The sequence below is a fragment of the Pongo pygmaeus genome, chromosome 16 (assembly GCF_028885625.2).
Source record: "Pongo pygmaeus isolate AG05252 chromosome 16, NHGRI_mPonPyg2-v2.0_pri, whole genome shotgun sequence".
In the NCBI taxonomy this organism is placed as follows: Eukaryota; Metazoa; Chordata; class Mammalia; order Primates; family Hominidae; genus Pongo; species Pongo pygmaeus.
In genome coordinates, this window is record NC_072389.2 from 25,005,659 (window position 1) to 25,263,112 (window position 257,454).

At 41.9% G+C, this 257,454-nt stretch overlaps 3 protein-coding genes, 4 non-coding genes and 7 pseudogenes across 18 annotated transcripts; 11 read left to right on the top strand and 3 right to left on the bottom strand.

Annotated features, from left to right (window-relative positions):
• Positions 1-1,250, top strand: part of LOC129028682 (serine/threonine-protein kinase 25-like) — a 1,494-nt pseudogene extending 244 nt beyond the window's left edge.
• A 9,824-nt stretch (positions 1,251-11,074) lies between these two features.
• Positions 11,075-11,155, top strand: LOC129028725 (small nucleolar RNA SNORD115). Its single transcript, XR_008499449.1, has one exon. It is a non-coding gene; the product is annotated as a small nucleolar RNA SNORD115 (small nucleolar RNA).
• A 2,012-nt stretch (positions 11,156-13,167) lies between these two features.
• Positions 13,168-13,235, top strand: LOC129028726 (small nucleolar RNA SNORD115; annotated as a pseudogene).
• A 1,764-nt stretch (positions 13,236-14,999) lies between these two features.
• Positions 15,000-15,077, top strand: LOC129028720 (small nucleolar RNA SNORD115). Its single transcript, XR_008499446.1, has one exon. It is a non-coding gene; the product is annotated as a small nucleolar RNA SNORD115 (small nucleolar RNA).
• A 1,221-nt stretch (positions 15,078-16,298) lies between these two features.
• Positions 16,299-16,374, top strand: LOC129028724 (small nucleolar RNA SNORD115; annotated as a pseudogene).
• Positions 16,375-17,716: 1,342 nt separating this feature from the next.
• Positions 17,717-19,324, bottom strand: LOC129028683 (uncharacterized; annotated as a pseudogene).
• On the top strand, positions 18,903-85,470 carry LOC129028685 (zinc finger protein 705A-like). 11 transcript variants are annotated; one of them, XM_063653251.1, is made up of 10 exons: positions 19,259-19,354; positions 28,155-28,271; positions 33,849-33,891; positions 35,340-35,374; positions 40,850-41,033; positions 77,977-78,059; positions 79,753-79,879; positions 80,657-80,752; positions 81,284-81,366; positions 82,424-85,342. In XM_063653251.1, exons 6-10 carry the CDS (start codon positions 78,048-78,050, stop codon positions 82,931-82,933), a joined length of 828 nt encoding a protein of 275 aa, XP_063509321.1. In that variant the 5' UTR covers positions 19,259-19,354; positions 28,155-28,271; positions 33,849-33,891; positions 35,340-35,374; positions 40,850-41,033; positions 77,977-78,047; the 3' UTR covers positions 82,934-85,342. The 11 variants fall into 11 exon arrangements, with proteins under 11 accessions (XP_054330305.1, XP_054330310.1, XP_054330307.1 ...); XM_054474333.1 differs by lacking the exon at positions 40,850-41,033 and adding an exon at positions 67,453-67,763; XM_054474335.2 differs by lacking the exon at positions 40,850-41,033 and having other exon boundaries at positions 18,948-19,354.
• Positions 34,832-34,898, top strand: LOC129028721 (small nucleolar RNA SNORD109A). Its single transcript, XR_008499447.1, has one exon. It is a non-coding gene; the product is annotated as a small nucleolar RNA SNORD109A (small nucleolar RNA).
• Positions 39,331-39,393, top strand: LOC129028722 (small nucleolar RNA SNORD109A). The gene has a single exon (XR_010124112.1). It is a non-coding gene; the product is annotated as a small nucleolar RNA SNORD109A (small nucleolar RNA).
• Positions 63,158-67,533, bottom strand: LOC129028712 (beta-defensin 108B-like). The gene is made up of 2 exons (XM_054474353.1): positions 67,446-67,533; positions 63,158-63,321 (listed from the first exon to the last, which is right to left on the bottom strand). The coding sequence occupies exons 1-2, from the start codon at positions 67,531-67,533 to the stop codon at positions 63,158-63,160; spliced, it is 252 nt and encodes an 83-aa protein (XP_054330328.1).
• Positions 85,471-85,632: 162 nt separating the features above from the next.
• Positions 85,633-86,294, top strand: LOC129028713 (uncharacterized; annotated as a pseudogene).
• A 6,097-nt stretch (positions 86,295-92,391) lies between these two features.
• Positions 92,392-193,384, top strand: LOC129028714 (programmed cell death 6-interacting protein-like; annotated as a pseudogene).
• A 36,953-nt stretch (positions 193,385-230,337) lies between these two features.
• Positions 230,338-239,178, top strand: LOC129028676 (golgin subfamily A member 6-like protein 1). Of its 2 annotated transcripts, XM_054474302.2 has the most exons (10): positions 230,468-230,961; positions 232,589-232,717; positions 233,515-233,544; positions 233,809-233,859; positions 233,948-234,041; positions 234,137-234,243; positions 235,607-235,665; positions 235,996-236,137; positions 236,809-237,969; positions 238,627-239,178. In XM_054474302.2, the coding sequence occupies exons 1-10, from the start codon at positions 230,548-230,550 to the stop codon at positions 238,687-238,689; spliced, it is 2,250 nt and encodes a 749-aa protein (XP_054330277.1). In that variant the 5' UTR covers positions 230,468-230,547; the 3' UTR covers positions 238,690-239,178. The 2 variants fall into 2 exon arrangements, with proteins under 2 accessions (XP_054330276.1, XP_054330277.1); XM_054474301.2 differs by lacking the exon at positions 233,515-233,544 and having other exon boundaries at positions 230,338-230,961.
• Positions 239,179-242,567: 3,389 nt separating this feature from the next.
• Positions 242,568-243,719, bottom strand: LOC129028715 (uncharacterized; annotated as a pseudogene).
• Between the last annotated feature and the right edge of the window lie 13,735 nt (positions 243,720-257,454).

The following is a 257,454-nucleotide window of genomic DNA, read 5'->3' on the forward strand; positions in this document are numbered from 1 at the left end:
AGGAGGAGACCGAGGACATCCAGCAGGAGATCACCGTCCTCAGCCAGTGCGACAGCCCCTACGTCACCCGCTACTTTGGCTCCTACCTAAAGAGCACCAAGCTATGGATCATCATGGAGTACCTGGGCGGCGGCTCAGCACTAGACTTGCTTAAACCAGGTCCCCTGGAGGAGACGTACATTGCCACGATCCTGTGGGAGATTCTGAAGGGCCTGGATTATCTGCACTCCGAACGCAAGATCCACCCAGACATCAAAGCTGCCAACGTGCCACTCTCGGAGCAGGGGGACGTGAAGCTGGCGGACTTTGGGGTAGCAGGGCAGCTCACAGACACGCAGATTAAGAGGAACACATTCGTGGGCACCCCCTTCTGGATGGCGCCTGAGGTCATCAAGCAGTCGGCCTACGACTTTAAGGCTGACATCTGGTCCCTGGGGATCACGGCCATCGAGCTGGCCAAGGGGGAGCCTCCATCTCTGACCTCCACCCCATGCGCGTCCTGTTCCTGATTCCCAAGAACAGCCCACCCACGCTGGAGGGCCAGCACAGCAAGCCCTTCAAGGAGTTCATGGGGGCCTCCCTCAACAAGGACGCCCGATTCCGGCCCACCGCCAAGGAGCTCCTGAAGCAAATTCATCACACGCTACATCACGAAGACCTCCTTCCTCACCGAGCTCATTGAGCGCTATAAGCGCTGGAAGTCAGAGGGGCATGGTGAGGAGTCCAGCTCTGAGGACTCTGACATTGATGGCGAGGGGGAGGACCGGGAGCAGGGCCCCATCTGGACGTTCCCCCCCACCATCCGGCGGAGTCCACACAGCAAGCTTCACAAGTGGACAGCCCTGCACGGCTCACAGAAGCCTGTGGAGCCCGTCAAGAGGCAGCCAAGGTCCCAGTGCCTGTCCACGCTGGTCCGGCCCGTCTTCGGAGAGCTCAAAGAGAAGCACAAGCAGAGCGGCGGGAGCGTGGGTGCGCTGGAGGAGCTGGAGAACGCCTTCAGACAGGCGGAGGAGTCCTGCCCCGGCATCTCAGACAAGCTGATGGTGCACCTGGTGGAGCCAGTGCAGAGGTTTTCACACAACAGAAACCACCTGACATCCACCCGCTGAAGCGCGCTGCTGTTCAGATAGGAGACAGAAGGTCCTTTGTTTTTGTTCTGAGCTCCATAAGAACTGTGCTGACTTGGAAGGTGCCCTGTGCTGTGTCGTGACTGCAGGGACACGTCAGATCCTGTGGGCCTCACATGTCAGGTCACCGTCTCCTTCCACCCCTGCAGTGTGCTGTTCTGCAGGTCAGGGACATTCCCTATGCCCACTGCCCTCCTCCCTCTCCTGGCCCAGCAGTAGAGATCACGGAGGCTCCAGGAGCCGGTGTGGCCCTCATGAGCTACGCCTGGGTCTTCTGCAGACTCATGCAGCCCAATGGCCGCTCAGACCAAGGCGTAGAGCAACTATCAGGGCAGCTCTGTCTTATCCTCCATGAGGTGGGGAGAGGCAACAGGGCAGCCCCCAGAGGAGTGCCCTGGCCGCTGTCCTCCCGAGGCCCATGATGGCCATAGATTTGCCTTGTGGTGTTGGATCAGGTACTGTGTCTGCTCATAAGTACTTGTGTATTCCAGAATGTTTTGTTTTTTAAGAAAATTGAATTTACTTGTTTCCTTAAATATTCTGAGGTTAATATGTTAGTTTTCATAGGACATTGAGAGGCCCCTGCCACTTTCAATAAAGACCTGACTTGGAAAAAAAAAAAAAAAGAGTGTCTGGTTAATAAGACTTAAGGGGGGATAGATTGGCCTACTTGGCAAATGACACAAAAATAATTTTATTCATCACATGGGGTGGCCTATAAAAAAAGTCAAACAATAAGTCCAAAATCTCCAAGAGTGAATATTTAAGTCAGATATAATTTCCAGAATCAAGAACTAAAAGGCCTATCTCTGTTAACCCTAAATACATATATAGTAGTACATGGACACAACTTTAATCTTTAGATCTTTGGACAAAATATAGAGAAAATTAAAATCAGTAAATGAATTGCCTTTGCCCCATCCCAAAAATGGAATAAAATTCTTGATGCAGGATTTTTCTCAGCCACTTTGCCAGCCAGGGACCTCCCCAGCTGTTGACAACCCTGCCCAGGCCTTGCTTGTCCCTGGATTCACCACAGGAAGTGCACCTCCCACTCAGCCCACCAGACCATGCTTGGCTTGTGCTCTGCATGGGTACCATGACCACCGTGATGGTGCACTCAGCCCCTGGTGGAGGGTGTGTCTGGATGAGTGAGTGCCAGGTCCGGCTGACCACTCCAAGTGCTGGCACAGGTGCACACTCCATGCAGGGCTTGTGACTGAACCAGATGTGCCACAAGTGACTCCTCCAGGGGACTGCAACATCCATACGAGGGTAAGATGATGGCACCCAAACGGGGAAGCTTGTGACCTCGAAGCCCCAGAGGAGGTGTTACAGCATACTAACAGCTCTTTTAGTGCCACCACAGCCTGCAGAACGGGGACGTGTTAACAGCCCTTTCAGTCCTGTTGCCACACTGTGCCCCACAGCTCCAGAGCTGGCCCAACCTCATCACTGCTTCCTATTGCATGGGGTGGCCACCAGGTGCCAACATGGGTCAGAGGGCTAAATAAAGTGTTATTGCCTTTTTTGTACCTGCATTTGGCAGCATCCCAAGTTCTTGTCCCACATCCAAGAAGAATGAGCTTATGCTGACAACTGAAGGTTGAAAGGCACAGAAGAGTTTTATTAAGCAATGGAACAGCTCTCAGGAGAGAGATGTGAGGGTGGTCTCTCTCTCAGCATGGCTGGGTCTGGGAGTTTTATGGCCTCAGAATGGGGGAGTGCATGCTGATTACTTTGTGAGTATGCAAAAAAAAAAAGGCTAAATCAAAGTCACCACTCAAAGGTGTGCATGGCAGTTTAAAAAAAAACAACAATTAGGGAAGGGTAGGTATATATAAAATAGGTGAAGTGTGGGGACCAATCAGAGGAAAGCATGTCAAACAGGAAGACAGGTTCTCAATCCTGTTTATAGATTTTTTTGAGACTTGTAGCTTGGGTTTTAAACTGTCTTTGACTTGAAAGTGGGGTTTTACTGGGGACCCTCCCCTGTTTGCCTAGGAATGTTTTTGCCTCCTGCGGCTATCATTCTAACAGTGTTATACATTCTGTTGAAAGAATGTTAACAGGTTATATAATAGAATTGTTTTCACTGGGAACAATACACTCATATTATTAATGTTTGTTCTGTATATACTAAACATGCTTCTGAACCACAAACATGTTTGATTACTCAGTATGATTTTAAGAAGAAGTAACTACAGTGTCCTTTATTATCAGCAGAAAGTATTGGAAAATCTATATACTTCAATATAGACAAATGCCATTATCTCAAGAGTACAAAATTAGAAATTAACTTGTGACAAGTATAAACATATTTCCAAAGAGTTCCAGTGCAAAATACATTGGCACTATTTAAGTTTACCTTGGAGCTACTTCAAGGAGATTAAATATTTTATATTTAGATTCTAACTATTTAGTGAAAAGCTCCTAAATATTGTATATAAATCAGCCTATACACAAATATTAGTGTTTACTGAAGCATACCTGTTGCTTTATCTTCATAACAGTTAAAAATATCTTATGAATTTATGCCAAGACTTCCTTTAAAATACCTATTGCTTATTAAACTCTGGGGTCATTTATTTCAAGAACCAAAGTATGACACACATTTTAAATTTAGACAGACAAACTTCTAACAGACTGTATTTCATAAGAACAACTTCTGTCTCTCTCTGGATCTCTAGTCTACCCATCAGTGGTAAACTGAATAAAGAAAATGTGGTACATATATACCTGGAATACTATGCAGCTATGTAAAAAAATGAGATCATGTCCTTTGCAGGGTTATGGATGGAGCTGGAGGCCATTATTCTCAGCAAATTTTGTTTATAAGTGAGAACAAAATGCAGTATTTTGGGAGCTAAATGATGAGAACACATGGTCACAGCGAGGGGAACAACACACACTGGGGCCTATTGGAGGATGAAGGGTTGGGGGAGAGAGAGCATCAGAGAAAAGAGTTAATGAGTACTAGGCTTAATACCTGGGTGATGAAATAATCCGTACAACAAACTGCCATGACACACATTTACCTACGTAACAAACCTGCACATGTACCCCTAAACCTAAAATAAAAGAATTAAAAAACTATTTAAAAAGTCTTAATGTTTTTCTACAGATGGATTAAAAAATAAATGCTGTTATAGATAGTGAGTCCTGTTTTTGGCTCTTTGATTAGAATACTTAACTAAAAATTTTCAAAAAAAATACATTTATTACAGTAGTATTTCCATGTAAATTTAAGTGTCAAGGAAACTTTCTCAGTTTCAAAAAGATACATTTTTTAAAAAGTAAGTCTTATTTAAAAAGACAAATAAGTCAGAAATGAAAGTGGAAACATAAAAGAGATACCTCAAAATAAAAAAGGATTATAGGGAATAATAATGAGCAAATATCTGCCAATAAATTAGATAACTTAGAAAAAATAAATTCCTAGAAAACCTTAAACCCACAAAGATTGAATCAGGAAGAAAGATGAAGCCTGAAAAGACCAATAACAAATAAAGAGATTGAAGTAGTAATTAAAAGCCTCTAAGCAAAGAAAACTTCTGATAACTTCATTGCTGAAGTCTACCAAACGTTCAAGGAAGAATTAACATCAATCCTTCTTTTTTTTTCTTTTTTTTTTTCTGAGGCCGAGTTTTGCTCTTGTTACCCAGGCTGCAGTGCAATGGAGTGATCTCACCTCACTGCAACCTCCGCCTCCTGGGTTTAAGCTATTCTCCTGCCTCAGCCTCCCAAGTAGCCTGGATTACAGGTGCCCATCACCATGCCCAGCTAATTTTTGTATTTTTAGTAGAGACGAGGTTTCACCATGTTGGCTGGGCTGGTCTTAAACTCCTGACCTCAGATGATCCACCCACCTCAGCCTCTCAAAGTAGCAGGACAACACACGTAAGCCACTGAGCCAGGCCAACACCAATCCTTCTTAAGCTCTTTCAAAAATAGAGGTAGAGGGAATACTTCCAAACCCATTTTATGAGGCCAATGTCACCCTGATAGCAAAGCCAGACAAAGACACCACAAGAAAGGAAAATTACAGGCTGATATCTCTGATGAACATAGATGCAGAAATGTTTAATAAATTATTAACAATACAAATTGAACAGCACATAAATAAGATTACATATCATGACCCAGTGGGATTTATCCCTGACATGCAAGGCTGAACTAACATACAAAAATAAATCAAAGCAATCCATCCTATTAACAGAATGAAAAATAAACCACAAATGATTATGGCAATTGATGCAGAAAAGTCATTTGACAAAATTTAACATTCTTTCATGATAATACTCAACAAATTAGATAAAGAAGGACATTTTCTCAGTGTAATAAAGGTCATTTATGAAAATCCCACAGCTAACACCATAATCAATGGAGAAGAACTAAAAACTTTTCCTCTAAATTCCAATACTAGGCAAGGATATTCACCCTGCCTACATTTAGTCAATATAGTATTGGAAGTACTAGCAACAACAATCAGACAAGAAAAAGAAATAAAAGGCACACAAAAGGAAAAAGAACAAGTAAAATTATCCTTTGCAGACAATTACACAATCCTATATGTAGAAAAAACTAAAGAATAGACAAAATAATCTGTTAGTATTAATAAATGAATTCAACAAAGTTGCAGATATAAAATCAATATACAAAAATTAATTTTATTTCTGTACAACAATAACTGTCTATATGACACAGCAGTCCCTTTTCTGAGTATATACCTAAAGGAAATGAAATTACCACATTGTAGAGATATCTGCACTTTCCTTTTCTTTTCTTTTTTTTTAATTATACTTTAAGTTCTAGGGTACATGTGCACATTTTATGGCTGTATAATATCCATTTTTTTTCATCCATTCATCCACTGATAGTCACTTAGGTTGTTTCCATATCTTGGCTATTGTGAATAACTTATTTGTGGTGTCTATAAAGTTTACACTCTAGAAGCAGAGAGTGGAAAGGTGGTTGCCAGGGGCTGGAAAGGGATAAGGAAAATGGAAAGACTGGTCAAAGGATACACATTTTCTGTTATAAAATTAATAAGTTCTGGAGATCTACTATAAATTGTGAATACAGTTAATAATACTGTATTGTGTACTTGAAGTTTGCTCTTTGATGATTTTATATACATATGTAATGTAATGTTACCAAAATCAAATTAATAGACCCTTCACTACACAGTTACTCTCTGTGTGTGGGGGTGTGTGTGTTTGTGTGTGTGTGTGTGTGGTGAGGACATTTAAGAGCTGCCCATTGTACTCCTTATATATGTACACTTTTGTATAAAAGACAGGGTCTCACTCTGTTGCCCAGGTTGGAGTGCAGTGACATGAGCATAGCTCACTTCAGCCTTGAACTCCTGGGCTCAAATGATCCCTGCACCTCAGGGTCCAGAGTAGCTGGGATTACAGGAATGAACTACTATGCTCAGCTAATTTTAAAAAAATAGAGATGGGGATCTCACTATGTTGCCCAGGCTGTTCTCAATCTCCTGGCCTCATGTGATCCTCTCGCTTCAACCTCTCAAGTGGTTATGATTACAGGTGTGAACTACCAATTACAACTCTATACAATTTTTATTTGTCAATTATACTTCAATAAAGCTGGGAAAAAAAAAGGTAAAAAAAGTAAATGGGAATGTATAATATGTACATAATATGTAAACCACAGCTAGAGAAACAGACCACAAAATGCAGTAGTAGAAATGGCAACTATTCTTTCTTTGGCACACTAAAAGTTTCCACACTCAGTCTTGGCAGTTTCAGAGATGGGGTAGCAAATGAGAGATACCAAGTTGATTATTAAAAGGAATTTTTATAGCTTTTGAAATTAGTGCCCTACTTTTATGTGACAAGTAAAATTTTAGCCCAATGAAAGCAAAGATGAAATTCAAGTGTCCCCAAGAGGAGCATGAGAAACTATTTAAAAGAAAACCAGGTTGGCATCAGACTGCTCATTACTACCACTTGATTTTAGGACAAAAAAAATTGATAAAAACTTCAAACTATTGTGGGAAAATATCATTAATCTAGAATTATTATTTCCAATAAAACTCTGTTAGGAGTGAGAGGAAGACTACAGATTTTTTTTTAATTCAGATTCCAAAATTCTTTGAATTCTTTGATTGAATATATTATCCTCCACTCCCTATAAAAACAGAAAATGTGTATATGTATATACATACACACACATACACATGGGTCTATTAATTTGATTTTGGTAACGTTACATTACATATGTATACACATACGTGTGTGTATGTATATATATGGTTTAGGAAAAAAATGAAGTTACAATGCACTGAGAGAAACATACTTAATAAGGTAATTAATTCCCTAAAATAAACTGTGTGATTATGAAGTTGGTTTATTAATGCAAATGATAATATTTATTATATTTTATTTTTTCCTGGCCTAAACAGTATTATTCACTAAAATAAATTTTAGAACATGGTAATTCTAATGACAGGGCCCAGTAACAGTTGTCTTATGGCCTTTATTTGCTATCAAATATAATACCCAAACAATGTTTAAACACCATCTTCACTGTCTTAGATTTTCTGCTTGAGTCTAGACCCATTAGTAATGTGAATTGTTTGAGTCCTGATGAACATGATCTGTTCTTGAGAGCTAAGCCAGGCTCTGCTGACTCAACCAAATATTACCTATTCACAAAGAAAGATACATCTTGACTCTTAAAATTTGTTTAAGGAGTCTGAAAATGTGTCAAATGGGATATCCACTTAAACAACTTGTCCACCTATAATTCAAAGGGATCTGTTTATCTTCCATTCATTCATGGAGACCTAGACATGGAGACATATAAAGAACACAAGATTCCCAAAAAATGCAAGTGTCATTTCAAATTAAGAGATGTTTGCCAATTTCCCTCGGTTTATTTATTTTTTTACCTTTAAAATAATTTTTGATACCTTATATTTGCACATATTTATGGGGTAAGTGTGAAATTTTGTTACATGCATAGAATGTGCAATGATCCAGTCAGGATATTTAGGATTTCCATCATCTGAGTATGTATCACTTGTATGTGTTGGGTACATTTCAAGTCCTTTTTTCTGACTATTTTAAAAAATACATATGTTTATTGCAGCACTATTCACAATAGCAAAGACTTGGAACCAACCCAAATGTCCATCAATGATAGACTGGATTAAGAAAATGTGGCACATATACACCATGGAATACTATGCAGCCATAAAAAAGGAAAAGTTCATGTCCTTTGTAGGGACATGGATCAAGCCGGAAACCATCACTCTAAGCAAACTATCACAAGGACAAAAAACCAAACACTGCATGTTCTCACTCATAGGTGGGAATTGAACAATGAGAACACTTGGACACAGGGTGGGGAACATCACACACCAGGGGCTGCCGTGGGGTGGGGGGAGGGCGGAGGGATAGCATTAGGAGATATACCTAATGTAAATGACAAGTTAATGGGCGCAGCACACCAACATGGCACATGTATACATATGTAACTAACCTGCACGTTGTGCACATGTACCCTAGAACTTAAAGTATTAAATATGTGTGTGTATATATATATATATATATATATATATATATATAAAATAAGTCATGAGGGAGAGAAAATACTCTTAAGTTACTTGGACTAACCCATGAAGTAGGATAGTATAATTTGAAAAAGGACTTGGATTAGTTGTAAATGTATAATGTAAGATCCAGCACAGCCACTAAAAATGATTTTGAAAAAAGCAGTATAATCAATATACTAACAGAAGAAAAAGCAGAATCAGGCCAGACATGGTGACTCATGTCTGTAATCCCAGCACTTTGGGAGGCTGAGACAGGAAGATCACTTGAGCCCTGGAGTTCAAGTCTAGCCTGGCAACAAATAAGAGCCCATCTCTACCCCCAAAAAAAAGAAAAAGAAAAAGAAAGAAGAAAAAGCACAATCTTTTTTTTTTTTTAGACGGAGTTTTCATCTTGTTGCCTGGGCTGGAGTGCAATGGCACGATTTCAGCTCACCACAACCTCCACCTCCCAGGTTCAAACAATTCTCCTGCCTCAGCCTCCCGAGTAGCTGGGATTACAGGTGTGCGCCACCACACCCGGCTAATTTTTTGTATGAAAAAGCAGAATCTTATACAATGCTCAATTAAAATCAGGGAGAGGAGAAAAAGAGTAGAAGACCAAAAAACTAACAAATTACAAGGTTGACAATTACTGAATATATTAATCTAAGTATATCAATAATCACTTTAGACATCGCTTAAAAGACAGAGATTGTCAATGGATTAAGAACAAGACCCAAATATACGTTGTCTATGAGAAATGTACTTTAAATAGCTGGGCATGGTGGTGTGCACCTGTAGTCCTTAGGAGGCCAAGGCGGAGTGTCACCTGAGCAGAGGATTTTGGGACTACAGTGAGCTATGATCATGCCACTGCACTCTAGCCTGGTTGACAGAATGAGACCTCATCCCTATAGAAAAAAGTAAGTAAATCTACTTTATAAAGGCACAAATATATTCACAGTAAAGGAATGGAGAAAGATATCGCATGCTAACATTAATCAAAATAAAGTGAAATAGCCGTATTAATTTCAGACACAACCGACTTTAGAACAAGAAATATTATCAGAGATCAAAAGGGGCATTCCTTAATGATAAAGGGATCAGTTTTCTAAGAAGACATAACAATCCTTAATGTGTACGCACTGAACAACAGAGCATCAAAGTACATGAAGCTAAATCTGATGGAACTGCAAAGAGAAATAGATAAATTCACTCCTACAGTTGGAGGCATTGGCATCCCTCTATCAGAAATGCACAGGTTCAACAAGCAGAAAATCAGTAAGGGCATAACATGATCAATCATGATCAAAAACTTGATTCAACCAACTATATGTAACTGACATCTATGGACCACTTTACCCAACAACAGCAGATGACACATTTTCTCACACACACATGAAACATTCAGCAGAATAGACCACATTCTGGGCTAGAAAATGCACCTCAACAAATTTAAAAGAATAGAAATCATACGAAGTATGTTCTCAGACTACAATGGAATGAAAGTAAAAAAAATCACTAAAAAAAAAGATAGCTGAAAAACATGAAAATACTTGGAGGTTAAACAACAGACTCCGAAGTAACTGAAGGTGACAGAAATCTCAAGATAAATTTTTAAAATATTTCAAACTAAATGGAATTGAAAGCACAACTTATCAAAAATTTAGGAACACAACAAAGGCAGTGCCTACTGGGAAATTTATACCACTGAATGTACATTAAAAAGAACAAAGATCTAAATAAATAATTCTTCCCATTCGGAAGCTGGGGGAAAATTCAAATTAAATTCAAAGTAAGCAAGTAAAAGAAATAATAAAATACGAATACAATTCTGAGTGGCCTGATATCTGATTTCCGGAAGCTGAGTTTTATGCGGCTTTAGAAGTTTCATGTTATGAGTGTGAATTGGCAAGTGACCATGGCGATTGTTTCTGATATGGCCACCTCAATTACATAGAGAACGGATGATCAGTGGCATCATCCCAGTTCTGCATGACACCACACCAGTGATTCTCTAAAGTCAAGAGACCTGTATATGTTGTCCTTCTTGTGTTTGGTGAATCTGTGGTCTATAGACTACATAATGGGCTATTTCTGGGGTACTGACCATTTTGCTCCATTATGCATGAGCCATATAACTATGGGAAATAATGTTTTCCTTTTTGACACCTGGCCTAGTCCTCTCTTCTTAGATAAGAGCAAAGGAAGAGCACCATTTGGCCTGCTGCACCCAGGGCAATTTATACCATCCAGGTGTCCAGCACTGAATATGTAGCAACTGCGATCCACCATAGAACATTAGTCTATCTCTGATAAGCATGCTAATATCTACGATTCTGCCTTTGTGGGGAGATGACTCCACAGATTAACCCCCTGGCTTGGGTCAATATTGAGATGTTATATTGTCTTCGACAGGGAAGATGACATAAAAATTATGTCGAATAGGATTATGTGGAGACTTAACATAAGTGACTAACCTGAGACAAGAAGTTAGAAATACTTGTTTCTTTTAGATGAATAATTTTGGAGCTTGAGGAAATGACACCGTTGTGGCGAACTTGCTTTGCCAAACCCTGTGTATGCATTTCTGGGTAAACAACACATTTTCATCCTTTAAGCATTGTTTACATTATTTATAATTCCTAATAGTATGAGACGTTTGGGACTCATTCCTTGGTTCTTCTTCTCTCATTGTATCTTTCATTGGATCTTTCGGTGCTGCAATTTCAGAATTGCAAATTCATCAATGAATTAATGAACAGAGTGACTGCCTTCGTCACACATACATTCGAAATAGACCACTGGGCTAGTGATGATTCACTCTTAAGGCTATTATGTTTACTCATTTAAAAAATCTGAATCTCAGTATGAATTTTCTTCTCAGTGAGTGACTGACCTATCTGATATGATGCTATGACAAAATCTTTACTTTTTACCTGAATTTGATGGGATTGAAAGTTGAGAACACTTTAATTTATTTTCTGTTTCACTTGATTAATAGTGCCCAATCTAACATGCAATGTTCACTTGGGTACATATATACGACTACATCAAATTTTTTCTTATATTACCTTAAAAATTTTAAGATATTGTAATGGTATGGCCAGTTTACTCACTGGTAAACTTTTCATAACAGAAATATCATGCCAGTGGATACAAATACGTAACATCGGTAATTTGCTTTGCCCATGAAACAGAGAACTGAATAAGTTGATGGGTAAACTAGTATCTGAATTATAAACTCCAAATATCAAGTGACTTCATCATTTTCAGTATAATGAAAATACAGGCTGTGAATGCTTCCAATTGGTCCTGAAGGGCCTTTGAGGTGAGTAGGTTCACCAAAGCGGCGACATGTGTGTCCCAGTGTGCATTCTACTCCTCAGTAAGTGACTTGACATTCTTTATGGCTTCCTCATGATTAAAACAAGTCTTTTTATTGAAATTTTACTGAAATAATGATGAGACAATGTAATATTCTTTTCATTTACATATAAGAGTAGACACAGATTCACCTCCACATTTTTTTTTTTTTTTGAGACGTAGTCTCGCTCTGTTGCCCAGGCTGGAGGGCAGTGGCACGATCTCAGCTCGTTGCAGCCTCTGCCTCCCAGGTTCAAGAGATTCTCCTGCCTCAGCCTCCTGAGTAGCTGGGATTACAGGCACGTGCTACCATGCCTGGCTAATTTTTTTGTATTTTTAGTAGAGACGTGGTTTCACCATGTTGGTCAGGCTGTTCTTGAACTCCTGACCTTGTGATCTGCCCACCTCCACCTCCCAAAGTGCTGGGATTACAGGCTTGAGCCCTCGCGCCTGGCCTTCACCTCTACCTATTATAATATTTTCATGTTATTCCATTTTGTGATGTTTGTGGGTCATTTGTTGAGGGTTCACAATATGAAAACTGGGCATTTTGGCCAAGATGCATGTAAATGAATACAACTCCATGTGCCCTGATAACTGATTTCTAGATCCTGAGATTCAAGTGGCTTCCAGCGTGTCTGTATTTTATGAAAGCTCATATACAGTAAACCATGCCAATTGTTACTGATACAGCTTCCTTGAATATATAAAGCGATGATCAATGGGATGCTTTGTTTCTGCATAAAACCACTGAAGTGCTTCTCCAAAGCCAAGTGACCTGTATGATTTGTCCTTGTTATATTTTGTGAACCAGTGGACTAAAACCTTTATAATGGGTCTTTTTTCAGTATTGTCAATATTGCTCAATTAACAAAAACCATGCATGACTCATATACACAGGTGAGGTGTAGTTCTCCCTTTGACATTTGCTCTACATCTGCCCCTTAGATGATGATATGGAAGAAGAGCACTCTTTGGCCTGCTGCGACTGGGACAGTTGACAGCACCCAGGTGTCCTGTAATGAAAATGCTCTTGACACCAATGCATCCTAGCGTCAGAGCTTCAGGAAGCCTTCTCAAGTGTGCATAGGGAGTACCATGTCTTTCATCAATAATGAAACCTTCTAATGTCTTGGTGAGAAATAATGCCTTAAAATTAGACTCAATAGGATTATGCTAGGCTCAGCCTGCCTAGATGAAAATGCTGGAACAGATAACAGTGACTTCTTATTTGCCTTCAAGGGGAATTTTATTTTGAAGTTGAAATAACAAAATCTTTATGGGTAACTTGTTTGCCCAACTGTATCAGTGCGCCTATAATGAACAGAAAATTCTCAGCCTATAAGCTTGCAATTTCTAATAGTATCGTATATTCAGGTCTCATTCTTTGGCTTTTTCTCTTATTGTGTGTTTCAGTAAGACGTGCTGCCAAGAGATGTGCCATTCTATTATAAAAGATTAGTAGCTTCCTTTACCGACGTGTATATTCTATCTAGAATATTGAGCTACAGAAGACTCCCACCTAAGGGAATTAGCTTTACACCTTCAGGTAATCTGAATTTCAATATGAGTTTTCCTTTATGATACAATCCTCATGACAAAATCTTTACTTTTTCTCTGAACTTCATACAATTCAATATTGAAGATTTTTTAAATTCACTGTTACCTAGTCCAATATTTAATATACATTTGGCTGTAGATACATGTTGAGTAGACAAAATTTTTTTATATTATTATTGTGGGGCTCTAACAGTGTTTCACTGTAACTGTGAGACCATGGTAATGGAAGAGACCCTGGTAACGGAGAGGAGAATGTGAGAATCAGTATGTACTTTGCCTATGAAACTTAAATATTTAGTAATTTGATCACCAAATTGATACCCAAATTTCAGTTCCTATCATGTGTAAATCAAAAAGTATCTGAGATTTAGAAGTTTGTTTAGAAGTTGATTTTGCCAAGGTTAAGGACATGCTCAGAAGAAATAAACCCAAAATCACAGAAACTGTCTGGGATCTATGTCTTTCTCCAAAGACGATTTTGAGGGCTTCATTGTTGAAAGGGGAAAAGTGGGCTGGAGGGGAAAAAGGGAGGGTATGATAATCCATATGTTCCAAGACAAAAGGAGCAGGTAGGGGAATGGTCAATAATGCATTCATCTCACGCTCAGTAAATCAGCACTTTACATAAGATAAGGTGAACACAGAGTAGCTACCTGTGGAGATCTTTAACCTTTAATCTGTAGCTATCTGCTTAAGAACAAAAGGAAATTCTTGCATGACTCAGCTTTCAGCTTATTTTTTTTTCTTTTGGCATAGTAAATTGGGGTCCCCAGTTTTTATTTTCCTTTCACACATGTGACCCCACTATTTTCAGAATAATGAAAGCACATGTTAGAAATGGTGACACTTATTCCTAATATGGACTTTGAAATGACTGGGTTCACAAATTTAGAATCATGGCTCTCACTGTGGGTTTTTATTTTCAATGAGTGACTGGCTTACTTGATGGAATTCTTTCAAAAAATGTTCACTTTTTACTGAAATTGTATTAAAATAATGTTGGAATATGTTCAGTCATGTTTACCATCTCTATAGTATGATATATGATAATATGGCAGATTACTCAGTGTCAAAAGCCTGGCATACCTTGTCCTTATGATGTTGATGAGTCAGTGGTCTAGAGCCTTAGTAATATGTCTTTTTGTGGTAGTATGGACCATATCTCTCCACCAAGAAATAGCCTGTGTAAGCCATATACACAGGAACAATTTATGTCTGATTTTGAACTATGGTCCCGTTCCTATGCCTGTAGATAAAGACTGCTGAGAAGAGCACCCTCTGGTGTTGCCACAGAGGCAAGTGCTACCACACAGGCATGGTGCAGTGAATTTAACTGATCCGTTGTTTAAGGATGCTATTCTGGTAAGGGTTTATAAGACAACGTAACTATATACATAAAGAGTATCTTCAGGAGACATAATAATGTAAAAATCATGTTCAATAGGATTAAGCTGAGGCTCAAAATAGTGCCAATCCTTGCAAGAAGGTGTGAGAAGTCATTAGATTTGGGGGATATGGGGTATTCCATTTTCAGCTTGGTAGGAAGAAACCCTTTGGGGAATCCTGCATCATTTGCCTCTATCTACTTCTAAAGGAACTTTTAAAATTCTTTTATCTTGTCTTTATTCTTAATACTCATACATTATTAGAGAGAATATCTTGGTTTATTTTTTCCTCATGGTGTGCTTCAGAATGTTCATCCAGCAAGAAGTGTGTCATTACATGGATTATATATATGAGTTCTGTCTTTTGTAATTAAAAAATTCCAAGTGGACCATTTGAATATTAAACATCGGCCTTCAAAATGATTACATTTACCTGTTCATACAAAATTAGTGAGCAATGGTCCATTCTTTCCAATGAGTGACTGGTCTAATGGGGTCCTCATTAAAACTCCTTTTTTTTTTTACCTGAGCGTACTTTGATTTAAAGATGAGACATTTGGTAATTCATTGCAAACAACTCTTTAGTGATTGCACAAATAGACAATCCATTTCTATTATTTTATTTTTTGAGTTGCTGTATATGGTGTTATGATGTTTGTGGATCATTGAGGCACTACTCACAACTAAAAGACTTTGGCAATTTTAGGGAATGGCTTGAGATTCAGCTATAGGTTAACCTTGATTGAAATTGAATACAATACAGGTAGTCTGAAATCTCATTTCCTTATCCTGAGTCTCACTCAGGTGTCATTAGATTTGTTATAAAGAAATGCATACACTATGTATGATGCCAGTTGTTACTGATATGAAGAGGATAAGAAGCTTTTATTTCTGCAGGGAAATCATCCCTTACCAGGTCGTCAAAAGACATGATACCTATGTGCTCGGCCCTTACTATACACGGGGAATCAGTGGTCTACCACAGCTTAAGTAATGGGTCGTATTTGGAGTACCACACATCTCAGTCTTGTAGAAATTAGGAACAGCAATTAGGAGTCATGCACATATAAGAGATGTAATCCTACCCTTTGACTATAGCCTACTCTTGTCTTTTACAGAGAAGACTGTGGAGGAAGAAAACCTTTTACCCTGTTGTTCAGGGAGAAACTGACACCACTCAACTGCCTGGCACTGAAAATGTGGCATCCAGTCCACTTTACCACCAGTGTTTAAGGAAACCATCTCTGGTAAGCATATTTGATCTAAGTGTGCATAGGCATATGAGTGCCATGGGCTGGGTCAATGATGAGATGTTACCTTGAAGAGAAGTGATGACATAAAAATTAAGCTCAGTTGGATTACGCTGAGGCCCAGCCTAGGTAACAATTGTGAGACAAGAAGTTTGGATTTCTTAGTTTCCTTCCATTGGGGATTTTATTTTGGGATTCTGGCAATGGAATCTTTCTGTGAAACTTGTTTTGCACACTTCTATCTCTGTGCTTCTAAGTAAACTATAAATTCTGATTCTTTAAGTGCTATTTAAGTTTCCTACAATTCCTAATTTTCTTGAATATTTGGCACTAAGACCCTTGCTCTTTTTCTCTCACTGGATGATTTAGTAAGTCCTACTGGCACTATTCTATTGAGTGGAGGTGAGAGGCTGCCTTTGCTGACTGAAAAATTCCAAATAGATAATTGAACTAGTGAAGACTGAGCTCTATAATAATTAGATTATTCATTCAGACAACATGAATATCATGATAGGGTTTTCTTCTCAATGGTTGACTGACACATGTGATGCAATCCTCATGAGAAAATCCTTACTTTTTTCCTATGATTGATTGTTTTCAGGGTTGAGAAATATGATACATTGGAATTTTGCTCAATGCGCTACAGTTATCATGGTCTAAATATACAGAGAAAATTTCCTGTAATGTTAGTATAATATTTTAACAGTGCTAGGATATGTTTTGATCATTGATGAATCTTTATGACTGAAGGGTCCTTGCAATTGGGGTAAAAATGTGAGTTTCAATAATATGTGTTTGCCCATGAAACTTGAAATTAGATAAACTGATGAGCAATCTGGTGCCTGACTTTTCTTTCCCAAGAACATTTGGCTTCGTTTTCATTGTGATGAAAGTGTGTGCTGTGAATAATGCCAATGGTAAATAAGAACTTTATGGACACTTATGTGAATGACAGTCAGGGCCATTCCTTCAGGCAACATGATTATTATTATGCATTTTTCTTCTCAATGAGTGACTAGCATACTTGACAGGATCTACAATAGGGAAGCTTTATTTTTTACTAAAATTGCACTGATATAATGTTGACAAGTTTTGTGATTATTGGTATCATCTGTAAGATGTGATACTCATTTGGTCTAAATATAGAAGTTAACATATTAACCTGGGCAGCTCCCCAGGACCAAACCCTCTCGCCTGGGGCTCCCCAGGGAATTAGGCCAAACCCCGCTGTGCCCTTCACTCTGCACCCCTCGTGGGGATCATCACAGAGGCAGGAGCTGGCAACCGAGGTGACTGCCTTCGGGTGGAGGGAAACCGGGGCGGGACGTCGCCCAGCGGCTCCCACACGATGAGCAGAAAAGGCACTCCAGTCTGGGTGGCAGAGCGAGACTCCGTCTGAAAAAAAAAACAAAAAAAGGCAATGTAGAAACGCAGCCCACCCAGGTTTTCCACGGCTGTTCATGGTTACGCTTCTGGAAGGACCCGTGTCCTCCCAGACGTAGCAGGATTCCGATGGGAGCCACCCCGGGTCCCACTCGCCCCCGGGACCTGCCGTGGGAGCTTTCTTTCCTGGTGGGGTGCCTGACTCTGCCTGCATGCTCCCCCCGCTGTCTGTGGCACCACTTGAGGCCGGGGACCCCTGCCCCCCTGGCAAGACCAGGTCACCTCTGCCACCGGGCCAGGGTGCAGGAACCAGAGCTGAGGCTGCTGAGGTGGAGCAGGGTTGCTGTGGGGGCCTGTGCGCCGTGGGGGCCTGGGTGGGGGTGTTCTCACTTCCCCCAGAGTCTCGAAGGCCGTCTTTGTGATGGATTTGATGCACATGTGTCCACTTTGCTTTTGTTGATGGCATCTGAGGCTCTGGAGTCCATGGCAGCCTTGCTTCCGTTTGCATAATCTGAATTTTGGGAAAATTGCCCTTATGTGAACTAGTTGCAGGGACAGTGCCCTCCGCCAAGGCTGCCGGTGGCGTTTGCCATGTGTGTCCGGTGCTGGGTGAGTGCCAGCTTTTCCCTGGTCAGTTCTGCCCGTGGCCCTCACCTGTGGTCTGTGCCATCACCAGGGCGAGGCTGACCTGTAGGACGGGGTCCCTGAGCAGCCTCGCCATCCCCCCAACCCCCCAACAGGGTCTGGTCCCAGCTACCATTGTGCAGCCTTGCCGTCTCCCCCCCAGTCAGGGTCCGGTCCTGGCCGCTGTGCCGCGTTCGCTCGTGGCCCTCCTGTGTTCTTTACCTGGATCCTTGCCTTTGCTGATGGCGACCTGTGACGGCTCAGCTGCGTTCTCGGAGGCCGGCTCTCCTTGTGGGCGTCTCTGGTGCAGTCGGCGTGGTGAGGTTGGCTTCTGCCGTGGACGGGGCCTTCTCGTGGTGATGACAGTCGCCCTTGGTCTGATGTCTGCAGTGCTCTGAGGACCGGCCCCGCCCGTCCCTGGCGTTCACTCCTCAGCTTCCTCCCATGGGGTGGGCGGCTTCCCTCCTCTCCCTGATTTGTGGGGTGTTTCTCTTTTGCACCTGATGCGTTAAACCCATTACCGGCCTGTGTCAGCCTGAGGTTGGTTTGTCCTGGCCGCGGCAGCTCCTGCGCCCCTCCATTGTGGAGGGCGCCCTTCCGTCTGCCCTGCGTCACTGGGCTGGGCCTGGCCCCGCTCTGCTGTGGCCCTGGGACTGGAAGTATGTGCTGCCCTGGTGTCCGGGGGCTCGTGGGTCCTGGGGCACTGCAACCCCTCATTCTCTTTCCTTGGGGTGCAGATGAATTGCGGTGGCAGGGAACCGAGCCCACAGTGGCCAGCCCCTGCGGCCCCAGGTCGGAGGGCAGGGCCGGCCTGGACAGAGCTGCCCAGAAGGGTCTGCGGCTGGGTCCACATGAGTCTAGGTGCCTCTGAGGGCACTGGGACGGGAGTGGCCTGCACCTGCCCAGCCCAGTGAGGTCCCTGGCCTCCCTTCAGCTTTGCCCTGGGCTCTGGGCTGAAGGCTGTGTGGTGATGTCAGCCCAGGGACTGTGACATCACTCAGTGGAGACAGTCAGAGAAGGGGGCTCGCGGGGCCCTCCCCAGGGAACTGGCCCTGGGCCCAGACCAGATGGAGCACCCCGAGAAGAACAGGGCAGGTAGCGACCTGAGGCCAGGGCTGGGGAAGGGGATGGGAGCTGACGGGGAGAGAGCAGCCCCTTGTGGGGATGGCTGCAATCCCCTCGTTGGCTCCCGGGAGCCTCCTTGGCGTGTGACCCGGAGCCGGCACTCGCCCCTTGGGACGGAATCGTGGCTGCGTGGGTTGGGTGGAGGCTGGGTGGGGATCAGCATCCCTTCGTCCCTCCCTGGGATCGTTGCTTTTCGCTGTGGCCCTCAGGCGTGGCAGGGCAGGCCCCCAACCCCCAGGCCTGCGTGGGCATGGTGGGTGCCCAGCCTTCATGTCCCCTCTTCCTTCCAGGCCCCGGCCTTGTCTGGCTTCCGTTGGGCACCCCCTGGGGTTCGGAGAGCCCCAGAAGAGGCCGGGCTCTTCCTCCTTGGTGATGGATGGGTGCTGGGCCCTGACCGAGTGGTGACCGCCTCCAGGGAGTGGTCTGCGCCCTCAGAAGCTGCTGAGTCTTGGGGTGGCGGCCCTTGTTTGTGGGGGCAGGGGGAGCTGGGCACCCGCCCTGTGCCCACGGAACACAGCCCAGGGTGGTGGCCCTGCCTGTCCTCTGACTGCACTCCTGCTGCTGCTGCTGCTGTGAGGGCCTCAGGCGCAGGCGGTGACCGTCAGGGCCACTCCTGAGGTGGGGGACGTGGGCTGGCGGCCACCGTGGGCAGCAGGTGTGCAAGCAGCACTCCCGTTTTCCACTGGGCTGCCCTCCACCGGCTGCGGGTCAGCGTCCCCCACTGAGGCTCAGGCTGAGGCGAGGCTCCGCAGGGCGGGGGCAGCGCCCAGGGCAGGGGCTTCTCCATCCATGTCAGGCTTAGGGTGGGTGTGGCTGGGCCCTCCCTCTGCTGTCCGCCCACGACCCCCTCAGAGGGGCTGTCATGAGATGCTTGGAGGCGCGATCCAGCCCTGAGTGTGCAGGGAGTGCTCAGTGGACCCCCGTGCCACTGCTGTCACCAGAGGAGGCTGCTGCCCAGTCCCGGGCTCCATCTGCAAAGCCGGGTGTGCATCTGTGTGGCTCAGCTCTGCAGGGCACAGTGGGGTTTGCTCCCGGCCCTGAGGCCGGGCACAGGGAGGCCAGTGCTCATCCCGGGGGCCAGAGAGAAAGTAGCAGCCCCAGCCTGCCTGGGCCACAACACCCAAGACCACTGTATCAGAACAGACGCCAGTGGGGCAGCCTGCTCGGTGGCCAGGTGGAGCGGAGTCGGCACACAGCCCGGGCCGGCCTTCACCCCAGCTCCCAATGGCGTTGGGTCCCTGAGTGCAGGGCCTACCCCGTTCACATCCTCCTGCCTCCAGGTCATGGGGCAAGGGTGCCGAGAGCCCCTGTGGGAGCCAGGACCTGAGAGGTGATGGTCACCACCCAGACGAGGGGCTGGGGGTTGCACAGGGAGGCTTCCAGGGGGATGCCAGGAGCAGTGGGGCCCTAGACCCAGCAGTGGGTAGACCCAGCAGGGCAGCGCTCACATCACAGGTTCTAGGGGATGGGGCTTGTCATCTGTGCAGGTGCAGCCGGGATGGGGATTTGGTGCTTTTTGCTCTGCAAAAGCCGGAATGCACGTAGCTGAGCCAAGATCAGAAAGCATGGTGGCTCATGCCTGTGGTCCCAGCTACCTGGGAGGATGAGGCGGGAAAATTGCTTGAACTCGGGAGGCAGAGGTTGTAATGAGCCGAGATCGCGCCACTGCACTCCAGCCTGGGTGATGGAGCTAGATCCTGTTTCAAAAAACAGAAAGAAGACCACACGTCCTAGCCGGCGAGGCCACTCTGTACTCAGGCCCGGCAGCTGTGGCTGCAGCACAGGCGCTCACCCTGCGGCATTGGCCCCTTCAGTGGTTGGTGTTGACCCTCCACGGGGGGGCTGGGTGGGGTGTGTTCAGTCCCATCTGGGTGGACTGAGTATTGGGGATGGGAGAGTGTTTAAGGAGGTGGCTGTTACAGACTCCAGCATCGGGACACGGGGCCGTGGGTCATGCCCGCATCCGTGGGGGCTGTGAGACAGCCGTCCAGAAGCTTCTGCCTCCGGGCCAGGAGGACACCCCGGAGAGCCCCAGGAGGCTCGTTCTGGAATTTAGGGATCAGCCTCGATGAACCTGACCAGGCGGCGGTTGATGGGTTAATTCATTTCATCAATCACACATCACTCATGGTTTCTTAGCAGAAGGAAGTGACCAAGCCAATCAATGGCTCACCTGGAAGAGAGAAGGAGGGAGAAGGTGGGGATTCTGCAGAGGGAAGGCTGGTGGTGGCGCCCACCTTCGACGGTCGCGCCCTGATGCTGCATGGCTTAAACGGTGCCACCCGGAGATTGGTGGGTGGGATTGGGCCTCTGGGGGCCCCCGGCTGTGGAGAGGGCAAGGCAGGGACGCCTAGAAAGAAAAGCAACCTGGACGCAGGCCCCACCTCCCTCCAGGCAGCCCCACAGGCTAGAGGGCCACCGTGTCAGGAGGGATAGCCTAGATGGAGAGCAGGCGAGTGGCCCTGTGCCCAGGAGTGTGCCTTGCCCAGCCTGGAGGCCCGCAAGGATGAGAAGCAGTGTGTGCCCAGGATGTCACGTGGGCACCACAGACAGAAGTGGAGCCGGGGGAGAGAAGTCCCGGGATGCACCAGGCACTCGTGCAAACCAAGTGCTGAGCAGACAGCAGCCTGGGAGAGAAGGGGGCTGCCCCGAGCGGCTTGGGTGGCCGGGCCTGTGGGAGACCTTGGGTTTGCTGTTAGGAGGAACAGTGAGCGCAGGCCTCTGTCTCCACTTCATGTTTGTCCTCACTGAGGGAGCCGAGCAGATGCCTTTGCCCCTGCAGGTCCCCCACGTCCCCTCGCCCAGGGCGCGCCCCACAGGCCAGGCCACTTTCATAGCTCACCACACAGGCAGAGACTGGAGGGTGCGCAGGACCCTGGGTGACTGCAGACATGGGCACAGAGGGGGCTCTGAGGGTGTCTGGCCGCATCTGAGCAGCTGCCAGATCTCCCCTGGAAACACCGGGGTGTGTGCTCGGTGGGCGCTGTGTGTGTGGGGTGGGCGCTTGGTGAGCGCTGTGTGTGTGGAGTGTGTGCTCAGCAGGCGCCGTGTTTGTGGGGTGGGCGCTCGGCGGGCGCCGTGTGTGTGGGGTGGGCGCTTCGTGGGCGCTGTGTGTGGCACGACCACTGCTTAGGGCCCCCTGGAGCTACGGGGCACACGGCAGAGCCAGCCTCATGTCACCACGTGCTTCCCCCATGTGCAGGGAGGGGTTGGAGGTGTGCGCTTGTCTTGTCCGGAAGCCAGGTGTTGGGACGCGTCCTGACGACGGCGCTGCCCACATCCTAATGGGACACCTGAGGGACATCGGTGGCTGAGCAAGGGGTTCCTCCCGAGCGAGTGTTGGACCGCCATGCCCACATCCTAATGGGGCACCTGAGGGACGTCGGTGGCTGAGTAAGGGGCTTCTCCCGAGCGAGTGTTGGACAGCCATGCCCACATCCTAATGGGGCACCTGAGGGACGTCGGTGGCTGAGTAAGGGGCTTCTCCCGAGCGGGTCTGGAGGCCGTGGAAGCGCAGCGCAGCCTCATAGGGCACCTGCCTATCCTGCCTGGAATTGAGGGGCAATTGGGACTCCCACTGCCCCCACCAAAGCCTGTGCCCCTGATGTCTGTTCAGAGCACGGCTTCCTCCTCGGTGGTCCGCAGAGGCCGCTGGGCCTCGCATGGTCCTTTTTGGGCACCGAGTGTGTATGTTGCGGGAACAGGAGCCCGGCAGAGCCGTCTTGCAGGGCTCAGCAGTGGGGGCCGTGGGGTTGGTGCACCAGGGCAGGAGAGCTGCCCGGCTCCTGCCAGGTGTCGAGAGGGCCTCAGCTCTCCCAGGCACTGTCCCCCATCCCCCTGTCCCCCCATCCAGGGCCGCAGCTGCTCAGCTCTCCCAGGCACCATCCCCTGTCCCCCCATCTCCCCCGTCCCCTCCGTCCCCCCATCTCCCCATCCCCCCGTCCAGGGCCGCAGCAGCTCAGCTCTCCCAGGCACTGTCCCCCGTCCCCCCGTCCAGGGCCGCAGCAGCTCAGCTCTCCCAGGCACTGTCCCCCGTCCCCCCGTCCAGGGCCGCAGCAGCTCAGCTCTCCCAGGCACTGTCCCCCGTCCCCCGTCCCCCCATCCAGGGCCGCAGCAGCCCAGCTCTCCCAGGCACTGTCCTCCGTTCCCCCGTCCAGGCACTGTCCCCCCATCCCCCTGTCCCCCGTCCAGGCACTGTCCCCCGTCCCCCCCGCCCCTGTCCAGGGCCACAGCAGCTGGTATTGAGTGTGACTATGAGCTTTGGCTCTGGGTCCTGAGCGTCCCCTCCCCAAGTTCCCCACGTGGCTTCCCGGTCTGCATCTCCCAGGGTGCGAGTTGGTTTTTGTATTAATAACTGAGGTGTGACACTCGGGCTGTACCCGCTAGCTGTGTAACTCATGCAGCTCAGTGCCTTTAGCTCATCGTGAGGCCGTGTCTCTGTCCGTGCCGTCTAATAGAGGATATTTTCACCCTCACGGCGAGAAGGGATGGATTTGTTTTCCTCGTGAAGTCGGTGACATTTGCTTTTCAGGTTCTGCTTGGTGGCCTCCAGCCTCTTGTCCTCAACGAGGGTTTTGGCAGCTCCCTCTCCGTGGCCTGTGAGTGTCCCCACTCCCTTGTGTGGAAAAGGGCCGGAGCTCTGGGGCTCACAGAGAGGGTGGGCGTGATGTCTTTTTCCTGACGTGGCATCGGGGTGTCTTAACTGCCTGGACACCTGGCTGCGCGGGGTAGCACGGACCCTACAGGCTGCGGCTCAGCCCCCAGCACCCGCCCCACCTTTAATGCTCGGCCCCCAGCACCGGCCCCACCTTTAGCGCCACCCTGGGTCCCCCAGCACCCGCCCCACCTTTAGCGCCACCCTGGGTCCCCACATCCCTGGCTACACACTGTGGCTCCCACAACCCCCTGTTTGGGTTCACGGTCCTCCCGCAGGACTCTCGGAACTGGGGAGTGAGAGTTTGTTCCCTGCTGTTGTAAAGGGCATAACCTGGGGGAAGCCAGGCGGGCAGAAGCCCCCACCCATGTCCAGGGCCCCATGTAGGGTCCGGAGCTTCCCTGCCCTCCCTGGTGCCAGTCCTGACCCTACCATAGCCGAGTGTCTGCGTCGGCACAGGGGCGCGTAGGAAGAAAAGGCGTCCTACTGCTTAGGAGATAGGTACGTCCGGGACCCGGGGCCTTCTCCCCCTCAGTCCACAGGGAAGGTCCCCCGGATGGCGCCTGCCCCTTCCCCCTCCCTACCCAGCTTCTGCATGCACTCCCCGGAGATGGTCCACACGTCCTGCCGCTTTCTGGCAGGGGAGAGCTGAGGCCTGTGTCTCCAGGACGCTGCCTCTCGGGCAGTCTCCAGCCCTCGTGGAGAAAGGCAGGCAGTGTGGCGCGAGCAGGCTGGCCTCAGGCGGGGCCTCTGGGCAGTGTCCCCTCGGGATGTTTGCCGTGCTGGATCTCACACCTGGCTCTGACACGCTGCTGTGTCCCCCGTGTGCCTGTGCCTGGGGTCTCCGTGTGTGTGTCTGTGTACACGCATGTGGTTTTGCTTTCTTGTGGGATGGAAAATCTAACAGTAGTCAGGGCGTGGTCGCTCACACCTGTAATCCCAGCACTTTGGGAGGCTAAGGTAGGTGGATCACTTGAGGTCGGGAGTTTGAGACCAGCCTGGCCAACGTGGCGAAACCTTGTCCCTACCAGAAATATCAAAAATTAGCCGGGCATGGTGGCACATGCCTCTAATCACAGCTACCTGGGAGGCTGAGGTAGGAGAATCACTTGAACCCGGGAGGCGGAGGCTGCAGTAAGCCGAGATCGCGCCACTACACTCCAGCCTGGGTGACAGAGCGAGACTGTCTCAAAACAAAACAAAACAAAATGCAGGCACGGACATTTCAGCGCCCCCTTCCTGTGGATGCTGAGAGGGTTTCCAGAAGAAGGAGAATGTCCCCGTGCTGGTGGCTCATCCAGGTGTGCGGCGGGGCGTGGGCAGAGGAGAGGCGCCGGGCTCCAGTTTTCTCTCCTGTGGATGCGTCGCCCCCCCCCACGGTGGTCCTCTGCGGAAGTCCCCCTGTCCATCCCGTTGGCAGCCGCAGTGGAAGGACAGATGGATGGACGGGCTGTGACCGGGACAGCCCAGTGTGACTCCAGCCCCGGCCGTCGCGGTTGTGGCATTCTCGCTGTCGGGAGGCTGTTCCCGTGGCTCTCGTGGCTGTGGAGGGGTGTGCATGGGGCGGTCCCTGTGGCCAGAACCTGGCGGTGGCGGGTGGAGGACTTGAGCCCCGCTCAGCGGTCAGAGCTGCTGCTTGTTCCCCCACACAGAGGCGTTGGGTGGAGCTGCCTCAGGTATCCCTCCTGGCTGGGGTGCGTGCATCACCCCGAGTCCAGCCCATGCTGAGGAGCCTCGCAGGCAGGGCCCAGCAGCCTATGCTCCAGGCCATTGCTGTCCGTTTCTCCAGAAGGCCCTGCTGGTGGGTGGTCCCAGGAGCGGGGCCTCAGTGGGGGATCCCAGGACAGTGGAGCCTGGGAGGGGCCCCAGTGTTGAGGCGTGGAGGTGCTGTCTGGAACTAGGGGGTGCCCGCGAAGCGGCACGGCGCCCAGTCCCTGTGCTGGAAGAGAGATGAGCTGCGGTGGGGGGTGGGGGACTACGTCTCACAGATCCCTCACCCAGGGCACATGAGGAGATTCCTCCCCAAAACGCCCAGGAAGGAAGTTAAATTTTAATATGGGTCTGGTTTAGAGAAACTAGGTTAGCCATGCGTGGGTGTTTCTGGATGCTTGGGCAGTAAGGAGGGTCGGTAGCTCCAGAAATCCGCTGGCCGCTAAGCAGGGGTGAGGGGCACCGACTGCCGTCCCTTCTTCAGCCACGGCCACTCGGCCACATCAGTGTCTCCGGCCACCTCCCTCGTGTCCAGCATCAACACAGCACTGCACCCCTGACCCAGTCCAGTGGAGAAAACTCGCATCCAAAAATAAACCAGGAGTCAGCCAAAAAATGCGAATTAAAAGCACACCCTGGCCAGGCGCGGTGGCTCACGCCTGTAATCCCAACACTTTGGGAGGCCGAGGCAGGCGGATCACCTGGGGTCAGGAGTTCAAGACCATCCTGGCCAAGATGGTGAAACCCCGTGTCTGCTAAAAATACAAAAATTAGCCAGATGTGGTGGCGGGTGCCTGTAGTCCCAGCTACTCAGGAGGCTGAAGCAGAGAATTGCATGAACCTGGGAGGCAGAGGTTGCAGTGAGCCAAGATCATGCCACTGCACTCCAGCCTGGGCAAAAAAGTGAGACTCTGTCAACAACAACAACAACAAAAAAAGCACACCCCCAGCATGGCTGTGCCCAGAAACACAGAAGTGGGGTCACCACAGCTCACACCTATAATCCCAGCACTTTGGGAGGCCGAGGAGGGAGGACTGTTTGAGCCCAGGAGTTTGAGACCAGCCTAGGCAACATAGCAAGATCCCATCTCTACCAAAAAAAAAAAAATTAGCCAGACATGGGGGTCTCCTGTGGTCCCAGCTACTCAGGAGGCTGAGGCAAGAGGATTGCTTGAGCCTGGGAGATAAGTTACAGTGAGCTGAGATCGTACCACTGTGCTCCAGCCTGGGCGACAGAGCCAGACTCTGTCTCAAAACAAAAACAAAAGCTCACAGAAGCGCTGGGGTGGGTGTGTAGGACTCAGATCCCTGGGAGCGGCAGGTGGAGGATGACTCGGTGCAGCCACTGTGGAGACGGCCTGGAGGCTCCTCAAAGACACACACAGAGCTCCCATCCGACCCAGCAAGACCACTCCCAGCTACGTACCCAGGTGGAGTGGAAACCCACGGCCGCGCAGAAGCCCGTGTGCAAACACAGCCGCAGACTCCAGCAGCCAGACGGTGGCTACAGCCCAGATGGCCGTCAGCAGAGGAGACGTAGCGCGGCCCTCCTTGCACTGGAACACAACCCAGCCACGAAAAGGAAGAAGCTCTGACTCAGGCCACGGCGTGGACGCACCTTGAGGACGCCAGGCTCAATGAGACACGCCAGACACAGAGGACATGCCGTGTGTGATCCCATTTCTATGAAATGTCCAGGGCATGCCCGGCCACAGAGACAGGGAGTTACATGGTGGTTTATTATATATTTTTCATGAAAATAAAATATACAATACTCAAAAAAAAAAGTTAACATATTAACTTCTAATTTATGTATGTCAGGTTGCTATGTTTTTACAATGTTTGTGGTTTATTGATGATGACTCACAACATAAAGACTATGGCATTATGGCTACATGTTCTAATTCTGATATATACATATCCCATCATTCATTAAATTAAATACAAGTATGAGTAGTATGATGTCTGTTTTCTAAAATCTGAGTTTCACCTGGCTCCAGTATGATCATTATATGATGGAGTGCAAGCAACATGTTCATGCCAATTGTTATTGATATGGCTTCCTTGAATATGTAAACAAGACTGATCAATTGAAGGTCTTATTTCTGCATTAAACTACCTGAGATATTATCCAAATTCAAGATGGCTTCCTTGAATATGTAAACAAGAGTGAGCAATTGAAGGTCTTATTTCTGCATTAAACTACCTGAGATATTATCCAAATTCAAGAGAACTGTATAGTTAGTGTTTATTCTGTTTGATGAATAAATGGCCTATAGCCTATCTAATGGATCACTTTTTCCAGTACTAATCATATCTCTTCGTTAAGAAATAGCATGCATAAGCCATATATGCAGGAAGTAATATCTGTCATCTTGATCTACGGTCTTATCCTCCTCCGCTTAGATAGGGATGATTGAGGAAGAGTACTCTTTGGCTTGTTGGCACCAGCACAGCTGACACACCCAGATATCTGTTTGGTCTCCTGTGAACTTTCAACCAAGATTTAAGGATGCCACTCTGGTAGGTGTTTTCAGACAAAGTGAATATATGATTGTGGAGTTCCATGGCTTGTTTCAACAATGAGACCTTATGTTGTCTTGAGGACATGAGACGACATGAAAACTAGACTTGCTGGCCCATATCTTTTCTGGGGTATTCTAGTTTGAGCTTAAGATAAAGAAATATATTTGGGATATAGTGTCTCTCACCTGTTTCTATTAGCTTCTAGAAGACCACTTGTCAATTCTTTCCTCATGATTTAGTGGAAAATATTTTGGCAGTTCCTCAAAAAGTTAAAGATAAAATGACCATATAACCCAACAATTCTGCCCCAAAGTACACACTCGAAGGAATTGAATACAAATGTTCAAATGAATACATGTACGTGAATGTTCATAGCAGCACTATTCACTGGCTGGAGTTCCAGACCAGCCTGGCCAACGTGGCGAGACCCTGTCTCTACTAAAAATAGAAAAATTAGCTGGGCATGGTTTCTCACACTTGTAGTCCCAGCTACTCAGGAGGCTGAGGCACAAGAATCACTTGAACCCAGGAAGCAGAGGCTGCAGTGAGCTGAGGTCACACCACTGCACTCCAGCAAGGGTGACAAAGTGAGATTCTGTCTCAAAAAAAAAAAAAAAGTAAAGGAAGGTATGATGACAATGTCACACAAAACAGTGAATACCAATAAAAAGATAGAAATTATTAAAAAGAACCAAATGAAAATTCTGGAGTTCAAAAGTACAATAACTAAAATTTTAAAATTTATTAGAAGGGCTCAATAGTAGATTTGAACTGGCAGAAGAAACAAGAAGTAAACTTGAAGATAGAACAATAGAGATTATGTTCAAAAGAACAGAAAACATAAAGAATAAAGAAAAACAAAGAGAGTCTCAGAGAATGTGGAACATCATTAAGCATATAAGCATACACATATGGGAGTACCAGACAGGCAGGGGAGATACAAACGATCAGAAAAAATATTCAAAGAAATAATGGCTGAAAACTTCCCATATTTGTGGAAAAACAATAACCTACATATCCAGGAAGCTCAATGAATTCCAATGAGTAAATGCAGAGATTGACGAATGGAAACATCACAGTAAGATTTCTGAAAGTCAAAAACAAGAAGAAAGTCTTGAAAGCAGTGTGAGAAAAATGATTTGTTATTTACAAGGGAACCCCAGGAAGACTAACAGCTGACTTCAGCAGAAGCAATGGAGGCCAGAAGCAAAAGGATAACATATTAAAAATGCTCAAAGAAAAAAGAACCTGTCATCTAAGAATTCTGTACCTGGCAAAGCTGTGTTTCAAAAATGAAGGCAAAATAAAGACTTCCTCAATTAAAAAAAAAAAAGTTGGAGAATCTACTGCTCTCAAAACCCCCTGAAAAGAGTTCTCTAAATACTTAAAGAAGTTATTCAAGCTGAAAGCAAGTGAGCCTAGGCAGTTATTCAAATCAATATAAAGAAGTAAAATGCTTGTAAAGGTAATTATATAAATATAAAAGACAGTAGAAATGTAATTTTCTCTTAAGTGATTTTAAAATAAATTCTATAAAATAATATGTATATAATGTATTTTGGGGTCTATAACATATAAAAGTATAATATATTTGCCAAAGAAGATAGGTGGATGCAAAGCAATACAGGACTAAGGAAATGACTACAGATGGTAGATTAATATTTATTATAATGTCTTTCTTGGCTTATAGCATCAATAAAGGTAATATGTATAATAATACCACAATAGATGGCAAAAAGGGAATAGAGCTATATAGGTGTAACATTTCTGTATAAGACTGAAATTAAGCTAGTGTAAATTAGAAACTTATTTGGGTGAGTTAAGATATATGCAGTAAACCCTAGAGCAACCACTGAAAAAAATTCAAAAAACATAGTGAAAAAAATTATTAAGGAAGTTTAAATGCTACATTATAAAATAATTAGTTAATGAAAAAGAAAGAAGTAAAGAGGAATAGAGGAACAAAAACACATGAGACATACAGGAGAAGAAGAAGAATGACATAATAAACTCAACTATATCAATAATAAAATTACATGTGAATAGAGTAAATATGTAAATTAAAAGGCAGAGATTCCCAGGCTGGATAAAGTCTCCAGGTTTAATATCTCTTTCCCCAAATAAAATGCAGCTTTTTTTTTTCTATGATGTATTTGATCACTGTGCTGGTTTACAAAAGATTTCTAACCTTTCTGAAGTCTTTAAAATCAGTGGCGAAGTGTTCTATCTCATTTCACCCATATCAGAGACTCAAATCCTGAAAAATACCAAGTTGACCTGCCCATTCTTGAGTTCTACTGAATGGTGTATTCCCAGATCACTATGGATATTGCTGTTTACTTAACCAATTACTTTTAGTCAACAAGATTTGAACAATGCTTTTGATTCACACAGCGTGAGACCTAGACTTCCCTCATATTGAAATAGGGGCATTAGCATCCTGGATTCCTGCACCGGCTTTCAAACCTTATGATTCCTGCACTCCGAGAAGGCATGTTATCTGGGCATTGTCCTCTCTGTGATGGGAAAGAACAGTTTTTTCAACAAATGTTGCTAGGACAACTGGATATCTAGATACAAAAGATACTGCATTTATGTTACCAGTTTTCTGTGTCAGTCCATTTTGCTCTGATGTAACAGAATACTGCAGACTGGGTATTTGTAATGGTGGAAATTTATTGGCTCACATTTCTGGAGGCTGGAAAGATCAAGGGGCTGGCATATGATGAGGGCCTTCTCACTGTGTCATCCTATGGTAGAAGGGCAAAGAGAGGATATGGATGGGACAAATATCTTCTTTTATAGGAACCCACCCCTGAAATAACAGCATTAATCCATTGATGAGGGCAGAGCTCTCACAGCCTAATCACCTTTTAAATGTTGCTTTATTAAACACTGTTGCATTGAGGGTTACGTTTCCAACATAGGCTTTTGAAATGAAATGAAAAATTTGACCATTCCCAACTATAGCTTGAAATCTCAATGCTCCTTTCTTAGTATGTGATTGAACATGGATAAGATAATCAGTAACGGTGGATGTAAGAACACTATTAACCAACTTGACTCCACTGGCATATGTAGAACGCAACACCCAACAATAGCAGAATGCACATTATGTTCAAGTGCTTATGAAGCATTATTTTGTATATATGTGTTTTCTCCTTTTTTTGATAAAGTTCGCTAGTAGAGTGCCTGTGTAGTTAATATTTTTTAAAAACCACAGGCTTCTCAATTATTAATTACATCTATGGTTTTTAAAATATTATCTTCATTGATTTCTGCTTTGATCCTTATTCCTTTCTTTCTTTCTTTCTTTCTTTCTTGTACTTAAAACACTTGTATTCCTTTCTTTCTTGTACTTAAAACACTTTTTTAGTGTTTTAAGATGAAAATTGAATTCTTTCATTCATCTACTTTTTCATTTTTAAAAATAACAAAAACATTTAGTGCAATGAATTTTCCTCTAGAACTGCCTTTAAGTGCATATTACAGATTCTCATATGTTGTATATTTTAAAATATATGTAAATATATATTTGCATACAAAAACATTTACATACAAAATATGTATTTACGTATTTAAACATATGTATTTTCTGTTTATATTTTTCCTTTTACTCAGGAGTTAATAGGATATTTTTAAAATTTCTTGGTGAAAGAGCCTTTATGTTATTGTTAGTAAAGTCTATTTTTTTGCATTGTGATCAGATAGTGCAGTTTTTAATATTTCTTGAGTTACTAATTTTTCTTTCCAACCTAATATATAATCAGTTTTTCTGACTATGCCATGGGCACTTAAGAACAATACATATCTTCCATTATCTGTCAAGTTTAATATATAGCCATAAAATCTACACTATTTTTATGTTGCCATTTTTGCCCACTTGATCTGTCTTTTTCTGATAATGGTGTATTATAGTTTTCTATTATGGGATCATCTATGTCTGGTCTCCTTACATCTCATACATCTCATGTAGTTTTTTATTCATAAAGGTGGTTATTATGTTATTTGGTATATAAGTCTCCATAAGGGTCAAATCTTCATGTGTATTATATCTTTTAGCATAAAAAACGTGGCCTTCTTTGTCTTGGTTAACACTGTGGGACTTGAATACATTGTGTAATATAAGAATCACTACTCTTGCATGTGATTGGCATAAAAAAAGATTACTCCTATCTCTTTTTGTTTTCATATGCCTGATATACTTTCGCCCATCCCTTTATTTTCAGTCTTTTAGAATCCATTTGTTTAGATGCATCTCTCATAGAAAACATATTATGTTTAATTTTGTGAGCCTGCTGAAAATATTTTTCTTCTAGTGGGTGTGTGGAGTCCACTCACGTGTGTGTGTGTGTGTGTGTGTGTGTGTGTAGCCATGACTGATATTTATTTTGTTTGTATTTTCTTTATATTTGATACGCTGTTTTGTCACGTTGTAGTCTTTGCTTGCCTATTTATTTATTCATACTTAGGAGAGTTTTTATTTTTGTCGGAGTGTTTACTTTTGTACCTCTCTTAATTCTGTTAGTTCTGTGTTTTCCTAGTTAATCTTTAACTTATGATTTATCGGTTTAGGCGACGTTCTTCAACACTCCCCTATTGCTCATGCAACGTGCTTTCGGTTTTCCTGTTTTTCTTTCCTCCTCCTGTGTTTAGTTGTCTTATTTCTACTTTGTCACAATATAGTGACATTTGTATGCTAGTCTTCTACCCTGGATAAGGAATATACATCTGTCAGGTGGAAGGAATATCATGTTGTATGCTGCTGTCAAATAGATCCTAACATACTTTCATAATCTTTTAAATGATATAATCCAAGTTCACAGTTAACTCCTGACTTTTTATTTCTATCATATTCAGTAGATATATCAGCATTGGCAGCCATCCCACTGAAATATCACTTCACATTTTGCTTAGACCAAAGGGTTCTGAGAAGCTTCTGGAGCTGTCGTGAAAGCCAGTTTCACTAAAGTCAAGTCAGACATCTGCCTGTGCTGCTTTCTGCTATAAAGCTGAATGCAGGAGATACACTGTTAGGAGCATCAGTGTGGTGTGAGGAATGTTTACTCATTGGTAGTAGACTTGTCTGGATCAAGGATAAGCACAAGTATCTGAGATGCTGAGGTGTGGCTGAATGAATGGCCATCTGTTCTATTGCAACGGGATAAATAACACATTCAGAGCAGGCCCAACTGGTGGACTCCTCAATTATCTCACAGTACCACTATCATGTGTCTTTCATTTTTCACATCACAGTGTATTTTCATAAAATCTTTATTGATAGACCACAACTTTAGCATTTCCCATTCAAGATACAACTACTGTGTCACTTGGATGGCTTGGTAGAGAGGAAATTGGCTATTTTCAGAGTAAAGAATTCAAGGAGGAAACAAATTTATAAATGAAATGACGAAGGTGATGAGATCAAGCAATGCTGATGTTTGTAGCAAGGAGTAGAGGGCTGAGATGCCTGTATGATAAGAAATTATAGTGGAACCAATCCTGTGCTGTATTTTTTATTAATTTAGAGCATTCTCTGATCTGATTTATTTTCTATGTGATATTTTGCTGCAGGTTAAAAGCTGAAACAACTTCAAGGAAACTTCAGGGAAAAGAGGTGAGCAGCCGCTTCGGTACTTTTGAAATTCTTTGTGTGTTCTGTGGGCAGTGATGTCAGAACATCAGGGACTGTGAGTTCATTATTTCAGAGGTTTAAAGGAGAATATTCTTTCGGTAGATAAATTTCCCCATGGGTGTCCCTACCTTGTTCAAGGATTCCTTATTATTGTTTCTTCTCTTTGTTTAAATCTCTTTTTGAAATGACCTAAACAACTGTGGAGAATCATTGACATATTTCCTTTTTTCACTGTTCATGATGGGTGAAAATAATCTTGTAGTGAAATTCAGATGTTCTAATATTTTTTTAAAATCTTTACCTGGCACATTCATAACATAGATGTTTCTATACATATTAGTACTGTAATCATACCATATATTATTCTGTTACCTCACTTACTCCTTAAACTTTTAGTTGATTAAAGAGTTTTTATGAAGTTCCCCAATAGATTTTTTTCTTTTTTGAGACATAGTCTCACTCTGTTGCCCAGGCTGGAGTGCAGTGGTGTGATTGTGGCTCACTGCAACCTCCCCCTCCTGGGTTCAAGCAATTTTCCTGCCTCAGCCTCGGATTACAGTAGCTCGGATTACAGGTGCGTGCCACCACGCCCAGCTAATTTTTGTATTTTCAGTAGTGACGGGGTTTCACCATCTTGGCCAGGCTGGTCTTGAACTCCTGACCTCGTGATCCACCCGTTTTGGCCTCTCAAAGTGCTGGGATTACAGGCTTGAGCCACCGTGCCTGGCCAGATTTTAATCTAATTTTATTAGAGCAATTCAGTCATATGTTTTTTCATGCTGTGTATATGAGAGTTCCATTATTCAGATACTAAACAAATGTCTACTGTACATTTACCGTGCTCACTGATGATGCATTAGATAACCATGCACAAAAGAAGCCTGGCTGGGGAAATGCTTATTTGTTGGGAGGGTGCATGTTTGGATCGATGACGAGAATAATTGTCTGAGGATGCTGAGGGACTCATTCCAGATGTCAATCTGAGGTCCAGATGTGCGGCCCTCCAGTAGGACAAATAAGACTCTCAGAGCCTGGCTCTATTTGGGAATCCCTCGGTGACAACATGGTACCCCTGTGAGCATGCCTTTTCCATCTCTCTGAAGAGGGCAGTAGCATCCTGTCTTATGAGTCAGTATGCCCTTTAGTATGCTTAGTGACCCAAGACTTGCTTTAATTGTAGATAGATACTTACATATAGGATATATTTCTTAAGTAACAAATGAAACACTTTAGAAGATTGAATTAAGGGTCAAGCAACTGTGATATGTCTGAAAATCTCATTAATGTTGTGCTGAAAGAAGGAAATATGGCATGCCTCTATTAAATAATGACAGTGGAACCAAGTTTAGTGCTTTTGTTATTTTTACTGCGGAGTATTTTCTAAGATTATGTTTGCTTTTTTTTTCTTTCATGTTTTGCTGTGATACAAGGCCTGGAATCTGATCCTCTGCTTCAGAGAATAGGGGTGAGTAGCTAAACCATTATCTTTTGAAATTCATATGTCATGTGCTGTTTGCTAGGTCTTTAGGTCGTTTTGTACATCTTTTCAGAAGCTTATTGGAGGACATTTTCATGATATGTCCTTTTCCTCATTGAGACCCTCACCATGTCACCTACACTATTGAATCCTTATCATTTCTCTTTTAATTTTAACTCTCTTTTGCTTTTATGGAAAAATGTAGAATTTAAGAGATTTCATATTGGAGCAATATGAAAGGCAATTTGAGAGGCAATATGAAAGGCAATTTCATATTGGAGCAGAATGTATTGTAGTGAAATCCAGGTGTGCCAAAATATTAACAGATTTTCCTCATCTGTTTCATTATTGGGGTTTCAGAATAGAGACTCCATGGTTCATAATATCTTTGTGGTCATACTACATTATATTTCTGCTTCTCATTTAATTATTAAATATTGACTTGAATTAGTCTTTTTCTCATTGTTGCAACAAGGTAAGTTATATAGGAAATTTTCTTCTCTTGATGGCATGTCTGAGATAATCATAGATATAAGACAACTGCCTGGTTTCTAGAATGCATATAATTTTTATTTCTTGATCTGTGTGTGAGTGCTTGCTGTGTTTGCATCATGCAAATACATGAGCTTTACAATTTTAGTGTATGCATTTTTCTACATGTATATTATTCTTCAATAGAAAGTAAAAAAACTTATCAAACTAGTCAAAATATTGGTTAATACATAAAAAAAGTCTCAAGTAGATTGTGTATTACATGGTGCTTATTGATTGACGCCCTCATAATAGATCAAGTGGGTTCTCTCTTTAGAACAGGGCTTTTTAGCAATTCATGTCATGAGTAGTTACTCAAGTATTTTTATTTTCACACATTTATATTTTTTCTATGCATATTCTTAAATTCTCTTATACTTTTTTCTCTGTTATTAAAACATGCTGAACAATCTCAAGTCTTAAAGACTGTAGTATTGTCTCTACATATTCATGTATTTTGGTACTCAATTCTTTATACTTTCTTTGATAGATCACTTGAACTGGCACATGTCTCTTGTTTTGCAGAGAGGGAATTAATGTGATACCTTCATGCTTTTCTATTCTATGTGCTACATAATTGAATATACAAGCAAATATAGTTGTTAAGATTTAGTGTGATTATTTCTACACCACATGCAAAGAAGTTTCTCATAGATCTTAATAGAGGCCCACATGCATTGTACAGTTTAGAATTTGGGGAAATATTGATGAAGTTGGGTAAAGTTTAAAGCCAAAAGTCAGAACAGTGAACTCCTTGCTTAAGGATTTCCTTGGAGATTACTTAGTCAATACACAACTGATAAATTTAAGTGCTTTTCACCTTTTGAGTTCTTGACTACTAAAGCTAAAATGTGTTTCAACTTTTAATCCTGCTTCCCTAATTTTCCCTTTTTTAGTTTAAGATCAAATAGCTCCAGCCATAAATTACTGCCAAGAGTAACCACTTCATTTTAAGAAAGCTTCACAATATAGAAGAAAATAAAATTATTTATGACAGATGTATTTTTAACCTTTTCCCCATGCTTTCCAGAGGAAATATGTTTAACCATCTGCCCTATATTAGAGAAAACTTTCTATGCTAATACAGGTATCTATCAATCCATTTATCTTTCTATATAAGATGTATTGATCATAACCAATTAATTTTATTGTAAATGAGCTTTAGATTTGACATTTTGGTAGTAATATATGTTGTACAATCTCCTGAGGTCCTATAGGTCTTGAAGTCTCTATGTCAAAAACTATAGATGTGCCAGTGTCCTCAGTGAACGTGAAGGACACCACATTTTCCTTAGCCATTTCTTGTTTTCATAATGATGGTTATCAACATTTTGCTACTGCAAGATACCATACACTTATAATCAGAATATGCCAGTTTGTATGCACTCATGCCTCTGTTTCTGTAGAGCATTCCTAGAATGAGTAATGCTGGAAAATTAGGTCCATGTAATTTCTTTAATGAGTTATAGTCAAATCATGAAATATTCAGGTTACCATTATTTCAGTAATGTATTAGAATGTCAAGGTAAAGTTATCTATATTGTATATATACACACAGCGTAGATATAATTTATACAACATCTATATTTATACAACAGATATATATTTATTTATATATTTATACAACATAAAATATATTTTATTAAACGAAATATATTTTATTGTTTAATATAGATTCTTAAGTGATAAATATGTTTAACATTATTAAAATAGGTTAAAATAAGTTATAGTTAATACAATGAAAATTGGCAGTCCTTTTACAAAACATATGCCATAACTATAACATTTATCACTGACAGTCATACCAGGATAGTCTTTTATTTCCAATCACTTAAATATTCCTAATTGCAAAAAAAATTTGAAGACTAAAATTCAGAAGTTTTGAAAGAGCCATTGCCTGGGTAAATTATACAGGTTTCAGTTTTATTTATAATAATTTTGTATATATTTATAAATTAATGCATGATAAATTAATAACTTGTGATACGCAATGCAAAGATGACAGTGAAAGGACAAAATTGATTAGATTGATAAAGTCCTGTTAACATGAAGAAATTGACCAGGATACCATCCACACTATAAAGTTAGAGAAATTTATCAGGACAATTCTCTAAAATACTCTTCTCAATTTTAACATTGTAACAGGAATTTTTAAAATTTTGGTGTTATGTGTGTTTCCTTCCAGATAATTTGAACAGATTCATATTTGCTATTTTTAAAGCCATATCTTTGTCCTTAGTGCTGGCAATGTATTCTTCAGAATGAACAAATAAGAAATATGTAAAAGCCATAAGTGAAGGTGTCAGGTTGAAGTAGTCAATCAGTTATGCAGAACACAAAGAATTTTATCTCGTATAATGTTTACATAGCTTTATAGAAGGGTGCTGAAAGGGCTATAAAACATGGACATTATTGTCTCATTGAAAGGTCCAATAGGTACTGAAATTCATGCTGTTATTTTTAACCAACCACCCTATAAACGTTGTATGGCTTATTTAGATGAGAGCCCAGGTTGTGTGTGTGTGTGTATGTGTGTGTGTGTGTGTGTGTTGTGTTTGAACTTGACAGGGAAGCAAGAACATCAAGTTGCCAATACACTCTGTCTATGGTTAGAATCATGCTGAAAACATGGCTCCCCCAGTTCTGGAGTGAGCCCATAGATCAAGCATTCCCAGAAGACATAGCAGGCTCAAATCCCTGTGTACACAATATTTCATGATTATCTTATGTCAGTACTTTCAAAGTATAGAGTTTGTGTGAAGACAAATCCAATATCATTTTTCTTGGCTAGCCTATATGTGTGGTAAATCCATTATTTATTTACTTGCTTCCTGAAAATTACAATCAGATTAAGAAACTGCAGCAAAGTGGGTATGATGAGATAGAGATTGAAGTGTAAGCTTATGTTAATGTTGCCCTTGGTTTGGATAAACACATCTAAGAGAAAAACGGAAAAACACACATGGCAGGGAAGCCTTGATGGAGCCAAAATATAGGATTGTATGTAGTAACGCAATCAATAGATGGGCATTTGGCAGTAATATTATTTTTCAAATATGGATAAAAATTGCTTAGGAGAGTAAAGAGAGACAAAGTGGAAAGCAGGTTTATAGTAGGTATTGTTTTAGTATTGATCCCTTTTTGCTCCAATAATCAAAGTGATAAATATTGAAAATTGATTCATGCAGCATTACTTACTCCATTCTAATTTTTATATATGTCAACAGTGCCATCTTCCAAACTGTGCTATCTCCTTCAGGAGAAGTGACTCTGCTGAAGTTTATAAGGTTGACATATTGCCAGCTTCAATAACGTAAAGCTGAAGTGTATACTGAATTCTTAATGCAAATAACAACTCTATTGGAAAGTAACCCAGTTATAGAAGTGCTAATTTGTCAGGAGCTGCCTTACCAAGATCATGATGAGTACAGTTATCTCAGGATTCTGAAAGATTATTTTCAGATTTCAACTAGTCTAGCTGAATGTTCCTTAATAGAAAGAGAGGACTTTTAGAATTGATTCAATATGATGACCTCCTGAATTATCTCACATAGCCCATATGTACATGCCTTTATTTTCTCTCAGAAAATGGCACTGTCATAATAGCTTTCTTACGCAGACTTCACCTTAGGGTTTTACATTAAGGGAGGGGTCTGGTGTTTCATTTATTTTGAACTATTTGTTGATTGTGTATAGTGCTTGAGTAAAAAATTGAATATAGAAACATCTAGAATAAATTTTTTTAATGATCAGGTGTTTATAAAGTGAATTATTAGTGTCAATAATGTTGGAAAGTTTTAAGAGAATATAGGAAACTTGAACATTACACAATTACATTGGGACCAAATTGTGGGGTCTCATTACAGTTAATATTTATGTATTTTTTCCAGTTGATTTGTGTGCTTTTTTTCTGCATGTTTTTGGCAGATAGAATGGCTATAACAAGTAACAGCATGTCAGGAAATAAAAATAAGCAGAGCCCTATTCCTTTAAAAATCTTCATTGGTAGGAGGGCCATAAAATAAGTCTTAATATGTTTAAAGAATTAAATTCATGTAAACCATGTTATTTTAATTCCACAATGATATTGAATTAGAAATAAGAGGAATATCTCTTGAAAATCTCCTAAATGTTTGGAAATTTAAATTAGCATTTCTGACCTATTTATTGGTTTAAAAAGATACAATGAAGGTAAAATTGAAAAGTCTTTTGAACTGAATAAAAATAAAAATATAGAATCTAAAACTTTATGGGATACTGATAAAACAGGATATAGGGAGTAATTTACAGCACTGAAATGCCTATATTAGAAAAGAAAAAAGGTTTTAAATCAGTAAATTTGTATTTCACCTTAAGAAACTTAGAAAAGAACAAATTAACCCAGAGTTAAGTAAAATAAAGGCACTAATAAAGATAAGAGCAGAAATCAATGAACTATAAAACAACAAAACACAGAGAAAAATTGAGATTATCCAGTCTGAGCAACAGAGGTGGGAAAAAATGAAAACTGAGCAACAAACAACTGTAGGACAGCGTCTCTCATACCAATGGATGCATACACTGGAGCCCTAGAAGGATGAAAACAGAAGGAAAGAAAACTTCCCAAATTTTATGAAAAACATTAATTTATATAGCCGACATGACCAATAAAATCCAAGTAAGATAATCTCAAAGAGATCAACACCTATACACATCATGGTCAACGTGTCAAAAGACACTGAGGTGATCAGCAAGGTGGAGTGGTTGGGAGAGGGTAAAAGCAGGAAGGAGAGATGGGGACTCACAGCAACCCACAGTTGAAACTGCCATAGATCCTACCAGTTGCTTCATGGACTCCATCAGGAGCCCACCTATAAGCCACTTGGGATGCATCACTCCCATCTTGCCAACAAAACCCCAAGTGCTCCAAATGCCTCACTCACTCTTTGGCAGGCTTCCCAAGTGCACTCCTGTGAAAAGCAAGTGAGAATCTCTGCAAATGGCTTGCAAGCACATATTGACAGCCGGCTCCACTCTGTAGAACTGGAAGAAAGCTCACAAACATGAGAATTTGAGGACACTACCCTAAAAAAATGAGACTTCAGCACCTGGCCTGGCTTTATGCAACCTAGAGAAGGTAATATGGTTTGGCTCTGTGTCCCCACCCAAATCTCATGTCAAATTGTAATCCCCAAGTGTTGGAGGAGGGACCTGGTGGGAGGTGATTGAATCATGGGGGTGGACTTCCCTTTTGCTGTTCTTGTGATAGAGTTCTCATGAGATCCAGTTGTTTTAAAGTGAGTAGCATGTCCCCCTTCACTCTCTTTCACTCCTGCTCCACCTTGGTAAGACGTGCTTGCTACCCCTTTGCCTTCTTTCATGATTGTAAGTTTCCTGAGGCCTCCCACCCATACTTCCTGTACAGCCTGCAGAACTGAACTGTGAGCCAATTAAACCTATTTTCTTCATAAATTATCCAGTCTTAGGTAGTTCTTTATAGCAGTGTGAGAATGGACTAATACAGAAGGCATACAACCTTAAGAATTTGCCCCCTTGAGGGAACAAGATGTGTGGAGCAGGTTCATCCATAGAAAATGTCTGAGAGAACTTCAAAATCCCTAGCCTGACTAACTGATGAAAGTGTTTCTTTCCAAGGCCAGTCAATAAAGACCACAGTGGGTGACAGTTTCTTTAAATGCAAAGGCAGCAGCACAATAATTCAAGAAACATGAAAAATCCAGAAAACATGACGCCACCAGAAGAACACAATCATTTTCCAATAACCAACTCCCCAAAAATGGAGATGTACAAATTGGTTTATAACGAATTCAAAACAAGTATGTTAAGGAAGCTCAGCAAACTAAAAGGAACACCAATAGACTACTCTGTGAAATCAGGAAAACAATTCATGAACAAAACTAGAAATTCAAAAAAGAGAAAAATTATCTTAAAAGAAAACCCAGACATTATGGAGCTAAAGAATACAATGCATGAAATGAAGGAGCGTATCAACAGCAAAGTTGATCAAGCAGAAGAAAAAAAATCTGTAAACCTGAAGACTGGCTATTTGAAATTATTCATCAGAGGATTATAAAAAAAGAATGAAAAGAAATAAAGAAACCTACAGGATGTATAAAACACCATCAAGAGAACCAATATAAGGATTATTGGAGTCATAAAGGATTATTGGAGTCATAAAAGAAAGGGCAGAAAACTTGTTTAAGAAATAATGGCTGAAAACTCTCCAAATATAAGAAAAGATATGAGCATCCAGGTATATGAAGCTCAAAGATCCCCATACAGGATACATTCCAAAAAGACTTCACCAAAACACATTATAATCAAACTGTCAAAAGCAAAATCAAGACAATGGATAAACCAGTGCAACCACCAATCACTAAGAGGGAGACAGGATTCTTATGTTATGATTATTATTTACATATAATTTCAGTAAATGTTATTGGAAAATTTATAATGTTTTAAAAAAAGAAATTTGAAAGCACTGAAAGAAAAGAGACTCATCACATACAGGGAACCCTTTTAAGGCTACTAACAGATTTCTCAGTAGAAACCTTACAAAATGGGAGAGAGTGGGATGAACTATACAAGTGCTGCAAGGAAAAAAATGCCAACCAATGCTTTACCTGGCAAATCTGTTCCTCAGAAATGAAGGAGAGATAAGAACTTTCCTAGACAAACAAAAGCTGAGGCAGTTCATCACCACTAGACCTGCCTTACAAGACATACTAAGGGGAGTTCTTCAAGCTGAAATGATATGGCACTAGTTAGTAATATGAAATGATAAACCTCCCTGGTAAAGGAAAGTATATAGTCAAATTTAGAACACTTTGATACTATAATGATGGTGTATAAATAATTTTACTGTACTATGAAGGTTAAAAGACAAACATATTAAAAATAAACCATAGCTGCAATAGCTTGTCAATGCATACTACGGTATAAAAAGATGTAGATTAGAGCATTAAAAACATAGCATGCAAGGGTAGGGAAGTAAAAGTGTAGTTTTCATGTGTAATCAAATTTGATTTGTTATCAGCTTAAAATAAATTGTCACACCTATAAGATGTTTTATGTAAGTGTCATGGTAACTATATAGTAGATACACAAAAGAAAAAGAGAAAGAAATCAAAACATAACACTACAGAAAATCATCAAATTACAAAGGAAGACAGCAAGGGAGGAACAAAGCAAGTAAAAAGAGCAAGAAAAAATTTAACATAATGAAAGTAGTAAGTCCTTACCTGTCAATAATTACTTTAAATGTAAACGGATTAAATTATCCAAACAAAAAAACAGAGTGGACAAATGGATTTTAGAGACAACAACAACAACAACAAACACCACACACACACGCACACAAAAACACCCAGACCCAACTATGTGCTGCCTACAAGAGATTTACTTCCACTTTAAGGATGCATACAGGCTGAAATTAAAAGAATAGAAAAAGATATTGCATGCAGATAGAAACCAAAAGAGGGCAGAGGCATCTATACCTATAGCATACAGAAAAGATTTTAAGTTAAGAACTGTATCAAGAGGCTAAGAAGGTCAAAATGGTGAAGTAGTTAATTGTTCAAGAAGACATAACAATTGTAAATATTTATACACCCAACATTGAAGCACCTAAATATATAAGGCAAATATTAATACGTATAAAAGAAATATACAGCAATACAGTAATAGTAGTGAACTTCAGTACCTCCCTTTCAGAAATGAACAGATAATCCAGACATAAAATCAACAAGGAAACATTTAACTGAAACTTCACTTTAGACCAAATGGATCTAACAGACATTATACTGAACGTTTCATCCAACAGTGGCAGAATTCACATTCTTCTCAAGCACACATGGAACATTCTCCAGGATAGATTATATATTAGATCACAAAATAATATTACAAAATTTAATAAAACTGAAATAATATCAATTATTTTTCACCACAATACTATAACACTAGAAATCAATAACAAGATGAAAACTGCAAATTTACAAATATATAGAATTAACATACTCCTGAACAACCAATGGGTCAAAGAAAAAAATCAAAATAATTTTGTGACAGCAAAGTAGAAACACAACATACCAAATCAAACAGGACACCGCAAAAGCAGTTCTATGAGGTAAGCTTATATTGATAAACACATTTTAAAAAATATTTTAAATAAACAACATTACATCTCAAGGAACTACAAGGAAGAAAAAAAAAACAAGCCCCATGTTATCAAAGGGAAGGAACTAACAAAGATCAGACAGAAATAAATGAAACATAGACTAGAAAAACAATACAGAATATTAATAAAACTTAGTTTTTTTTAAATAAAATCAACAAAATTTTAGCTAGACTAAAAAAAGAGAAGACTCAAATAAAATAAAAAATGAAAGAGGAGACATTACAACTGATACCACAGACATACAAATTAAGAGAAAACTATATGCCAACAAATTAGTTAACTTGCAATGGGTAAATCCCTAGAAACATACAACCTACAAAAACTGAATCATGAAGAAATGGAAGATCTGAACAGATCAATAATGAGTAAGGGAATTGAATCAACATTCAAAAATCTCACAAAAAGAAAAGCTCAGGATCAGATGGCTTCACTGGTGAAGACTACCAACCATTTAAAAAAGAATTAATACCACTCTTTCTTAAACTCTTCCAAAAAATTGAAGAGGAGAAAACACTTTTAAATTCATTATAAGAGGCCAGTTTTCCCTTGATATCAAAGATTTAAAAAGAACACTTTGAGAAAGGAAAATTACAGGCCAAAAACCCTGATAAATATAGATGCAAAAATACTCAGCAAAATACTAGCAAACCTAATTCAGCAACACATTATAATGGCATACATCATAATCAAGTGAGATTCATGCCTGGGATGCAGGATGGTTCAATATAATCAAATCAACAAATGTTACACTACTTTAACAGAATGAAGAATAAAAATCATATGATCACCTCGATGGTTGAACTAGTTTACAGTCCCACCAACAGTGTAAAAGTGTTCCTATTTCTCCACATCCTCTCCAGCACCTGTTGTTTCCTGACTTTTTAATGATCACCATTGTAACTGGTGTGAGTTGGTATCTCATTGTGGTTTTGATTTGCATTTTTCTGATGGCCAGTGATGATGAGCATTTTTTCATGTGTCTGTTGGCTGCATAAATGTCTTCTTTAGAGAAGTGTCTGTTCATATGCTTTGCCCACTTTTTGATGGGGTTGTTTGTTTTTTTCTTGTAAATTTGTTTGAGTTCTTTGTAGATTCTGGATATTAGCCCTTTGTCAGATAAGTAGATTGCAAAATTTTTCTCCCACTCTATAGGTTGCCTGTTCACTCTAATGGTAGTTTCTTTTGCTATGCAAAAGCTCTTTAGTTTAATTAGATACCATTTGTCAATTTTGGCTTTGGTGCCATTGCTTTTGGTGTTTTAGAGATGAAGACAGTGTGGCAATTCCTCAAGGATCTAGAACTAGAAATACCATTTGACCCAGCCATCCCATTACTGGGTATATAAATCATGCTGCTATAAAGACACACACACACGTATGTTCATTGTGGCACTATTCACAATAGCAAAGACTTGGAACCAACCCAAATGTCCAACAATGATAGACTGGATTAAGAAAATATGGCACATATATACCATGGAACACTATGCAGCCATAAAAAATGATGAGTTCATGTCCTTTGTAGGGACATGGATGAAGCTGGAAACCATCATTCTCAGCAAACTATCGCAAGGACAAAAAACCAAACAGCATATGTTCTCACTCATAGGTGGGAATTGAACAATGAGAACACTTGGACACAGGAAGGGGATCATCACACACTGGGACGTGTTGTGGGGTGGGGGTAGGGGGGAGGGATAGCATTAGGAGAGATACCTAATTTAAATGACAAGTTAATGGGTGCAGCACACCAACATGGCACATGTATACTTATATAACAAACCTGCACATTGTGCACATGTACCCTAGAACTTAAAGTATAATAAAAAAAATCATATGATCATCTCAATAGATTTAGAAAAGCATTTGACAATATTCAACATCCTTTCAGGACTAAAAACTCTCACTAAATCTGGTATAGAAAGAATGTGCCTCAACACAATAAAAGCCACATATGACAAACCTGGAGGTAATATACTCAATGGTGAAAAGTAAAAAGCTTTGACTCTAAGATCAGAACCAAAACAAGGATGCCCATTCACACCACTTATATTTAGCATAGTAGTTGAAATTCTAGCTACAGCAGTTAGGCAAGAAAAAAGGCACCCAAGTTGGAAAGAATGAAGTTAAATTGTCTCTGTAGATGACATGATCTTATATATAGAAAACACTAAAGACTCCGCCAAAATGCTGTTTTAGTTAGAGCTTAAAAATAGGATTCACTAAAGTTGCAGGAAACAAAATCAACATACAAAAATCAGTTGCATTTCTAAACACCAAAAACAAGTTATCCAAAAAATTAAGAAAACAATTCTATTTGTGATATCATCAAAAAATAAAATACTAAAGAATACCACAGAAACTGAAAATAAATGGAAATAAATGGAAAGATAGCCTATGTTCATGGATTAGATGAATTAATACTGTTAAAATGTTCATACTATCCAAAGCAACCTACAAATTAAGTGCAATTCCTACTAAAATTCCAATGATATTTTTCACAGAAATAGAAAACACAGTCCTAAAGTTTGCATGGAACTGCAAAAGACTCAAATAGATGAAGCAATTTTGAGCAAGAACAGCAAAGCTGGAGACATCACACTACCTAACTTCAAATTTTATTAATCAAAACAACATGGCATAAAAACAGAAAGACCAATGGTACAGAATAGAGAGCCTAGAAATAAACTCACATTTATAGAGTCAACTAATATTCAACAAAGGAGCCAAGAGTACACAATGGGGAAAGTACACTCTCTACAATAAATGGCACTGGGAAGACTGAATATCCAAATGCAAAAGAATGAAATTACACCCTTATCTTACACCATACACCCAAATCAAATCAAAATTGATAAACAGTTAAACATAAGACCTGAAACCATAAAATCTTTAGGTGAAAACTCATTGACATTGGTCTTGGCAATGATTTTTTTGATATGACACCAGAAGGACAGGCAACAAAAGCAAACGTACACAACTGGGACCCTAACAAACTAAAAAGCTTCTGCACAGCAAAGGAAACAATCAATCATCAGAATTAAAAGGCAATTTGTGAAATGGGAGAAAATGTTTGCAAACCACATAACTGATAAAGGGTTAATATCCAAAAATATATAAGGAATGTATAAAATTCAATAGAAATAAACAAACAAATAATCCAATTTTAAAATGGGTGAAGAACCTGAATAGACATTTTTTCAAAGAAGACTTACAAATAGGCAACAAATTTGAAAAAATGCTTGACATCACTACTTATTAGGGGAATGCAAATCAAAGCTCCAATAAATACCACCTCCAACTATTAGGATGGCTGTTATCAAAAAGTCAAAAGAAAACAAGATGGGGGAATGTAGAGAAAAGGGAAAAGAAGATCCTTATACACTGTTGGTGTGAATTTAAACTGGAGTAGCCATTATGGAAAACAGCATGGAGGTTCCTCAAAAAATTAAAAATAGAACTACTATATGATCCAGCAATTTCACTATTGAGTATATATCCAAATGAATTAAAATCACTGTCTTGAAGAGGTATTTGCACACTTATATTTATTTCAGCATTATTCACAATAGCCAAGACATGGGATCAACCTAAGGGTTCATCAGTAGATGATTAGATAAAGAGAACGTGGTATATAGACACAGTGGAATCTAGTGTTCAAAAAGAAGGAGCTCCAAATTTTAAAATCCTTTAAAAAGTTAAACTCATAAAAACAGAGAGGAGAATGGTGGTTTCCAGGAACTGGAGGGTGGGGGAATGGGGAGATGTTGGTCAAAAGGTACAAACTTTCAGTTATAAAATGAGTAGGTTCTAGAGATCTAGTGTACAACGGTGGTACTATAGTTAATAATAATATTTTGTATACTTGAAATTTACTAGGAGAGTAAATATCAATATTCTTAATACACACACAAAAATAGAACTATCTGAAGGGACTGATATGTTAATTATCCTGATTACAGTAATCATTTCATGATGTATAATGAATATCAAAACAATAGTGTACATCTTAAATATATACAATTTTGATTTGTTAATCATACTTCAATGAAGCTAGAAAAAAGATGTAATTTTTAAAACAATAATAATATACATTGGGGTGAAGGAATTGACCTATGTTGGAGAAAAGTTTTTGTAAACTATTTAAATTAATTGTTATCCATTCAAGCTAGATTAAATTGTTAATTTAACTGTAATACTAAGGCAACCACTAAAAACGGCTTTAAAAAATATAGCACTTGAGGCTGGGCACGGTGGCTCATGCCTGTAATCTCAGCACTTTGGGAGGCCTAGGTGGGTGGATCACAAGGTCAGGAGTTTGAGACAAGCCTGACCAACATGCTGAAACCCTGTCTGTACTAAGAATACAAAAATTAGCCGGGTGTGGTGGCACGCACCTGTGATCCCAGCTACTCAGGAGACTGAGGCAAGAGAATCACTTGAACCCGGGAGGTGGAGGTTGTAGTGATCACACCATTGCACTCCAGCCTGGGTGACAGAGGGAGACTCCATCTCAAAAAAAAATATATATATATATATATATGTGTATATATATATATGTATATATATATACGTATATATGTGTATATATATATATATGTATATATACACAGCACTTGAGCCCAGAAGTTCAAGACCAGACTGAGCAACATAGCTACACCTAATTTCTCCAAAAATGTGTATATATATAAAAATATATATAACATATATAAAAAAGATATAATATATATATAGTAGATGAACAACAATGGTATTTAAATGGTACACTAGAAAATATCTGTTTAACAAAAAGAAAGCAATAGTGGAGAAATATAAGAACAAAACCACGTAAGATTTATAGAAAATGAATAGCAAATTGGTTGGCCTAAATCCTACTTTATAATAATTATATTAAACATAAATGAAGTAAATACTACAATCAAATGGCAGAGATTATCAGAATAGAGAAGAAAAATCCAAACTGTAATTCAACCTTATGTTATCTGTATTTAGAATATTTAGAGTCAAGACACAAATAGATAGAGGTCCATGTGGGTGTGAAAATATTTACCATGCAAAATGTAATTAAAATAGAGCTGGAGCAGCTATACTAATATCTGACAAAATATACTTTAACAAAAATTGTTGCTAAAGACAAAAAAGAACATTTTATAATGATAAGACACAACAATTATGAACATATACACCAAACAATAGAGCCCAAAATATACAAAGCAAAAACTGCTAGAATTAAAGAAAGATAGAAAAATCAATGATTACAGTTGGAGGTGTCAATACCAAACTTTCAGTAATACATAGAACAACAAGTCAAGAGCAAAAACGCAATAAAAAACTACACATTATCATACAACACCTTAATATGACACCCAACACTAGCAGAATACACATTATTCTGAAGTGCACATGGAATATTCTCCAGGATGACATATATTAGGCTGCAAAACATATCTTAATAATTTAAAAGAACTGAAATAATACAGCACATGTTCTCTGACTGCAAAATATTATATTAAACCAATTACAGAAGAAAATGTGGGAAATTCACAATGATATGGAGATTTAAAAATATTTCAAAGTAACCAATGAATCAAAGAACAAATCACAAGATAAATTAGAAAATATTTTAGATGAATAAAACTGAAGAAACAACATAGCAAAATTCTGTGGTTGTAGCTAAAGGGGTGCTTCAAGGGAAATGTATAACACCATATCCCTAAATTTTTAAAAAATCTCAAACCAATAACCTAATTTTTCACCTTAAGAAATGAGAGTGAAAGAGCAGACTTAACCCAAAGTAAATAGAAGGAAGAAATAATGAAGATTAGCATGGAGATAAGTAGTGAAAATAAAAACAATAGAGAAAATTAATAAACTTGAACGTTGGTTCTTCTGATATATCAGTAAAATTGACGTATTATTAGTTAGACCGAGAAAGAACAAAAGAGAGAAGATTCAAGTTACTAAACGTAAATGAAAGTATAGATATCACCTTGCAGAAATTAAAAGAATTCTAACAGTATATTGTGAAAAAGTGAATGTCAAAAAATTAAATTATATGAGATACACAAATTCCTCTAAAGGCACAAATTACCAAAGCGGGTATAAAAACATGAATACACCATTTACAGTTAAAAAGACTGAATAAGTAAAATTTGTAAGAAGAAATTGAATAAGTAATTTAATTTTCAAACTCTAATCCCAAGACCAGATGTCTTCATTGGTGAATTTTACCAAACTTTAAAAGAATTAATATCTATCTTTCACACACTCTTTCCAGAAAATAGAAAAGGAGGGAACAATTTATAACTCATTGTATGAGGTCCGTATTACCCTTATAGGAAGACCAAAGACATCATAAGAAAAGAAGACTAAAGACTTACGGTTTCTGCTCTGATATGTTTGGAAGTCATCACTACTATTGTCACAAGAAAAAATCTGAACAAACTAAACTCAACGATTTCTTAAAATAACCATAGAATTGAGGTAACGGGCGAAAACTGGAGATGTAGGCAAACACACAAAAAATCAGTTTATCTGGGGCAGAAACTGCTGAAACCAGCAACTCATATGAACACGTAAGTGGTAATTGACGAATTTCTGGAGACTGAATGTGGACTAGATTGAGAGTTAAAAACTCCTAAGGGCCCAGTTTTTGAAGACCCCGCACACTTTTGTAAACTAGACATCCAAGAGCCCCAGCAAGTTTCTCACAGTGAAGACTGCAGAAAAATCCCCTGATGCTTCAGATAGGAGGAAGGGAAAAGCAACCATTATGAAATAAGCCCAGGGGACAAGTAGTTATTTTTAAACACTCTCAGAGCATTTTCTTTCACATGGCAGGGGGCTCCCTGCAAGGGAAGCTACTTTGCCTGAGCCTTGTCTGATCTAGGAGAAAAGCAATTGCATGGCTCAAGCTCCATCTAGCCTTTCTGATTCATAAAAGGGAAGCAAAAAATAGGTTAAGAAACTCTTCTGAAAGTCACGACTCAGATTTATTTTATTTTATATTTATTTATTTATATTTTTTGAGACGGACTCTCGCTCTGTTGCCCAGGCTGGAGTGCAGTGGCGCGATCTCGGCTCACTGTAAGCTCCACCTCCCGGGTTCACGCCATTCTTCTGCCTCAGCCTCCCGAGTAGCTGGGACTACAGGCGCCCGGCTAATTTTTTTGTATTTTTAGTAGAGACGGGATTTCACCGTGTTAGCCAGGATGGTCTCGATCTCCTGACCTCGTGATCCGCCCGCCTCGGCCTCCCAGAATGCTGGGATTACAGGCGTCTAAGAAGTCAAAATGAAATGCTAGGAATAAAAACCTGCAAGAAATGAAGAATGCCTGTGATGGGTTCCTCAGTAGACTGTACAAGGTCAAAGAATCAGTGGATTTGAAAATATGTCAACAAAAACTGTCCCACTGAAATACAAAAGAAAAATAGAATTTTAAAAACATAACAGAATCTCCAAAACAGTAGGACAATTACAAAAGATGTAATGTGCATAATGCAAATGACAGCAGGAGTATAAAGGGACAAAGGAATAGAAGATCTGAAGTAATAATGGCAGAGAGTTTTCCAAAATTAATGCTAAACCACAGATACAGCAAGCCCAGAGAACACCAAGGAGGAAATTTAGTAAAGCGACTGCATCCAAGCATGTCATATTCAGACTGACAAAACCAAAGGTGAAGAGAAAATATTGGAAGAAGACAAAGAGGAAAATAAATATCAAGAAAATACATACAAAATACATCATACATACATAAGAAATACATCAGACCATACAAGCAAGAAGAGAATGGAGTGAAATGTTTAAAGTGTTAAAAAAAAACTATCAATTTGCAATTCTGTATCCAGTGAGATTATCTTTCAAAAGTGAAGAGGGAAATGGCAGAGTAGTCATCTCCAAGACCTATGGTTTCCCTTCACAGAAACACTGAAAAATATGAACAAAAGTGGTCAGAATCAACTTTCTAAGAATTCTATAAAATGGTAAATGTTTACACCGGTAAAGCACATGCTGAATTGAGAAGGCAACTTAAAAAGGTGAAGAAAACTTCATATTATTTTTATGTGTCCTTGCCCCACGTCCTTCCCTACCTTAGTCTTGAAGATGGCGGCCCACATTTCCAGTGTGGGACTCTGGTTCCTGTTTCCTGGTTCAAGAGGGAGAATAGCAGACCTTACTTTTACTCATTATTATTTCCTTCTTTCTGAATTCCTTGGGTTTATTTTGCTCTTCTTTCTACTTAATGAAATGAGAACTAAGATTATGATTTGAGACATATTTCTAATGTAAGCATTTAGTGCTATAAATTTCCATCTCAACACTGCTTTAGTCACATCCCACTAATTTTTATGTTGTAATTTCACTTTCATTTAGTTCTATTTTTAAATTTTTTCTTTTTATACTTCCTCTGACTCACAGATTACTTAGAATTGTGTTGTTCAGTTTTCAAGGATATTGTAGATTTTCCTGTTTCTCTGTTGTCTAATAGTTCTGTTCCATTTTGTACAGATAGCCCATGCTGTATGATTTCAATTTTTTAAAAAATTGTTGTGCTTTGTTTTATGGCCCAGATATGGTCTGTGCTGTGAATATTCCATGTTATTATAAAGTATGCCTGTTATATTATATATATATTATATATATATAATTATAAAGTATGCCTGTTTTGTATTGTTAGCAGAGTATTCTAGAAATGTCAACGAGATCTTGTTGGTTGATGGTGCTCTTCAGTTCTATATCTTTGCTAATTTTTTTTTGCTTAGTAGCTATATGAGATTCTGAGAGAGGAAACTGAACTCTCTAACCATAATTGTAGATTTGTCTATTTCTCCTATCAATTCTATCAGTTTGTGCATCACATATTTGAGGCTCTGTTTGGTGCATACGCAAGTGGAATCATTGTGCCTTTCTGGTGGCTTGATTATTTTATGATGATATAGTGCCTGTCTTTGTGGTATTTTTATTTGCTCTTAAATCTACTTCGTATTATATTCATATACCCCTTCTTTTCTTAAAAACAATTGTTTGCGTGATACATCTTTTCCATTCTTTTAATCTCAGCCTACCTGTGCCATTGAATTTGAAGTGAGTTTCCATATAGAGAACATACTATTGAATCATCATTTAAAAAATTCCTTTTGCCAATCTTTTTTATACTGAGGTAAAATTCACATAAAATTTATCATTTTAAGGTGTACAATACAGTGACATTTAGTAATACACATGTTATGCAACGTTAACTCTACCTGGCTCCTAAATGTTTTCATCATCCCCAAAAGGAAACTTCATACTCATTGAGCAGTTAATTCCCATTCCTTCTCCCGGCCACTGGCAACCACAAACCTACTTTTCTGTCTCTATGAATTTACCTATTATGGATATTTTGTATAAATTGAATTATACGATAAGTGACCTTTATGTTTGGCTTCGTTCACTTAGCATACTATTTTTCGATATTCAACCATGTTGTAGTATGTATCAGTTTTATTTGAATAACTCGGTTCTTTTTGTTGTATAGTTAAAAGTTGATTCCTAGGTCATAATGATAATTCTATGTTTAGTTTATTGAATAGCTGCCAAAGTTTTTCCACAGTGGCTCTGTCATTTTAAAATCCCACTAGCAATGGATGAGAGTTCCAATATCTCCACATCCTTACCAATACTTATTATTTTATGTTTTTATGATTATGGTTTTCCTAGTGGATACGCAGTGGTATCTCATTGTGTTTTTGGTTTGCCTTTCCCTAATGACTAACGATGTTGAGCATCTTATAATGTACTTGTTAGCTATTTGTGTTCTTTAGAGAAATGTCTATTCAAGTGCCTTGCCCATTTTAAAAATTGAGTTGTCTTGTTGACTTACGAGTTCTTTAATACAGTAAACTCTTATCAGATATGATTTATAAGTATTTTATCCCATTCTGTAGGTTACCTTTTCACTTATACCTTTTCACATAGACCATTATGCACAAAGGTTTTCATTTTGATAAATCCAATTTATCTGCTTTCGTTGTTGTTTTTGTTGTTTGTGCTTTTGCAAAACCCAGTGTCATGAGGTTTTTCTCATTATCTTTGGAGAATTTTATAGTTTGGGTCTATACATGTAGATTATTGATCTAATTTCCATTAATTTGTGTGTATGCTATGAGGTAGGGGTCCAAATTCAATTTTTGCATCGAATTGAAAATTCATATTTTCAATTTCATATTTCAACTGCATATTCAGTTGTTGCAGCACAATTTGTTGAAGAGATTATTCTTTTCCACAGGGAATGATCTGGGACCCTTGTCAGAAATCAATTAATCATAGATGTATAGGATTCTTTCAGACTTTAGATCTTCTTCCATGAATATACCTATTTTTATGCCGGCACTGCAATATTTTTATTACTGTAGCTTTATCATAAATTTTGAAATCAGGAAGTATGTATCCTCCAAGTGTGACTTTCATTTGTTAGACTGTTTTGAGTATTTGGGGTCTTCGCCATTCCATATGAATTTCAGAATTGGCTTTTCATTTAAAAAAATGGTAGTTGAGATTTTCATAGGAATTATATTGAATCTACAGATCACTTTGGGTAGTATTGCCATTTTAACAATATTGTATTCCAATCCATGAACATGGATGTTTTGCCATTCATATCTTTTTCTTTTCTTTCAGCAACATTTAGTATATGACACTTGTAACTCCTTGGTTAAATTTATTCCTAGGCATTTTATCCTTTCTGATGCTGTTTAAATGGAATTATTTTATTAATTTCTCTTTTAGATGGCTTGTTGTATGTGTATAGAAATAGAACTGTTTTTTGTGCTTTTATTGAATTATCTGAAACTTTGCTGCATTTATTTATTAACTCTAGTAGGTTTTTTCTTTTTCTTTAGAGTTGTCTATATATCTTGCTCTGTGAATAGACAATTTTACTTCTTGATCTCCAATATGGATACCTTTATTTCTTTTTCTTACCTAATTGCTATAGCTAGAATTTTCAGTATAATGTATGATAGAAGTTGTTCACAACTATTCTTGTCTTCTTTCTGATCCTAGGGGTATAGCTTTCAGTCTTTCACCATTAAGCACAATGTTAGTTGTGGGGTTTTCTTAGATGCTATTTAATATATTAAGGAAGTGCTCTGCTATTTCTAATTGGTTGAGTATTTTTATTATAAAATGGTGTTAGATTTTGACTTTATGTTCTGCATAATTGAGATTATCATGTGGTCTTCTTTTCATTTGATTAATGTGGTATATTACATGATTTTCATATGTTGATCCACCTTTACATTCTTGGGGCAAATCCCACTGTGTACACAGGGTTTTTTAGGGTCTAATTTTCTTCACTCTTTTCCTTTTCTCTCCCTGAGACTGAATAACATTAGCTGACCTATCTTCAAGTTTACTATTTTTTCTTCTGCTGCTCAAATCTGCTTGAACCTCCTTGTAGGTTGCTCAATTTTTGTTTTATAAATTTGATGCTATGTTATTTAAGTGCACATATTTTGATGTATATATTTTCCTGGTACCACACTGCTTTCGTGACTATGATCTTACAGTATAGTTTGAAATCAGGTAGTGTGATGCCTCCAGATTTGTTTTTTTGCTTAGTCTTGCTTTGGATATGTGGGCTCTTTTTTGGTTCCATATGAATTTTAGAATTGTTTTTTCTAACTCTGAAGAATGATGGTGGTGTTTTGATGACTCCATGGGGGTCATCCAAGTTGTAGGATATATAGCTATTTCATTCCTTCTATCAATAAATAATACTGTGTTATATAAATATACCACATTGTGTTTATATATTTATCAGCTGATGGGCATCTGGATTATTTTAGCTTTTTTACTATTATGAATAATGCTGCTATAAGAATTCATTGAGAATGTTTCAACTCTTAGGTACAAACTATTTTCTTAAGTATATACCTAAGAGTGGAATTGCTGGGTTATATGGTAACTCTATTTTTTATTCTTTAAGAACTGCCAACCTGTTTTTCAAACTGCCTCCACCATTTTGGTGGTTTAAGGCTCTATTTTTTGTGCTGATGGGCCTCCTGCTGGGAGGTGGCGCTTTCCAGAAAGCATCCGCTGTAGTAGTGTTGAGAGATGACAACATGCTAGCAGCCCTCCCTTGCTCTCAGCACCTCCTTGGCCTCGGCGTCCACTCTGGTTGCACTCAAGGAGCCCTTCAGCCCGCTGCTGCACTGTGGGGGACACTCTCTGGGGCTGGTCAAGGCCAGAGCCCGCTCCCTCTGCTCACGGGGTGCGGAGGGAGAGCCGATGGTGGGAGCCGGGACTGTATGTGGCGCTTGTGGGCTGGCACGGTTCCTGGGTGGGCACGGGCTCAGTGTGCCCCACACTTGGGGTGGCTGGCTGGTGCCTGCTGGGCTTGACCGGGGGATGAGCTCTGTCTAGGCTGTTGGAGTGCCCAGGCTGGGTGCTGCAAAGTCCTGTCTAGCGAGTGCCATCAAGAGGTGAAGCTGGCTGGGCTTCTGGGCCGGTGGGGACTTGGAGAACTTTTCTGTCTAGCTAAAGGATTGTAAACGCACCAATCAGCACTGTGTCTAGCTAAAAGTTTGTAAATGCACCAGTCATCACTCTGTGTCTAGCTAATCTGGTGGGGACTTGAAGAACTTTTGTGTCCAGCTAAAGGATTGTAAATGCACCAATCAGCACTCTGTGTCTAGCTAAAGGTTTGTAAATGCACCAGTCAGCGCTCTGTCAAAATGGGCCAATCAGCTCTCTGTAAAATGGACCAATCAGCAGGATGTGGGTGGGGCCAGACAAGGGAATAAAAGCAGACCACCGGAGCCCACCGCTCAACAGGCTTGGGTCCCCTTCCATGCTGTGGAAGGTTTGTTCTTTCGCTTGTTGCAATATAGCTTGCTGCTGCTCACTCTTTGGGTCTGCGCTGCCTTTAAGAGCTGTAACACGGCTGGGCCCCATGGCTCATGCCTATAATCCCAGAACTTTGGGAGGCCGAGGAGGCGGATCAGGAGGTCAGGAGATCAAGACCATCCTGGCTAACATGGTGAAACCCCGTTTCTACTAAAATTACAAAAAATTAGCCGGGTGAGGTGGCGGGCGCCTGTAGTCCCAGCTACTCCGGAGGCTCAGGTGGGAGAATGGCCTGAACCGCAGGGGGCGGAGCCTGCAGTGAGCCGAGATTGCGCCACTGCATCCAACCTGGGCGACAGCGAGACTCTGTCTCAAAAAAAAAAAAAAAAAAAAGCTGTACCACTCACTGCAAAGGTCTGCAACTTCACTTCTGAGGCCAGCGAGACCTTGAACCCACTGGGAGGAATGAGCAACTCTGGACACACCATCTTTAAGAACTGTTAACACTCACCAGGAGGGTCTGCGGCTTCATTCTTAAACTCAGCGAGACCAAGAACCCACCAATTCCGGACACTGTGGAGAGGGACCAGTGGTGGGCAGAGCTCTAGAACTCCAAAGATCATATGTTCTTTGTCTTCTGCTACCAGGGTGGATATGAAACGACCATCAGGTGGGGGCAGAGCTAGGCGTGCCTGAGCTCAGACTCTCCTTGGGTGGGTCTTGCTTTGGCTGCTGTGGGGGATGGAGGTGAGATTCCCAGGTCACTGGAGTTGTGTACCTAGAAGGATTATTGCTGCCTCTGCTGAGTCATGCAGGTTGTCAGGGAAGTGGGGGAAAGCTAGTTTCCACGCACACTGAAAGGCTGGTCTCACTCCCACAATGCCCCTTGCAATAGCCCGGAGTCTGTTCGCAGGCCGAAGGCGAATCTGGCTTGAAAACTTACCTGAGGCTTTCTGCCTCCCAACTGACAAAGAAATGGGCTTCAGTTCTTACCCCGCCTGTGAAGTCTGCAAGCCGGATTCACGCCCTCCCCTGAGTTCTGGCCAGGAGGCTTCTCACCCCATTCAATTTTTTACAAAGTTCAGGTAGAGAAGTCCTTCTCCCTGTGAAGTTTTACCCCCTGCTCCTCTGGCCACCCTCCTGATGGATGCCTGTGGTGCCAGGCAGGAATGGGCTACCTGGGGATCCAGTGGCCTTCCAGTGCCTTTCTGCTACTTCCTCTACTCCTGTATGTCGCTCAGCTCGGCTTTCTAACTTGACTCAGCTCCAGGTAAAGTCAGGAACTTCTCCCACAAACAGACTTTCAGCTTCTCCAGTGGGGGTGTGTGTTCAGGAGACGAGGGTCTCCCTTTCCCATTTGCGTGGTTAGGGGACTTAAAGTATTTGGGATGTCTCCCAGGTCCTGTAAGAGCAGTCTGCTTCCTTCGGAGGGTCTGTGGGTCCTGTCAGGATTGCTGGTCTGTTCTTGCAGTCCATCTGGAGCTAAAATTCACAATGCAAGCCTTAGCATGCTGCTCTGTCCAGAGCTGCAATCTAGTTCTGCCTCCTGTCTGTCATAATCCCTCATGACGCTTGAGATTTTTTTTTTCATATGATTGTTGGCAGCATGTATGTCTTCTTTTGAGAAGTGTCTGTTCATGTCTTTGCCTACTTTTTAAAGGTTTTATTTTTTTGTAAATTTGTTTAAGTTCCTTGTAGATGCTGTATATTGGATCTTTGTCGAATGCATAGCTTGCAAAAATTTTCTCCCATTCTGCAGGTTGTCTTTTTACTCTATTAATAATTTCTTTTGCTGCCCAGAAGCTCTTTAGTTTAATTACATCCAATTCATCGATTTTTGCTTTTGTCACAATTGCTTTTGGTGTCATTGTTATAAAATCTTTGCCCGTGCCTATGTTCTGAATGGTATTGCCTGGGTTGTCTTCCAGGGTTTTTATAGTTTTGTGTTTCACATTTAAGTCTTTAATCCATTTAATCCTGTATATGAAGTCCGATCTTTATGTTTAGAAATTCTTTCATCTTCCTAATCTAGTCAGTGTTGAGGTTCTCAAATTGTATTATTTATTTTATTTATTGAATTATTCAATTTCAGCTGTTAAATTCCTTTTCACTCATTTTATGGATTTGTTTGATTGAAATTTGTTGCTGGAGAATTATTGTTTTTCCTTCAGAGATGCTATGTTTCCTTGCTCTTTAATGTTTCTTATGTCCTTACATTGATATTTGAATATCTGGTAAAACAGTTGCTTCTTCTAATTTTATAGGTTGGCTTTGGTAGTATAAGACTGACTTCTGTAGCTGTATCTATACTGTTGAATCAGTAAGACACTTTGCCTTTAGTTCTGGGTTGCTTCAGTAGTTTAGACTTCTATGATTTCTTCAGCTATAATCAGCATCACTGATGTCTGTGAGCTCCTCAGTGTCTTAGCCTTCATTGTTAATGGAGGCTGTGGTGAGATTTTGCTGGGGAAAGACAGGCCAGGCAGTTTGGTCCTTGGGCACCAGTTGCGTTGGTCTTTGAACTTGTGGGTGATTTACGTGGGCACTAGTGGTTGAAATTTCAGGCAGGCCATCCTTGGGCTTTCAGGTGGCTTTTTTTTTTTTTTTTTGAGATGGAGTTTTGCTCTTGTTGCCCAGGCTGGAGTGCAATGGTGTGATCTCAGCTCACTGCAACCTCTGCCTCCCGGGTTCAAGCAATTCTCCTGCCTCAGCCTCCTGAGTAGCTTGGATTACAGGCATGTGCCTCCATGCCCAGCTAATTTTGTATTTTTTTTTTTTTTTTTTTTTTTTTTTTAGTAGAGATGGAGTTTCTCCATGTTGGTCAGGCTGGTCTCAAACTCCTGACCTCGGGTGATCTGCCCCCCTCAGCTTTCCAAAGTGCTAGGATTACAGGCATGAGTCTGGTGGCTTTCTCAAGTGCCAGTAGTGACAGTGGTGAGCTAGGTAGATAGGCATGCCCTAAAGCCCCTGGGAGGCATGTGTAGCATCAGCAATTGCAGTAGTCATAGCAGGTCAACTCTTGTGACCCCCGATGGCATGTGCAGATACCAACAGTCATGGCAACATGATGGACAGAGTAGTCCTCAGGCTTTCACCTGGTGCAAATATGTGGGCAGTGGTGGCAGCGGTGATGGCAAGCTGGCAAGTCCTATCCTTAGGCTCTCAGGAGACACACAGGTACTTGATGGTGATAGGCATGGTGGATTAATCCGCAGGCTCCCAGACAATGTGCACAGGCACCGCCAGGCTGGGTGGGCTCATACTCAGGTCACAAGAAGGCATGTACAGGTGCCAATGACAGAGAGCAGTGTGGGTTGATCCCCAGCCTCCTGGACAACGAGCTTGGGTAGTGGTAGTGACAGCAATGGGTGGGATGGCCCTGTGCTCTGGCCCTGGAATAGTGCCCAGGCAGGCGAGTCCCCAGGTCCCCTGAGGATGCCTGCAGGTGTGCAGTGACCCTGCTCCTGGGGGTCAGGATTGCTGTCAGTGTCAGTGGCCCTGGGAAGGTGAGTCTCCACTTGTGAAGAGTGCCTGCTTCAGCTCCCTTTGTTCTGGGGGCAGCCTCCCTAGTGAATGGCACTGCCAGTTCCCTGGAGTGTAGGACACTGTGTAGGCTAGAGTGATGGGGACCAGGCTACACTGGTGAGTTCAGCTGGTATTGTGACTCTGCAGCCCTCTGGATGGACATGAAGGAATGTCACTGGGGGTCCAGAGATGTGGAGATGCAGGGGCTGTTGGGCCCCAGGGCAGGATGTACTCTGTTCGGGGCTGGGCTCTCAAAATGGCACTGTGCCACAGCTGCGTGTATCTGGGGATGGGTGCAAACGATCCAGTGCCAACTCCTTCTCTGGGACAATGACCATCCCATAGACTCCAGGCAGCTCCCTATAGTAGTCTCAGGGCCTGCGAGGGCCGAGAGACTGTCCTTTGGCTAGGATTGCAGTGTCCATGGTGGGAATATGGACCACTGGGGCTCTCTTTTTTACCTTTTCACCACACTGGAGAGCCTGTCCTGGGTTTAAGCTGATTCTGGCTGGGCTGCTGCTTCATTTTCCTTTCCTTCCATACCTCAGAGATTCCTTGTCACTTTGCTGCTGAATTCTAGTGCCCTCTTTCATGCCCTCTTCAAGGTATGATTATCTACTTGCTGTTTTGGTCTTTCTTTGGGAGGACACAGTGCCTGGTGCCTCTAGTGAGCCATCTTGAAGGCCACCTCCTAGCAATGAGAGGATAATATTCTGTGTGACGGCTTTAATATACGTGTCCAAACTGCTTCTTTTCTAGGGAAGCACTTACTCCAAGAAATAAATGTTATATAGTGCAAAAATATATTAAAGGGTCAGTTGGTGATGTAATTTCAAGAGTGGCACTGAGGAAAACTTGGCACTTCCACAGGGTTGAGTTGGTTGGAATATATCTCGGTCTCTGAGATTTTGAACCCAGTGTTTTGAACTTTTTGAGATTTCAAGTAGCCCATGTGACATAACTTAACATTCTTTCTTGGCCAAATCGGGCATGGTGAAAAATAAAATCCAGCTGATATACTTTTAAATATCTTAATTCTATACTCTTTCAATGACCATGGAGAGGCTCCCCACTACTTTACACAAAAAAGAAAACTCTATGAACGAGAATCTCTTCACACAAAGCAACTAAAGTTGTGTCTAAATGGAGCAAAATGGTGACAGGTGGTAAAAGCACTCAGTGGCTGTGGTAGGCAGATTAATGTCCCCTCTGTCTCCCACCAAAGCTATCCGCATCCTAACTCCTGGGTCCTGTGAATGCGCCACGTTGTGAGGCAAAGGGGAATTGAGGTTTCATGTGAAATTAAGGCTGTTAATCAGCTGACCTTAAAATAGGAAGATTATCTTAGATTATCCAGGTGGGCCCGATGTAATCATGAGTCCTAAAAAATGGAAGAGTGGGGAGAAGATGAATTCAGAATGATAGAATGTAAGGACTCGACACTCCGTTGCTGGCCTTGAAAATGGATGAAGGAAGCTATGGTGCATGGGAGTAACCTGCCATTGCTAGGATAAAGGTGCAGGAAGAAAACTGCAGAGCTTCCAGAAGAAAGCTCAGCCCTGCTGACACCTTGATGTTGGCCCACTGAGATCCAACTGGAACCTGCAGCCTATAGAACTGTCAGATAATGCATTTGTGTTGCTTTAAGCCACAAGTTTGTTGTAATTTGTGATAGCAGCCATAGGAAGCCAATGCAGTGTTTTAAAAGATGGAAGAAAATGCTGAATGATTATGCCCAGTGAAAGTTGGGAACTAAAGGAATTCCCTGGATCTTGGCCAGGCATACATGTACAGACCCAGGGAATTGCCTTTGAAAAGGGTGCTGAAGAAATTGCCTTTAATCTGAGTGCACCTCTTCTTATAATTTAGATTTCTGGTGAAGTCTGGTTGATGTGATTCTGCAATTTTCCCATGTGCTGCACCTTTATCAGGGAGAGACAGACCCCTGCAAGGCTGCATGGAATAGGATGGTGCATTTTCCCGGGAAAAAAGGGGAGTGGTCTTCCCATATGCAGGGTGAAGGGTTACAGTGCTAGACAAAAGCAACAGGTATGGTGAAAGTTCCCCCACCCTGCTGTAGGTCATTTTCAACTAAGAGCTCATCTAGATGGGATAGAAGGATACTGGAAACCAAACAGTAATCAAGTCATAACATGTAATATAGACTCCCTTCCTTCCTTCCTTCTTTCCTTTCTTTCTTTCTTTCTTTCTTTCTTTTTCTTTCTTTCTTTCTTTCTTCCCTTCTTTCTCTTTTTTGAGACAGAGTCTTGCTCTGTCACCCAGGCTGGAGTGCAGTGTTGGGATCTCGGCTCACTGCAGCCTCCACCTCATGGGTTCAAGCAATTCTCCTGCTTCAGCCTCTTGAGTAGCTGGGATTACAGGTGCCCACCACCATGCCTGGCTACATTTTTGTATTTTTAAAAGACACAGGGTTTCACCATGTTGGCCAGAATGGTCTTGATCTCCTAACCTCATGATCCACCCACCGTGGCCTCCCAAAGTGCTGGGATTACAGGCATGAGTCACCACACCCAGCCAGTAATATAAACTTTTAAAAGAGGTTTTGTGCTGGTTGGTTTTGCTTTATTCTTTTTTGACGATTCAATAAAAATCCCTGTGAGAAAAATGGAGAGAGGGAAAGGGAGACAGGGAGACAGGGAGAGGGAGAGAGAAAAAGAGAACCTAAAACCTCCAGAAAACAACAGGCTTCAGTCCTTTTTGGGTGTAGTGCTCTCAATTCTTGGTTGATGCCCCAGAGGCAGGCAGCAGGGTCGGCTATTTAAACATCTCCCAACATGGATTTCTATTTCAAGGCAAAAGTCCCGACAGGAGCCATTTGGATGTTCACAGATCTCCTTGAATTTGCCCCTGGCTACATGCAGAAGAGGGTTATTGTAACCATTCATCAGTCTTTCTTTACTTTGTATTGAATTACATGGACATAGGGGGCAGTGCCTGAAAATAATCTTGTGTGGATTTTTGTGTGTGCATGTGTTATTTGATTTCTTTAACACTTAAAAATCTGCTGTCACACAAAAATTTGGATTTTTTGGTGTTCTTGAAAAATATGAAAATATTGGGTGCACCTACATGACAAAAGGCTGGAGGTGAGTAGCCCGCTCCCCTTTACAAGTTCTAGAGCATGCACGTTTCAGTTTATTTCTTCCTTATTATCTTCTAACACTGATGGGAGATTTCAGCCTTTTAAAAAAATATAATGTCTTGTACTATGGATTTTCCTGGAGTGAAAGAGAAGAAAATCTCTTTTGGCTCATCTCTTTTTATTTCTACACACACACACACACACACACACTCTATATGATAGGTTATAATAGATGTGTTTTTCAAAACTAGAACTGAAATATTGACCTAAAATATAATATACTTTAATTGTTAGGATATTTTTCCTGTGGAAGGGAACAATATTCCTATGTGTTTAATACACAAATATATCTGTGCCAGTACTTGTTACACCCTGAGACTTCACTCACTACTTATATCTCTGGCACTGGTCTTTGAGGTTGCAATTTTTCTCTAGAAACCATTGCATATTTTAAGAGTGAAACGTTCAAGGTCTTCTTAAAGTCTCAAAAACTATACTTGTTGAAAACATTGCATAGTATTTCATTTATGTCCTAAGATATCACTGCTCTGGGGATAGGCCACACACATTGAGGTGTTTAGTTTGAAAAGTGTTTTAATTCTGAGCAGTCTTTGTATGTAACACAGAGCACCTTTTGCATGACAACTTCTTGGCAATAAGAGAGGTATAAAAACCAGCACTATTTTTTTCTATTCTGGAACACAAAAGCCAATTCTAGAATAGCTTTCAATCAGTACAGCGATTTTAATAAGCATTCAATAAATGCCTATTTAATTGAACTGAAATCCAAATGCATTAAATTCAATTTAACTTTTCAATGGTCACAAAGCAATTAGTGGATTGATGTGAAGACCAAATATATGCAACATCATATTTATATCTATAACGCAAATTGGGAAATAAAGGTCATGCTTTTTTGAAGACAATGATAATTCTAAATGTTGACCACTTGGTAGAAACAAGATGAAATCTGAGATTTTGATCCCTGAGCTTTCCATCTCTTCCTTTTATCTGTAAGTAGTCAGCTACTATGTATAGTAGTACCCGAGCCCACTGTCCTTGGGCTAAAATTGGCCCTTTGCAGCTGGAAGAGTCATAAGAGATTAGTATTGTGTAGAGGATGAACCACTGACCTGTCCTGTGATATGTGATAAATCACTCTTGAACATCCCTCTGTGGTAGTACTTCTTGCATTCTACTACGGGTGGTGTTTTCCCATCTGACCTCAATTCTTAATAATGAATTTCTTGAGGGCAGGATTTGTATCTTATTCTCCTCTGTATGTATATTCCAGAATCTGATTAAAGTCTTGGCTTATAATAGCTGTTCAGTAAATGATTGTGGAATAATTGATTAAAATACAGCTATTTTCTAACTTGCAATATGTTTGTGTGGAAATTTGTTATTACTCGCGGTTCACAAGTCTTTGAATCATGTGTACTATTTTACTATACCTGATTCTATTGAGCATTTTATTTTCCAACCACTTTTCAAGAAATTTAATACAGAACTACCATTTGACCCAGTAATCTCGTTACTGGGTGTGTATCCATAGGAAAATAAATCAGTCTTGTAAAAAGACCTAAATTTGTATGTTCATCACAGTGGTACTCACAGTAGCAAAGGTATGGAATCAAACTAGGTGTTCATCCTCAGTGGATTGAATAAAGAAAATGTAGTACATATATGTCATGGAATACTATGCAGCCATAAGAAGAACAAAATTGTGCCCTTTTCAGCAACATGGATGCAGCTGGAGGACTTTATTCTAAGCAAATTAGCTCAGGAACAGGAAGCCAAATACCACATATTCTCAGTTATAAGTGGGAGCCGAGCAATGAGTGCACATGGACATAAAAATGGGAACAAGAGAGATTGGGTCTTACCAGGAGGGGAGGGAGAGGGAGTAAAGTCTGAAAAGCTACGCTTTGGGTACAACCTACCTGCGTGACAGAGTTATTCATACCCCAAACCTCAATATCACACAATATACCCATGTAACAAATCTGCACGTGCACTCCCTGAATCTAAAATAAAGGTTGAAATTATTTTAAAAAATTGAAATTACAAAGGGCTTTTTAAAATTATGATGTACCATTGTTCATTTGCAAGAATTCAAGTAACATTAGGGATTTTAAAAATCTTTTGTTTTCATTTGTTCTTTGCTTGTAAACCTTGTGTATTGCATATTGTGGACACTATGTCTTTTCCAGCCATTTGCTTTAGGAACAAAAGCTAGAGTTATAATGAACATCATAGGCTGTCTTGTCTAGTCACTTACCTTAAAGATGAGGAAATAAGCTGACGGAAAGGAAGGAACTTGCCCAAGATTACCCAGTGATCGAGTGAGGCAGATGATAGGGATGGCACTAAGGCTTGATATTCTGAGCCTCATTCTATTTTCCACTCTTGCCCTCTCTCTGTGTCCTCCTCTCCTCTCTAGCCTTCTGCAAAAAGTTTGCAGTTCTGCTTCAATGTCTACCTAAGGACATCCAGAGGAGATGCCACCTTTCATTAGGCTGCATTCTTTAGCGCCATCCTGTGTTTTCTTCTCCAGTCTTGTTGCGTCCCATTTTTCACTGTCAGTAATGCTTCTGCCTGTGCTGTTCTATCCAATTAGTTTCTTCTATTTTGATTGAGTGACAGTGAAAACAACAAAAAAAATTTATTTATCCAAATTTGGAATTTTTAAACCTTGATTAAAAGCATTGATTTTATGGGGTTATAGATGTAAGACACATATTTTAAAATATTTTTTAACTGATTAAAAAAAATGAAACCCATGTATTTAGCCAGGGTGACTATTTAACAAGTACTAGTGAGACAGGACTTCAGTAATGCCACAAGGATAATAATCTTATGAGTCAGTCCCCGATGTTGTGTGCTACCGAGTTAATATAATTGGATATGGTATCACCTTTTTTTCAGGCCTTAGAAAGTCACACAAAGGAACAGCACAACAGAACTCTAGGGTGGGATGTATAGGGAAAGCCAGGATATTAAAACAATACATTGACTCTGACATTTACCCCACTGTTGGGAAAAACGGTTCAGTTTCCAGGGCCTTAATTTTTTCCTCTATAAAACAGCAAAAATAGAGGCAATAAGTTGCTTATTCATCCTTGAATACACATGTTCAGGAGTTCCAGAAAATTTTTGGATCTACTTTGGGTGTCTGGTAACCACCTTGGGCAAATCCGAGAAGTCCTATACACACTTCTCCAAAGCATGTCTGTGCAAGGGGCCTTATACCTGTGATTAATGTTCACATGCTGAATGCAGTAGTCTATGCTCTGGTGTGGGGTCATCCCTGGTCCCTGTGTTTAAATTCTACATTACAAGACTAGATGCTGAGAAGGAAGAGGGATAGCCAGGGATGGAGATGGAGCCTTAAGGGGAAAAGTCAAGCCCCAGGGACCAACAGTACTGGGGAGCAATAGGTTAAAGATTTCTTAGATTATAGTAATATTTTCAAAGAGACTTCTTCCACCAATCCCTTCTGTCTGAGCCTACCACAGCTTTGGCATAGCTCTTATGCCAGCATCTTAGGATAACTAACTTTTGCTGAAAGAAACTAGAGGAGCTTTGGAGACCAAGATTTAGTAGAACAATGCCTGATTTTTAATTTTTGAGGTCTACTAACTGCTAGTAAACTTGCTTAATTTAGAGATGGAATAAGAGGGTTTCAAAGACTTGAAACACCATTGACTTCATTTAAGTGAGTTGCTATGGAGAATTAACGAATTAGATGGCTGCAGGCCTCTCAGCCAATGTGTCTTCCAGATTTCCTATGAGACCCCCTTTTCTGGTCATATGTGATGGTGATTTCTCTTTGAGTATTGAATCCCTGTAAGGTGTTAGGCACTCCACTCTTACCAAGTTTATTTTGTTACCTGGTAGAACTTGGCTCATAAAGAAGAAAATGGTGAAGAGGAGGACAGCAATCCTCACAGTTGAAGAAAGAAGAAAGTTTGGCTTCATTTCCAGGAGGCAGAGAAAACTTCCGTCTGTGGCTCTCTAGCACCAGTGGAATGTCTCTGGATAATAAGAGCCTTTCTGTACCTCATTAGGGATATTCCTAGATAGAGGTGTTCTATGCATACAAAATTGCTTTTATGGGAAGACTGAGAGTCCTTTTTTTATTGGACAGCCAGTTCATTAGAATGATGTGGGTGCACAGTTTTGGCCAGAAAACCTTGTTAAATGGGAAGGTAAGCTACAAACATTTTGGCAAAAGATGAAAGTTTATGAACAAACAACCATTTATATTGTTACAATAAATTAGACTGTGTTGAGAAACCAGTAGGTTTCGTTAATGACCAGACATTTTGTTAGTGAACACTTCCCAGACTTTACTAGCCCTGCTAAGAATTAATCACCCCACTTGCTCCTGGTCTGAAACTCCAAAGTGCTTTGTTTATGTTACAGTGCTTACTGCCTTGTATGTTAGATTAGTGAATGTATATTTGCCTCATCCACTACTGTATGAGCTTCTTGCTTGCTGGGACAAGGCTATATTCCTCAGAGCTGAGGAGGGAGTTGAATCACGTGGCTATTTATTCTCAAATCCTCTTCACCAAGTGGAACAAAACAACAGCGAAAGACCACCACGCATGGAAGCAGGAGGTCTGGATTTGGGTTGTAGATCTCTAGATCTATTACTAACTGGAGATATGGATATACTCAGGAAAATTGTCTTCCTTAGGTGCTTCCTTGATAGCGCCTGTAGAGGTCGAGATCTGTTGGATCTAGATCAGGGGATTCTCAATCATGACTATGCAGGAAATCAACTGTGAGAGTTACTTTGCAATACAGATGCTTAGTTCCATCTCATGATATTTTTATTTTTTTAAAAAAATTGGTCAAGTATTTTTCATTAAATAATGTAAACTTTCTTAGTCTACATCTAATAAAACTCCCACCGGCATACAAATACATTGAATGATATTAGCGGCAGAATCTTTAGATAAAGTAACCATACACGACTATGAGGCCACTTTTTTCATTGCTTATTATTTCATGCTGTTTTTCACCATTGTGGTCATAATCAGCCTCATCCTACATTGTTGAACACCCATCATGGACCATATGGCATAAACATTTTTCCTACTCATAAAGGAGCATATGTTCCCTATATGTATATAAAATTAATGTCTGAGCAAAGTGGCTTAAACAAGGCAGAAGTTTATTTCTCCCTCACTTAAATCTATAGTTATACCTACCATGGCTAGTACAGATACTTGCCAAATTCATTAGGGACGCAGGCCCCTTCCAGCTCTCTGTTCTGCTATACTTTAGAAGAGGCTCTAGTTTGGCTGCTAAATCCCCACCTATCATTTTTGAATTCCAGGCAGCAGGAAAGAAAAAAGCCAAGAGAGAAAAACAAGGGAACATCTACCCCTCCTTTTAAATTTTTTAACCAACCCCCTCTTGTTTTTTTTTTTTAACTGACTTTGTTGAGCTATGATTACATTTAAAAAGCTGTACATATTTAAGGTGTACATCTCAGTGAGTTTGGGGATAAGTATACGCCATGAACACATCACTACCATCAAGATTATAAACATATCCCTCGCCTCCCAAAGTCCCCCCCCTTTATTATTATTATTTTTTTTTTGGTAAGAAATTTTGGTAAGAATACAAAATCTACCCTTTTAGCAAATTTTAAGTATGCAATACAGTATTCTTAGCTATAAGCACTACACTGTAAACGAGACCTCCAGAACTTACTTATGTGGTATATCTGAGACTTTGTGCTCTAACCACATCTACCCATTTCCCCAGCACCACGGCCCCTGGCAACCACCATTCTACTCTGCTTTTGTGAGTTTGTCTATTTTAGATTTCAAATACAAGTGAAATCATATAGTAATTGTCATTCTGTGTTTGGCCTATTTCATATAACTAATGCCCTCCAAGTCCATCCGTGTTGTCACAAATGACAGGGTTTCATTATTATGTAACACTGAATAATATTCCATTGCATATATGTATTAGCCATTTATCCTGATACTCTCCCTCCACCTGCCTCCCAACAGGCCCCAGTGTGTGTTGTTCCCCTCCTAGTATCCATGTGTCCTCACTGTTCTGCTCCCACTTGTAAGTGAGAACATGCAGTGTTTGGTTTTCTGTTCCTGGGTTAGTTTGCTGAGGATAATGGCTTCCAGCTCCATGCATGTTCCTGCAAAGAACATGATCTCATTCCTTTTTATGGCTGCATTGTATTCCATGGTGTATATGTACCACATTTTCTTTATCCAGTCTGTCACTGATGGACATTTGGGTTGATTCCATGTCTTTGCTATTGTGAATAGTGCCTCAGTGAACATATGTGTGCATGTATCTTTATAATAGAATGATTTATATTCCTTTGGGTATATACCCAGTTATGGGATTGCTGGGTCAAGTGGTATTTCTCATTGTAGGTCTTTGAGGAATCACCATACTGTCTTCCACAATGGTTGAACTAATTTACATTCCCACCAACAGTGTAAGAGTGTTCCTATATCTCAACAGCCTCATCAGCAGGTAGTTTTATTTTAAAAATGTTTGAGAAACCTTCATACTATTATCTGAAATGGACATAGTAACGTGTATTTCCACCACAAGTATACAAGGGTTATCTTTTCTCCACATCCTCACTAATACTTGTTATACATCTTTTTGATAATAGGTATTCTAAGAGGTATCAGGTGATATTTCATGGTGGTTTTTATTTGCATCCCCCTGATGATTAGAGATGGTAAGAATTTTTTCACATATTTGTTGGCCATTTGTATCTGTTCTTCTGGGAAATGTCTATTCAGATCTTTGCTCTTTTTTTTTTTTTTTTTTTTTTTTGAGATGGAGTCTCGCTCTGTCACCCAGGCTGGAGTGCCGTGGTGTGATCTTGGCTCACTGCAAGCTCCACTTCCCAGGTTCATGCCATTCTCCTGCCTCAGCCTCCTGAGTAGCTGGGACTACAGGCATCTGCCACCACGCCCAGCTAACTTTTTGTAATTTTTTTTTTTTTTAGTGGAGACAGGGTTTCACCGTGTTAGCCAGATCTTTGCCCATTTAAAAAAAAATTCAACTTTTATTTTAGGTTCAGGGGATGCATGTGCAGGTTTTTACATTGACACATTGTGTGATGCTGAGGCTTGGAGTATGAATGATCTTGTAACCCAGATAGAAACCATAATACCCAATAGACAGTTTTTCAGGCCTTTGTCCCCACCTTCCCTTCCCCCCTAGTAGTCCCCAGTATCTGTTGTTCCGATCTTTACATCCACGTGTAACCAATGCTTTGTTCTCACTTATAACTAAGAACATATGGTATTTGGTTTTCTCTTCCTGCGTTATTTTAGAATAATGGCCTCCAGCTGCATCCATGTTGGTGCAAAGGACATAATTTTTTTATGGTTGTGTAGTATTCCATGGTGTACATATACTGTATTTTCTCTATCCAGTCTAATATTGATGGGCATCTAGGTTGATTCCGTGTCTTTGCTATTGCAAATAATGCTATAATAAATATATGAGTGCACAAGTCTTTATGGTAGAACAATTTATTTTCTTTTGGATACAAAGGTCAGTCCCCGTGGCTGCTGTCAAGGGCCAGTGTTGAGTGCCTGCAGCTCTTCCAGGCTCAGGGTGCAAGCTGTCAGTGGATCTACCATTCTAGGGTCTGGAGGATGGTGGCTGTCTTCTCAGACCTCCACTAGGCAGTGCCCCAGTGTGGACTGTGTGGGGGCTCCAACCCCACATTTTCCCTCTGCACTGCTGTAGTAGACATTCGCAATGAAGTCTCCACCCCAGCAGACTTCTACTGGACATATAGGCTTTTCCATACATCTTTAGAAATCCAGGCGAAGGCTTCTGATATGGTTTGGCTCTGTGTCCCCACCCCAATCTCACCTCAAATTGTACTCCCATAATTCCCACATGTTGTGGGGGGACCCAGTGGTGATAACTGAATCATGGGGCCAATTTCTCCCATACTGTTCTCATGGTAGTGAATAAGTCTCACGAGTTCTGATGGTTTGATAAGGGGAAACCAGTTTTGCTTGGCTGTCATTCTCTCACTTGCCTGCTGTGATGTAAGACATGCCTTTTGCCTTCTGCCTCCCCCCAGCCATGTGGAACTGTAAGTCCAATTAAACCTCTTTCTTTTGTAAATTGCTCAGTCTCAGGTATATCTTTATCAGCAGTGTACTCCTGTACTTTGTGCATCTGCAGGTTTAATACCCCTCGGAAATTGCCAAGGCTTATGGCTTGCACCCTCTAAAGCAGTGGCCCAAACTGTGTCTGGGGCCCTTTTAGCCATGGCTGGAGCTGGAGTGGCTGAGACCTAGAATGCTGTGAGCACTGTCCTGCACTTGCGCTGGGTGGTGTAGCCCTAGGCCAAGCCCACAAAACCATTCTTCCCTCCTAGGCCTCAGGCCTTTGAGGGGAGGGGCTGTCACCAGCCAAGTTCTCTGAAATGTCTTTGAGGCCCTTTCTTCATTGTCTTCTATTAGCATCTGCTTTCCTTTTAGTTACCCAAATTTCTGCAGCCTGCTTGAATTTCAGACAAGTCTTACAAGTACTACGTGACCCCTAACACTTCCTGATTTCATTTCTGCAATATATTTTATTTTTTTACATCATCGCGAACATTGAAACTTTTTATATCTATTCACCTTCCATTTGTTTTCAAGTCCAGTTTACCTCCAAAGAATTTTGGAATATGGAGTCTCCATAAGACTCTAGTTTGTCTGGTTTCTTGCTGTATCCCTTGACTGCAAATGCTTTCTAGTACACATAATACACTCAAAAGCACTTATGAATAAAAAAAAGGAATAAATCTTCATATTTTTCCTTCAAAATAGCCTTAACTCTTTGGTTTCCAACTTTATGTGAGGGTTTTTAGTAGTTGTCTCAAAAATCCAATCAAATTGAACAGGGTGTGTCTCCAGAATGAAGTTTTTGATTAGGTTCAGTGTCTGTGCAATCAGGGCATGTCTCTTGGAATGTAGTGGTGATTAGGTTTATGAATTATTTTTTTCACATATAAGGGGAAGCCAATCAGAGGATGCATTTTCCCAGAGAAGGAGCATCTGAAGAGTTTAAGACCTTGGGGAAAGAGAGTCTTGCTGCTTGCTTGTGGGACTTGCCTTGGAAGGTAGATAAGTTCACTGCATCCTCCAACTTTTTATTTCTGGTGAGCTCTCCAAGCACTGAGATGTGAACTGGCCTCATTCCCTTACAATGATACTGTTACCAGTAGAAGAGATTGCAGTTACTGGCAGCATATCTGCATGGGTCCATAAGCAACTTCAGTCCTTGCCTCCTCAGAAGAAAGAATTCGACTGAGGGGCATACAGTGGAAAAACAGACTGAGGTAAGTTTCAGAGCAGTTTATTTAAAAAGGAAGTTTATTTAAAAAGGCTTTAGAACAGGAAGGAAAGGAAAATTCTCTTGGAAGAGACCTGAGCAAACGCCTGAAGGTCCAAGAGAGAAAAGAGAAGGGCCTTTAACCTTGATCCTGCCATGGGTTTGCCTCTTTCCCATGATTCTTCCTTTAGGGAGAGTTTCCAGCATGCACAGTGCTTTCCTTACCCTTTGAAATTGAGCATGCACGATGTGTTTAGGGAGTTATATGCATGTCCATCTGAGGCTTTCTTTCCTTTTCCAGTGGAGTGTGCCCCCCGGAAGATTATACTTTGCCATTTTTGTCTCTTAACATGCATGCCCAAGAAGTTGCTTCTTCCTGGGGTCTGCATTTAATTAACATTTTTGATGTTAACAGGTGTAGACCATCAGGAAATGGCCTCTCTCTGGTGCTGCCTAATTATCATTTTCAGAGAGGCAATGTGATAATTGACAGGCCATCACCTGACATTTCTAGTGGGTAGGGGAAGAGCCCTCTCTTGCCCTGCTCATGCTCTTCTACCTGTAACAAGACAAGCCTTGTATATCATTAGACATTTGTCCCATTAAGGCAGCATCTCATTATTAAATTTTATTGTGCGAATTGTTACTTCACATTCTCATGTTCTGTGTTCACTATTTGTGTGCTTTTTCCATTTTTGTTTTGACCATATCTCATTATTTTAACTGCCTCCTCTAAGATTCTAGATCTGCATTGGCCAATATAGTAACTACTAGTCACATGTGACTGTAAAGTGTAAATTAATTATAATTAAATAACTAAATGGCATATCCTTAGTAGTAATGGCCAAATTCGTGGCCAAACTAGAAATTCTCTAACTACATATGTGTGGTAGTTACTGCATTGGACAATGCAGATATAGAGAATTTCTTTCATCACAGAAAATCCTGTTGGGCATGTTGGCTACCACTTATTTTTAAACTCTATTTGTGTGGTTTATAGTTAAATTATATTCTGCTTCTCTATATTCATTTCCTTTCATAGATTTTCTCAAGCAATTTTTAAATTTCATTCATTTACTTTCTTGAGGTAAGTACTTAGATTATTTTTTTAAATAATGTACAGCAAATAATTTTTTCCATGGATATTGTTTTAGCTTTGTTGTATTGGTACTTTTACATACTATATTCAGGTATTATTATTTTTCATAACTTACTTTAAAAATTGTGCCAAGTTTATTTAAAATAGATTTCTCCCTTGATTTTCAGATGTTAGATTCTGTCTTCCATTGCTGTATTTTAATTTAATTTTATTTTATTGTATGTAAATATGTTGCATATTCCTTTTTTTAAAATGTGAGATTTTTCCTCTATCCTGTTACACAAACTTTGTATGCAGTGTTCATTATGCACTTTAAAAATAAATATTTTGTTTCAGGGCATGGTGCTTTCACACATAAAACCTTAGAATAATTTTAAGTTCCATTCCACTTTCACCATTCCTGAACTGCTTTGAATATATTGGATGTTGGAAGCCACAAGAGCCTTGCAATCCTGTCAAGATAATAGGATTTTCCATTTACACTGTAATCTGATATATATTCGTTTTGGTTTCATACTTTAAAAAAACCTATTCTCTTTTACTCTTTGGTGATCTTTGCTTTTCTATTTGTGCATTGCTAGAATGTCAGCTGCTGTTTCCCTAGCACCTGAGATGTCACTCGACATTGTATAGCACTGGTGTTGAGAATTGAGAGAATCTACTAAATAATAGCACTTTTTGAGACTGCAGTTCTGAATTAAAAGGAAGGGAAAGGACAGGCAAAAGAATATAGACATCAGCTATTTTTACGGAAGATCTGTTGGAGAACATGGTTTTGTTGTCCAGGAACTTGAGACCTAATACTGCATTCCTAATACTTCACTAAGGTGTGTCTAAATAGCCGTGAAAGGGCTAGGAAGTCACAAGTCAGCCTCTTAATTGTTACGGGTGCCCTTAAAATATTAGGGTAATATTGAGGATGCAGAATGGCTCCTTCCTCATGACTTTTTAAGAGATATGGGCCGGGCACGGTGGCTCATGCCTGTAATCCCAACACTTTGAGAGGCGGAGGCTGGCGGATCACCTGAGGTCAGGAGTTCCAGACCAGCCCGACCAAAATGGAGAAACCCCGTCTCGACTAAAAATACAAAATTAGCCAAGCACGATGGCGCATGCCTGTCATCCCAGCTACTCAGGAGGCTGAGGCTAGAGAATTGCTTGAACCCGGGAGGTGGAGGTCGCGGTGAGCCGAGATCATGCCACTGCACTCCAGCCTGGGCAACAAGAGCGAAACTCCGCTAAAAAAAAAATAATAATAATAATAAAAAGAGAGAGAGAGAGAGACATCTGGAGGGAGATACTAAGCTGTGCAGGCTCTCATCTTGAAGTCACCAAATACATAAGTTGTTATTCCTGCTCTGGTGAAAAGTTTGTCAATACATTTTTTTCCATGAATTAATGAAAATTTGAGACCCATAACATAAGTTTTTAAAAGTTTCTCCTAAAGATTGCTTGTGTATGTATGTGTTTTAAAATATATTTAATCTCTACATCTTGAAATAGTTTTTATAGATTCCACACAAGAGTCCTTTATGAAATAAGTATGCTTTAACTTTCTTATAATATTTGTCCTTTTTTGTCCCTGGCACAGTCTGTATATGACCAGTTAAATTACTTTTAGTTCATGTTTGGGTTATAATTACACACAAATATTCTCTAAAGGCCAAATCTTATTTTGATATTTGAGGAAGGGTTTACATGGTAATAATATTAAGGGTTACAGCTGGTTTCACTGAAGCTTTGTAGGCATTCTCTAATATCTTATTTTTTGAAGGAATTATAGACTTCAAAATTCTGCTTGAATTATAGTTCTGCTTTAATTTTAGACTACATAATACATGTACTGTCAGGTACATTCATGGAAGGGACAGGCAGATGGAGTCATATGTTACTGGAGTCTTGACGAACAGATGTAGAAAATAGTCCAAGGAATAAGAAAAAAGTTGATATTGAAAAGTGCTTGTTGAAGTCTGTAAATGTGCATTAAATGTGGCAGTAAAAATAGACACAATGATGTTTGGGAACTGGGGTCTAAATGCTGGAGTCCCCAGAATCATAGAGAACCTTGGTTAGGCGAGTAATTTTGTCAAAAAGCAAGAAGAGGCAGCGACAGGCAGAATATAATTAAAAGTACTGCTGGGTCATTTTCTAATTTTGTAATTTTGTCATATTTTTCAAACTCTGTTGATCATTTATTAAATTGGTAAATAAACTATAATCAGCAGGGTTACGATGAGGGTTAAATAAGGAAATATATGTACATCTGTAAGCACAACGTCACAATTAATACAAAGTTACCCTTTTTATTTTTCCTGGACTTCATGTACAAATGGGTCAGTAAATTTTTTGTTTATGACACATAATTATCATTTGTACATAAAATATATTTAATTATTTTTATATTTTTAGCAGGGAAATAATACACGCATGTTTCCCCCTGTCTCAAACACATACATTCATATAAACATATGCACCTATATACCTACATATCTATGTATGAATATATACATGGACATCGGTATTTCTCAGCAAATATGTATCATGATAATCAGAGATATTGCAGCTAACAAAGACTAATATAAACCATGATTGCAAGAATTTTAGATACCACGTTAGTAAAATATCAGATTGAGCTGCTAAATTTCTCCCACCCCTAAGTTATTTTGTATTTTCTGAGCATCCTAGAGGATTGTGACTGTATACACAGGACAGAAACACCATGACTCGGTACTCCTGCTAATTTCTGATGCAGGAGATTTTAAGGGCTAGATTAGCAGGATGGGAGTGTTGACCCTCTAAGTGAAATAAATCCCTGAATTGATTATCCCCATCCTAAAACAGATTTTTTTTTTTTTTTTGAGACAGAGTCTCGCTCTGTCGCCCTCGCTGGAGTGCAGTGGTGGGATCTCGGCTCACTGTAATCTCTGTCTCCCGGGTTCAAGCGATTCTCCTGCTTCAGCCTCCTGAGTAGCTGGGATTACAGGCAAGCACCACCGTACCCAGCTAATTTTTGTATTTTTAGTAGAGACGGGGTTTCACCATGTTGGCCAGGCTACTCTCGAACCCTTGACCTCAGGTGATCCACCTGCCTTGGCCTCCCAAAGTGCTGGGATTACAGGCATGAGCCACCGCACTCGACCCTCAAACAGATTCTTACTTGATTATTTCCAAGTTCCAAGGGGAAATACAAAAGTCAGAGTTGAGTGAAAGTAAAAGTGGAGTAAGGCTTCAGAAGGCTGTGGTGGGTGTTGGAGAAACATTGCTAGGGCATAAAGCTAGGATAATAAAATCTGAGAAATCCCAGTGTTTATCTGTAGGTGGAAATCATATTCCACATGTGGATGGAGTCAGGGATCCCTGTGTTTTAAAATCAGTGAGGGAATTGAATATCTGGACTTGCGCCAATTAACATACAAAACTCAGTGCTTTTGACGTTCTCATTCACAAGATATCTGTGTTCCTTCTTTATTAGCAACCATAGTCATAGGCTTCCTAATTTTTTTTTTTTTTTTTTCGAGACGGAGTCTCGCTCTGTCGCCCAGGCTGGAGTGCAGTGGCGCGATCTCGGCTCACTGCAAGCCCCGCCTCCCGGGTTCAGGCCATTCTCCTGCCTCAGCCTCCCGAGTAGCTGGGACTACAGGCGCCCGCCACCACGCCCGGCTAATTTTTTGTATTTTTAGTAGAGACGGGGTTTCACCGTGTTAGCCAGGATGGTCTCGATCTCCTGACCTCGTGATCCACCCGCCTCTGCCTCCCAAAGTGCTGGGATTCCAGGCGTGAGCCACCGCGCCCGGCCGGCTTCCTAATTTTGACCGCGGGAAAAGAGGAGAGGCCTCTGCGTGTTTGTGTCTGTTGGTTAGGCTGTGGTGCAGGTGATGTCACACTTCAGTGAAAGTCTGGCTTTTCATCACAGGTTGATCTGAAAATTGTGCACAAGACTGGTGTCTCACATGTTCTTTCTCCAACCTCAGCTTTTCTTAGTGCCTAAAGTGCCTGCAAGTGGAAATCCAGAGGAAGACAGAGAGAAACTGAGTTCCTGACAATGCATTCACTAGTGAGTAGGGGATGCCTCTTTCTACGGAAATTATACCCATATTGCTGGCAAATGGGCAGTTTTCTCCAATTTGCATGGGTGTTTCATTTTTATTCTTCTTTTTGTTTGTTTTTACGATGTAAAATCCACCCAGCCTGGGTGTTCCAAATGCAATCAGGAGGCTTTCAGGTATCTGGCCTCCAATTAGGTTTTCTCAGGAGTGTAGGTTGGGTATCGTGTGTCAAAGACTCCTAAATTATCAATATAATTTCTAATATTATACTACTTTATTCCAGCCCCTATTAAGGCTGTTTACAAAAAAAGATATGAGAGGTTTCATTTATATATTTCTTTTTCTTCTATCCATCCTATAATCTCATGGGAAATAATTGACCCATTAACTGTACTGTTGGCTGAAATAGACTTAGGATTGTGATGAATGCAGGCAATAGAGATGAGTGAAGAGCAGAACATCACAGCCCAACGGTGAGTCTGATGTTCTAGCAGCTGAGTTCAATAAATCCAATGTGATAGGACTTGGGCAAGAGCTGTGCAGTGTTGAGGGAAAAGAAAAGTTTGATAAAATATAATTGAGCTTTTAAAAACTTTGCGAAAGGATAACTAAAGAAGTCATTATTATTCTTATCCCCATTCATTTTACCTTTTGGTAATTAACCTTTTTACCTTCTGGTAACTGAAAGTAACGTATAAGAAATATAATTATTTAATTATGGTTGCACACTCAGAAGAAGGAATATAGTAGCTAGAGCACAATTTAGGGTTCTGTGGAAATGCTTTATAAGGGCTGGTTAGAAAAAAATCAATAAAGAGCTTTTTAAATCCTTGAACAAGTGAAGTGACAAGGTAAATTTAAAAGAGAAACAATGATAACTGATGTTTGGATTGCCGAGAGAAAGTTGAGAACAGGAGGCTTCATATCACAGGAATCATCAGACTAAGATTTCCTCAGTATAGCAGCCTCAGCGGTCTTGTCTTGTGCTGCTAGACTGTCTTTAAGCCTTGTCATGAACACCTGAATTATATAACATTAGAGAGACTATATGTATGAATTGAATCCTATATTCTGCATAAAGCTTGTTCAGTTCTGAAGAATGCTGGAGTCTGGTTCATTACTTTCTAACTTTTTAATGAATAAGGGACCAATGACTTATATTTAATAAATATTTGCTAGATAGGAAACACATTTTCTATTAGTTCATTAGATTATTCAAAACACATAATAGGTCTTTTAACCATTTGATTGGTGAGAAACCTATGGTTCATCTAGAGAAATAAATTATTTCATCACAATCGTGTTTAAAAAGTAGTAAATCATGGTTATTTGCCTTGTGACAAATCTGTAATTTACTTGAAATTCATGGTAAATTTCATTTTATTTATGAATGTTGAAGTGAAAAGTTTATAATCAGTTATGTAGAGGTGATTAATACATTACTGAAAAATATCTGGGTTATATTATGCCACACCTCATGCGATATTTCTTTATAGTAAAGTTTAATGGATTCAGAGTGGGTATATCTCTGTGAGTGAATCTGAAAGTCAGATACCAGCTTAGTACTGAGAATGAACTGGCTGGAACCCAAAACACTGAGTATTCTGCATACCCAGCTCCTAGCTATGTCATCGCAGCCTTCCTCTTCTGGACATTGAAAGGGATTTCTCTGTCTAAACTAAAATGTCTGTGATGTTTTAGAAGAAAGTGACTTTTGAAGATGTAGCTATTGACTTCACCCAGGAAGAGTGGGCCATGATGGACACATCCAAGAGAAAGCTGTACAGAGATGTGATGCTGGAAAATATCAGTCACCTGGTGTCCCTCGGTGAGTCCCTCAACATTCACATACATATGTAGACACACATTCGCTCATTCATTCAATAAGTGTTAGAACAGCTTCCCCATATCTCACTCTAATCTCTTCTCTGATTCTCTCACAGATCTCATCTGAAAAAAGTTTGAACTCTCTAAATCTATCTGAAATAAGTATCTTTCTTTTTATTTTATTTTATTTAGTTTGTCACTCAATTAGAATGTAATCTTGACAAGGATTTCATGGTTTCTTTGGTACTCAGTCTCTAATACTCATAACAGACCTGGGAACTTAATGAATATTTTCAATGTATTAAATTAAATATTTTCTAAATAACTCTTCCGCTTTAGTGTATGCTTAGGCTGAGACCAATTAGTGAAAACAATAGCAATATCTTTTCCATATAGAACACCAATTATTTTTGTAAATCGAATGTTTTTTTTTGTTCTGCGTGAGAATAATAATAAACACACTGTGCAGAGATTTAATTACTCTCTTTCTGAAAAGATTGTGTATTATGCATTGTGTCTTGGATCTTAGGCGTGGACTCAGCATTCGTAGGTCCTGACTGTTTTGAATTTCCTTTTCCTGATGGACCTTTGGTTTGGATTTGTTTTCTAGTCTCAGGTTGGGTCAGAAAAATCCTGGGGAGTTTTCTGTGTTCTAGGTCTTGTGGCCTGAGCTGACTTTCACTGTTTTTATTCTTCCTTGATAGCCTGCCTTACACTCGGTGATAATGCACATTTATTGACAGCGAACTCAAAACACATGTATTCTTTCCACTAACAGGGTACCAGATAAGCAAATCCTGTATAACTTTGCAGCTGGAGCAAGGAAAAGAGCTGTGGCAGGAAGGAAGAGAATTTCTTCCAGACCAGAATCCAGGTAAGCAACAGGGTCCTGTGCTCTAATAGGAGGAGGTGCTTTGTCAATGAATAATATCAGTTGAATATTAATGAGTGGTTTTATTAAATGAGTGATAATTTCTAAAATGTAGGTTAGGCTACTGGAGCAGAATTCCTTAGATGTGATTATCATTTTGTTCATGTGTCAGATGCTACTCTTGTGTCCTCTTGCCTTTTCTTTTACTTTTGGGAAAAGGATAATTCATGTACTTGTTGGGGTTAAACTTTCACATGCTGACTCTTTTCCTGATACCCCTGTGAAGATTATCCCTCTATTTACCTGCCTCATATCTCATCTCCATTTTAACTCTTTTCACATTTTAATTTTAAAAATCTTTTCTAATTGCTGACACTGTACAATCTATTTCTCCTATTCAAGTAGTTTCTTCATTTGACACACTTGCCACATCTAAGTGTCAATTTTTGAAAAAAAGTAAATGGGCCTTGGGGCTTTTCAAACAATTTTATTACCATAATACCAATGTAACAATTTCTTTTTCAATTATTTCAGACAGGGAAAGTGCCCTTAAGAAAAAACACATGATATCCATGCATCCTATCATCAGAAAAGACGCATCCACCAGTATGACAATGGTAAGTTTTATAGCTGTGTACACCAGTCATCTAAGTTAAAGACATGGTAATGGGTTAAGTTAGTAATGAAGCACAATCATCTGAGTGTAATTAGGCTGGCATTAAATGCTTTCTAAGCAAAAAAAAATTGGATACTTTGAATTTAGTGAATAAATTGAGCTGTGTTCCAAACCATAACATGAGATCTCTAAAACAGAACAAGTGCGTATACATTGCTCATGCCCAGACATTGAAAGATATTGATATCATCACAATTAATGCAATAAGTCTGCAGTTGGGATCTTACAGAACAGAACATATCTGTGTCTGTAGGAGATAATGTGTATGCAAATGTCAATCGAGAAAAATGACAAGACAAGTCTCAATCATTTTAGGAGATTTATTTGCCAAAGTTAAGGACATGCACCCAGGAGACAGGTGTATGCCTTTCTCCAAAGATGATTTTGAAGGCTCCAAATTTAAAGGGGAAAGGGTGGGATATTGAGAAGTACACAATTTTCATGTAAAAGGTGGGTAGAAAAAATAGTCATTCATGCATTCTTCTGGCTCAGTGAATCTGGATTTTTGAACATAAGATGACATAAACAAATGGGGCAGAGGAATAATGCAGGAAAGCTGCATTTTACATAAGACAACATAGGCAAAATTGGGCAGGGAAACAATCAGATATGTATTCGTGTCTGGTGAACTGGGGATGACTGCACCTGTAAAGACAAGCTATCAGTTTGCATTGCCATGGTGTAATTTTAACAGCTCATGAGGAATTTCCTTGTGGGCAAAATATGGGGGAGGCGTGTAGCTTTTCATCTTGTAGCCATGTTATTTAGGAACCAGAAGAGGGAGGCAGGTTTGTGTGACCCAGTTCCCAGCTTGATTTTTCCCTTTGGTTAAATGAGTTTGGGTCCCAAAATTTCATTTCCTTTCACACAAGTAACATTGGAAAGATTTCAACTGGGGTCTACCACTGAATGGTTGGTCTAGGATTCAAAGGTAGTGAAATGAATGTATAGATATATGTGGGTAAACCATTAAGAGCTTTTAATCTTTGTCCCCAAAGGAGAACTCTCTCATTCTGGAGGATCCTTTTGAATGTAATGATTCGGGAGAAGATTGCACTCACAGTTCCACAATAACTCAGTGTTTGTTAACTCATAGTGGAAAGAAACCCTATGTCAGCAAACAGTATGGAAAATCCCTTAGTAATCAGTTGTCCCCTAAACCACATAAACAAATTCATACTAAAGGTAAATCATATCAATGTAAACTATGTGAAAAGGCCTATACTAATAGCTTTCACCTTAGATGGCACAAGATGACTCACACTGGAGAGAGGCCATATGCATGTGATCTATGTGGAAAAGCCTTCACTCAGTGTTCTCACCTTAGAAGACATGAGAAAACTCACACGGGAGAGAGACCGTATAAGTGTCATCAATGTGGGAAAGCCTTTATTCAATCCTTTAACCTTCGAAGACATGAGAGAACTCACCTTGGAAAAAAGTGTTATGAATGTGATAAAAGTGGGAAAGCCTTTAGTCAAACCTCTGGTTTAGAGGAAACAAAATAATTCACACTGGAGAGAAACCACATGCTTGTCTTCTATGCGGGAAGGCCTTCAGTCTGTCTTCCAACCTTAGATGACATGAGAGAACATGCACTGGAGAAAAGCCATATGAATGCCATTTATGTGGGAAAGCCTTCAGTCAATGTACTAATCTTAAATAGCATCAGGAAATTCACCCTGGAGAGAAAATTATAAACTTCTTCAGAACATATTCTGACTTTAGATGACATGGGGTTAGGAATGATGAATGTAAGGAATGTGCAAGAGACTTCAGCTGTAGTTGTAGCATCTAAACATACCAAAGGACTCACATTTTGAAGAAATGCTGTAATCAACATGGAAGATACTTCAGTTACCTTTATTCTTCAGTCCACATGAATAAATTCATATGGAAGAGAAATTGTATGACATGTGTGTACCAAAGACTTGTTAATGATCTGATCATAAATGACATGAGAGAGCTGAAACTGTCAACATAATAAACTAAAAGTTTTCAGCAACAGCTTTAACTTAAAACATGTGGGACTTTCAGGTGGAGAATCTCTAACTCTGCATTCAGTGTGAAAATGTTTTTATTTGCAATTTATTGTCAAATAACATAAGAAAACTTTACTTGGATGAACGCTTTATTTGTATTTTCTGTGAATAAACATTCAGCCAAGCACCAGGCTTGAGGTTCACAAGAAAACACAGTGATAAAATGCTGCTAAAATGGAAAACAAGAGAGGAAAGCCTTTATAAGCTAAATAAGAAGGGAAAGTCTTTCCAAGGGCAATGAATTCTCTTGGAATACCAAATACGTCTTACTGGAGAAGTTATGCAATGAAAAATCATGAGAAATCCTTTCTTCATAGAGCAACACTTGTGGCACATGTGAGATTTCACACTGGACAAAACATGGTTGGCATCTTGAAAGGAGAAAATTTTTTAGTGGTAATTCATTTCTTAGTTGACATTAAGTTTCTCACATTGAGGAGCTATCAAACTTGCAAATCACTGTGGAGAAACCTGATAGATTTCTCATCAGAAAAGTGAGTCAAGAAGGTGGACCTCTAGAAAAAACTCTTAACACATACTTTAGCAAAATAATTCAGAAATTTGAGAAAATGTCTGTTCATAAAAATGTGGCATGTAAATGTATAATAGCAAAGTGATCAGGGAATAAATTGAATGCAGAATTATATAAGAAATTTCATTAAACTTTTCCAAAAGATCAATACTTACAAATATTGAAAGAATACAATCGGTTGTTGAAAAAACTTAGTATGTTGGTGAAGTCCTTGTTTCATTTATGCAGCCCTAACAAATCGATTTGCATCTGCACTCCTTGGCTGAGATTTTTGGTCGAGATTCTACCCCAACTTCTGAGTCTCCCCAGTCTTCAACAGCTCTTTCCTCACAGCTCACCTCCCTTTACTTCAATGTCCACTAAAACCACTTGTTTCCATCCAACCCTCGAGCTGACACACCAGGGATCTTCAGCCCCACTTGCCAGATTTCTCAGTGGGTCATTGCATAGATTTAGCAGGGAAATGGAGGCTGTATCAAAGACACCTAGTATATGCATTTGGGTGTCCCCAGCCCTTGCCTCTGTCTCTGAGCAGTTACCTGGGATCAGAGAATAAGGCAGCTCTTCTCTTCTATCCCTCAGAAGGCTCTTGAAATTTTGTCCCTGGAGCCTCTCTAACTGGAGGTAGCAGTTCATCTCATGACACCCCACATTTTATTCAGGTAAGTCCTGAGTTATTACACAGAGACAGACACAGCTGTGCTCCTTTTACTGCAGTCCAGAAGATAAAACACCAGCATGATAAAACAGCCGAACCTGTCAGCCACATTGCAAAAGCCTTTCCTATATTTGATTCAATGTACTTTTCCTGAAGCAAAATGAAAGTTCTCACAGAGGGGCCGCCTCTGCCTTGTCCTCAGAATTGGAAAATGTATTGTCCATCGAGGAGCCTCAGTACTGAACCTAAAACTCAAGAGAAAGTGTTTCCTGAATATGAAGTGGGATGACTTGAAATTTGGCAAACAGGCACAATCTTAATACGATAGGCCTTACTAAGGCTAAATGGCCTTATCCATGGTTGAAATTGACACATCATTATATTAAAAAATCTCCACAAGTGATAGATTTTACTCCGCAGCCAGGGTTTATGTCAAGTGTGAGGATAATGAGCAAGAAATTCAAGCCCTTGGCAAACTGGTTGGAGAGGCAAGGAATATGTCCAGGCAGAGCTCATATCATTATTTATTGTTTAATCTATTTAATTAAATATGTAATTTACCCACAAACTGTGGCTGACATTATATGTACTCCTGAGCCACATTAAGATATACTATTTGTGCTGTGAAATTCTACAGGATTTGACAAATGCATGGTGGCAGATCTCCAGCCATTATTAAAGCATAACACAGAATGCTTCTCTTATTCAAGCTCTTCTTCCCTCCACATAGAGGGAATCAATCGACTTTTGTATACTGATTTTTGAATTTGCTTCTTTATTTCCATCTTCTTTAATTAAAGCACAGGATATCGTACTCAATTTCCATTTGATCTTCCAAAAGAAAAGTACTGAATAATCTACACCTGAATTTCAGTGAGTCAGGCTCAGGTCCACCACTAAGGCCAAACGTCCTGTGCTGCCAACTCATGGCCGGCAGAGGGCAATGAAACCCATCTTTCCAGCCATGCAGGGCGCATGCGCGAGCTGCCTCCCGCGGCGGGCCGAGTCTCCAGGAAGGACCTGAGTTTTCTTTACCCATGGTCAGGGAGGCGCCATCGCCCTGGCTTTGGGGCTGGGGCCTCCGGGCAGGTTCCGGTAGGGGCGTTGGAGAGGCCGCTCTTTTTGCAAGGCCCGAGATGGCGGGCCCTGCGCAGGCCACCCTATTCCGCGCCCTCAGGGCATCAGTATCCGCCTGAGGCCGGATGCCCCTGCTGGGCCCGGATGCCCCCGCTGGGCCCGGAGCATCCTTGGCACTGCCCTCCCAGAGCCCCGCAGAGGCTGAGGTGGCGCGGGGTGGGGCCCCGGCTCCGCGAGAAGCGGCAGCAGCGAGGGCTGGAGGACCCGGGCTCTGGGGCTCCGGCCTGGGTGGGACTGAGTCCATCCAGGAACTTGGACTCCGGGGTTCTGGTGTGGGTGGATCCGGGGCAGGCTCAGGACCAAGTCCCTCTCCTTCCACCAAGAAGCGCCCAGAGGCCGGCGGGAGCTCCAGGTTCACCTCCTCCTCCTCCAGGTGTTTACTTTTCCTTTATTTCTGTGAGACCAGAAATTGGCGCCATCCTTCACATCAGTGAATCGGGACCCTAACACTCATTACCTCAGGTTTATTGTTATTGCCATTAACAGTGTTGGTGGCATTATCACTAAGATCATCATTGTTGTTATTATTGTCATTCATGATTATTAGCAGGTGTGTTCATCATTTTGTCTCACTATGCATTGTGTGTGTGTGTGTGTGTGGTTGGTTGGTTTTGTATGACGTTGAATTGAGCTTCTTTAATCTTGACCAGTGTTGTCAGATTTCTGAAGAGCATTCCGGAGGACGACTCCTGCCTTTCAGCGCAACCACAGAATTTCGTGGGCACAGGAGAGCGCCTAGAATATTCCCCTTTCATTGCACAGCAGCTTTGGGAAATAGTGGCTGCCTGGCTCTGAGATGAGGTAGAAAAGACTGGATACTGGGGCAAGTGATAGCCCCTCCACTGGTGTTTTTATGAAGCTAAGTGCACTGTCTCCCACGTAGACTTAGAATAAAATCTAAAGGGCCATGGCTGCCCTTCCTGGGACTTCCTGGGAACGTTTAAACCTTCTGTGGTTCCTGGAGTAAGTAGGTTGCCAAGTCTGTGCCTCATATGGTAGCACCAGTCTTTTCTGGGCCAACAAGGGCACTTAGAATGTTTCCAGAAGCTCAGGCATACTGTCTCTGTTCCTCCCTTCTGTTCAATGGCAATTCACAGGGTCCCTGGCTGACACAGAACACCCTGCAGAAGGTTGGGCTTGGGTGACTTTCTGGCCAGCCTTCCCAGGCAGTCATCTTTGAAAAATTTCCAGAGACTCACAGAGGCGGTTCACTGGTATTTCATGACTGCAAGTGGGGTTTCTGGATCCTTGAGTTTACTTAGAATATTTGAATGGCTCTGAATGGCCAAGAAACTCTCTCTGGTCTTAGAAGCTGCCAAAAGCTGTCACTGGGCCTCTGAAGAGACTTTTAAATTTTTCCAAGTAAATTTGGGCATAGGAAACTTTTCCAGGTCTAGCTGAGCCAGCTCAGGTGGAGTCCCAAAAAACTGGTGGGTATTGGGGGATCTCATCTTACGAAAGAGCAATTGGTGGCAAAGCTGGGTCTCCAGGACAGCTGTGTGTGTATATGTCTGTAGAACATGACTTGTAGTCATCTTTGGTAAGGGCGCTTTCTGAAAGGAGAATAGTCAATGAAGTATAGTAATTAGCAGAGCGTATTTGTTTCCTTAATAAAAAAGGAGAGATCTGTGGAATCAAACAGACCTTCCAGCGATAACCTTTCCATGCTCAGCCTACTGATTGTGTATGCGAGTGAAATTACCTGCCAGTGGGGAACAAGACAAGTCTTTGCATGAAATGCTCTTGTGGAAGGTAGATTCCCAAATAATAAAGCATCAAGTGGTAGAAACATGCCCTGAAGTTTGAAGAGATACTCAGTGCACAAAGTAGACTGTGAAAGACTTTCGAGAAATCATGCAATCACCGAGAGACTAACTGATGACATTCCCCAAATTTATGTTTAGCAGAAAAGAGAAATAGTCATGACATAGTATAGTCAATGGTTTCTGACGTACGACGGCAGTTTAAGAAAACATGAAACAAAAAACTTGAGAAAACAGAAGGTATCCCAAGTAAAACCTTTGGTTTATTAAAGAAATGATGAAAATAAAAGCAACGTATCTCACAGCATGGGTGATAATATTTTCATACGTATGTGATAATGGATCAACATTTGATAGAGATGAAATAAAAAGTTCTAAATGTGACAAAAGCAAACAAGGAAAATTGTACCATAGAAAAGCCCGGGTGACGGGAGTGAGGCCCTGTCTCAAGAAGAAACCATCGGAGAGATTTAAAAGCAGACAGTGAATCAGAGGATTGTATAACTTTGTTAATACTGGCCCTTGTTTCAGTGGCAAAAGGCCAAAATAAGCCATGTATCTCATGGATTCTCGCATCATTTGTTCAGGATCTGAGATGTTGCCTCCATTTCCAGTTAGGCATTGTGTGGTGGAATTGCAGTTAGCACATCTGGTGCAAAAATTTTAATGCTGCCGAAGGTGGACATGTTCCCTGAACTAAGAGGGTCCCAATTTCGGTGTGTCTTCAGGCTCTCTGGCTCACCAGGAATGAAGATCCTGGCTCTAGGGATTTTCCCAAAATGTCTTAGACAGTAAGCAACAGGGCAGAATTGAGGTGCGTCACCAAGGCCTCGAGGTGTAAAGAAACAGCCCTGGCCTCAGGGCCCATGAAATTAGGATGATTTTAAGGAGGATGGTGGAATGAGAGGACTGTGACCTTTGGCCCCATTTCTTTTCTTTGTCTTTTCATGGGCCAGGTGTGCTCAATCAGAAGGCTTCCTGTGCCTGATGTCAAGTGTCCTGGGGGAAGAAAGGAGCACTGTTTAGAAAGATGCTCCACAGGGAGAAAGGAGCCACCATTTTCAGGAGAATGATCCCCAGAAGCATGAGCAATCCAGATGCCGTGGCTTCACACAAGACCCTGGAGGGTCTTATTCCTGGAGCCGGGACCTGGGCATTGGTGTTATAACTGATTTTGAGGGGAGCCCAATGGATAACCTGTCTGCGAGTCATGCTCATCACACTGTAGTTTTCACACACGTCACACAGAGACCCTGTTCGTATGCACACTTGGGTGCTTGAGCAGGGTTGCACCCAAGATTCTGCGGTTCTACGGAGCCCTGAGTTGTGCCCTGGACAACTTTCCTCAGAGGTTGGTTAACTTTGATCACTGCACCTAACGAGAAAGGGACCATGAATTCTAATCAGCAAATACAGAAAAGGAAGGGGCCATATCCCACAATCATTTCCACTGAAACACCACGTCGGATAAAGAAGAAGTCTGATTGCAGGACAGGGACTGTGCTTCAGAGATGCACCTTTCGCAGCTGGATGAATGACCCGGAATCTCCCCAAATGCCATTTGTAAACACACCAGATGAGATTTATTTCAGGGCTTTCTGAATTTATTTTCGTTGAACACACACACTCCTGTTAAAGCTCCGTCTCTGGCAGATGGACTGGGTTTGAGTTTCAGTTCTGCCACTTAATAGCTGTGGGACATTGGGTTGTTTCTAAACTGCTCTGAGGGCTGGGTGTGGCGGCTCACGCCTGTAAACCGAGCACTTTGGGAGGCTGAGGTGGGCAGATCACAAGGTCAGGAGTTTCAGACCAGCCTGGCTAACATTGTGAAACCCTGTCTCTACTAAAAATACAAAATTTAGCCAGGGGTGGTGGTGGGCACCTGTAATCCCAGCTACTTGGGAGGCTGAGGCAGGAGAATTGCTTGAACCCAGGAGGCAGAGATTGCAGTGAGCCAAGATCGCACCACTGCACTCCAGCCTGCACAACAGAGTGAGACTCCGTCTTGGAAAAAAAATTAAAAAGATAAATAAACTGCTCTAAGCCTTCATTTCCCCTCCCGAGGGAACAACAGGGATATTAATAATAACGTGCCTAGACCATCATAGGCCTTGGTATGAAGAACAACGGTTTGTGAGAGCTAGACTCCTTAACATGAGGGACAGAGGGACATTTTCCGTGTGGTCAAATCATCCGAACTAAAGACACTATTGAGTTAAGAGGCACCAATTCATCATGTGAACGAGAGATGGAAGTGTCATTTCCCTTGGACTTGCTCCCAGCTGGCACGCATTTGGTTATAAACAAGTGTGGTACATTTCCCCTTTCAGTTGACCTAGCTTTCTGCAGACCAGCAGCTCCCAAACTTGTGCAGGCACTAGAATCACCTGGAGGGCTTGTTTCCAGACAGCCGGGCCCTGGCCCTGGAGTTCCTGACTCAGTAGGACTGAAGTGGGGCCCAAGAATGCACATTTCTAGCAAGGTCTCAGGTGAGGCTGATGTTGCTCCACTGGGGCCTCATGCTGAGAACAAGGAGTTTCAAAGCCCAGCCAGCAGCTTCCATGTCTGTTTCTTCCTGGGGGTGAAACCCCTTGTTGCTGTGGGCCCCCATATCCCCCTTGTAATTGAAATGTTTAAGGCCGGGCGTGGTGACTCACACCTGTCATCCCAGGTGTACAATAAACCCACCTATCTACCCACTACCTAGATTTGGTAATTATTATTTTCTGTATTTGTTTCATCTCACTCTGTGAGGTTAAAGATAAGTTGGACATTACACATGTCACTCCTAAGCACAATTAACAAATTTCAGTATCATCTAATAGCCTGTCCACATTCTAATATTCTCAGTTGTCCCAATATATAAAAACATATTTCACCATGCACAGTGGCTCACACTTGTAATCTCAACACTTTGGGAGGCCAAGGTGGGAGGATCACTTGGGGCCAGGAGTTCAAGACCAGCCTGGACAATATGGCGTGACCCTGTCCCTATGAAAATTTAAAACATTAGGCCGGGCGCAGTGGCTCTTACCTGTAATCCCAGCACTTTGGGAGGCTGAGGAGGGTGGATCACAAGGTCAGGAGTTCAAGACTAGCCTGGCCAAGATGGTGCAACCTCGTCTCTACTAAAAATAACAAAAAATTAGCAGGCGTGGTGGTGGGCACCTGTAGTCCTAGCCACTCGGGAGGCTGAGGCAGGAGAATGGCTTGAATCTGGGAGGCGGAGCTTGCAATGAGCCAAGATCGTGCCACTGCACTCCAGCCTGGGGGACAGAGTGAGACACTGTCTCAAAAAACAAAAAAAAATAAATAAATGAAAATAAAAATGAAAAATAAAAAATTAGCTGGGTGTGGTGGCATGCACCTGTGGTCCCAGATACTTGGGAGGTTGAGAAGGGAGGATTGCTGGAGCCTGGGAGTTCGTGGTTGCAGTGAGCTATGATTGTGCCACTGCACTCCAGCCTAGGTAACAGCGAGATCTCATCTCTTAAAAAAAAAAAAAAAAAGAAAAAAAAAAGGCCAGGCACAGTGGCTCACGCTTGTGATCCCAGTACTTCAGGAGGCTGAGGTGGGTGGATCACCTGAGGTCACAAGTTTGAGACTAGCCTGGCCAACATCCTGTCTCTACTAAAAATACAAAAATTAACTGGGTATGGTGGCATGCGACTGTAATCCCAGCTACTAGGGAGGCTGAGGCAGGAGAATCGCTTGAGCCTGAGAGGCGGAGGTTGCAGTGAGCCAAGATTGCGCCATTGCACTCCAGCCTGGGTGACAAGAGCGAGAATCCATCTCAAAAAAAAAAAAAAAGAAAGAAAAAGAAATGATTGCCTGGCTTGGGAGGTGGGTGTTTTAAATGCTACATTGCAGGATCTGTAGTCCTCTGGCTGATGAGTAAATTGGAAAACAGTTTGACCACATGTATCAAGAGCCTTTGAAATGTTTCTGCTTCCTGGTGCTGTAATCCCCCTTCCTGGAAGCTATCTTTTAAGAATAATCTAAGAGATGGACAAAGTGTGATGGCTGCCTGTGGCATGCAGAAAGGGGAAGTTGCATGTATGTGTGTAACTCTAGAGCTACAGATGGACAGAGTGGGAAGAGGGGGGATTCTGGCCCCATCCAGGTGCACTGACTCCAGAAGGATCCATGCTCTGCATAGATGAGCTGGGTTTATGAAGGGATCCCAGCCACCCTCACTTGCTGGGCACCCCCACCTCCTTCTAACTTTATCTCCCTACCCCATGATGTCCTTCATCTGGATGATGGTATCAAATCGTGGTTAGGTACATGGGCGTTGCAGTCAGACATCCTGGGGCTTGAATTCCAGCTCTGCCACTGACCCTGACCTCCAGTGCAGGTTACTGAAGCCGCCTGAGCCTCAGTTTATCTTCAAATGGGGATAATTCTGCCTAAACATCAAGAGTACAAAATGCTTCCCATAGAGTGAGCTCCAATACACAGTTCCCTACTGCTATCAGAAAAAAACACACAGTGGCATGGAGAAGAAAACTCACTTTCAGAAAGCAAGGATGACACACCAGAGGGCAAGTCTGTTATAAAAATGGAAAGTTCTTGAGAGCAGGGGGTGTGTGTTTTCCAGGAGGAGGCTGTGGGTGCTCCCCAGTGTCAGTAAACAATGGCAGGAATCTGGGAAAATGCCTCGGTGAGCACTTACTACCTGTGGGTGCTTTCTGTTCTCCCCCTGGTTTAGTCCTGTCTAGTCCCACAGGTGAGGAAACTGAGGCTGGGAGCCGGAACAGCATCCTCGGGCTCACACAGCTGGTGAGCAGCACAGCAAGCTCCGAGCTCAGATCTGAGCAATCACCCAGCCCAGATGCTGATCAGTGTGGCCCCGCTGCCTCTAATGTGTGGTTTCCTCAACACTGTTACTGATGAAAACTCTTTCATGGTGCCACTGGCCAAAGTAGGAATGAGCAAATGGAAAAGGGAGACAATGAGCGTTCTGAGGCTCTGCGAGGTGGGTGCTCCCATCACACCACCCAATCAGGATGCGAAGCACTTGCTGATTCACACACATGCAGACAATGGGGAATTCTGAAGCCTTGTAAAAACAGCAGAAACACCCAACAGGCCCTCCATTTTTTTCCTAGTTAGCCCCAGCCTCCAAAACTAGGGCAAAAGCCTAAGCGTTGCTGAGTCACAATCATTTATCAAGGTAATTTGTAGGCGCAGCACTCGAGATGCTATGCAATTTTTACCCCATTCAATAAATGCAGGACAACCTGCCGGGGAAGATTAGTCCTTCCTAAGTAACAAGAAGGACTCTAAATTCTCAGATTCTGGGTTATTAGGAATAAGAAGAGCCTGCGCCAACTAGACAACAGCATGCAGAGAGGAGATGTGTAAGGAGACTTAACTTTCCTCCCTACCCACAGCTGCAACTAGGGAACCACATTCAATCTAACTGGGTGTTTTTGGCAGTCTGGCTGTTGCTTGCCCACCAAGGCCTGTGAGGAACCAAGAATCCACCGCCCAGGCTTAGACACCTGCAAGGGCACTTGGGTGGAAGAATCCTGTCCCCCCACCCTTCCTCCTGCAGGAAGAGGACAGCATCAAAAGGCGGGTAACTGGTTCTCTGGTTGTTATTGGAAATATGGGAAGATGTGTCCACGGAAAAGTTGCATGGGCCCGGCACAGGTGCCTAAGGCTTCCCTTTGCTCAAGTCCACACTTGCACACACAGGCAAGGCTCCCTGGCTTCAAGTTTCTGATTTAGCATTTTCCTATGTTTTTGAGCTTAAAAATTATCACCATGAGGATTCACTCTTTTCTTATGAAACATGCTTAAGTTCCCCACCTCATCCCCTAAAACAGAAAAGAAAAGGTGCTTATTTGTTGTCCTTTTTTTGACAAGAATCATCTGTCTAAACCTTTTTTTTTTTTTTTTGAAAACTTTTTTTTTTTTTTTTTGGTCACCCAGGCTGGAATGCAGTGGTACAATCTTGGCTCACTGCAACCTCCGCCTCCTGGGTTAAAGTGATTCTCCTGCCTCAGCCTCCCAAGTAGCTGGGATTACAGGCATGCACCACCACGCCTGGCTAATTTTTGTGTTTTTAGTAGAGACGGGGATTTGCTGTGTTGGCCAGGATGGTCTCGAACTCCTGACCTTAAGTGATCTGCCTGCCTCGGCCTCCCAAAGTGCTGAGATTACAGGCGTGAGCCAGTCTAAAAGATTTCCATTTAAAAAGACCCTCAACTTGAACATGTAGCGTTTTCACCAGGCCCAGTCAGCATCAAGCTTTCTCAAGCTCAGGTTCACAGCACGACTAGAAAAAGCAGGCAGCTGAAGACAAACAGAACTGCTGTTTGCAGGGATCAGGCAACTTGGAGGACACGATGGCTCACAACCAGGGGAAATATGAACTGGCCTTCAGGTGTCCCATTTCCCCTCCTCGGCAAAAATCAGATGCATTGATTTACTCCATGAATCATTTGGGGGAAAAAGATTTCAGCTGAACTCATGAGATTTTTTTAAAAAGTAGCAAAAAAGATTGAACTATTTTTAATAACTCACTGGTTTCCCAGGTCTGGAGAGGGTGGCTTGGCCTCACCTCAGCAGTAACCAAGTGTCATAGCATTTTCTTTTCAATGTCAAGAGGAGTGTTGCAAAATAGTCCAAGTGGGAACACTCGGTGCTGCTGTTCAGTAATAAGGATGCACACTTTAAAAACACACGCACTCGGCCAGGTGTGGTGGCTCATGCCTGTAATCCCAGCACTTTGGGAGGCCAAGGCTGGTGGATCATGAGGTCAGGAGTTTGAGACCAGCCTGGCCAATATATTGAAACCCTGTCTCTACTGAAAATACTTTAGCTGGGTGTGGTGGCACATGCCTGTAATCCCAGCTACTCGGGAGGCTAACTTGAACCTGGGAGGTGGAGGTTACAGTGAGCTGAGATTGTGCCACTGCACTCCAGCCTGGGTGACTGAGCGAGACTCAGTCTCAAAAACAAACAAACAAAAAACAACAAAACAAAACCACACACACACACTCAGGGACTGGGCGCGGTGGTTCACGCCTGTAATCCCAGCACTTTGGGAGGCCAAGGCGGGTGGATCACTTGAGGTCGGGAGTTCGAGACCAGCCTGGCCAACACAGCAAAACCCTGTCTTTACTAAAAAGTACAAAAATTAGCTGGGCATGGTGGCGGACACCTGTAATCCCAGCTACTTGGGAGGTTGAGGCAGGAGAATTGCTTGAACTTGGGAAGTGGAGGTTGCAGTGAGCTGAGATCATGCCACTGCACTCCAGCCTAGGCAACAGAGTGAGACTGCATCTCAAAAAACAAAACAAAACAAAAATTAGCTGGGTGTAGTGGCATGTGACTATAACTCCAGCTATTCGAGAGGGTGAAGTGGGAGGATCACTTGAGCCCGGGAGGTGGAGGCTGCAGTGAGCTGAGATTGTGCCACTACACTCCAGCCTGGGTGAACCACGGATGTAATGTTTCCATACATATAATGGATAATGATTACATAAGCGTAATTAGCATATCCATCACCTCATTATATTACATATGTAATTACAATATGACTCTGCCTCAAAATAAATAAATAAATAAATAACTCACACTCACGAATGTAAACTAGTATAGCCACTATGGAGAACAGCATGGAGGCTCCTCAAAACACTACAAATAGCACATCATGTGATACAGGCCAGGCGTGGTGGCTCACTCCTGTAATCCCAGCACTTCTGGAGGGAGGCTGAACTTGAGCCCAGGAGTTCAAGACCAGCCTGGGCAACATGGTGAAACCCCACCTCTACAAAAACAAAACACAAGAAACTAGCCAGGTGTGGTGGCATATGCCTGTGGTCCCAGCTACTCAGGAAGCTGAGGTTGGAAGGTTGCTTTAGCCTTGGAGGTCAAGGCTGCAGTGAACTTAGATCACGCCACTGCACTCCAGCCTGGGCAACAAAGCGAGACCCTGTCTCAAAAAACAAACAAAAAAACTGCTATTACTATTGGCTAGGGGCAGTGGGTCACTCCTGCAATCCCAGCATTTTGGGAGGCTGAGGCAGGCAGATCACTTGAGCCCAGGAGTTCGAGACCAGCCTGGCCAACATGGCAAAACCCCGTCTCTACTAAAAATACAAAAAACTAGCTGGGCATGGTTATGCATGCCTGTAATCCCAGCTACTCAGGAGGCTGAGGCAGGAGAATTGCTTGAACCCGGGAGCTAGAGGTTGCAGTGAGCTAAGATTGGGGCACTGCATGCCAGCCTGGGTGACAGAGCGAAACTCTGTCCAAAAAAAAAAAAAAAAAGAAAGAAAAGGAACATTACTATGTACTCCATGAGCATGCACAATTATTATTTGTCAATGAAAATAAATAAAATGAAACACACACCCCCCCTCAAGATCCATGCTTATAATTAGGTAAACAGAATTTTGACCAAAGCACCACAACAATTAAACAAAAAGGTCTTCTCCACAGATGGTTCTGGAATAACTAGACATCCATATGGAATGAAGTAATCTCAACTCTAGTGTTGTACCATCCATAAAAAGTTAATTCAAGATAGATCATAGATTTAAACATAAATGCTAAAACTAGAAAGCTCGAAGGAAACATGGATGAATATAACTTGGGGGTTTCTTAGGCAGGACATAGAAAAAGTCTATAAAACAGACTTCATCCTAATTAAAAACTTCTGCCCAGTAAAAGATACTGTTAAGAAAATAAGCAAGCCAGCTGGGCATGGTGGCTCAAGCCTGTAATCCCAGCACTTTGGGAGTCCGAGGCTGGCAGATCACGAGGTCAGGAGATCAAGACCATCCTGGGTAACACAGTGAAACCCTGTCTCTACTAAAGATACAAAAAATTAGCCAAGCATGATGGCGGGTGCCTGTAGTCCCAGCTGCTCATGAGGCTGAGGCAGAAGAATGGCGTGAACCCAGGAGGGAGAGCTTGCAGTGAGCCGAGATCATGTCACTGCACTCCACCTTGGGGCGACAGTGTGAGACTGTCTCAAATAAAAAAAAGAAAATAAGCAAGCCATACATTGGGACTAAATATTTGCAAAACAACTATCTGACAAAGGACTGATGTCCAAAATATGTAATCAACTTACTGCTACAACTTTTTTTTTTTGTTTGATTTTGAGACAGAGTCTTGCTCTGGCTGGAGTGCAGTGGCATGATCTCAGCTCACTGCAACCTCCGCCTCCCAGGTTCAAGTGATTTTCCTGCCTCAGCCTCCCAAGTAGCTGGGATTACAGGTGCAGGTGCCTGCCACCATGCCCAGCTAATTTTTGTATTTTTAGTAGAAATGGGGTTTCATCGTGTTGCCCAGGCTAGTCTCGAACTCCTGACCTCAAGTGATCCTCCCACCTCAGCCTCCCAAAGTGCTGGGATTACAGGCATGACCCTATGCCTGGCCAACTTCTACAACTTAATGAAGCGACCAACAATCTGATGAAATATGAGCAAGATAATTGAACAGCTAACTCACAAAGGAAGATATACCTGTGGCCAGTAAGTACATCATTAGGAGTCATCAGATAAATGGCAATGAAAACTGCAAAGAGATATACTATACGCCCATCAAAATGGCTCAATTAAAGTCTGACACCACCAAATGTTGCTAAGGAAGGGAGATACTAGAACTCTCATACATTGTTGGTGACAGTATAAATTACATGATCACTTTGGAAAAAGATCTGGCAGTTTCTAAATAGACCACCTATCCCATGACCCAACAGTTCCACTCCTTGGCATTTACTCCCCCAAATTGAAGATTTTGTTCTCAAAGACTTGTACAAGACTGTTCACAGCAGCTTTATTCATAATGGCCCCAAACTGGAAATAGCCTAGGTGTTCATCAATTGAATAAATAAGCAGTGGTTGAGCCATACTCAGAAATAGAGAGGAGGGAATTACGGATGCCTACAAAACATTGAAGAATCTCAAAAGCGTTATGTAGTCTGGGCACTGTGACTCACACCTGTCATCCCAGCACTTTGGGAGGCTGAGGTGGGAGGACTGCTCAAGGCCAGGAGTTCGAGGCTGCAGTGAGCTATGATCGCGCCACTGCACTCCAGCCTGGGCAACAGAGTGAGACTGTCTATAAACAAAAAAAAAAAAAAGAAAGAAAGAAAAGATAAATTGATGAATGGAAGGATATGTAATAAAGCAAATACAGTCACATGTCACTTAATGATGGGGATACTTTCTAAGAAATGTGTCATTAGGTGATTTAAAAAAACTTAATATTCCCAAACGTGGATAGAAGGATTTTTATTTTATTATTTTTAGAGACAGGATCTCGCTCTGTCCCCAGGCTGGAGTGCAGTGGTGTGATCGTAGCTCACTGCAGACTTGAACTCAGTCCTCCTGCATTGGCCTCCCAAAACACTGGGATCACAGGTGTTAGCCACCATGCCCAGCCTGCAATGTTATCATTGTATGAACATGATAGTGTTCTTACCCAAACCTAGATAGTATAGCCTATTGCTCCTGGGCTACAAACCTTTACAACATGTTACTATATGGAATACTGTAGGCAACTGTAACCCAATGGCATTTGTGTTTCTAAACATAGAAAAACTATAATAAAAATACAGTATAAAAAATAAAAATTATACACTTGTGTAGAGCACTTACCATGAATGGAGCTTGCAGGGCTGGAAGGCGTTCTGGTGAGTGATAGAGAGTGAATGTGAAGGCCTGGGACTCACGGTTACCCTGAATTTAGAAAAAATTTTCCTTTCAAGAATCAAATGACCTTACCTTACTGTAACTTCTTTACTTAATAAACTTCTAAATTTTTTTCAACTATTTGACCCCTTTGTAACAACAATTAACTTAAAACACAGATACACTGGAGCTGATAGGAATTTCCCAGCTGTAAGATCATCTAATGGGACCTCCATTGTTGACAGCAAGGCATGACTGTATAACAAAATGGTAATGATGACCTAGGTGGTGTATGCTTGAAAATCTTCATAATAAAATCTCAAGGGGAAAACTGGACAAATACAAAGTTATGAAAATGGACAGAGCCACAGCGCTTGGTCTCCAGCCCAGCTCCAAAATCAAAGGACTACAGAACTATTTACAGGGAAACACGGAAGTTCCCACTCTGATGCCTGCCTCCAGATCTGGCTACCATATTCAAGAAGCCCCCAGACCATAGTCTTGTTGTCATAATATGCCCCTGGGCCTCGGTATCAAAAGGCGAGAAGTACCATCCTAGGATTTTATGCCCAAAAGATATGTCAAGAAAGCCCGGTGTGTGTGTGTGGAGGAAGTGGGTTAGCTCAGCTCACCTGTTTTGTTTTTGACAGGGTCTTGCTCTGACACCCAGGCTGGAAGCACAGTGGTGCAACCACAGCTCACTGCAGCTTCAGCCTCCTAGGCTCAAGCAATCCTCCTGCTTCAGCCTCCTGAGTAGCTGGGACAACAGATGAACATCACCACACCCGGCCAATTTTTAAATTTTCTGTAGAGACAGGGTTTCATCATGTTGCCCAGGCTGGTCTTGAACTCCTGGCTCAGGGGATCCATCTGCCTCCACCTCCCAAAGTGGCAGGATTGCAGGCGTGAGCCACAGCTCACTTGTTTTAAGTCATTTGTTGCAGCCAAGAAAATAAAGGTCTGGGCATGTATGAAAGCTCCTCTGGGTGTTTAATTCTAAGTCAAATTCCAGTGACTATGTCTGCTCCCACTGATAGAAGCAAATGCAGTGAGGGTTTCAGATCAAAACCATGATCTTTAAATAAAACTACAATTTACTGTATACGTGCGCATGCTGGGCATTGTATGTAATTTCATTTAATCCTCACAACTACCCTGTGAAGTTGTTTATTTTCCTTTTATTTTTGAGACAGATTCTTGCTCTGTCGCCCAGGCTGGAGTGCAGCAGCACAATCTCAGCTCACTGCAACCTCCACCTCCCGGGTTCAAGCGATTCTCCTGTGGTCCCGAGTAGCTGGGATCACAGGCATGCACCACCATGCCTGGCTAATTTTTGTATTTTTTGTAGAGATGGGGGTCTCCCTATGTTGCCCAGGCTGGTCTCAAACTCCTGGGTTCATGTGATCCTTCTGTCTTGGCCTCCCGATGTGTTGGGATTATAGACGTGAGACACTGCACTGGGCCCCCTCTTTGTCTTTCAAAAAGAAGGGTCAGACTCTCCTCATTTCTCCCTGTGAGTGCTGCTGACTCGGCAGCCCGGCAGCCTTCTCTACACACTCCTGCGTACACCTTCCTTTACTGTCTGTCTCCATCCCAACTTCACACTTTCCACTGAGCCGTGGGTGCTGACTACTCTAGGAGGGGTGGGCAGTCCTTCCTGCCAAGCCTGGGTTTCTAACTTTGTGGCTACAAAACTCCAGGGGAAGGGAGAGGAACAGGAAGGGGGAAGAGAAGTTAACATGCTTAAAAAAAAAAAGAAATTTTTTTTTTTTTTTTTAAAGAGACAGGGTCTCACTGTGTTGTCCATGCTGGTCTGGAACTCCTGGGCTCAAGTGATCCTCCCATCTCAGCTTACAGGTGTCACAGAGGCTCTGGATTGGGGAAATTGTCTTACAGATCGGAATCTGCACAATGCCCCAGGATTCCAGCATGAGTGCTAAGGGTGCTCATTCCTCTCACCCTCCTACAAGGCCACTCACCACCAGGGCTCAGCTCGGCACTGAGGAGCTGACCCATCGTGGCAGGTACAGCAGTTAGGGGTAAAAAGAAAAAGAAAAAAATCCATGAACATCAGCCTTAGTGGCTTAGCAGACTTTTTAGGAGTGTGAAATTTATCTGTGTATTACTAGAGAGCGAAAACATCATTCACTTATTAAAAAAAAAAAGAGAGGAGAAAACCAGAGTCCTATGAGAATGTCTTAATTTTCATCTTTTGGAAATATATTTTTCATTTTTATTTCCACCATACAAAAATGTGAAATATCTAACAATGATCTATCTGAAGTGGGTGGAGCAAAGCAGCGCCATGAGCATTTGTCGTTGCTGTGATCTGTTTCAACAGAGAATGGGCTGGGACATGTTGTAGATTTGCACAATTTCACACACACACACACACATACACACACACGCTGCCGTACCCCGAGAACGCCATCCAAACAAACGAACAGAGACTCTGGAAAGTGAACACAGCGCCACGCATAAGAACAGAAGTTAACCTTTTTACTCGTACATCCCCCATCAGAAACTCACGTCTTAGGAGAAAGGAACTCTACATAAATATGCCCAAAGGCCAGGGCACACGGCAAGCCCCCTCATGGGTGGGCGTGAGTGGACATCTTCCTGATGGAAGGACAAGCATGAGAGTGTCATGTTTTCAGGCAGCTATGGTGGGAAGAAGGGAGGTACAACCAATTTCTCCACTGGGAGACTAACTGAGGGCTGCAACCACCTCAAAATCTCAGTGCGAGAAGATGCACAGGCAGGAGAGTACACCCCCAAATTCATGATCACGGCAGCCGGAACGTCAACTCTTTTTGCAGATTTCACAGCCAACACTCCCCATCAGGCAGGTTCTTAAACACACTGGGTCATGACAGGAAAGGCCTCACATGAGCAACATGGAATTCACTGGTTAAGCAAGTACATATTCATGACAGCCTGCAACCCTGATGAATGTCAACATCAACACACAGTTAGATTAAAAAGCAAAAAAAAACACAGCCACAAAAATGAAACCTGCTTTTCCCCCCCCAAGGAGACAGCTTGGTTTCCAACCCTTCCCATACCACATTTGATTAAGTTAAATACAGTATGGCTTCCAAATGTGCCACCTGGCTCTTGCTCACAGCGACAGCACCAGCGGTTTGCTGCCCTCACATCTTGGTTACCATGTGTCAGGAACTTCAAAGAGTGTGGCAGGGCTGTTCGTTGAGATGCTTCCTGGTGGGAAAGAATGAAACAATATGAACAGTAGGACGGCACCTTGAGGACAGCATGACATGACCAGCAGAGACAGAGGGCCTGTGATGGCTGCAGATGGGGCCAGCGTCTGGCTAAACAGCTGTACTGGAAAGAGTCCACAGACAGGTCTTGTCTAGGGAGGGCAGTGCCCAGCATGGGAAGGTGAAACCACAGAAATATCATGGGGTGGGGGGGGGGCGGAAGAAGCACCTCCCTGCTTCCAGCATCTATCTATTTCACAGGAGTTAAACTGTAGCCATGCACAGTATTCCTCACTGAGCACCATGCTGGATTCTTTGCTGGCAATACAGTGGACATTTAATTCATATAATCTTCATTAAAAGCCCACCAAGGTGGTAACACTACCCCATTTTACAGATGCAAGAACAGATTGAGAGAAGTGGGGTAATATGACCAGATGTACAGAGCTAGCAAGTGGCTGAGATGGGGTTTGAATCCTCCCACAGCACCAAGATCCCTGCCAAAGTCCCCGGAAACTGAGTTTCTCTGTGTTGTGCTGTGGCTCTGCCTAGGTGAGAGATCTCAGGAGGGCAGCTGTAGGGCAGAGGGAAGCCAACCAGTGGGGGTTCCAATATCTCAACAGGGGCAAAAGAAGGTTGCAGCTTTTTCCAGCTTTGGCAAAGCTGGCTGGGGTCCTCTTCTTGGGTTGAAAAGATCTCTTCCGTGACAAAGCTTCACCCCAATGTCAGAAGCCCTTCTTTTTTATTCATGCCACTTTCTACAATAGGAGCAGCCACGGCCAGCAACTGAGCCGGGACTGGACTTCAGTGAAAGTGAGGGAAGTCAGGAAAGACCATGTTCATAATGGAAAGTGTGGCACGACCAGGCATCAGCTGCACAAGTGGTGCCATGTGTTAAGACATAAAGTAGGGCTGGCGGGGAAAACTGGCAGTCTCTCTTCTAGCTGCTAACACCAAGATTTTAGAAAGGGAGAGAAGTCTTTGATGATACCTCCAATGGGAAATAACTTTTAAATACAGAGGGGGTGCAGTGTCTTACACACTAGGGAATCATATCACTGAGTTCAGAGTGGTTATCATCAGTAACAGGGATGCCTAAAGATAACGAGGTCTAAACACAAGAAAAAACATGAAGAGAATTTCAGCTAACATGAGAATTTCCTCTTCCGATCATTTACTGTGATAAGATCCAGGGAGTTAGGATGAGGAGACCGGGAAAGGGTAACCGGAATCTTTCTGCCCTGGGTCTCATCACTCTGAACAGGCATGTTCTGGGACTCACAGTAAAGATGGTGAGACCACTCCGGAGAAGTGAATATAGGCAGGAGATGATCCACTGAAAAGGGCTCATGGGGTCCAGTGAAGTACTGCAAGGGGCCTGTGATAACCTGCAGCTAGCCTGGCCTTCCCAGTCACACACTGATACAATAAACACATAACTCTATGAAAAGAAACATTCATTAAGGGCACTTTTATAATTCACATATGAAAGAAATATTGCAGTAGCCAATTAGCCATTCTAAAGGTAAAAGTTACAATGCCAAATGTGGGGAACTGAGGTAAATTAAATCCAGCTCAGAGGAAAAAGGAAGATAAATTGCTAAAAGCAACTGCACTGCAATACTTGTAATCTGCACCTGCCATTAGTTGGGGTGTGTGTGAGTGCACAGTGATCAGACACACAGGAAGTGGTTCCATGAAGAGCTAACAGGAAATAATGGAATAAGCAAAAAGTTCTGGAGTAAGGCAAGTCAAGTTGGACCATTTTACTAGCTGGATGACCTTGAACAGGTCTCACTGCTTCGTCTAAGATGGACCTAGTACTATTTTCTGCTGTACAGGACTTCTGTGATACAGCAAAGTTGCTGGGTAAGTTTTTAATGAATACTAGGTCTCTTCCCCTTATCAATAAGCTGACCCAACATGGAACATGGCTGTTCCCCAGGAAGCCAACAGTCTATAATCAAAAAGATGCCAGTTTTCACTGTCTACCTGTGCAGCTGCTGAGCGAGAATGATGTGTACAGAGGGGCCAGAACTGTAGGAGCCATCTACAGGAGACCCAGACCAGAGGGGAAATGAAGGCCACTATCAGTGTTCTTTCCAGCACCTTCCAGAAAGGGAGAACTGTAGATCAACAAAGGGCCAGTCTCAAAACTGATGGATAAGAAGGTATGGTTTTTAAAAAGCAGCAGCTACGGTCAGCTTTCCACATAACGAATTTTCACAGCCCGGTTTTACTGGAGTGTAAGGAATCATTCAGGAACAACTTTTCTTTTTAAACAGATACTTGGCTGTGTGTGGTGGCTCATGCCTGTAATCCCAGTACTTTAGGAGGCTGATGAGGGAAGGCTTGAGCCCAGGAGTTTGAGACCAGCCTGGGCAACACAGGGAGACCCTGTCTCTACAAAAAATTTAAAAATTTACCAGGTGTGGTGGCACACACCTGTGGTCCCAGCTACCTAGGAGGCTGAGGTGGGAGGATCACTTGAGCCCAGGATATCAAGGCTGCAGTGAGCTGTGATAGTGCTACTGCATTCCAGCCTGGGTGGGTGACAGAGTGAAACTGTCTCAAAAAAAAAAAAAAAAAAAGAGGGAGGGAGGGAAGGAAAGAAGAGAGGGAGGGAGGGAGGGAGATACTTAAGAACATCTGCCTCTTGCTACAGTGGACATTAATCCATAGCTTGCATTACATACAAAGATTAACTTGAATTGTACATTTTAATTGTAAAACCTAAAACTCTAAAACTTCTGAAAGAAAACATAGAAGAAAATATTTGCAGCTTAGAGTTATGCAAAGATTTTTTAGATATGACACCAAAGGCAAAATCCAAGGGGAAAAATCTGATAAACTGGACTTCATCAAAATTTAAAACTTCCACTCTTCAAAAGACACTGTTAAAATAATGAAAAGAGGCTGGCTGTGGTGGCTTATGCCTGTAATCCCAGCACTTTGGGAGGCTGAGGCCAGTGGATCACGAGGTCAGGTGTTCGAGACCAGCCTGGCCAACATGGTGAAACCCATCTCTACTAAAAAAGTACAAAAATTAGCTGGGCATGGTGGCAGGCACCTGTAATCCCAGCTACTCAGGAGGCTGAAGCAGGAGAATCGCTTGAACCCAGGAGGCAGAGGTTGCAGTAAGCCGAGATCGTGCCACTGCACTCCAGCCTGGGTGACAAAGCAAGACTCTGTCTCAAAAACAACAAAAACAACAACAAACCACCACCACCAACAACAATAAAATGCAAAGAAAAACCAATCTAGAAGAATATATTTGTGAAATGCTTAAAAGGACTTGTATCCAGAATCTATAAAGAACTCTCAAAATGCAGTCAGAAAATAAACAACCCTAGAAAAAAGGGAAAAAATGAAAAGATATTTCACCAAATAAGAAATCTGGATGGCAAAAAATCACAGGAAAAGATGCTTATTAGTCATTAGGGAAATAAAAACCAAAGCCACAATGAGATACCACTACATACCCATTAGAACTGCTGAACAAATAAGCACAAGGGGTGTGTATCAATATCAAGTATTGGTGAAGGTGCAGAGTGAGCTGAAGCCTTGTATACTGCTGGGGGGAATCCAAAATGGTGACGCCACTTTGGAAAAGAGTGTATCAATTTCTTATGAAGTTAAATATACAGTTACCATATGACCCAGCAATCCCACTCCTGGATATTTACCCAAAGAAAATGAAAACTTAATTCATACAAAAACCTGTACACAAATATTTGTAGCAGCTTGATTCTCGATTGCCAAAAACTGGCAACAACCTAAATGTCCTTCCCCTGGGTGATGGATAAATAATGATACCTGCATACAGTGGAATACTACTTAGCAGTAAAATGGAGTGAACTGAGGATACACACACCACCACAAATCGCAAATGCATCATGCTAAATGAAAGAAGTTAAATGAAAGGCTCAAAAGGCTAACTATCACATGATTCCAGGTATATGACATTCTGGAAAAGACAAAATCGCAGGGACAGAAAGAAGACCAATGGCTGCTGGGATCTGTGTGGGGGTTGGGGGAAGGATCAACTCCAAAGGGGCATGAGGGAAATTTCTGGAGTGATGGAGTTCTATATCTTGATCATAGTGGTGGTTATATGACTGTACACACATGTCAAAACTTATCAAATTGTATACCTGAAAGTGATGACTTTCATTGGGTACAATTATATCTTATTGAAGCTGACCTGGCAAAAGATATTAAAAACAATGTTTTAAAAGAAAACCAACAAAATTTTAATATGAAATACTATGCTTATAGTTAAGATTATTTGACCAAGAGTTTCTAAAGGGGAAAATGCAGGATACAAGCTGCATATAGGGCATGAGTTTGGCCGCAGAGCAAGAATTCTTGTTACCAAAGCATCAAGTGGGGGGCTGGGGGGCTTGTCTCCTATTTTTCTGCATTTTCCAAATTCTCATGCTGAGTACGTTATTTTTGTTAACCAAAACAACAAAAAACTAAAAGATGGGGAACACAAAAGTTGAATATTTCTGCTTTTCTCCCCTTTACCTAACTGGAATTGAAATGGAGAAACTTCAAGGGGTAAGGCATTGCTTTTTCCAGGTGAATCCCAAATGGAATCTAAGAAGCTGCACAGGACACTGGAAGCTTCCCATTGTATCCTCTTCCACAGAGTGGACATCTGTACACAGGAAGGTCGTTTGGGAAACTGCACACAAGTTTCTAACTAGGAAACACTCAAGGGGGTATGCCCTGGGGCCAGTTTCCCACACTAAGAAGGTGAGCCCCCTCCATGCAAGCTGATGACATCCTGGAGTTGCCAGGAGGAACAGGGAGGGTACAAATGCGCACTGAGTGCCCTGCCTCTGCCTCACTGCATGGCAGCCCACACCTCCTTTGCCACGTTCACTGCAAACCACACTTGAACATAGTAATTAAAAGGCTCTTTGGGAGGTCGCTCGGCTGCCTGAGCCTGGTCTCTCAGGTGACCGACAGCAGCAGCTGTAGATCTTGTTTCTGACTTTAAGGAGACCAGTAACAGCATGAGGAGACTGCTGCTCTAAGTAGGTTCTAAATTTTTATACTTACCCCTCAGCGTTTCAGCTTGAAAAGTTCAGCAAGTTAGTCAAGACTCCAATAAAACTCCAGGTTCTTTGGCAAACACTTAAAAGGCCTAACGTGTTGTTTTAAATGTTAGGGGAAGAAAGACTTTGAACAATGTCTCTATTTACAGGACAAAAAATAACCAGGAATAGTCAATGTATCTCCTTTGGGCATGCCTCTGTAAACACCATCTAACTAAGGTGGCTGATGGAATCTGCTGCTAGGGACCAGCCAGCAGTATTTTCAGAATTGTCAGCCCGGGCAGCATCAGACCATCCATGCGGCCCTGAGATTCTCCAGAGAAGTGAGGGAGTGGGCAACGTTTCTCTAGGCCCCAGGAACACATCAACAAGAATAAGTATGTGACAGAAATCCTTCAATTAAATATGACCTGGGAAAACAGCCACACTTCCTAAAGACATTTTATTCCAGCATTAATGGCATGCAGACTAGTTTTCCTTTGTGTACCAACCAAGTATGTACCTAGAACTGCTCGGATGGAAAGTGGCTGGCACTATCAATCAACACAGTCATATCAACAGAAAAGGAGGGGCCTTACGCTGTACATTCACCTCCTGAAAATAGGATCAAAACAACCACACTTAAGAGAAAAATATTTGCTGAGTACATAGTATATACATAAACTAGAAGCCCTGAAGGAGAGTGGTTACTTGGCTTTCCCTCCCTCCCTCCCCTCTCTCTTTTTGTTTCTTTCTTGAGACGGAGTCTTGGAGTCTTGCTCTGTCACCCAGGCTGGAGTGCAGTGGCGCCATCTGGGCTCACTGCAACCCCAGCCTCCCAGGCTCAAGAGAGTCTCCTGCCTCAGCCTCCCAAGTAGCTGGGAGCACCACCATTCCCAGCTAATTTTTGTATTTTTAGTAGAGACAGGGTTTCGCCATGTTAGCCAGGCTGGTCTTGAACTCCCGACCCAAGGTCATGGACTAACAGGTGTGAGCCACCATGTCCAGCCCACTTGGATTTCTATTGAATGACTTTATCACATGAAAGTCTAGATTGGTAATTGTTTCTGATGTAGAACAGCTGCAAGAAACACTCACCTGTGTAATGAATCCTTCATTTCCTCTAAAGTCTGGATGAGTTTCCCCATCCTCCCACATGTCAGTTAGATACTTTTAAGTCTGCAACTCTAAGCCTTAGTTTGCTCTGTACAACTGGGAAAGAGTATTTGCACCTTACTGCATGTTTAAAAGGTCTAGACAAGACAACAAAGGATGTTCCTAGCACGCTGTCTAATAGTATAAACCCAATAAATAGTCCTTTCTTCCACTATTTATGTCATTTTGTTATCTGGGGTTGGGTCTAGTACTTAATTCTTAGTGTATCTTTGATATCAAAATGTATACTACGAGTTCACATGTTTGGGTCAAGAAAAAAATCAAAAGAAAAGGAACAGATACAAAGAGATAACTTTTTTTTTTTTTGAGACAGAGTTTCACTCTTGTAACCCAGGCTGGAGTGCAATGGCATGATCTCAGCTCACTGCAACCTCCACCTCCCTGGTTCAAGCAATTCTCCTGCCTCAGCCTCCCGAGTAGCTGGGATTACAGGTGTGCACCACCATGCCAGGCTAATTTTTGTATTTTTAGTAGAGACGGGGTTTTGCCATGTTGGCCAGGCTGGTCTTGAACTCTTGACCTCAGGTGATCTGCCCACCTTGCCCTCCAAAACTGCTGGGATTATAGGCCTGAGCCACTGTACCCGGCGAGATTAAATTTTTAAAAATTTGTTTTGTGTCATATTTGTTGAGCACCAGTTTTTCTGGGATTGCTACAACATAGGATATTCCAGCGTCCTAATTTTTGCTACTTCCTCCTTGGAGAACAGAAAATACCCACAGGTAGCACCCTGTCTTTTATGTCTTTCATGCCCTCACTGCCAGTGCTGGGCCCCCAAGCCCCCAAGGATCTGTTGAGTACCTGCTGAGATGCTTTTCTGAGTACTGGAGCTCAGACGCAACGCCTCAGCACCATTTTGGGTTGGACAGACTTTGTCGCGCCGTGCCTAGCACTATAATACAGTTCCCGCCACCACCCGAACCAGACCCTCGCGGCTCCTGGCACACTCTAAATACTCTGAGAGTTTAATGCAGACCCTTAACAGGGCTTGACTTTGTACTCTCACTCATTATGGGACCTTATTAAAGTAAATGAGCAAGCCAAATTGGTTGATTCCACACGTTCCGCACCTGATATCCTGACCTACATCCTGCTGATACTAATAGGATTAAACACTGAAAACAAACAGGGTGGAAAGGATCCATTAAGTTTCCACCAGGCACCGTCAGGGGTCTTGCTCGATGAATGGTGCTCCAGAAGAACGCTCGATTCACTCAAGTTCTCTGATTGAATTAAAAGTTGTCAAGATGTCTCTTTCTCTCTCTCTCTCTCTCTTTTTTTTTTTGGCAGTGCTGACAAAGAAGTACAAAATCTACAATTTTTTTTAGCTCAAATCTTGTGGCAGTGACAGCTTTTCTGTCAATGGGAGGAAAAAAACCCTTATTTTAATTACAGTATTATAAATTCAAAACCCTAAATAACTTATAGAACATTTTCACTTAAAACAATGAAAGCTATAAAAGGAGCTAATCTATTAATGCAGTCTATTATTAGTTATTTTAATTTTAATATTTTTCAGATTATGCTGATATAGAAGGGAAAAACGAAAAGCTTGTCCCTGAGAAGTAATAAACTAAAAAAATCCAGAAGAGACAGATATGAAGGACAGGAACACAAGTGGGGAAACCCCCCTGCCCCTCTAAGTCCTGCTCAGTACAATCTCTAGAAATCATGCTGACATTCATTATTTTAACATTTGTTAAGCACATGAAACATGACAGTGGTAATAAACATATGAAATTTGAAGACTAAGGATGCTACAGATTAAAAATTTCTCTGACACTTTTTCTTTCTTTTTTTTCTTGAGACAAGGTCTCACTGTGTCCCCCAGGTTGGAGTGCACTGATGCAATCATAGCTCACTGCAGTCAAAACTCCGAGGCTCAAGCGATCCCCCCCGATTCAGCACCCTGAGTACCTGGGACTACAAGCCCTGAGGTGCAGCTAATATTTAATTTTTTTTTTTTTTTTTTGTAGAGAAAAGGTCTCACTATATTGCCCAGGCTAGTCTCAAACTCCTGGGCTGAAGCCATCCTCCTGCTTCAGCTTCCCAGAGTGGTGGGACTATAGTTGCGAGCTACCATGCCTGGCCCCCTCCAATAGTTAATTCAGGGAAAGGAGAGGAGGCCCTACTTTTTTTGATATGATATAGATGCAGGCAGAAATATCTAAATAGGGTTATAATCAACCCAAATCTTTTTTTTCAACTATCATAAATTACCACAAAAATTTTGTTCCATGTGAAAAAAGATTACCTAATGAATGAATAAGTAATTTGGAACTTTAGGTAAAGAAAATGGACACTCATTCACACACGTAAATAGAGGAGGTGCATTGCAGTACAAGAATTTCTTTTCTAGATTAATGGTTGTAAATGTTCCCAATCAAATATTAGTTAATAAGGCAACATTGTCCTTTGAAAAATAATTTGAGAAATGACAATAATTTTGTTTCTGTTACTAATTTTTTCCTCTGATTGCTAAATGATCTAACAACTACCCATTGTTCTCCTTATGTTTGTTTTCTAGTGTAAATTTGGTAGACTTAATTATGGGTGATAATAGTAGTATTTTTGAGGGATGACAACCTTGTGCATTTCAATGCATAATTATGAAAGCACTCTTGACAAATGAATTGATCACCTGCACAAAATAGGCATGGGTGTAAATGCAGGTCAATCAAATGGAAGATCAATCATGTTAAGCAATATTTTCCATAGTTCTTTTGAGAGATATTCAGAGAAACAACAAGGAAAGTAAGTTTTAAATAATATTGGAGATGCTATATTTAAAAACATACTAAGTACATTTTTTGTTTGTTTTTAACCACAAGATTTCTTAATGCAATGAACAGACCAATGTGCAGTGAATTTCTTGGAGGCAACTGTGTAGTTCACTGTTGAATGTATTTGGCAAGAAGACATTTTTGCAGTTATCTTGTGGGACTAGGATAATGTGGGATGGATTCAGAAAATCTGAATTTAAGAGTATACAGCTCTGATGAACCACATTATCTATTACTTCTAGCCGGTTTAAGATCTGTCTTTCTAGGAAAAAGAAATGAATTTTAGATGATTTGTATACTACATGTAGAATGGCCCATTGTAAAAGTTTAAAAACCCTCCCTTATCCTCTTTTTCCCAAAAGCATATCTAATTCTTTTGCCTTGAGAATGAATAATGGTTTTTCATCACTTCAAACATGATTGAATAACCTACGAAGACCCAAATACAGTGGGAAAGACAGAAGAGAGTCCCAATTCATTGGTTATTGATTATAGCTCTGCTGATTTTGTGCCATCCCATCTTGGTCACTTTTATGGGTTCTAATATATTCCATCTGTTGAGCACCTATCTCTCTGCGTCTTTGAGCTGATGAACTGACACTGAACACGTGGACTCTAATTAGTTCTTTTACAGTTTCCTGGAGTATGCTCTTACCTGTTTATCTGAAATCTCATGGCCTCTTGACAGCTTTTTACTATCTACATTGTTACACATAATTCAAAGATAGAGAAAACACAATGAACATTTAGATCAACTAACTCATACTACAAAAGAAGAAATGCAACATATTACTTCTTTTCTACTCCTGCCCATGTGACTTTGCAATGTAATAACGATTCTTTGAAACTTCGCTGATTTCTACAGTCTCCAGACCTAAATTCTCCAAAGTGATGCCTTCAAACTACTGCTTAGGACATGGCCTGTCCCTGGAGGAGAGTGAGGTGCCCCCCAGTCCCTGCCACTCACATAGAAACATTTATGGGAATAGGACTAAGCTAAAAATTTCATAAGGCAATAAAGTATTTCTGAGCCAGTGCTAGCATTGTTTCACATCTCTGTATTCCAAGACTTAGCTTTGCAGCTGTTGCCTAACACAGAGAAAGCCCTCAGTCTCTTTGTGTTAGAGGAACAATCAGAAATACAGATAAATAAATTGAAAGCAACAGCTAGAGTACATTATATAATCAGAGCTAATTGTCAACAATACAAACTGTATACCTTGAAGGACATGGTCTAAAATTTATTTTTTTAAGGTAGAAAAAGGATTATCTTCTTTACTATATTTCCAAAAAGCATGATTAAGCCCTCATCCATTTCTGTACCTGTGAATGTGCTTTGGCATTATACTTACACAGCATCAGATATTTTATACTCTGCATAATTAGTGGACAGCTGTGCACCTTTGATTTGATATTATACCATCAGTATTCAACAGTTACTTTAACCACTACTGAAATATTTTAAATCCACTGCCATTTAATCATAGCAATTATCCTGTCTGCAGAAGTTTCCAGTGACGGAGAACTACCCTGTGATTGACAACCAATGACGAATAGCTTTTTTTTTTTTTTTGACACTAAGTTTGGCTAACAAGATTCTTCACATTTCTTTGCTTTGCCTTGCCAAGTGTAAAAACTGTAAGTCTTCTGGCTGACATTTGACTTGGTGAAATTATAATTGTCTCATTGGTTGTGGCTCTGTTAGAAAAAAAAATTATTATATATATATAATCAGCTGTCAGCTCAGATGAATTTCTCAGCTATATTGCTTACTTTTGTTTGTCACAGAATTAACTGGAAAATTTATTTTTCTCTTTAATCTCCCTTAGAACATAATAATTGAATCCATTTCCCACCACAAAACTCTTATCTCCTGCTTTGTTTTTTTATAAAGAGAAACTTTAGCACAAAATACATATGGCCCAAAGACATGTTGAAACATACACTGAATATACTCTACAAAATTGTAAATATATTGTTACACTGGGAGAGTCAGGTTAAACTAGCATTTAATATGTTACTATGATGGTATATTGGTTGCTGTTTTTTTCTTCAACATAAAGCATGCAACTTAGGATTATATGTTAATTGAAAAGTTGTAAAATGAATATGACTGTATATTAGAACCTGGTATGTTTTTCTGATTTAGTAGGTCATATGGGCATGCCAGGGGATAAGCTAGGTGATATGTCAAATGTCCTACAGCCGTATAGGTAGTTTTCAGATCATGTAGAGGGAGCACCACAACGCCTTCTGCAAACAAGAGTTTCCCATATGTTCATTTAATTTGCATAGATTTCGCTATATGCCTTTCTGCCAAAAGGAAAGATAATGGGATAGGGATGATGTAAATGATGATGGTTAAAGCCCCAGTTAAAGTATTAACTATGATCCAATTTTAAGCATGATCTAATAATCCCCTATGAGGTACCTACTATTATCTCCATAAACAAAATAAATCTAGGTGCCTAAACAAACTCAAGTCACAAAACATATTTTTCCTTAAATAGTAAAAAAAATATAATGCATGTTTCAATTAAATAACTATCTTTGTTTCTCGCTTCTATAATATGCTTCTCCCTGCACAGATCTCCCCCCTTGCCTCACATAATGCTTGAAAGATAAGTCTTGGTTCAGTACTCAATCCTTTAAATGTTAATCCGACTGGGCCAGTGCACCTAAATAATTAATAAATGTCCTCCTAAACCCCATGAGTCTATCTAATTCCTTAAAAATCCCGCTACAGGATTGCAGGTGTGAGCCACCGCGCCCAGCCCAACTCATTAATCAGAGAGGAATAGATCAGCCTGGCGTGGTGGCTCACACTTGTGATCCAGGGACTTTGGATGGCAGAGCACTGGGGATCACTTGAGCCTAGGAGATCCAGACAGGCCTGGGCAACATGGTGAAACTCGGTCTCTCCTTTTTTTTTTTTTTTTTTGAGGAGGAGTTTGGCTCTTCTTGCCCAGGCTGGATTGCAGAGGGGAGGTCTTGGCTCAACGGGCCTCTGCCTCCTGGGTTTGGGTGGTTGTCCTGCCACAGCCTCCCGAGTGGCTGGGATTGGACGCGTAAGCCACCATGCCCAGCTCATTTTGTTTTTTGTTTGTTTTTGTTTTTGTTGTTAGAGATGCGGTTTCTCCATGTTCATAAGGCTGGTCTCAAACTCCCCAGATCAGGTTATCCGCCCGCCTCGGCGTCTGGAGGTGCTGGGATTGCAGGCGTGAGCCAGCGCGCAAGGCCCAATTTATTAATCACAAAGGAATAGCGCGGGGGATCGCTTGAGCCTAGGAGTTCCAGACAGGCCGGGGCAACATGGTGAAACCTGGTTTCTCTTTTTATTTTTTGTTTTGAGGCAGTTTCGCTCTTGTTGCCCGGCTGGAGTGCAATGGCATGGTGTCGGCTCCCGGTGGCCTCCGCCTCTTGGTCCTGGGTTTGGATCATTCTCCTGCCTCAGCCTCCCGAGCGGCTGGGATTGCAGGCATGAGCCACCCTGCCCGGCTCGTTTTTTTTTTTTTTTGGTACAGACGGAGTTTCTCCATGTCAGGCTGGTCTCAAACTCCTGACCTCAGGTTATCCACCCGCCTCAGACTCCCGGGGTGCTAGCATTGCAGGCGTGAGCCACCGGGGTGCTGGGATTGCAGGTGTGAGCCACTGCGCCCGGCCGAATTGTTTAATCAGAAACGAATAGATGGGCCTGGAGTGGCGGCTCACGCTTGTGATCCCAGGACTTTGGATGGCGGAGTGCTGGGGATCGCTTGAGCCTAGGAGTTCCAGACAGGCCTGGGCAACATGGTGAAACCTGGTCTCGATTTTTTGTTTTGTTTTTGTTTGTTTGTTTGTTTGAGGTGGAGTTTCGCTCTTGTTGCCCAGGCTGGAGTGCAGTGGCGCGGTCTCAGCTCCCCGCGGCCTCCGCCTCCCGGGTTTGGGTGACTCTCCTGCCTCAGCCTCCCAAGTGGCTGAGATTGCAGGCATGAGCCGCCATACCTGGCAAATTTTGTACTTTCTTTTTTTTTTGGTACAGACGGGGTTTCTCCCTTCGTCAGGGTAGTCTCAAACTCCTGACCTCAGGTTACCCCCGCACCTCGGCCTCCCAGGGTGCTGGGATTGCAGGCATGAGCCACCATGCCCAGCTTTTTCTTTTTTAGTAGAGACAGTTTTCTCCATGTTGGTCAGGCTGGTCTCAAACTCCCGACCTCAGGTTATCCGCCCGCCTAGGCCTCCCGGGGTGCTGGGATTGCAGGAGTGAGTCACCGCGCCGGGCCCAGTTTATTAATCAGAAAGGAACAGATCGGCCTGGCGTGGCGGCTCATGCTTGTGATCCCAGGACTTCGGACGGCGGAGCGCGGCGGATCGCTTGAGCCTAGGAGTTCCAGGCCGGCCTGGGCAACATGGTGAAACCCAGTCTCTCTACCTCTTTTTTTTTTTTTTTTTTTTCTGAGAGGGAGTTTCGCTCTTGTTGCCCAGGCTGGAGTGCAGTGGCAGGATCTCAGCCCCCCGCAGCTTCGACCACCCGGGTTTGGGTGGTTCTTCTGCCTCAGCCTCCCGAGTGGCTGGGATTGCAGGCGTGAGCCACCAGGCCCGGCTACTTTTGTATTTTGTATTTTTTGGTAGAGATGGGGTTTCTCCATGCTGGTCAGGCTGGCCTCAATCTGACCTCAGGTTATCCACCCGCCTCGGCCTCCCGGGGTGCTAGGATCCCAGGCATGAGCCACCGCGCCCGGCCGAATTTTTAATCAGACAGGAACAGATCGCCTGGCGTCATGGCTCACGGTTGTGATCCCAGGACTTTGGATGGCTGAGCGGTGCGAATCGCTTGAGCCTAGGAGATCCAGACCAGCCTGGGCAACATGGTGAAACCTGGTTTTTTTTTTTTTTTGAGGCAGAGTTTCCCTCTTGTTGCCCAGGCTGGAGTGCAGTGGCGCGGTCTCAGCTCGCTGGGCCTCCACCTCCCGGGTTTGGGTGGTTCGCCTGCTTCAGCCTCCTGAGTGGCTGGGATTGCAGGCGTGAGCCACCATGCCTGGCTACTTTTTTATTTATTTATTTTGGTAGAGACGGGGTTCCTCCATGTTGGTCGGGCTGATCTCCAGCTCACCTCCGGTGATCCACCAGCCTCGGCCTCCCGGTGTTTTGGGATTGCAGGCGTGAGTCACTGCGCCTGGCCGGAAACCCAGTTTCTTAACGAGAAAACAAAACAATACCCACAGATTAGCGGGGCCTGGTGGGCCCTGCGGGTAGTCCCAGCTACTCTGAAGGCTGATGCAGGAGGATTGCTTGAGCCCAGGGTGGAGGTGGCAGTGAGCCATGATGGCGCTGCTGCAGTCCAGACTGGGCGACAGAGCGGGACTCTGTCTCAGGAAAAGAGAAAGGAAAAAAGAAAAAAGGAAGTACATAAAATTGCTGAATCAAGGAACAGCTTGACAGTATATTATTGAGAGAAATAGAGGCAAAGGTTAGCAGACACCAATGTTCACTTAGTGGAACTGCAGGTGTCCCCAGACAGGAGGCCGCTGCTTTTCCAAAAGAAATCTATTATTGATCAAAAAAAAAAAAAAAAGTTGGTTTGTTACAATATACAAATAGCTGAAATTTATATAGCCACGACCCTCTTCTAGCACTGCTCTAAGCCTTTTCCTGCTCTGAAATAGCTACTATTGTTACTTCCATTGTAGAGAAAACAGATGCCAGAAGTTGTTGTGCAAGGACTAGGGAAACTGACTATGAAATTGACTTGTTGTTAGTTTCGGACTTAAAGGTTCTTCCTGCTCTGCTCTTTACATTGCCACATTTTGGTTAACATACCTCTTAAAATACTGGTCCTTTTTGTATTTGGAGGGACTTCTCTTGCAGTTTGAAGTTTTTTTTTACACTAAGCATTTGGTCAGAAAATCATCTGCATTTTATGTCAGTTTAAGTTTAGACATTGTTCAATTAGGAATGTAAATATGAGCAAACAGTTATCTGATTGAAATAGATAACCTAGAAAAAAAATCACTTATGAGAAAGTCAAGAAAATGTGAACTCTAGATTTGTGGCTATTTTCAGAATATTAATTTTTTGGTATTTAATGGCATTGTGAATATATTTGTTTTTAAAAATTCCTTGTCTTCTACAGTTACATACAAGGTAATTTAAAAAATGATATGATGTATAGGTTTTATTTCAAAATAATTAAGAGGAAGAAGGAATGTATATAAATGAAGTGGGAATATAAATGAAACAAAACTGGCCGTGGCCAGGTGTGGTGGCTCACACCTGTAATCCCAGCACTTTGAGAGACCGAGGCAGGTGGATCACATGAGGTCAGGAGTTCAAGACCAGCCTGACCAACGTGGTGAAACACCATCTCTACTAAAAATACAACAGTTAGCCGGATGTGGTGCCAGGTGCCTGTAATCCCAGCTACTTGGGAGGCTGAGGCAGGAGAATCGCTTGAACCTGGGAGGCGGAAGTTGCAGTGAGCCAAGATCACGCCACTGCACTCCAGCCTGGGCAACCACAGCAAAATCCCACCTTTAAAAAAATAAACAAAAAAAACAAAAACCAAAAACCTGTCCATGCCATGAATGAAAAATTGTTGATGATGTGTATATGTAGGGCAATTACATTATTTTTCTCAACTTTTTTTAGGTTTGAAACTTTTTATTGAACACGTGCACACGTCCCTTGATAACTGGGGCTGCTTCCCCATTATTCTTGTAGTAGCCCTTCTGATTTTCACTTCATCTTCTGTCTTAGAGATTCTGGATTTTTTGTGTGTGTATGTGTGGCAATTTCAAGTATGTCTTTGCAAGGACTATCCAGCATGTCTGCCTACTCAGCCATATTATCAGAAACAGAAATAGTTTCCAGATTCTGTTCTTGTCCTGTTTAGACTTTTTAAGTTCCCAGAACAGTCACCTTCCACCAGACACTCTGATGTTGGAAGACAAAGCATATTTTGTAAGTGGCATGGTTTCTGGGCTCCAATTGAGAGTCACAGCTTTCAACAATCCAAAAATAGCTTACTGTGACTCACCATATGTAGAAAGATGGAGATTATTAAAAAAAGAAAACCTTAATTTACTATGTGACCTCTAAGTATCTCGGCTGAAAATTGTAAAGATAGAAAGGTAAATCAAAAGATACAGAGACTGTAATCATGCACTTAATGAAGTGCTAAATCAAAATATATTTGGCATATGTGAAAGAGTTTAATTTTATCCCATTTTTTACTAGCACTATAGGTATTTGCAAGTACATACAAAACTACAGTGTTACATATAAACTACCAAAAAATAACTTAAGAAATGAGACTAATCTAGCAACTTTATTTAAAAGTTTATCTTAAGGGAATAATGAAGGATGTCCATACAAAAGGATTTAGCCATGACATGAGACTGTTCTTCCTGGCAAATCAATGGAAATTATTAAATGTGCAAAAGGGAACTGTTGGGATAAATTGTAACACCTTCATATGATCGTATATCATAACCTTTTTAAATGATATTGAAGAGTTGCATATATTGACTTAAACACATATTCATAACACATCACTGAATAGGAGAAATACGGGCCAGCAAAGAACAAAGAGTTGGTCCAATTTCTACAAAAAAAAGAAGACTAATAGCATGACAGCAGGGAAGAGGGAATATGTCAACGTACGTGTGTATATGTATATATATGCATAGCAAGTATGAACTTGAAAGGATATATATCAAATTGTTTACACAGATTACCTCAGAGAGGTAAATAACTGGCCTTTGGTGTTCTGTGTTCCACAGACTCTGAATTTTCTTTTTTTTATTTAAATAGAGACGGGATCTTAGCCAGGAGCAGTGGCTCACACCTGTAATCCCAGCACTTTGGGAGGCTGAGGAGGGCGGATTGCTTAAGGCCAGGAGTTCAAGACCAATCTGGCCAACATGGCAAAACTCTGTCTCTACTAAAAATTCAAAAATTAGCCAGGTGCAGTGGCTTATGCCTATAACTCCAGGTACTCGGGGGGCTGAGGCATAAGAATTGCTTGAACCAGGAGGTGGAGGTTGCAGTGAGCAGAGATCGCACCACTGCACTCCAGCTTGGGCAACAGACCGAGACTCTGTCAAAAAATAAAAACAAAACAAAACAACAACAACAAAACAGTAATAAAGAGAAAATCTTATGGACAGGAGCAATGTCTCATGCCTGTAATCCCAGTGCTTTGGGAGGCCAAGATGGGAGAATCGCTTGAGGCCAGGAGTTCAAGACTAGCATGGGCAACATAGCAAGACCTTTTGTCTACAAAAAGTTTAAAAATTAGCCAGGCATAGTAGTGCATGCTTATACTCCCAGCTACCTGGGAGGCTGAGGTGGGAGGATCACTTGAGCATGAGAGTTGGAGGTTGCAGTGAACTGTGATCACACCACTGGGAAGCCATGACCCCATCCCTGCCTCCTTCCTCTGTCCTATGCTAGCAATAAATAAGTTTCCCAGCCACAAAGAATTATTAGAACCTCCTCCCCATGTGCCACCTCCAACCACCGCTAGGTATGAGACGGGGTGGCCCTACCCTCTGGAATATACAAAACCTTACATGGACACAATGTATACACTGGGGAAGGGGGGCCACCCCAGCAGCCCGTGCCCTCACCTGGTCCACAGTTAGCCCCACTGTCCTGCCTCAGCTACCTCTCTGAATAAGAAGATTGGAGCCCCCCTGAGGGAAAAGTTGCTATGATGAGAGTAAGGAGGCCATCAGGCCTCCTCCAAACAAACCAACTCCACCAGCCTCTGGCTCTTCAATAACAATCAATATCATCCAGAAATTTAAGGACTCAGCTCTGGTCAAGGTGGCAAAGGGTCTGTTTGTCTTTCCCCAGTAGACAGTAGAAAGCACACTGTGTATGATTTCAGTTGTTTTAATGTCACAGGACATAATCCCAAAAGTCCCTGTGGACCTATCTCTTCTGTTTTTGTCTGCTGTCTCTCTGTTGGTCAGGGTAGTTTCTATTTTCAGGTTCACCAGTTCTCTCCTCTCTCCTTTCCACTCTGTTGTAGAGCCTGTCTACTGAGCTATTTATTTCAATTCTTTCATTTTGTTTTGAAATTTTATTTGAGATGGAATCTCGCTCTGTCACCCAGGCTGGAGTGCAGTGGCATGATCTCCGCTCACTGCAAACTCCACCTCCCAGGCTCAAGTGATTCTTCTGCCTCAGCCTCCCAAGTAGTTGGGATTGTAGGCGCCTGCCACCACACCTGGCTGAGTTTTATATTTTTAGTAGAGACAAGGCTTCATCATGTTGGCCAGGCTGGTCTCAAACTCCTGACCTCAGGTGATCTGCCCACCCTGGCCTCTCAAAGTGCTGGGATTACAGGTGCAATTATTTCATGTTTTTATTCTTTTTTTTTTAAGACAGAGTCTCGCACTGTCGCCCAGGCTGGAGTGCAGTGGTGCCGTCTCAGCTCACTGCAAGCTCTGCCTCCCGGGTTCACGCCATTCTCCTGCCTCAGTCTCCCAAGCAGCTGGGACTACAGGCACCCACCACCACACCCGGCTAATTTTTTTGTATTTTTAGTAGAGACTGGGTTTCACCGTGTTAGCCAGGATAGTCTCGATCTCCTGACCTCATGACCCACCCACTTTGGTTTCCCAAAGGGCTGGGATTACAGGCGTGAGCCATCGTGCCTGGCCTCATGTTTTTATTCTTAAAATTTTCATTTGATTTTTCTTTATGTCTTCTATTTTACTTCTATTTTTCTACCCTTTCTTTTGATTCAGGCATTCATGTAATTGCTCACTGGGGCATTTTCATGGGATGTGCCTTAAAATTCTCTTGTTAGGGAGCCCTGGGTCCACATTTTTTTCCTGTGGTGTTTTCCTAGAGTTGGGTGGTTACTGTCTAAAAGTTTTCTGGCTTGTTGGGCTGATCCTTTACTGGGGCTTTTTTTTTTTTTTTCCTCTATTTCCATTACCATTTCCAGGTTGATTATTCTTCAGTGCCAACTATAGAATACATGAGATGACAAAACCACCCAAGTCCCAGGGGCCTTAGCCAGCCTGCCTTTCTCCACCTTTCATATTCATCTTATTTTTGTTTGAAATATAACTTCCAGGATTGTTATCTACACTTAATAGGAGAAGCAGAGAAAGGTGTTTACTCCATTTTGTCTGGAAGTGGAAGTCCATTATTTTTATTTTTTAAAGTATTTTATTTTATTTAATAATCAGCAGTACTAGTAGTTTGACAAAGCAGAAAGTGCATGCGTTTCCCTTTCAGTGTTAACTTTGAACACCTGGCTGTCTCTCTCCATGCATATTTGTGGAGATAAGTGTTGGGCATTGTAGTAAGGCGAAAAGAGAGTTGAACAGATGAATGGATGAAGAGACAGAAAGAAAACTGGCATTGTTTAGTAATAAATAGATTTAATGATGTAACAAAATTAACGTTACTCAAATTTAAAAAGAAAAATTAACTAGAGAACTAAAGAAATTGCTGTTCTTCAGGAGAACTATACTGAACAAGAGAAAATTCTTGTTTTGGAATATTTCTCTAAGAGTGAAAGAAAAAAGGTAAGCCAGTTATGAGAGACTCACTGTGTTTGTGCCCACATGATTAGACATCAACCTTGCTTACGTTTCTTCTCCCTCTCTTTTGTCCTCTATGGACTGTTTTTTAAAATGTTGTAAAATTATTTTTACTTTGTCAAGATTTACTTATTTAAATTTTTGTCTGGACCCATATTCCTGTAACTGTTTTTGTCAATTTAACAATTTAACATTTAAATTCTCATTATATCATGTGTTCTACATTGATCAATTAAGTGTTCCAACCACCCTCTTACAAGGACAAAAAAGAAAAATATGTCTGGTCTTAACAACAATGCAGTAAGCCAAAAAAGAAAAATAAAATGTATAAAGATTGGGGGAAAAAAAACAGCCCTCATTACCATTCGTCCAGTAGTAATTTTATTCCCTAGTTCTTCATTGTGATCCTTCCTTTTTTGTTGGGTGGGGGCGGGGTGGATTTAAGTATCAAGTAGTTAAAATGTTCTCTCAACCTGCATCTTGGATAATGAGAAGTGTTCTTCTCTTTGTTTTTGCATGTTTGAGAATCCCTACTAAATTTATTAGCTCCATAATACATTTTTGTTCCCAGAGTAATTCATAGCTTTTCATCTCTCTTTTTAAAAAAATCATGTTGGGTGGTGTGTGCATTTCATTAAATTTGTGTCCTTATTGAATTACTCTATAGTGCAAGCATTTTTAGAAGATTTCTTGTATTCGTTAGATCTTAGCTTTCCCAGAATGTGTTCTTCCTTTGATGTTTTTCATGCCATGTTCTTTCTGTCCTCTACTGGTGTTATTTCTGTGCATAATGATAATGACAGGATGCTTTTTAAAAAATATTATTGATCCTAACATGGCTGGTTTTAGCCAGAACTCTAATTGGCTGTGATTAGTACAGATGGGTTCTTGTAGACACTCCTCCAAAAATATTTGTGACATTTGTCTTCTCTTGTAAGCTGCATTTAATGCATTTGATGCTGCATTCTCTGTTCCTTTTTAATAGCAGTGGCCTTGGGGTGGGGGGGGGTGGGAGAACCTGTCTAAGAAAACCTTTAGCTCTTTGTTGTAGGCCTGAAGACTGTTCTTTCCCCTCTCAACTTTGAATAAATACTCCTGGGGTCTCATTCTCCCAACTCTACACGTTACCTCAAAAATTGGGAGGCCCCCGGCAGCCCCTCCCAGTGTCTGCAGGAGAGTAGTGTATAAGGGCTTCTGCTCTTGATGGTGTATTTCCTTGATTTTTCCTCTCAAGCTGCCTACTCTACCTGTATCTCCCCATCTTTTAACAATGCCTATTAAATGATGGCCCATCAGCATTGTTACTGTCATTCCTAAACTGATTTTCAAAGGATTCTTTTCTTTTTTCTATCAGAGATAAATCATTTAGGAAGAGATCATTTGAACATTCTTGTTTATAAGCCGAAGAAGGGTTTCCAAAGATGAATAGTTTGAAGATTGACAAAAATGGGGATGATTTGTGAGAGTGAATGCCTGGAGAGTATCAGAGAACACCCAGAATGTACAATAAGAGGATACATGGAAGGGCAACTTTTCCTTTGAGACAGGAAGGGAAGGACATATGGATGAAATGAGTGAATTTATACAAGTTGGATTTCCTCTCGATGGCTTCTTCTTCAGGTAACCACAAAGTCTGAGCACTGTCAAAAATAATTCTTGGGCCAGGCATCGACTCTTAGTGGATTGCCTGAGCTGAGGAGTTCGAGACCAGCCTGGGCAACATGGTGAAACCCCATCTCTGGTAAAAATACAAAAAAAATTAGCCAGGCATGGTGGCCTGTGCCTGTAATCTCAGCTACTTGGGAGGCTGAAGCACAAGAACCACTTGAACCTGGGTGGTGGAGGCTGCAGTGAGCTGAGATCCTGCCACTGCACTCCAGCCTGGGTGACAGAGCAAGACTGTCTCCAAAAAAAAAGGGGGCATGGTGGCCAGTGCCTGTAATCCCAGCACTTTGGGAGGTCGAGGTGGGTGGATCACCTGAGGTTGGGAGTTCAAGACCATACTGGCCAACATGTTGAAAAGTTGTCTTTACTAAAAATACAAAAAATTAGCTGGGTGTGGTGGCGGGCATCTGTAATCCCAGCTACTCAGGAGGCTAAGGCAGGAGAATCGCTTGAACCCAGGAGGCAGAGGTTGCAGTGAATCGAGATTGCACCACTGTACTCCAGCCTGGGCAACAAGAGCAAAACTCCATCTCAAAACAAAAACAAAAACAAATATAAAAACAAAACAAAACAAAAAACTTTCTGTACATCTCCTCAACCTTTCCTGTGACTATCAGCTTTACACATTATGTCAGGAACACTTTCTGGATAGCTAATAGAGGGTGAATATGCTTATATTTTAGGAGCCAGTGACATTCAAGAATGTTGTCGTAGACTTTACTGAGGAGGAGTGGAGACAACTGAGCCCTCTGCAGAGGAATCTGTACAGAGAAGTGATACTGGAGAACTGTAGGAATCTAATCCATGTGGGTAAGAGCCATTTTCTTTTGTAACTGAAAATCTTCCTATTTGAGGGTCTTTGCTTTTTCAGTTATTAACAGCCATGAGTCTTCATAGCATTTTATTCTGCTGGGCTTCTATAGTCCCCCAAACCAAAGGTTTTACAATCTAGTTGGCCCTCAAGACACAAGATGTTCCCAATACATTTTCCCCAGGTAAACTGTCTTTATTTTTAAAGAGTTGATTTTAGGAGCTTTCTGTGCTACTCCTCCCTTAAACCTCACAGTAGCCGTTATTCAGTGAGTCAAACACTAAGGGGTTAGGGCCAAATTTTCAGATATTTGTCTCTTTCTTTCCCCATGGTTGGGCTGTCATCCTTTCAAAGCCAGTGTTATCTCCCAGCTGGAGCTAGAAGAGGAGTTGTGGATGATGGACCGGGCACCCCAACTTGTCCAGCTGAGAAATAGAAGCATGAAGTTCTTGGAATTGGTCAATGAAGAAGGCATTTCTTACAATGTTGTCTGAGGAATTCATCTCATAGTCATATCTGTTTTCACTTATTCTTCATCTTTCTATCCTATTAGTTTCTCCTTCATATTTCTCAGAGGAAGATGTGTGCTTCCTTAACTAAGTTCATATTTCCTTTGTTTGCAAACTTCCTTCTCTTCTTTTCTCATCCATCTCTTCCCACTCGTCTCTTTTCTGTGGCATTGCAGGCATGATGACTCCTTCTCAGTCCTGCATTCTCAGCTTTGTCTTTCACAGCCTCCTTTCCTTAGTCATTTAGCTTTTCATGGCTCTTTCACCTAATAAATAGAAATACACATATTGTACATTGTCAGATCTCACTGCTTCAGAGCAAGATTTGATTAAAACTTCCTAAAAAGGGGTTTAGCCACATGTATCAAGAGTTTTAGTAATACCCTTTTAGTCATTCTTCTGACAGGACCCCTGTCTAGTAGATATCATAGAGGTCAACAATGAGTCATGAATAGTTCTATTCCCTTGGCATTGTAAGTAATTGATTTCAATATCATGGCATTGTTTCTGCAAATTATGGAATACATAAACATTGAAAAATTATTATGTTATTAGAAACATGATATGCACAGAAATTGTCAATGATGCGGATAGTACATTATGTAAAGAAAGTAATCTATGAAATTTTAACTACACTTAAATTTAGCAATAGAGGGAAATACTTAAATCAAATAACACTTATAACACATTGACTCTCCTCCCACCTTTAAATGCAGTTATTATGATATGCTATTAAGTGTAACTTTTCTCCTTATTTTGTACCCAGGCATTTCCTAAGACTTGCTATTTCTGTCCCTCCTTCCTATTCAGTGTAATGACATCCCTGTATATTTTGGTTCTTTCGCCCCCATTTGTTCAACAAACATTTATTGGGCACCATGCAGGAAAGGATCTAAAGGGAGCACTCCAAGATATTGAGGGTAGGGATTGCTGGTGTTGAAGCTGCAAGTGATTTTTCTTTCCTTCTTTATTCTCTTTCATTTCTTCTAAACTTTCCACCATGGACATATTTTCCTTTAAAAATCTAACAAACAGAAAGAAACACTCTGTATGATATATACTGTTACCATGTGCATTTTCCATAATTCCTTCCTGATTACATTTCTTCTTGCTTCTCAACCATTATTTTGGTTTCTAAAGACTGTCCTTCTACTGAAATTACGTATTCAGAGGCAATCATTAGATTTCTTCTAAAAATAGGCTAGCCTTTTTCCAGTTTTGTTCATCTTCAGTCTGTCTGACTTACTTTGCCATTTTGATTTTTGACTTTAGGTGTAATAAAAATGTATTGTGGAAATTTTAGAAAATACAAATAAGCAAAAAATAAAATTTGAAATCAGTGATCTCATGTCTTGGAGACAGATAGCTCATGGATATATGCTATGTTGTATTTATTATCTAATATCTAGAATAATCATTAGTCATCATATAAAATAACTGATCGACATTTAATTTTATGGTTTTACCATTACTGATTAAATTAGGTACCTGGGATTGAACATTTAGGTTATTGCCAATTTCTTCCTTTTATAAATGATACAGATTTAAACATCCTTATAACTGTCTTGCACATTTCTTCCATCAGAGCTTAGTATAAAATTCTTAGAAAATGAGCTTTTTGCAGCAAAGGTTATGAATAATAATCACTTAAAGTTTTTGTTAACAGGTTGTTGATTTTTTTCAGAAGGGCAGTACTAGTTTGTTCACCTATCCCTCAGTCATACCTGCATGTGACTGAACACACTGCAGTTCATGGTTTTTCATTACATTTTTATTACTGCTGAATTTTTACATTTTTCAATGTAGTTACTCACCCTTTACTTTTTATATTTTATAAATTGTCTGATCTTCTCATTAGCCCATTTTTCTTATTAATGTGAAAATATGTTTTCAGGATACAGATCTGCACTGTGCAGTACTAAAGCATTTGGCTCTTGAGGCAACTGAAACGTGGCTAGTTCTCATTGGGCTATGTTATGAGTATAAAATATACCCCAGATTTTGTAGACTTAGTAAGAAAAGAAAGACTGTAAACTATCTCAATACTTGTTATGCTGAACCCCTGTTTAAATGATAATATTTTGGATATATTGGGTTGAATAAAATATGTTCTTAAATTAATTTTACCTGTATTTTCTTACCTTTTTTAATGTGGCTACTGGAAAACTGAAAAATAAATGTGTGCATCACAGCACTTGTGGCTCTCGTTATATTTCTGCTGAAAAGCACTGATACAAATAGTCAATTCCTGTATATTTTGACTACTTTTGCCTTTTAGCTTTTTTGAATTCATTATTATTACAAAAATAAAACACACTTGATTAAAACATTCAAACTATACAGAAATTTTAAAAAATACAAATCTGCTATAAAAAATCCTTCATCCCTCTGCAGTTCCAGTGATAGCCAGTGTTAAGCCATTGAGTATAGAATCTGGGATATGTTTTGCTTATTGTAAGGTTTATGCATGAAGCCACATTATCCCTAATTTGCAACCCTCAGCCTGCAGTTACCAGAGGACTAAAAACCCAACCCTATCTTCTGAATTATTCCTTCCCTCCACCTAAGTTGTATAGGCCACTTAGCCTCATGAGGATTTCTAAGTTTTGAAAAGTAATGGCCTTGTTTGTTTTTTTTTTAGAAGAAAGTTATTTTATTAGAATAAACCATTTTTTTCTAATACAGTAGTGAAACACTACTTATTTGTGCTAATGATACCAAGTTGAGTCTTCTACTCATCTGAGGCTTTGCTGATGCTAAGCACTGTCGTGTGCTGTTAAAAATGAAGGTTCTGTCTTACCAAGAATTTGTCCTAGGCTCTAGCTAACTGCTAACGCAGTTGAAGTGGTATTGTATTGGTGGTGACTACATCTTGTGCATTGGTTGGTATATTTAGTTTCTTTATTCCACAGGGATCTGTTGTTCAATGTGGTTGATTTAAATTCCAAGCTTTAATTTTGTAATTTAAACAATGCACATGCACGTGTGTGCTTGTAAAGACAGAAGTCTGCTATTGGTCAGAATCATATAGACTGTGTCACAGATAAGGAAGCACCTGCTATTGGTTGCTTCATTACTATGGAGAAGACCTTGCCAAGTAAGTGAAACAGGTAACAGATGGGTTTAAGGTGCACAGTTGCCACTATTGCATGGGAGAAATCCCAGGTTCTATGTGGACCATGGGAATTTGGATTGAGCTGATAATGGTCAGTCTAGGAAAAGTTCCCCTAATATTCTTCAGACTTTTCTTATTGCTTCCTTCACAATTTGTCTCAATTATTGGTTGAATCAATTTTTTTCTTCCTGATTTGAGATCCCATCTTTATCAACTGCTGTATTTCCATTAATTCATTCAAGAAATGTATAGAGGGTCTTGCATCTGGAGACACAACAGTGAAGAAGACCTAAAAAAGTGCTTTCTTTCAAAGAGCTTACATTTGATCTGGGATAAAGGGGTGCAAAAATATGGAAGAGACAAACAATAAATAGAACATTAGGTATTGATGACTTCTTTGGTGAAACCAAAATGGTATATTGTGAGAAAGTGACTACAGTGAGTGACTACTTAAGACTGGGTGGTAAGGGGGGCTTTTTCAGATGGTATCATTTAACGTGAAGCATGAATGACAGAAAGGACCTGGCCTTTCAAAAACCTGGTATAAGAGTATTTCAGATGCTAAGGCAAGAGTAAGCTTTGCGAGGGTGGTACTAGAGTGCTAAGAAGTGAGATCCAAGAGATAGAGAGGGTTTGGGTCTCATAGAGCTATGGGAACCAAGGTGAGGATTTGGAGATAGGAGGGAGACATCTGGATTCTGGGGAGGCAAGAAGATCCTCAGGAGACCTTTTGGGATAGTCTGAGTGAAAGATGATGAGGGCCTGAGCAAGAGTGGTAGAAGTGAAGACAGAGATAAACAGATTTAAGATACAACAGGGCAGGGTTTCATAAAGTTGACAGGAATCTTCAATTATTAAATGTAGGAAGTAAGCTAAGAAAGGGATGTAATACTTCTAAGGTTTTGGTTTGAGTAAGTGTGGGGATAGGAGTGAAATTGACAGAAATGGGGAAGAACATAAGAACATGTTTTGGGAGCTGCAAATCAGGAATTCTGTTTTGCACATGTTAGGTGTGAGATGTTCATTGTACATCGATATGAGTGTATCAGATAAACAGTTGGGTAAAAGGCCAGAGTTCAGGAAAGGAGCAGACATGGAGATGAATTTGGAAGTCCTTGTGATATAGATGGTAATTACAGCCACAGTACTGGATGCTAAATGAAATAAAGACATAAGAGGGATTCCAGGACAGACCTGTGGGTCAGCCCATTTGCCTGGGCCTTCTGTTATTCTGTGTTACCTATAATCACTAGCTAAATTTCTTGACATTATTTCTTTTGGATCTTTATGCATATATTTACCTTTCACCTGATTAAGAAACCTGCAGAAGCTTCGCATGGCACCTACAGGAGGTGAAAACACCTCCTGTAATTTCAGGGCTCTTTGTAAACTGGGCTTCCATAATCTAGCCCTGTTCCATCTCAGTCAATCATCCTGACATCCTCTGTGGATACACTTTCTTGTGTTTGAGCCTGTTATGTGTCTTTCATCTTTTCTCTTGTCTTAGAGATGCATTTAGATTCCATTTTCCTCATGAAACATTTCACTTCTTCAGTCCAAACAGACTGCTCACATCTCTAAACTATTACTGTAGTTACTGTCTTACATTGAAATACTTACTATTTTTTATTTTCACAGATTATAATAAACATGCTTTCTTTTCAATCCTAAAGAAAAGTTATTTGAATCAAATATACACATGGCTTACAATCATACATAGAAAAGCTCAATATCACTGATCATTAGAGAAATGCAAATCAAAATAACAAGGAAAAACTCTATATCTAAATGGCCTAAGCATCCTTTTAAAAGGCAGAAATGGTTGGAATAGGTTAAAAACAACAAAACTACATGCTGCCTTTAAAAAATGAACTTTAAACATAAATTCACAAATAGTATAGACAAACATGTTTGAAAAAGATACGGCACACTCATCTAAAAAGAAAGCTGGAGCGGCTATATTAATAACAGGCAAAGTCGATTTCAGAACAAAGAATATTGGTAGAGGTAAAGAAAGAAAAATGATAGAATCATCTCAACCGATGCAGAAAGGCATTTGACAAAATGTAACATCAATTCCTGCAAACAGTATTAGAAAGCACCTTCCTGAATGTAATCAAGGACATACACAAATACAAGCTACAGTTAACAGCAGCTGACATTATTCTTAATAGTCAAAGAATGAATGCATTACCCCTATGTTTAAAAAAAAGACGGATGCCTCTGTTCTATTCAATAGCATTGGAGTTTCTAGCCAATGCAATAAGGAAAGCAGAAGAAATAAAACATATGGAGAATGGCAGGAAGAAGTAAAACTATCTTTGTTTGCATATTATGTGATTGTCTACATAGAAAATCCCATGGAATTTACCAACAGGCTGCCTGGCTTAGTGTTAAAGGCGTGCCCAACACATAGCCAAGAGGCCTTTGGCAAAAACTGGGAGACTTTGCTTCCCAGTGTTTAGGGAAATCTCTCCAATAGTTCCTGACTGCTAAGCGAACTGATCCAGGACTTCATTACAACAAAAAATACAGACTTTACAGATTTAGTTCAGAAATATGACTAAAACGATACTAAATAATCACAATAACAAAACCTGGGGCAGGTGGGCAAATCTGATTTCCAGAGTTGCCATGTAATTTAAAGTGTCCAGTTTCCAACAAAAATATGTTAAGAAACATGCAAGTAAATAAGAATATATGGCCCAAAGGGGTAAAAGCAGTCAGTAGAGAACTGTTGTTGAGGAAATCCAGATGTTGGACTGACTAGACAAAGACTAAGTTGGCTATTTTAAATCAGTGACTTCAAAGAGCTAAAGGAAACCATGTCAGAAGAACTGTAGGAAAGTATGAGGGCAGTGTCTCACAAAATAGTAAATATTGGATCAGGAAAAAGAATTAATCAGTACTAGGCCTAATACCTGGGTGATGAAATAATCTGTACAACAAACCCCCATGACATAAGTTTACCTATGTAACAAACCCACACATTTACCCTTGAACTTAAAGTTTAAAAAAAAAGAAATAGAAAATATTTTTTTTAAAGAACCAAATAGAAAATCTGGAGTGGACAAGCACAATAACTAAAATGAGAAATTTACTAGACGGGCTAAATAGCAGAGTTGAACAGTCAGAAAAAGAATTAGGGAACTTCAAGTTAGGTCAAGTGAGATTATATAATTAGAGTAACAGAAAGAAAAAGATAATGATTGAAAACTTCCAAAATTTGATTTTTTAAAAACACCAAAAGCTCAACAAATTCCAGAAACGATAAACTCAGAGATACCTCATGATAAAAAATTTGATAGACCCAACATCATACAAAGTATGTTCCCCAACCACAATGGAATAAAATTAGGAAACTGACAGAAGAAAAGTAGAGAAATTCACAAATATGTAGAAATTAACCAACACACTATTCAAAGGACAGTAGGTCAAAAAGGAAATAACAAAGGAAATTAGAAAATACCTATAGATGAAGAAAAAGAAAACACAACAAAACCTATGGGATGCAGCTAAAGCAAGTGCTTAGTGTGAAACACACAGCTGTAAGCACCTATATGAGGAATAAATCACCAACATTTTACTACAAGGAAGTAAAAAAGAAAGGCCAACTAAACTCAAAGCAAAAACATGGAAGGAAATAGTAAAGATTAAAATAGAAGTAAATACATTGGAGAATGGGAAAATGTAGAGAAAATCAACAAAATAATACTTTGTAAAGATTAGGAGAATTGACAAACTTATAGTTGAGACTCACGAAGAAAAGTAGAGAGAGCAAAAAAAGAGAGAGAAGGAAGGGGAGACAGAGCTGGAGAGAGAGAGACAAAATATTTAATTACTACAACTGAGAATAAAAGGACATTATTGCTGACCTCAGATAAATAAAAGGGTTACGAGGAAATAAAATTAACAATGGTATTACAACAAATTAGATAACATAGATGAAATGGAAAAATTGCTAGAAGCACAAACTACCAAAGCTGACTAAAGAAGTAATAGAAATTTGATCCATAAATCTATTTTGAAAAAGTTTGGCCGCTTTTTTGAAAAAAAAGAAATATGATCTAATCATTCCATTCTTAAGGATTTAGCCAAGAACAATATATGTTCATACAAAGATTCATATATTAATATTCATTGCAACTTTATTTTAATAGCCAGAAAGTGGAAACAACCCAAATTTCTATCAGCAATTGAATGGATGTGTTATATTCATACTTACTACTAAGCAATAAAAAAGGAATGAATCATTGATCAATGCTACAGTATAGATGAATCTGAAAATAATTAAGCTGATGATAGAAGACAGAAAAAAGTACACATAATGCATGATTTCACTTACATACATTTTAAAGAATGCAAAATTTCACAGAAAGCACATGAGCGATTATCCGGAGCTAAAGAGTGGGACAGGGATGAGTGGAAAGAAGGAATTACAAAGAAGCACAAGGAAAGTTTTTGGGGTGATTGAAATGTTTGTATTGTCCTGATAGTTTCACAGTTATATACATAGGCCAACCAATCTATCAAACTGTGCACTTTAATTATGTTCACTTCATTGTATTTCTCTTGTGCTTCAATAAAGCTGTTTAAAAATGACATATGCATAATTTAATCAGTAGCTATAGAAATGCTCTTTTCTGTTGTTGTTGTTGTTTTTGTTCTTTTTTTTGGTAGAGACGGGGTTTTTCCATGTTGATCAGGCTGGTCTCAAACTCCCGACCTCAGGTGATCCGCCCTCCTTGGCCTCCCGGGGTGCTAGGATTGCAGGCCTGAGCCACTGCACAGGGCCCAGTTTATTAATCAGAAAGGAACAGATCGGCCTGGCTTGGTGGCTCACGCTTGTGATCCCAGGACTTTGGACGGCCGAGTGCGGTGGATCACTGGAGCCTAGGAGTTCCAGGCCGGCCTGGGCAACATGGTGAAACCCGGTCTCTCTTTTTTTAAATTTATTTATTTATTTATTTATTTATTTATTTATTTTGAGGCGGAATTTCGCTCTTGTTGCCTAGGCTGGAATGCAGTGGCGCGGTCTCGGCTCCCTGCTGCCTCCGCCTCCCGGGTTTGGGTGGTTCTCCTGCCTCAGCCTCCCGAGTGGCTGGAATTGCAGGTGTGAACCCCCATGCCCGGCTTTTTTTTTTTTTTTTCGTAGAGACGGAGTTTCTGCATGTTGGTCAGGCTGGCCTGGAGCTCCCGAACTCGGGTGATCTGCCTGCCTTGGCCTCCCGGGGTGCTGGGTTTGCAGGTGTGAGCCACTGCGCCCGGCCCAATTTATTAAGCAGAAAGGAATTGATCGGCCTGGCGTGGCCCTAGACTTCGGACGGCGGAGTGCGGCCGATCGCTTGAGCGTAGGAGTTCCAGACCAGCCTGGGCAACATGGAGAAACCCGGTCTCTCTTTTTATTGTATTTATTTATTTTATTCGAGGCGGAATGTCCCTCTTGTTGCCCAGGCTGGAGTGCAGTGCTGCGGTCTCGGCTCGCCGTGGCCTCCGCCTCCGGGTTTGGGTGGTTCTCCTGCCTCAGCCTCCCGAGTGACAGGGATTGCAGGCGTGAGCCACCATGCCCGGCTTTTTTTTTTTTTTTTTCCTTCTTTGGTAGAAAAGGGGTTTCTCCATGTTGGCGAGGCTGGTCTCAAACTCCGGACCTCGGGTGATCCACCCACCTCGGCCTCCCGCGGTGCTGGGATTGCAGGTGTGAGCCACCGCGCCCAGCTCAATTTATGAACCAGAAGGGAATAGATCGGCCTGGCGTGGTGGCTCACGCTTGTAGTCCCAGGACTTTGGACGGCCGAGTGCAGATGATCGGTTGAGCCTATGAGATCCAGACTGGCCTGGGCAACATGGTGAAACCTGGTCCCTTTTTTTTGTCTTTTTGAGTGGAGTTTTGCTCTTGTTGCCCAGGGTGGAGGGCAGTGGCACGGTCTAGGCTCGTCGTGGCCTCCGCCTCCTGGGTTTGGGTGATTCTCCTGCCTCAGCCTCCTGAGTGGCTGAGATTAGAGGCAGGAGCCACCATGCCCGGTTTTTTTTTGTTTTTGTTTTTTTTGTTTTTTTTTTTGGTAGAGACAGGATTTCTGCATGTTGGTTAGACTGGCCTGGCGCTCCCCACGTCTGGAGATCTGCCCTCGTTGGCCTCCCGGTGTGTTGGGATTGCAGGTGTGAGCCACTGCGCCCGGCCCAATTTACTAAGCAGAAAGGAATAGGTCGGCCTGGCATGGCTCCAGACCTCGGACGGCTGAGCGCGGCCGATCGCTTGAGCCTAGGAGTTCCAGACCGGCCTGTGCAACAAGGAGAAACTGGTCTCTCTTTTTATTTTCTTTATTTATTTTATTTGAGGCAGAATTTCGCTCTTGTTTCCCAGGCTGGAGTGCAGTGGCGCAGTCTCGGCTTGCCGTGTCCTCCGCCTCCCTGGTTTGGGTGGTTCTCCCGCCTCAGCCTCTCGAGTGACTGGGATTACAGGCGTCAGCCACCATGCCCGGCTTTTTTTGTTTGTTTGTTTTTTGGGTACACACGGGTTTTCTCCATGTTGGTGAGGCTGGTCTCAATCTCCGGACCTCGGGTGATCCACCCTCCTCAGCCTCCCGGGGAGCTGGGATTGCAGCTGTGAGCCACTGCGCGGGGCCCAGTTTATTAACCAGAAGGGAATAGATCGGCCTGGCGTGGTGGCTCATGCTTGTAGACCCAGGACTTTGGACGGCCTGTGCAGATGATCGGTTGAGCCTATGATTACCAGACTGGCCTGGGCAACATGGTGAAATCTGGTCCTTTTGTTTGTTTGTTTTTGAGTGGAGTTATGCTCTTGTTGCCCAGGGTGGAATGCAGTGGCGTGGTCTCAGCTGGCCGTGGCCTCTGTCTCCCGGGTTTGGGTGGTTCTCCTGCCTCAGCCTCCCCAGTGGCTGCGATTATAGGCAGGAGCCACCATGCCCGGCTTTTTTTTTTTTTTTTGGTAGAGACGGGGTTTCTGCATGTTGGTCAGGCTGGCCTGTAGCTCCAGACCTCGGGTGATCCGCCTGCCGTGTCCTCCTGGGGTGCTGGGATTGCAGGTGTGAGCCACAGCGCCCGGCTCAATTTCTTAATCAGAAGGGAATAGATCGGCCTGGGTGGTGGCTCAGGCTTGTAGTCCCAGGACTTTTGACGGCCGAGTGCAGATGATCGCTTGAGCCTATGAGTACCAGACTGGCCTGGGCAACATGGTGAAACCTGGTCCCTTTTTTTTTCTTTTTGAGTGGAGTTTTGCTCTTTTTGCCCAGGGTGGAGTGCAGTGGCACTGTCTCGGCTTGCCGTGGCCTGCGCCTCCCTGGTTTGGGTGGTTCTCCTGCCTCAGCCTCCCGAGTGACTGGGATTGCAGGCATGAGCCACCATGCCTGGCTTTTTTTTTTTTTTTTGGTAGAGACAGGGTTTCTGCATGTTGGTCAGCCTGGCCTGGAGCTCCCCACCTCGGGTGGTCTGCCCGCCTTGTCCTCCCGGGGTGCTGGGGTTGCAGGTGTGAGCCACTGCGCCAGGCCCCATTTCTTAAGCAGAAAGCAATAGATAGGCCTTGCGTGGCTCTGGACTGCGGCCGGCCGAGCATAGCCTATCACTTGAGCCTAGGAGTTCCAGACCGGCCTGGGCAACATGGTGAAACCGGTCTCTCTTTTTATTTTATTTACTTATTTTATTTGAGGCGGAATTTCGCTCTTGTTGCTCAGGGTGGAGTGCAGTGGCGGGGTCTCGCCTCGCCGTGGCCTCCGCCTCCCTGATTTGGGTGGTTCTCCTGCCTCAGCCTCCCGAGTGGCTGAGATTACAGGCAGGAGTCACCATGCCCAGCTTTTTTTTTGCTTTTTTTTTTTTTTTTGGTACAGACGGGTTTTCTCCATGTTGGTGAGGCTCGTCTCAATCTCCGGATCTGGGGTGATCCACCCGCCTCGGCCTCCCGGTGTGCTGGGATTGCAGGTGTGAGCCACCGTGCCCAGCCCAATTTATTAACCAGAGAGAATAGATCAGCCTGGCATGGTGGCTCACGCTTGTAGTCCCAGGACTTTGGATGGGCGAGTGCAGATGATCGCTTGAGCCTATGAGTTGCAGACTGGCCTGGGCAACATGGTGAAACCTGGTCCCTTCTGTTTGTTTGTTTTTGAGTGGAATTTTGCTCTTGTTGCACAGGGTGGAGTGCAGTGGCACGGTCTAGGCTCACCGTGGCCTCCGACTCCCGGGTTTGGGTGGTTCTCCTGCCTCAGCCTCCCGAGTGGCTGGGATTACAGGCAGGAGCCACCATGCCCGGCTTTTTTTTTTTTTTTTGGTAGAGACGGGGTTTCTGCATGTTGCTCAGGCTGGCCTGTAACTCCCGACCTCGAGTGATCCGCCCGTTTTGTCCTCTTGGGGTGCTGGGATTGTAGGTGTGAGCCACTGTGCCTGGGTCAGTTTATTAATCAGAAGGGAATAGATCGGTCTGGCTTGTTGGCTCGCGCTTGTAGTCCCAGGACTTTGGACGGCCGAGTGCAGATGATTGCTTGAGCCTGTGATTACCACACTGTCCTGGGCAACATGGTGAAATCTTGTCCCTTTTCTTTTTCTTTTTGAGTGGAGTTTTGCTCTTGTTGCCCAGGCTGGAGTGCAGTGGTGCGGTCTTGGCTCGCCGTGGCCTCTGCCTCCCGGGTTTTGGTGGTTCTCCTGCCTCAGCCTCCCGAGTGACTGGGATTGCAGGCGTGAGCCACCATGCCTGGCTTTTTTTTTTTTTTGGTAGAGACGGGGTTTCTGCATGTTGGTCAGCCTGGCCTGGAGCTCCCCACCTCGGGTGGTCTGCCTACCTTGTCCTCCCGGGATGCTGGGGTTGCAGGTGTGAGCCACTGCGCCTGGCCCAATTTCTTAAGCAGAAAGCAATACATAGGCCTGGCGTGGCTCTGGACTGCGGACGGCCGAGCATAGCCTATCACTTGAGCCTAGGAGTTCCAGACTGTCCTGGGCAACATGGTGAAACCGGTCTCTCTTTTTATTTTATTTACTTATTTTATTTGAGGCGGAATTTCACTCTTGTTGCTCAGGGTGGAGTGCAGTGGCGGGGTCTCGACTCGCCGTGGCCTCCGCCTCCCTGATTTGGGTGGTTCTTCTGCCTCAGCCTCCCGAGTGGCTGGGATTACAGGCAGGAGTCACCCTGCCCGGCTTTTTTTTTCTTTTTTTCTTTTGGTAGATACAGGGTTTCTCCATGTTGGTCGGGCTGGCCAGGAGCTCCCGTCTTCAGGTGATACGCCTGCTTGTGCCTCCCGGGGTGCTGGGATTGCAGGTGTGAGCCACTGCAGCCCTGCTCAATTTATTGATCAGAAAGGAATAAATCGGCCTGGCGTGGTGGCTCACACTTGTAGTCCCAGGATTTTGGACGGCGAAGTGCAGATGATCGCTTGAGCCTATGATTCCCAGACTGGCCTGGGCAACATGGTGAAACCTGGTCCCTTTTTTTTTTTTCTTTTTGAGTGGAGTTTTGCTGTTGTTGCGCAGGTTGGTGTGCAGTGGTGCGGTCTCTGCTCGCAGTGGCCTCCGCCTCACGGGTTTGGGTGGTTCTTCTGCCTTAGCCTCCCGAGTGGCTGGGATTACAGGCAGGTGCCACCATGCTCGCCTTTTTTTTTTTTTTTTTTGGTACAGACGGGGTTTCTGCATGTTGGTCAGGCTGGCCTGTAGGTCCAGACCTCGGGTGATCCGCCCTCCTTGGCCTCCGGGTTGCTGGGATTGCAGGTGTGACCCACTGCACCCGGCCCAATTTATTAAGCAGAAAGGAATAGATCGGCCTGGCGTGGCTCTGGACTTCAGACAGCAGAGCGTGGCCGATGGCTTGAGCCTAGGAGTTCCAGACCGGCCTGGGCAACATGGTGAAACCGGTCTGTCTTTTAATTTTATTTATTTATTTTATTTGAGGCGGAATTTTCCTCTTGTTGCCCAGGCTGGAGTGCAGTGGCGCGGTCTCGGCTAGCTGTGGCCTCCGCCTCCCTGGTTTGGGTGGTTCTCCTGCCTCAGCCTCCCGAGTGACTGGGATTGCAGGCGTGAGCCACCATGCCCGGCTTTTTTTTTTTTTTTTTTTTTTTGATACAGACGGGTTTTCTCTATGTTGGTGAGGCTGGTCTCAATCTCCGGACCTCGGGTGATCCACCTGCCTCGGCCTCCCGGTTTGCTGGGTTTGCAGGTGTGAGCCACTGTGCCCCGCCCAATTTATTAACCAGAAGGGAATAGATCGGCCTGGCATGGTGGCTCACGTTTGTAGTCCCAGTACATTGGATGGGCGATTGCAGATGATCGCTTGAGCCTATGAGTTGCAGACTGGCCTGGGCAACATGGTTAAACCTGGTCCCTTTTGTTTGTTGGTTATTGAGTGGAATTTTGCTCTTGTTGCCCAGGGTGGAGTGCAGTGGCACGGTCTCGGCTCACCGTGGCCTCCGCCTCCCGGGTTTGGGTGGTTCTCCTGCCTCAGCCTTCCTAGTGGCTGGGATTACAGGCAGGAGCCACCATGCCCGGTTTTTTTTTTTTTTTTTTTTTTTGGTAGACACGGGGTTTCTGCATGTTGGTCAGGCTTTCCTGGAGCTCCCAACCTCACGTGATCCGCCTGCCTTGTCCTCCTGGGGTGCTGGGATTGCAGGTGTGAGCCACGGTGCCTGGCTCAATTTATTATTCAGAAGGGAATAGATCAGTCTGGCGTGGTGGCTTACGCTTGTAGTCCCAGGACGTTGGACGGCCGAGTGCAGACGATCGCTTGAGCCTTTGAGTTCCAGACTGTGCTGGGCAACATGGTGAAACCTGGTCCCTTTTTTTTGTTTGTTTTTGAGTGGAATTTTGGCTCTTGTTGCCCAGGGTGGAGTGCAGTGGCGTGGTCTCGGTTTGCTGCGGCCTCCGCCTCCCAGGTTTGGGTGGTTCTCCTGCCTCAGCCTCCCGAGTGGCTGCGATTATAGGCAGGAGCCACCATGCTTGGCTTTTTTTTTTTTTTGGTAGAGACGGGGTTTCTGCATGTTGGTCTGGCTGGCCTGTAACTCCCGACCTCAAGTGATCCACCCGCCTTGTCCTCTTGGGGTGCTGGGATTGCAGGTGTGAGCCACTGTGCCTGGCTCAATTTATTAATCAGAAGGGAATAGATCGGTCTGGCGTGGTGGCTTACGCTTGTAGTCCCAGAACTTTGGACGGCCGAGTGCAGATGATCACTTGAGCCTTTGTGTTCCAGACTGTCCTGGGCAACATGGTGAAACCCTTTTTTTTGTTTGTTTTTGAGTGGAATTTTGCTCTTGTTGCCCAGGGTGGAGTGCAGTGGCATGGTCTCGGTTCGCCGTGGCCTCTGCCTCCCAGGTTTGGGTGGTTCTCCTGTCTCAGCCTCCCGAGTGGCTGGGATTATAGGCAGGCGCCACCATCCCCGGCTTTTTTTTTTTTTTTTTGGTGGAGACGGGGATTCTGCATGTTGGTCAGGCTGACCTGGTGCTCGCGACCTCGGGTGATCTGCCTGCCTTGGCCTCCCGGGGTGCTGGGAATGCAAGGGTGAGGCACTGTGCCCAGCTCAATTAATTAAGCAGAAAGTAGTAGATCGGCCTGGCGTGGCTCTGGTCTTCGGACGGCCGAGCGCGGCCAATCGCTTGAGCCTAGGAGTTCCAGATCAGCCTGGGCAACATGGTGAAACCGGTCTGTCTTTTTATTTTATTTATTTATTTTATTGGAGGCGGAATGGCCCTCCTGTTGCCCAGGCTGGAGTGCAGTGGTGCGGTCTCGGCTCGCCGTGGCCTCTGCCTCCTGGGTTTGGGTGGTTCTCCTGCCTCAGCCTCCCGAGTGACTGGGATTGCAGGCGTGAGCCACCACGCCTGGCTTTTTTTTTTTTGGTAGAGATGGGGTTTCTGCATGTTGGTCAGCCTGGCCTGGAGCTCCCCACCTCGGGTGGTCTGCCCGCCTTGTCCTCCCGGGGTGCTGGGGTTGCAGGTGTGAGCCACTGCGCCCGGCCCCATTTCTTAAGCAGAAAGCAATAGATAGGCCTTGCGTGGCTCTGGACTGCGGCCGGCCGAGCATAGCCTATCACTTGAGCCTAGGAGTTCCAGACCGGCCTGGGCAACATGGTGAAACCGGTCTCTCTTTTTATTTTATTTACTTATTTTATTTGAGGCGGAATTTCGCTCTTGTTGCTCAGGGTGGAGTGCAGTGGCGGGGTCTCGCCTCGCCGTGGACTTCGCCTCCCTGATTTGGGTGGTTCTTCTGCCTCAGCCTCCCGAGTGGCTGGGATTACAGGCAGGAGTCACCATGCCTGGCTTTTTTTTTCTTTTTTCTTTTTGGTAGATACAGGGTTTCTCCATGTTGGTCGGGCTGGCCAGGAGCTCCCGTCCTCAGGTGATACGCCTGCTTGTGCCTCCCGGTGTGCTGGGATTGCAGGTGTGAGCCACTGCAGCCCGGCCCAATTTATTAACCAGAGAGAATAGATCAGCCTGGCGTGGTGGCTCACGCTTGTAGTCCCAGGACTTTGGACGGCCAAGTGAAGATGATCGCTGGAGCCTATGATTCCCAGACTGGCCTGGGCAACATGGTGAAACCTGGTCCCTTTTTTTTTTTCTTTTTGAGTGGAGTTTTGCTGTTGTTGCCCAGGTTGGTGTGCAGTGGTGCGGTCTCCGCTCGCAGTGGCCTCCACCTCACGGGTTTGGGTGGTTCTCCTGCCTCAGCCTCCCGAGTGGCTGGGATTACAGACAGGTGCCACCATGCTCGCCATTTTTTTTTTTTTTTTTGGTAGAGACGGGGTTTCTGCATGTTGGTTAGGCTGGCCTGTAGGTCCAGACCTCGGGTGATCTGCCCTCCTTGGCCTCCGGGGTGCTGGGATTGCAGGTGTGACCCACTGCACCCGGCCCAGTTTATTAAGCAGAAAGGAATAGATCGGCCTGGCGTGGCTCTGGACTTCAGACAGCCGAGCGTGGCCGATGGCTTGAGCCTAGGAGTCCCAGACCGGCCTGGGCAACATGGTGAAAACGGTCTGTCTTTTTATTTTATTTATTTATTTTATTTGAGGCGGAATGGCCCTCCTGTTGCCCAGGCTGGAGTGCAGTGGCGCGGTCTCGGCTAGCTATGCCCTCCGCCTCCCTGGTTTGGGTGGTTCTCCTGCCTCAGCCTCCCAAGTGACTGGGATTGCAGGCGTGAGCCACCATGCCCGGCTTTTTTTTTTTTTTTTTTTTTTTCTTTAATACAGACGGGTTTTCTCCATGTTGGTGAGGCTGGTCTCACTCTCCGGACCTCGGGTGATCCACCCGCCTCGGCCTCCCGGGGTGCTAGGATTGCAGGTGTGAGCCACCGCGCCCAGCCCAGTTTATTAACCAGAAGGGAATAGATCGGCCTGGCGTGGTGGCTCACGCTTGTAGTCCCAGGACTTTGGATGGCCGAGTGCAGATGATCGCTTGAGCCTATGAGTTGCAGACTGGCCTGGGCAACATGGTTAAACCTGGTCCCTTTTGTTTGTTTGTTATTGAGTGGAGTTTTGCTCTTGTTGCCCAGGGTGGTGTGCAGTGGCACGGTCTCGGCTCACAGTGGCCTCCGCCTCCCGGGTTTGGGTGGTTCTCCTGCCTCAGCCTCCCTAGTGGCTGGGATTACAGGCAGGAGCCACCATGCCCGGCTTTTTTTTTTTTTTTTTTTTTGTAGAAACGGGGTTTCTACATGTTGGTCGGCTTTCCTGGAGCTCCCAACCTCACGTGATCCGCCTGCCTTGTCCTCCTGTGGTGCTGGGATTGCAGGTGTGAGCCATGGTGCCTGGCTCAATTTCTTATTCAGAAGGGAATAGATCGGTCTGGCGTGGTGGCTTACGCTTGTAGTCCCAGAACTTTGGACGGCCGAGTGCAGATGATCACTTGAGCCTTTGTGTTCCAGACTGTCCTGGGCAACATGGTGAAACCCTTTTTTTTGTTTGTTTTTGAGTGGAATTTTGCTCTTGTTGCCCAGGGTGGAGTGCAGTGGCATGGTCTCGGTTCGCCGTGGCCTCTGCCTCCCAGGTTTGGGTGGTTCTCCTGTCTCAGCCTCCCGAGTGGCTGCGATTATAGGCAGGAGCCACCATGCCCGGCTTTTTTTTTTTTTTTTTTTTTTTTTTTGGTAGAGACGGGGATTCTGCATGTTGGTAAGGCTGACCTGGTGCTTGCGACCTCGGGTGATCTGTTCTCCTTGGCCTTAATAAAGTAGTTTAGAGTCGCTGGTGTTTATATCTGCTTTAGTTCAGAATGAGAAGGCTAGAATTGGTTTGCAAGCAAGTTGAATACTGGCCTTTATTACACAGGAGGCCACCTAAGTACTGTAGCAAGGAGGGCTTTACTTTATGGTACTACTCTTTGGCACAAACATACAAATGTAGTGTTGTTCTGGTTCTCCTAGATTGGTTTGTTGAGTGTGTTTTGTAAGGAGCCTTATTTTGCCCGGTGGTCAATGCCTTGCACATGATGCAAGATCTTGAATTCCAAAGTGATTGAATTCTGTAAGTAATAGGGACCTGTTGTAGATTCTTTGTTAAAAGTTATTTTTCAATTGTGATACAATATACACAATATGCCTTCTTAACCATTTTAAGTGTACACTTCAGTGGTATTAAGTACATTTACATTATTGTACAAACATCATCTGGAGAACTCTTTTTCACCTTATGAAACTGAAACTCTGCACAGTAAATGATAACTTCACAGACTCGGGCGGTGGCTCATGCCAGTAATCCCAGCATTTTGGGAGGCTGAAGTGGGAGGATTGCTGGAACCAACGAGTTAAAAACCAGCCTAGGCAACATAGTGAGTCCCTGTCTCTACAAAAGATACCAAAATTAGCTGGGTGTGGTGGCCTGTGCCTGTAGTCCCAGCTACTCAGGAGGTGGAGGTAGGAGGATTCATTGAGCCCAAGAGGTAGAGGCTGCAAGGAGTGTGATTGCACTAGTGCACTCCAGCCTTGGTGACGGAGTGAGACCCTGTCTCAAAAGAAAAAAAAAGAATTATAATGTCCCATTCTTCCCTCCCCCCTCAACCCTTGGCAACTAGCATTCTTTCAGTCTCTGAATTTAACTGTAGGTACCTCATACAAGTGGAGTCATAGACTGCATTTAAAAAAATTTCACAAGATGATATTTATTATCTTAATCATTTTTAAGTGTACAGTTCACTAGTGTTGGGTGTATTTCACATTGTTGTAAAATACATCTCCAGAACTTTTTCATCTAGCTAATCTGAATTAATGTACTAATTGAATAACAATCCCCCTCCCCCTACCACCATCCCTGATAACCATCATTCTGATTTCTGTCTCTATGAATTTGATTACTCTAGGTAACTCATATAAGTGGAATCACACAATATTTGTCTTTTTATGACTTATTTCATTTAGCTTAATGTCCTCAAGATTCATCCGTGTTATAGCATATGATTTCCTTCTTGTTTAAGGCTCACTAATATTCCATTGTATGTATATACCACATTTTGTTTATATATTCATCAGATCACAGACACTTGGGTTGCTTTCATGTTTGGCTTTGTGAATAATGCTGCTATGAACATGGGCATACATATATATGTCTTTGAGACTCTGCTTTCATTTTTTGGGGGGTGTATACCCAAAAGTGGAATTGCTGGATAAAATAGCAATTCTATTTTTAATATTTTGAGGACCCGCCATATTGTTTTCCACAGCAGTTGCACTTTTTTTAATTTTTATTTTTTATTTTGAGATAGGGTCTCTCTCTGTCACTCATGCTGGAGTATAGTGGCATGATCATAGCTCACTGCAGCCTTGAACTCCTGGGCTCTGGTGGTCCTCCTGCCTCCGAGTAGCTAGGACTATAGACATGCACTACCGTTACCTGGCTGTTTAAAAACAATTTTTTTTTTTGTAGAGATGGGGTCTTGCTGTGTTGCTCAGGCTGACCTCAAACTCTTGGCTTCAAGAGATCCTCCTGCCTCAGCCTACTAAAGTGCTGAGATTACAGGAGTGAGCCACCATGCCCAACCACGAGTTTGCAGTGCTGCCAACAGTACAGGAAGGTTTCAGTTTGTCTATATCTTCCTCAATGCTTATTTTCTGTTTGTTTATTAATAGGAGCTATCCTAAGTGAATGTGAGGTGTGTAGATTTTTTTTTTTTTTTTATCAGAGTCGGGTTTTAGCCCAGCTTATCTGCTAGCCCTTTTTGAGAAATGTATTTGCATGAGGGAGTAAAGCATAAGGCCAGCTAGGAGGTAATTGCATTGACTTAGAGTCGGGGTAATGAGGAACTGGTTCGATTGTGGTGGGACAATGTGATTTTGAGAGGTGATGGAAAAATGGAAATAATTTATTCAAATTTCAGAAACCGAGAGAAATGACATGAAAATGACTTTTACATTTGAATTTGATTGTAATAGAAATGTGGAAGTAAAGGGAAGGAGAGAAAGAATAACTTACTGTTCTTTAGCATTTTAGGTGATGGGAATATTGTTGTGGAAATAAACGCCTGTAAGGGCAGCTTGAAATATGGGAGCATATGACAGCAAGAAAACAGGTCTGGAAACTTGTTTTTGTGAGAGTCAGTAAGATGATACAGGTCATAGTATTTCTCTTTGAAACATTTGTTTTCTTTTGAAAAAATAATCTGATAAATTTTTCCTTCTCAATTTTTTACAGCTCTTGCAAGCTTAGGATATGGAAAGAGCTGTGTGTTGTTCAATTGTGCAGCCTGAGTAGCCAAATTGCAGCAGAACAGAACCTGGATAATGATGAAGGATTGAAAATCGCTGCTAAGCATTACCAGGTATGCGGAAAATTAGTTACTACAATAATGATCGACACTAAATTGGATTAAGTGGAAAATAATTTGCATTTAGGTTTATAGATACTTCTATGCAACAGATGTTTTTTTAAATGAATGCACTTTTAAAATGAATTGATTCTTACTGTTGAAGCCCTTAGATAAACTGTCTATAGACCAGGTCTGTTATTCCTCATTGTTTTATACGCAGCACCTAGCACAGTGCCTGGCACATAATAGAGGCTCAATAATTGTTGGTTGAAGAAATTATGAAATGTCTGAGATTTTGTCTCTGGCATTTAGGGTAAATCCATTTTAAATAAATGACCTAATTAAAAAAAATTTGTACATTATTTTCATATGTTTTCTTAGAGTGAGACACACTTGAAATTTCACTGATGTTACAAAAATAAAGACAAGAAATTGGCAAGAAAATAAAATTTTAACTTTGAGACTTGTGGAGAGGTCATATTTAAATGTGGTCCGACACATAATGTTCGTAAGTTGCCTAATCTATTTTACGTACTAATCATTTACTAATATGGCATGTTATCTTGTGGCAGTTTTTTTTATTTCATTTATTTATTTATTTTGAGACAGAGTGTTGCTCTGTCACCCAGGCTGGAGTGCAGTGGCTCAATCTCGGCTCACTGCAAGCTCCGCCTTCCGGGTTCACACCATTTTCCTGCCTCAGCCTCCTGAGTAGCTAGGACTACAGGCATCCGCCACCTCGCCCAGCTAATTTTTTTTGTATTTTTAGTAGAGATGGGGTTTCACCGTGTTAGCCACGATGGTCTTGATCTCCTGACCTCGTGATCAACCCGCCTCGACCTCCCAAAGTGCTGGGATTACAGGCGTGAGCCACCACACCCTGCCAGCAGTTGTTTATTATTTATTCAGTTTTTTTTTTTTTTTGGTTAAAAGAGCAGTAAATGATTAGTGATAAGTAATATATATAATCATGTTGTCATTTTATATTTCTTTCTAATTTACAAAGTGTTTTCATGTACATTATTTGACTCTCAGATAAACCTTGTGATGTATGTCATATAATGATAATGTCATTCCCATTTTACATACGAGGAGACTAAAGGTCAGAAGTCTTCATAAAGCAGTCCATTTGGGTTTCAGTAGTTCTGATTCCAAATTTCATGTAATTCCAAATGTCCTTCCACTGTTTCACCCCCAAACCTCTCATGAAATTTGCTTGTCTCAGAGGCAGTCTGCTTTTTCCTGTTGTTTATGTTAGGGGAGAGGTGAGTGATGCTATTCTGAGAAAGTAAAAGGAAAATATACCTTAAGCAAATAACATGCTCCAAATTGTGGCTTGCCTTACAGTTTTGAATGGGCATAGATGACAAACATAATGCATACGCTATTTCTTTTTGAGGCTATACATGGCAAATATTTTAAAATGTGAAAACAAGCCGGGTGTGGTGGCTGAGGCCTGTAATCCCAGCACTTTGGGAGGCCGTGGTGTGTGGATCACGAGGTCAGGAGTTCCAGACCAGCCTGGCCAATATGGTGAAACCCTGTCTGTATTAAAAATAGAAAAATTAGCTGTGTGTGGTGGTGGGCACCTGTAGTCTGAGCTACTTGGGAGGCTGAGGCAGGAGAATCGCTTGAACCCAGGAGGCGGAGGTTGCAGTGAGCTGAGATTGTGCCATTGCACTCTAGTCTGGGTGACGAGCAAGACTCTGTCTCAAAATAAATAAAATAAAATAGAGTAGTGAAAACGAAGTAAAATGTTATTTAGCTTTTGGTTAACTGTAACTCAGTTAATTGGCATATGAGATTTTAGAAAAGTCATTCTGAATTATGAAAGAAGCATTGCATTCTGTGAGGGTTCACAGCAGGGCACCTGGTATCATGGAACGATAACTGGTGGTATTAGACCTAGGTCCTTGTCTAGGCTGCTTGCCACCCAGAAGCTTTGTGTTGTTGGGCAAGTTCTTTAACCTCTCTAGTACCTCCAGTTCCTTATCTGTAAATGAGAGACTCAGACTTTGATCCACTAGTTTACTAAACAAGTTCAGTTGTTCATTCCTAGCAGATACTCTGGTCTTATAATACTTAATGACTGCAGAAACATGCTGTTCATTTTAATACATTTGACTTTGAGTTTTCTCTGTGTTGTCTATTTATCTAACTCATGACACCTTTTTTTTTCTTTTTTGAGATGGAGTCTTGCTCTGTTGCCCAGGCAGGAGTACAATGGCGTGATCTTGGCTCACTGCAACCTCTGCCTCCTGGGTTCAAGCGATTCTCCTGCCTCAGCCTCCCAAGCAGCTAGGATTACAAGTGTGTGCCACCATGCCCAGCTAATTTTTGTATTTTTAGTAGAGATGGGGTTTCATCATGTTGGCCAGGCTGGTCTTCAACTCCTGACCTCAGGTGATCCACCCACCTCAGCCTCCCAAAGTGCTGGGATTACAGGCGTGAGCCACCGCACCCTGCCAACTCATGACACCTTTAGATCTCAGACTGATTTATTTCTTTTTCTTAGTATAATTTGTTTCATAAAAGCAAAGTTATTTTAGTATTAACAAAATATAGTTGAGATGAAAAATCTGATGGGGAACATTTCACTAGCGAGCTCTGAAGGCCAGACAGAAATCACTAGCAATAGGTAGTAATGCTGTTCCTCAGAGGACCAGGTGTATGTACTATTTGGGGTGTCCCCTAACTACTAAACTACTATGGCATGTTTAATTATATTTGAAAGATGAATTTGTTTGGGACCAAAGCAAGAGCATTGCAGTACTAAAAATATTTTAATGTTTATCCCTGCCTCTATTCTCATGTTAATTTTGAGGAAGTGTGTCTAAAAATAGCTTAATCAGATTGTTCCATTAGTTTACTTTGTTTTTCCTTGTAATTTACTTTTAATCTTTGTTAAATCTCTTGTTATGCTATAGAGTTTTAGAAAGATAACCTTATTGTCTGTAGGTCAGATGTTTTAGATTGGTTTTTCATAATACAAAAATTTAAATGTATTAACTGTTCACTGAGTTAACATTTGAAATGCCTTTTATGTGTAACAGTAGGAAATTAAGTCTTGCTGAGTTCCTATAGATTTTAAATAAATTCTTTTTCCCCCCTTAGTTTGCTAATGGTGCCTTTTTACATATTAAAGAGACAGTTTTATCTGCCTTAAATCGAGAGCCTACCGTGGACATATCTCCAGATACTGTTGGGACCCTCAGTCTTATTATGCTGGCACAGGCTCAAGAACTACTTTTTTTTTAAAGCCACAAGAGGTAACTCCAATTTTTCTTTTCGTTGCATGTGAAAAGAAGTGATAAGGCTTTTAAATTAAGAAAGTGGTTAGACTATAATATGTGCAATGTCGAGCTTTCCTTCTTGAACTTGATACATGGATTATGGAAAATTTTCAGCTATCCTTTTCTGAATTTGTAGCACAAATGCACATTTAAGAATGTAGGCTGTGTTTGAAGTCATGAAATGGATCTTTGGTAATTGTCTTTAAACACTCCATTCTGGAATAGTATTTATGTATGTTTTTAACATGTCAAACATTTATTCACAAATATTTATTGGGTACTTACCCTGTGCCAGTCACTGTTCTAGTTTCTGGGTAAACGGAGTTAGAAAACAACCTTACATTTTCGCGACAGGAGAGATGATAAGCAAGAATTAAGTAGACAGGATAATCTCATAAATAATTGCTATAACATTTCAGAAATAATTGCTATCAAAAATAAGAAAGAATTATATGATAGTGGCTGGTGGTATGGTGATGGGATAGGGATGTAGGGGAAGCTGGGCTAATTTTAGATTCATTAGTCAAGAAGGCTTTCTTTCAGGAGGTCCTCTTTAAAGTAGACCTAAATGACAAGAAGGAATGATCCAGGCACAGTCCCTGGCCCTGGGAATGAGGGAAGAAGAATAATTCTTATAAGGCATATAAGTTAGCATGAGAGATTGAAATATGGGCTGAATATATAATATGGGCTGAAATTGAAAATAAGAGGTTAAGTTATCATGTGGAAGAAATAGGAATTGGAATACTTTTTTCTTTTAAAATAACAGCTTATAGTGAGATAGAATTTATATACGCTAAAGTTCACCCTTTCTAAGTATACAACATAAGATTTTTAGTATATTTGTAGAGTTTTGATTACCACTATCTTATTTTAGAGCATTACCATCATCCCAAAAAGAAGCTGTGTACCCATTAGCAGTGACTCCTCATTCCCCTTTCCCCCACTGCTGGCAACCACTAATCTATTTTGTCTGTTTTAAATTTTATGCGAAAATGTGATTTCATCAAGAAAGATGTTTTAAGATGTGTGTACAAACTTGTGATCTCAGTGTTTATACTGAGACATGTCAGATTAGCTCATATTTATTTTAATTATAATGGTCAACCTTCATATTGTATTCCAGATAAAATGAAAGATGCCATCGTAGCTAAATTGGCTAATCAGGCTGCAGATTATTTTGGTGATGCTTTCAAACAGTGTCAATACAAAGATACTCTCCCCAAGGTCAGTTATTGTTTTTATAAACACTTGTTTACTTTGCATGTGGAAGTATTTAGACTTTTTTGTGTATAAGAAGCAAGTTGAAACTTATAAAGAAATTTGAAGTTTTAATAGAGTTATCTGAAGTATATAGTAGAAATAGTTTTTTTTTAATTTAAGATGCATGAACAATTCTTTTATATTTAGGGATGCTTTTGTCTTTACCTTTTACTAAACTGGTTTTTCCAAGTTAGAACTCTTTCTGGAAAATGTTGACCATCTGTTTTCAATACTTTTATCAAATCAAGGCATTGTGTAGTTCTGAATCATTGGTGATTTGGTACAAGCATGTATACTTGAGCATGTTGATTATTCACAGTTTTAATTATTGTCCTGTTTTCTCAAAGATGAGTCTTGAAGTGCAAAAACAGACATAAAGAGAAAAGGAAAAGAAAACTTAACAAATTCATCTGATACTTTGATTAGAATTCAGTTTTGGCAACAGGGATAAAAAATTGGGCTGCTAATGGACAGCTAAGGAAAAGCAACCATCTTAAACTACATATCACAGGAAGTATAATGTCTTAATGTGAACCTTTCTGAAGTGACAATTGAAAAGACTATTCAGTGATGATCATTTGTTAATGACAAAGGAAATCACTAGTAAATTTGGAATGATTAATAAAGAAAACTTAAAGATGGAGTGAAATATATGTTTCAACTACTTCCTTCAGAAATGTTCAAGGAATTAGTTTCATCATATGGTATCTGTTACATGATTTTTTTGGTAGGGGAATTTATTGATTTATAAGTCATATTCAGGAATCTTTGTACATTAAAAAATTGCAGACAACTTGGGGGTGAAGTAAAAATGCACATAAGTGCATTAACGGTACTTATTACTCAGAAAATGATCAATAAGGAATTAATGTGACGATTCCTGGGGATTTAAGATACACCAAGAACCTAACAGAAATTTGCCCAGGACTCTTGGGTATTAACAGCCTTCCTCTTAAAAAGAGACTTGGGATCTCCTCTCATGTTTTTTACCTCTGAAAGACCTCACGTTCAGCTGCACAGTGTTCCGTTACATCCTGTTGGGCCATTAGTTCAGTCCTGTCATGGAGAGAAGAAAGTCACCTACAAAAGACTTGGAAGCTACCTCTGCAGCATTGCTGGTATTCCTTGAAAATCTCCTTTTTCAGAACCAAGTTGCTCCAGCCTTACCCTGAGAACTGGCATGAGTGTAGTTTGAAATTTAGATGTCTTTTATTTTTTCCTTTTTACTAATAAAGCTCATAAGGTGTTTTCATATTCTAGTTAAAAACTGAAATGTCTGCAAGTAGTGATCCAGGAAGGTAGGAAATTATTCCCTGGGAGACAGGAAAGCACCCAAGGTAGTAATTCAGTTTTTGATTCTCTTACATTTTTTGTTTAGATAGTGATTGTCTAGCCTAATTCCTTGGATTTTTTTAATATCATATACTTCCTAAAAGCAGTGAGGTTACAGGTTAGATTTTGACATTTTGGAAGAGCCACTACTAGTATAATTGCTTTCCTGCTTTATGTCTTTGGATCTTTTAAAATTAATTTTGCCTGGAATTATTTTCAAAACAAATAGGCAAAATAACAGTTTATCATTATCATTGGTCATATACTTAGTGCATTTGTCTATGATATGTTTTTGAGTATGTGATACTGAAATATTAGTGTATCTATGATAGTAAATCATTTTTATATGGCTAAAATCATCTTTAGTAAGAAACCTCTTAGGATATGAATTTAAGTGAGAATTTACTGTCTTTTTTTTAAAAACATGATGAAACAGTCATCTATAGAGCAACTTCATTGGTATATGTGAGTAATGATGGTTTAGTTAACTCTGCAGGCTGGGTAAGGGCTCATAAGAAAGCGTCTAAAGCCCTGTGCTTGGTGTTCCTCTGTGAGTGTCCATTCTACTTCTCTTTCTAATAATGCATGCTTTTCTTTCTTTTTGTAAACAAAATGTTGACTTCACGGATCAATTAAAGAGAATTGTAAAAGCCTAAATTGGCTTCAGTTAACAATTAAAAAAAACCCCTTCAATTGGAAGAAAAAAATTTAATTCATAGATTTCAATCCACACAAAATCATGTCTTCTCTGTTTACACCTAATGACTAACCTTAATCTCTAAGTCATGAATGGGGTGATTGTAATTTCTGTCGTCTTCTCCTCTTTCTTCCTGCATCCCATGTTGTCTGTGGTGGTTTGTGTGGTTGGACTCTCTCCTGGTCAGTATTTTATTTCCAGGAGGTGTTCCCTGTCTTGGCTGCCAAGCACTGTATCATGCAGGCCAGTGCTGAGTGCCATCAGTCTATCCCGGCAAAACAGCACAAGACATTTGGAGAGGAAATTGCAAGGTTACAAGTGAGTCTCTTGGTAATAAATATTTAAGTAACTAACTTGGGTCTCTCTTTTTTACCCTAGTAAGATTTCCAAGTTTGCCCATAAAAACCTTTCCCATTCATCACCCCATCAGCAGTGACAAGTGATTGTTTTTATCTTTAGACTTTACTGCATGTTTTTTTGAGGTCTCATATTTTATCTAAAAAATTGATGCAAAATTTGCATTCAATTCTCTTTTTTATCCATGTTTATTTTAATGTAAAAATAATTCTAAATTCATTGCCATCTCCAGATTGTTTTTATCTTTAGACTTTACTGCATGTTTTTTTGAGGTCTCATATTTTATCTGAAAAATTCATGCAAAATTTGCATTCAGTTCTCTTTTTTATTCATGTTTATTTTAGTGTAAAAATAATTCTAAGTTAATTGCCATGCTCCAGGAGTATGTGTAGTGTTTAACTTGTGGCCTGGTCTTTGTCTAAACTGGGGCATATACTTCCACAACTTGAGGAGGACAGTGGAGAGATGTGTGTGCATATATATATATATATATCTTGTGAACAGCCGAGTACCTTCTATGCAGTTGTGTTCATACTGTTGGCATTGGGGTTATCAGAAACTTGCTGTGACATTATGGCACCTGAGGCAACTTGCCAGCAGGAACAAGAGCTGTTTGTACAAGTTGTTTGTGTTTTGAGTATTGGTAGACAGAGGATAGAAAGATGACTTATGGCATTTGAGTTAGGGAAGTTTAAATATGTACTGATTTTTAGAACATACTATGGATGTCTTGGTTTATTTTGTGCTGTTATAGCAGAATACCACAGACTGGGTAATTGATAAAGAACAGAAATTTGTCACAATTTTGAAGGCTGAGAAGTCCAATATCAAGGTGCTGCCACCTGGTGAGGGTCTTTGTGCTGTGTTACCCGTGGTGAAATGTAGAAGGGCAAGAGAGTGCTAGTGAGTGAGAGAGAACAAGAGGGAGCCGAACTGCTTAATGAAGCCCCTCTCTTGATAACTAGCCCTCTCCCATGATAATGACATTAATCTATTCATGAGGGTGGAGTCCTCTTGACCTCATCACCTCTTATTATGCCCCCACGTCCCAACACTTTGGGATTGGGAACACATGAACTTTGGGGGACACGTTCAGACCATAACAATGGAAATGTTGTTTAGGAGGTTCAGATTAATTAATTAGCCTTTTCGTGGGAAAACATCTCACAGTGACCAAATCAGAGAAAGACTTTTTTTAAAAAAAGTCAAACCCAGATTTGTCTGGGGCTTCACTTTGATTACAGTAACTTAGATTCATATATAAAAATGATGCTGAACAAGGAATTTGTGGGAAGGATTCTTTTTTTAAGGCTAGCATATTTAAATTATAAGTTTAGTTTCTTTATTTTCTGGTTTCTGGGACTATTAGATTTAAATAAGCCCATATTTAGTCTCTATAAATCAGTCAGAGAAAGAACTCCTTTTGAAATTTAATCTCATTTCTAAGTACCCCTGAAAAAGGAAACTATTTCAAATTCACACAGTGGGAGGGAGGTAAAAACTTTTCCTCAGTTATAGACACGTAGATTTTGCAGCTTTAGTTTTACAGCTTTAGTTATAGGTTAAAGTTAAGACAGAAGATGAGTGTGATGGCACCTGTCTGTAGTACAGCTACTTGGGAGGTTGAGGTGGGAGGATCGTTTGAGGCTAGTAGTTTGAGGCCAGCCTGGACAATATAGTGACACACTTTCTCAAAAAAAAAAAGTTAACACAGAACACACTCACTGATCCATATTTCAAAGGGCAGTTATTCTTTCCAGTAGGCATGAAATATTTTTTAATTGATTTACACTCCCAAGAAGGCAAACAGAACAGACAAGAAGTTGACCAATAAACCATATTGGCTGTAGTTTGTCACTCAGTAGAGAATAATCCCCCATGATGCTGACAGAGATCTTAGGAGGTCACACTCTTAAACCAACTTTCTAGTTATGGCTACTAGCAAAGAGAAATAACTTATTGGTCCTGTGCAAACCAGAAATGAAAATAAAGTCACAATCAGGAAAATCAAAACAGTAGATAAAATGGCAGCAAAGGTAAAATTACTGCTTGGAATCACTTCTGGGGCCAAGAAAAATTGTACCTGAGCTTAATACAGCTCATGAGTTGCACTTCTTGAACAGTGCAGTTTATGTGGCCCCAGAAGATGGATCTTCTTGGTCATCTTGGTGGATCTTCAAAGATGGTGAAATACAATTTTCAAAAAGATATAGAAAAACACACACACATACACAGATATAAAAACATGACTCACATAGAATGACTACATGTCAAAGATTTATTTGACTCATTAATGAGGGACCTAGCAAGATTGTAAATCTGATTTTGTACAAGTATTGTTATCTTAGTTATGATACCAGGTTGTAGGTATTAAGGAGATTGTCCTTATAGAATACTTGCTGATGTGTTTAGGGATGAGGGCTCATCACATCTAACTTCAGTTTAAGATAGTCCTGCAATAAAAGAAAAAAAGGTATGTGATTATGTGTTTGTATGGGAAAGAAATAGATAAAGCAAATGTGGCAAAATGGTAATTGTTGAACCTAGATAATTATTTTGTGAGCTTGAAATTTTTCAAAATTGGGAAAATAGGTATATATAAGGTTATATAGTTCAATTCCTGTTCCTCTTTTTCCCTCTATCCTGTTCTCTCCATCCATTATTCCCACTGCCCCATAGTTAATTTCCATTAATTTCTTGTTTTTTTTTTCTTTCTTTGAAATAGAAGCAAATATATACATACACAGCACACACGCATTGCACATTCTCACTTCTCATTCTTACTGAAGTGCTGGTATGCTATTAATATATACAGTGTTGTGTACCTTCTTTTCTCATGTAACAATGTATCCTGGAGATCTCTTCATCTTAATTCAGCAATAGGGAGACCATCCATAGAGCTGCATTGTACTTCACTGTGTGAGCCACAGTTTATTGCTGTCTCCTATTGCTAGATACTTGAATGTTTCCAAGATTCACTATTATAAACAATGCTACAGTAAAAACTCATGTACACAAGTTATCTTGTACTTCAGCAGGTGTCTTAGCTTAGGCTGCCATAAGAACACCATAGACTGGGTGGTTTAAACAACAGAAATTTATTTTCTGATAGTTCTGGAGCCTGGAAATCCAAGGCCAGGGTGCCAGTATGGTCATGTTCTGGTGAGATTTACAGATGGCCTTTTCTCTGTATCCTCATATGTTGAACAGCAAGAGGAAGCCCTCTGGTGTCTCTTCTTGTAAGGGAACTAACGCCCTGTGAGGCCCCACCTCCATGACCTCATCTAAACCCCATTAGTTTCCAAAGGTCCCATGTTCAAATACCATCACATTAGGAGTTAGGGATTCAAAATACGAAATTTGGGGAGCACAGTCCCTTACATAGCAGCAGGTATATCTTAAATAATTTAATAGAAATGGGATTACCGATAGCAAAATATAAATACATCTGTAATTTGTTATATATTTAGATTGTTGATCCACTTGGAATTTATCCTGATGTGTGGTGCTAGGTATGGATCCAGTTTTAAAGTCTTCTTCCAAATGGCTAGCCAGTTGTCCCCACACCATTTATTATAATAGCCTTGTTTACCTCACTGATCTGAGATTCTGACTTTATCACACATTAGATTCATGGTATATATTGGGATCTATTTCTGCTTTTATTGTTTCATTGACTTGTTTATCTGCTCATACTCCAGTTCCATATCATTTTAGTTATACTTTAGACTGTTTTAATGTCTGATAGGTATTATCTCTCGTTTTTTGAATTTTCCTGCCTGTCCTTGCTTGTTTCCTGAATTTTGTCATTTTCTGGATTTTCCTGACTATTCTTGCATATGTTTCTTCATATGAATTTTCTTTCATTTAACTATGACGGAAAATATATATAAAAGTATAGTTGTGTAACTATGATGGTCAGGCATATATAAAAGTATGAATCATTGAATTTCTGTTACCCAACTTAAGTGATTATGAGTATTTCGCTATTTTGTGTTTTAGCTATTTCTCCTTTCCTCCTTATTTTTTTGGAGTATTTTACAACTATCTCATGTATCATTTCATTCTTAAGTTTTTTAGCCTGTGTCTCTAAGAGATAAAGATTTAAAAAAATTAAAGAACAAAAATTTAAAAAATGAAGAAATTTTGCTAGATGGGTCATTATCCCAATCTAGCAAAATTAATATTAATATGAATTAGTAGTTAATAGTCATAATCCAGTATTATCTACATGTAGTTTAGTTCTCCCTGATTTTTTTCTCAGGGGTCTTGTTTGTTCAAATCAGGATCCACACAAAGTCCTCACTTTGCATTTGATTGATATGCCCTCTAAATCTTTAATTTGTAACAGCCTCCTCCTTCCCAACTTCTGTGTTGAGTTTTCTTCACTTTTTCTTGTTCTGTATGTTTTTTACTATGATTTCTGTGATGTCTGTTTTCCCTTTTGCTCCTTGTATAAATGTCTCAGTCTTGCTTTCTTAAATAAATTTATATTTTTCTTTACTTTTGTGAGTTCTGTCACTTCCTGTTTCATATTCTTTTGCTATTTGGCTATCACTCGCTCTGGTTTGGGCCATCCAGTCCTCTGTTCTTTTGGTACTGTCATTGTGTTCTTAAGTGTTTTAGTTTAGTTTAGTTTTTAGCATGCTGTTTTCATCTACTTTGCGGCACTATTTCTTTGGTGAGCTTTCATCATCTACTGGAAAGATGTACTGCTTGTTTTCAGCTTTTTCCTTATTTTTTTTTGTATTGAGAGATGAGTTGCCTTTTCAGTTACTTATGTTTGAATGAGATTGATTTTGCTGGAGGTTCCTGTGTGGGGAAATGGGCAGGGTTAGCTTTACAAGCATCATTGTGTTAAGGGCTCCCTCCTAAGGTCCACTTCTCTGGCTCTTAAAGCCTACCCTGGATTAGGAAGAATCCCACTACCTCTGTACCTGTGCTTCCCTGAATTCCTCACAGCCTTTGCATTTCAAGTTGATGCATCTACTTTTCGGGTTTATATTTTGCTGGCATTTTCCGAGTGCTTATGCCCTTTCTTCTCCCTCCCTACTTTTCTGTTGTCTCTTTCTGCTTCCCCTAGAAACCCTGTCTTTTTAGTTAATCTGTCTACTTCTCTTTCTCAGCAGCTCTCTTGGGATGAGGCCCCTCAGCATCACATTTTTTTCTGTGATCCCCTGGTGGCATGAGAGGGGCCAGTTGGCTTTGCCTTTACCATCACCTGGCAAGGTTTTCTCATCCTGTTTTGTTGTTTTCAGATTTGCTGAAAGTAGTTTGAACTTAGGGTGGCAGCCTTGGCCCTTCCCTGTCTTCCCCTCTGTGTATAGAGCACCTGCGGTTCTGGTACTGGTGTTTGCTATTTGGGGGAGGGTTCAACCACATTTACAAATCAAATTTGATTTACAAATTTAAAAAGTGATTTAAATTTGTGCAATTTCCCATTTCCTAGTTTACACTGAAGGGTAGCTTTTGTTTTGTTTTGGTTGTCTTTCTCTAAGCATGGTACCAGCTTTGGAGGTTAAGATTTGTATCATGTTAAGGAACTATAATGTCTATTTTACTAAGATTTTAAAAAATCAAGAATATTGAATTTTATCAAATACTTTTTCAATATCTATGGAGAAATTTGATTTTTTAACTTATTATTTTGGAGAATTATATAAGTAGATTTTCTAGTATTAAACCATTTTTGTATTCTTGTAATGTTGGTGTTTTAGACTTGCCTTATCTCTTCATCTGGTCATTTTATAGATGTAGATGCTTTCTATATGCCTGAGAATATAATATATTCTCTATTTGTGGAGTCTAGTGTTCTCTATGTCTGGTAAACCAAACTTGTTAATTGTGTTGCTCAAATCTTCTGTAATCTTACACTTTTTTAAAATCTGGTCCAGCCATTGCTGAGACAGATATGTTAAAATCTTCCACTTTGATTATGGGTAAATGTATCAATTTCTCATTATAATTGTTGATGTAGATACTATTACATGCAAAATATAAGAAATTTTACATCTTTCTGGCAAATTGGCAAATATTAAAAGATCATGTGTTATATTTATCCCTAATAATGCTTTTGGCCTTATTGTCTATTTTATATGGTGTCACTATACCTAATACCACCTAAATTTTATGTGGCTTATGTTCATTTTTTATAAGGCCAAACTTAAAAAAAAATTTCTTACTGATGTTGACATGTTGTTCACTTCCTGTGTTGTTGGATAATTTTTTTCAGATCCACCATTTCACTGAGAGTTAGGCCCTTTGAGGTTCCTGCCTTCATGTGAAGGAGTGAAAGAGGTGCATCTCAATTCTCTGTGTTGTGTGGTTTCAAGACCCTTGTTTCAGGTCTCCATGAGGGCCTTTAATAAGTTTTAACTGCTAATTTTTTCGATATAGAAATAACCCAACAGCCAGACAGGGCACAGTGGCTCATGCCTGTAATTCCAGCACTTTGGGAAGCTGAGTTGGGCAGATCACTTAAGATCAGGAGTTGGAGACTGGCCTGGCCAATATGATGAAACCCGATGTCTACCAAAACATACAAAAATTAGCTTGGCGTGGGGGTGCACACCTGTAATTCCAGCTTCTTGGGAGGCTGAAGTGGGAGAGTTGCTTGAACCTGGGAGGTGGAGGTCACAGTGAGCCAAGATCGCGCCACTGTGCTCCAGCCTGGGTGTCACAGAGTGAGACTCTGTCTGAAAAAAAGAAAGAAAGAAAGAAAGAACCCAACAGCCAGCTTTCTTCAATGTCAGTTTATACTGATTGGCTCATGGATTTCTTTTATTATCTTGATAATTTGCCTGGGTGTTTATAGGGATAGCTGTTGGTATTATCCTTCAGTTTTCAGGTATTTTGTGATCGGAGAATTTCCAGGTAATCCTGTCAGCCACGTTGCTGGAAATGCAAGTCTTCGAATTAAAGATTTTTTTGTTGAAACCAATGCTTAAATATTTGGTGGGGAAAGAGAAAGAAAATCATCTCCCTCTTTTTTTGTTGTTGTTGTTGACATTTTTCTTTTTAGCGTGCAGCAGAACTGATTAAAACAGTGGCGTCTCGCTATGATGAATATGTTAATGTGAAGGATTTTTCTGACAAAATCAGTTGTTCCCTTACTGCAGCAAAGAAGGATAATGACTTCATTTATCGTGATCGAGTTCCAGACCTTAAAGATCTAGATCCTATTGGCAAAGCCACACTTGTGAAATCTACCCCAGTCAATGTACCCATCAGTCAGAAATTTACTGGTATGTCAGTTATTCAGACACACTTTAATCTCATTTTTCTCTAGTTTACTGTGTTTTTCCTAGCTAAAAATCACATAATTGCTGTTGTATGCTTTGAATATAATTTGTATTCATGTTATTTAAAATGAATATGAGAATAAATATTGTATTGTGTCAGTGCAATGTTAAGATGGAAAGTAAACAATAATAAAGCATATGTAAAGTATACAATAGTTAGAAGACTTGAAACTGTGTGTTTGATTAACACTGTAGCACTTGTCATTTTGTTAACATTTGTTATTTAAGACGCTGCCATTAAAAATAAAGAAATATGGCCGGATGTGGTGGCTCACACCTGTAATCCTAGCACTTTGGGAGGCTGAAATGGGTAGATTGCTTGAGCTCAGGAGTTAGAGACCAGCCTGTGCACCTGGCGAAACCCTGTCTCTACCAAAAAAAAAAAAAAAATTAACTGGGCGTGATGGTGCATGCCTGTGGCTTTAGCTACTCTGGAGGCTGAGGTGAGAGGCTCGCTTGAGCCCAGGAGGTGGAGGTTGCAGTGAGCTGAGACCGTGCCACCATACTCCAGCCTGGGTGACAGAGTGAGATCTTTTCTCAAAAATAAATAAATAAATAAATAAATTAATTAATTAATTAATTAAATGTAAAAATAAACCACAAAAATATTTCTTTTTTTTTTCTTTTTTTATTTTTTTTGAGACGGAGTCTCACTCTTGTTGCCCAGGCTAGAATGCAGTGGTGCTATCTCCCTCACTGCAACCTCTGCCTCCCGGGTTCAAGTGATTCTCCTGCCTCAGCCTCCCAAGTAGCTGGGACTACAGGTGCCTGCCACCATGCCCAGCTAATTTTGTGTTTTTAGTAGAGACGGGGTTTCTCCATGTTGGTCAGGCTGGCCTGGAACTCCCGACCTCAGGTGATCCACCTGCCTCGGTGTCCCAAAGTGCTGGGATTACAGGCATGAGCCACCATGCCCGGCCTATTTCTTTAAACATGTAAACTTCTGGAGTGGTATTTGTATGAGATAAATAAATGTTATTATATTGTAGATGTATACAAATGTATACAACAGATGGTAGCCTCTAGCTGAGATCCCAAGGAGAATATTCTGTTACTGAGAAAGGGTGATTATATGTTTATTTAGCAAACACAAAGAGTTTACCATGTGCCAGGCACTCTTTAAGCACTTTACAAATATTAGCTCATTAGTTTTCACAAGTGCCCTGAGATGGGTACTGTTATTATCCCTATTTGATGAGGATACTGATGCACAGAGTGGTTAAGTAATTTCCTCAAGGTCACATAGCTAGGAAGTGTTGGAGCCAGAAATGGAATCCTGCTGCCGTGACTCATTCAATCAATTTTTTTTTTTTTTTTGAGACTGAGTCTTGCTCTGTTGCCCAGGCTGCGGTGCAGTGGTGCAATCTCAGCTCACTGCAACCTCCGCCTCCTGGATTCAGACGATTCTCCTGCCTCAGCCTCCCCAGTAGCTGAGACTACAGGCTCCTACCATTACACCGGCTACTTTGTATTTTTAGTAGAGATGGGGTTTCGCCAAGTTGGCCAGACTGGTCTTGAACTCCTGACCTCAGGTGAGCCGCCTGCCTCAGCCTCCCAAAGTGCTAGGATTACAGACCTTAGCCACTGCTCCCGGCCCCTCATTCAGTTTAATCAACAAATGAACAGCGTCACTGAAGATCCCTCAGACTCAGTGATGAACACATCTGAAAAAGTTAAAGAAAATTAAGTTCAAAGAAGAAACTTTTCATTGTCACCATTGTCCGTGAATGTAGTGATCTAAACATGCTCTTTATCATTGTGCTTTAAATAGTGATTTCGTTTTGATCTTTAAATGTCAATAGACTATTGATATTTTGATCTTTAAATATCAAATATGTATGGACTATGTGAATATTGGAAAGAAAATATGAACAGTCACTTTTACAGTCTGGGTTTTTGTCTTAAAATTTTGTTGTAATTTCTCTTCCTAATTTTAGATCTGTTTGAGAAGATGGTTCCCGTGTCAGTGCAGCAGTCTTTGGCTGCCTGTGATCAGAGGAAAGCCGATTTGGTAACAGATCAATTGTTCAGATGAGAGAAGCCACCACTTTGGCAAATGGGTAGGTAGAGCTTAATTTTAGAGCCTAAAGTTTTCCGTTTGGTTGTTCTTTAGTTTATGAACATTTTAGTTTCTGAGCTTAGAGCTAAATGTCAAGAGTATATAAAATAGAAAATGTAGACACACACTTACAACTATTTTTGGTGGACACTGTATTTATGAAGCTTTAGCAAATATAGTTGGAAGAAATTATAGAAACAAGGTGAGGATATTTGACTAAAAATTTGTATTTTAAGAGATATTTATTTGGGGGAAATGAGAAGTAGAAATGAACTCAGATACATGGTACGTTTAGTGTTCTGAACCGATTTTTGTTTCTGATGGATTGAATACTAAGAAAATAATTCATTGGTTTAAAAAAATTGTAGGTATATTTTGCACACACAAAATACGCCTATTCTAAGTACACAGTTCAATTATTATATGTATATGTGTGTGTGTGTGTGTATATATATATTTTTGTTTTGTTTTGTTTTGTTTTGTTTTTTGGGACAGGGTCTTATTGTCACCAGGCTGGAGTGCAGTGGTGTAAACATTAAACATGGCTCACTGCAGTCTCAACCTTCTGGGCTCAGGTGATCCTCCTGCCTCAGCCTCCTGTGTCGCTGAGGCCACAGGTGCAAGCCACCACACTTGGCTAATTTTTTGATTTTTTTAAAGAGACGAGATCTCACTTTGTTGTCCAGGCTGGTCTTGAACTCCTGGGCTCCTGGTCTTGAACTCCTGGGCTCAAGTGATCCTCCTGCCTTGACCTCCCAAAGTGCTGGGATTACAGGCATGAGCCACCGTGCCTGGCCATTTAGTTAGTTTTGATAAATGTATGTACCCATGTAATCGGCACTATGATTAAGATAGAGAACATTACTGTTACCCTAAAAAAATTGTCTCATGCCCCTTTCCCAGTCCTTCCTCTTCTGGCCCCTGGCCACTATTGATCTGCTCCCTGTCTTAAATTTCGTTTTACTTTTTATACAGTTTAAAATACGTGTAATCATTCTAGCATATACATATACAGTACTTACAGTATGTACAGTATACACTTAGAATGTGTTTTGCTTTCTTTCACTTAGCTACTGTTTTTGAGATTCATCTATGTTATGTGTATCAATTTGAGTCTTTTCTATGGCTGAGCAGTATTCCATTTTATGGTTATAGAGCAGTTTGTTAACTCACCTGTTAATGGACATTTCAGTTTCTATGAACATTCACATATAAATCTTCGTGTGGACATATTTTAGTTCTCTTGGGTAAATACTTAGGAGTGGAATTGTTAGGTTGTGTGGTTAGCATATTTAATTTTATACAAAATTGCCAGGTTGTTTTCCAAAGCGGTTGTTCCATTTTATATCCTATCTGCACTGTTTGAGAAATACAGTTGTTCTGCATCCTCACCAATACTTGCTACTGTCAGTCTTTTTAGTTTTAGCTACTTTAGTGTGTGTGTAGCAGAATCTCACTGTGATTTAATTTGCATTCTCCTAATTACTAATGATACTGAACAGCTTTTCATGTGCTTACTAGCCATTCATATCTTTTCTGTAAAGTGTCTATTGGAATCTTTTTCTCAGTTTTTAAAACTGAGTTTTTCTTAATATTTAAAAAGTTCTTTACATATTTTGGAGGCAAGTGCTTTGTCAGATACATATAATTGAGAATATAGTTGACACTGAACAACATAGGGGTTATGGGTGCTGACCCCCCTGCACAGTGAAATCTGCATATAACTTCTGAGTCCCCAAAACTTAAGTACTAATAGCCTGCTGTTGACCAGAAGCCTTACCGATAACATAAACAGTCAATTAACATATATTTTGTATATGTATTCTATAGTATATTCTTGTAATAAATAAGCTAGAGAAAAAATGCTATTAAGAAAATCATAAGGAAGAGAAAATATATTTACTATGATTAAATGGAAGTGGATCATCATAAAGGTCTTTGTCCTTGTCTATTTCATGTTTGAGTAGGCTGAGGAAGAGGAGGAAGGAGGGTTGGTCTTGCTGTCTTGGAGCTGGCGGAGGTGAAAGAGGTGAAAGTCCACATAAACATGGACTCACATAGTTCAAATCTGTGCTGTTCAAGGGCCAGCTGTATTTCTCTCGTAGTTGGCTTGCCTTTTCAAGTTTTCAGTTTTGATTAATGCATGGATTTTACCATCATTTTTCTTTAACAAGAGAGGAATGTAAGTTTACTCTAGCATATGATAAACAGGCAGTCTGAGATTTTACAGAGCTTGTTTTCTGAGGAGTTCATTGTATTACATCATTTCATTTGCCTTTTTGTCTTTACATAGTGGGTAGGGATATTGACCTCCCTTCCACATCATGTAAATGAAATAACTGAGGAATTGTTATTGTGCTACAAAACTGAGAACAGATGAAGATTCTGTAATGAATACTTAGATCATCTATTTTTGTTGACATTTTGCCTAGGTGATGTGAAATTATAACTACTGATTCTGTTGAAGGAGAGCAAAAAAGAAAAACATAACTATTTTGTGTATTGTTTCTGACTTGTTAGAGATGCTATAACAATCAAAAGTATAAAAGACTGCTTTTTTAGGATAGAATTTTTGACTTTTAATTACTTAGACTGAAAGAAGTTTGAACTGTAAGCCAACGATACCTAATATATTTTAATGCGGTCATAGTTTTTCTTATTTTTTGGCTTTTTTTTTTTTTTCGAGATGGAGTCTTACTCTGTTGCCCAGGCTGGAGTGCAGTGGTGAGATCTCGGCTCACTGCAACCTTCGCCTCCCAGCTTCAGGTGATTCTTGTGCCTCAGCCTCCCAAGTAGCTGGGATTATAGGTGCTCACCACTACGCCTGACTAATTTTTGTATTTTTAGTGGACATGGGGTTTCACCATGTTGGTCAGGCTGGTCTCGAATTCCTGACCTCAGGTGATCCCCCTGCCTTGGCCTCCCAAAGTGCTGGGATTACAGGTGTGAGCCACTGCACCAGCCTATTTTTTGGCTTTTAATTCTGAATTGTGAACTTAATTTTTTAATGATTTTGGTTTAATTTTATCAATCACTGATTTTTTTGTTTTTCTGTTAATCTTTGCTATGTTTTTCATTGATAGGGCTTATCCAGTTTTTCTGGGTGCTAACTCCATTGCTGTTGATTTGGTTATAGAAGATTAAATTAAATAAAGTAAATATTGATGAGGAGTTAAATTGTTTTAGACTTCAATATAACATAGTATCTCATTTTTTCAGGGTGCTAGCTTCCCTTAATCTTCCAGCAGCAATTGAAGATGTGTCTGGAGACACTGTACCTCAGTCTATATTGACTAAATCCAGATCTGTGATTGAACAGGGAGACATCCAGACTGTTGATCAGTTGATTAAAGAACTGCCTGAATTACTGCAACGAAATAGAGAAATCCTAGATGAGGTATGTTTTATAAGATTTGCTTTTCAAGTATAAACACTGTGAACCCTTGATGTCCAGCAGGGATTGGGACTGGACACTTCCTCATGCTAGTGTTCACGGTGTAGTTAGTATTCATCACTTTGGTGAATTTACTGTGGCCCAGAGCCTTCTCTTTAGCATAAGAGAAATTCTGGTTGAGTGAGAATGGATTTCATTCTTATCTTAAGGGTAAGTGAGTACACATTAATGAAACTCAAATGAGCACTGTGTAAAACTAGTATACTATGAGAAATCAACTATCATACAAACTGTTCAGTCTTTGTAATTATTGATTTATTTGATACATAGCATGTAGCAAGATTTTTCTTTTTAATTTAATTTGTCTTAACCTGGAAGGTTAAACCCTTTAATTTATCCCTAATTTCTTAAAATATATTAAATATATTTATTTTATATTTTTTATCTTATAATTCCAATATCTGTAGTTTTTGTGAGTTTGATTCTACGATTTGTAATTTTTGCTGATTCTTGGTTATGGTGGCTTGTTTTCTGTTGTGTTCAGTTTTTTTGTTACTGTTTTTTAAAACTTTAAAAAATAGTTTCAGATTTACAGAGACTTTGCAAATTTAGTGTAGAAAGTTCCTGTATATTTTTCACCTAGCTTCCCTGAAAGTTAAAATCTTATGCGGTCATGGCACATTTGTTAAAACTAGGAAATTGACATTGGTACAGTATTATTACTCAGATTTTACCAGTTACTCCACCAATGTTCCTCCTTCTGTTCCAAGAACCAGTACAGAATACTGAATTGCATTTAGTGTTCAGTGAGTTTTGATTGTGCATTCATATTTCCTGTAATTTATTGGTGGGAATTCATTGAGATCTGGGTTTAAGGTGAATTCTAGAAAGAATTTGTGTTTGCTTCTGCCATAAAAAGGCATTATATACCTGGCACCTCCTCAAACTTAAGAGGTTTTTTCCTTTCTTTTATAATCTTTTAATTATAGTAGTAATTTATCTTAGGACTTTGTGTCACACAGATAGTGTGGTTTCTAGTCCCAAGTTCAGGCTTTTGATCAGGAATCTCAGATAATACTTCCTTTTTTTTTTTTTTCTTTCTTCTTTACAGCCAAGATCCAGACAGGCATGTTTTCTTCTGTAGGGCAGTTTTCTGTTTTAACTTGAGAATCACCTATTTGGAAGTATACCAGTTTGAGGGTGGAGAGTGCTTTTGATCTGACCTCTCACCTTTTATTGTCCCTACCTATGTTTCTTCTTGAATTTTCTAAATTCACAATCCAAGTCAATGGTGAACTACACAGCTGGTGAACTATGGATGGTGGGCCAATGCTGGCTTGTGGCCTACTTTTGTGTGGTTCACTAGTTAAGGATAATTTTTATCTTTTTTAGAGCATTGTCAAAAAAGAAGAATTCTGTATGCCATAGACTGTGGCCCAGAAAGCCTAAAATATTTACTCTGTGGTGTTTGACAGAAGTTTGCTATTCTTTGTCCTAAGCTATCAGGGATTGTGATATATTGTTGGTGCTAGCACTGTGTCTACTGGTAGATTAGTATTTCCTTGTGTTTCTGGCCCCCAACTATCCTGTCATCTTATCTACTCGTTAGAAGGCACTTAAAAATATATTAAACATAATTTTCTGTTTGTTGTATTGGAATGAAAGTCTAAATCTTTTATTTTTTAATGTAATCAGTTTTCCCCTTTGTTTTGTTTATGGCTTCTATTTATTTATTTTAATCTTAAAACTCTTTTTAAATTGATATATGGATGTAAATAGTCTCTTATTTATTCTTCCTTTTTTTTTTTTTACTGAGAAACGTGATAGCTAATTCAGCCTTAAATTTATAAGACTTTTTGTTAAATGCATTATAACAGATGTCTGCAAGAAAAAAGTCGATTTATATTCTAACCTAATATTCCCATCTCACCAAATTCTCACTTATATTGTGTATGAACATTTATTAAATGCATTAAATTTTTTATACCAGAAATGACATTTCAGGGTTCTTTTTGCTTCCTTTTAAAGTCATTAAGGTTGTTGGATGAAGAAGAAGCAACTGATAATGATTTAAGAGCAAAATTTAAGGAACTCTGGCAAAGGACACCATCCAATGAACTGTATAAGCCTTTAAGAGCAGGTAACAATGTGTATAAATGACCTTCATTTGAATAAATTCCCAATTTGGACCCACATTTTTGCTTGATTAAATTAGGCTCAGTTGTAAATTCATTTTTACCGAAACTGTTTTTCCTCAGTTTTAGTATAAAGATTTTTAAAGTTCACAAAAGTAATCTGCCAATTGTCAGAAGTACAGATTCTTAAGAAGGGTATAAAGTGAAAAGTTAAAATGGTCCTCCAACTTTCATTTTCTGTTCCAAGCTCTGTGCATACTTTATTTTATTTATTTATTTATTTATTTTTGAGACAAGGTCTTGCTCTGTCACTCAGGCTGGAGTGCAGTGGCAGGATCACAGCTCGCTGCAGCGCCAACCTCCAGGGCTCAGGCAACCCTTCTACCTCAGCCTCCTGAGTAGCTGACACTGTAGACATGTGCTACCAGGCCCAGCTAATTTTTGTATTTTTTGCAGAGATGAGGTTTTACCATGTTGCCCTGGCTTGTCTTGAACTCCTGGGCTCAAGTGATCCACCTGCCTCCATTTCCCAAAGTGATGAGAGATCAGGCTTGAATCACCATGCCTGGCCCCTGCGCATATTTTAAAAACACAAATGAGAGCATATTGCATTTATGGCTTTGTAATTTTTTTTTTCATGTAGTAGTGAATCCTGGGTGGTAAAAAAAAAAAAAGAGCTTTAAGTTATTTTGAGGCCAAATTTATGCTTCTTAATAATTTGATGATGAAGATTTTGTGCTTGCTGAGGTAAACGCTGTTGTCATGGTGGCTGGAGATTAGTTTTATTTATCTTCGTAAAAAGTTTGTATATTATTGAGATTTTTCTAAAAATCTTTTTTTTAAGTCACATTGCTATTTTGAGAGAGGAATACTTTTAAAATAAATGGACCAATTTTTGGAGAGAATGATTTCTTCCTACATTCATGAGTTGTAGGAAAAGATTAATATTAATTAGCTTTTATTTGGCAGATAGTAACCACCAAATATATCTTAAGGTATAGCTATGCTTTTCATTTTATAAGTGATTTTGTCATCTTTCCAAAAACGAGAACACAAAGACTGTTAGGAGCTGTTTTTATGATTAAGTGAATTGGGGTCTATAGAAGGGGAAGATATGTAAAGTTGGAGACTAGAACTCAACATATAACCAGCCTATATACGTTGCTGTTAGAATCACTTCTGTGCTCTGCAAACTTTTATTTTCTCCCAGAGGGAACCAACTTCAGAACAGTTTTAGATAAAGCTGTGCAAGCAGGTGGACAAGTGAAAGAATGGTGCCCATCTCATCGTGACCCCATCGTACTTTTGTGTAAGCCAGAGCCTGAGCTGAGTGCTGCCATCCCTTCTGCTAATCCAGCAAAGACCATGCGGGGCAGTGCGGTGAGAAGGGCACTTTGATGTGGGTTGTCATCTGCTTAAGAAAACCACATTCAAGCCGTTTTATATAATGAACTGCCAATTTCTTATTGTCATCTTTAAAAAATGCAGAAATAAATTGGGGTTGTTATATTTAAAGTAGTATATAGACTGTGTAATAGGTAATTATACTAGTATTAACTATCCTGTAATAGTAACTTCCATTTATTGAATGTCCTTTATTGAACTAAATTTTAGATACTTCATAGGTCAACAGCATTTAATTTGGGTTTTATAAAAGAGAGAAGCTTGGAAGTATGGAAATATGGCCAGATACACAAATTCTTTATTTCTTCCGTTATTCTGTACTCCCTTCCACCTTGTTTCCCGGGACTGCCTTTGAAAGGAAGATTGACAAGGCGTGCATGTTAGTAAATGGATAGCTCCATCATGCTGTTTCTATCATGACAGGAAAGAGAAAATTGAATAGTAGGGCATCGGATTTGGAAAGTCCTAAAAGAAGAGAAAGTGCAAGTATAATTTAGTGGCCTATCACGGGGAGGTAGGGTAAGTTAGTAGGAAAAGATAGAGGTCCCACATCTCTGCACAGGAAAACAAGCCAAAGGGCAAGAAATACTGCTGAAAAATTCTTGAAAAAAGTGAATTTCCTGGGATAGTAAGTTCTGAAAAGTATGAGTTTTGTTCCTTATTTGTCTTTCCATAGAAGCATTTTATATATTTCATATATTTATTCCAAGACCCACGGGATATCTGCTCTGTGTAAGGCACTATGGTAGGTACATTGGAAAATTAACATACAAATTATACACAGGCTTTACCCTCAATTTATGATCCATTGTGGAATATTAGTCATGTACAAGGATGACTGCGATATAGGGAAGAAGTTTAAAAATGTCACAGGGAAAGTATAGAAAGTATGCTATGAGGATTTAGATGAAGTACTTAAATTTCAGTAATTTGGAGTAGTTCTCTTCAGAAGCTTCTTAAGAGATTGGCACATTATGAGAACAGAGTGGATAGGCAGAAAAAGTAAAGGTGTAGGATCGGAGAAGGGCTGAGTAGTGGCTGTGTCTAGAGAGTTATCCGAGGTACAGAGGATCTGCAAACACAGCTTTTACTCCTCATTTCTCGTGACAGAAGGTTTATAGACATGTTGAGAATGGCTGGAATCTGTTTGTTTATTATTTATTCACCAAGTGTTTGAAGGCCGACTGTTCCAGAACAGTGCTGAGCACCTTGGTCCCTAACATAAAGAGGCAAAAAACTGCTCTGGGTTACCTTTAGTGTAGGGTAAATGCACAGGTACTGGGCATCTCTCAAAGGGAAGAGAAGGCTACGTAGTTGAATGTGCATTGAACCTGAATCTAATGGGGGAACCCAATGGAACAAGGAATGTGAGTTGTTGCTTTGAGGACATAGTGGAGCAAAGGGAGGTGGTCAGAAGATTAACTTGTGAAGACCAAAGAACCCGAAGAAGAAACTGCAGATCCTTGGAACAGCAATACATTCTGGTACCTTTTTTATTTTAGAAGAAGATCTCTGTTTAGTACTCTCTTTGTATTCTTTTTGGTGTCTTGTACGTGACTCAGAATTATGTGGCTTTTGTCCTTTGATTCTTCTGCTTTCAGTAGAAAAGTAAAAATGGTTTGTGCTAAGCAAAATCTGCATTAGTATGCACTGATTTGTTGATATTTTATTCAGTTGTATCAGTTTTGTTAATCCTTACTTGTGTTACACAGGAGAAAGGAACTTTTATAGTCAATATGAAGTAATTTTATGGAAGCTAGATTTCTTGATGGGGTAACCACAAAAATTTCAGTACTATCTATATATTCGTTTGTCATGTGCCTTAATCAAAAAGGCAAGCAGCAGTTTATCAAAGCTATTAAAAACTCAGTTTTTTTATTGCTGATTAGAGTGATGCAATGTACATGTTTTATTAAAAAGTCCAAGTTTGATGGTAGGGCTGTTTTTTCTTTTATTGTGAAGAAGCCTACTGTCTAGTTACTTATTTTCCGTCTCTTTGGGCATCTGGTTTTAGATATTGAGATACTGTGAAAAATTTTGCAGACTAGTGGTAATTTGTATTTAAAGATTTTTGTATTAAATACCTAGGATCACTGCTTGTGATTGGTTGCTTATGATCTACTGTGGCCTGAAGTCTGGTCTATGGTTGGCTGGCCAAGCCTTGGCCCTAATGTATATGGGGCTGAGTCTAGCCAGGGGAAGGAACATCTATTTTTTTGCACAAGGATGTTGTTCAATTATACTCAAAGTGTTACATCTGCTGGGAGTAATGGAGGGGGTACCTTAAAAAAAAAAAAAGAACCCTTTATCTCCTTAGAGGTAGAGCATAAAGAGAACTGTTTAAAACTATGTGCCCTCCCAGAGGAGTGCTTTTTTTGGATTCACAGACTAGTGGAGGATCTGCAAACACAGCTTTTACTCCTGATTTCTCATGACAGAAAGTTTATAGACATATTGAGAATGGCTGGAATCTGTTTGTTTATTTATTTACTCACCAAGTGTTTTTTGAAGGCCTACTATTCCAGAACTGTGCTGAGTACCTTGGTCCCTAACACAAAGAGACAAAAAACTCCTCTAGGTTACCTTTAGTGTAGGGTAAATGTATCAAGTTTCTGCATTCCTTGCCATAGACATAGTTGCTTATTTGCCTTTTCTGAAAATAAAATGACAAGGTTATAAAAGTAAAATAGAAGATTTCATTGAAGGCATTTCTTTCTTTCTTTCTTTCTTTTTTTTTTTTTGAGGCGGAGTCTCGCTCTGTCACCCAGGCTGGAGTGCAGTGGCACAATCTTGGCTCACTGCAGCCTCTGCCTCCTGGATCCAAGCAATTCTCCTGCCTCAGCCTCCCAAGTAGCTGGGACTACAGGCATGCACTACTATGCCCAGCTAATTTTTGTATTTTTAGTAGAGACGGGGTTTCACCATGTTGGCCAGGATGGTCTCGATCTCTTGACCTCATGATCCACCTGCCTTGGCCTCCCAAAGTGCTGGGATTACAGGTGTGAGCCACCGTGCCCAGCCCTTTGAGGGCATTTCTTATGTCTCATATTGTACTTGGTGCTGTTAAATGCCACAGAGGGTTTAATCCTGCAGTGCAGGATGTCAAGACCCACAAAAGGCAAGGAGGATGGCAGCACAGGGAGTGGCCCAACTCACATGAGGTAGAGAGGCCTCTGTGCAGGGGTGGCGTGACCTGGCATAGAGAGTGGGAGCCCAGATGGGGAGGAGGGCAGCCCCACACTGCAGCACACAGAGGGTGAGGAGTGCCCTGCTGAGGCCGAGGGAGGAGCTGCAGAGCCGTAGGGACTAGTGACAGAGATGGGGCTGGTCAGATGAGTAGGTGATAAGGATCCCGGACTTCCCAGTGGCAGACAGGGATGCTGGATTTGATTTCGAGACAATCCTTACTGTTGCAGGCTGATGGGGAAAAGCACATGAGAAAAATACTGTTTTAAAAGTAAGATAGAAAAGGCTGGGCGCAGTGGCTCACACCTGTAATCTCAGCACTTTGGGAGGCCGAGGTGGGCGGATCACGAGGTCAGAAGATTGAGACCATCCTGGCTAACACGGTGAAACCCCGTCTTTACTAAAAATACAAAAAATTAGCCAGATGTGGTGGCGGGCGTCTGTAGCCCCAGCTACTTGGGAGGCTGAGGCAGGAGAATGGCCTGAACCCGGGAAGCGGAGCTTGCAGTGAGCCGAGATCGCACCACTGCACTCCAGCCTGGGTGACAGAGCCAGACTCGGTCTAAAAAAAAAAAAAAAGTAAGACAAAAAATGTGGAGAAATGTAGCAATTCTAACAGTTTTATTTTCTGAGTGGTCAGACACTAGATGAATTATTTTCTTGTTTATGCTTTTGTATGTTTTGCAGATCTTTTTTCACTGAGCATCTATTCCTCAGGAAAGAAAAATTATATAACTTCAAAGTAACAGGCTAGTGAGGGAACTTATTTCCTGAGTACTGGGGAATGTCTGTTCTTTAATCGAGAAAGGAAAATATTCTCCTTTTTAAAAAAGTCTGTTCTCATTTTGGCTTTTCACAATAAACTAGAGAATTTTTTAAAATATTTTACTATCAACTGGAAATTTTAGCAGAGACCAGTATTTGAGGGATACTCCACAAAGCCCCCACTAGACTGTATTGCAAATAGGAAAGCTTAGGTAATGTGCCCTTTTGAAATAATTCCCGAGAAGACAGGAACCCTCTGAACCCTATGCAAAGTGAGACGAGTGTTAGGTTTGCACAGTTCACTTAGCTTTTAGCTTTAAGGACAGACAATCAAAACAAACATTTAGTCCAGACTTTTAACTTTTAACTTTCATGGATTTATACCAATTTGAGGATTGAAGTCATTCATTATTGATATCAGCACCATTACAATTTTATATAAAATAAAAGCCTGTGTTTGTAAATCCTGTCCAAATGTCATGCACTATTAAAAGTATCCCAGGTGCATGACATTTGGACACAATTAATAAAAAGCAATAATAAGAAATTATTTTTCATAAAATTTAGTCATTGAGACTTACATAACTTAAGGTTATAGTTATTTAGCCCAATTCCTTGGCTTCAAACAAACAGGATTGTATTGCCATTTTCAGGTGGAGAAGCTGAGGACCAAAAATGTTATGAGATGTACCTGAAGATTCTGAATTCTGATTGTGACAATCTAAACATTTTTTTATTCAGATTATTGTCACTCAGTATACAGGTGACAGGGCAAAATCAAGATTAACTCTTAGATACAGATACATAGGAAACAAAGAAGGAAGGAAGGAAGGAAAGAAGGAAGGAGAAAGAAAAAGAGCAAGAAAGGAAGGACGGATGGGAGGAAGGATGGACAGAATGAAGGAAGGACAGATGGACGGACAGAAGGAAGGAAGAACAGGAGGGAGAGCTGGTAAGAAGTTGAAGTGGGCTGGTAGGAAGTTGAAGTGAAAAGTGAATCACCCAGATTTTCGCTAATGACATGCAAAGCCTTCCAGAGGCATATGGTGCACTCTGTAATTGTTTGAAGGAATATAAAAGCAATTTTTAAAAACCATAAAACTCCCTTTCTTTAAGATGGGCTATTACTGACTGTGTTACTTTTGTTACTTAGAGGGACAGATTTAATTTTCCAAATCAAATGTAACTATTGTATCTACTTTCAATTCAGAAAATTAAGACATTTGTATTTTATTCTTTTTATTACTGCCAAACAAAACATGAGGAATACTCTTAAAAGAATTGTAAATTTTATAGCAACACTAACAGAAGGATAAATATGGTAAAAGATCTTTAAAATCAAAGTTAGTGATAGAATTAGTAACAGAAGTAGAAATAGATGCCAGTGCAATGTCACTTAGGCATTTTTCAGAAATTAACTTATTAAATCTTAGAAGCATTTCTTGACTAAGAAATATTTATTTTTTATTTTTTATTATTTTTTGAGACAGGGTCTCACTCTGTTACCCAGGTGGGAGTGCAGTGGCATGATCATAGCTCACTGCAGCCTCAACCTTCTGGGCTCAAGCAATCCCCCCACCTCAGCCTCCTGAGTTGCTAAGACTACAAATGTGTACCACCACACCTGGATGATTGATTGATTGATTGTAGAGATGTGGCCTCACTCTGTTGCCCAGGCTGGGCTGAAGCTCCAGGGTTCAAGCAATCCTTCTGCCTCGGCCCCACCTAAAGTCCTGGGATTATGGGCATGAGCCACTGTGCCCAGCCTTGAAGTATCTCATGATTGAGGGACATCGAAGAAGCAGTATACTAAAAAATTGGGTTGCAGTGTTCAAATTATAGATATTTGTACTTGGATAGAATATTCCATAATTGAAAATATTTACAATCACATGCAGAATAGGAGTTATCAAAAGGACACTATGGAAAAAGTCATGATTATATCATGAAACTGTTCAAACATGTGAGAAGGAGAAAAAAAAATCATGTCACAAACTCCCAAACTCCTGTCTCCCAGGTTCAGCAGTTTTCAAGATCTTGCTACACTTGCTTCACTTTTTTCTTTTTTTCTTTATTAAATTATTTTAAATTAACATGTCATTTTACCCTTATCCAGTTTGGGTCTCTAAGAAATAAAAAAAGTAACCACAATGACATTATCATCTTTATTTTCTGGCATTTCAGTCATATTTAAAGGTAAATCTTTTGGCACTATCTATACGCAGCTCATAAATTAAATTTCCCAGATTGATTTACAAATGTCTTTTTTACTTAATTTATTCTAATCAGGATAAAAACAAGATCCGCTAATTATAAATGGCAGTTAATCTCTTCAGACTCTTTAGAAAATTATTAACAACTTATAATAGTTTGATACATTTATCACAATTAATGAAGCAATATTGATTCATTGTTATCAGCTGAAGTCTATACTTTATTCTGATTCCTTTAGCTTTTACCCATTGTTCTTTTCCTGTTCCAGGATCCCATCTAGGATTTCACTTCACATTTAGTCATCACGTCGCCTGAGGCTCCTCTGACATGTAACAGTTTCTCAGATTTTCCTTGGTTTTTGTTTCTGTTTTTCCTTTTTTGTTGTTGCTGTTTTTTTTAACCTTCTTCTAGGATCTCTTTTCCTTATTTCTGATGACCTTGACACTTTTGAGGGTTACTGGTCAGTTATTTTATAAACTGTCCCTCAGTTGAGATTTGTGTGATATTTTTCTTCTTATTAGACTCACGTTATTGATTTTGGGGAGAAAGACCATAGAGGTAAAGTGCCATTCTCATCGCATCATATCAAGGATACATACTGTCAGGGTGACTTCCTCCTGTTGATATCAACCTTGATCCCCTAGGTGAGGAGGTGTCGTCCCCTTTCTCCACTGTAAAGTTGCCCTTTTTTTTCCTTCTCCATACTACACTCCTTTGGAAGGAAGTCATCGTGCAAGGACCACACCTAAGGAAAGGGGAGCTGTATCAGAATGGACTTGTGGATATTTATTTTATAACTTGCATTACAATCTAATACTACTTTTTTTTGTTCCTCAAATTGTCCAGCTTCAGCCATTAGGAGCTCTTTCAGTTGATTTTTGTGTCCCTTTGACATACCCCCATCATTTTTGGTTTTGTGTCTTGTTTTTGTTTTTTTAGCACTTCCTTCTTTTTCTGGCACTGTAAGATGCTCCAATTCATCTTCTGTATTCTTTGTCCCAGCCATAGAATCAGCCATTTCTTCTAGGACTGCTGGTTTCTACTATAGGAGAAGGTGTTAGAAACCAAGATCTGGGTTCTAGGTGTACTTATGGCTCCTGGGGGTGTCACTGGTTCTTGGCCCACTGAGCTAATGAAGCAGGGAGATATATGTGTGTATACTGTGTATATGCACATATCTATACATATTTTTATATATAACTATAAGGTTCATGAGATGTCATAAACTCCTGAGTGCATCCTGATGTCTCCAGCTCTAATCCCTTACCACATAGACCACATTCGCCTTTATTTTCTCATTCCAACAGTGAGAAACTTAGCTCCCACCATCAGCCATCCATCTACTTCGTTGTTCAATTTCAGTTTGATATGTGGTAGTTGTGTTAGTCTTCTAGGGCTGCTCTAATAAATGATCACAAACTTAGTGGCTTAAAACAACAGGAATTATTCTTTTCACAGTTCTAGAAACTCAAATTCCAAAATCAAGAGGTAAGAAATATGAAGAAAAAGCAAACAGAATAGAGCATAAGACAGATGTAGGACATTGTCAAAAGTTCTAGCAGAGTATAGTTGGAGTCCCAGAAAAAGGAAGAGAGAGAAAACAGAACAGAAGCAATCTCTGAAAAAATAGTTGACAAGGACACTACCAATCTGATGTAAGCTGTCAACCTACAGATTGAAGAAACTCAGCAACCCCAAGCAGGGCAAATAGAAATAAAACCACACCTAAGCACACCATAGTCAAGCTGAAAACCAAAGATGAAGAGAAAATCTTAAAAAAAGAAAGAAAAAACGACAAATTCTACAATGACATGTAATGACATTTTTTTAGGTGCTGACAGAAAAAAACCTGTCAATTTAGAATTCTGATTCCAGTCAAGATGGTGTAGAAGAGACCAATTTCTCCTCCTGCCTGAAACAAGCAACCAAGACAAAATACATGAAATAATGGATTTCTGGCACTGGACATCAGGCAGCACAGGAATTGATCCCTGACAGAGGCTAAACAAACAAGGTGAGCCCTGCAGTTGCCCAGTTTACTGGCTGGAGAGACTTCGGACTGCAGTGCAGGAAGGAGGAATCCATGTGGAGCTTAGTGGTCTCCCTGAGTTGAGGGGATAGGAGTTGGAAGTCTGAGGAGGCCATGGTGCTGGAGTTGCACAGAGTATACTCCAAAGATCCACAGAATCTTTCATGTCTTCATCTGAGCATCAAGTGGTGCATGCATGTTAGGAAGCTACCTTAGCTTGGAAATAGAACTCTGTGAAAGGGTTAGAGGGAATAATTCACTCACAGAGATGGGGACCATTTCTTCCTGCCAGTCGTAGGAATTTCCTTGTAATTCCTGTGACATTGAGTAGAGTACTCAGAGAAGGAAAGGAAAAAGAGCATAGATCTCAGAGGATGAGTCTACAGGCATATGAGATTTTTGGTCAGACTCAAATACATTAGAAACAAGTTTCAGGTGAATTTCAAGGATCACAGATGGTGAATTGAATGCATGGTGGATGGGAAAGTGGCTACCTTAAATTCATGGATGAATGGATGTTGAGTAAATGAGGAGGTATGTAGACACTGAGCTTGTTATTACGGAAGACAAGTATAATATCCAATTATACTTGTCATTTTAAAGTATAAATTACAACATTGATGTGTTTCTCAGTGTATGTAGAGGAAGTATTTAAGATACCTATATCGCAAGGTTGGGGCAGTAAAAGGGACTTAAATAGTGGTTAAATATCCACATTCCACCTCAAGTGGTAGATGTTGATACTGGTAGACTGTGATAAACTCCATGTGTGTATTGCAGTTTTTAGAGTAACCACTGAAAAACGGTATGAAGAGACACTCAAAAATCTAGATAAATACACTACTAAAGAATGTCCAAATAACCCAACTGAAGACAGGTAAGGGGAAATGAAAAATCAAGACAATGAAATGACTGACTTATAATCTCACATATCAGTAACTACATTGAATGTAAATGGTCTAAACACACCAACTAAAAGATTGCAAGAGTGAATTTAAAAACATGACCCAACCAAATGAATGCTATCTACAAGAAACTCACTTAAAATATCAGTATCAGTAAATTAACAGTAATTTAATTTGTATCAGTAAATATCAATTATCAGGAAACTAAGAGTAAAAGGATGGGAGAAGATACATCTTGCAAATACTAATCCAAAGAAAGCTGGATTGGATGAATTATTATCAGACAAGGTAAACTTCAGGACAAAAGAAAATTGCCAGAGACAAAGAGGTACATTACATAACAATGAAGAGGTCAGATCACAAAAAGACAACATATGTGCATATACCAAATAACACAACTGCAAAGTATATGATCTGAGAACTGATAGAACTAAAAGGAAAAAATAGACAAATTCACAGTGATAGTTGGGGACTTCAACACCCCTTGTTCAGTAATGGATAAACCCGCTAGACAAAAAGCAAGTATGAGGGGCTCCAGAAGAACTGAACGGTACCATCAGCCAATACAGAATACACTTTTTTTTTGAGTATTTATGGGACATTCACCAAAATAGACCATATCTTGGGTTATGAAACTCTAACATATATACATATATATATATATATATTTTTTTTTTTTTTTGAGACTAAGTCTCACTCTTGCCCAGGCTGGAGTGCAATGGTGAGATCTCAGCTCACTGCAACCTCCGCCTCCCGGGATCAAGCGATTCTCGTGCCTCAGCCTCCCAAGTAGCTGGGATTACAGGCACCCACCACCATGCCCAGCTAATTTTTGTATGGTTAGTAGAGATGGGGTTTCACTATGTTGGCTAAGCTGGTCTCACCTGACCTCAAGAGATCCACCTGCCTTGGCCTCCCAAAGTGCTGGGATTACAGGTGTGAGTTGTCATGACCGACCAAAACACTGATATATTTAAAATAAGTGAAACCACGTAAGATACGCTCTGTGACCATAAATGAATCAAACTAGAAATCAATAACATAACAGAAAAATCTCCCAAAACTTGTAAATTGTCAAAGAGGAAGTTTCAAGAGAAATAAAATACATACTGAGCTGAATGAACTTGGAAATACAACATAATCACTTTTTATAAAATTCATCAATTTATTGCTTTAATCCATAAATCAATAATAAAATTTTGCTTTCATAAGAATGAAATGAGATAGCAAGAAATGCATGCAAAACAGTATGCATAGTAGATGATGTGGTTAGCATCCATCCAGTATTTCTTCTTTAGTAGAATTCTGACTTTGTTACATCCCCATTCTCGTCCTCTCCCACACAGGTAAAAGCCTCAGGTGAAGCCCCAAGGTTAGACTGAAATTTCATCACCTTTGCCAGTAATGGATTCAATGATGTGGTTCATAACTACATATGGTTATGCAATCCATATGTGGACAAAGAGCATGAAGAGAGGTTTTCTAGAGACTTCTAGAAATATTCGTTCCCACATGTAGGTGAGAACTGTGAGAATTCAGCCTCCCACCAGAGGTGAACAAGGAAATAGGTAATTTGGTTGGTACTAGCAACTATCCAACAACTATGGGACAAACAAAAAACCAAAAACCTTAGGATAATGGTGATCCTGGTTGGCAGAGTAGAGAGGCAGAGAAAAACTTTTAAATGACGTTTAAAAAAATTTATTGGGCAGGCTTGGGGGCTCATGCATGTAATCCCAGTGCTTTGGGGAGGCTGAGGCAAGTGGATTGCTTGAGCCCAGAAGTTCAAGACCAGCTTGGGCAGTATGGCGAAACCCTGTCTCTACAAAAAATACAAAAGTTAGCTGGGCATGGTGATATGCAACTGTAGTCCCAGCTACCTGGGAGGCTGAGGTGGGAGGATCACTTGAGCCTGGGAGGTCAAGGCTGCGGTGAGCTGTGATTGTGCCACTGCACTCCAGCTGGAGTGACAGAGTGAGACCCTGTCTCAAAAAAAAAAAAATTATGTATTGATTAACAAGGTGATTTTATTATATCAGTGGGCTTTTCAAAATTGAGAAACATTTCACTAATAAAATTTTTTAAATATAAATAATTGCTGGGCGCAGTGTCTCATGCATGTAATCCCAGCACTTTGGGAGGTTGAGGCAGGGGGATTGCCTGAGGTTGGGAGTTCAAGACCGGCCTGACCAACATAGAGAAACCCCGTCTCTACTAAAAATACAAAATTAGCTGTGCGTGGTTGCGCATGCCTGTAATCCCAGCTACGCGGGAGGCTGAGGCAGGAGAATTGCTTGAACCCAGGAGGCGGATGTTGCGGTGAGCCAACATCAAGCCATTGCACTCCTGCCTGGGCAATGAGTGAAACTCCATTTCAAAAAAAAAAAAAAGATAAATAATTATCCAGTACACTTTTTTTTTTTTTGAGACAGAGTTTTGCTCTTATTGCCCAGTCTGGAGTGCAATGGCACAATCCCAGCTCACTGCAGCCTCTGCCTCCCAGGTTTGAGTGATTCTCCCACCTCAGCCTCCCCAGTAGCTGGGACTACAGGCACGCACCACCACGCCCAGCTAATTTTTGTATGTTTCATAGAGATGGGGTTTCACCATGGTGGCCAGGATGGTCTCGATCTCCTGACCTCAGGTGATCTGCCCTGTTACCATGTGCATTTTTCCATAATTCCTTCCTGATTAAATTTCTGTTTGCTTCTCAATCATTATCTTGGTTTCTAAAGACTGTCCTTCTACTGAAATTACTTATACAGAGGCAACCATTAGATTTCTTCTAAAAATAGGCTAGCCTTTTTCCAGTTTTCTTCATCTTCAGTCTTTCTGACCTACTTTGCCATTTTGATTTTCGACTTTGGGTGTAATAAAAATGTATTGTGGAAATTTAGAAAATACAAATAAAAAAAATAAAGGCCGGGTGTGGTGGCAATCCCAGCACTTTGGGAGGCTGAGGCGGGTGGATCACGAGGTCATGAGATGGAGACCATCCTGGCTAACATGGTGAAACCCCGCCTCTACTAAAAATACAAAAAATTAGCCAGGCGTGGTGGCGGGCACCTGTAGTCCCAGCTACTTGGGAGGCTGAGGCAGGAGAATGGCGTGAACCTGGGAGGAGGAGCTTGCAGTAAGCTGAGATTGCACCATTGCACTGCAGCCTGGGCGACAGAGTGAGACTCCATCTCAAAAAAATAAATAAATAAAATAAAATAAAATTTGAAATCAGTGATGTCACATCTTGGAGAGAGATAGCTCATGGGCATATGCTATGTGGTATTTATTATCTAGTATCTAGAATAATCATTAGTCCATGCATATTTATGGAGATATTAGTGGATCAGGAAAAATAATCAGTACTAGGCTTCTAGGTGATGAGATAATCCGTACAACAAACCCCAGGGATTATCTCATCATCCAGGTATTAAGTCTAGTACCCATTCATTATTTGTTTTATTTGCTCTGTGTTCTCATCATTTAGCTCCCACCTGTAAGTGAGAACATGCAGTGTTTCATTTTCTGTTCCTGCATTAGTTTGCTAAGGATAATGGGAAGACAACCTAGGCAATACCATTCAGGACATAGGCACGGGCAAAGCTTTCATGATGAAGATGCCAAAAACAATTGCAACAAAAGTGAAAATTGACAAACGGGATCTGATTAAACCGAAGAGCTTCTGCACAGCAAAAGAAACTATCAACAGAGTAAACAGATAACCTACAGAATGGGAGACAATTTTTGCAAACTATGCATCTAGTGAAGGTCTAATATCCTGCATCTATACAGAACTTCAAACTTACAAAGAAAAAAAAAACCCAAACCACTCCATTAAAAAGTGCACAAATGACATGAACAGATACTTCTCAAAAGAAGATATGAAGTATAAGTAAAAATGGTTCTTTGAGGTTCTTCATTTTTTTACTTTCATTCCAAAGCTTGACAGATTTACCACTATAATATCTTGCCTTAGAATAACTTGTGTAATTGCCCCTGAAATTCCCAATTTTTAAATTAACTATATTTAAAAATCTACATATATATACATGTAGCAAATGACTCTTTTTTTAGTTATTCAGAAATTCTACAATAATTTTAAATGTCACACTATCTCATGGATGTATTAATGTAGGATCAGAAATATCTTTGTGTATGTTTCATCCATGGTTGAATGAGACTCCATATATCTGAGTACTCCAGGACTTTAATAATTTAATAAGAATGTATAGACATTGTGGCTGTAGGCCATGCTTCCCTTTGGTCCACAGTCACTGACACATGTTCTTATAACTTGTGTACAACAGGTTCCCCACCTTTCCATAAGAACTCTTACCTTTTAGGGGGGTACACAGGGATTATTTACTAATTTCTACACTCTTTATAACTGTGTTTTTGGCGTTTTGTTGTTTTTACAAGTAGTGTCATTATGTTTTAAAAATCCTAGAGAATGGGAACACACCTGTGTCTCTTGCCCCCTCCTTCGATTCATTCATTTAGTCATGCAGTAAATATTTGAGTGCCACCTGTAGGACAGGAACCCTTCAGGAAATATAGTTATGGAGCTACACAGGTAAAACAGCCATCCAGATGAAGCATATTTTCTAATGAGAGACAATATACAGTAAACAAGTAAATAATTGGATACGTGATAGAATTTTTGGTGGTAATAAGTGCAAAGGAGAAAAAAGAAAGAGTGAAGAGATTGGGTGTGGCAGAGGGGCTTTTTTTGTTTGTTTGTTTTGCTAGAGTGTTCTGGGAAGTGCTTTTTAAAGAGATACTTCAGCACAGACCAGAATTAAGTAAATGAAGGAACCAAGGGAAAATCTAGGAGAAGAGTAAGCAACGTCAGAAGGCCAGAATAGAGGAGAGTGAGCAGCGCAAGAGCAAATGAGCATCAAAGTGCATAGACACCAGATCCCTGCAAGCATTTGGATTTTGTTCCAAGTGGTATAGAAATTTTGCCATTAGATCTGAGTTCTACATTAAATGATCACCTTAGCTGCTGTGTGAAGAATAGGCTGCAGGGAGGCAAGAACAGAAGTAAATAAAAACCAATTAAGAAACTATTCTAATTATTCCAGGAAAGTGGTAATTACAGCTTGGTTAAGGATACGAGTGTCAGGAATAATGAAAAGTGGCAAGACTGGGAATATATATTGAAGTTAGAGCAGATGAGATTTGTTCATGGCTTCGCTATGCAGGGGTATGGGAAAGTGGAAAGAATTGTAATTTTTCAGTATTTTTGTCTCAGCAACTAGAAGCTGATGTCAACTGAGATGGGTAGGACTAAAGGAGGAGAATGTTAGTGGAAATGGATTGCTGTAATCAAGAATTTGTTTGGGAGAATATTAAACATAAGATTAGAGATTTCAGTGGAAATTTTGAGGGAATTCAACAATGGAATACAGGGAAGGAAAGATAAATTTGGGGCGTGTTCTGTTCAGATGCATGCTATCTAACTAATACCTGTAACAGATGGAATCACTTATTAACATGAATATGAATAGCAGAAAGATCATTAACAGGAACTAAAGATTAATGTTTTCTTATGTTAGGAGGTCGGGCGGAAGAAGAAGAATAAGCCCAGCAAACTGCCTGAGGAGGAAGGTATGAAAACTTGGAGAGTATTATATCCCCCTCCTGTTCCCCCGTCTTCTTTCCTTCAAATGAAGGATAAAGACACAGGGATGTCTTTGGCCTATGGCTGTCCAGTTGCACCATCACCATTTACTGAAAAGGCTATCCTTCTATTGAGTTGCTTTTGCAACTCTGCCGTGTCAAGTACTGCCAGAAAATTTAAGAGGAAAAGAATTGTCCATTAGATTTCTCAAGGTGGAGGTCACCTGCAACCTTGGCAAAAATGATTTCAGATGAGTTGTGGAGATAAAAATCTTAGAGTAGATTCAAAAGAATTAAGAGATGAGTCATATAATTTTTTCTACAAAGGAAAGTACAGTAAAAAATTGATAACTTGGATTAATACAGAGAGGTGCATATGTATGTATGTGTTTGTGCATGCACACCTGTGTGTTTTGGTGGAGACAGTATATACAGCATGCTTGTGAGGTGATTGGAATGGTGCAGGAAGACAAAAAAATGAAGATGCCAGAGAAAGGGAAACTATTATAGAAGCAAAGTGTTTGAGTGAGTGAAAGCGGATGGGATCTAGTGCACAAGCAATTATCAAAGGCCTTTAATACATTGTAGCAGCAAAAGTGGCTGAGAATGTATACATACATGCACAAAAATAAATGTGGATATATATATACACACACATATATGTACATTCCTCATAACAGACTAAATAAGAAAAGCTGTATGATCTTATCAACAGACGCAGAAAAAGCTTTGAACAAAATCCAACACCACTTGTAATTAAAATATCTAAAGAAACTCACTCAACTACAAATAGATGGGAACTTCCTTAACCGAATAAAGTATGTGTATGATGTCTGTGGCTAATGTTAGAATTAATGGCAAGAGACTTAAGTATTTGCCTTCTAAGATTATTAAGAAGTCAAGGCCGGGCGCGGTGGCTCACGCCTGTATCCCAGCACTTTGGGAGGCCGAGGTGGGCAGATCACAAGGTCAGGAGTTTGAGACCAGCCTGACCAACATGGTGAAACCCCGTCTCTACTAAAAATACAAAAAATTAGCTGGGTGTGGTGGCAGGCACCTGTAATCCCAGCTACTCAGGAGGCTGAGGCAGGAGAATCCCTTGAACCCAGGAGGCGGAGATTGCAGTGAGCCGAGATCGCACCACTGCACTCCAGCCTTGGCAACAGAGTGAGTGAGACTCTGTCTCAAAAAAAAAAAAAAAAAAAGAAGTCAAATATGTCCTCCCTAACTCCTCATACTTAACATCATACTGGAAGTCTTAGTCAGGGAAATAAGACAAGAAGAAAAATTACATAGATTGGAAAGAAAGAAACCAACTTTTATTCACAAATGAAATGATAGTCTATGTAGGAAATTGAAATGAATGTAACTTCTGGACTTAAGTGGGTATATCAAGGTCATTAGATACATGTATAACATACAAAAGTCAATTGTTATTATATATAACAAAAAAGGACAATTAAAATTTGAAATTTACTTTAGAAAACATTTAAAACAGTATGCACATACAAAAAATGAAGTACTGAGGTATAAAGCTGAAACATTATTTTACAGTATGTGTATGCAAAATACTACAAAACACTGATGACAGAAATCAAAGAAAACCTGATTAAATGGAAATGTAGTCAATATTCCTATATTGGAGGAATCGATATTGTTAAAACGCCAATTCTTTCAAACTTGTTTTATGGATTCAACACAATCCTAATCAAAATTCAAGAAGGCTATTTTGAAGATATTGGCAAACTTACTCTAAATTTTTTATAGAAGGGCAAAAGACCAATGCAATATTAAAGAAGAACAAAGTTATAGGACTTGTACTACCTGATATTAAATACATCACAATGTTCTATAAATCTAAAGCAATCAAGACAGCATGGTATTGGTGAAAGAACAGACACACAGATCAATGGGACAGAATAGAGAGCCCAGGGACAGACTCACAAATATAGTCAACTGATAAATATATATATATCTCACAAAGGCAATTCAATGAAGAGAAGATAGTCTTCTCAACAAGTGATGCTAAAACAATTAGACATACATACGTCCTCTCCCCTAAAAATTGAACCTAGACACACATCTTATACCTTACACAAAATTAACTCAAAATGTATTATAAATCTAAATGTGAAATACAAAGTTATACCACTTGTGGAAGAAAACACAGGAGAAAATCTATGTGACCTTGTTAGATATTTGTACCTTGATGAGATTTTAAGTACAACCCCACGAAACAAAAAATTGATGAAAGCTTTGTTAAAAGAAAAAAAAAACCCTTTTTAGTTTGTGAAATGTTATGTCAGTTAAGGTGAAATGGCAAGTCATAGACTGAGAATGTATTTTCAAATCACAAAAGACTTGTGTTCAAAATATGCAAATGACTCTTAAAATTCAACAATAAGAAATTAAGCAATCTAATTATAAAATGAGCAAAAACCAGTTGATCTTTGACAAAGTTGCAAAAGCAGCTCAACAGAGGAAGGATAGCCTTTTCAGTAAATGGTGATGGGGCAACTGGACATCCATAGGCCAAAAAATTGAACCTCAGCCTGAACCTCACATTTTTATAAAAATTAACTAAAAAATGGATCATGCACTTAAATGCAAAACTAAAGCTGCTAAACTTCAGAAGAAATAGGAGAAAAACTTTGCATCTAGGGCTAAGTAAATAGCGGGCTAAGTAAGTAGCTCTCTTGTTTTACACCAAAAGCATGAACCATTGAAGGGAAAATGGGTAAAATGGTAAGTTGGATTCCATCAAAATTAAAAATGTTTGCTCTATGAAAGACTAGGAATAGGAATAAAAATAATTACAGACCACTAAAAATATCTGCAAGCCAATAGTCACAAAAGAACTCATGTATAAAACATGTAACAAACTCTAAAACCTCAGCAGAAAAACAAATAATCCAATTAGAAAATGGGAAAAGGGGCCGGGCGGTGGCTCACGCCTGTAATCCCACCACTTTGGGAGGCCGAGGCGGGTGGATCACGAGGTCAGGAGATTGAGACCCTCCTGGCTAACACGGTGAAACCCCGTCTCTACTAAAAATTCAAAAAATTAGCCAGGCGTAGTGGCGGTCTCCTGTAGTCCCAGCTACTCAGGAGGCTGAGGCAGGAGAATGGCATGAACCCGGGAGGCAGATCTTGCAGTGAGCCGAGATCGCGCCACTGCACTCCAGCCTGGGCCACAGAGCAAGACTCCATCTCAAAAAAAACCAAAAAACCAAAACAAACAAACAACAACAACAACAACAAAATATATATACAGACGACAAACGACAAATCAGTATATAAAAATTTGCTAAATGTCATTTTTTTGGAAATTCAAATTAAATCAACAATGAGATACCACTACACACCTATCAAAATTGCTAAAATCCAAAATCAGGAAAATTCCAATTGCTTTTAATAGTTAATCTGTGGGGTGCTGGAAACTCTCATGTATTGCTTGTTGGAAAGCAAAATAGTACAACCACTTAGGACAGCAGTTTGGCAGCTTCTTACAAAGTAAAAACATAGTCTCATCACATGATCCAACAATAGGGTGTTCCTAGGTATTTGCATACTGATTTGAAAACTTAAGTGCGCACAAAACCTGTACACAAATGTTCATAGCAGCCATATTCATATTCACCCAAAACTGGAAGCAAATAAGATGTTCTTCAATAAGTGAATGTCTAAACAAACTGCAGTACATTTCTACAATGGAATACTAGTCATTAACAAAAAGGAGCATCATGCAAAAGATGGATGAATCTCAAATGCATCTTCCTAGGTGAAATAAGGCAGTTTGAAAAACTTACATACATAAATTGGAATGATTGATTCCATTTATATGATATTCTGGAAAAGGCAAACTGTAAAGATCATTGTTTGCCAGGGATTTGGAGGAGAAAAGAAAGATAAACGCCGGGTGCGGTGGCTCACGCCTGTAATCCCAGCACTTTGGGAGGCCGAGGCAGGTGAGTTGTCTGAGGTCGGGAATTCAAGACCAGCCTTGCCAATGTGGCAAAACCCCATCTCTACTAGAAAAAAACAAAAATTAGCCGGTCATGTGGGCACACACCTGTAGTCCCAGCTACTTGGGAGGCTGAGGCAGGAGAATCGCTTGAAACCAGGAGGCAGAGGTTGCCATGAGCCGAGATGGCACCATTGCCCTCCAGCCTGGGCGACAGAGCAAGACTCCACCGGCCTGGGCAACAGGTGAAACCTGGTCTCTGTCTTTTCTTTTTTTTTTTTAAGGCGGAATTTCGCTCTTGTTGCCCAGGCTGGAGTGCAGTGGCGCGGTCTCCTCTCACCGAGGCCTCAGCCTCCCAGGTTTGGGTGGTTCTCTTGCCTCAGCCTCCCGAGTGGCTGGGATTACAGGCATGAGCCATCATGCCTGGCTAATTTTGTTTTGCTGTTGTTGTTTTGATAGAAGCGGGGTTTCTCCATGTTGCTCAGGCTGGTCTCAAACTGCCGACCTCAGGTGATCTGCCCATCTCGGCCTCTCGGGGTGCTGGGATTGCAGGCGTGAGTCACCGCGCCTGGCCCACTTTATTAATCAGAAAGGAATAGATGGGCCTGGGGTGGCGGCTCACGCTTGTGATCCCAAGACTTTGGACAGCGGAGCGCGGTGGGTCACTGGAGCCTAGGAGTTCCAGACTGGCCTGGGCAACATGGTGAAACCGGTCTCTCTCTCTCTCTCTTTTTCTTTTTCTTAGGGTGGAATTTTGCTCTTGTTGCCCAGGCTGGAATGCAGTGACCCGGTCTCGGCCCGCCGTGGCCTCTGCCTCCCGGGTTTGGGTGGTTCTCCTGATTCAGCCTCCCGAGTGGCTGGGATTGCAGGCGTGAGCCATAATGCCAGGCTAATTTTTTTTTTTTTTTTTTTTTTTTGTGGGTAGAGACGGGGTTTCTCCATGTTGGTCCAGCTGGCCTGGAACCCCCGACCTCGGGTGATCCGCCCGCCTAGGCCTCCCGGGGGTGCTGGGATTGCAGGCGTGAGCCACCGCGCCCGGCCCAATTTATTAATCAGAAAGGCATAGATGGGCCTGGCGTGGTGGCTCACGCTTATGGTCTCAGGACCTTGGACGGCCGAGCGCGGGGCATCCCTTGAGCCTAGGAGTTCCAGACTGGCCTGGGCAACATGGTGAAACTGGTCTCTCTCTCTCTCTCTCTTTTTTTTTTTTCTTAGGGCGGAATTTCGCTCTTGTTCCCTAGGCTTGAATGCAGTGGTGCGGTCTCGGCCCGCAGTGGCCTCCCTCTCCCGGGTTTGGGTGGTTCTCCTGACTCAGCCTCCCGAGTGGCTGGGATTCCAGGTGTGAGCCACAATGCCTGACTAATTTTTTTTTTTTTTTGGATAGGGACGGGGTTTCTCCATGTTGGTCCGGCTGGCCTGGGGCTCCGGACCTCGGGTGATCCGCCGGCCTAGGCCTCCTGGGGTGCTGGGATTGCAGGCGTGAGCCACCGCACCCGGCCCACTTTATAAATCAGAAATGAATAGATCGGCCTGGCGTGGTGGCTCACCCTTGTGATCACACGACTTTGGACAGCCGATCGCAGTGGATCACTGGAGCCTGGGAGTTCCAGACTGGCCTGGGCAACATGGTGAAACCGGTCTCTCTCTCGCTCTCTTTTTTTTTTTTCTTGGGGCGGAATTTCGCTCTTGTTGCCCAGGCTGGAATGCAGTGGTGCAGTCTCGGCCCGCAGTAGCCTCCCTCTCCCGGGTTTGGGTGGTTCTCCTGACTCAGCCTCCCTAGTGGCTGGGATTGCACGTGTGAGATATAATGCCCGGCTAATTTCTGGTTGTTGTTTTTGTTTTTGGGTAGACACGGAGTTTCTCAATGTTGGTACGGCTGGTCTAGAGCTCCCGACCTCGGGTGATCCACCCGCCTAGGCCTCCCGGGGTACTAGGATGGCAGGTGTGAGCCACCGCACCCGGCCCACTTTATTAATCAGAAAGGAATAGATCGGCCTGGCGTGGTGGCTTAACCTTGTAGTCTCAGGACCTTGCACGGCCGAGCGCGATGGATCACTGGAGCCTAGGAGTTCCAGACTGGCCTGGGAAATATGGTGAAACCAGTCTCTCTTTTTTTTTTCTTAGGGCGGAATTTCGCTCTTGTTGCCCAGGCTGGAATGCAGTGGCGCGGTCTCGGCCCGCCGTAGCCTCCCTCTCCCGGGTTTGGGTGGTTCTCCTCCCTCAGCCTCCCGAGTGGCTGGGATTGCAGGTGTGAGCCATAATGCCTGGCTGATTTTTTTTTTGGGGGGGTAGAGACGAGGTTTCTCCATGTTGGTCCGGCTTGCCTGGAGCTCCCGACCTCGGGTGATCTGCCCGCCTAGGCCTCCCGGGGTGCTGGGATTGCAGGTGTGAGCCACCGCGCCCGGCCCACTTTATTAATCAGAAAGGAATAGATCGGCCTGGCGTGGTGGCTCACGCTTGTGATCCGAAGCCTTTGGACAGCTGAGCGCGGTGGATCACTGGAGCCTAGGAGTTGCAGACTGGCCTGTGCAACATGGTGAAACCGGTCTCTCTCTCTCTTTTTTTTTTTTTTTTTTCGGGCGGAATTTCACTCGTTTCCCAGGCTGGAATGCAGTGGCGCGGTCTCGGCCGGCTGTGGCCTCCGCCTTCTGGGTTTGGGTGGTTCTACTGCCTCAGCCTCCCGAGTGGCTGGGATTGCATTTGTGAGCCATAATGCCCGCCTGAGTTTTTATTTATTTATTTGTTTGTTTTTTGGGTAGAGACAGGGTTTCTCCATGTTGGTCCGGCTGGCCTGGAGCTCCCGACCTCGGGTGATCCGCCTGCCTAGGCCTCCCGGGCTGCTGGGATTGCAGGCATGAGCCACCGCGCCAGGCCCACTTTATTAATCAGAAAGGAATAGATCGGCCTGGCATGGTGGCTCACGCTTATAGTCTCAGGACCTTGGATGGTCGAGCACCGGGGATCACTTGATCCTAGGAGTTCCAGACCAGCCTGGGCAACATGGTGAAACCCGGTTTCTTTATTTTTATGTTGTTTTATTTTTTGTTTTTTTTTTTTCTGTTTTCTTGTTTTGTTTTTTGTTTTGAGACGAAGTTTCACTCTTGTTGCCCTGGCTGGAGTGCAATGGTGTGATTTCGGCTTACTGCAACCTCCGCCTCTAGGTTTAGGGGACTCTCCTGCCTCAGTCTCCCTAGTGGCTGGGATTACAGGCATGTGCCACCATGCCTGACTAATTTTGTATTTTTAGTAGAGACGGGGTTTCTCCATGTTGGTCAGGCTGATCTGGAGCTTCCGACCTCAGTGATCCGCCTGCCTCGGCCTCCCAAAGTGCTAAAACTGCAGGCCTGATTCACCACCGAAACCCGGTCTCTAAACTGAAAAACAAAACAAAAACCACAAAGATCAGGCGGGCGTGGTGGGCCCCGCGGGTAGTCCCAGCTACCCTGAAGGCTGATGCTAGAGCCCGAGGTGGAGGTGGCAGTGAGCTATGATGGTGCTGCTGCACTCCAGACTGGGCCACAGAGAGGGACTCTGTCTCAGGAAAACACAAAGGAGAAAAAAAAATGTAAATAAAATTGCTAAATAAAGGAACAGCTTGACAGTTATTATTGAGAAAATAGAAGCAAAGGTTAGCAGACACCAGTGTTCACTTAGTGGGAACTGCAGGTGTTCCCTGGACAGGAGGCTCCTACTTTTCCAAAAGAAATCTGTTACTACCAATTAAAAAAATACACTGTAGGTTTGTTACAATATACAAATAGCTAAACTTCACATAGCCAGGACCATATTCTAGCACTGCTCTAAGCCTTTTCCTGCTCTGAAATAGCTATTGTTGTTACCTTCATTGTAGAGAAAACAGATCCCAGAAGTGGTTGTGGAAGGACCAAAGAAACTGACTATGAAATTGACTTTTTGTAAGTTTCCGACTTAAAGGTTCTTCCTGCTCTGCTCCTTACATTGCCACATTTTAGTTAGGTTCTCACTTGATCCTGAGAAATTCTGCAAAGGTATCACAACATTGCAAACATGAACGGCTGGTAAAGTTATTTGTGAACTTCTATTAAAAGTTCTATTTACACACACAGGCTAAGCAGGAGTCTGCTTCTTTGAGGATGTCAACATTCCCCAAAGGCTTGCTAAAAGCTAAAAATTCAGAATACCTATTTGGCTTTTAAAATAGCAAGACCAACTCTAATTCTACTGTCACCTTTTCACTAATGCATTAAACCCTAAGTCTGATGTCTTGCTTTATAACGTACAACAAAACTTGGGACAAAAATCTCTTTTGATGCAGTTTTTCAATTCAAAGCTTTGTTTTAAAAGAGAAGGTGGGAGGAGGGAGCATGTACAATAAGGCAAAACACTCACCTATGGCTGAGTAATCTGCTTTCTTTCACTGTCCCCAGACAGCTGTCCAGCAGCAGCTCCAGGCAGTTGGCTTGCTTCAGAGGGGGTGTGGAGATATCCACTTTACACCTAGGAAAGTTTCAGGAATCAGAGAAATAAAAGTGATTAACTCAAGGCCACTGCGGTACCTCCAAAGCACGTGGCTTTGATTTCATCATCCCCCAAAACTCACTCTGTCTGGTCTTAGGTTTATTGAGCAGTGAAGGTTGCCCCAACTCATAATGCTCCCTCCCAGCCTAACACACTCTAAAATTAAGGAGAGGGAGAGGCCCAGAAAATCAAAAAGAAGGCAGCATCGGCAGATGGAAAATGAAAAGAGAGGAGTATGGTCTTTGCCAAATAAGGTCTGCAGAAAGGTGAGATCAAAAATTAGGGAGAAAAAAGTTTGAAAGTTTAAGCCTTATGAGTGAGCATGCTGTGTGGCTTCCCTGGGCTGTGTCTTTTATGAGTAAAAAGAATAAAGGATCATGGTTCAAAACATAAAGAAAAAAAAAGATAAGAGAAAGGCAAATGGGAGAGGGTTAATGGAGAAACCATTTTCTTCCTGATTAATGCCAACTGGCGAATTTTTATTTTTAAAAACATGTTAAGGTGTTTTCCTAATAGGCACAGCTCCACAGGGCTCCCCAGGTGGGTTTCTTTCGGACAAATGGAGCATGAAGTGCTGCTGATTGATCCCATTTCAGCAGCACTGCCAGGAAAGGCTGTGCCCATCTGCTATAAATTGCATGTTTTCTGCCTCTTAACACCCAATGTTCTGGGGATGTTGAAAACCTCAAACACATTTAAATACAGAAGCAAACATCAAAAGGGGGACTGAGGTGCTAAGCCATTTATTTGCCTTAACACTGACAACGCTGTGTTTGCCTGGACCACACCTGCTCTGTTTATGTATGCGGGTGGGTGAAGTAGGTGGGATTGAGTAAAGTGGAGCATGGTATTCCCAGAAGTCATTTTTTCACATTCTCCTTTACCCTCTATAATTATAGAATAAGATGAATATTCAAGACTTCAGAAAAGGATGGAAGCACTGCTCCCCAGAATGAACAATAAGGACAGATTCTTACCCTAAGCCATCAATGGACTTTGTACATCTGCAGTTAATTACAAATAGGTAAACTTACATACTATATAAAGCAATGGCAATTTTGAGCCACATGGCTAAGTGAACAAAAACTTCATGAAATTTGAGAGAGCCTGCAATCACTTTCCCAAATAAATATTACATTAAAAGACTCTACTAGACTTGATTACAAGATTTTAAAATATTTTACATACCAATGTGTCCATATAATTAATTATAAGTGGGCATTTATTTCCTATTTACCAAAAGTGACCCAAATTACAGGAGAGAGTGGCCATTAGAGCTTTTGCATGTAATCCATTCATCAAATATTTCTATGGGAGACAGATTACAAAAAAATGTATTTTTAAATAACCCTCTGATTTGAATCAGAACAGTTTTTCTGTATCAGTAAGGAAGCTTTTAAAGTTAAACTGTATTACTATCTGTAAAAAAGAGGTTATTAAATATTTTTATTTCATGAGCATGATGTAAGTGGGAAATCAAATTTGCTTGGAAAGAAAGAAAGATCAAGTGCTTTAAGCCATTTATTTCTAGAAAAGTAAGTCCCCACAAATTCTTAACCAATATTGCCGTAGTATTTCTACCTAGGAATACTTTGCTAAGCATTATTTTACGCTATTATATACACTTTCATTTAATAAAGCTCTTTCTTATAGAAAGGTAAATAATCCAAATTTGTAGAAATGTTCTCTGCTAGTCATGTTGTTACAAATTAGCAATAGCCTATTGATGGCACATTCTTTTTAATACCATTAATAATGGCAATTTATTTTTGTCTTTTAAACATTTGCCTTCGTTGTTGGGATGGTGGTTTTGTTGGTTCTTTGCGCAGCCAAAATTTATTTAGATACAAGTGATCTGACAGCTAATAATGTTTGAGGGTCAAAAATAATACATAAGTAAGCACTAATAAAATTTTTCTTGGATAATTAAAAATGAACCTGATATTAATTCTAGAATAATCTAATAATGTTGTGAGCAGTATTACCATAAGTACAACAACTGTGAAAATTTTCCTAGTGACTGCTTAAGTGCTCAACTTATTGGAACAGAGTAGTTTGTCATTTTAAGTAAAAGCTGAACCACATACCCGATGAAATGCAAAGTAAATATTGGGTTTCTTCTTAAAATTACACATTTTCACCAACTTTTCACTCATTTCTGTCTACTATGAATGTTTTACACTTACGTCATTTAAAAAAAATTAGTCCCTTCACTAGAATGAACACTTTCATGCAAAATAGCCATTTTTAGTTTAGATATTAGAGTCCTATAAGCAACAGGCTGAAGATTTAGGCATCAGCTTAATGGATTCTACATTCTTTGATAACTAATGACTGAATCCAGCCAAATATTTACTTGTACTTTCTCAGTGACTAGAAAGAACAAGTTAAACTGATATATTAGCATCATGTCAATCAAAATTAAAACTTAGTCTTTCTGCACATGGGTTATGACCCAGCCTCTTAGAGGTCCTGACCCACCGCATGAACTGGTATCTTAAGAATTAATTTAAAGCTACTCAAGTAGCCCCCCTTTAATGATGACTTTTTATGAACATTCTCTAACTCTTCTACACACCTTGTGTCCCCATTTATTCCCACATTCTGGAAGAAGGAGGAAAGGTGAGCGAAAGAAAACAATGTATTTCATACAAAACCTTCTTCAGGCCTCATATTTAACCTATTTCAACTCCAGCTCACATTGCTTCAGTTTTGTCATAAAGTTTGAAGGAGAACCAGAAGCTCCGGACATTAGCCAGAGACTAGGAGAATTATTTTCATTCACCCCAACCTAGTAAGAGGTTACTGCATTATCAGAAAAGTGGCCGAATTGTTTTTAACAAAAATACTTTTTTCCCTCAAATTGCAAATACTGTTAACCAGAATACTCATCCAACCTTCCAAAAGAGAAATATCAAAAGAACAAAATGGCTTTTTGTGTTTTTTTTCTTAGGTTCAAAGACAAATGGACTAAAATCTAAAGACTTTAAGATGTAAACATTCTATAATACATTCATCAAAGACATCTGCAATATGAAAACTCTCAAAAGAAGAATCTAGGCTGCTTCTTTTTCATTAGTGTACTGGATTCTCCTCTGAAAAAATACTCAGTAACTTGGTTGATCACTTAGGTCTTTCTAGTCACTGCTGAAGACCAGTAAAATCTTGCTCTCTTCTGTCCTCTCTTTGGCTACGTCTTATTGGCAGGGTACAGGATTAGCCTTTCCTTGTGACGGGCAGGTGTGAGGGGCCAATAAGTAAATATTTTTGGTTTGTGGCCATAAGGTTTCTGTAGCAACTACTAAAATCAGCCCTTGTCCCATTAAAGCAGTAATAGATAATGTAAACAAATGAACAAGACTTTTTTCCAGAAAAACTTTATTTACAAAAAAACAGGCAGCCATATGGATTTCACCTATAAGCCCTGGTTTGCTGACCCCTGAGTTACAGAAATATTTGTAATTTAGTGGTGGTGACTTACACTTCTTTTTTTTTTTTTTTACTGCAAATTTTTTAACTCACGGCAGCCCAAGAGACTCTGGTCAAAATATCCAATGATCTGTTATTAATAAAAAATGGATAAAGCAATAAAACCTATAAAAATTGTTCTCTTCTGTCTGATAGAAACAATATGGAAAACACACACTCAGGGCATCTATATAAGGAATTCAATTAATGAGCATGAACTGATTAGGTCTGCTCCAGTGGCATCACGAATGACTTCACACACAAGGGGACTAAATGTCTTTAGACAGTGATTCAGAAGGTGCAACACACCAGCCCTTAGGTGACCAGGAAATTTTTATTCCAATGTCAGCTTTTTAAAAATGCAATCAATAGGAGCTCCACTGCAACAAGATTTACATTATGGAAATCAAAAGAGCCAAGTCACTGCTGTGTTAGTGCCTAGAAAGGAACTCCCATTGTTCATCTGCAAGACATGGAATCCAATGGCCTTGTGCTGTCACCCCTGCCCTCCTCTCTAGCCTTATCATGTGACACCATTGATCTTTTCACCTCATCAAGGTTCTCAGAGGGAATGTACTCTCTCTCCTTTCCAGGCCTTTGCCTATGTTGTGCTGTCTTCCTGGAAAGCTCTTCTTCCTGTCTCCTCCTTAACTACTATTCCTACAAGTCTCAGCTTAGACCGCTGTTCTCCAAGGAAGCCTCCTTTTTCATTCCAAGCCCAAACTGGTATCCATGATGCCAGGACCCCACAGCCCTCATTCCACCTACTGCCACTGCCTCCTTACTTGTAGTAGCCCAAGACCCATTAGTGCCCAAGGACAGCACCCTTTTCTGTATCGTTGACCACTGAATCCTCAAGTACGTTGCCTTCTGCCCAACACACGATGTGCTCTAGATTTGAATAAATTGAATGCACAAAAGAATGAATGTCAGCACCGTAACAAAACTCATAAAGTCAAAAACTCCAAAGCATAGTGTTTTCTGTGAACTAGCTAAATCTTTTGTAGCCTCTGTTTCTTCCCCTATGTAGGAAAGGAATTGAAATAAATGTATTTATTAGGTGCCTCCCATATTTAAAATGCCATTGTTCTACTCACCTGAAGAAAACAGACTAAATTACTTTTTTTTCCCTTTCCTGCAATAGGCGTATATTAAAGCCACCCTCTCTAGCCCACAGGCAGTTCATGTGCTGATTTAGCATTGTTTCTGACCTCCCGTTCTTGTCTTTCTCCATTAATCCCACAGCATTTTAATGTTTTCATTCAACACATAATTTTAACATATCAGTCAGACAAACCTGCTCAAGTTTTATTTGCCATGATAGCTTTTAACCTCTTATTCATTACCATAATTCTATGTTTTATATTACAGACTCGTCAGCTTTTAACTTAAAGGCAAGGGGCAGGAAAGAGTGCTAGAGTTTTAAAAGCTGTAAACCTCAGAGGCTAAGGAAGCCGGGGAAGAGGAGAAAAATGGTGAATGTGTCAAGCCCGGCTGTAAAAGCAGATCAACGACATGGGGTGCAATTTGTCTAGAGAAATACTCCAGCCCAGATTTTTCACTGCCTCAGAGCCACCAATAAACTTGTAGAATATCAGAGCCACTTATCCAGGACCATCTGGGACTGAGGAGGGACTCTGAGGCCGGCTGATCCAAATGGGCTTGTGGGTTCCCATTCTCCACCTTTCCGAACTAAATTAAGTCTAGAATATTCTATAATGAGTTAATCTCTGGAATCACCTTGAAATATAAAATATACTTTAAGAAATTGATATGATTACTTTGAAATGGCTCAAAATGGAATAATCTATATTACTGTATATTCATGTTCTTGACATTTTAAAAGTTGGAGCCAGTTAAACTTAGCTTTATGTCTTACTCTCCCCTAAAAGCTCACCGTTCCTATCTAAGGTCAGATACTTTTTTGCTTGTTTTACCCATGAAAAAACACTGGAGTCGGTAGGCAACACAGTTTCAGGGGATGATGGACCGCAGCACCTTCATCTCACCAACCCCAGTGTTTTTAGGAGTTACTTGTGGCTCAGGGGGCACTGCAGGCAGGTGGACTATGGAACAAGGGGAAGTCAGCAAGTTCCACATGACTCAGGAGAGCCTGGAGGAGGGGCCTACGGGGCAGGTCCATGTTTTAACCATCACCAAGCTAACAACCTACCCATGCCAATGTGATTTGTCTACACATAAGCAGCCACTACACCAACCTTGTCATACATGGCTACACAACTTCAGTATTGTTCAGGCTGACCTACAATGCCCAACCCTTCCATTAATGGATGTCCCTCCTACCATGTCCTTGACAATGGTCACTGCTCACTTTTACCAAAAAATACCAAAAAATTCTATGCTGTTTTGGAGAAAAAAAAATACATTGAATCTTACTAGTCATATCTTATTTTCTTAAATTGCATAATTTGAGTTGCCAAGGTATAAGGACCTACAGTTTACATGCAGAAAAATCTCAAAATTAATAATTAATACCTACCATCAGAGTGAGCAAGGGAATAAACAATGTCAAGTAGATGTTGTTACTGTTTGCCATGATGACCCTGCCAGTTGGCCAGTGAGCCCATTATACAGATACAGAGTCATACTCCACAGGGAATGCACTGTCCAAGTCCCACAGTTAGCAGACAGTGTGTTATCAGGAAGCTCAGGATGTGTGACCCCAGAGCTGATGTTCCTTCTCTCCCACTGAACGGCCTACACAGCTTCCCCGAAGAGAATTTCCCCAGACAGTCCATCTAGATTTTTAACTCTAATGCTCAATTATTAACATCAAGGTTTTATCCAAAAATAAAGCATGAGACAGGCCTTGGAGAGGAGACAGTTAAGATACATTTGCACCAGACACAAAAAGGTTTTTCCCAACAGTTGGAAAATAAAATAGCTGGGCCTTACAATGAACATCACAAAGAAAAGCAAATGTGTTAAAAAAAAAAAAAACCCTTGAAATATTTAAACAATAGCCACGAAGAAGGAACCATAAGTAGCAAGTCAGTGATGTCCATATGCTAGCACAATCTTTCAGGCTGAGAAGCAGTCGACATTTTATTGTAGATTTCTCCCACCTGCAAGTTTGCTGCAGGGTAAAGCCGTAGAGCCAGCTCCCAAAAGATACTTTTGTTATCTATTGTACTACAGGAGAGGAGAAAGGAAAAGGATACAAAAAAAATTCTTTAAAATTCATGAAGAGGAAGAACAGAATGACCACTAAGACAGGTATACCTCTCGGTTACAAACAGGAAATAGCTAAATAATAAATGAATACCCAAATGACGAAACATGGATTACAAGGGACATCTTAAATTACATTTTTTGTCTCTGTGGAGCAACGCAACACTCATTTGGAAAAGCATTTCCTATTACGTGAAGGAAGCATGATAGCACAGTGACTTGTGAAATGCAGGGGCATTATTCTTTGCACCTACTACAACAACACACTGACCATTCATCACAGGAGGCCCCATTCCCACTGTTCAGATAACACTTTGGGACACAGAGTTCTCTGCATTTCATTTGTGTAACTGATCTTTGCTCTTTGGGCTAGTACAAAATTTCAAATCCTATGACCATCCGTATTGGCAGGGTCCTGGTATATCACAGCAGTGACAACATTAGAGATACTGAGAAGTACCTGAGCCTGAGCTATCTCAGTTACCCTGTATGAGTAGAGAACTGAGAGACAAGGTCAGAGCAGTAATCCAACAGGCCATGTATGTGAAAGACTGGACCACAGGAAGTGGGTTTGCTTCTAAATGCAAACCTGGCTGGGAGATGGCCAGGGAAGAAATGATTGCAATCTAACAGATAAGCATAGAATTGAGATGTGCAGATAGTGCAAAGTAACGCAACCAGAGATGTGGTGGGTGAAGTGAGAGGTCTTAAGTGGGAGCAGTGCCGGTCCCCTAGGGGTGTTTGGACACATGTTAAGGAACAAAGGCATGCTGTGTGTGCATACATATGATTGTGTGTTTCCCACAAAGTAATCAAGGAAAGTGACCGGTATCAGGTAGCTGAGAGCCAGGTTTGCTAAACATCCTGCAACATGCCAGACAGTCCCATGCAACAGGGTACCCATATTGAGAGACACTGGAGCAACATTCCACAGGTACTGAACTCCCCACGCATCTATCTCAGGATACTGAGGTGGCAATGACAACAAGCAGTCAGACACTGTATTAAGCATTTTACTGAGAAAAAGCCCTGCACAGGTATTCGGTTAGCTGGGTCTCAACCTGTTTATGCCTCTAAACACCTTGCTGATGAAACAAACATTTCACCTCCTTGGGCCTCTGCATTTCCTCGTCTGTTAAATGAAGGGGTTTTTACTAGATGAGTAGTTTTCAATCTTTAGTTTTCAGCAACAAAACCCTTTCTTCAAATGGAATCTCAATATAGAGCACAGGCAAAAGCTGAGATGCTCTGGCCACAGAGGAGAGATGTCAAGAGGCCCTCCCATTCCTCAAGGGGTGACCCTAAGGCATCTCCCTGAACCCAAGATCCAGCTTTGAAAAAGACACCCCATAGTGGTTGGGATCCCTTTCAACATCTGTGTTCTAATTTTTTTTTTTTTTTTTTTGACACAGAGTCTTGCTCTGTCGCCCAGGCTGGAGTGCAGTGGCACAATCTCAGCTCACTGTAAGCTCTGCCTCCTGGGTTCACATCATTCTCCTGCCTCAGCCTCCCAAGTAGCTGGGACTACAGGCACCCACCACCATGCCCAGCAAACCAGGATGGTCTCGATCTCCCGACCTTGTGATCCATCTGCCTTGGCCTCCCAAAGTGCTAGGATTACAGGTGTGAGCCACCACGCCTGGCCTGTGTTCTAAATTTAAGATCTGTGTACAAATAGTATGCATACAGATGAACACAAGGCAAGTGATTTGATGGAGAAAACTACTTGGTCTTTGAAAACACAAAATCCTGACTCTGGACCTCATGATTAAGTCCAAGGCCAAGTCATGTGTAAACTTCTGAAGCTCCATTTCATCATCTGTAGAATGAGCGTGACACCAGTAATTCAAAGGGCTTTTCTGAAGCTCAGAGATGGTCTGTGCTTCTACCAGCATCACCTTTTTGCTTACTGTATGCTGGTTACAGTACCTATGCTGCCTTATTTCATTGTATTTTTCACTACAACCCTAGGAAGAAGCAATTATTGTTCATTACACATGTGAGTGTCTCAATTAAGTTGAGAGGGTCCAAAAGTAAAGAAATAAAATAGATTTGGCCTCAAACTCCATTCCTTGGTGTTCTATGAAGTACACCAAGGACAGTGAAATGCTTCCATCATGGGAACACGCAGCCTTAGACCTTTACTAAATTATGTAACATTTCACTAGGTAGCAAAATCAAAATTTTAGGGTATATTGGAAATTTATATAAAATGTTTTGAATACTCTGAGACGGCAGGTTACCTTTCTTTAGATAATTCCTTACACGCACTATTTTAATCAATACTGAATGACATTTCCCAATTAAACAAACAAAAACGAAAAGCAAACTTTCCCCGGTTAGGATTGGCCATCCAGCTCACTGATGGCACTCTGGGGTGGGGGATGCGAGGTCGTGCCCTCAGATCTAACAGATAAAGATCACCTCTCAGAACCAGCCGCATGCAGAAACAAGCTCCCGCCACTGGAAAGCAGAGGGGACTCACCTGCCCAGACTTTCCTCCTGCTTTTTACTGTCCTCTCTCCACACTTCAATGTCCAAAATGCCCATCCTGTCAGAGAAGTAGAGAAAGTCAAACTGTTCCTGCCACTGCGGATTTGCATTCTTACACAGTGTCTAGAAAACATGCAGTTATAATTTTTATTTTATTTTATTTTGACAGATTCTTGCTCTGTCGCCCAGGCTGGAGTGCAGTGGTGTGATCTCGGCTCACTGCAAGCTCCACCTCCAGGGTTCATGCCATTCTCCTGCCTCAGCCTCTCGAGTAGCTGGGACTACAGGCACCCGCCACCACGCCCAGCTAATTTTTTGTATTTTCAGTAGAGACGGGGTTTCACCATGTTAGCCAGAATGGTCTGGATCTCCTGACCTCGTGATCTGCCCACCTCAGCCTCCCAAAGTGCTGGGATTACAGGCATGAGCCACTGCTCCCGGCCACACTTATTTTCTTAAAATGTCATTCATTGCTACAGAAGCTACACATTAATTTCATTATTAAACTGCAGGGGGTCAAGATGATGGACCTCACCCTTTATAAAGGTAAACTTCCCTTTTTAGAATGAAAGGGACTTGGTGGATTCAAGAATTGGTAAAACATTACTACTCTCCTAGCTGCCCTCCAGATCCAATAATTTATCCACCAAGTTACAAAGAATACTGTTACCTCACAAGAAACTATAAATTATATACACACACACATACACAGTGGACATATATCAACAGGCATCTTACAATTGTCTCTCTTACAGGAGGTCACACTAATTGCTTAATCGAATGCAAGTAACACTTTTGTTGGCACATCCATTCAATGCTAGCTTAGCAACTATATAAATTAACAGTTTGGGGACTTAATTAACATCTGTCAGATGCATTAAATGAGAAACCCATGACTTGTATATTGCCACCTATTTTTAAATCCAAAGTTAGTGAATCCAGTCACTAGGACAGGAGGAAGACTAGGAAACTCCACTGCAGCCAAACCTAAAAATTAACAAGAGTCACTTGAAAATGCCACAAGTGTTTCTGTGTTCTTCAAAAGTGAATTCAAACTGCTTCTGTGTTTGGTTCATTGGCAGGATTTTCATCTTTGTTTCCTTTATATAGAGATTAAATGTGTGAATACAAAGTGGGCAAAAATGTTGGTCCCAGAGTATTAGTGCAGTGTCAGGTATTAAATCCCGATACCAACTATTCTTGTGTGAGAAAAACATAGAGAACTCAGACCTCAGCTGTAGCCAATGTCATGTAAAATCATTTCAGCTGTTTTTCACATCAGGCTTAATATATCGGATCATAAAATTTAGAAACCAGGGAGAAAAACAGAAACCGCTGGGTGCGGTGGCTCACGCCTGTAATCCCAGCACTTTTGGAGGCTGAGGTAGGTGGTTCACGAGGTCAGGAGTTCAAGACCAGCCTGACCAACATGGTGAAACCCCCGTCTCTACTAAAAATACAAAAATTAGCCGGGCCTGGTGGTGCATGCCTGTAATCTCAGCTACTCAGGAGGCTGAGACAGGAGAATCACTTGAACCCGGGAGGCGGAGGTTGCAGTGAGCTGAGATTGTGCCATTGCACTCCAGCCTGGGCAACAGAGTGAGACTCGGTCTCAAAAAAAAAAAAAAAAAAAAAAAACCGGGGGGGGGGCCGGGTGCGGTAGCTCACGCCTGTAATCCCAGCACTTTGGGAGGCCACGGTGGGCCAATCATAAGGTCAGGAGATCAAGACCATCCTGGCTAACACAGTGAAACCCCATCACTACTAAAAATGCAAAAAATTAGCTGGGTGTGGTGGCGGGCGCCAGTAGTTCCAGCTACTCAGGATGCTGAGGCAGGAGAATGGCGTGAACTGGAGAGGTGCAGCTTGCAGTGAGCCTAGATCCTGCCACTGCACTCCAGCCTGGGCCACAAAGCGACACACTCCGCCTCAAAAAAAAAAAAAAAACCCTATTAGACCACAAATTAAATGCAATATTTCCCAAGGGTGAATGTAACAGATATTGAACTAATTCTACACTTCACCTTAGTCCAAAGGGTTAAGTGTGCTTAGTGATGAATAATTTTTCCATAAATCCTTAGCCTGACCCTGGCAAGCTAAAGGAATCTTAGTAGAGAGATATGGTTACCCTGGATACCCTCACTGTGAGGCACAGCCTGAAATTACCTGGTTAAAATAATTCTCTGCATACTTCTGTCATCATGCCCCCTCAATTTTCACATTTTTTATAAACTATTCTTCAACATGAGCCTCAATTCTCGATTTTGTGCTAGAGTAAATGACATCAAATATTTGATTCTGCACTGAAAATAGTGCAGTGCGCACAACCTCTTGCCTCCCTAAATGATTTTCCAACTTGTCCTTATCTGCTGCATCCTCGAAGCTAGAAAGTCCAAACTGCAAATAGCCTCAGGGCTATTTTCAAAATTGTCCACTGATTGTTTTTTCTTGTGTGGCTTTTGGCATGTGATTTAACTTTCAGGTACCCTAGAGCTCCTTCAATCCATAAAACACAGGAAATATTCCTGTCTGACAATTATGTAAAACTAATTAATTATCGTGGTTTAGAGACTATAGTTTTTGAAATAAAATCCACGCCAAATTACTAAGATTAAAAATTGAATGGAATTTGGATCGGCAGAATAAGATGAATTATTTTTAAAGATAGTTAAAAATGCCATTACATTTGTTTAAAATAAATCACTTTTAATACTTTGGATAGTTTATTATTATTTTTAATCAGAGCAAAAAACAGCAGCACTAGATTCTATTTTTGGTGTGAAGACTAGCAAACAAGAGAATGCAATGGGTATATAATTCTGGAAAAAAAAATATATATATATATTTTTTTGAGACAGAGTCTCGCTCTGTCGCCCAGGCTGGAGTACAGTGGCACAATCTTGGCTCACGGCAAGCTCAGCCTCCCAGGTTCATGCCATTCTCCTGCCTCAGCCTCCCCAGTAGCTGGGACTATAGGCGCCCGCCACCACACCCGGCTAATTTTTTGCATTTTTAGTAGAGAAGGGGTTTCACTGTGTTAGCCAGGATGGTCTTGATCTCCTGACCTCAAGATCCACCTGCCTCAGCCTCCCAAAGTGCTGGGATTACAGGCATGAGCCACTGCACCCAGCCTTCTGAAAATGTTTTTAATTATCTCACATATTTTAACCCAAATATCACATATTATGCTATTCTATTTCTGTAGCATTTTGAAAACTTTTACTTATCCTTTTCCTGCATTCTATGAAACATAGTTTGCTTATTTTCAAAATGAAAAAAAAGTCATGCATTCAAATCTATGATTTAATAAGCTTTCTCTAGCTCTGTTACTATATTAAAATAAACTATACTAAGCAATTAAAACAAAACCCACATTAATTGACTGCATCTATACAATTATTTTGTTTTCTGCTCCTTAATATAGTTAGGAAGGCTAAACATAAATTACTTCTACTTTTGTAAAATTTAAAGTGAGAAACAACTTTTTTTTTATTTTAAAGATACCATTCTCCTTATGGAAAGATAGAACTTGCCTTACTCTTATACCTCTGATCTCCCAGTTTTAACTGGACAAAGATTTCTGTCATGCTTCCTCCTGAGACAGTCTTCCCTTCCAACAAAGTTATACTTATAATCCCGTTCCAGAGCTGGTTTCTTTTCAAGGACTCAGAGAGCCGTAGGTTGCATATCAAAGAGGACTAAAGCAAAAAATAAAGATGACATGTAAACTTGCTTATAATTCCCAAGAGTGACTTTGGTGATCATTGGAATTCCAACTTTCAATATTTGCTTGTAAAAAATTCCCTCCCTACTGGTGAAAAGTGTTATTTTTCATTGGTTTTGCAAACCTGCTGTCGCAGTTATGTGACTTCCTTCTCAAGCTTTGAAGTGGTAATAATATGGTGAAGGATGAGTATATGCAACACTTTGACTTGGCACTGGCCTGTGCTCCCACCCAGATGAGCTCTTTGGTGGGACTCCTTTGACTGGGCCTTTAGCTATTTTAATAGTGTGAGAGGAATAAAGGCATTCTGGGAAACAGAGATATTATAAGCAAAATATCTCTGGGCATTCAGAAATAATGACTTTGAATTTATCCTTCACATTTGAATCTGTCTCCACTTCTCTTTATTCCTTGGGCTACTACCAAAAGCCCTATACCACGTAAGATTCACTACTCCAAATAGAGCCTTCAGTGGCCTAGCTGGTCAAATGAGCTTTGCAGATCTGGGGTGGGGGTGGGAAGGAAGGGGGTGTATAAAGTACATCTCACTGCACCTGGGACCCAGGAGGGGTTCAATAACTTAACTCTTATTTCCTTTTCTAAATTATATTACTCACACTCATACACACCTTATAGGAAAAGGGCAAATGCCCTGTTATTAAATTTTAAATAGAGTAGCCACACTTCATTTTTTAATTTCCACTATGTAAATTTTCAAACATATACAAAGGTAAAGAGAAGAATACAATAAATCTGCATGTACTTAATCACCAGATTTACTGTCTTGCAAATCTTATTTTACCTATGCCTTCGTTCTTTTATGGTTGAAATATCTTAAAGCGAAATCCATATTTGTTTTTACATAACCATCCGGTATGATCACACTCAATGGCGTTAACCATAAGTTGTTTAATCTATGAAATACACAGTGCATATTCACATTTCCCTGATGGTCTCAACCGCTCCCTTTTATGGTTAGTTTGTCTGAGTTGGGATCCCCACGTGATCCACATGCTGCATTTGGTTAGCAGAGTTCATTTACGTTGTCCATTAAATTAGCGAAATGACACAAGCATAGGCTTCTTTATTGAAGGAGAAATAAATGGGCTGAAGAATGTAAATGGTGCCGAGCATCATCGTCGAGCAATGAATTTCTAACACTATATATTCATTCCTGTCATCACTCGCTATATCTTCCAGATCATTCAGACACCAATTTGCTCGGACGCCAGTTAGTCACAATTTATCACAAGAAAGGGTATGTCAGTACCATAGTCATTATACACCAGCTTACCTCATCGAACCCAGGCCACTCCACCACTCTTAATAAGTGACACAACAATGCCACACTAGGTATTTTGATCATTTATGACAACCTTAAACAAAATACATTCAAGAAAACACATATTCCCAAGCTTCATATCTGTATTAGCCCATTTTCATACTGCTATAAAGAACTGCCTGAGACTGGGTCATTCATAAAGGAAAGAGGTTAATTGATTCAGTGCAGCATGGCTGGGGAGGCCTCAGGAAACTTAATCACAGTGGAAGGTGAAGGGGAAGCAAGGCACCTTCTTCACAAGGCGGACAGGAAGGAGAAGTGCCAAGTGAAGTGGAAAGAGCCCCTTATAAAGCCATCAGATCTCGTGAGAACTCACTATCATGAGAACAGCATGGGGGAAACCGCCCCCATGATTCAATTACCTCCACCTGGTATTTCCCTTGACAAGTGGGGGTTATGGGGATTACAATTCAAGATGAGATTTGAGTGGGGACATAAAGTCTAACCATATCAATATCCATGTGGCTTTTCTCTTAAACCCCCCCCACCCCACCCCCTCCCCACACACAGGTTTTGCAGGTGCTGAGACAGAACAGAAGGGGCAAGTGAGGAAAGAATCTTAAAAAGAAATATCCTCTTCTCTGGTGAACATGAGTAATTCCTTCATACTTCATATATATAAATGAGAAAATATGTATAGGAATATTTGAACTATTTCATAAACCTTTATTATTGAATATATGATCATTATGCTTACTATATATAAAAATAACATATTTCAGATATAACATATTCAATAAAGGTTTATGAAACAGTTAAAATTAAGTGATTTTGTGTTGGTCATAAATACACACCATCACAATATATAAATAGATGTATCTGCATATATGCACATATATCTATACATATCTATACAGGTATTGATATACATAATACATTTTATAGCTTATTAGGTACATGGGCTAAAAACTTCTACCTTTAAAACAAAAATGAGATTTTGATTCATATATCCTGCTGCAATTCCTCCTTTTGCTTTTCTTCTTCTTTTTTTTTTTTTTTTGAGACAGAGTCTTGCTCTGTCTCCCAAGCTGGAGTGCAGTGGCATGATGTCTGCTCACTGCAAGCTCCGCCTCCCAGGTTCATGCCATTCTCCTGCCTCAGCCTCCTGAGTAGCTGGGACTACAGGCGCCTGCCACTGCGCACGGCAAATTTTTTTGTATTTTTAGTAGAGATGGGGTTTCGCCATGTTAGCCAGGATGGTCTCGATCTCCTGACCTCGTGATCCGCTCACCTCAGCCTCCCAAAATGCTGGGATTACAGGCATGAGCCACCGTGCCCGGCCTCTTTTTTTCTTCTTAAAATTTGACTTGCCAATCAACAACCGAAAGCATGACCTGTCCCACGGCCATGCTTCAAAGCTCCGGCAGATATATTCCTCCCTAAACACTGCAACTATTTCAAAATCCTTTTTATAAAAACGGGAGTAACGTCCACAAAGGATCAAAGGGCATCCTGCAGTCTGGCAATTGCTTAAGAAGAATGGCAGCACTTCCATGAAATATGCCGTAAAATAATTTTGCGGCTTGGTATGTCCTAATTTCAAACTGGATGTTTATCTTGGAAAGGTTTCTAACCTGTCCATAAAACAGCTCCACTTAGCGCTATAAGCTCTGTAAAAATGGAATCCAAAGCTGGTTATTAAGGGGGCCTAGAGATGGGTTCCATATGGTGGAACAGCATGGGAGGGCAAGGCTGAGGCCTGTGTCAGGTGCAGCTTGGCTGGAGCTCCTGATCTAGACACTCGTTGCATTACACCATCACATCTGTATTCTTGCTTGTCATGTCCCTGGGAAATATCCACTTTCCATCAAAGCTTTTGTCTATCACAGTCGGACTTTGAACATTTTAGCATTTAACGCAGTCATGTTTGATCTGATGGACTTGCTCTCTGCTGTCCAAGATTTTTTCCCTCCTCCTAAAGGGAGGGCAGAAGTATTTATTGCAGAGTTCACAGATAGAAAAGAACACAAGAACTTTATTCTACTTATTACACCCCAAATATTTCTGCACACTACTATCAGGTTATTTCTCTTTTTTTTTTTTTTTTTTTTTTTTGAGACAGAGTCTGGCTCTGGAGCCCAAGCTGGAGTGCAGTGGCGCTCACTGCAAGCTCTGCCTCCCGGGTTCACGCCATTCTTCTGCCTCAGCCTCCCGAGAAGCTAGGACCACAGGCGCCTGCCACCACATCCAGCTAATTCTTTCGTATTTTTTAGTGGAGACGGGGTTTCACCATGTTTTGCCAGAATGGTCTCAATCTCCTGACCTCGTGATCCACCCGCCTCGGCCTCCCAAAGTGCTGGGATTACAGGCGTGAGCCACCACACCCAGCCAGGTTATTTCTCAAATAAAGTTTCATCTGTGATCCACACATTCTGGAGGAGGTGGGTGTAATTTAAAGAAGTCTCTTAATTACTTTAACATTTCTCTTCCACACTTGATAGGTTTGATGAGGCCTCAGACCAGGGAGTCTGGGGTTGGGGGTAGGGCCTGGGCCATGTAATGTGTGCTTTCTTGCAGAGCTGGGCTCACAAAAATCTTTTGTGCTCTTCAAACAGCCCCCTTTTCCCCCCACAATAAATTGACTCATCTGCACTCGCTCAGCTGAATAGCTTAGGTTTTCATGCCTGTGCCCGAACCTATACATGAAATTTGTCATCTTAATGCAGCCTGGCTTGTGAAAGGAGAGAAGGAAATGACCCATCTCAGGGGAAACCCACCCCACCTGAACTAAAACAGACACCAGGGGATAGTGGAATGTTTCGGGGCCCTGACCCTAATTTCTTAGCAGATACAATGGATACAATACAGTACATCAAGGTTTTGTTATTTTCCTCCTTCCTTCCAAAGGATCAGACCTTTCACTATTTCTATGTTGATTCATTCATCTGCTCTCTCTTTCTCAGCCCCCACCTCACCAAATCCCCACCCATTCTTCTAAAACAGAAAAGGCGACTTCCATCTAAGACCGTGGCTAGTTATTAACAGTGAAAACAAGGTGTGCTGTGCCACTTAGAAACATATTAACTTCTGTAAAAGAGCTTTGGAAACACTAATTTACTTCTCATTCATTCAATCCCAAGGCAGAAAGGGAAGAAACTTTGGAATAAGACTAAAATTATACCCGGTGGATTCAAACAGGTAGAGAATCTTCATAAGTTTCTGATCTAGGAATAGGCTCTAAAAACAGTGACTGTACTGTCATTGCTGGAATACATGAAATGGACTACAGTTTGCTGGCATGCATTATTTGATGTTTTTGGCCTGGGGACATGCTGGGGAGATAGTGATGTGAATTGGCATGGCTGCAAAGGAAACTGAGGGAAGATGGACAGGTCAGCTTGGTGCCTCTTATCTGTCCCAGGCCAGGAAGAGTGGCAGAGAGGTTAAGAGGAAAGAAATCCTAAAAGCAGGGCATGAAGTCAGGAGCTGGAGCCACACCTGTGGCCATCAAAAGCAAGGTTACATTCAAGTAGGCAGCACTCCAGAACTGACTATGCCAAGCAATACCCACGGTATAATTCTCCAAAACACTCTCTTGCATATAACAAAATACCAATCAGCCAACCAATAAAGATGGCAGTAAGAAAAGGCAGGACCAGAGCATACCCACCAGGTGCCAGATAATGTACTGGTGCTCCATACATAGTCCCAGAGACAGCAGTATAAACATACCAGCGTTCCTGCGGTGCAAATACATCCCATTTTCACTCTCATTAATTGTTTTTCCTAAGTCATTGTGGGAAAGTGAGTAGTCAATGGAAACAAATGCATTAAAAAAATCAACTTTGTAAGAAAAGTGAGTAGTAAAGTCAGATTCCAACTATGTTGACCACTGATTTGAAAACTAAGAGAAAACATTGAGCCTATAAAATGTTTCACTGAAATATTCCTTTCAAGCTTTTTCAACATGTAAAACTACTGTTCCTTGTCAACAGCTTTTATTGCATGAGAAGATCCATGCATCCATAGAACAGGCTCCTAGGGAAAATCCTTCTCTGCAGCTCCTCTCTATTACCTGAAGAGGATATTGGACGCATAAATTCTCCTAGAACTACACAGAAATCCTTGCATGAGAATATAAAGAAAACCTTTTAAATTTCCCACATGTAAAAGTCCACAGAAGTGGCGATTTATACTTGTAGATGAAAACAGTATCAGTGGCCAGGTGCGGTGGCTCACGCCTGTAATCCCAGCACTTTGGGAGGCCAAGGTGGGTGGATCATGAGGTCAGGAGATCGAGACCATCCTGGCTGACACGGTGAAACCCCGTCTCTACTCAAAATACAAAAAAATGAGTAGGGCATGGTGGCGGGTGACTGTAGTCCCAGCTACTCGGGAGGCTGAGAGAGGAGAATGGCATGAACCCGGGAGGCGGAGCTTGCAGTGAGCCGAGATCCAGCCACTGCACTCCAGCCTGGGCAACACAGCGAGACTCCATTTCAAAAAAAAAAAAGTATCAGTTCCAGAAATATGAATAATCTGTGTGTACAAATACATTAGCTATAAAAGCTTTGCATTAAATTTAATATTTTTAAATTATAAGATAAAAATTTTCACTCAATTTTTGTACTTAAAAATTAGATTAAGAAAAGATTTAAAATAATAGTTAAAAATTGCATACCCAATGACTCTCAGATTTTAGGACCAGGAAAATGCTTCTAATGCATTTCCTACTATTTGAAAAATATATATGTGAAGAGATAAAACAACACAACAAAGGCAATGTGATTCAACAGGATTTTCTTTTTGCCATGACCTGTAGGAAGCTAAAGTTAAATGTTGGGCTCATGTGCAGTATAGATTAATTATCTTGCATTTCTTGATTTACTTGTATAATCCTGCTAGCCTTCACTTCTCTATTTTTCTATGTCTATAAAATACTTTATAAGCACCCCTATCCAGGGCTGGGAGTCATGTGAAGCAGTGAGGCACGGGGCTCATCCTCCAGGTTCTGCAAGTGCAGGGCTGCTTCCTCAGCCTGGATGCTTTTTATTTTTATTTTTTATTATTATTATTTTTTTGGACGGAGTCTCCCTCTGTCACCCAGGCTGGGGTGCAGTGGCAAGATTCTTGGCTCACTGCAACCTCTGCCTCCCAGGTTCAAGCAATTCTCCTGCCTCAGCCTCCCAAGTAGCTGGGACTACAGGAATGCACCACCACATCAGTCTAAGTTTTCGTATTTTTAGTAGGGACGGGATTTCATCATGTTGGCCAGGCTGTTCTTGAACTCGTGACCTCAAGGGATCCACCTGACTCAGCCTCCCACAGTGCTGAGGTTATGATTACAGGTATGAGGCATCGTGCCCGGCCCCGGATGCCTTTTTATGTTTTGCACCTAGAGCACCTCACTTGCCTCACCTTAATCCCAGCCCACCTCCATCACTTTAGGGTTAGGAGCCAGAGCCATGGCCTCCAAGGCCTGCCCTTCCTTACATCTCCTGCTTTTTCTCCTATGATTCCCAGCATCTTTCTTTACATCCTAGTACTTCCCAGTGCTTCTCAAACTTGAAGATGCTTGACAGTCACCTGGAGGGCTTGTTCAAAAATGGCTACATCTCATTCCCAGAGTTTCTGATTGAAGAAGTCTAAGATGGGAGCCAGGAGTTGGATTTCTAACTGTTACCAGCTGTGGCTGGTCCAGGGGACACACTGGAAAGCAAGCTGTTTAGAGCCCTACATAAATAGTTTGGAGCTCTTACCATATGCCACATTATTTTATCCTGAAATGTTTCCATTCATGTCATCCCCCTTCTCATTTGATGAGATTCATTCCAGTCTTTTTCTCATCTGAGGGCTTCCCTGAGCCCAACACAGAGACCAGCGTCCAACCCACTCCACCCACCTGCAAGGCCAGGATAATGGTCTCATTGCACCCTTTGAATACCCCCGTCACTAATTCTCATCTCTCCTACCTGCTCATCAATTCTGATGACTAAGTCCAATTCATCTTCGTATCCAAGGATAGGTTCTACCACAAGAGTATGTGCTTAATGAGAGGTTTTGGGGCAAAATTGAGTCGAACATAATTGAGAGGAGAGATTTGATGAGATGTTAAGGAAGACAGTCCCTCTGTCCCTCTGGTATGGAGTACATACAAGCTTTGAAAGTTCTGATAAATTGATAGCTTCACCTAAACATGGCTACAGTTTCCTGGAAGGAGAAAAGCCTCTAGAAGTCATTCTGTCCAGGTTAACACTGACCTCGACTTCATAATAAGACATCAGAAGGATCAAGGTTAAGACATTCAGCAGTGGGTCAGTGCGGTGCCACATTTAGATTGATTGATTGATGACAGATGAAATAGAGGTAGATGACAGATAGAGACAGGTAGATAGATTAGCTACATTAGATCATAGATGGAAAACAGACAAGCAAACAGTGATAGGTGTATAAGCACATAGACAAATGTGGCTGTTTTGAGTATGCAAGTCTCCAGTCCTTTGAGTTTAACCAAGAAAATAAAAAGGCAAAAGTTGTTACTAGGAGTGGGCATTTGAATTCAGTTAAGAATGTATGAAAACAAAAAAACAGTACAACAAACAAAAAGCACTTTATTAATTGAGGAATAATTCCAGATACAACACACTTCTTTTAATCCCTCAAATGGACCATATTTCCTCCTGCAAGAGGGTTTTTCTTATACTACTTCCTGGGCTGACACAGAAATAAGACATGTGAGTTCAATTAGAGAAAGTGGGACAGTGAGAGAGTGCATTTACCTAGAAGACGACAGAAGTGGCATCTTTGAGTAGCTCCTTTTCAACCCCAAAATACATGACTACAGACAAAGCAATCAGAAAACTTCCTCCTGGTTGCCACCTGGACTCTGGACACAGAACAGTTCATTTGAGAGAGGGGGCGACAGAGAGAGAGGAGAGAGGAGAGAGGAGGGAGAGGAGAAGTGGTGGGGGAAGACGGGAGGGGAAGAGGGAGAGAGGGGAGGGGAAGAGGGAGAGAGGGGAGGGGAAGAGGGAGAGGGGAGGGGAAGAGGGAGAGGGGAGGGGAAGAGGGAGAGGGGAGGGGAAGAGGGAGAGAGGGGAGGGGAAGAGGGAGAGAGGGGAGGGGAAGAGGGAGAGAGGGGAGGGGAAGAGGGAGAGAGGGGAGGGGAAGAGGGAGAGAGGGGAGGGGAAGAGGGAGAGAGGAGAAGGGAAGAGGGAGAGACGGGAGGGGAAGAGGGAGAGAAGGGAGGGGAAGAGAAGGGAAGGGGAGGAGGAGAGAGGAGTAGGGGAGAGAGGGGAAGGGGGAGGGGTGAGGGGGAGAGGGAAAGAATCTACAAAGGCCATTCAGGAGAGAGAGGAGGGGAAGAGGGAGAGAAGGGAGGGAGGGGGGAGAGGGTAAGGGGGAGGGGGAAGGGAGAAGGGGAGAGGGAGAAGGGGAAGGAGGAGAGGGAGCATAGGAGGGGAGGGGGAGTAGGAGGGCGAGAGGGGAGGGGAGGGGGAGGAGGGAGTAGGAAGGGAGAAGGAGAGATGGGAAGGGGGAGAGGGAGAGGGGAAGCATGATTGAGTCCCTCCAAATTCTATGACTGTCCTCTCATTGCACGTAGCCAGGTGGAGACCTGGTGATAGGAGTGCCTAGAGAATGTAGCTTGCAGAGGTCAGCCTTTGCAATAACAGAGAGGAACCAGAATAAAACAATATAAAACCAAACAGGCCAACAATGGGCACTACTAGTTAATTAATTTCATACAGAAAAAAAAGTTACGCTAGTATAGGTCATGTTTCTTACTTTAGACAGCAGACATATTGATACACACAACAGTGGTCAAAAGAGAGGTTATGTAAGAGTATGTACTTATCTCAGTGAAAATGCATCTAAAGTAAAGAAAATCCATAACCAAATAGCCATTGTAGTCAGAGACAACACCTATACACACCCAAATAATAGCCAAGGGGTGTGGTGTGTGTGTGTGTGTGAGAGAGAGAGAATATGTGCAAAGTTTCTGAACACAATCAGTAATTTGTCAAAGCCATTTTTTATCATTGCTTTTTTTTCTTTATATTAGACTATTTGATGTGAGATAAATAACCATTGTTAATATTTTTTAGCTCTCTAATTGTTACACAAATTAGAAAAGACAGAAATAAGGTTTGGAAACAGATCTAGTCACACCAAAGATTGTATATAGTAAATACATAAAGAGAACTAGGTGTCTAACTCAACCCTATTAAATCAAATTCCCAATTCTTATTTAAATGCCCATTTTAAAAAGCTTTTGGGTGAAACCTGAACCTATTTTTAAAGACAATCTCATTGTATTTACTATGTTGAAATCCAGGACAGAATAGTTAGAAAACAGTGGGGGAGGGGGGAGGGATAGCATTGGGAGATATACCTAATGCTAGATGACGAGTTAGTGGGTGCAGCACACCAGCATGGCACATGTACACATATGTAACTTACCTGCACATTGCGCACATGTACCATAAAACCTAAAGTACAATAATAACAATAATAATAATAATAAAAATAAAAATAAATAAAATAAAATAAAATAAAAAAAAAATGAAAACAGTTGAAAAAATAATCTACAAAGGCCATTCAGGAACCTTTTGGGTGATGCAAAATCATAAATTTATGGCATTAAGAAGCAGTTACCTAAAGTTATTATAAGAAAAAGATTCTAGATTCTAAGTTATTATAAGAAAAAGCCAATGATATTTTTAGGTAATACATTACTTAGGACTAGTAAAATTTTCAATACTCATAGCTAAGTAATCTTCCGTATGTCAAATTATTACATAATATTAAATACAATGTGGAAATCCTGAACTAGAACCTTATAGTTTAAAAATACCAAAAGATAGGCCGACCAGGGTCTTTTAACACTTTTACAGATTGTTAATCAAGTGTCTATAAAGTCTCCATTTCCATAAGCCAAATTAGACACCACCTGACTTTTCTCTTTAAAACTGCACATTCTCAGAGCAAAAAGTCAACATAATTGAAATTTCTAGCAAAATATAACTTGCATACCTTGAATAAGAGCATAAGTAGCTTTCAAAAGTAAATAAAGTGAACTTTATTTATCTAGGATTTTATTAAATATATACACTCAGGATGGGCATGTATTACGTCCCTGCACCCAGTGCACTGAAGTCAAATTCGCGAAACTACCATGATGGCAAAAAAGCAAAAAAAGACAAACAGCTCAGTTCTAACACACAGCTCTGAAGTGTACATATAAATACTGCTCTCCGGGATCTTCTGTTCCCTTCATATTTTTGATGACTTTATCCAGGCCGTCAACATTTTTTCTATCCCTCCTCATTCCTTTGGCCATTCTTCCATAACCTCTCCTGTCCTCCCTAGATGCCACTATTCTCCCAGCTCACTATTTTTCTTTCTAGCCTTTATGTTCTTCCACAAACTGCCAGTGCTCTTCCACAGACCAAAGCGCCCTAACTAAAGATGGTTATGGTTGTGCAGTACCAGTGTTTCAGTGCAGCGGCAGAATCAATAAATGAGAAAACACTGCTTTGTCAGGCTCCACCAAAGCATTCTGGGAAACTTCACTGCTTTGGGTGGTTACAGAAACTTTTTTTTTTTTTTTTTTTTTTGAGACGGAGTCTCGCTCTGTCGCCCAGGCTGGAGTGCAGTGGTGCTACTGGATATTAATATCAAGGTTTTTGGTGGGGGGGTTTTTTGCGTATTTTCCCGGAACAGTGACAGATCTTTTCACCCAAACCAACCACCAAAATTAATTACCATCTTTCAGGTACACAGGGCCATTTAGGGCCCTTTGACGGATAGTAACTCATTTGATTTTTTTTTCTTTTTGAGATGGAGTCTTGCTCTGTCGCCCAGGCTGGAGTGCAGTGTCTCAATCTCGGCTCACTGCAAGCTCCACCTCCCCGGTTCACGCCATTCTCCTGCCTCAGCCTCCCGAGTAGCTGGGACTACAGGCGCTGGCCACCACGCCCGGCTAATTTTTTGTATTTTTTAGTAGAGACGGGGTTTCACCATGTTAGCCAGGATGGTCTTGATCTCCTGACCTCGTGATCCCCCCACCTCGGCCTCCCAAAGTGCTGGGATTACAGGCATGAGCCACTGCGCCTGGCCTTACTTGATTTTTTATAACAACTATACAAGATAAAGCATGTAAAGAAATTAACGGAAAATGACTATTCCTATTCACTTCCTACAGTGCTACCAACTACCATATATTGAGTGTTTCTACCCAATTCCAAGCACCATATTTGATAATTTCAATCTTCACAACCCTATAAAACAGACACCCTTTTTATCCTTGTTTCACATATGAGGAAGTTACAGCTTAGAGAGTTTAAATAATTATTTTCATTCACCAGACCACTGGTGGAGCTAGGATTCAAACCCAGGCAGTCTGAGAATAGAGCTCATAATTTTAGCTACTATTTTTTTAATTTTTGCTATGCAAAAACACAGAACTGTCAGCCTTCCAGCCAGTGTCTTCCCTTCTGCCTGCACCATTCTCATATACATTTAAGTCCCTGGACACAAGGGTAAATTCATAAACATTTTGCACATACTGAGATTTTTGTCAGCTTGGTTCTAAAGCAACAAAGCCTACCTCAAAGATGATTGGAAGAAAAATGGATAAAGAGCTGAGAATCTAAACAGAAATCTCTGAACCAGAGTTTAAATTATAATGGAAATTTATAAACAAATTATCTCATTCAAATAATCTACTGATTTCCAGTCCCAAGTGCTGGTCATTCTCACTTAAAATCACCAATATAAAAATGTTTTAATGATTAACTCAAACTCAATGAAAAGAACTAAGATTCTGATAATCTATTATACCCCAAGGGCTCACAATGTGCACTGTTAGCTGAATAACCACACATGGCCCAGAATAAAGTGTTCCTCAATTAATTTTCTTTGATCAAATATATAAATGGAAAAAAAACTACCAATCAGAACAGGAAAGACTAGGCAGAGTTTTCTATATTTCCATTATATATATATAATATACATTTATCTCCATATGTGTATATATGTATTCATATATGTGTGTATATATGTATATATGGATGTGTATATACATGTGTCCATATATATACACATACATATATATTTATCTCCATATCCACATTTATGGAGATAAATATATGTGTATGTGTATGTATATATGGAGATAAATATATGTTTGTATATATAAATATATGTGTATATATGGAGATAAATACGTACGTATGTATATACATGAAGATAAATACGTGTGTATATATAGGAGATAAATATGTGTGTATATATGGAGATAAATATATATGTGTGTGTATATATATATGGAGATAAATATGTGTGTGTGTGTATATATATGGGGATAAAAATACATTTGTGTGTATATATATTATCAATATATTGTATACTAGGCTTCTGCCAGACAAAGACCAAAGAAAATAAGGAAGCACACGAGTGAGCGGACAGCACAGATATTCTGACAAAGTCTTCAACATGAGAGGTGAGGGAGTCAGAGGAAACCAGGCCCACATTAAGAGGAAACTGCGGTGTTCTTAAGCCCTGAAAAGATAGTCTCTTTGAGATCTTTTACAAAATCAACTCCAAGCTGTATCTAGTATTAACTATTCTGCAATTTGAAATAAATTGAAACTAAAATGGCATTATGTTAAAACTCCAAATTTTGGCAATATTGAATATCTTTTAAGTGTAAATATTACTGTTAAACATAATCTAATATGCTATAGAAAAATTCACAAAGGCAGTCATTTGAATATGCAGCTATTTTCATGGAGAAATCAATTACCTTTAGAAACCTCACTTGAATATATAAGAAATTTTTTGAAGATAACAGCTGGCAAGTTGTCAACCACATGACAAATGATACCTATTTACATTACGTGCTATAACCTGGCCCCCAGCTGAAGTCACCGGTCACCTACTGTACACACTGACACTGAACCCAGAGTCATAGATGCAGCAGCAATGCTGTCAAGACTAAGAAGCTAAAGAAAATCCCTCCTTCTTTAGGTGGAATGAGAAAAAATGCTTTTATTTTCAACATTAATTTAAGACATTTTAACACTAAAATCTCTTTTAATGAGGTCCCAAGTGTCAACAATGCCACTTTTGAAAAACAAGTAATAAAAGGAATTCAAATTAAAAATAGCAGATATTTAGTTGAGTCTTTGAAAAGGCAATTGAAAAGTCACACTACAGTTTTCCTACTGCTTTAACCTATCTTCTATGAGTTTACTAGTAAATCAGTCATGATTTTCATCATGAAAAACTACAACTAAAAGCGTTAAGTGATGTCAAAATGAAAAATATTCTCCCCATCCACCCCACTGCCTCAATTCAAGAGGCATTACTGGAGACCTAATTATAAATAGGTTTTATATTTTTACATTGGACTATAAACATGCTAAATTATAACACATCTTAAAAAGCAGGTACTTTAATTGGCTTTAAAAATACTTTTCAAATAAGTCATAATCAAAGATGCTTTTGTTCTAGTATAGCCTTAGAATTATAAAATATAATCCCAAATAAAATAAGATTATGATTTGTATCCACATTTTTGCTCATAAGAAGAGTCCCAATCATATTGTGACAAAATCTAATGCTTCACTGATGTTACAGACATCTTTGATAGGTACTATATCAACTAGAAATTTCCATGTACTAGACCAGTGAACATTAAAATTTGTATCTTCTCAAAAGAACTCCCAATGGAAAACTTGGTAGCTAAAAGTAAAAAAAGAAAGAAGAAATCAAAATGCTGCAAATGTATGCCCGATCATCTTAATAACACAAAAGAAATAATTCCTTAACGAGTTTCCTTTCCAGTGCTTCAAAAAATAGCACTGTATTAAAAAACAGATATTTTAAGACTCCATAATATGTTTCACCCCCCTAAAATAATTGCAAAAATAATCAGTCATCTGCTAGCTATCAAAGGACACTTGCAATGAGCTGCTTACACAGGACAAAATGAGCCATTTCAAAAGATACTCACATGTCTCTTGAAATCACCCTGTTTTACCACTAGGTTCAAATTTAAGATGATCACTCCCATGTCATCTTCTAAACTGTTTGGATCTTCCAGTCTTAAAATATGTTCAGTTGTTCTAAAAGCAAAAAGCAACAAATAATGCTACCATGTATTACAGGATTGTATTGACCTACACGCATCAGGAGCTTATGGTAAAAGTCTCCTACCTCTGAATAAGGATTAGACACAATGTTAAGAAAGCACAAAATTTAGTGAAAATAAAACAATTATATTCAGGGTAGAGAACCTGTTTGGCATTGTTTAATTCAACAGTTGGTTAACTGACCCCCCTCCCTTACCACCCAAATAAAATGTAAACACTTGTTTTAATTTTAAGTTAGGTTAATGAAACTGAGTATTAACAAATGAAAGTATGAAATCCAATACACACTTTGCATTATAAAATACTTAACATCTGACAAATATATTTGGCACCTAGAAAGCAAAAATCCTTAAAAATACACTGAGAGTTATAACACTTTAAAGCTCTCTTTCATTTGTTCAGATATGATGTTTTTGTCATTTGACCTCAACAGCACCATTTAACATTATCATGAGTTCCCTCTAAAATTCATCAATAACAATTACAAAGTAAAACTACGGTACCTGTTAAGCTCAAGATCACTGAGAATGACAAATGCAGGACCCATGAAATCAGATGTGGTTAAATCTCAATCATATACCTACAAAGAGGGCAGAGGTCAATAACACATTATTATAGTAAAACAACCGAGTTTATCAAATTATTAACAAATGCAATAGGTTGGAAATTTTGAAATCACTCTTTCAGATCCTGAAATACTTTGCATAGTATAGTTAAAGAGAAATTTAGTCAAGCCAATGCAGAGAACAAAATTATTCAATCTTGCCCATTTTGCCTACTATGATCAAAATAACAGCAACAATTTCTTTTAAGGCAGTATTTATACCCATTGAAATGTTATGCACAATGGACCACGCTCTGTAGTTTAAATAGCCTGTCATTAAAATTTAGCATTTTCCACAGTGAGCAGATCTGCCAATTAAATAGAAATTTGCTAAATTTTCTATAGCAATCTCATCCTGCACTCAACTCATGCAGTTTTAACCCAGATGTTGTAGCAATTGGTGCTTACAACTGGTGGCTTGAAGCTCTGTTAAGTATAAAGATATTCCTAATGAGAAAGGCTTTAGTACTTGTCACCATGGCACTACCAGTAATAATTCTTCCACATTTGGTAGATTTAAATACAATCAATGTATATAGATAGATATTATTTTCACTCTGATTTTCACTGGAGTACATCTCATTGAAGAGAAACATAGAGTTTCAACAAACAGTATAAGGAATTTCTCCTATATTAACATTTTAAATCTGGCCTAATAAAATAATTAATTTTGGCAAGTTCACTTCTAAGAGGACATGAGAAACTGCTGAGAAATGTTTTTAATAAAGGAGCAGATTTAAAAGCCGTCTGTGATTACCTTCACATGTAGCTTTTGATCAAGGCTTTGTATTGGCAATACAACTATCTCATCCCAAACTGGGTTCAAGTTCTTATATATGACTTTACTTTTGTACAGCACCTTCCCAGTCAGCTTAAATTTCACATAAGGATCACTTGTGCCTTTAAAAGAAAAAGGAAACAAGACAGAATTTTAAAATACATGTAAAAGCCTGGGACCTTCACTAAATAAAGATCCTTTCCCCACTCCCCAGGCTAATGTCTCCCTGCACAGAGATTAAAGGCCTCAAAGGTGGAGGATGGAGGGAGACATAAAACAATTTGGGGTAAATGAATGATTCTTTTTTCCCTGTAGTGGTAGAATATAAATGGGCTCCTTGAACATTTTTGTTTTGTTTCATTGTGGGTAGGTCACCCCTATACTACTCACAAAAATTCAAGAAGTAAAATCCACCAGCACCAGCTAACAGGGTCAGAAGTCCTGGAGAGAAGCCACCCCTCCTAGGAACCGCAGCAAGTCAATGAAAAGTGAAAGAAATCAGTTTCAAACATTTCGCCAGATGGCTGATTCAACAGAATCCTGTACTTGAAAATATAATCATAATAAATAAATCTCGGGAATCACTGGCTCGAAACAAGGCACAATGGGGCTACAAGTGAAACTGGAGGCATAGAGATTAAATTGACAAAGTTGCCATTCTTTGCTGCCTCCCCACCCCTGCACTAAAGCAGCCAACATTGTCTCCGCCAGGCCAGCTGAACTCCACATCAGCCAGGCCCTCACCTGGCCTCAGCGCCGACACCGCTGACCTGCCCGGCTCCTCCCTGGGAACTTTGAAACAGACGCCAAAAGGGCCGGGCACAGTGGCTCACGCCTGTAATCCCAGCACTTTGGGAGGCCGAGGTGGGCGGATTCACGAGATCAGGGGATCGAGACCATCCTGGCTAACACGGTGAAACCCCATCTCTACTAACAATACAAAAAAATTAGCCAGGCATGGTGGCAGGTGCCTGTAGTCCCAGCTACTGGGGAGGCTGAGGCAGGAGAATGGAGTGAATCTGGGAGGCGGAGCTTGCAGTGAGCTGAGATGGCGCCACTGCGCTCCAGCCTGGGCGATAGAGCGAGACTCCGTAAAAAAAAAAAAAAAAAATTAATAATGTCCCTCCAGTTACTCTGCCCAAAGCAAAAAGAAGGGCTGATGGCAGACCCTCCTCCATGCTTTTCAGATCAATCAAAGTTAAAAAAATGCCCCAAACATAATACATGGATTATGTATTGTGTGTGTGTTACATGCATGTGCGTCTCATGCTACAATGCTTGGAATACACTTGTTCATTACTACCTAGTGAACAGTGGGTGAAGAAGGCACAAATGAATGAGCAATCTCCTTAATGAGGAAATAAATGAAGGCCAGCTGATAACGCTACAAAGAAAGAAAATCTAACTTGGGGAGTTATGATACTATAGTTAATTTTGAAACACGGCACAGTGAATAAGCATACAAAGACCAACAGCCCCAGTCTGTTCACTGATATCTCCCCTGTGCCTTGGACAGTACCCAAGGTAGGTCCCCAGAATATTTATTGAAATGAATTGCTGATATCAACCTCAAGCCAATATAGTCTAACAATATTATATCAAAATTTACTTAGGCTACTCTGTCACAACATTTATCAAATCATTAATATCCATCATGCATTATCACTTCAATCTTTTATTTTTTCAGCTCCTTTTAATATTTCTATTTAGCTCCAGTACTAAATATTACTGAAAATGCAATGCACTACATTTCCCAGGTATTTGAACTGAAATTAACATCGCTATGAAGTAAAATAGCAGCCATGGTTTAAAGCCTTACTAGACTAAGTAAAGGCACAATTTTGAGAAGTCAGCCTTCCAGTATTGCAAGGGTACTAACTTTAAACAAAAATTAAATCAGCTGCAAATATACACATATACATAGTCAAATCTCACATTTTAAGTTTGATAGCATAGGAGTAGAAGCCCATCAGTCTGTATTTTAAACTTGGACATGCACATGTGCACGCACGCACACACACACACATGCTGTGTTCAGGGGCAGTTCTGAGAAGAACAGTAAACATGAATGCATTCACAGCCATTCAGTGAAATGCTCACTAGTGACAGTGCGATCCGCCCACCCCCACCCCCTCCCTCTTACAGCAAAAGAGAACACATCTGGTGAGGCTGACTTTCACAATCATTCTGAGATATATATATATATATATATACATATATACATATATATATCAAAAAGTGGGGGAAAACTATAATAAAAAGAGGCCTTTAATTAAATGAAATTACCACTCTAGGATCAGGTCTTCATGCTTGTCAGCGTACTTTCAAAATAATCATCTCAAAACTAGGCCACGGTGGTGTCAGTTTCTCACAGGCAAGGCATACTGGGTAATCCCCAGGCATTTTGACAACTACATAATGTACAAACTGTTCCATGCCTGAATGGTGGCAGTTGTGTGAAAGAAAATATTGATGTCTGGAATTAATAGGAAAAGGGACAGGGGTTTACAAAGCCAAACAAGGAAAGAGGGTGTCAAGTTAGTGCCGCGTTAATTGTTAGGGAAAATTTGACGGGGGGGAGCACATTGTGATTTTCTCTCTGAGCTTAAGTGCCTCACTGTCAGAGAAGTGACATCTCAACTAGGCAGCTTCTGAAAAGGGGTCAGCCACTCAGGAATGCAACTCCCAGATTATACAAATGATGAGTGACACCTGAATGGGTGGACTTTAACCTTGTTCACTGGGAGCTTCAGACACAATGAGGCTCTTGTAGTAGTGTGGTACTCGGTGAGGAGAATGAAGCCAGGAGTCCAGAGACAGTGCCTCTATTCTGGGGCAGTCACCAATTCTGCCATTTGGACCTGAAGGAGTCCCTCAGCCTCAGACGTAGACTGATTATCAAGATGTTATGCATTCATGGCCTGAGTGTCCTGCTCCATTCCAAACACACAGCAGTACATATATATATATATACACACACACATATATATGCTGAGCAAAACTAACAGCCAGTCATCAGTCCTCTAAAAATGTTGCACCCACTTCCCTTCCTAATGACTATGTGTGACAGCCCTTGTTTCTACTCTTGCTCACTGACACCACGGGTCATCAAGTCTCCCTCGATGCTGCATCTGTCAGGCATGCTAATGTGCCACAAACAGCTTCTGGCCATTTCTGAGCATGGCTCCGTGCTGAGCACTCCAGGAGGTTACAAAGTGCATTCATCCCAGATCCTGCTCTTCTTCACCTAAGGGGCAGCAGGCAACCCAGAAATATACCACGAAGTCCAAGACAGAAGTGTCCCAACAGAAGTGAACCTGGGAGCCCGGCATGGTGGCTCATGCCTGTAATCCCAGCACTTTGGAAGGCCAAGGCTGGTGGATCACAAGGTCAGGAGATCAAGACTATCCTGGCTAACACAGTGAAACCCCCGTCTCTACTAAAAATACAAAAAAAAAAAAAAATTAGCCGGGCATGGTGGCGGGTGCCTGTAGTCCCGGCTACTCAGGAGGTGGAGGCAGGAGAATAACGTGAACCTGGGAGGCAGAGCTTGCAGTGAGCCAAGATCATGCCACTGCACTCCAGCCTGGGCGACAGAGCAAGACTCCATCTCAAAAAAAAAAAAAAAAATAGTGAAGGAGAGAAGGAGACCCAAAATGTCTAGAGTGGTGTGGTGCCGAGCATGCATTTCAATCCATCCAGAGATTGCGGGAAGAACATATAATGAGAAATAAAGTTGTAAAAAACAGATTTGAGTCAGAGGCCCAAGTACCCTATAAAAGCAAAATAAGCAGTTCAGTTTATAATCTGTAATAAATACAGGTGTTTTATTTTCCTCTTCACTTGTTTTTTTTTAATTTTTAAGAAAGGTAGTATAGGCACACAACTCTGAAAGGGATGAAAAGTAAAATCTCTACCCTAGTACTGGTTCGCTGATTCTCATTTGTCTAATATACCCACCATAAATAGTTTCTTGGGCATTTTACAGGAAAAAAATATATAAGAACTGTTTTTAGTGGACTCGTGCTTTCACAATTAACATTCCTTGGAGCTCTGCTCATACCAGCAATATAGATCCACTGTTTTTTAAAAAACTGACTGCATTGTGTTAGTTTATGTAACTAGTTACTAAATAATGGATATTAATATCTTTTCTGCTTTTATTAACTAGTACAAACAATACTGCAATAGACATCCTTCTATAATTATCTTGGAGTCTGTAAGTGATGATATTCAGAGGAAAATTTTAACAATGAAACTGCTGGAGAAATGAATATGAAGGGCCTATGATTTTGTCCTTTGCTTATGGATTTAAATGAGCCCCTTTATTATGGAAGTCAATCAGCCATTGACTATAAGTCTTGTCGGAATTTGTTGAGACTTACGTTATTTCTGGCAATAAGTGATTTTCATTTTTATTTCATCAAATTTTCCTAAGTTGTATTTATGGCTTTGTAGTTTAACATCCTGTTTAGAAGCAATGTTGTCACTACAAATGGTTTTTTGTTTGTTTGTTTGTTTGTTTTGAGACGGAGCCTCCCTCTGTCACCCAGGCTGGAGCACAGTGGCGCGATCTCGGGCTCACAGCAAGCTCCACCTCCTGGCTTCACGCCATTCTCCTGCCTCAGCCTCCCAAGTGGCTGGGACCACAGGCGCCCGCCACCACGCCTGGCTAATTTTTTGTATTTTTAGTAGAGATGGGGTTTCACCATGTTAGCCAGGATGGTCTCTATCTCCTGAACTTGTGATCCACCCGCCTTGGCCTCCCAAAGGCTGAGATTACAGGCGTGAGCCACCACGCCCAGCCTGTCACCACAAAATTTTCAATTAATTCAGCTATGTTTTCTTCCACTGATTTTATAGTCTTTCTTTTTTTTTTACACCACTTAAGCCTTTGGCTCATCTGGAATTATTTTAGTATGAAGAGGGAAGGAAATTCAGTTTCACTCATGAGCAGCAGGGTAAAGTGTTTGGAGCCAAGGTTTAGAAATATAAATCCGACAGCAGCTTATAATTTAGAATGAAGAAAGAAGGTAAAGCTAGGAAACCTTATAACTGAGAAAATATAGCAACAGGGAGTTGAGGACTGAGGAGAAAGCTGGGACCAGACCACAAGAAGGACCTACTCAAGGTTTTGCAAAGTGCCCTAAAAAGCACTTCCATAGAACTTCATCTCGAGAGACACCCCGCGGACGGGAAAGGGTATGTGATCCAAACCATTTAGAAAAGCTGCTTACTATTGGCCAGCCGCGGTGGCCGCCTGTAATCCCAGCACTTTGGGAGGCTGAGGCAGGTGGATCATGAGTTCAGGAGATCGAGGCCATCCTGGCTAACACGATGAAACCCCGTCTCTACTAAAAATACAAAAAATTAGCCGGGCGCGGTGGCGGGCGCCTGTAGTCCCAGCTACTCGGGGGGCTGAGGCAGGAGAATTGCGTGAGCCCGGGAGGCGGAGCTTGCTGTGAGCCAAGATTGTGCCACTGCACTCCAGCCTGGGCAGCAGAGGGAGACTCCATCTCAAAAAAAAAAAAAAAAAAAGAAAAGAAAAATAAAAACAAGAAAGAAAAAAGAAAAACTGCTTACTATTTCCTAGCCTAGAACTTTCATAATATAGCATAAAATATTAAACTATGCTAAGAAATGCAGTACAGACAAATGACAGGCTGGATGCAGTGGCTCATGCCTATAAATCCCAGCACTTTGAGAGGCCAAAGCAGGAGGATCACTTGAGGCCAGGAGTTTGAGACCAGCCTGTGTGACACGGCGAGACCCCATCTCCACCAGAAAAAAAAAAAAAAAAAAAAAAAAAAAGTTGCTTCAAAAAATTAGCTAGTTGTGGTTGCATGTGCTTGTGGTCCTAGCTACTCAGGAAACTGATGCAGGAGAACTGCTAGAGCCCAAGATTTTGAGTTTAGGGTGAGCTAGGATTATGCCACTGCACTGTAACCTGGCTAACAGAGCAAGACCCTGTCTCTCTAAACAAACAAAATAAAAAAACCTTAAACTTTTCTACTCCATATTTTACAAATTTATTGAAATATAGAAAACATTATTTGGACCACCTATGAGTGTATTATTAAATTTCTTCAAATAAAAGCTCCTGGAAGGTAAGATTAATGCCCAGAGGTGCCTAATATGCCTGGTAGATGGATTATACTCATGTGATGAATGAATGAATAAATTTTGAAGTTAGATAGACACGGTGAATTAAAATCTCAGGCTTTCCTTTTACTAACTGTGTAACTTTGGGCCATTTACTCAATTTCCTTATGCTGTAGATCTTCACTTGTAAGATAGAAAACTACCAACTTCAAGGGATTATTTTGAGAACTGAGTGATCCAATATACTTCAATGATAGCAGGCTTCAGCCATTTGCTGAGAATGCCTCACTAGTGCTATTAAGTATTACTACTCAAGTTATAAAGGGGAAGAGTGTATGACAATGCATGCAGCAATAATTATTCATTTATTTTACTTTAATTTTCCAAGTTAATGTTCCCTGATTTGTTTCTATAGTATTTCTTCTATTGCCACCTCTAAAGGTGTGAAAATTATATCATATTCTCTTAAGTTTGATAAAAAATTCCTTATCTTACTTCTCACAGGGATTCCGTGTGATTTGAGAAAATTTCCATAAAGTAATCTGAGCTGTCCTAGAAGGAAAGAGCTGTATAAAAATTAAAAATCACTAAGTCCTCATAAGGACTGGCTATTTCTTTACCTACTGTTGTATTCACTGAGGATTTCAGAGCACTTTGGAGATATAATTGATACAAATAACAGGCAGCTCAGTAAGGACCTATGGCAACTCAAGTCTATCATCAGGAAAGAGTCACTAAGAACCATAGAATTTGAAGATTTTGATCTCCCCTTCATTTTACTTACCATCTTTAGGAACTCTTACCACCTCAAGAGTGCTCTGAAGAACATGGCTGGTACCAATACAAATGGCAAATAGAAACAGACAATATCACATTGAATGGCTCAAGAACAATTGTCATATGCAAATAAAATGAACCTATAATGCAGCTCTAATTACAAACAACTTCTCTTTGCTTTTCTTTTGATATAACTCATAGCTATGGAAAAGGTTAATATGCAGATATGTACTTAGACTTTATATGCTTAAATGTACATGCACACACATACTTATCATAAACAGGGATCAGTCTTTATACAGTATTATTCACCTGCTTTCTTCAATTAATAAGACATCAGTCTTATTAATTGTATATATATATATATACATACTTTTATTCCCCCCAAGATGGAGTCTTGCTCTGTGGCTCAGGCTGGAGTGCAGTGGCATGATCTTGGCTCACTGCAACCTTCTCCGCCTTCTGAGTTCAAGCACTTCTCCTGCCTCAGCCTCCCAAGTAGGTGAGATTACAGACGCCCACCCTCACGCCCAGCTAATTTTTGTATTTTTAGTAGAGACTAGGTTTCACCATGGTGGCCAGTCTGGTCTCGAACTGCTGACCTCATGATCTGCCTGCCTCGGACTCCCAAAGTGCTGAGATTACAGGCATAAGCCACCATGCCCAGCCCATAAATATATTTCTATGATTCAATTTAATGTTCACTTTATGTGTATGTCTGTGCATATACATGTACCAACTTACTATGCAATATTTTTTAAAAACTAGCATTCCTAACGTGGACTAAAAATCCACTGTGTTGAATACAAAAGCATTATTTGTAGGAAAAGCTTACTTATTTGCTATCAGCAAAGCATGTTTGCCAAGTTATAAAATTTAGCCACGCAATTTCTCCAAAAGAAATGTTGTCTTTAGCTTGAAAAGTTTTCTAATTAAATGTATTTCCCAAAGTAGTTGTTTGCTCATGAAAGAAAATTATCACCATATTTTTACACTAAGTTTGCATCTTGGCATATCTGATAACTTTCTTTGGGAGAGCTTAAAATTTCAAATTCAAGTCAACAATTATTGACCAGGTCTTTAGGGACACTGTGCTGCATATATGAAACTCCAACAGCAAAAATAGTATTTGGAAACATATAAAAAGTACATATCTTGGCCAGGAGTGGTGGCTCACACCTGTAATCCCAGCACTTTGGGAGGATGAGGCAGGCAGATCACGAGGTCAGGAGATCGAGACCATCCTGGCTAACACAGTGAAACCCCGTCTCTACTGAAAATACAAAAAAAAATTAGCTGGGCATGGTGGCGGGCACCTGTAGTCCCAGCTACTTGGGAGGCTGAGGCAGGAGAATGGCATGAACCTGGGAGGCAGAGCTTGCAGTGAGCCAAGATCGTGCCACTGCACTCCATTCTGGGCGACAGAATGAGTCTCCATCTCAAAAAAAAAAAAAAAAGTACATATCTTAAATTTTTTATCTAATAGGGTAAGAGTAGTAAGCGACTATTCTATTTATGCACATACTTTTATAGTCTTCTGAATATATATACATATTTAGGATCTTCTCTTTTTGTTAGGAAAAGAATCAAGCCTGAGCTTCTTTTAGATGGAATCTGCAAATTCTGACTTTGACACCAGAAAAAAATAAAAATAAAAAAGTTGTTTCTGAGTTTTGAACAGGTGCTGCTGGCCTCTTACAGTAGAGCTGAGCTACTCAGCTCTAGAGCGGCACTCTTAATTGACCTCTTCAGAAACCATAATGGACATTGTGGAAATTTACAGGGCATTTTTCTTCAGTCATCTGAGAAAGTAGGAACTTTTCCTGTGCAGAGAAAAATCTATATTAGTTAAGATAGTGGTAGATTCAAAGCTAGCAGAATTCCAAGCCAGTGGTTTTATCCACCAAAATAAACAGAACATGCACATTGCCAGGTATGTCATGGCCCACCTTTCTTTTGCAGATAAGGACCGCATGCTTCTCAGAGCTGTTTTTGATACCAACCACAGAATAGTTGCTTCCCCAGTCTTCTACTGGCCTTCCTGTCTGTGTTTTGCCATTTAGCCCACTCTGATTGAACTATTCCTGCACTTCTCTCCCAAACACAATTGACTTCCTTCCTCTAAATGGACCAACTATGTATAACATCCCATTGGCACTTTGGGCAAGGTCTGCACATGATGGACCATGAGATGCAATAGCTCCAGGCAATTTACCAAAGCCCATTTTACTGGAAGAATTTCCAATGACTAATATACAGTGAAATCAATGACCTGAAATTTTCAATGTTGCTAAAACTTGTTTAACTATTTATAAAGTCTATAGCAACACATAGAAGATAAACAATGAGACATAAGGCAGCTCTAGGGAACTGGGGAAGGAGGTCCTCCTGGGTCTTCAGATTCTTCCCTGCACCACAGCCCCCCTGAATTTCCTCAGCCCCACCCCATACCATCCCAGACTCCACATACCTCCTCTGCCTCCCCCTACTCTCAGTCCCTCCCCCAACTCTTCCCCTAACATCTTCTCTTTTTCTGTCCTTAGACTTCCCCTTTCAAGGTCTGCAGCTTAAGCTATGACATATTCAGTCTCTTCTACTACTTATTCTTTTGGCTTGACACAAATTAAATATTGTTTAAAAAGCTGTTTTGGTTTTGTCTTTATAACCCATCAAGTAAGATGAACCAGAGACCTTCAAAATCTATTTTTAAAAGTCCCCATCCAATATTTTTATGAATATCAATTGCTATAACTTTATAAATAGAAGAAGAAAAATATTGCCAATATACTAACATGATGAATTCAGTAATTTCAGTGAATTGGTCATTTGGTTGAACAGATGATTTAACTAATTGACTTTTGGCAAAGTGGTCATTAAAAACATATGCCTGATCATGCCTGTAATCCCAGCACTTTGGGAGGCCAAGGCAGGCAGATTGCTTGAGCTCAGGAATTCAAGACCAGCCTGGGCAACATGGAAAAATTCCACCTCTACAAAAAATACAGAAATTAGCCAGGCATGGCAGTGTGCACCTTTTGTCCCAGCTACTTGGGAGGCTGAGGCAGGAGGATTGCTTGAGCCTGGGAGGCAGAGGTTGCAGTGAACCAAGATCACACCACTGCACTCCAGCCTGGGCAACAGAGTGAGATCCTGTCTCAAAACAAATACACACACACACACACACACACACACACACACACACACACTCCTATATGCCTGCATCACCCCAATAAGGGTGTGAACTTCTGCTTAGAGACCTCATACATGGTTGTCCCTATAACACCAAAAAAGGAGAGCCCCATGTAATTGTTTCATATCAAGACAGAACATATAGTATCCCTGGCTTTGGACCTACAGAAGGAAACACATTTTTCTACCTGCTGTATGGCAGAGGTTCCTGAACACCTGGACAGCTTATTGCAGCACGGATTGCTGGGCCCTACTCCAGAGTTTCTGATTCATCAGGTCTAGGGTGGGGCCTGAGAATTTACATTTACAAGAAGTTCCCAGGTGCTCCTGGTCCAGAGACTGTATGTTTGAGAGCCACTCTTACATATTAACTGTAAATTGTAGAACTCTATAAAAAACTTAGTTTGGTCTGAGATAAGAAGCACACAGGTAATGGAGCAAATCATGAAAAAGTCAATGCTTGATCCCAGGTAACAAGCAATACACAGTGACATAACACAATTCTTGGTTTTCATGATTGCAAGTCATAGCCAAGTATCTAGTGAGAAATTCAGTTTCATTTTCAGGGCTTAGAGGCCAGGTGATTCTAGAAAAATAGGATTTAGTGATTAACCTCATGAGAGTGGGAGTTATTTATGTCCTTTTTCTCTCCCCCATCACTTAGCATTTAGCCTTACTTTAGAAAGGTCCTGTATTTGCTTTAACCTTGTAAAGAATTTTGAGTGCTTATTAAACGGAAAGCTTTTTGTGTGTGTGTGTGTGTGTGTGTGTGTACGTATGTATTTAGAGACAGAGTCTCATTCTGTAGCCCAGGCTGAAGTGCAGTGGCATGATTTTGGCTCACTGCAACCTCTGCCTCACAGGTTCAAGGGATTCTCCTGCCTCAGCCTCCCCAGTAGCTGGGATTACAGGCACCTGCCACCATGCCCAGCTACTTTTGTATTTTTAGTAGAGACAGGGTTTCATCAGGTTGGCCAGTCTGGTCTTGAACTCCTGAATTCGGGTGATCCACCCACCCCAGCCTCCCAAAGTGCTGGGATTACAGGCATGAGCCATCACGCCTGGCTCAAACGCTTTGTGTTTTTAAAGATATTAGACATGTTTCTTGATTTTTTTTTTTTTTAAACTTAACACTAATGTAGGAGAATAAGAGAAAGTTTTTCCAAAAAAGAGAAAACATTGTGATTACTTTATCTTATTGGAATGTTGGATACTAAAGTCTGCTTTATCAATCATCAAGCACACTATAAAATTTCCATTTTAATAGGATTTGTACCTCAATTGAGGTAATAAAGTTTTAAAGTTTTTCAAGTGAAAGCCAGCCCCGCCCCTCTCCTGGAGTGGGCGGGGACAGCAGTTGCATGGGCAGCTTTCCTTGTGACAACACAGGTCCTTCATGACACGCTGCTGTCTGGCCACGCCTCCTTTTCCTTTCATCTTTCTCATTGGCCAATGGGCTTCAAGCATTGAGGCCACGCCCCTATTCTGCATTCTAGTGCAGCCCTGGTTACGCCTCCTCTGGCTCAGTCACACAGCGACGTAGAGGTGACTGGAGGTGTATAGTTGTCCTCACCTGGATCATGCTGATGTGGCCCCAACCCCACATCCCTGACAATCCCCACCTCCCTACCCATCCCCACCTCCCTACCCATCCCCACCTCCCTACCCACCCTCACCTCCCTACCCACCCCCACCTCCCTACCAATCCCCACCTCCCTACACACCCCCACCTCCCTACCCACCCCCACCTCCCTACCCACCCCCACCTCCCTACACACCCCCACCTCCCTACACACCCCCACCTCCCTACACACCCCCACCTCCCTACCCACCCCCACCTCCCTACACACCCCCACCTCCCTACACACCCCCACCTCCCTACCCACCCCCACCTCCCTACCCATCCCCGCCCCCCTACCCAATCCTACCTCCCTACCCAACCCACGATGTACAAAGAAACCCGACAGAACAAATTGGCCGAGGCCAAGGAAAAGGTAAACGCACCAGCACCCCAACCCAAGTTGAGGCCCCCTCTGACAGCTGAACTGCTGCCAGTCGGTGCCACTCCTGAGGCACAACGGGCTGGGCCCCCCCAGTACCTCTGGGATCCCCACACCAAAATCTTGTCAGTCAGCCCAACCCCCACATGAGTCCTGCCCCTGTCCTGCCCGGCACCCCAGGGTGACTTTGAGCAGGTGACTCCCGGGGCTTCCAACTCCATACTCTGCCCTTACCTCCTGCTACCCCAAACCCGACCTCCCTGGGCTCTTTGGGCTCACATCTCCAAGGACCTGGGTGCCCCAGAACCTGCCATCACCAGTTGCCACAGGGTGACTTTGGGGATGTGACTCCTGGGGCTCTTGCTCCTTACTTGGCCCTCACCTCCTGCCGCTCCAAGCCTGACCTCCCGGGGCTCTTTGGGGTCACGTCTCCAAGGACATGGGTCCCAATTTTGTGACCCCCCTCCCCAGTCTCAAAGTGGCAACTTGGGCATTGCACTCATGTATTCCCCCTACCCCCGCCACTCCACCGAGGAGTGGAATGTAGTGATGTCACAGTCCCTCTACAAACTGTCATTACTACCACGAGACTGGCCTTTGGTCTTAGGACCCAGTCCCCTAAGTGTTCTTGCCCACTTCTGTTTCCTCTGGTTGCAGCACAGGTTTCCAGCTGGAAGGGGAATGGGGACCGTGGGACCTAGAAGAGAGAGGTTTCAGGCTGCCTGACTTTCTTACCACAGACGTTGACAGTGTGAAAAGCCTACACCTCCCCCATGAGCTCCACATGTTGACAGTGTCTCTGGGTGGCAATGGGAGAACGGGTTGGGTTGGGTTTTCTCCCAGGCTTCTACTCTCCAGAGAGACTTTAACATTTTTTCTGAGTTCTGCACCTCAGATTTGAATTCTCCATTGTTCTGGGACCAGAGTGCCCCTCAGTCACTGGTTTCTGGAGTGAGATCTGCTTATCTTCTGTGGAACAGATCTTGGGAAACTGGACTTGACAGCTTGAGTCTTCCTCATCTCATCTCAACCTGGGGTACTTTGAGTGCCACAGGATAAATATGGGGCATCTTTCTGAAGCATCAGTTTCCCTTGATTCTATTGAGAGATGAAACATTAATGTACTTAGGGATGAAAGTCACATAGATTTATAAGAGTATACAAGACTTCTCTCTGAAATGAGGCTTGGGTTGTCCTCTTTCTGCTAAATTCCCGGATTTAACAGAAAGGCTGCCTTCTGCCATGAGGATACATTGATGTAAAGGTTTGAGAGGTACTGGTGTACTTCTTAACACTAACAGACGTGTGAGGGTGTACAGTTCCTGCCTACTTAATATTTGCTTTTCTACCTCTGTCTCTGGTTTTGGTCCCTGGCAGCTGCTGATTTGTGGCAAAATCCCAGAGCTCAGAGTCAGAAAACTGAGTTTAAGTTCCATTACTGCCTTTTTTTTCAGCCATGGTATCAATATCTCTCAGTCACTAAGGGATTGTGACAACATTTCCTACAGTTGGTGACATTAAATCAGATGGTCTATAAGAGTATTTAATATAAACTGTAAAGCAGGATGTGACTGTAGGAGCTTGTAGTTCTCATGAGTATCACTGCTCTTCCTTTCCACAGTTGAGAGACCATCATGCCCAGACCAACCCTAGTGTTGGTGCAGGAGCAAGCGACACCAAAAAGAAGAAAATAAATAATGGCACTAACCCTGAGACAACCACTTCTGATGGTTGCCACTCACCTGAGGATGTGAGTCTTGGCTGGCCAGGCTCCTGGGGACAGAGGGCCCAAGGGGTGGTAGAGGGTAATTGTTAAGATTGTGGAAGAACTGCCAGGTACTGGTTAAGAATTCTAGATTTGAATCCTACCTCTCCATCTGCTAGGGATATGATTTAGGACAAATTGCTTGAGGTCTTTGGGCCTCTCTTTTCACATCTGTAAAACAGGAGTGGTATTGTTTTACTTGTATTTGTGAAGTTTAAATGAGATTTGTCATTGTGTTTTTATGTTAATCCCTAGTCCAGGGCCTGCTGTAAACTCTCCTTCTTGGGCATGCATTTCCTGAGGTAGAGTTAGAGAGTATCAGAGGTTTCTGTTAGCTCTGAGAGCCTGACAGTTAAAGGCCCACTAGAATGGAAACCTCAGGGCCAAGGACTCCTGTCTGCCTTTTCTGACCTCTATCCCCGCTGTGAGGAACGGTCCCTGGCCCGTATGTGCTCAACGTTTGCTGAATGAATGCACCTTTCTAAATCACAAGCTGGCAGAAGGGTGGGCTTTTCTCACACTCCATCTCTGAAGGTTTCTGTTACTGTCTTTTCAAGAGAATCTAGTTTCAGACTTTGAGTTCCGTGGCTGTGGGCAAAAACCAACAAAGACCCAAATCCTTCTTCTTTGGGAGTTGAGGAGAGTTGACCAGTTTGTGTTCCCATTGGGTCTGAGAACTGTGCCTTTTAAATCCATTCCTGACCCCTGCCTACCGCTTCCTGGCCTGGGGAATAGAGTCGAGGGGGCCACCCTCAGTCACCTTCCTTTGACTCTCCCCACAGAAACAACAGAACCGAGCTCAGCTGGAAGAAGTAACGCGATTTCTTTGTTTGCTCACGACATGACCGCTGGGTTTGGGGGCACTCAGATGTAGAGGCTCCAGTCTCATCTCCCCCACTCCTAGCCTGGGGAAGAAGGCTCACCCCCCTTATTCCACCCCATCCCCACAGGGTCCCTGATAAACTGGTCCCATGGGTGGGCCTGTCCTGGGGCAGTGGTGCCATTCTGGGGGCATGTCTTTTGCTGTGCCATCTCTGCCTCCTCCTAGCAAGAGCTCTGTCTTCCTCTTTCTATAGGAAAAGAAGGCAAACCACCAACATCAGGAAGCTCTAAGGAGGGAGCTAGAGGTGAGTGGAGGGTGTGAATTTCCCTCCTGTCCTCTGGGGAATGTTTCTTTGCTTCTCTTTCAGCATTTGCTTGTCTTTTCTCCCAAAGGCCCAGGTTCATACCATACGAATCCTTACATGTCAGAAAACCGAGCTTCAGACGGCACTCTATTACAGCCAGCAAGCTGTCAAGCAGTTGGAAGGTGGGAATCTTGCACCCCATCATCCTTGAACCTGGCACTTTGACAGGCCTTTAGGGGGAGTCCTTTGGGCCACATCTGAATGTCTCTCATTCCAGGAGAGGCCAGGGATCTGATCGGCCGCCTGCATGATTCATGGAAGTTTGCAGGAGAGTTAGAGCAGGCTCTCTCTGCCACCACTACACAGAAGAAGAAGGCGGATAAGGTGAGTCGAACCACTGCCCCATACCCTGGGAGCCCAGCTTCACAGATGGAGGAGTGAGCCTAAAGTTCCCTTCTGTAGGATGGAGTGTCCTGCCCAGAAGGCAGCATTGCCATTTCTTGCTGCTTTTGTGTGTGGTTGTTAGAGGCAGACTGGGGCTGAGTGGGCTGCTGCGGATGAGTTGGGGAGCACTGTGGGGAGCGAGCACCGGACATAGAGCTCAGAGGCCAAGTGCCCGCCCTGCCCATCCTTGGCTGTGGCCTTGGCCAAGTCCTAAGTGGCGGTTAGGGTACTTGTACCATAAAGGTGCAGAAGAGTATCTTGAGTATGTTATTATTTGTGTGGAGAGAGGGAGCAGGTATATATGTGTGTGTGTGTATGTATTATGGTAATATACATAAAACATGTTTGTAAGGATTCATAAAAAAAACTCAGGATAGAGGCACAGTGTGGGGGGGAGATATTTCCCTTCTGGACTTTCTGAGTTTTGGACTATGCGAATGTATCATCCTTTCAAAAATTCAACAAAGGATTAATTTCCTCCTTCTTAACTGTGCCCCTACCTCCAGCGAAAGAATGGGCTTAGAGAATCAGATATACCTGGGTGTTGAAATCCCAGCTGTAGGTGATCTTAGGCAGCACTTAACCTTTAATACCACATGTTTTTCATCTACACAATAGAGATAATAATGGTAACCATCTCCTATGGAGGTTATGAGGATTAAATAGGATTATTAGCATAGTGCCTGGTGAAGCACTCAATAAAGGTTCTAACAGTGGTAGTAATAAGACTAATAACAATAGCAATATTATCTGATCTCTCTGGGCCCCTGTTAGCCAGCCCTAAATTCAGTCTCTTTCCCTGTCCCTTCCACCTTCACTGAGTTCTTTGAAAAACAAATGAGGGCCGGGTGCTCTCACTCATGCCTGTAATGCCAGCACTTTGGGAGGCCGAGGTGGGCGGGTCACCTGAGGTCAGGAGTTCAAGACTAGACTGACCAACATGAAGAAACTCCATCTCTACTAAAAATACAAAATTAGCCGGGTGTGGTGGCACACGCCTGTAATCCCAGCTACTCGGGAAGCTGAGGCAGGAGAATCACTTGGACCCAGGAGGCGGAGGTTGTGGTGAGCCGAGATTACGCCATTGCACTCCAGTCAGGGTAGCAAGAATGAAACTCTGCCAAAACAAACAAACAAACGAAAAACAAATGAGACCATGGGCTTGGAAATGCCTTGAGAACATGTCAGGTGTGATTGAGAGTGAGGGAGTGTTACTGTGGAGTAGTCACAGTAGCTGTTGTTCCTGGTCATCCAGCTACTCCTCTGCCTGCTCTGTCTTGACTTAACCTTTCTCTATTTGCAGTACATCGAGGAGTTAACAAAGGAGAGGGACACCCTGAGTCTGGAACTGTACAGGAACACGTAGGATGGGGGAAGGTGGAATGGGAGGTCTGGGGGCCCTTAGCGTGGGTGGTGTGCTGGGAGGTGGGGGGTACAGGTGAGCATGGGGAGAGGCTCCTACAGGTTTTCATGGGTGCACAGGGAAGCTCTAGTTCAGGCTGTGCCACTGACTCATGGGGTAGCCTCAGGCAACTCATGTCTTCTCTCTGGCCTGCCACCTGGGACTTTTAATTCCTGGGGTCCCTACCAATGCCACGGTTCTGTGGTTGTGGGTTGAAAGTAGAGGGTTGATCACCAAAGCGGTCCTTTCTGTTCTTCATTCATTCCTTTCTCTACTGCCTCTGGCCATAGCATAACCGATGAGGAGCTGAAGGAGAAAAATGCCGAACTACAAGAAAAACTTCGACTTGTAGAATCTGAAAAGTCTGAGATCCAGCTCAACATAAAGGAGCTAAAAAGAAAGCTGGAGAGGGCCAAGCTCCTGCTGCCACAGGTGAGCGGCTGCAGCCCTGGGGGTTGTGGGAGCCCCACCCAGCTGGGACGGGGGGGGGGTGGGACCAGCCCCACCCAGCTGGTCTAGGGATCATGCAGGGTATGGGGAGGCTCCAGCCAAGAGCTGGAAAATTTGGGTCCCTGTTCTGGTCCCACCATAGAATCCTCTAGAGTGTGCTAAAAATGTACAAATTGGGGCCCTGCCTGGGGAATCAGAATCTCAGAGTTAGTGCTTAAAATATTTTTTTAAAGGATACTGGATGAAAACCATTATTTTATAGATTACATTTATTTATTTATTTATTTATTTATTTTGAGTTGGAGTCTCACTCTTTCGCCCAGGCCAGAGTGCAGTGGTGCAATCTTGGCTCACTGCAAGCTCTGTCCCCCGGGTTCATGCCATTCTCCTGCCTCGGCCTCCCAAGTAGCTGGGACTACAGGGGCCCGCCACCACACCCGGCTAATTTTTTGTATTTTTAGTAGAGACGGGGTTTCACCGTGTTAACCAGGATGGTCTCCATCTCCTGACCTCGTGATCCGCCCACCTCGGCCTCCCAAAGTGCTGGGATTACAGGCATGAGCCCCCGTGCCTTTCCTATAGATTACATTTATATGGCTAGCTCATGAGTCTGTTTCCTTCTGAGGTTCAAACCAACACTTTCACTATTCCAGCAGCAGCTGCAGGCGGAGGCTGACCACCTGGGTAAGGAGCTGCAGAGTGTGTCAGCAAAGCTCCAAGCCCAGGTGGAAGAGAACGAGTTGTGGAACCGCCTGAACCAGCAACAGGAGGAGAAGATGTGGAGCCAGGAGGAGAAGATACGGGAGAGGGAGGAGAAGATACGGGAGCAGGAGGAGAAGACACAAGAGCAGGAGGAGAAGATACGGGAGCAGGAGGAGAAGATGCGGAGGCAGGAGGAGATGATGCGAGAGAAGGAGGAGAAGATACGGGAGCTGGAGGAGAAGATACACGAGCAGGAAAAGATACGGGAGGAGGAGGAGAAGAGGCAGGAGCAGGAGAAGATACGTGAGCAGGAGAAGAGGCAGGAGCAGGAGGAGAAGATGTGGAGGCAGGAGGAGAAGATACACAAGCAGGAGGAGAAGATACGGGAGCAGGAGGAGAAGATGTGGAGGCAGGAGGAGAAGATGCACGAGCAGGAGAAGATACGGGAGGAGGAGAAGAGGCAGGAGCAGGAGGAGAAGATGTGGAGGCAGGAGGAGAAGATACAGGAGCAGGAGGAGATGTGGAGGCAGAAGGAGAAGATGCACCAGCAGGAGGAGAAGATACGGGAGCAGGAGGAGAAGATGTGGAGGCAGGAGGAGAAGATACGGGAGCAGGAGAAGAAGATGGGGAGGCAGGAGGAGAAGATATGGGAGCAGGAGGAGAAGATGGGGAGGCAGGAGGAGAAGATACGGGAGCAGGAGGAGAGGATGCACGAGCAGGAGGAGAAGATGTGGAGGCAGGAGGAGAAGATGCACGAGCAGGAGAAGATACGGGAGGAGGAGAAGAGGCAGGAGCAGGAGGAGAAGATATGGAGGCAGGAGGAGAAGATACGGGAGCAGGAGAAGATGTGGAGGCAGAAGGAGAAGATGCGCGAGCAGGAGGAAAAGATACGGGAGCAGGAGGAGAAGATGTGGAGGCAGGAGGAGAAGGTGCGGAAGCAGAAAGATATGATGCGGGAGCAGGAGGAGAAGATACGTGAGCAGGAGGAGATGATGGAGGAACAGGAAGAGAAGATGCAGGAACAGGAGGAGAAGATGCGGAGGCAGGAGGAGAAGATGTGGGAGCAGGAAGTGAGGCTGCGGCACCAGGAGGAGAAGATGCAGGAACTGGAGGTGAGGCTGCAGGAGCTGGAGGAGAGGCTGGGGGAGCTGGGGCGGAAGGCCGAGCTCTGGGGGGAGCAGACGAAGGTGCGTGGAAACCCTGGAGATCATACAGAACGACCTCACCACAACTTAGCAGATGGTGGTTGGCTCCCTCTGCTTTTCCACCAGTCTGTGGCCTACAGTTTAAATGGTGGGAAGAAGGGTGTGAGATTTGAGGCTGGGGAGGGAGGCATGGGCCTCTAGGCAAGGGAGGCAGTCATTTAGGCCTGGAGGAAGGGGCCAGGGCAAGGGGCCTGGGCAGGCGACAGAGCCCCGCAGTGCCCTCGCCACCCTGTTTATGGGCCCAGAATCTGGAAGCCAGCCACTACCTACCCTGACGCCTATCCTGCAGGTGGAGCTGAAGAGCCAAGAGGCTCAGAGTCTGCAGCAGCAGCGAGACCATTACCTGGGTCACCTGCAGCAGTGTGTGGCCACCTATCAGCAGCTGGCCTCTGAGAAGGAGGCACTGCCCAGCTGCAGCAGCAGGAAGCTCAGGGGGAAGCGGTGGCCGAGATGGCCCACCAAGAGTTGCAGGAGACCCGGTTGAGGGAGGTGATGAGGGCGGGGCCCCAAGCGGGATGACCTGGCAACCTCCGTGCCTTCTCACTCTCTTTCCCGGCCCCTTAGGAGCACCTGGAAGCTGCCATCTACCGAGCAGATGACAAGAACGCAAAAACAATAAACATGTAAAAACCGGCAGCAAGGCCTGGAGAAGAGTAAGCCGCCACGTGACTGTTTAGAATAGAGTCTGAGCACAAACCTGAAAAAAAACATTTATTTATTTTAAATTGTGGCAAAATACTGGCCAGGCACGGTGGCTCACGCCTGTAATCCCAGCAACTTGGGAGACTGAGGTGAATGGATGACCTGAGGTCAGGAGTTCAAGACCAGCCTGGCCAATACAAAAATTAGCCGGGCATGGTGGCGCATGCCTGTAATCCCAGCTACTTGGGAGGCTGAGGCAGGAGAATTGCTTGAACCTGCGAGGCAGAGGTTGCAGTGAGCTGAGATCGTGCCACTGCACTCAAGCCTGGGTGACAGAGCGAGACTCCGTCTCAAAAAAAAAAAAAAAAGTTTCTTCCTTACATGTATGTTTCTATTGTGTTTTTTCTTGGTCTTTCTCGTTTAGTCTTGTGTTGTCTTATGGCATTCCTAATAAACTTTGTTCTGTCTCCAGAGAGTATTGACTTTGACTTTATGGCACACAACTGGAGTAAGGGCACATCGCCTTCATCTAGTTTGGGACTAAGCTGGTTCAAAGCAAGTTTTAGGTTTTATGACGGCTGGTCTATGTTTTATTCATTTGGACTCCCAGGGGTGGCCCTTCCAGGGTCCCCACCGAGGTCCCATCTCCTTCCTGGGACCCAAATTCTCATTAGATCATTTCAGCCCTGTGAGAGTGCCAAACATTCAGGTAGGCTCTCCAGCCCCTTAAGTACTACTTCATACTCAGTTTCTTAGCCTCTTAGCCCTCTACTGTTGACCAATCACCAAATGTGGGTAAAGCACCACAGACTGTCAGGGTCACCTCCTAGGCCTGGTCACTCAAGTTCTGGCTGAGGTTTTCAGTTACCTTCCAACAATTGTTTTTGATTGGGGGCAGGGCACACTTTTGTCCAGTTTTTCTAACTGCTCTTGTGGGGAGGCAAATCTGTCACAAGCTCCTCTGCCTTTAGTGAAAGTTGAAAACCTTCATCTGTCCTTTTTTTGTTGTTTTTGAGATGGAGTCTCGCTCTGTTGCCCAGGCACTAGTGCGGTGGCACGATCTCTGCTCACTGTAACTTCTGCCTCCTGGGTTCAAGAAATTCTCCTGCCTCAGCTTCCCGAGTAGCTGGGATTACAGGTGTGTGCCACCATGCCTGGCTAATTTTTTTGTATACCTTTAATAGAGACAGGATTTCACCATGTTTTCCAGGCTGGTCTCGAGCTCCTGACTCAGGTGATCTACCTGCCTCAGCCTCCCAAAGTGCTGGGATTACAAGTGTGGGCCACTGCGTCCAGCCCATCTGTCTTTTAAAAAAATGTTTTTAATTGGAGGTATAATTTATATTCAGTGAAATGCACAGATCTGGTTTACATTTTGATGAGTTTTAACTCATTTAACATTACCCATGGAACCTACCTCCTTTGAAGATACAGAGTATTTCTATCATCCAGAAAGTGTTCCTGTGCTTTCATCCTGTCCGCCACTCCCCCAGCAGCTGATGAACATGCTGAGGACATTGGTACTGGATTCTGGCCACCCCAAAAGAGCCGCTTTGAGAAGGCTTACCCAGCACTAAATCCCTGCCTGCTCTCTCAAAATTTCCATCTTTAAGCTGGTTGTACCTATAACCCTCCCTCATCAACTCAATAGATAAACAAACCCTGAAAAATAAACTCCCCTTCCTGGCCCAGCAGCCCACAGCCTAATATTGACTGTATTCCCAGGCTTTCAGAAATGGAACTCGCCTGCCGGTTCACCCTCACTAGGGCGGCAGCTGCACAGGAGCAGCTGGGCTCACCCATTAAGCCAGAAGCCAATAGCTGGACAGTGACACTCAGACCGCAGCCTGGGCCAGCCTGGCTGAAAGCCCCCTTCTTTCCGTCCCACTCTGGAGAGAGGGGGCGGAGCATACACAACTCTACTGCCCTCCGCATCCTTCAGCTGTGCTTCCTCCTGGGAGAGGGAGCCGCTCATTAATTTGGCCAAAGCCTTCTTGAGGGCTGTAGGTTTCACAGGCTGGGTGTGTGGAGCCCACCGTGCTAGAGAGAGAGGCTGGTGTGTCAGAAGGCAGCCACCTGGCCAGAGGAGGGTCAACCCCCTTGGTGACCTCCTTCCCCCGGCTGGACACAGTGTCCTGCACTCTCTACATGTGACTGTTCCCCTCAGAGCTGCTTCCAGGGGAGGGGTTCTAACCCTGTGGGTGGGGACATTGTGTTACTTTACGGTGGGCCATGGCTCCCTCTGACATCTCCAACTCAGAGGCAGTAGAGAGAAGATGAGAAATTCCCTGGCCCCTTCTCCCTCAGCACCCCCACCTCTGCACATGTCCACATATGGAGACCCTGAAAATGGGCCCTGGGAGTGCCACCATCTGCGCCTCCTTTCCATGCCTGCAGCAGCCATGCCCACTCTCCAGACCCTCACCCGCCTGGCTCAGTAGACGCTGCACCGCCTGTGGTCCTGCGCCTACACCTGGGCCTCTGTACCCGTCAGTTCCCCCAGTCTGGTTCTTATTTTCCCCAACAAGTAGGGAGCCTGTAAGGTCACCTGTTGAGCAAGCTGGGGGAGAGAGTAGGGTGGGGCTGGGAGGATGAGGAGGAGAAGCTCATGGTCATGCTGGAGACTCAGCTGAGCAGAGTCTCTGCAGGCCCCTTGGCTGCCTAGCCAGTGGTGATCCCGCCCCCACCCTCATTTCTTCTTTGTTAACAAAACCATGACCTCATTAAATACTGGACACCTATAAACCTCATGGACCCTCCTCCAGCCTCCCCACCGTGTACTGGTCAGTCTAAGTCAACTCTAGTCATTTCATTCCTCTGGACATTGACTGCTTGGGGCTTGGGCATGAGCTGCCTCTTCACCTGAGCCTGAGCCACAGGTACCCTCTGCACCTACCACGCTGATGCACTGGGCCAGGGAGAGCTCCGTCTCGATGGAGATGAGCTGTGAGGCGCTGGTGGCTGGGTGGATCAGGTTGTGGTAACGGGTTTTGTTCAGAAGGTCGTCCATCAGTTTCTGCTCGGCATGGGCCACGCGGCAGTCCCCTGGGTAAACACACAGACATGCTGGGCCCTTGTGCAGCTGTCCCCCACTGCAGCTGACAGCTATGAAGCAGGAGCTGAGAGGGCCAGGGAGCACAGACACCCTGAGAGCTGGCTGAAGCAGTGAAGGCGCTGGTGGGCCTTTCTTTCCCTGGGGACTTCAAATGACATTAATGACAGAGCTCAGCTACCTCCTCCCCATGCCATACCTCTTCCTCCTCCCCCTCCCTCGATCAATGAACAGCATCCCACGCTCTACACATCTGATACAAAACTGGGTGTCTCTTCCTGACTCCTCCCTTGGTTCATCCAAGTAGCCCCCAAGTCCCGTCTGTCCTCCCATCTCCACGGCTAAAGCCATGTCCCTGCCTCCCCCGCCCTGCCCACCTTCTATTCTCTCCACCTGCACTCTGCCCCTGCCATCCGTGTGCCATACAGTGGCAGACTGGTCTTTCTACAGCAAGCTGGACTAGGGCCCTTCCCCACACACAGCTCTCAGAGCTGGAGGTGGAGTTGAAGCTCATGTTCTGGCTTGGCATTCAGAGCTCTTTCCCCCTCAGCACTGGCTTATCCAGAGTGCTCACAGTGCAGGGCAGGAGCCCCATGACTCAAAAGTGGGTTTGGTGCAGAACTGGGTCTGAGGTGGTGCTTTCCCTATGAAGAGACAGGGCCGACATGGGGGGATTTTCTGCATTCAGAGTTAGACCTACAGAGTGCAAGGTTTCTCTGAGGCACCAAATGGAGGGGTCGAGCTAGCAGCTGGCTCCTGGTCTGGAGCTTCAAGGAGGGGTCTCAGCTCAGAGCCAAATTCAATAGCCAGCTTACATGCAGCCTCCCGCAGGGAGCCCCTGGAGCTTCCACAGCCTCAGATCTGCCCCTCTGCATACCCCAGATCTCTTGCCAAGGGGCGTTTGGGTCTTCATGTCATCTCCCTCCCATATCTGGGAGGAAAGGTGAGGTGCGGGGACTTGCGCTTGTGTACTCTGGTGTCTTAAGGGAGAGTGTGTCAAGTAGAGTGGAGGCGGCTTGGAAAGAGGGAGACTCAGAGGAGAGTGAAGGACACGTGACCAGGCGAGCCTGGGAGCAGGAAAAGAGAGTGAGCAGAGGAAACCGCTGGGTCAGGGGAGCGGATGGGAGGATCAGGGAATGAGGGGGGCTGGAGACGTTGGGGTGGGGACGCTGGTGAGGGGCTGCCTGGCTCGCCAGGCTCAGGAGTCAGTTACATCCTCCCACAAGGACCAGCTCACCTAGTCGCCCCAAAGCCCTCTCTCTGTGGGTGGGACCAGAGGGCCAAGAGCACAGATAACCCAGTTGAGCAGGACTGAGGCGGACTCAGGTGGGTGCTGGGCTGGAGTCCTGGCTCTGGGGAGCAGCCGCCACCCTACCTACTGCATCCACTTTCCAACTCGCTGCCTATCTGAGCAGATGCAATATTGGGCACCTTGTGAAACATGCTCCTGGTGCACCTGCTGCCTGCTGCCCCTCCTGCAGAGTGCCCGGGCTCTCCAGAGGGGATTCCTGTAGAGGCTTGGCCTAGATTCTGAGTCCTGCCTCTCATACCCGGGGCTGCTACCCCAGAGGCCAGCTGCTTGAGTACCCTGGAAACTAGTCTGTAGCCCCAGGCTACAGCTGGGTCCATCCCACGGCCCTTCTTTAGTGTATCTATTTGGACTGACTGCTCAGTTCATAGAGAGGGGTGTGTCTTGCCCCAGCCCATCTGGCATGTCTAAGGCAGCTGTGGGGTCAGAATCTGCAGATCCCAGCCCCCAGCCCTGCAACAGTAGGAGAGGCTGGACCCCACATCTCTGAAGTCCCACTGGGCTGGTGCGAGCGGGCTCCCGAGTCCAGAGCTGCTCTGCAGGCTGTGGGGCTCATGCACCAGCTTTGAACCCACCTGATGTGCTCAGGTTGCTCACCTTTGGGCCTGTCCTGACTCTCAGGCATTCGGTTGAGCCTGAGGGCCTCTCCCTCATCTTGACCACCAGCTACAGGCTCTGACTTAGAGGTTCCCAGAACCTTAGACCATTTGGCCGGCCCCCCATTTCTCACCTGAGGAAACTGAGATCAGAGAGGGAAAGCAACTTTCTCAAGGACCCCCAGCAATTCTGAGGCAGAACCAGGTCTAGGAGCCTCTTCTCGATAGATTTTCTCCCTGTCCCTGAGCCTTCTTTAGTGCCTCATTAACTTCCCTGTAAGGAAACTGCCCCCCTGAGGCTGGAAATGGTGCTGTCCAGAGTGGTGTGCGACAGTGACTGCACCTGTGTTTGTACTTGTGAGTGTGTATGGGGGTGGGGATGAGGGGGGGAATAAACGGCAGGGATTCTGGGGGCTGGATGCACTCCACCTCACCCCAAAAAGGGGTGCAGGAGAGCCCAGCCAAGCACAGCACATGCTTTGACTTTCCAATCTGCTGAATGCCTGTGAGGCCAGCTGGGCCCAGAAGACAAGGGACAGGCCTTTCCCCATAGATGGCAGGGGGGTGCCCAAGATGGGTGGAAGCTTCTGCTGCAACTTTGGGGGTCACATCCCAGCCCATAGGCTGACACTTAAGCAGAAAAAGCCACCTCTAGAAGTCAGTCATGATCTAGTGATTCTGATGAGGAGGGGCCCCACCAGCCTGTGTCCAGGGTCTTGTCTGGGAAAAACTGCTCCCTGGCAGAAAGAGGCTAATAATTTGAGAGGAAGCCATAGCTGAAATCCTAAACTGTGTGAGTGTGTGTGTCCAGTTTGAAAAAGCGTATCTGACCTAAACATTTATATTGAAAAAATGGAAAGATATTCCCCTTGTTTTGGAATACAAACTACAGAAAGCCACAGTTAACAGAATCTCATCGGAAAGGTCAGATTCTGCATCTGGAAAGGCACAGTGATTTTCAACTGCGGTGTGTGTCCTTAACTGAGGAAGGGAAGGTGAGATTTATATTTAGTAAAAGGCAGCTATGAATTTACCTTTTATAAAGAGCTTGCTATATACTATTAGTGCTTTTCAATCATGTCAGAATCAGCCAGATGCCTGTGGAAATGCAAATTCCCAGGCTTCATTCCCAGAGATTCTGGTCCTGTGAGCCTAGGGTGGGGCCCAGAAATCTCTATGGGGTGGTGCAGGCTGCCCCAGGACCACACCAAGAAACACTGCAACTGGCCCCCACACATCCCAGTTCACAAATATGCAGGCAGGCATCTTATCTCCACAGAACAGATAGGGAAACTGAGGTCCAGAGTGGGGAAAGAAACATCATGGGGCCACCCAGCAAGTAGTAGCAGAGCCACGATACACCCACTGTCTGCAGACACCATCTCTGATGACAGCTCCACCTCCCCACAGGAACCTTGCCTACCCCCACCCCTACCTCCTGCTGCCCGTATGGTGGGTCTCTGTCCAAGGAAGATGTATCCTAGGTCCTCTAGGCTGACTGGGGCTCAGAGGAAACCTTGGCCCAGAGCGTAGGAGCTAGAGGGGTCCTTGGAATTCATGTGGGGAATTTGAGGCCCAAAGAAGGCAGTCCTCACATTTGAACTCTGTCTGGAGAAGGGCTGGGTCTCCTTCCTGAGTGGTACGTTTGACTTCACCAGCCTGGCCCTCAGTCAAGCTGGCTGTCCAGGCCCGCCACACCTCAGGGTGGGTGACCAGAGGCGGTGGTGCCATAAAACACATTTCCTGGGAAATCCACCCCCAAAGCTCAAAACGCTCCAGGGCTGGTGAGTTGGGCAAGCCCCCTTCCCTCTCAGCCCAGTTTCCCCATCTCTACAACAGCTGTGCTGGTGGAGACTTCTCCCTGAGACTGAGCCGCAGATTTTCTCCTGGGCGCCTACACCACCCAGGTTACCAGCTCCTCTGTGCCCGCTCTTCAAGAAAGTCAGCTCTCAGGTAAGGAAGGTGCCTTGGCTCTATCAGGAGCAGGAGCCGGTGCACCCCCAGCCTCCCAGACCAGTGGGGATGGCCCGGGCTGCCTACAAAGCTGCTGCCCAGCCCAGAGACACCCGCCTGGGAGGGTGGCCCTGGCCCTCGCAGCGGCTCTGAGAAGAGGCGGCCCCCACTCCAAAACTGGCAGAGCCACCCACGCCTTCCCTCAGCCCAAAGAGGCTTTTAGGAACATGAATCATCTCAGGTTCAAACCCATGGGGTTGCTGAAAGACAAGAAAGTGCGGGGCGAGCTGGCGCGAGGGAGCGCTGCTCCGTGCAGACTTTGCAGGGAGGGCACTTAGGAAAAGGGACTGGAGTCTGGGAGGGTGACTAGCTCAGGGTTAAAGGGAGGGGATGGAGCTGGAGTGAGCTGGCCTCGTCCTCCCCCTTGGGCCTTCCAGCCTGGGCTCAGGCGATTCAAAGGAGCGAGCACCTCCCTCTCCCAGCCAGGGAGTTCTTGCCACATTCTTCAATCAGTACCATTCCCTTGGGGGCTGGGTGACAGCACCCACCTCCAGACCTGGCTGGAATTGCTGTCTCAATTCTAGATCCAAAAGAACCTCTGGCAGCTTCTCCATCTCCCTCTCAGTCCAGCCTCACCTCTTCGCCCGTGGAGGAGCTCCAACAGCAAATCTCGCAACTGGAGGAACAAGGCAGGAAGGGCAGGGTCTGAAGAAGGAACCACCTTCAAAACGCAGCTCTGCCACCTTCTCCCCAGGACTCTCAGGCTTGCTTTCCTATTGCGCCCTCGACATCCTTTTGCTATAATCTGGCATGTTGACGTATAGTCTTTAAAAGCAACAACACTGTTGACGTGGAGCAGACTTCCCATTTGGGATGGTCTGGAGAAGTTAGGTTTGAGGGCATCCTCTCTTCTGCAAACTGCAGCAGTAATAGATGAGATATACAAAGTAAATAAAGGCCGCACGCGGTGGTCACACCTGTAATCCTGTAATCCCAGCATTCTGGGAGGCTGAGGTAGGAGGATCACTTGAAGCCAGGAGTTCGAGACCAGCCTGGCCAATATGGCAACACCCTGTCTCTACTAAAAATATAAAAATTAGCTGGGCATAGTGGTGCACACCTGTGGTCCCAGCTACTCAGGAGGCTGAGGCAGGAGAATCACTTGAACCCGCGAGGCAGAGGTTGCAGTGAAACAAGATCCCGCCACTGCATTCCAGCCTGGGTGACAGAGTGAGACTCCATCTCAAAAAAAAAAAATAAATAAAAAATAAAGTACATAAAAAAGACATGCCCAGGCTGAAAAATAAGTTAATCTTTATCTCCATGAATGAAAAGCAGAAAAGAAATGCAAAGTGGTTGGAGGCTGAAGAGCCTGGACCCTGCTGGGCTTTGGGAACCAATGATGGTGGCAGGTCCTTTGGGATAAAGAGGGACCAAATGACTCCTAGCTAGAAGCTGGGAGCTTGGGTATACCCCAGTACTTGAAAGGATGCTGGCCGGGCGCAGTGGCTAATGCCTGTAATACCAGCACTTTGGGAGGCCGAGGGAAAGTAACTCTTACATCAGTGTGAAAGCAAATCAGACAGGACAGGGGAGCATGGAGGGGAGGAGAGCCAAACCAGGGCCTGGTTCCACCTGCCCCATTGGGCCAGAAGCACAAGTGGTTCTCTGCACAACATCAAGAGCGAGGACATGCTTTCAGCTCCACTTTAACTCAGGTTCCTCATGTGACAGCAGGCTTGTCAATCCCACTTGCCCCCGTGGCTCACACCAGAAAACCACCAGCAGTGTGAGTAAGGACAGAAGCAGGAGACAGAGGAGCCAGGGTTTGGGAATCCCACAGCAACCCACAGGCCCTCATCACACACGGCAAGGATGTGCCCTCACTGGGCTCACCACCACCACCAGACAGCACATTCACTACCTGATAACCTGCCTGGGTAACACCACTGTAACACAAGAAACAGGCCTAGAATCTAGCATGTATGCTACACTTGAAGGAGCAAAAGACGGTAATAAAATACGATAAAATTTTTATTTCTTTAATATAAAATTTAGAGCCATAATCAAAATGTGTAATTCTGACGGGGTTCACTACTTATGAAAACTTCACAGCCCTCTATTTTCAAATGTAAATGGTATTCCACGGCTCCTCACCAGCATGTAACTAGAGTTACTCTGAAATCCGTTTCACGGCTTATTTTTGGCAAGCGGCGATTTCTTCAACCCACGTTTTCCAAGGGAAAAAAGGACATGAAATGTTTCTAAAAGTCTCTTACAATCTTTAGATAAACTACTGCTCAACAACTGCATCCTCCAAGTCAACACATCAAGAATCCTTCAATCACAAACACTTAAGGTGAGAAAACGGTGTCTATCCATGCAGGAGAGGGACACGTTATCCATGCTTATGAAGACAGCCTGGATATCAGCTACTAAAAAATTGTGAATGCATCTTCCTTTTTCTACTTTCCAAAATTTTTGTGAGGTGATACTTATTTCTATGTTTGTTTCTATTCTTTTTATTTTGTATTTTTTAGTAGGTACATCTTTATTATAAATCTACTGTAGAACCAATGTCCCATACAGGACTCCACGTGCCACAGGAACCAAAAAGTCACATGCAGCGAAGATGAAGACACAGCAGACAACCTGTGTGGACACCACAGAGCCACCTGCCCAGGACACCAGTGGAGCCACAGGTGCAATTCAAAATGTTCTTAGTCGTATTAATAAACATGGCCAGGTGCGGTGGCTCATGCCTGTAATCCCAACACTTTGGGAGGCTGAGGCGGGCAGATTACCTGAGGTTGGGAGTTCAAGACCATCCCGGCCAACATCGTGAAACCCCATCTCTACTAAAAATACACAAATAAGCCAGGTATGGTGGCATGCATCTGTAGTCCCAGCCACTCAGGAGGTTGAGGCAGAAGAATCATTTGAACCCAGGGGGCAGAGGCTGCAGTGAGCTGAGATTGTGCCACTGCACTCCAGTCCAGGCAACAGAGTGAGTCTCCATCTCAGGGGGGAAAAAAAATTGTTCTTAGTCACATTAATAAAAGTAAACACACACACACACACACACACACACACACACACACACACACAAAATTAATTGTAATAATGGGCGGGTGCAGTGGCTCATGCCTGTAATCCCAGCACTTTGGGAGGCCAAGGTGGGAAGATTACTTGAGATCAGGAGTTCAAGACCAGCCTGGCCAACATGATGAAACCCCATCTCTATAAAAAAATCAGCCAGGTGTGATGGTACACACCTGTAGTCCCAGCTACTTGGGAGGCTGAGGCAGGAGAATCACTTGAACCTGGCAGGCCAAGACTGCACCACTGCATTCCAGCTAGGGTGACAAAGTGACACCCTGTCTTAAAAAAAAAAAAATAGCTGCTAAAAATTAGATTGCGGAGCTGAGAGTACACAAGGAAACTCCTCAAGTGCAAAACCGAAATTCACATGGGCACACACAGCAGGAATCAAGAGGTTCCGGGCTCTGAAAGCAGAGCCAAGCCGCCAGGCTTCAGCACAACCTCCCACACGGGAATGCATACAACGACCCACTGAACCCGAGCTTCCTGCAGAAGGCTGGGAGCCACTCAGGATCACCTGCCTGCCAGCCAACCACAGCCAGGGGGCAACACACTGCCCGTCCCAGGCTCTGGGTAGCAAGAGGCCCCACGAGAAATCAGAGACCCGGCCTTGCCCTGGGAGTAGAAGTGAAATCAAAAGCACACCACTCATCTAGGTATAGATATCACAGGTCAGGAAATGACTACCAACACTCACCTAGAGTCTGTGAAACCTACAGAACCCTCAGGACCCCAGAGAGGCAAATGCAAAACCATACGCTGGGACACCTCGACAGCCTAAGACATACACGAGGCCACGCCCCACAGCACCGACCAGAACAGAAACATCACTGAAAACCAGGAGGGGCAGCAAACACCTGGGCTGCACCCACGCAAATGCCAGGATGCCACAGGTATGGTGATAAATGAGTGCTACAGAGGACTAGAGAAGCACACTTCAGACCTCTGCCCAGTTCATTACTGCAACTAAACACTACACTCAGTTCTGTACATTCTAGAAGCAGGGCAAAAAGGGGAGGGGCTGGAAGAGGGACATGACGGGTTGTTACACAGAAACCACTGTAATAAAAGGGAAAAATTACTATGTCGAGAAAACTGTGGTTCTTGTCATTAAGTTAGAGGGTTTTATTACAAAGACAAAAGATGATGATCAAACACTTCAGCTTTAGTTTTGCCAGGGAGGAAGACTTTTGCAGCTTTTATTTTGACCATAACCATAACCTTCATGGTGAGGAAAGGAAGGTATTGCTTTGGGAGCCGAGCTTACTGAGTAGATCAAGCTTGTCCAACCCATGGCCCGAGGGCAGCACGGGGCCCAGGACGGCTTTGAATGCGGCCCAAAGTAAAATTTCTTAAAACATCATGAGATATTTTTGGGATTTTTTTCTAAGCTCATCAGCTGTCGTTAGTGTATTTTATGTGTAGCCCAAGACAATTCTTCTTCCAGTGTGGCCCAGGGAAACCAAAGACCGGACCCTCTTGGTGCAGGGTTTTCACAGTACAGAGGAGAGACAGGCCAGCACTGGTGTCTCAGCTGAGCGCTGTCTCTCTCCATCACCTGTGATCTCACCCAGTCATTTCTCCACAGGCAACAACAGTAAAACAGTAACAATGCCAACAAACTAATGATTCTAGCAAAAATAACACAATCCATACACACTTTTCCTGCATGCCGAGGCTGACTTCCAGGACAAACAAAATAAACAGATCAAGTTTTTTAAGCCTTGCGTCCATTATTAGTGCATTACAATCTTACTTTAAAATACTTCATCCAACAGGCCTTCAAAATACATAAACCTTACAAATCGCTGAGACACTTATAAAAGGAGCAAGAGGAAGGGAAATCACAAATACCTGAAGTCGTGGAAGATTCAGCATTGCCACGGCCATGCACTCTTTCTCCTGGGGCGGCGGCCAGTCCGCGGAGCCGTCCATTCCCTCACTCACCTGCTGCAGCAGGAGATCCAGCTGCTCAAAAGTCACTGAGCAAATGTCCACCCGTAAAGGGACACGGAGGCCAATGGACCACTCAGAACACGATGACCAAGCACAGCTCTAAGAGGAAACGGAACAATCTAAAATGAATCTCCAAATGCAGCTGCTGGTCTGTTCCACAGGAGTCACCAGCGTGTGTGATGGAGCTGCCTTATGTTATTACCTATCATCCCTCTAACTGCCCAGTCAAAAAGCATTCATGGGTGTCTAGCTCACACACTATCAGCTTCCAATTTTCGTGCCCATTTCACTAGCCCCATCTCACTTGGCCATACCTAAAAAAGTAAAAACATTTTTAAAAATCTTTTCACTCTCAAAATGATTAATGCACATTAATGGATGGCAGTGAGGCTCTCCATCCACTTGAAGTGGTATAATAGCAACTCTAACTGGACAATGAATTGTTAAGACACATATAACACACACACTCCCTTTCATAGTGAGAGAACAAGTAATCGGCAAAAATCTAGGAGAACTGTAGAACACCATCAATAAACTGGATCTAATTTATAGAACACTTCACCCAGCAACAGCAAAATACATATACTTTTTTCTTTTTTGAGACAGAGTCTCACTCAGTTGTCCAGGCTAGAGTGCAGTGGTGCAATCTCAGCCCACTGCAAGCTCTGCCTCCCGGGTTCACGCCATTCTCCTGCCTCAGCCTCCTGAGTAGCTGGGACTACAGGTGCTCGCCACCATGCCTGCCTAATTATTTTTTGTATTTTTAGTAGAGACGGGGTTTCACCATGTTAGCCAGGATGGTCTTGATCTCCTGACCTCGTGATCCACCTGCCTCAGCCTCCCAAAGTGCTGGGATTACAGGCGTGAGCCACCGTGCCCGGCCATACATATACTTTACATATACATTTATTTTATTTTATTTTATTTGAGATGGAGTCTAGCTCTGTCACCCAGGCTGGAGTGCAGTCGCGCGATCTCAGTTCACTGCAAGCTCCACCTCCTGGGCTCAAGCCATTCTCCTGCCTCAGCCTCCCGAGTAGCTGGGACTACAGGCGCCCGCCATCACGCTCAGGTAATTTTTTTTGTATTTTTAGTAGAGACGGCGTTTCATCGTGTTAGCCAGGATGGTCTCGATCTCCTGACCTCGTGATCTGCCCGCCTCGGCCTCCCAAAGTGCTGGACCATACATATACTTTTTAAGCACAAACAGACCACACATATACTTTTTATACGTATATGTATACATATATGAATACATATATGTATATACAGACCATACATATACAGACCATACATATACTTTTTAAGCACATACAGAATGTTCACTAAGAGAGAACATATCCTGACACATAAGCCTTAACAAATTTAAAAGAAATGAAATCATATGCAGTTTGTTCTCCAATCACAATGGTATTAAACTAGAAATCATTAACAGAACAATCTGCAAACACTTTAAAATAAAACAACATACTTAATAATCCATGGGTCAGGCCAGGCGCAATGGCTCATGCGTGTAATCCCAACACTGTGGGAGGCCAAGTTGGGGGGATCACCTTGAGGCCAGGGGTTGAAGATCAGCCTGGCCAACATGGAGAAACCCCATCTCTACTGAAAATACAAAACAATTAGCCAGGCATGGTGGCGGGCGCCTGTAGTCCCACCTAATCAGGAGGCTGAGGCAGGAGAATCGCTTGAACCCAGGAGACAGAGGTTGCAGTGAGCCGAGATCATGCCATTGCACTCCAGCCTGGGCAACAACAGTGAAACTCCGTATTGAAGAAAAATAATAATTATGATAATAATAATAATCCATGGGTCAAAGAACAATTCTCAAAAGAAATTAGAAAATACTTTGAACATAAATGAAAATGCACCAAAATTTGTGGGTTTAATTAAAGCACTGCTTAGAGGAAAATTTATAGCATCAAATCATTATATATTACAGAAAAGATAGGTCTAAATCAGCAATCTAAGTTTCCACCTTAAGAAACTAAAAAAGAGCAAAGTGAACACAAAACAAGCCAAAGGGACAAATGACAAGATAAAAGCAGAAAACCAATGAGATTGAAAACAAAAAAAAAGGCAAAAATTAATGAAACTTAAAGATTGTTCTTTGAAAAGATCAACAAAATTGAAAAACTCTAGTAAAACTGACAAAGAAAACAACAGAAAAGATACAAATTATCAGTCTCAGGAATGAATGAAGAGACATCACTGCAGGCCCCACAGACTTCAGACGGTTAGCAAGAGAATGCTAAGGAAAACTTGACATGTAAAAATCAGACAACTTAGATGAAATAAAGCAATGTCTGAGTGCCACAAACCAGGAAAATCCTCCTAGAAACAAACAGGTCACCTCAATAGTTCTATATCTGTTAAATAAATTGAATTTGCAAAATCTTTTTTTTTTTTTTTTGAGCCAGAGTCTCACTCTGTCACCCAGGCTGGAGTGCATTGGTGCAATCTCAGCTCTCTGCAGTCTCCGCCTCCCAGGTTCAAGTGATTCTCCTGCCTTAGCCTCCTGAGTAGCTGGGATTACAGGTGCACGCCACCAAGCTCGACTAATTTTTTGTATTTTTAGTAGAAACGGGGTTTCACCATGTTAGCCAGGCTGGTCTCAAACTCCTGACCTCTGGTGATCCACCTGCCTTGGCCTCCCAACGTGCTGGGATTATAGGCGTGAGCCACCGTGCCCGGCGAAAAATCTTTTAGAAAGAAATCTCCAGGTTCAGATGGATTCAAAAACATTTAAAGAAGAAATAACACTAATTCTACACAATCCCTTATAGAAAATGGAAAAGGAGGGAACACATGCCAATACTTCGTATAAGTTCAGCTTTCCCCTGACAGAAAGTCAGACGAGATAGTATAATACAAAGAAAGAAAACTGCAAACCAACATCCCTGATGAGCATCAACAGAAAAATCCTCAAAAACGTGTTACCAAGTCAAATTTAGCAATATAGAAACAGAATAGGGCTGGGCGCGGTGGCTCACGCCTATAATCATAGGAATTTGGGATGCCAAGGAGGGTGGATCACTTGAGGTCAGGAGTTGGAGACCAGGCTGGCCAACATGGTGAAACCCCATCTCTATTAAAAACAAAGAAACAAACAAACAAAATTAGCCAGGTGTGATGGTGCACACCTCTAATCCCAGCTACTCAGGAAGCTGAGGCAGGAGAATTGCTTGAACCCAGGATGCAGAGGTTGCAGAGAGCTGAGATTGCACCAATGCACTCCAGCCTGGGTGACAGAGTGAGATTCTGTCTCAAAAAAAAAAAAAAATAGAGTAGTAAATTGTGGCCAAGTGATCCCTATCCCAGTAACACAAGGCTTGGTCAGTATTTAAAAATCAGGCTGGTATAGTGTCTCACACCTGTAATCCCAGCACTTTGGGAGGCCAAGGCAGGCAGATCACTTGAGCTCAGGATTTCAAGACCAGCCTGGGCCACATAGTGAAACCCCATCTCTAAAAAAGAAAAAAAAAAGTTTAAGAAAAGGAAAGTAAAAATCATCAATGTAATACACCACACTAACACACTAAAGAAGGAAAACTGCATGACCATTTCATTTGGATTAAAAGCATTTAACAAATTTTAACACCCATTCAGCATTTTTCAAAAGCTTCTAAAAGGGGGAATTAAGGCCGGGCACGGTGGCTCACGCCTGTAATCTCAGCACTTTGGGAGGCCGAGGCAGGCAGATCACAAGGTCAGGAGATCAAGAGCATCCTGGCTAACACGGTGAAACCCCGTCTCTACTAAAAATACAGAAAGTTAGCTGAGCACGGTGGCAGGCACCTGTAGTCCCAGCTACTCAGGAGGCTGAGGCAGGAGAATGGCGTGAACCCAGGAGGCGGAGTTTGCAGTGAGCCGAGATCACGCCAGCGCACGCCAGCCTGGGCATAGAACGAGACTCTGTCTCAAAAAAAAAAAAAAAAAAAAAAAAAAATTGGGGGGAATTAAAGAAACTGCCTTAATCTGGTAATAAGGCACCTACACATAAATATGCACAGCTAACATCACAGTTGATGGTGAAAGTCTGAAATGCTTTCCCCTACAGTCAGGAGCAAGGCAGGGCACCCACTATCACCTCTCCTACTCAGCTTCACACTGCAAGTCCTGGCCAGGGCAATCAGGCCGGGAAAAATACATAAAAGGCAAGCAGACTGGAAAGGAAGAAATGAAACTGCCCCTCTATACAGATAGCATTTAATTGTCCATGAAGAAAACCCAAGGAAACTACAATGAAGCTCATAATAAATGAGTTTAGCACAACTGCAGGACACAAGAACAACAAACAAAACTCAGTGGTATTTCCTATATACTGATAATGAACAACTGGAAACCAAAATCCTCCAAAATACCAAATCAAGCTCTATATTCAGTACCTGGGCAGGCCCACAGGTAACTCCCACTATGTGTTTGGCATCCAGTCCTGGCAATGCTGCAGGTTCTGGCTTGGTCACGCGCAAGGTGTCAAAGTGCTGGCACTGGTCGTTGCTCCTCCAGTTGTGGACCTTGCTGTCCTCAGTCAGAGCCAGGCAGTGGGTGGAGCCTGCAGCCACATCAATCACTTTCTTCCCTACAAGGAAAGAGGGATGCAGATGCAGCTTCAAGCCTATGACCTGAATGGCCTAGAAAGATATTTCCACTAGGCCATTCAGGTCAGAAAGCTTTTAATATTACCTTCTTGAGGATAATCTGTTGCTTTAATATTAAGCACAATCATTTGCTTTCGGTGTCTTATTAAAACTCCTGTATTTTGTCAGCTACAATTTGTTAGGACCCACAGCCTACAAACATCATAATGCTGGGATACGAAAAGGATCTGTTCTTTTTTCTCCTCCTCATTCAGATTTTCATTCCGAAAGAAACAAGGTGCTTTTAATTAACCATTAGATCACATTCTCCCATCCCAGATACAACAATGCACAGCACACTCTTCACTGAGGAAGGCTTCCTAAGAAGAAATCTATTGTTCTCTCAGAGTTAGGAGATATCACTATTTAAAACGTTGTTTCTATTTAAACACTCAGCAAAATATTCTATTTTTCTTTCCTGGTAAATCTAACATGACCAACACAAAGGGTGTTTCACAAAAATGTCAACATATAAAATAATTCAGCTGAAAAAACACACTGCAGTGAGGGGAACAATTCTATTCTAGGAGCTTACCATAAGTTAACATCAGCAACAACAAAAGGTGTTTTCAACAGTAATTGAAATACCCTCAAAGTAAACGATTTCTGTATCTAATAATTGTCGTAGCTTTCCTATACTAATGGAGGGGAATATAAACAAGGAGGCAAGTGAAATTCAAATACCATTCAATGACACAGAGTAAACTTCTTCCTCTGCAACTTATCTCAGAAGCCTAGAAAATAATAAATACCGTATGGGCACACAAAACTCTTAGACATCAAGATATTAACTCTTAGACATCAAGATATTAACAAGATATAAACAGAAACGCATTTTAAAACTCAGCTCCAATCACTTACTGCAGGACATCCGCAAGCTACCAAAACTCAACGAGTGACGGTGTGTTACAGAATGGGTGTCTGCGTCTTCGAAAGGTTCACATTTGCTCTTGAATGACAATTTTTCTGATACAGTGGCCCAGATATGACCAATGATCTCATGCCATCTGCTGTTCAGAGAAGGTACTACATGAGAAGCAAATCCCAAACAAGAAGGTTTGTCTCTCAACCCTTTTTTCATTTTTTTTATTTTGAGACAGGGTCTCACTCTATTGCCCAGGTTGGAGTGCAGGGGCCTGGTCTTGGCTTACTGCAGCCTCAACCTCCCCGGCTCTTGCTTACTGCAGCCTCAACACTCCCCGGCTCACATGATTCTACCACCTCAGCCTCCCACATAGCTGGGACCACAGGTGGGCACCACCATGTCCACCTAATTTTTGTATTTTTTGTAGGGATGGGATTATGCCATGTTGCTCAGGCTGATCTCGAACTTCTGGGATCAAGCAATCTCTCTGCCTCCATCTCCCGAAATGCTGGGATTACAGGAATGAGCCACCATGCCCAGCCCTGCTTTAATTTAAAGTGTATTTCATTTGATATTAGTACAGCCACTTCGGCTCTTTTTTATTACTATTTGAATGTTGTATCTTTGTATTCTTTTACTTTCAATCTGTTTATTTTAATTTAAAATGTTTATCTTGTAGATAGCACATTGGTGGATCGTTTTCTTTTTTAATCCTTTCAGCCAGTCGGCTTTTCTTTTTTTCTTTTTTTTTTTTTTTTTTTTTTTTGTGAGAGAGTTTTTTGCTTGTCACCCAGGCTGGAGTGCAATGGTGCCATCTCAGCTCATTGCAGCCTCTGCCTCCTGGGTTCAAGCGATTCTCCAGCCTCGGCCTCCTGAGTAGCTGGGATTCCAGGTGCCTGAAACCATGCCTGGCTAATTTTTGTATTTTTAATAGAGACAGGGGTTTCTTCATGTTGGTCAGGCTGGTCTTGAACTCCTGACCTCAGGTGATCTGCCGCCTCGGCCTCCCAAAGTGCTGGGATTACAGGCGTAAGCCACCGCACCCGGCCAAAGTGGTGGATTTTTTTTTTCTCAGAAAATCTATTCCATTCCTTTTCCAGAAACCGAATTTGTACAAGTTAACTAAAATAAATATTTATACTCCAATTTTTTTTGTTCTGAGGTCTTATTGAGTTTTAAGAAGAGAATTTTATCTTTACACGTTTAGAAAAATTAGAAAATATAGATAAAATATAACTAAGAAAATAATAACATCTTTTCCTTGTGTTCTAAAT

What these genes read in the sequence shown, in the direction of transcription:
- LOC129028712 (XM_054474353.1), bottom strand. Translation starts at nt 67,533, where the DNA reads ATGAAGCCAAACTTTCTTCTTTCTTCAACTGTGAGGATTGCTGTCCTC. An exon ending in TATGAGCCAAGTTCTACCAG is followed by an intron (nt 63,322 to 67,445) that starts GTAACAAAATAA and finishes TTCTGCATGTAG; the next exon opens with CCAGGGGCAAATTCAAGGAG.
- LOC129028685 (XM_054474330.1), top strand. An exon ending in CAGTCACCTGGTGTCCCTCG is followed by an intron (nt 79,880 to 80,656) that starts GTGAGTCCCTCA and finishes TTCCACTAACAG; the next exon opens with GGTACCAGATAAGCAAATCC. An exon ending in TCTTCCAGACCAGAATCCAG is followed by an intron (nt 80,753 to 81,283) that starts GTAAGCAACAGG and finishes CAATTATTTCAG; the next exon opens with ACAGGGAAAGTGCCCTTAAG.
- LOC129028676 (XM_054474302.2), top strand. Translation starts at nt 230,548, where the DNA reads ATGCTGATGTGGCCCCAACCCCACATCCCTGACAATCCCCACCTCCCT. An exon ending in ACCGAGCTCAGCTGGAAGAA is followed by an intron (nt 233,545 to 233,808) that starts GTAACGCGATTT and finishes CTCTTTCTATAG; the next exon opens with GAAAAGAAGGCAAACCACCA. An exon ending in AGAAGATGCAGGAACTGGAG is followed by an intron (nt 237,970 to 238,626) that starts GTGAGGCTGCAG and finishes CCGGCCCCTTAG; the next exon opens with GAGCACCTGGAAGCTGCCAT.